Source organism: Talpa europaea (genome assembly GCF_964194135.1).
Source record: "Talpa europaea genome assembly, chromosome: X".
In the NCBI taxonomy this organism is placed as follows: domain Eukaryota; kingdom Metazoa; phylum Chordata; class Mammalia; order Eulipotyphla; family Talpidae; genus Talpa; species Talpa europaea.
The window spans coordinates 23,007,103-23,295,460 of record NC_140081.1 but is presented as its reverse complement, the minus strand read 5'-3'; the positions used below and the strand labels follow the sequence as shown (position 1 = coordinate 23,295,460).

The 288,358-nt window shown below is 41.0% G+C and overlaps 4 protein-coding genes and 1 pseudogene across 5 annotated transcripts; 2 read left to right on the top strand and 3 right to left on the bottom strand.

Moving 5' to 3' along the window:
- Nucleotides 1–11,825: 11,825 nt before the first annotated feature.
- On the top strand, nt 11,826–19,667 carry DYNLT3 (dynein light chain Tctex-type 3; the record flags this gene model as incomplete). The annotated part of the gene is made up of 5 exons (XM_084258047.1): nt 11,826–11,855; nt 13,969–14,010; nt 18,156–18,279; nt 19,228–19,305; nt 19,591–19,667. The coding sequence occupies 5 exons, from the start codon at nt 11,826–11,828 to the stop codon at nt 19,665–19,667; spliced, it is 351 nt and encodes a 116-aa protein (XP_084114173.1).
- An 18,882-nt stretch (nt 19,668–38,549) lies between these two features.
- On the bottom strand, nt 38,550–74,232 carry CYBB (cytochrome b-245 beta chain; the record flags this gene model as incomplete). The annotated part of the gene is made up of 13 exons (XM_084258046.1): nt 38,550–38,676; nt 39,787–39,911; nt 42,259–42,405; nt 43,970–44,132; nt 44,954–45,207; nt 50,254–50,346; nt 53,519–53,648; nt 56,704–56,894; nt 58,932–59,077; nt 61,972–62,056; nt 69,351–69,461; nt 71,283–71,378; nt 74,188–74,232. The coding sequence occupies 13 exons, from the start codon at nt 74,230–74,232 to the stop codon at nt 38,550–38,552; spliced, it is 1,713 nt and encodes a 570-aa protein (XP_084114172.1).
- Nucleotides 48,930–50,109, top strand: LOC311186926 (glyceraldehyde-3-phosphate dehydrogenase-like; annotated as a pseudogene). Its single transcript has one exon. The product of its transcript is annotated as a glyceraldehyde-3-phosphate dehydrogenase-like (transcript).
- A 28,592-nt stretch (nt 74,233–102,824) lies between the features above and the next one.
- Nucleotides 102,825–149,460, bottom strand: XK (X-linked Kx blood group antigen, Kell and VPS13A binding protein; the record flags this gene model as incomplete). Its single annotated transcript, XM_084258896.1, has 3 exons — nt 102,825–103,651; nt 141,373–141,635; nt 149,216–149,460. 3 exons carry the CDS (start codon nt 149,458–149,460, stop codon nt 102,825–102,827), a joined length of 1,335 nt encoding a protein of 444 aa, XP_084115022.1.
- Nucleotides 149,461–159,532: 10,072 nt separating this feature from the next.
- LANCL3 (LanC like family member 3) lies at nt 159,533–261,851 on the bottom strand (the record flags this gene model as incomplete). Its single annotated transcript, XM_084258212.1, has 5 exons — nt 159,533–159,692; nt 168,211–168,418; nt 176,335–176,532; nt 178,706–178,829; nt 261,279–261,851. 5 exons carry the CDS (start codon nt 261,849–261,851, stop codon nt 159,533–159,535), a joined length of 1,263 nt encoding a protein of 420 aa, XP_084114338.1.
- Nucleotides 261,852–288,358: the final 26,507 nt, after the last annotated feature.

Genomic DNA, 288,358 nt, shown 5'->3' with positions numbered 1-288,358 from the left:
CCCATTTCATCAAACATTAGTGAGGGATAAAACAGAGATAAGATAATACCATCAGAAAACCCTTTATAAAAGGCTCTTATTGTTCTCCAAGTTCTTGTCTCTTTCCAGAAGAAGACAGTGAACCTTGTACACTGCAATCAGTGCTTCTCCCAAATTTTTTATACATTGGAATGAAGGAATGAGAAATGCATTTATATTGCTTCAGTATCATCTGTATCATCCCAAGGAAGGTGGAATATAATTGTTACAATGAAAAATCCACAAGCCTTTAATGTCAGCTGAGCTCAGTCTATATACATGTTTATATTTGATTATGCATTTGAAGACCAGGACTCCATGTGTTGCATGAATATATCTCATTAGTGCTAGGGCTTAGCAAATGCTTTATTATGTGTGTAGACCATCACACAAATGTTCATTTTGCTCATATCGTGTCATTTTCTCCCTGTAAAAAAGTTGCTTTGTTTTAAAATTAACCACTTTAAAGGTTTTCATCTGGCCTAGGAATAAATATTTATAATGTGCTTTGACTATGAAGAGAGTCATTAGCATGGAAGCTTTGACAATGAATGATTCCCTCTGATAAGACTGCAGATTTTTGATGAGCAAAATGACTAAACTTAATGAAAGCATTTTATGCTTCTAAATACCTTATTCCAGTCCTTCAATATCATCAACAAATGTCCTCCATGAGACATGGTTTAGAAGAATCATGGAAATTAAGAGCTGGATGAGATTTAATAGGTCTCCTTGCACCTGTTCTTTTCCTGAATCAGTACTGAACTGATGCATGGAGTACATTTACTTTTCAACCAGTTTATAGTTCCCTCCAGTACCATAAAGCAGTATAATAGACAAGAGGGTCAGATTATCTACCCTTAACCAAAAGGTCAGCATTTCTTTCTAGAAAGACAGACATTAAAATAACAAACACATTTATTTCCTTTGTGATACAGGAAATATTCTGTCTTGAGATTTGGTTCAAATGTGTAATTTCTATTTGAAATGGGGCATGGATTGCCATAACATGAGTAGAATTTTTATTTTTTTAAAGATTTATTTATACATACAAGAGCCGGGGTACAGGCCAAAAGTGCAGCGGGAGAGAAGGCTCACCAGAGACAAAGTGGGGAACAGAACAGGCAGACCGACCAAAATACACTGCTGAGGGGAGCAGCAGGCGAGCCAGGAGAGGTCTGCTGCACCATGTGGGTTGCTCCCTGGCCGGCCAGGGATCGAACTCGTGCTGCAGAGGCTGTGGACTGCTTCATAGTGCGGTGCTCAACCTCTTGCACCAGCAGGGAGGCCCAACATGAGTAGAATTTTTAAATAAATGATTCAAAATGTATGACCTGCACTAGAAATGGCAGGAGCAGGAAGGATGAAAACACACAAAAAGTGAACCCTTCAAACACTACCCAAAACATTCTTATTGTTGTCATGGTATTGTGTAAACAAGCAGAGCATGCCAGAGACACATAATTTCATAAACAAGTACTAAGTCATAACAAAAATGTATGGCTGACACAAGAACAGGAAAAGGAGGAAAGACTGTAAGATAGATGTCTCTTCCAGAATTAATGGGTCTGGAAGAAAGGGATCAGTGGGAAAGTCTGGCTTTTCCTCCCTCACTTATATGCTGATGGTGCTACTCTACGTTAGGTTTGTACTCTGCTATTCCTTTGCACTTAAACTGTGGAACATCCCATAAACTAAAAGCCAGGGAAAGACATTAAGTCAAAATCACAGAATCTGATAAAAACACTGTCTCCCAGCTATGACACCCATATAAAGTTCTTGTACTCTTCAGTAGTTCACGCCTCCCTGGCTTCAACACCACAAAATGATATAAAGGAAGCATCAAGTAGAAGAAGGTCCCCCTAGTTCCTTCAATCTTTGTCTCAAAAACTAGTTTCTTTTCAATCATCCAATTTTCTGACCCTTAGTCTCTTCCTATCTCACCTCTTCTAAATTCTCTTCCCCCATTTAGACCTCAGTAATTCTCTGACCCCATTTAGACCTCAGATGCAATGACTCTATTGCTTTTTCACCACTTTTCACTGCTTACCCAATTTAGAATCCATGGTCTATCAGCAAATCCCTTCCTTGAAAATGCCTTGGATCCCATGACCCTCTCAGCTAAAATCATCTGGAAAAATCCCAACCATGGCTAACCCACATCTTCTGAACATAATTGCAAGAGCTGAACACAGCATGCACAACTTCAATGATTGGTTTCTTTTTGACATTACATCCACAAAGCCCAACTGAGCTGCCTGAAGTCTTTCCACATTTTCCTAACAAATTCCCTGTCTTCCCCCACTAGATCTGAAACTCCATAGAATGGAATTTTTCCTTTTCACCCCCAGGTAACACAGGACTTCTCAACTTCAGCAGTATTAACATTTTGCACAAAATAATTTTTGTTTTGGGAGGGATCTTTGCATTATAGGATGTTCAGCAGCAAACATAGCCTGTTCTCATTATATGCCAATAGTATTCACCCTAGTTATAGAAATTAAAAAAAAAAGACAAATTCTTACCATCTGCAGCAACATAGATGCAGCTGGAGGGGATTATGCTAAGCAAAAAAAGTCAGAAGAAGAAAGACAATTACCGGATGGTGGTGTCACTTACACATGGAATATAGAGAAACAAAACAAAGGGTCAAAGACAAACTAATGACAAACCCTAGAAGTTTTGCTGTAGAACTGACTTGGGGTGGGGGAACAAAGTAAGAAAGGAACAAAATGGACTGGTAGTGGACTATGGGTATTTTTGTGGTGGGTGTGGTGTGGTAACAGCTGAAGGGGGAGATCCTACACCTCTAAGTTACAAATAACATTGTAAGTCAACGTTACCTCAAAGAATATACACACACACACACACATATATATACACACACAAAAAAAATATTAAAGTTAAGCCTTCCCCCCCCCCCCAAAAAAAAACAACCTGTCAAATGTCTCCTGGGGCAGGAAGGGCATAAAGTTACACGCCCCTCCTCCAGAAACACTGCTCTAACACAATGCCTGGTATATAGTAGGTGCTAAGAAAACATTTGGTGAATAAATGAGTGACCAAACAATAGGTCACAAAGAAACCCAAGAAGTAATAAATGTATGGTTCTCACTTCCAACAGAACCAAGTTTAAGCCTTCCTAGCAAAAGTGAATTTACCTTGTTTTAATGAATTCTGGGGGGGAGTGAGGCGGGGAGAGGATTTTGCAACGAAGATTCCCAGCCCTGACTGCATGTTATAATCACCTGGGGTAGCTTTTGAAAAACTGATGCCAAGTCCTCCTCAAAAACAATTAAGTCAGAATCTCAAGGGTGGAGTCTGGCATAGATTTAAAAAAACAAAACCCTCTAGTGAGTCTGATTTGCAATCTGGGTTCAAATCCTGTTCTTTTCAGTCCTCCAAAGATTAATTCCATAGCTTCGCAGTCCCCCTAGACAGGTAATTTCTCCTTACACATCCACATTAGCCATCAGTGCCTTTGAAATGGCAGAAAGTATTACCTCAGCTTAGTAACTTCCAGCTCCACTTATATCTTCTATTCCCTGTTCCACTGTTGATGCATGTTCATCCTAAGTAAGGTAATTTAAAAATTAGTGTTCTACTCTTGATAATTAGTTCTGGTAATTAGAAAAATTGCATTACCTTGCTATTTTCTTTTGTAATAATGGCTTGTGCTATGGAAGAAAATTCATTCTGTCATATTGGGACCAGGTATTACAAAGGCCTTAAAATAATACTGTGTGAAATTCTTGACTCTTGGTTGTCTTCCACACTAAAAACAAAAGGATTAGAGAATCAGGTGCTGCAGCAGAACCTGTGGGGAGGCAGGATTAGCATTACAAATTGGAGAGATCCATCAATATTTACATAACAGAGGACGACCTACCCACCCATGACAACAACTACAATTTTTAAAAAAGATTTATTTATTGGGACCTCCAAGGTGGCACAAAGGGTTAAGACAAAATCTATTAAGCTTGCAGCAGCCACTGCAGCAGGAGTTCAATCCCCTGCCAGGGAGCTACCCACATGGTGCAGCAGACCTCTCCTGACTTGCCTCTGCTCCCCTCAGCAGTGTATTTCAGTAGATAAACCTGTTCTAGTCCCCACTGTCTCGAGTGAATCCTCTCATCCCCCACAACTCTGGCCTGTACCCCAGTTCTTGTATGTGAAGGGAGCAGCAGGAAAGTCAGGAGAGGTCTACTACACCATGTGGGTAGCTCCCTGGCCGGGGACTGAACTCGTGCTGCAGTGGCTGCAGTGAGCTTCACAGGTTGCATCTTAACCCCTTGTGCCACCAGGGAGGCCCAACAACTGCAATTTTAAGTTGTTATTCAAATATACAGTTTTTCTTTCCCAAAGTGCTACCTTGTAACTTGAAAAATGAACTCTAGTTCTCAACATTGAATAGTTCTGAAGTAAAATTAAGGCATTCAAATTCTAGAAAAAGATTTTTCATGGATTCCCACATGTTCCTCTGTGATTTGGAGTTGTAGGACTCTTAGCTACAAAACACACATAGTATCTATCACAACATTGCAATCATTGTTATAAAAATAATGCTGATTATGTTCCCCAAGCAATATAATCTAGTTCACATAGTTTCTGTTAGTATTTCAAAAGAATTTGTATCGTGCAGTTGCTATCTCCAAGAGTTCTGTGATGGTGTAATCTGCATGGAAAAGGGAGGTTCCAGGGTCCCTGCTCCATGTAGTAAAGGGTGGAGCTGAGCAGTGAGAGGAAGATAAAAAGGACTTGGAGGAGACACGTGGAGCAGAGACTCGGGTGGAGCAGAATCATGAAAAAGACAAAACTAAACCCAAAACCCCCCTAGAAATATCACTGCAGAACTGAGTCTACTAGAGAGTGGCAGTGGGAACAAAGGGGAGGGGGTCCCAATAGGCTCTGGTAAACACTGTGGGTACTTTGGCCCTAGGTGAAGAAACACCTTCATCTTCATCTGAAGAAGTGTAACCGGATTCCCCTAAGTCATATACAGTATTGCAAATCAATGTGGTTTTTTTCTTTTTTAAAAAATTTATTCATTTATTTATACAAGCACTGGGTACAGTCAGAAGCGCGGGAGGGTGAGAGAATTCACCAGAGCCAGAGCAGGGAGCAGAACAGGCAGAAGGACCGAAGTACACTGCTGAGGGGAGCAGCGGGCGGCAGGAGAGGTCTGTGAGCCATGTGGGACCCTCACCCGGCGGCCGGGGATCAAACCGGCGCTGCAGAGGCTGTGGGCAGCTTCGCAACCCAGCACTCAACCACTGCGCCACCGAGGAGGCCCGCAAATCAATGCTTTTTAAATAAAAAAAGTTTCTTTAAAATAAGTAAGTCAGTAGACTTTAAATAAAGCATACTGCCTTCAATCAGTTGAAGGACTGTGTAACACAAATGGCTGACCTCCCTAAAGCCAAAAGGAGTTCTTCAGCAGACTTCATCTGCCATATTGGTTCCTCCTAGTTCTACGGCTGACTATCTTTGGACTCAAAGTGATTTTCTTTGCTGAGGCTCCAGCCTTCTGGCCTCCCCCGTCAGATGTTGGACTCACCAAGCCTCCACAACTGTATGACCAATTCCTTAAATATCTTTACATGTGCATCCTATTGATTCTGCTTCTCTGGAGAACTGTGACTGTGATCTATTTCTCAGGAAGTAGATCCTCAAAATATAACTCTGGATAATCTTGCTGAGACACAATGGGGCATGAGTAACTCGAGGTGTGAAGTGATATGCTGATTACTCACATTATCACCAGAGAATAAAATGCAGGCAAAGGACAAAGCATTAGAGGTAAAGTTCTTGCTTTCAGGGCATTAAGAGTGACAATAAAGATTGTAGAGTCACCTGGCACCTTATAATTTTAAAAAGCAAAGATATTGAAAAATATAAATTAAGGACTATGAACATAAAACTAAGAGCATGCATTTAAAAATTAGAAGGCCTCCATAGAAGGCTTGAAGGAATCCCTCATCTCCCATAATTAAGTCATAACTTAGGCAATCATGAGGTTCCATATTAGTGTAATAGATGTGCAATTTAAAATGTCTTGCTTAAAGCACTGTGAAGCTGTCCTCAGCCACTGCAGCAAGAGTTTGATCCCCAGCTAGGGAGGTGACCCTCATGGCGCAGCAGACCTCTCCTGACTCGCCTGCTGCTCCCCTCAGCAGTGTATTTCAGTACATCTGCCTGTTCTGTTCCCTGCTCTGTCTCTGGAGAGATCCATCAATATTTACATAACAGAGAATCCTCTCACTCCCCCCAACACACACACTTCTGGCCTGTACCCCAGTTCTTGTATGCATAAATATTTAAAAAAATAAAATAAAATGTGCTGTTTGATATATGGAGGGACACATCAGCTACTGTACCATTCTAATGTCAAAACAAGATGGTCATACAATCACTAAAACCAAAATCATTAGCCACGATGGGTGTCCCATTTAAGATGGTGGGGTTAAAAGTGGAAGAAGATCAAGTAACATAAAATAACCATAATAATTCCTTCCTCTGTAGCTAGTCCAGAGGTTTGAATGATGAGTGAAAGTCACAGACTGTATCGAGTTCGTGAACTATTCCATGTGGATCCTCATAAACAAAAGGCCTTACATTTCTCTCCCCCCAAGTGAAAATGTATCCCACATACCTTACTCTTCCATCTATATTTCATTACTCTCCTGGTCTTAGATCCATGATGCTTTCCTACATTGTATGTAAAAACTCCAATTCCTTTGAGCAAGTGGTTATTATATTTTGTACCACTTTCCTAATTGTCAGTGTAAGGGTTGGTCCTAATTACTAACCTATCATTAAAGAAACCTTAAATTTAATTTGAATGGTTTGAAAAATGAGTCTAAATTTTTTGTCAATTTCTTCTATGTAGGACACTTCTCAACAATATTTGGAGGAAGAAAATTATTAAAAACTTGCAAACATGAATTGCTTAAGATTAAGGATTTCATTAAAACACTTGAAAGTTTTTGTTTTTTTTTTAAGATTTATTTATTTATGCATACAAGAGCTGGAATACAGACCAGAGGCATGGGGGGTGAGAGGATTCACCAGAGACAGAGTGGGGAACAGAACAGGCAGACTGACTGAAATACACTGCTGAGGGGAGCAGCAGGGCAAGTCAGGAGAGGTCTGCTGCACCATGTGGGTTGCTCCCTGGCTGGTCGGGAATAGAACTCATGTTGCAGTGGCTGCGGATAGCTTCATAGGTTGCGTCTTAACTCTTGAGCCACCAGGGAGGCCGAAAACACTTGAAAGATTTAATTCAGAAGTTTTTACAAATTCGATTTCTAACCTTTTCATTTTTTTTCTTTACAATAATTATGTAATGTATTTTAAAACCAAACCCCATAAAGAAATCTCCAATGTCCATCAGTTCACCCCAATGAACCATGTAAATAATGTTTTATATATGAACCATGGCATGAAAAAAGTTGGAAAGGATGATCTACCAACAATAATTTCACATCCATTTTTTCCTTTCTAGCAGAATTCACTTTTTATGACAAAAGATACAAATGTCAAAAATATGTTTCCCCATAAGTTTACCAACGGAGGAGCAGACTCCTGCAGACTTGAAAAAAAGATGTTCCTTCCTAAGAAAAATCGATCCAGTCAAGACATTGTCCATCCTCTTCATTGGATGTGATGCCTTTGTTCCTTGCAATACCAGATCTGCTACAGCCATGTGTGGCCATGAGATTAAATATTGCTGATATTCCAAGGACAGCCATGTGTAAAGCACTAAAAAATTGTTCAGCAACTGAACCAACCTGGAGAATTGGTGCCTCTGTATTTTTGGTTATTGCAGAAAACAAATGTCCTAATTATTTCAGCCCATCCTACCTATGTCTTCTGTTACTTGCAACCAGGAAAGTAACTGAAAAAACTGCAATGGTTTCAAAACATGGTTCCAAAATAATCTGACACTCGTGTTATTGAAACGTAGGTTATGTCCCCTCCCCTAGAGTCTGAGTGGTCTATAACAGTTTCAATTATTAGAGTATGGTGAAAGTGACGCAGTACGACTTGTGAGGCCAAAAGCCTCAGTAGCTTGACTACTTCGATGGAACTTGGAATCTTGAGCTGCTATATAAGATGTCTCACTACTTTAGCATTGCCACAATGTTAGGAAGTCAAGCACTTGGTAGGACTATGTGCTGGTGCTCTGGTTAGCTGTCCTAATTTTTGATCCATCCCAGACACCAGACAAAAGTATGAACAAGTCTTCAGATCCTTCCAGGCCCCATCATCCATTTACCTTCTGCCCCTGAGTATTCCCAGCTAGGCCCCAGACATCATGGAGAGATGTTCTTTCTGGTGTGCCTTACCCAAATTTCTAGCCAAAGGAATCCATGCGCATAATCCAATGAAATAAACGTACTGCTAAATTCTGAGGTTATTTATTATTCAGGGACGGTCATGGTGTCACCGTACAAGGGAAAGAACCCAGGGCTCCTCAGCCAGGTTTCCAACCTGCAACAACACTAATAAGCGGGGAGCAAACCAGCCACTGTCCACTGCTCCACCTGCTGGCGAATCAGAGGAATGGGCGGAAGGGGCCGTGCCATCAAGCCCGGACAGAGCTCCTGAGACCACCTGGACAAGATTGCTAAGAGGGCGATTAGACTCAGGAGACGGTTTAAGAAGCAGCCCCCCATCTCGAGCAGTGCTTCGCTTCTCCTTGTGTTACGGAGCTACCCCAAAGGGAAGCGAGAGGGCCTCGATGTGGGTCCTCACCCGCGCGCTTAAAAACTTAAGAGGAAGCTCAAGGGCAGGCACGCGGGGAAAGGTTAATAAAAGGTTTGTTTACAAGGAAAATGAGAAGAGGGGAGAACAGAGAAAGAGAGATTGATTGCTCAATGTGTCCTACCTGTGACGCAGTTTGAGCCGGGAAGCTGTGCATGCTGAAGGCAGGCAACGGCAGGCGAGCGCAGGCCCAGTGTTTGCTTTTATACTGAGCATGGCGGCTTAACTCCACCCTTTGTTCCCAGCAATCCCCCCTGCAGGAAGGCATGATGGAACTTGTAGTCCTAAAATCAATTTGGCATGGCGTGGATTCTCCACTGGAAAGCCTGCAAAAAACTGAAAAGGAGCATTGAAAACAAGAAGCTGGAGTTGATTGAGAATGATGAAAAAGAGAAAGGAGAGGACGAGAGAGTGCCAAAGGTGAGGATGACTCTTAAGCACATAATGGGGTTTAGAAGTCTTGTCCTATTCTTTCTTTCCCCAGGCGCTTGTCTAAAATCAAAACTTTCACCAAATCCTCTCCCCTGGTACCTTCAGCACATGCGCAGGGCTCTCCCCATCCTGTCCTTCCCGAGTTCATTAATTCATATTGCCCCGTGCCTAGTCCCATTTTCACTTCCTTTGATGCTCCTTGTAGTTATGTTGTCTCACCCTGTAATTTTTGCTTTTTATTTTGATACATTTTTATGATTTAACAATTACAAGAGTATATGGTTTTAAAAATACTGAAATGAGGACTCCACAGACACCGGCAAGGGCAGGCAAGGAATCAATGTTCGTTGATTATTGAAAGAGCGAGGAAAGAGAACTCCAGGAAGACCTCTCTGGGCTGAGAGAAACTCCTTGAAATGCCAGGGCTAGGTGCCTGTATAGGTTTTAGGACTGGGTTTTGGGAACAAAGGAATTAAACTCTATTGGTTGAAAGAACAAGGAGAGTGGACTTGGTAAAGTCCATTTCTTGTTGCCAGTTATGAGCACCTTCAGCTGCAGCTCCAGGTCATGCAGGGCTCGTGACCGTGTCTAAGGGGAACATGTCATGGAGGCTGTGTGTCCACAGCTCCAGTCTGAACTGGTCTGATTCAAGGTCTGTGACTCTTCTGGATCTACAGCTCCCATTTCTTCCCATAGCACCCAACTCCATAAGCTGTGAAAAGAGCTCAGAAATGGTAACAAAAAAAACACAATTTGCCAAGGAAATTTGTGGCAGCAGGTGTCCAGGCCTAGAGTTCTCAGGTTTTTAATCCTTTGTTTGCCAGCCTATGGGAACAGCAAAATTTTGTCCTTGAGTCCTGTTCTGTCCTTGTCCTGGGACCCTTTCTGTCTCCATGGGAACAATATTTCTTTATCTCATTTTATATTTATCATGAGTTCTTGCACAGTATACACCTTTGTTTGACCTATATAGACAAAGAAACAATTATTTAGGAAAGTAAGTTTGGTTTTAATAAGGGTACTGCTAAGCCTCCCCATATAATGTTGGAATTGCTCATGGGATTATAAAAAAATATCCTGAAAGAGGAGAAATATGAATTTCTCTATGAATTACAATTATAGGTTTTCTGCACTCGATGAACTGCAATTTAGGAGAATTAGTAACAAACTTCATGTTATCAGGTAAACAGGCCAATTTGGTTCTGTCTAAGCCCATAAAATGAAAGCAGAGGATGGAGGGGTCTGAAAGTCCAAGCCCAGGGGTTAAGTTAATACTTATGAACCCTTGTACAAGCAACTTCACCCCTTTGCACTTCAGTTTTACTTGTAAAATAAAGAGCTGAACTAGCAGACTAATAAACTTCCCAACTCTGATTTTAGGGAGCAAAATAGAGTAGAGGTTGCAGTCAGCTGAATAATGCCACCCACAAGAGATGTCCACGGAACATCCACAGGCTGGAACCTGTGGATATATTATGTGGCCAAAGGCACTTTGCAGATAGGATTAAGGATCTTGAGACAAGGACAGAAGATGTGAGGATGGAAGTAGAGGTCAGAGGAGAAAAGATACAAAACTGCTGGCTCTGAGGATGGAAGTGGTGAGCCTAGGCATGCAGGCAGCTTCTAGAAGCTAGAAAAGTCTTCTAGGGCTCTAGAGCTCTCCTAGAGCTCCCAGAAGGAATATAGTCCTGCACACCCATTTTACTACTTCTGACCTCCAGCACTGCAAAACAGTAACTTTGTACTGTTTCAAGCCACTAAATTAATGGTAATTTATTATAGCAACAATAGGAACTGAATACAGAGGTTAAGAACTTGGTGCTGCTCTCAGACTACTTGAGTTTAAGTTTTTCTATTACTTACTGGAAATAAGATCTTGGGTAAATTATTTAAACTTTCTGTACCTGAGTCTCATCTTGAAAAATGGCGTGATGGAAACACGCTGAGTTGTTATGGGTTAAAGTGAGGAAATCCTTGGGATCAAATGGAATTCATCATTTTTAAATAAATGTAATCATTGTTCTGCTAAGATATATAATTTAATTTAGAATAAATCTATGTTCTCTCCTATAAATCAATATTTCTTCTAGTCAAGGAGGAGAAGTGTAGGAGCATATACTTTAGAAGCTGGGCATGTGGCATTCATTGGATCCTTAGAAACAACCGTGAAATAGGTATAAATTTAAGTTTTCATAGGAGCAAACTGAGGCTGTAGATTAACTTTTTCCAAGTAGCATTAATTAGTAAGTGGAGGAGAGGTAGCGGCTTGCACGAACTGCACTGATTTGCTGGATAATGAACGACCCTGTGCAGGCCATCACACTACGGGCACCCAATCGACAACATGTCCTAGACTCATAGCTACTAGGTCAACCCATCCAATTCACAATGGCTCTTTAACACCCATCCTTTGTTTCCCTAAAGGTCAAAGGTAACGGGGCGCGCCTCCGTTGCCTGAGCTACAGGAAGGCGGTGCCGCTGCGTCACCAAGGCGGGATCTGTGTGGGGAACGCCCCGGGACAGAAAGGCGGGGAGCCAGGACCTTGGCCATTACGCAGGCACGAACTGGACCCGCCCGTCGCTCCGCCCCCGAGAGAGTCAGCGCCACCATGGAGGAGTACCACCGCCACTGCGACGAGGTACCGCCCCTCGGCCGCCCGCCGGCGCCCCCGCCCCGCCTGCCTTGGCGCGGGGTCTCGGCCGGGTGGGCTCCAGAGCGGCAGCCGGGAGAATTGGGGTACCACGGCCTCTGAGGCCCGGGCCTCTGCTCCGGGCCGGAGATCTGCCCCGCCCCGCCGGCCCGATCGCCCCACCCGGAGGCCCTTACAGTGTTAGGCTGAGAATCGGGGTGGCAGGGGCGGCCGGGAATGCTTGGGGCCGGCAGTGGGGTCGAGGCCCGAGGGGTGGATGGCCTGACTTGAGGCGTGAGAGCTGGGGATGGGGTGGCGGGCGCCGCCCGTCTGCAGGGCGGGTCTTAGAAACCGGTCTTCCCGGGTGCTTTCCCCCGCCCCTTGGCGTCCCCAAAGCAGGTACCGCCGCCCGGCGTGCAAGGCCCGGGTGATCAAGCCCCTTGACTCCCTGGCACCCTCTCCTGGGTGGACTGGAAGGAGGTGCTTTAGGGATGTTGAGCGCTTGCTTCCTGGAACCTCCCGAAACCTCCCCAGAAGCCGCGGATGTCAGTTGTTATCTTCCTGTTACTGATGTGCGTTTCATGGCGGTTGAGTGACCTGCCCAAAGTTTAAACTGCCAGGTATCACCGATCCTCCCTTTGAACCTAGGCCTCCCACTACGCCAGGACAACTGGGCCTTCACTGGAACCACTCAGGAGGTTGAGGCCTGTTGGGTGGCAGCACACCCATGGCAGGCCTGCAAAGACATAATGCCCAAAGGTGTTTTCTGGCCAGTGGTAACCACAGGTGCACGATGCTGTGAACCCCGGGTAGGGTCTTCTGGTCCATCTGTCTTTAGATGTGAGCTTCTGCAGAAGCTGAAATTGCATTTAAATTACTTAGAGCAGTGTGGCAAGTGGCAAACATACAAATAGTGGCAAAGTATTCTCATTCTAGAAATAGAGATTTGAGGAACAAGCAAGTCCATGGCTGACTCACCCTCAGGCACCCCCCCACCCCACCACCCCACCACCCCCAGTGCCAGTCTCCTGACTTCTGCCAGGCTTCTGGCCTGCAGTACTTCCTAAGTAGGCCTATTTAAAAAGAGGTAAGGTTACATGTGTTCCTGGGGCCACCCAGTACATCCTGATTATTTGGTGACCTTCCAAATGGACATCTTGTCATTTCTAGGCCACTTCTGAAGTAGATAGTACCCCCACTTTAAGGCAAAATGATCATTTTAATAAGGTTGAAATGTGAGACCTGTTTTTATAATATTTCTAATTATTTAGGCTGTTTTTATTCCTTTGTTTATTGGGGAATTCTGTGGTATAGTTAAATGAGTTAAACATATTTTAAATCTATACTCAAGACGATACTAGTTTGCAGAATGTTCTTGTTTTGTGAACTGATTTTAAATTAGATTTACAAAATTGCTAATGTTATAAAGCCCCTTAAAATGTCCCACTGGAAACCAATCATATACTACCTAAAGTATTTTGGGTTGGATTTCAATGTTACCACATAGCCTAGTTCTCTACTCTGAGACTCTTGGATGTCATTAACAGTTGCTTTTTAACTCCGGGTTCCAACAAGCCAGTCCAAAGAAAACAGAAGGCCAGACCTATTATCTAGTATTAAAGGGACCTTAACTTTGAAAGACCAAGCATTTTCGTAATCTTTAATTCAGAAAATGCACATTCTTGCCCAACATAAATTATAAACAAAATTCGAAAACCTATTAAGCATTCTTTTCTCATGAATCACTTCATTCTCACTTGGCCGCAGCCATTTCCTATGTACTTTTTATATCCACCTCCTGCTATTTTCTCACCTTTACAATTACAATACAGTAATTCTCAATCTAGGACATCCTTCCAGATCGCCAGTAAAGCACTTTTTAAAAAGAGTATAGTTGCCCAGGCTCTGTATCAGACCTAGTGAATCAAAATCTCCAGCTGGGTAGGTGGGGATAGCACCCTGCAATTTTGAGTGTTCCAGGTTGCCTTAGCAGCCTGCATACACCTGATGTCCCTTATCACTGTGATCTCTTGTCACTGACACATATCTAGACCATCATCAGTGCTGCAAATAAAAGGAAGTGTGTGTTGAAAGCAACTTTGCCTTTTGTTTTTCCCTTTAGGTTGGCTTTAATTCTGATGAAGCCCACAATATTGTTAAAGAGGTGAGTTAGACTTCTTGTTCATCTTGAAGCATGCTGCATTGATAGACATTTTAAAAAACTGTGTTTTGATTTTCAGTACAAAGTTAGAAAGCTTAGTATAAAAACAAGATTTGTAAATATTCCCTGACTATAGGGTTGCTTCTATGTTTTGTATGCGATCAGCCTTCTTTAGGCTTATTCTGAAAGTGTTAGGTATTAGTCTAGAAAACTGGTTTGCTGTTGTCTAAAATTGGCCCCCTATCTTGTGAGCAAAATAATTTTTATTCCTGTAGGCCAAATATTATTTTAAATGTTAATGCTAAAAATATATGTGTGTGTATATATATATGTATACACGCTACATATTATAGCATACATATACTTTTATATAGGTAAATTATATGTATATGTCAAATAAAAGACCCTAGAAGTCTGATTTCAATCATTGTATACTCAATTTTAGCCCCCAAGTGATTAGAAAAATAATAACTTAGCATCTTTTAGACACTAATATATGGTAAATAAAATTTTTAAGAAATTATTGGAAATATTTAATGTGGGTCTCGTGTAAGGCAAGTAGACAAGGCGTTCTCTTTGGGATTCAATTCTGGCAGAGAAACTTTTATCTAGTGTTATCGCATACCAACTACACTGTGGGAAAGGTATTTAGAACACTTTTAACAGTATTGAGTCATTTTTAACTGTGCCAAATTCTAGGATATAAATGAGCTGGCCCAAAAGGCAGGCTTGTACTGTGACTGTGGCTGTTGCGGCCTGTACCCTAGCAGGCCTCCCTGCCTTTAGTCTTGGCCTGATTGGCTTGTCTCTGGGCCAGTGGAGGAATGGGTAGAGGTCATGGGAAAGGCAAGCGGGATCACCTCATTTTTGCAAGTATTAAGAAAGACGCTTCTTGGTCAATGGGACATAAAGAAAAGTTTGGTGGAGTATTTGAGGAACCTTTCAAATACTACTTCTTCTTTACCCAAGTCCTGATACAAATGAAAAGACAAGAGTCCCTGGAAACAAACAAAATATCACCTCTATTATTGGTAAACACTGGGCTGAAGAGCAGAGCTTGTTTCGCCAGCTCCTTACCTGTCCAGTTCAGACCTGGAAAGAGGGAGAGCTTGCGTTAGCGGAGAGAAACACTTAGCCAGACTGATGTCTTTCATTGGGCCTTTGGGCGGGCTGGAGAGGGAAGGAATCTCAAGGCCCAGGTGGTGAGAGGGCTTCTCCTAAATGTGCATGGTGCAATAGCAGTTGTCTCCCACCTGCCAGGTAACCCCAAGTTCACTGGGAGCAATAATAACAGGAGGACAAGAGAGGTTAGGTAATATAAATAATTGAACTGGAAACACTAATAAAAAGAAACTTTGATTTGTTTCCATAATTAGCATCATGGAGTGAAATCAAGCTTCACTTGAATTTTTATATGAAATATTAGACTTCAAAAAAAAAATCTCAGGTTTTCTAGAGGTGACTTTCAGCTACACGGCTATCCTTTTCCCCCTGCCTCTCTTCCCATGAGCCACCTGTCTTCTGTCTTTAAGGCATTATAAAGGCTTGAGGGGATCGACTATTTTATTTATTTATTGAGGCATCGTTGTTATAAAACTGTGTGACTGTGAGGCACACATTTCAGTACTTCCTGGATGATCAACAATTCTGGCAGGTGTTTGTTTTTTTATCTCTTGTTTTTCTCTTTATTTTTTTTCTTAGATTCCTTACTCTGAGCTCCTCAGCTGCCATATTTTCCCTGCTGAAGTCTCAGAGCCAGTTATCTGTTGATAAACATATTTTCTAATTACTGTCAGTAATAGACTTTGCCCCCAAACAGATTCTCAAAGAAAAATGGAATTAACTTGGAACTTGTTCTAAAATATATTTGATTTAGGGTGCCCAGAGAGTATATTAAAGCCAATATTACTTGAAGAACAAACATCTATTGAATGCCTGCTACATGCCTAGCTCCTGAGTTTAGCCCTGGGAATACAGAGTAGGTTAAGCACCTTGTTATCTAATGGACCTCCTGGTTAAAGGTAATTAAGAAGGCTAAATGTTGTAATTAGCAGTGCATTTACAGCGGGATCCACAGCGCCCATGATGTTTTCTTTTGTTTAAAGGAAAACTTGGAGTGGTCCTATAATAAGACAAAAATGAGTTTCCCATTAAGGAAAGGCAGCGTAGAGAGGAAGAGGTCTGTGCCACGGTTTTCAGTTTGGGAATGGTAAAGCTAGAATTACAAGCCTGTTCCCCTGATGCTTTCTTAGCCCACTGGCCCTCCTAACTCTGTCGTGTCTCAGAACATTCTAGGAAAATCATGGGAACCACTTCGGCATTTCTAAATTTAATTTCTGTTTACATTTTATCATTAGTGAAGATTTTATACTATCTAGATTAAGATTCCATATTAATTAGTGTCTATGAATCAGTGCCTTTATGACTCTTTAGTATAATTGTAGTAAATGAAAGTTGCATTGTGTGTGTGTGTGTATTTTATTGAGCTGGATTATAAATGAATGAGCACTTTATTGTCCAGGCTGTTTCACTTAGACGTAAGATAACTGCAGCAAAATAAATTGGGAAAAGACAAATACCGTATGATATCACTTATAGGTGGAATCTATAAAAGCCAAACTCATAGAAACAGGACTCATAGAACAGAGTGGTGGCTGCTGGTGGCTTGGGGTGAGGGAATGGTGAGATGTCATCAAAGGGTACAAACTTCCAGTTACAAGATGAATAAATTCTGGGGCTCTAAGTGACTACAGTTAATAATTCTGTATTATATACTTGCAAGTTGCCAAGAGTGAATCTTAAATGTTCTCAGCACACACAGAGACACACACATGCACACAGTTGCACCCACACACACAAGGTAACTGTGAGAAGCGGGACGTGTTAATTGTGGTAGTCATTTCATAGCAGGTGCATGTATCAAATCATCATGTTGTACACCTTAAACTTAACGCATTGTTCTTTGTCAGCTCTGTGGCAATAAAACTGGAACAAAGAAAACATTAGCACGATAATGATCCAATAATAATATCTAAGATGGCTTTTGTGCTTACTCTGTGGCAGTCACTGTGTTTGAGCACTTGGCATTCATTACCTCGCCCTATCTTCATGACCACCTGATGAGACTGTGATCTCTACTTTAAAGATTAGGAAAATAGGGAATTTAAGAGATGAAGTCACTTGCAAAAGGTCACACAGCTAGTAGGTGGCAGATATTACCTGAAAACCTAAAATTGTGTTTCCCTTTGCATTAGTGTTTTTGTATTCCTCAAAGGGAAACATGATCTTAGCAAGTTGATTATAGAAAAAGCGACTAGTGTAGCGGAGGGAAAGGATCAGGAACAACTTGGGGAGGGAGCTCAGTAGACTATAGTAGAGCACTGTAGAGGACTATGGGTGCCTTGGTGGTGGGTGTGGTTTAGTAACAGCACCCCAAGGGGGAGATCAAATACCTCTAAAAAACAATCAACATTGCAAACCGATGTTTCCTCAATAAAAAAAATAAATTTTTAAAAACACTAAGATTGTGTTACTAAACCATTGTTCTCAGTCAGGTTTCAGAGTGGATGCAAGTAAGCTCTGTGGAAAATTATTTAACTCTTTCTGACTAGAGCATCTAAAAAGTAGTGTTTTTGATTGACTTTTAGTGGCCGGTGTGCTAGTCATTCTATAGCCAAGCAATTGCATAATATGAATGAGAATGTAATTATTATACATGAGAATTACTTTTTAAAATTGGTCTCATTCTTTGTTTCTAGTTCAAATCCCAGCTGCTTCAAAGCTATTTTTTTAATCAATTGTTGCCACCCTTTTTAAATCTCTACCCCTACTTCATAATCCTTTTGATATAACTTACCACCCTTGATTAGTTTTCCTTGTGTGGAGTCTTTTATTAACTGCTCTGCTAGATTTAGTTCTCTACAGCAGATACCATGTCATATTTATCTTTATGTCACTTATAGTATCTTATAGAGCGAGATGATGCATGAGGAAATGCTTTGAAAATTCTTAATTTGAAACAGTGCATAATAAATATCAGATGGGTATTTTCTAAATGCTCTATTGGGTTATAAATGTATTTTATATTTTGAATACAATTTTTGCTGCAATTTGTATGTAATTTGTTTCTCTGCCCTCTGCCCTTTTAGTGTATAGATGGCGTCTTGGGTGGTGAGGATTACAATCAGAACAACATTAACCAATGGACTGCAAGCATCGTGGAGCAATCCCTAGCACATTTGGTTAAGTTGGGGAAAGCTTATAAATATATTGGTAAGTGTCAGTGTCTTTCCTCCTTAGTTTACTCTCCTTTGTCCTTGTGGTGGTTCTGTGAATTTAGAGAATGTAAATGAATGATAGACACTCAAGTTGGGTACTAATTGAGTATAAAGGATTTCCTACTTTCTTACCCAAGGGCAATATATGTTAATACCTAAAGGGTGGAGCTGTTTCACTGCCCAGAAGCAGTTTGAGCTCTTGCCAGCCACTTAGCTGTCCTTGGTAACATCGCCTTTTACTTTTAGATCAGTTGTCTCTCTCCACCGAAACCCCCTCGGCTCAGTCTTTTTTATGCTGCCCCACATTTCATTACATGTAGCATTGTGGAGTGCCACGCAAAAATCATAAAGTAAAATATTTTCTTTGTTTTTGCATCTAATTATGCCAATGGGACAAGACCTATAATTCAATCCAGAATTTTCCTGCAGTACAGTCACCAGCGATTAAGGCCCCAGGCAACAGACAGACTGAATACAATGGAGCCAAAATGCTGGTGGTTGATAATCAAAATTATGGATATTGAGAGTGTTATTTTCTTCAGTCTGTTTGTCTTATGCTATGTTTTCTGTCATTTAACAAGTTTTAATTTTTTGAAGATTTATTTTTTATTTATACAATAGCTGGGGTACAGGCCAGAGGCACGGGAAGGTGAGAGGATTCAGCAGAGACAGAGTGGGGATCAGAACAGGCAGACTGACTGAAATACACTGCTGAGGGGAGCAGCGGGCAAGACAGGAGAGGTCTGCCTCGTCATGTGGGAATCTCCCTGGCTGGCCGGGAATCGAACCCACGCTACAGAGGCTGCAGACAGCATCACAGCGCTGTGCTCAATCTGCTGCGCCACTGGGGAGGCCCTTAACAAATTTTAGACCGCTAAACTCGCGCACTTAGATCTGACTCTCTTTCCTTTGGAAGTGTTCTCACTGGCAACTTTGCTTTCAGTGACCTGTGCTGTGGCCCAGAGGAGTGCGTATGGCTTCCACACGGCCAGCTCATGTTTCTGGGATACCACCTCTGATGGTAAGAGACTAAGCTTATGCAAACAAAACCAACTTTTAGCAAAGTCGAACAGGACACCTATTATCAGTGCTTCTTCATCTCCAGTTAAGTTCTGGAAAGACTTTATCAGCAGAATTGCTTTGTACCTAGTAACAAGTACGCCTTCAGACAAATATGAAATGTAAAGATTTTCCAGATTGCAGGAAATAGGATCTTAAAAACCTATGAAAAAACACATACATCTATTTCCCCTGGTAATTGTGATGTTGTGCTGGTATTTCAAGGTCCTTTTTTGTGTGTTTTCAGGAACCTGTACTGTAAGATGGGAGAACAGAACCATGAACTGCATCGTCAATGTTTTCGCCATCGCTATTGTTCTGTGATTTAGTAAAAATGTTCGGTCAAAGCAATTAAAAATGTTTGGTCAAAGCAATTAACTGAAGAATTTATCAGTGATCTTTTCTGAAAACAGTAACTGTTTCTTATTAATATGTAGGATGACAGGTGTGCCGAATGTTTCAAAGCTATGAACAAAAACTGATTATAAGCAAGCAGTCTCAGTAAATTGGCAGATTATCTCATATTCTATACAGCATCACTTAAACAGGAGACATTTAGTGTTAGCAAAAAACAAATACAGAAATATGGCATGATCTGAAAATACAGTCTCATATTTACACCAGCTTTTCGCTAATCATATATACCTAAGGAGATGGGGAAATTCCTCTAGATAATAAAATTCACGTTCAGCTAGAGATATTAATAAAAATAAATGTATGAACAAAATACTGCAAGGAGAAATATGGAGAAAATTGTATTAGCTAACACTTCTTTCCTTTTTCACCTCATTTGGTTGGACATGATTTAGTGAAAAGTAATTCTGGTTTTTTCTTCCAACTAATACTATAGAAGCGATTTTTATTGACTTGTTTACTTTCCTGAGAACTGTTCAATCCATTTTGTTAAATTTCAAGGTTGGATTTACATATGAAGAGGAGTTAAATCTGGTAACCTGGATTCCCTAGTTCAGCAAAATTAGTTATAACATGTGATGAAAACGCATGACTTTAACAGCAACCTTACAATTCACTCATTCCATGTAGAAGGAACATGTATTCAGTTCCTCTTATGAGCATCTTTCTCTGCTAGGCATTATCATAGTTATCAACCTGCTGTTCAGAGTCTAAGCTTTTTTTTTTTTTTTTGGCACCTGTTCAGCTAGATAACTAACATTCTGTTTTGGGAAGAAAAAAAAAAATGTTGCTTTATAGGAGAAGCAAAAAGTGAATCTGTCTAAGCAGAAGTGAGCAAAATGAAATGCACTTATTATTGACAGAGAATTATAGATGTAATTTTAAGAATTGCTCCTAGCAAGTAGAAAATACATAAAAATATGCAACTCTTAGTTAAAGGCCTTCTTAGTAGCCTAACCAAGTATAAATTATGTCATTGCTTTAGTTACAACCGTCTGCAAACAACTTTAAATACTTATGTGGGGTTCAAATTGAGTGGAATAAGTATAAATGACAAGTGTACAATCACAAGCAGATTACTGACTATCTCAGGGCTAATGAAATGTAGTTGAATTTATTAAGAAATAAAAGATGAAAAAATAGGGTACACAGCTGGGCACCAAATGCGAAGTCAATCTGCTATGTAACCTTGAAAGCAAAGTCAAGTTTGCGTCTTACCACTAATACTAATACATTTAGGGAGTGGAACCATGAATCTGAAGTTTGGGGGAAAAGATAAGATTGGTATTGACAATGAGATTGTATTCTGGTAGGCGTACTATGCATGTTTGATATTTTGCTGAGTAATAGTAATTGTTCGGTGTTTGAGAAGAATCTCATGGAATACAAGGATAGAGTTTAATGCCATGATCTGCATTTTTGTCACATCAAAAATGCTCATAGTCATTACCTTTCTGTTCCTTTATGCTACAGGCTTTTGTGCCCTTGAAGATTATCATAGTGATCAAAATATCTGTGCAGTTAAGGCTTGCTTTTGATTATCATCATTGAAGCCTGATTTTAAAAGAATAAAAATCAAAAATACCTCGTGAACTTGCTATCTGCTCTGTTCCTACTTAAACTATAATAAAGATTACCTTCTTGTGCTGTACTTTTGCTTCTGGATGATCATTGAATAATTAAAATAATGGCATTCTGCTTACTCTTAAGAGATTCTAAATAAGAGTCATAAGGAAGAGAAATCAAGGTCAGACACAGATATATTGCACAGAGTAAATACCATTAAAATAGCAACTCACACCCAGTATTCACCATTCTGGCATAATTATTAGCTTCTATTTTATTAGCTTTTATTTTATCATTTTATTTTATCTATTAGCTTTTATTTTATCATTTTAACACCAAATTTTATTTTAAAAAGCCAGTGTAGAATACATTCTGTAACTATTTGTTAGCTTTTAATGACTATTTTTGGCAAGGAACATTGTCCTATTTGTCAACTTGCAATTGAGTTGTTGCTGTTATTATTTTTTTTAATTAAAGACTTTAGGTTGTAAAATTAGGGTATTCAAATGTAAGTACCAACTGGGATTTTTATAAAGCTGTAATTTTATGTTTGTAAAGTACCAGTATGCTGCCTTAAATGATGGCAACAGCTCATTACATTTCTCTAGTAAAAAGTACTTTTCTACTCTCTTTCCAAGTCGGGTGTTATCTAATTATGAGTCACAGAAGGCATTTTCACCACCTACATTCATCACATTTATAAAGTAATCTTACAATTCTGAAGATTATATTTTCAGAGATTGAGTGAAAAAAGAAAAAAAAACCTGTCTATCCTTGAGAACAGTTTTTTAAACATGGGAGAAAAATCTGACTTTATGACAAAGGAACTAGGTTTTTCTTATAGGAGACAACAAAGTTTGAGAGACCAATTGAAAATTTTACCCCATGTGCTAGAATCTGTCCAAAGGAAATTTGTTTTATAATCCAGAAGGTGGAGCTGTATTTGTAACTAAAGACGTTTATACTGAACCAGGGCAAACCCGGGGTTCCGGAAATGACTGAGTTGGTGGGTCCTCACCTGCAAGCTTCAGAATACAGGACATGACCCAAAAGCAGAGGCGAAAACGGTGTTTATTAAAACACAAGGAGTGAGGAGATAAGAGTTGGGGGAGTGAGCATAAGAAAAGAAAATGTCCTGGGCCTCCCCGGTGGCGCAGCGGTTGAGCGCTGGGTTGCGAAGCTGCCTGCAGCCTCCGCGTCGCAGGTTCGATCCCCGGCTGCTCCCCGGCCACAGGAGGAGGGTCCCACATGGCGCGCAGACCTCTCCTGCCACCCTCTGCTCCCCTCAGCAGTGTGCTTCGGTCCTTCTGCCTGCTCTGCTCCCTGCTCTGGCCCTGGTGAATTCTCTCACCCTCCCGCGCTTCTGACTGTACCCAGTGCTTGTATAAACAAACAAAAAAATAAAAAAAAAAATACCTCTACAAAAAAAAAAAAAAGAAAGAAAGAAAAGAAAATGTCCTGGCCAGCATGAGGCTATATGCCCTTTGTCCTACCTCAGAGTTTCCAGGCAGCTGAGGCCTGGGTCCAAGCAGGAGACACATGCGGGAAGCAGACCCAGCTGGAAAAGCCCCAAGCTCTGCCTGCCTGTTCTGTCATTTATTTATTTACTTATTATTTTTAAAAAAGATTGATTTACTAGGGGAGTGGGAAGAGGGAGAAGAGAGATTAATTGGCCAACGTGTCCTGCCAGCAACACGGCCTGAGCTGAGACCCCAGGGTGCAAGTTGAAGCAGGAGAAACAAGAGACGCTGTTCTGTCTTTCAAAGTCTACCAGTCTGCCCTGCTGCACCCCAGCCTCCCACTCAGGAGTCAGGGTGGAACTGTGAGACTCCCTGCTCTCTTACAATACGGTCAATGACTAGTAATTCAGTAAAATTGAACTTTGCGTGTCAAACATTCAGCCCTTACAAGATTTAGATGGCTGCCATCCATATGCATTAACCTCAGCGGTCCAGGAGACTCTAGTCCATCTTGTCTAGTTGCAAACTCTCTAATTCTCACTGTGGTCCCGCTTCCTGTCACTCCATCACTCCATGTCTTCCTGGGGTCTGCAGGATATATCAATCCAGGCATAGTGAGAAATGACCCCTAATTGCTTCAGAAAGAGTGTCTCTTTCTAAAATGGTTTCCAAGGGTCTCAGGAATGACGCCAGGCATTTGACACTGCTATGGTATCTGTCTTTCCTATAAGTCACAAAACATGGGCAACCATCCCCACTCTGAGATGCATGAATGGTGAGGACCTTAGAGGAAGTTCCTTTGCAGCTCTGTTTAACTAGTCAGGGAATTTGTTTCTTTTTTGAAGGCAAAAATTAAGGTGTATATTTATTTTAAATTGCTTAAGTATGTTTAGCATCAATTCAGCTTATACTGTGGTCCTTACAAAATATTTTTAATATTTTATTTTTGGAGGGTAACATTGTTTCATAAACAATGTTTTGTTTTAGAAGCATAGCATCTCCCCTTTCAGGTGGTGTCACCATGCCACACGCACCACCAAACCACCCATATTATTTATATCCCATTGTGATCCCCCCACTTTGTTTTGTGATCACCCCTGTTTGTTTTGACCTGGGGCAGTGATGAGTAAAAAAAGTAAAGATCAAGAATATTATATGACTTGCTGATTGTTCACATGGAGAACCACATGAAAGGGAATGTGAATGTGGATTTAGGCCTGCTTCCTTAACGCTTGGCAAAGATTCTGATTCTTTTAGACACAGTTGTAACCTGCCATTGTACAGGCTGAAGAAAACATGTCTGCGGTCAACATGGCCCATGAGTCATTAGTTTGTCTCTGCTTCATGGTCTCAGCAGAACTAGGCTGCTACCAGCCTCAACCTTCCCCTTCCACCTGTTCTAGTTTCCTTCACTGATTGGCTAATGTGGTGAGATACTGCAATTGTCCTACCAATGGTCAACAGGCATGGGGAAGGAAATTAAGTCCGCTATTGACTGAGGCTGAGTCAGTTTATCTGAAAGTAGCTGCTATTGTTGAGATTTTGATAATGTAAAATAGGGAGTTAACACAAAGCTACTGTTCTATTAAGTATTAGTATGCTCTTTTTTGGAGGGCAATTTGGTGGCATCTATCAACATTTTAAGTATTCTACTCCCTGACCACAGTGCTTAGAATCTACACAACAGAAATAATAATAGAACGGGATTAAAAAAAAAAAAGCAAACAGATCAAAACAATCAAACATCTTGTTTTGCTTGCAATAATGTTTGCAAAAGCAAAAAAAAGAAAACAACCAAAATGTTCACCAACGAGGAGGAAGATATAAGCAAATTATGGAGAAGAAAGGGACTGGATCACTTTTTCCTTTATTATTTGGTTAGACAATCGTATGTTATTTTTTTAAAACTTAATTTAAATCACACAATGCAGGAAAGAATTTTTATGTAAAACGTTATCATGTAACAAAAGTCTAACAAGCCTCTAACCCTCCATCTTGTCTCCCACCTCACCACCCACTGCCAAAGGTAATGTGAGCTAATAACTGCTGTCATTTTGATGTATTTGATTCTAGGCTTCCGCTCACATTTTTTATGCAAATGCATGTACTATTAGAAAATTATGTTATTCTATGGATCACTCTTTTTAGGCAACAGTATGCCTTGGGGACTTTTCCATGTCAACATGCTCAGGGCGATCTTTTATTTTGCTACTATATTGCTTCTCATGGAATAGCTAGACTATGGTTTATTCCTTTTCTTATTGATGGACATTAAGGTAATTTCTAATATTCCACTCTTACAAACAATGCTGCTATGAATGTCTTTGCATAAACCTCTTTGCATCCATGTGCATATGTTTCTCTAAAATATTTAGAATTACAGTTATCAGGGTATAAGATGTTTACCCTTTAAATCTTCACATATTGTATTTCTTCTGTAATTTGAAAATAATTTCTTTAAAGAAGCGAGAGGACAATGAAGACTTAAAAATAACAAGCTTCCCTCCCATGTACCATATACATACATACAATAAAATCTATATAAGTAATTATTTATAATATATCTTATTTATAATATATACTGTATCGATGCAATATACAGTATAACAGATGCACACAAAGCTAAAGTGATCCTGTGCCAGTCCTTAAAAGTATTCATTCTAAAATGGAATTCATTGTGAATCATAGCATACTCCCTAGAAAAGCCCAGCAACCAAGCTCACTGGTTCTTTTTGTCATGCTTGGGATGACATACTCGCCCAGTTCTTTATACATAAGTGTGTGTGTGTGTGTGTGTGTGTGTGTGTGTATGTGAGAGAGAGCGCGTGCACTGTGTGCACACTGCATACAACACAACGGGGTTTCTTCAAGATGACTGTCCTGAACCACAGCAATTGTTATACAAGCAGGAGGGAAATGTGTAATGTGAGAGATGTAACAGAGTTTGAAATCTCTGGAACTCTAGACTAGTGAGCCTAGGGAACAAGGCAGAGCAAAAATAATAATGTCCTAGGGTTTGGTTTCTCATACGTCGAGCTGAATACTATTTGTTGGAGTATGTAAAATCACAGGTATGTACATTTATTGAGGTGTGATGCTCTAATCCTGAACTTACATAGTTTTATAAACCAGTGGTAAATCAATAGAAATGAAAACAAACGAAAGATCACTCCTAAGAGTTTCGTAAACGAAAAATTTTAAATAAATGAAATAAAATCTCAGGGAGCACTATCCGCTAGGGCCACCTTCACCTTCGCCTGTAGCCCCAACTCCCTGTCGCCAACAGTGGTACTTGATTGGGAAGGCTACGTCTCCACCCTGGCTCTATCTTCGGTTGGCTCTGTGATTTTGAGGTAACCATTTCACCTTTTAATCTGCACTTTATTCATGTACAAGATGAAGGAGACAGATTAGGTTATCTCTAACTTTACCAACATGAAGTAAAAAATCCAAACCAAGAGTCTATCCATCTAAGAGTTTTGATGGTAAATTAACCTTTGCATCTGTCTCTGATATTTTTCTCTCTTTTCCCCTCATGATATATGTTAAAGGGCTTTACAAAATTAAAATGGTATAAACAGAAAATACTTCAAGCATCCCCAAATGGGGACGAAGTTTGAAGCAAACTCGCCATGACCTTGAAGCCGGAAAGACAGAATAGAGTGATCAGCGTTTCAGGCCAGGGCCTTGGCGACTTCGGGTCCTATTACTGTCTGAGTCAGCGCGCAGGACATATATTATGAGAAAGTCAAATTGTTCACATGTCATTTGCAAATTTCTTGACTCTTTGCTTTTAAGGGTTTAGGCAGTGCCAGGGGAACCCTCTTCTTTCCCGCTGCTGTTCTAGTCAGTGGTTCCCAATGTGGCCTACATGACCACCTGCATTAGGATGCCCGAAGTGTAGCTAAAATGCAAACGCCCAGGCTCTATCCTTGCTGTCCTAAATCAGAGTTGGAGAGTGAGCTGAGAAGGAATTGGAATTTTCCTTCTTTGACATTTTCCTCTGATGATTCCTATGCATCAGGGTTCCAGAGAACCATTAGCTTAGGGAGTCAACTGTGGTCTGGACACATTTTTGAGACAAAGTCTCCAGTCACACAAACTCAGCCCGAAATAACATGTTTTCAGGGAGAAGTAAGAAACACAGAGTGGGGCCTCCCTGGTGGCACAAGGGGTTCAGTCTCAGCACTATGACACTATCAGCAGCCTCTGCAACATGAGTTCAGTCCCCAGCCGGGGAGCCAACCCACATGACTCAGCAGACCTCTCCTGTCTCACATGCTGCTCCCCTCAGTAGTATATTTCAGTTAATCTGCCTGTTCTGTTCCCCACTGTGTCTCTGGTGAATCCTCTCAACCCCTCACACTTCTGGCCTGCACCCCACCTCTTGTATGCATAAAGAAATAAGTCTTCTAAAAAAAAAAACACAGAGTGGATAACCTAAGGGGGGTGGAGGGGGGTGGGGGGTGGGGGTGGGGGGGAGTGGGGGGGCGGGGGGTGGAGATTCCTCTGAAGTGAAAGTCCAAAGTAGAAAAGTTAGGGGTGCAGGGATATGGAAACTAGAGGTGGTGGAGTGAAGGGCTCATCATACAGGGTACAATCCCACCACCGTGAGGCCCATGAGGTGACCTGTGCCAACTTCTCAGCCACAAGAGAATCCTTTTTGCAGACACATTTGGCAGATGGTTCCAAGAGGAGGCTGTCTATGCCGGCATTGGGCGGCGCAGAGTATTTCACATCCAAACCTCCTGTCAGGGTAACAGTTTCCATTCAGCTTGTCTCCTTTGATGCTAAACTCACATGAGTAAGAAGCTTGGTGAGATTTCAGAGGATAAACACCAGGAGAGCTTTATCCCCAGCAAACTCAACACATGCACGCACACTTTGGATCAGTACAGTGTCTAAAAAATTTTACCTTGAAATTTTTGTTTTGTTTTCTCCAAGTTCTGCATCTTCCTGTGCAATTGAGCTGTGCTGCCACCAGGGGACAGAAGGAGGCCACTGATTGTCTACTCAAGTGTGAGCTTCAAAGTTCATGCTCTCCCTGAAATTCAAAACGATGGCTCTCAGCTACCTCTGATCACTTGGTCATGGATCTCCAGCTTCTCCTATAAATATACACATTTTTTTAATGGTTAAAATATGTTCAACATGGAACCCACCACACTGTTATTCCTCAGTGGCCCTCCAGGGCCTCCTCTCACATTTCCTCCCACCTGCTGTCCTTCCTTCATCACTTCCCACCTGCAACAGAGGGTGAAGCCAGTAATCCTTGCGTAAACATTGGCCTGGTGTTCTCGGGACACCAAACACTGTTCCAGGCTCTGAGGAAACAAACAAACAAAATTCCTCCCTCATGGAACTTTATATTCTAGTGGAGAGGCAGACAATAAACAAATATGTTCAGACACTAAGTACTCTAGAGATGTAATACTACAGAAGTAATGCGGGGGAGAGCAACAGAGGTGATTCAAGGAAAGGGGAAAGGCAGGGTGGATATTTTAGATGGGATTGTCTGAGCAGAACCTCTCTGATCAAGGCGATATTTCAACTGAGATCTGAAAGACGTGAGGGGATGTGTCATATAGACCGGTGGGAAAGATGCATTCCAGGCAGAGGGAACCACAACTACAAAGAACCTGAAATGAAACCAACCTTGGTATTTTGGGGGACAGCAGGGCGGCCAGTGTGACTAGAGTTGAGTGAGAAAAAGTGATGCGAAATACGACCAAATAGGCGACTGGCCCCCACAGGACCATGTGAGGTGATAGCGCACTGATGGTTTTGTGTAGATGACCAGGATGACCATGGGGGCTGCTGTGCTGACAGACGACAGTAGGTGGCCAAGGGCAGATGCAAAGAGCCCTTTTAGGAGGCCACTGCAGTTGCGCAAGTGAGAGATGTTGGCGGCTCAGGCTAGGATTGTAGCATTGGAGGTGATGAGAAGTGATCGGATCCTGGAGACATTTTGAAGATTGGGTTGATAGGATTTGACTATAAGTTGAATGTGGTATAAGAGCAAAGAGTCAGGTGGAGACAAAGATTTTGGTCTAAGCACAAGGGGTTTCCACTTACTGGAATGAGAAAGATTGGGATTGGCAGTCAAGTATGAAAACAACCTAGAAGAGGTCCTCCCTGGTGGTGCAGGGCGTTAAGCACAACACCATGAAGCAATCCGCAGCCTCTGGAGCACAAGTTCGATCCCTGGCCAGGGAGCTACCCACATGGCGCAGCAGACCTCTCCTGTCTTGCCCGCTGCTCCCCTCAGCAGTGTACTTTGGTCAATCTGCCTGTTCTGTTCCCCACTCTGTCTCTGGTGAATCCCCTCAACCCCCGCACCTCTGGCCTGTACCCCAGCTCTTGTATGCATAAATAAATAAATCTTAAAAAAAAAACAACCTACAAGAATGAGGGTTCCTGGAAGTCAAGTGAAGAGAATTTTGAAAGGCGAGTGGGGTGAACCGTATTGCACACTATTAAGGGGGATGACTTTGCTTCTGCTGTGGTTGGGGCTGCCTCACAGCCTGACTGCTTTTGGTGGACTTTTCTACCTTATCTGACACTCGCTGGGTTGGGAAATGGTCTTCTTTCCTCACGTGGTAGAGACAGTTCTCATATATGGCCTCAAATCACAATGGTCCTCTATGTTTTCTTGTTAGTTCCCTGTTTCTCGGAACTCCACTAGAGATAGACATCTGAACTCGCATCCTGCCGCGGGAGACAAAAGCTCTTCTCAGGCACACCCTGTTCAGCACCTGGAGCTGTCTGTAAGAGGAACTCAACTGTCTCCATTCCGAGTGCTTCTTTTCCACCTAGGATTCTGCTTCGAGCTGAGCAACTATCTCAGCTCTCTAACAAAGCATCTCGGGCTTCAAGCACAACACCTCCTTCCATGATCATTAACTCCTACCTCCCGAGCATCACAAGCATGCCAAGACTTAGAGCGGCCCTAGATCTGGAAACCATTCTGCACTGCATTTAAGTTAAGCTTTAAATATTTTTGTCCAAATAAGTGGAATTACTAAAATAGATGCACATTATTCCCACCCAACTTTAAACTGTTTATTTAACATCACAATCTAATTTTACTCTCATATATTGTTACCAATTAAAATTCTAGGTTTGAAGGCAGAATTATCTTTCAAGATTACCTTATGGGGTGAGCTCTTACCCTTCAAGCCAGTGAATTTCAGCATCTCCTTCACTTATCTTGACCCTTCCTCTGCTCTCTTGGGTCAGAGCCATTGTTTACTTCATCTCATTTCCTCATTTGTTTTAGATTACTTCCTCATTTTTCCAAACTACAGTCTCAAGTGACCTTGAGAGTTATGGGAGGTTTAGTGTTCTTAATACTATGAAAATTATTAACCCACTATCAGCTCCTCTCCCCTCTTTGGAGGATGGAAGTGTGGGACTGGATGCCCCAAGCTGCTAAGCGTGAATTGGTCTCACAGGTGCCCAGCCCCTGTCCTCCCATCCTCCAGCAATGCAGGAGCCCACCAAGCCTGGCCTCATTAGAGCAAAAGACACTCCTATCACTCAGGAAATTCCAAAACATTTAGGAGCCCTGTGTCAGGCACTGAGGTTTAAAACTAAATATTTTCATCATTTTTTATTGCTTAGAGAATGACAAAGGATTTAGGTCAGCTGGCCAGGAACTCGGAATAAAGACCAATGGGCACACACACACACACACACACGTGTGTGTGTGTGTGTGTGCATGCATGCACGTGTGTGTTACTTATTATCACAATATCACAGGGGATATATTCCCACAGAGTGAATCTTGACCAATGGAAAGAAGGTAAGAGGAATACACTGTGAAGATCATTTCACACTCCTTTGTCTCCTTCTTGGACCATTTGGAGGTGCAGTTGCTTTTGAAGCTTTTCCAGAGAAGGCACATGCACTTAGCTAGCATACACGTCTGCTGATTTAGGGGTTCATTGTGAATTAGTGGCCGATGCAGTGATGCTTAACATTTCCTATCTTCACATTCCTGGCTCTCACCCCAAACACCCTGGGCTTGTATGTATCATGTAAATTCTCAACACTTTAGTCGTTGCTTCAAACTTTGCTTTCTAAAAGACCGCGGCGAAAATAACTGAGTACAGAATTGTAGGTTGAACATAATTTCCAGCAAAATGTTAGGGGTTTTAATCCAGGGTCTTCCTGTTTTCATTACTGCTAGAAGCAGTTTGATTCTTGCTCCTTTGTGGGGTAACTGCTTTACTTTGTTTAGTTTTGCTTTAATTTTTCTTCTCATGAGGTTGTTGCAATCTTACATTTTGTAATGGGTTTAGTTTATGCAAAGTGGGAATTTGTTTTCTATGCACTGGTTACTCAGTGGACCCTAATAGTAGGATGACTTGTGCAAGATTCATATTATTCAAGGGGTTTCACAGCCTGCTTCCATTGACTTGGACAAGGTAAAGTGATGGGCACATTTGTCCTTGCAGTATGAAACACCCGTTCAATAAATGCAGTCAGAAGTTGACCACGCTGATGCGTGAGTCCCCAACTGGAGGACAGGATGATCAGACAGCTCTACTGACATTCCAGAGCGGGATCTGGAACAACTACATGCCAATAGCATGTCCTGGGGATTTTTAATCAATACAGATGCATTAATTATCCTTGGGAGAAGTTTAGAGCATGATTCTTTTCTTTTCTTATCAGCCACATGCAAGGAGTGCTGAAAGTTCCCAGGAAGGACAAAGATGATTCACTTCTTATGTTCTGAATCCCAAGCATCTGACCTGAGTTTTTTCCATGTGAGTGAGTGGGTTGGCGGTGTTACTGTACTTTAATTGGGAATTGCATGACTGAAAAGAGGAAGTAATGTTTAGCAATCAAGTGATCTCATATCGGGCTAAACTTGACAATTACTTGATATTCTAATGTAATTTTAAAATTTAGGATGGGGCCTCCCCGGTGGCACAGCGGTTGAGCGCTGGGTTGCGAAGCTGCCCGCAGCCTCTGCAGCGCCAGTTCGATCCCCGGCTGCTCCCCGGCCACCAGAGGAGGGTCCCACATGGCGCGCAGACCTTTCCTGATTCTCCCGCTGCTCCCCTCAGCAGTGTACTTCGGTCCTTCTGCCTGTTCTGCTCCCTGCTCTGGCTCTGGTGAATTCTCTCACCCTCCCGCGCTTCTGACTGTACCCAGTGCTTGTATAAATAAATAATAAATAAATAAATAATCTTAAAAAAAAACCAAGTATTTAAAATAAAATAAAATAAAATTTAGGATGACCTTCTGAGCCTTTTTAAAAAATATATAAATCATGTTTGCTGAACAGGCTTCTCTGAAGGATGAAGTTTCAGAATATAATACTTTGGGCTGCTTCCAAAAATCAGACAGGTATGGTCACTAAGTCGTCAGCTCTCAGACTAAGATCCATGAACTCACAGCGGCTGCTGGTCTTGTACTGAGGTTTCTTTTTTTTACATCATTGTTCATTTTTAAACAATGTTTTCTCCCCCAACCCCATGTATTCCCCATAGAGTTTCCTTCCCCAATGCACCTGTGCACCCGTGCACCATCACCTCAGTCCCCTGAGCTCCTCCCTCCCTCCCTCTGATCCCTCCCCCTCCCCCTCCCCTGCAGGATGTCTCTGATTTATAATTGTCTGCTTGTTTTGCTGGTCTTGTAAATCTTTGTTCATACTTCCTTTTATTCCCAAACAAGTACATGTCAGGATTTGCTTCCTTCTGATACTTTACAGTATCCCAATTTCTTGAAAATTTGCTAACCTGTTAGCAGTAATTTTTCTAATGGGAATATCTGATTGATGGAAGTACATCATCCTTCAAGCACCACAGGATTATAAAGAATACAGTTTTAAAAGAATTGGGCCACCTGCTTGTTCTTTTGTCAAGTTTTTAGAAATCTGTAGGGGTCAGATTTCTTAGCCTCCGTCAGCAAATCCCTTGGTTTCTACCCAACAGAACTTACAATTGAGAAATTCTGTCCTTTTTAACTTTGTTTCTTCCTCATACAATTTTATTTCATAATTCTGCAACACACACCACATGAGAAATGACTGGCCATTCCCTGACAGAAATAAAAACTTGTAAGTAATATAAATAGTTAAAAGTATAGTTAATAAATATTATTGAGTCACTAGAGACTTATTTTCTCTAAACAAAATAATTCTGATTTAAAAATAAAAATTAGGTTAAGTGGGATAAATGGTGAGGTGGGAGAGGCCAACTTCCCTGTTGAACCACAAAGATCAATAATTGGACAGTTGTCCATGAACAAAAACCACTCTGGGAGACTTCTAGAGTCCACTTAAGGAACATGTAGCAACACTGTGGAACAACAATTAAAAAAAAAAAACCAACCAAGAATAATTACACAAGAAGAGAAGTTAGACATGACCATTTTGCCTGCATCATCCCATTTCTCCAGTTGGCATCGTTTCACACCAAGAAGGAACTTTCCAGCTAGAAAGAGTTCCTCAATCCAGGAGAGGAAGAGCAGGGTGAGGGACAGGTTTCTTCAGTCTCAGACACTGAGTGAAGGTCCTGCTGGTTTCACCCCACCAGTCCTGGGAAGTGCAGACTTCATGAGCTAGTTAAGAATAAGGAAGAGGGGCCTCCCCTGGTGGCGCAGGCGGTTGAGCACAGTGCTGTGAAGCTGTCCGCAGCCTCTGCAGCGCCAGCAGCCTCTGCAGTGCCAGTTCGATCCCGGCCGGCCAGCTGGCCGGCCGGCGAGGGTCCCACATGGCATGGCAGACCTCTCCTGTCTTGCCCGCTGCTCCCCTCAGCAGTGCATTTCATCAGCCTGCCTGTTCTGTTCCCCACTCTGTCTCTGGTGAATCCTCTCACCCTCCCGTGCATCTGGTCTGTACCCTGGTTCTTGTATAAATAAAATAAATATTTAAAAATACATATTAAAAAAAAAAGAATAAGGAAGAGAAGCAGAAGTTACTCTTATTAGTAGACACACGGCAGGGCAAATCCAGGTTCATTGAAACCTGCCCTGCAGATACACTCAGCAGATTTTGCCACTGATGAAGCCAATGGCCTGCAAGGCTGCCCCAGACCCCTGCAGATCTTGCCAGCTTTCACCCCTCAAGTAGTCCATTTGCTGACACCAGCCACTGAGTCCTTCCCCGTTCCCTCCGCTCCACCTCCTACAGGAGCACGAGACCACATTTGCAGCCATCCAAGGGCTCTGTGGCTGGGAAGTATAAAACCTCCACCTCCCTCTTAGCCCCACTGGAGCCCAGGAGACATTTGCATCCAGCTTGGGCTTCTGTAGCTGTGCAAGTCTAGGGCACCAACCCAGCCCCCACCCTCAATGACCCCCACTTCCACATATGCTCACAGGGCCAGCCCCTTCAGCTATGTATCTGCTTGACACCTGTCATGGGTGTTCTCTCGATCACACATGCATGGGGTGTGGGCGGTGGTGGTGGGAGGTTGGTGAGCACATGGGCAGCCAGAGCCTCCTGCAGCTGCTTGTGGGCTCAGATCAGGCCCTGCCTTGTATCACTGGCCAACGACACTGCACCCTATGCCCTCCATATGTGCACTTGTACCCCCTTAGCCCAACCTCCATTACCAGCTTCCACTGCAGTGTGCATGCAGGAGAGGGGCAGTGTGAACCACAGGAGAGCACACCAACAGCCAGGGCCTCTGCAGCCGCCGGTGAGTCCATGGGTGGCCCCAGCCCCCATCCCTACAAGAGTGTGCAGTTGGTCCCAGACACCACAGGGGCACCTGCAGTTGGTCCCACAAATGAGTGCACACCACCAGTTCCGGTCGCCACCACTGCCTTCTCTGGTCACTCTATACAGACCCTGGAGGCACTGCTGAAGCCGCTGACAGCCCCCGCAGCCACTGCATCCACCCTGCAGTGTTTCTCAGAGCTGTCTGTGCTGAGGACACCAGTGGCCTGAGGCAGAGACATCCTCAAGCCCGGTGTTGCCACATGTCCCCGCACACACCCTACACCACCAGACTAGCAGTCACAGCACCCTCCAGTGTGCCCCCACCCACAGACAAAAGGCTTCTCTAATTTAAGTCAGGCCATAAAGCCTGGAAGATGTGACTGCTTCTTCCACCGTGCAGAATCTTTGCTTTAAATAGCACACAGTTGTAGTTGTCAGTTTTACCTTGACGAGACTGAAACAACCAAAATAAATAAAAGTAAAAATTAGTAAGAATTGTTTTAATGAGTGTTTCTAAACTAAGATACCCAGATGCTTAGATGATATAAACAGGAGATCTGGACTCCTGTTCCCCAGTTAGCCTTAGTGCATCATCCATACCTAACACAAGAGCTTTGACAATATCCTTGCCACTTCTACCTTGTCACATCTGCTAGTGAACGATAAAGAACATGGGCTTTTGTGCAGAAAGATGTGGACTGAATGCTGACATAGCCACCCGCTAGTGGTGGGCAAGCTGGTGCCAATCATTTACCTGCTCTCAACTCGGTTTTCTTATCTACAGAGCTGGCATCAAAGGCTTCCCTCCAGGGTCCTCAGGGGCTGAAGGGCTGAAGGGGATGTGAGATGTCCGGCATGGTCAATGGTGTTTACCGAATGTTAGTTGTTTCTACTACTGGCACTTGTTTCAGGTAATGACCTTGTTTCTCTTCCCACGGCAGCACTTGCTGACTTCCACAGGAACAAACGGCCACATCTCTATCCATTTCCTAGACAGTGACAATCGTAGCTGGTTGACACATTTAGAACAATGGCCAGCGGAGAACCATGAATACACAGGAGTGTGCGCACACACACACTATCTGATTAGGTGGTACTTACCTGCGAAGTTAGAACCTAGGAGATAACTGGAAATGAAAAAAAGGGGGTCTTAATACAAGGGCTTCTCTGCCTTTGAAATCCTGTGCATGGGCTCCCTGGTGGTGCAGGGATTACAGATACAGCGCTATCAAGCTATCACCAGCCAGTGCGGCATGAGTTCCATCCCCAGCCAGCCAGAGAGCAACCCACATGGCACAGCAGACCTCTCCTGTCTCTCCTGCTGTTCCCCTCAGCAGTGTATTTCAGTAGATCCTCCTGTTCTGCTCCCCACTCTGTTTCTGGTGAATCCTCTCACCACCACCACCACACTTCTGACCTATACCCCAGTTCTTAAATGCATAAATAAATAACTCTTTAAAAAAAAAAAGAAATCTTGTGCATGATTTGAGGTGAAGCTCTCTTGTCCCTTAAACCCTTTATGCAGTGCTGTGAGGGCCACCGGGACATTAGTGCTCAGTCCTGATTTCCCTTCCCACCCCATAAATCGCGCAGTGTTTGGCATGTCATATACAAAACCGCAGAGAATTTCAACCCCACTGAGGCAATGAAAATCTTTGTTATCTGAATTTACTCTTTAATATCAAGTTCAATAACAGACACCAAGAGAGCTCATTAATTTTAATAGATCAGCAGTCTCAACAGTGGTTCCTAGGAATTATCTTCTCCCCCCCCCAACTATTCATATCAAACACCTACAAGTATTAAAAATTCATAAAGACAGTATTGCAAAAGCAGGAGAACTAAGAAAAGTCTTCATAGCCTTGAGATTAAAAGCAATGCTTAATCATTCTCTCAATACCTATTACTAAATGCTGAATACTAAATGCTGGAAGAGCTGTGCTGGTGGCTGGCAGTTTGGGAGAATTAAGGAGGCTTTCATAATGACAAGCACTTTCACACTCATTTTTCATTTCCTAAACAGGATAACACAGGGCAGATATCTTTGTTTTGGTAACTATGCTGCTGTCAAAGGCAGAAAACCCTGGAAAAGCCTTTTCAGAGCAACGAATGGAACTGATTTTACTTATGCCACATAGGTTAGGGCCAAGATTCTCAGACTCATAAGTGAGGTTCCCCTCCTGTGCATACTTTGGTGCAAAGAATTGAAACTACGGACACAGACCCTGAGGCATAGTAAGAACACAATAAAAATCTGTTGAATGAATGAACAGATACCTGAGGTGCACATGAACAGGCTGGACCTAAGTTTCTCTAAGAAAGCTTCCTGGGGCATCTTGGGGTGGCGATATTCCCACGGTGAGCCTGACTTACAGTCAGTGCCCTGGGTGCCCTGGCAGCCCAAGGAGCAGCTAGTTTCTCACTAGTTCCTACCAACCCCCTGAATAAAGCCATTCACCATCAAAATTTGTGAGTAGAATTTCAGATTCAAACCTGTATGTCATCAAAATAAAGTGAATATGTGTATGCCTCCTTTGATGATATCCATATATTCAAAATATTTAGAAATCTGGGGGAGAAATTGACCCATGTAAGAACCTCTAAAAAAGCTTTCCCTTTTGCCTTTGTTGCTCTCATTCTCCTATTCTTTCTCCCCTCCTCCTCCTTCCTATCTCAGACGTCTGTCCTTCCTCCCAGCTCTGCCCTATCTCTTCCTCGTGGGCAAAGTTGAAAAGTTCTAAATATCTGTGGCTCCACAGGGTAGAGCAAAGAAAACTGGTTTTGGTTCCCACAAATAGGAGCAGTTCAAAGAAAAGGGAAACTGTTTCTGGCCATATTAACACTGTTTTAGACTCTCTTTTAAATTCATAGATATCTAGAACATTCCCCTGGGTGTGATTTCAATACCTATACAGTAAGTTGTGAACTTTAGTTTTCAGGATGCAAATTTTAGAACAATGATGCTGATATAACAATAAACTGTTAGTCACATAAATGAAATCCATTTTATGTGTGTGTTTAAGTAAATCAATGGGGTGGATGCTATTTAAAGCAGAGGGGTGTATCAGATACATATTTGTCACAACTCTTAATTTCAAATCCACAAGTGCTGCTTGGAGGAGGCCCTTTCAGCAGTATCATTTTGTATTTTGTATTTTCAGTATCATTTTGTATTTCTGTCATAGCCCCGGGAGCAGGACTAGAGGAGCTGGCCAGAGTTACAGATTAGGAAGTCAGTCTCTGCTTGCATCTCCCTTCCCTCTATGCTTCAAAAAAGAATGTGAGGGAAACTCTCAGACATTCTCTCGCTTTTTCTCCTTAGCCTATTCTCTACCCTCAGGAGAAACAGATTTCTTTGATCTCCAAGAATAATAGAAGTGATTTCCTTACACAATTCTGTGTAAGGCTTTAAATAAATTCTATTCTGGCATTATTTGGTTCCAGTACCTTTAATTCATCTATTCAACAAACTTTCATTGAGTAGTCACTCTCTGTCGGGTGCCATTGTGAATATGGGGTAGGACATTAATCCCAGTCTGTCTAATATTCTTTTGTAGGTAGAATTTCTGACCCAGTTAGGCTGCTATGTCAGTCAACTGGACTGTACGCACACGTCAACCCTTTTACTATTAAGTTCTAAATCCCTCTCAGCATATATCACCTTCTATCTGTACAACAATAATAACAACGATGACACAAAGAGGAAAATGAATAGCTACTCCTAGTTTGCTGCTTCTTTCTGGAAATATACAAACATAAAGTTAGAGGCCCTCGATTCAAGATTCAGCTTCTAATTTTAGGGAGGTTACTTCACCATTTTGGGCCCCTGATTATCATAAAAAGTGAGCCCAGTAATCCTTGCCTACCTTTCTCCAGCATTACTGTGAGGAAAAACAGAAGTAAGAGTGCCCTGGAAACTATAAATCTCCAACTATCAAACAATCTTTGAAATCATCAACCACTAGAGAAAACCATCACATCCTAGAGGATTTCTTCTTTAAAGGGGTGGGGGGACTTATGTTATCAACTTGCATCACTTGGGAGTTTGGCTGCATCACCACATGGATTTCTTCATGGAAGAGACAGTTAGAAGTTTTCCTTATTGAAAATGAAGTGCACTCCCCTAGGGCCAGACTCCGAGTTGGCGATGCTCTGTTTACTGAGGGTTTCAGCCAAGGCTTCAGGACCGCAGAGGAAAACTCCTATTCTGGTACTTTTGGGAAAAGAAGGGAAAAAAGACAGTTTCAGGATTTGGAATGAAATATTGGGTTGTTGGAAAAGTCATGATGCGTTTTTGCACAGAAAAATACATCATGACTTTTCTGAGAGCCCAATAGATTACAGAACATGTGAGAGAATTTTCTGCTGATTAATGGCCCCAGGGAAGCGTCCCCTCTGCTCCTTTGGCTTGTCCACAAATGGCAGAGTCCAGATTACCCTGCAGGACAGTGGCTCAGCCCTGTTTGTGAGAGCAGCTGGATACTTCAAAAGGCTGTTGACCTCTCTGGAAAGTGACATTCAAGAAGGGTTTATGGAAACTTCTACCACAGAGAAAATGGTGAATTTGTGAGTCTGTGGTTACTTCCCTTCAGTGTTGTGTGTCCTCAAACCCTCTGGCATCTTGAAATCAGGAACAAACCCACTTTAGATATACTGACTGTCACCGCTTGGTGTGACTTCACCCCTCTACACTCTGGAGTCCGAAGCCTTGCTCCTCGAGGTGTGGTTCCAGGCCTGTAGCCACTAGAATTGGCTCTTTACAGAATGCAGATTCCTAGGCCCACCCAGGCCCATTAAATCTGTTTCTACATTTTAAAAAGATCGTCAGGTAATTCATATGCACATTAAAGTGTCAGTAGCCTAATGGGTATATTTATGGTGACTTCTTAGTTTGTCATCTGTTCTCACAAGCTAGAGGATGCCCTCCAAGTTTCAGGATGGCTAAAGTTTTAGTGAGGGCACAAAAGGATTTGGGGATGTCTGTAAACTTATGATTTTAGATCCAAAAGCTGTAACTGGAGGTGGGGACAGTGTCTCCTCAATAATGAGTACAAATTAAATTAAAAAAAAGTAGCTACACGAGTGAGAATTTGGAGAGAAAAAAAAAAAGAACTGAGCCATGACCCTACTTGCTTACAATAACTCCCCAGGTAATTTTGGTGTGACTTAAAGACACCCTCTTGAGCAATATCTACAACCTTCTATAGGGTGTGAATATAGTAATTGTAGTGTTTTAGTTTCTAGAATATACAAATCTAGGCATATCAGTCTACTGCATTAGACAGACTATGAGCCTCAGGAACACCTTGGTGGATCTCCTTACTTTGGGTGTTGACTTGCGATTGTCTTGAACTCATTATCCCAGTTGGGGCGCCCATACAAGGTCTTTTGTTTCAGACCAGTGATCACGTCTTTCTCCTCGTCATGGTGCACAGCAAAGTGACTGGCCTACAAGAAGGACATGAATTCGAAGAAAAAGAGACATGCTGTAAAAACACAAACAGATAGATGTACATATTTCTCAAACTAAGCTCTCATTACTCATTCTAACTATACATATTTGGAGAAAGGCACCGTGCTGTAAGTTGGAAGGTAAACATAGCAGAACAAGTAGGTTTCCTCAAGATATTTACTATAGAAAGGAGAAAACTTCGAGAAGACTAGACCCTCTGAAGTCTAAATATGAATAATCCTATTTGTAGAAAAGTGTTAGGTATGGTGAGGCACAAATATCTCAATGAGAAAAATGAAGGGAGGTGGGACAGGGACCATACAGGAGGACTTCAGGGTGACAGATTTTTGAGTCAGGTTTGAAGTGTGAGTAGGATTTACATTTCCTATCTCACTTTTCTCTCTGCTGCACGTCTGACTTTTTCCCCCTCACTCTCATATATACCCACTCTTTGGGGAGAATCACTAAGACTAAAACAATCAGAGATTAAAATATTCATATTTTGGTAACACAGTGAGACAATAAGCCAAGCCTAAAAGCTAGTGTGTGTGTGTGTGTGTGTGTGTGTGAGTGTGTGTGTGTGTGTGTGTGTGTATAATCACATGTAGCCTTTGACTACCATGATAGGGGGTCTCAATTTGGACAACACATATTTTTCCTAAAAGTGGTTAATTATATTTTTAACAATATCAGCTTTCAAATTCAGGAGATGGAGAATGGGGATGGAGGCTATTAAGAAGGGTGGTAGCTCCACTTTGTTAATCTATAGACATAAGTTTTGCAAAGCAAAATGATTATTTTTTCAAAGTAAATAAATTTTCCATTGAAAATATTGTGCCTATCTTTTTAAGTAACAAACCTGTAACACAATTTATAAAGTATAGATTTTTCCCCCTAAGTTTCCTTATTTATCATATGGTTTTGTTGTGGTGGTTTTATTTTTAAATAGCAGAAGTGGCATCTTGAAACCACTTTTTCTGGAAGCAGCAGTTCTCAAGGTCACGGGGCCCTTGATCTACATTTGCAACAAGACTCTTCTAAGATCTGGAGATTGATAGTCATGGTATGACCAATACCCAAAAGCTAAATGAGAAGTCGGTTTTCACAGGTAGACCATGTGTGTGGATCATGCCCAAGGTTGAGGAGTCAATGTATAGGGGTGGCCAGGCAAGACAGTGGCAAGGAAGAAGAATCTTGCTTTACTCAGGGTGTCACCCAGAATGGGTGACAGCATCTTCCAGGTCAAGCGATTAGTGTTTATTTATGAACATGTGACCCCTAGGAATCCTGAACTTCTTTCAGGTTACCTCAATCTCAGTAATTTTGACAAACATTTGGGACTGTATAATTCTTTGCTATGAGGGGCTGTATTGTAAGTTATAGGATGTTTACATTGCTAAATGTCCCTGGAGGGAGGCAGGAGACAAATAGATATGAATATAGACACATATACACACATATGCCACACACACATACACATAGATATACATACTACATACATATACACATACACACACAGATATACTATAAACATACATATATATACACACATACATTATATTCACCTACACACATTTATACACACTCACATACACACACATATATACAAATGATAATCATGAACTCTGGAACATTCTGACCCTGCCACTTATTAGTTGGGTCCCCTTGCACAAATGACCTAAGCTGACCTGTTTTGGGCCTTGATTTTCTCATCTATAAAATGTGGATAATTATAGTAGCTCCTTCATAGTATTATGGCAAGGACTGAACTAGACAAGCTATGCAAACACTAAGAATAATACCTGGTACATAGTATAGGCTTGATAGCTATTAACTAGTAGCAGTTATTATTACTACTTACTAAAGTATATTTTAAAACATGGATAAACACATCAGTTGAACAAATATACACAGATATGTATGTATATATACACAATGGAAATAGGTGTGTGTGTGTATATATATATTTATGAGAAAAACAATATTTTCTATCTTTTCTTCCTTCCCATGACTCGTTCAATTCATCCATTTGGTTCGAGACCCCTAGTGGGGTTGTTGCTCTAATAAGGTCAAAGTCATGGCTTTTATTCCCTTGAAAGTGCCTTAGGTTTGTTCTATCTTGAAACCACTTTTTTCTGGAGCAGAAGTTCTCAGAAATCAACTTGGAATCTAGTCTCAACTGTCTGGACATGTGGTGATAATGAGTGAGAGTGTAGGACTCTCACCGGAATCCATCAACTCTTCCTGATGAAAACAGTGCATAAGACACTCTACTACCTAAAGTGAAGTTAGTAAAGCTGGAGCACTGGAGGAAGGACCTAAGATTTGGAATCTTGTCTTCACCTGAGACTCATCCCAGCCAGTGAGATAGATGTTGTAGCTGAGGAAGTCAGCATTGTTCCTCTCCTGCATCTGGGTCTCCAGCAGCTGCAGCAAGTCCGCAAACCACTCAAAGGCATGTGTGTCCCGACAGAGCCAGTAGAAGTAGATCTGAAAAAGGGATGGGTCATGAAGCAGGTTATATTTAAATGGCCTTATCAGCATTGGCATATGGACCTCTACCCTGTCCCAAACTTCTTCCTGCCACTTGAGCCCCTAAATATAGATTTTCAGAAAGCTCTGGATATTTCACAAGCTAGCACATGTGAACCTTCTCTGGTCTTCACACTGGCCAGGTAGTGCCTTAATAGCTTGGCTTTGGAAATACATAGACAGCTTAAAGCAAAACACTAGCCCACCACTTTCCCCCTGGGTCTGCTCTTGCTCTCCCAGAATCCCTGCTCTCCTTTGTACCTCCCCTCAGAAAGACCAATGACATCTAGACTTGGCGTGGTCACTGCAGGACTAGTTCACTGCCTGCTACTGCCAGACACTCATGAGTTGCTAGGGAAAAAATCCTACCCACACCTCCTCCAGATAGAGAAGAGGGGGAGGAGAGAATGAAAAATTAAACTGAAGTTGCCTATTAGGGTTTGTCTTTACAGTTGTTAGAGTGTCTCGTTTTATAATCAGGTGGTGATGCCAGATTTACACACCACAAAAAATTTCTCCAGGGAATTTATTCTGAGGAGCTATAATAAAGTGAAAGTTCCTGAAAGGACATGTCTTCTGCCCTCTCCCTGCAAAATAAGTATTGGGAGCTGCTGGAAATTGAATCAACCTCAATATCCAACATGTATAATAGGAAAATTATTCTTTATCCTTTCACCAGAACATGAAGCAATGTAGTAGAGGAATGTGGGTGCCTTGGTGGTGGGTGTGGTGTGGTGACATACATCTGAGGGAGTGTGATGTTGTGCCTCTGAATCATGTACAGTGTTGTAAACCAATGTCACCTCAAAAACTTAAAATAAATAAAATCAAACCGTCATTTACAAAAAAAAAAATCATTGTAAAGACTGTGACAACTCTGAAAACCACTTGCTACATTTTTTTAAAAAGGACATGAAATCGATGAATGTGAAAATATGTCCCCTAAATTAAAACAAACCCAATCAAGAAATAGAATCTTTCTCTGTGAAGCAACTTAGGTTGGTTTCCCCCCCTCCCTTTGTTAGATCTAACTTGTGGTATATTTTCTAGATTGGAAAGTAGAAAATGAAATAATAAGCTTAGGTCACATATAGTTTTAAAAGTTTCAAAGTTTACATTCTAGAAGTCAGTTTCTGTTCTAGAAATGTTTATAATAAAGAAGTTCTAATTTCTAAATAAAGGATATTAAATTAAACACATTCAATATTTACAAACTTTCTATAATTATGTGAACACATGAAAAATATTGGAAGAGAATGTAAAAAAAAATAGCTATTGGGCTGGGGTTGTGAATGCCTTGTCTCTCAACTTTCTTCCAAATTCCTAGTAATGCTATACAAATACAATATATTACCTTCCCTAATAGGCCTGTGTATAGAGGCACATTTTGGGAAATGCCTCTAGGGAAACCTGTTTTCACTTCCCTTGGTCTCTGCCAGCCTCTGCCCTGAAGACTGCCTCAAGTTTCATGTCGTAGCATGTGATGATCATTCCAAACCCTCTGCAAAATGAAGGAACCTACCTTTTTGAGCTTCAGATTGGTGGCACTATCGCAATATTTGTACCAGACTGACTTGAGGATGGATGCAAATGGTGTGACCCCAATTCCTGCTCCTACTAACATCACCACCTCGTAGCTGAACACATCTTCACTGGCTGTACCAAAGGGTCCATCAACAGCTATCCTGGAGGGAAGAGTGGGAAGAGATGGTTCCAGAGAGATCTTGCTCTTTAAACTAGGGTGGGGTACAGATTATTTCTGGGGATGTGCAATGTCACTTCAAACTGGGGCAATGTATCAATGGGGCACTTCCCTCTATGGAATAGCTTTCAAGTAACCCACTAAGTGTTGACATTCGGGTTGGAAGTAAAAAGAGGAAATTTTGGTTAACTGAAATCATTTGCTAACTGTCTCTCAGGGTTTTTTTTTTTTACCTCTGCATCCTTCCTTCACACACACACACACACACACACACACACACACACACAGCATTCCACATTTGAAATTCCTGCTGACATCATACATTACAGTGACATTTTCTATACCATACCATCTTGTTGATTTAATATCTCCATTTTTCATTTGTCTACTCATTGAACTAATCCACAAACTTCTTTGGCATCTAAGTGCCTGCCACCATTGGTAGACTTGTGGCGAAACTGAGGCAAAGTGGATAATGTATGGCATTTACTCTCAAACAACAAATGCCAGTTACATTTTATGAGTCTCTGATTCACTGTAATTTTGTTTCTTAGGAAAATCAATATGACTTATGTGATTAAAAGAATTTGAGAATACTCACTATTAGTATTTGGTTCAATTTTTTCTACTTCACACAAGATTCATAAATATGTATAAACACACCACACACATAAACTGGAGAACAAAGAGAGAACTATTTGCCAAACACAGGACACAGTATTGTGAGGGATGGGAGAAGAGAACCTGTTTAGTGACTTTGTTCCCTGGACCCATACATCTTCACCATAGGCACTTTGTACTCACTTGGGGAGTTTCCAGGCATCTTGGAACTCCTGCTTGTCACAGCCACATGCATTGAATAGTCCTTCGGTCCAGTCCCCAACAATACGGATATGGATGCTAAAGAAGTCTTCCTCGGGGGCGGAGGTCAGCGTGAAAGGGTGCCACTCCAGCCTGGATACCTTGGGGCACTTGACAAAAATGTATTGTCCCACCTCCATCTTGAAACCCTTCTTTTTCATCTGTAGCTCGATAGTTTTGAAAGGGTGAATGACAACCTAGGAAAAAAACATGTCTGTGGAAAATCCATTGTCCCCAAATACTTGCCTTTTCAGTGTCCATATGAATGAAGGGCTAAGCCAAGATGCCCCACCCACGTCCTTTTTCTGGCCAATCCTACAGTTCCTCCAAAAGAGTGTCTCTTCTAGGGAATTGTTCTCGGCGGTAGCCCATGCCCAGAGATGATGCAGGGATACAAAGGTCTGACCCTCTCTCCTCACATTAAGACTGCTCCAAGGTTGGGGGGGAGGCTCCCTGGTGGCAAAAGGGGTTAAGTCTCATCCCTATGAAGCTATTCACAGCCACTGCAGCATGAGTTCGATCCTGGGCCAGGAAGCAACCCACATGGCACAGCAGACCTCTTCTGTCTTGCCCGCTACTCCCCTCAGCAGTGTATTTCAGTCAATCTGCCTGTTCTGCTCCCCACTCTGTCTTTCGTGAATCCTCTCAACCTCCACACCTCTGGCCTGCACCCCAGCTCTTTTATGCATAAATAAATAAAATAAATCTTAAAAAAAAATACTTCTCCAAGGGGCCACCCAACTTCCACACTCCCTGGAGGATCAGGTGAGGCTATGGTTGAGGGTTAGTCATTTCCTGCCTTTCTTTTCTTTACAGTTTCATCTCCTGAAAATACACCCCAGTAAAGCTTCTGCATGCAGTTCTCTGAGATCCTGAGAATTCAACTTAAGACACTGGCCTGTTGTGATAGTTTCTTCTCTAACAAGTCAATGCAGGAGAAAGAAACAGGAAGAAGAGATAGTTTCCTATTTAGCCCTCCCATTTTCCCACAGATGATCCAGGACCTTAGCAGCTAGAGAGAAAAAGGAGACTCCATTGGCTAGTTACATAGCAACATCCCCCAAACTAAGCCTAATTGTGCCAATCTGCCTCTGTCAATTCCTATCTTAAGCTTGCCTGCTGCCATGCATTGTTTCTACGTTTCTCTCTACCTGGGAATACATCAACAATCCCTCCTAATGCTAGGTCCTACCCACCTACTGCATCCTCATTCACTCTGTGCATGAATGTTCACAACAGCTTGGTTTATCATAGCAAAAGAGTATAAACAATCCAAATGTCCACCAAATGGTTATCTGGTAGGTAGCTTTGTTTAAATAGAACATAATCAAAACTCTTTCACTGCAATACAGAAACTAATATACTTTTTCCTTGACTATCCTTGAGATGTCTACAAGAACTTTATATGTACAAATGAAAACAAACTAAGGGATATCAAAATAAAGAAAAATCAATAGAAGCAAAATTACAGCTTGCCAATGTTGACTGATATGTCTGGCTCTATCTTTTTGTGAGTGGGGAGGAATAGGAGAATGGGAAATGTTCTTAATAAAATGCCAAACATTTCCAACACTTGTGATTTAAATATATCTTCTAGGATAAAACTGTCATCAATTCCCCTGTCCTTCCCTAAAATAAGGAGTTACAATGCTTCCTTTTTAAGACAGAAGTCAGAAACTTAGATGTTATAAACCAATGTTGCCTGAATAAAAATTTATTAAAATTTTAGGAAAATTATTTTGAAAATTACATTTACCATGTTGCAGTTTTATGTGCTACAAACAATTTTTACTCCATTGCAATGTTACATGAAAAATTGGGATTGACCTAAATAAAATGTACCAATAGACAGCGTTGTCACTAGGCTACCTTTGGATAACACCTTAATTCTTATGTGAGCTTATGTGAGAAGAGAATTAACATCCATTTTCTTCACAGGAAAACAAGTTTGCCTTAGAAATACATTTAAGGGAAATAAACATTTATGTTGCCTGGTTAGTCATCTCTTGTTGGGTAAGGGAAATTTCGTGGCAGCTCTTTTTGTTGATGCTTGGGGTTTTTATTATAATGCAATAGAACTATCATAAAAGGAGAACTACTGTAGCTTCCTTTATTTCAAGATTTCCAATGCCATCTGGACTAATTTCACTATGACATGAAGAAAGAACAGCTAGGTGGAGGCTAGGAAGAATTTGTGAGTTTTGCAAAAATAATCCAGAGCAGGTTTTTTTTTTGTAAATTATCTTATGAACTGAATTCAAGTGAATTAAATTTTATTTGCTTAAGATAGTCTTGTCTGGTGTTTCCTGACACTATAACAAGGGATTTCCATTTCTTATTGAGAGAGTGGCTGATTGATTGGTTGACTGGTGAGGAGCAGCATAGAAAGATTGGGGAAAAGCCACTACAGGCTTCCCTCACTATCTGCAAGGCATTTCTTTCAAGATGCTCCCTCACCTACCAAAGCCAATGTCCTCAGGTGCTCATGCCCCTTACATAAAATGGCATCGTATTTGCATGTAACTTATATTCTCCCATATACTTTAAATCATCCCTACTTAGTATACCTAATACAATGGAACTGCTGTGTAAATAATTGCTACCCTGTAATGTTTAGGAATAATAAGAAGAAAGGGCCTCCCCAGTGGTGCAGCAGGTTGAGTGCAGTGCTCTGAAGCTGTCCACAGCCTCTGCAGTGCGGGTTCGATTCCCGGCCAGCCAGGGAGATACCCACATGGTGCGACAGACCTCTCCTGTCACGCCACCTGCTCCCCTCAGCAGTGTTTGCAGTCCATCTGCCTGTTCTGCTCCCTGCTCTGTCTCTAGTGAATTCTCTCACCTTCCTGCGCCTTTGGCCTGCACCCCAGTTCTTGTATAAATAAATAAATCAATCTAAAAAAAATAGAAGAAAATCTGTATGTGTTCAGTAGATGCAACCATTGCAGGTCTAAATACAGTAGGTATTTTCGATGAGCAGCTGATCAAATTATCAGACATGGAAACCAAGGATAGTGAAGGGTAGAATGTATATACCATGAGTCCTCAGATAACATCTTCAAGAGGTTCCCAGAAACTGCAACTTTAAGTAAAATGCTTATGAAACTTATCCTCAAGTGAAAGCATTTCATTCAACATCAGTGGGAATTTCTCTTTTCTCATTAGCATTAAAACAAAATGATGTGGCCTCCCCGGTGGCGCAGCGGTTGAGCGCTGGGTTGCGAAGCTGCCTGCAGCCTCTGCTGCGCCGGTTCGATCCCCGGCTGCTCCCCGGCCACCGGAGGAGGGACCCACATGGCGCACAGACCTCTCCTGCCCTCCCTGCTCCCCTCAGCAGTGTATTTCGTCAGTCTGCTTGCTCTGCTCCCTGTTCTGGCTCTGGTGGATTCTCTCACCCTCCCGCGCTTCTGACTCTACCCAGTGCTTGTATAAATAAATAAATAAATAAATCTTTAAAAAAAAAAAAAACAAAATGATGTTATTTGAGGACTTGCTATACTGGAGTTAGGAGACTCAATTTCACATGCAGCTTAGTTACTAACTTGGTTAAGATTTGGGGCACTTCAGCTCTGATATCCTACCACAATATACAAAGTAGGGAAAAGGAGGAAAAGGGCACCTGGGAAATTATCTCAACCTCAATCAGACCGACCCCTGGTTCCCTTGTTCTTTTGACATCTGAATATTTTATGGTTTGATATGTGTACTTCTCTACTCATAATTAATTGCATAGTCATTCTGTGTTTCTCCCCTCTAGAGAGACACACACACACAGAAATTACTGTACACAAACCATTCAGTTTTCTTCAGAAAATGTTAACTTCCATTTTCCCCATTTAAAAGACCCAACCATGACTCTCTGTTCCTCCCTGATCAACAGAGAGCAGCCTCTTCGGCAGTACGTGCGCGTCCCTCAGATACCATGGTCAAGGTCAGAGTGAACAGATTTGACCATATAGGACACCTGGTCACCAGGGCTGCTTTCAACTATGGCAAAGTGGGTATTGTTGCCACCAATGACCCCTCATTAACCTCAACTACATGGTCTACATGTTTCAGTATGATTTCAGCAATGGTAAGTTCAATGGCACAGTCAAGGTTGAGAACAGGAAGCTTATCATCAATGGAAAGTCCATTTCCATCTTCCAGGAGTGAGATTCTGCTAACATCAAAGGGGGTAAGGTTGGTGTTGAATATGTTGGAGAAGCGTGGGAGTCAATTGAAGGTTGGGGCCAAAAGGGTCATCATCTCTGCCCCTTCTTCTGATGCCCCCATGTTTGTGATGGGTGTCAACAATGAGAGGTACAACTCCCTCAAGATTGTCAGCAATGCCTCCTGCACCACCAACTGCTTGTCGTTCACCACCCCCCACCTCCGCCAAGGTCATCCATGACAACTTGTACATCGTGGAGTGACTCATAAATCACGATCCTTGCCCATCACTGCCACTCAGAAGACCATGGACTGCCCCTCTGGGAAGCATGATGGCTGAGGGGCTACCCAGAACATCATCCCCTCTTCTGCTAGTGCTGCCAAGGCTTTGGGCAAGGTCACCCCTGGGCTGAAGGGGAAGCTGACTGGCATGGCCTTCCATGTCCCCACCCCCAACGTGGCAACTGTGGATCTGACCTGCCACCTGGAGAAAGCTGCCATATGCAATGAAATCAAGAAAGTAGGAAGTGGGTATCACGGGGCCCCCTCAAGGGCATCCTGGGATACACTGAGGATCAGCTTATTAACAGTGACACCCATTCCTTCACCTTCAATGCTAGGGTGGCATTGACCTCCATGACCACTTGGTCAAGCTCTTTTCCTTGTATGACAATGACTTTGGTTACAGCAACAGGGTGGTGGACCTCATGGTTTACATGGCCTCAAGGAGTAGGAGGCCCCTGGACCACCAGCTCCAGAGACAGCACAGAGTAAGAGAGTCCCCCTCAGCTTCTAGGGAGTCCTTTCCCCCACTCATCCACACTGAGAATCTCCTGACCTATCACAGACCCTTCGAGAAGGGGAGGGGCTTAAGAAGCCCTGCCTTGTCATGTACCGTCCATAAAAGTGCACTGTACCTAGCTCCCCCCAAAATTGACCCAACCATTTGATTACCAAGCTAAGTACATTGTAATAAACTATAGATTTTCTTTCAAAGAAATTGAGAAACAGCTCTGATTAATAACATAGGGAATTCAGGTAGATTTGCCATGATATAGTTAGACAATATTAGTAATTCCTAAACCAGGCAATACCTTGGTGATGACCACCTTCTGTTGAGATCGCCAAAACCGGACCAGCCTCTCACACACATACAGGGCCATGGGAGCCACTACCCATTTCCAAGTCTGTAATTAGAGTAAAATTGAATAAAGAATTTGTTAAAGCTGTGTGGAGATTTCTGGACCTACTAAACATAGAGCTTCCATATGATCCAGCAATTCCACTCCTAGGTATTTATTTACCCAAAGGACACAGAAACATCAATTCCAAAGAACACCTGCACCCCTATGTTTATAGCAGCACTGTTTACAATAGCTAAGCTTTGGAAACAACCCAAATGCCCAAAAATAGATGACTGGATCAAGAAGATGTGGTACATATATACCATGGAATATTACTCAGCATTCAAAAAAGATAAACACATGCAATTTGCAGCAACATGGATGGCGCTGGAAGGGATCATGCTCAGCGAAATAAGCCAAAAAGAAAAAGAAAAATACCGGATGGTCTCACTCATAGCAGGAATCTAGAAAACTTAAATAAGGGACCAGGAAAATGAATAACTATAAGATAGTGAAAATCAAAATCAACAAAAAACTATGAACCAGAGACACTTTTAGGGGGGCGGGAGGGGAGGGATTGGGGTCAGAATGGGGGGGCTGCAATTGTATGGGGAATATAACAATAAAATTTATTTAAAAAAAAACAAACAAACAAAAAAAAGAAATAAAGAAATAAAGAAATAAAAAAAAAAAGAATTTGTTAAAGGGTGATAGCTAATAAAACATTCATAGGGTTGAACCAGAAGTCAAGTTAAACTTTGTAGGTTTGTTTAAATATTTTACATTATTATAGATTTCTAAATTTCTTCTACAACAGCATGCATGAAAATTATATACAATTAAAATAAATTTTGAGCCACTGCAAATAAACTTTCTCCTTGCCATATTGGGGAATTATAACTACAGTATGAAACTTTCCCAAGAGGAACTACCGACAAGAATGGAATTTCCTCCTACTGTCGCAACAGCAGTTGCAATAACACTACAGCCAGGCAAGGTTAGTTTCAGAATTAACATTTCTCTAAAGGGTGTTGATTTCAGCAACCCTATATTTTTAATGCAACATTGTGATTGCTTTCTCTGGCTGTGTAGGGAAAGCTTCATCTTTTGCAAGATGAGAAATTTCATGCAAGAATTTCACTGTTTCTCCAATATCCTGCTAAGCTTTAGGAGCTATGCAATGCACTTGCTGAATACAGACAGACACAAAATAGTTCTCTAGATTCACCTGTGGAATCTGTGATGTTTCAGAACATGGGAATTACCCAGTATCACTATTGGCTAAATAACAGTTCCCTTTTTAATTCTTCCTATTGATGTTTTCATGCAATGGATGTAGCTGGCTCATATCACTCATGTAGCTGGCTGCCCTAGCTAATGAGCAAAGATGCTTACAGATGTTAAGTCTGACAACATCTGTGTCTAGAAGAAGAGTACTCCTCTATTAGGAGAGTAGGAAAAAATAAAGAAGAAAATGGGAGGGGAAATTTCCCTTTATATTATGCTGTGCTTAAAGGAAAAAAATAATATTCCTGTTCAGTAACCCTATACAAATATTTGTTGTTGCCTCTTTTTATATTGATGGCTAGTATAACAAATAAGGTATACTGTTTGCAATAGGGAAAAGATATGGAATCATATGGCCCACTTCTCATTCTATGGAGCAGAAATATTGAAAACATATGAAATGGAACTCTTTGGAGCTTCCAACAAGGAAGGTAAATCTTTCAGCACGTTTTACTTTGATCATTCTTGCCACACTCCCAGCCTACCATGCAATGACGTTGGGTATTGTTATGAACCTGGCTGACCAGCCTTTTTTATACCTCAAAGACAGATCCCCCTAATGCCTAAAGGCAACCCCTTGTGTCACCTTATCAACTTCCTTCCCAATTCAGATTACTTTATAGAAAGTCTTATTTCCTGGGGCCTCTCTGATGGTGCAGGGGTTAAAGTCTCAGCGCTATAAAGCCAGCCATGCAGCACAAGTTCGATCCCTGGCCGGCCAGGGAGCTAACCCACACGGTGCAGCAGGCTTCTTCTGTGTTGCCCACTGCTCCCCTCAGCAGTGTGTTTCAGTCAGTCTGCCTGTTCTGCTCCCCACTCTGTCACTCCCCCATACCTCTGGCCTGCACCCCTGTTCTAGTATTCATACATAAATAAAATAAATCTTCAAAAAAAAAAAAAAGAGGGCGCAACGGTTGAGCGCTGGGTTGCGAAGCTGCCCGCGGCCTCTGCGGCGCCGGTTCGATCCCCGGCTGCTCCCCGGCCACCGGAGGAGGGTCCCGCATGGCGCACAGACCTCTCCTGCCGCCCGCTGCTCCCCTCAGCAGTGTACTTCGGTCCTTCTGCCTGCTCTGCTCCCTGCTCTGGCTCTGGTGAATTCTCTCACCCTCCCACACTTCTGACTGTATCCAGTGCATGTATAAACAAAAGCAAACAAACAAATAAAATAAATAAATAAAACATGCCTCTATCAATAAATAAATAAATAAATAAATAAATAAATAAATAAATAAACAAACAAACAAAAAAAAAAGAAAGTCTTATTTCTTGGGATCTGAAGAGGCTCTTGGCTCCTCTCAAGTAATTATCTGAGCTATCCAAGTGAGCTCAGGAGGGAATGCCTCTAAAAATCAGTAACAGGTGGGGCCTCCCTGGTGGTTCAAGGGTTAAGATGCAACCTATGAAGTTATCCGCAGCCACTGCAGCATGAGTTCGATCCCCGGCCAGGGAGCTACCCACATGGCACAGCAGACCTCTCCTGTCTCACCCGCTGTTCCCCTCAGCAGTGTATTTCAGTCAATCTGCCTGTTCTGTTCCCCGTTCTGTCTCTAGTGAGTCCTCTCACCCCCACATCTCTGACCTGTACCCCAGCTCTTGTATGCATAAATAAATAACACTTAAAAATAAATAAAAATCAATAACAGGCATTATTGTGGTCTTCACAGACAGAAGAGGAAAGGTGAATGTCTTGAACACAAGCAGCTTCTCCACATTTTCAAAAACCATGCTTCTCCAAGCTTTCTATCAGGCATTCATAATAGACTAATGCAAAGCTTTTTTCCAGGAAATAATTGTAGACAACAATTACAGCAGAGAAAAGTAGATAGTTATAACATTCCAACCGTCCATGGCATTCATAATGGACAACTCTACGATATTTGCACGTATTTAGTAGACACGGAAGACTGTTGGTAATGAAACTGTATTAGCAACATGGAATTATACGTACCCCAGGAGGGTTCCCTTCAAACTCTGGCACTGGGCATTTACCGGCTTCTCCCCATGTTGAGATACTACTTTCACAGGTTTTTGGATTATGATGTTTCAAACTGTTATCGGTCTGTCCACGGACAATTCGCCTGGGGAGTAAATGTAAGTCCAGACCATTTATTACCAAAAAAATTAAGTTCTTAATTTTTTTGAGATTCTGGGGATATCTGAATATGGGTCTTGTGCTTTGCACTTAGAAGTGATATTTTACTAACACCACCCCCCCTCCCCACCAAACAGAGTAGAGGAAGAGAAAGAAAATATGTCTCCCTCGGGAATAGAAAAGCTATGGACAGTGGCACCAAGAAACATGTGACCTTATAGAGGGTGAGTTTGGGATCATCAATACATGTTTTCTTAAAGGGAGCATTTGTGCTTCTATTTTAAGTATTATTTTCATTTATAAACAAACAAAACCAGAAAAACTTCCAACCTAACAGAGTGACTACTAGCCCACACCGGACCTTTGTGTACATCAGAACAAGATCCCCTGCTGCGAAGACCAGCCCACAGGCAAAGAGCGTGGGCAGCAGAGCATGGGCTAATTTTACTCCTCTTGGCCAGGCACTACATTGAAGTTGAGAACCCATACAATCACACACGGCAGCCGTTGCTGAGTATGAGTGGTTCACTGGTTGTGTCAAAATTGTCTAAATCAAACCAAAAGGTTAACATCAACTTAAGAAGACTTAAGTTTGTGAAGATTATGACACTCACGGACATCAGCTCAGAGCCATTTCACTTCAATTCAATGCATATAAATTAAGCGACTGCTAACACATAAGACAATGCAGGTTTGGGGGGATGGAGAGAGGAAGGCACAAAGTTAAGTCAAGTCCTTGACTTCCAGGAACAAGAATGGCAGGGGCTTCAGAAAATAAAAGAGACACAGAAGACTCTTTGTAAAGTTTGTTTGGGAAATATAAATTGATTGTGCCATTTGATAAATTCTGGAAAGTCTCAATTCAAAATCATTGGCCATCCCTTTCAATGCCTAGTCTTGGGGAAGAGAATTAGCACGTATTGAGCATCTGTTATGTGTCAGGCCTACGCTGTATCCAAATTGTTTCAGTCAATGAATCCCCATGATAAGCCTGAAAGCTAAGAATATAGGTAGTTTCATTTTACATATGAGAAAACCAAGACTTAGAGAGGTGAGGTAACTAGATTCAGAGTGATTTTGCGAAAACAATTTGGGACCTGAGTCAGGCACCTTTGGTGTCAAATTCCAGGCCCACCCCTTGCAATTTTGGTGGCCTTGGGCAAGATATTCAATTTCTTTGGGGCCTCATTTACTTCAGCTGTAAAAAAGGTACAGTAGTATCTCATTGAAAGTTTCTTTTCATAATCAATTGACATGACACATTTTAAAATACCAGACACAAAATAAGGGTCCAAGAAATACTAAAGTTCTAAATGCTCAAATTCATATAGCAAGTAATAGGGGAAAAATCTGACTTTCTCCTTTTCTTCTTAATGATGGGCTCAAAGTCAGAAAACATGGTTTTATTGGTTTTATTCCCAATTCAGCTGCGATCCTGGTGTTAGACTGTAAGCGATCAGCTCACCAGTGTGAGTAGCGTTCTCCTCAGATGAAGAAAGGGGTAAATGGATTCCCTCTGTCTGCTCTAAAGGGAAATGCATATTTATACAACTATGCAGATGTAAAGGGGCAGAATTACTAAGCTAGAGAGGGAAAGAGATACATATTTTCTTCTGGATTTTCTGAAATAGCTGGATTATGACCAATGCCCATTTAAAGACAAGCAATTGCTTTAGGAGCATCAAGAGATTCTGTTTCCATGGGTTTTCAGTGCTTAGAAGAGTTTATCAGGGGTCAGGGTCAGCAGGTTGATCAAGAGTGCATACACGTGGCTGTCCAAAGCTACTTCTCTTCACTTTTGTCCTTTCACACTCAGATACTCAGATGGCCTCCGGGGAGGCTCTGCTCTCAGGCTCACTGAGCCTTGAGTACCTACTTCCTCTGCCCCTAGTTATCTGGAGCCCTGTACCCACCAGGGAACTTCCCCAGGCCTGCTTTTGTGTGCAGGGGGGAGAATCAACTAATATGAAACAAACACACACAAAAAACCCACCTAGCGGCCTCCCTGGTGGCACAAGGGGTTAAGACGCAACCCACGAAGCTATCTGCAGGCACTGCAGCACGAGTTCAATACTTGGCCAGGGAGATGACACATATGGTGCAGCAGACCTCTCCTGACTCTCCTCCTGCTCCCCTCATGCAGTGTATTTCAGTCAATCTGCCTGTTCTGTTCCCTACTCTGTCTCTGGTGAATCCTCTCAACCTCCACCACCTCTGGCCTGTACCCCAGTTCTTGTATGTATAAATTAATAAATCTTTAAAAAAAAAAAACTCACCTAATCACACAACCCAGCACTGTGTGTCTGTGAGAGCATGGCCATCTTTGTCGTGGCCATCTTTAGATTGCCGAGCTCCAATCCCAGTCAAGCCACTTACCAACTGGGAGGCTGGGACTATGTATTTAACCTGCCTTAGCCTGTTTCCCTGTCTACAATGGATATAGAAAGAGCAGCTTTTCCCTTTGGAGTGAAAAGAAACATTTTACATCTATAATAAGTGCTCAGTGTAAGTTACCTCTTATCTGTATTATACGGGAAGTCTTGAAGGCAATACCCATGTATTTTTCCTTCTAATCTTCCCCACAGTGCCTTAGACCAATTCTCATAGAGTAGGCAATCAATAAATGGTTGGCTTGAATCAAAATTCATTGGACCACTTTCAAACCCTTCTGACTAATCATTAACTCCTCTAGTTTGGGTTTTGTCTCATTTACTAGTGATTAAGTCACAGGAAACAGCAACACAGCTAGCCAAGACCCTGCCAGCACTCTCACTACACTTTATACACTTGCAAAGATACTCCAACTTTGGTGTATTTTCCCAAGTTTGCTATAAGTAACTGCACTGTGAATAATAAGGAATCGACAGCTAGAGATTAAAATGCTGCTGAGTGGTTTCCAACTAACTGACCTGTGGTCCCCTCATATTCCCTCTGCAGAAATACACCCCACACAGACAAGGAGGTCACTGTGCCCCTAACAGAGCATCACACCTATAAACTGAAGGACATAAAGTAATTGACTTTGGAGTTTAAACACTCACTCAATTCCATGGATGACAAGACCGATGTAAAAGATCACAAAGAGATGGTGTGTGTACCAAAACACTTCAAAGTAAGACCTCCGGATGGTTTTGGTGGAGGAGGTGATAATTAAGATGAGGCACAGTGTGATGATAATTCCAGTGATGCCTGCTACCCGGGTCACGGCCACGTACAGGCCTCCTTCAGGATTCTATAAAATAAAAACACACGCACATTACTCAGAGGCTCTCAAATGCTGAACTACCTATTTATAAAGTGTCAGGTGTAAAGGGCAGTAAGTATTTTCACCACCCCCCCCCTTTAGCAAATCCTAACCATCCCTCAGAGTTCTATAGACTTGTAATGCATAATTCTCAATTTAAAAATGTGTTATGTGGTTGAGTGTCAGAAAATATGAATTGATACACTGAATTAGTGCTAACGGAGTATCAAATAAAGGACATAAGTTGACTACAAGATGCCCTAAAAGTGTCTGAAGCCCTTTCCCTCTTCAATTTGGAAAGGGTCACAGTGCTTAGTTTGCAAATGTATCCTGTGTTCCTGGAAGCTGACTCTGAGATGAAGATGTGCTCTGGAAGAAACTGGCAAGGGAATGGTTAACAGGACAGGAAAAGGAACAAATCAAGTAAGAGGATGATCTCAGGTCAAGTCTTCCAGAGGGCATCTGTAGCCTGCTACCGGGGAGCCATGAGAGTAAATCACACCCCAGAGTTTCTCCTGACTCAAGGCAAGGAAGCTGGGTGTTCATGACCTGCACCCATCAGTTGTTAGCTAAGGGCAAAGGTAGCCATCAGATGATTTCCAGATTCTGAGCTTGTGGGCAGAGGAACCCCAGTGGCCCTGGAATGGTCCTCTGAGGAAGAGATGCAGTGCAGGTCATTGAAAGTGAACACATACACAGAATGTTTGGGGACACGGTCACAGCAAAAGTGGTCCAAAGAGATCTGGGCTGAGCATGCCAGTGTCAGTGTCACCTACTCTGTTTGCATTCCAACCCTTATGTCTCATTGTACCCTGAGCAGTAACAGAAAATTTATCCAAGACACTATAGAAAATTTTTTTTTTGTTGTTTGATGTGGTTTAATTCTGTCTCTAAGCAGCCCAGGCAAGTTTTTTCATGTTAGCTTAAGTATAGTTATTTCTGTAAAATGAAGGATTTTTTTCTTGTAATCTGTTCCAAATAAAAGAAAACAGATTTGAATTTGATGTATAGCAAATGTGATTTAACTATCTTCTCAAACTAATGGGCACATGAGCACAACTTGGAGCATTTCTCCCTGAGTGTAGAAAACTTCAACAACATTGGGGACACAAGAAGTCTTTGCCTGTGGATTCAACTAATGGCTGACCCTGGGGAACAGTTGAGGTGCTCCCAGAGGCCTGCGTTTCAAGGAATGACAGCAGACACTGGCCACCCCTCAGATGGCATAGATAAGAAAAAAGGAAAGCAATGCTGATAACTGTCAGCTGGTGGCTGGCCTGGTACCTAGGACAGAGTGTTCCCTATTTCACATAAACAGTTTCATAGAACTCCAACTCAGATGAGCTCACCCTGCTTTGGTGAAGGAATGAGTCAAAATAAGTCACTGTGAAATCATGTGTGATATAGACAAAACCATGAGTGAATGCTGCTTCTTTACTTATAGATTTAGCCTCATTCCATTCATTTGGTCTCCTAAGAAAAAATGACTAAGATCCCTAATTTTAGAACTACCCCTAATTCCTGCTCAAACTTGTTCCAGAGTACATCCTCGCTTCCTGATCCCTCCCCCCCCCCGACAGTGTTCTAACACAAGGCCAAGTGCTGTAATCAGCCTCTATTAGCACCCCCTGAGATGTCCCACACGTCCTCATGGTGTAAGGTCTCCTTCACTACAGGAAGAAATAGACCCACTTTTGACTAGACATGGATTCCTGGATTTGACTGGCGGGCATTTTTATGGATGAGACCAGGGTGCTCTAGGTTGCAAGGACACAAAATTCACATTGGTGAGCTCAAGGAAATGGAAAACATCTAGTGACACTCCACACACTGGATCTGGGTGTGGGAGACATTTTTTTTTTCTGTACCTATATTTTAAAAAAACAACAGACTTGTCCGTCTGATGATGAATCAACTGTAGCCATTGCTATTGTTCTAGTCAATTAGAGTTCTTCATGCTCTGACATTTAGTCTTCAGTTTTAATGGCCTAGGAGACATCTGAATTGGGAAATGAAGAGACTTACCTTGATTCTGTCTCGAGCAAAATTGAGGTAAGTTTCACCTTCTTTATCTCCAATCTCAGAGAGTGCTACTAAAAACGGATCGGATTTGTTGACCCGGGCATCCACACACCATTCCACATTAAATAGATGTGCAATGGTGTGAATTGCTAAAGAGAACAGAGAAGAGAAACAAAAAGGTGAAGGGTGTGCACGATTTTATTGTACGATGGGTTTCAGCTTATAGCCCCTGACTAGGACATGTTACAGAAAGACACAGGGATGGCCCAGGACACTGATAAATGAGAACTGCATGTCACCATCAGAGCGGCAAGGCAATTCGAAGTTGCTAAGCTGCCCCAGTTGTGTGAATGGGGGCAAGTCACTTAACGGCTCTGGTCTTTTTTTTTTTTAAGATTTATTTATTTAAGCATACAAGAACAGGGGTACAGGTCAGAAGTGTGAGGAGTGAGAGGATTCACCAGAGACTGAGGGGAACAGAACAGGTGGCGCAGCGTTTGAGCGCTGGGTTGCAAAGCTGCCCCCAGCCTCTGCAGCACCGGTTTGATCCCCGGCAGCTGGCAAGGGTCCCACATGGCACGCGGTCCTCTCCTGCCGCCCGCTGCTCCCCTCACCAGTGTATTTCGTCATCTGCCTGTTCTGCTCTCCACTCTGGCTCTGGTGAATTCTCTCACCCTCCCACGCTTCTCACTGTACCCAGTGCTTGTATAATCACCCTCCCATGCTTCTGACTGTACCCAGTGCTTGTATAAATAAATAAATAAATAAAACTTAAAAAATAATTAGAGCATCTTATTTAAAAAAAAAAAGATTTATTTATGTATGCATACAAGAACAGGGGTACAGGCCAGAAGTGCGAGGAGTGAAAGGATTCACCAGAGACAGAGGGGAACAGAACAGGCAGACTGACTGAAATATACTGCTGAGGGGAGCAGCGGGCCAGTCAGGAGAGGTCTGCTGCGCCATGTGGGTATCTCCCTGGCTGTGGAACAAACTCGTGCTGCAGTGGCTGTGGTAAGCTTCATAGGTTGTGTCTTAATCCCTTGCACCACCAGGGAGGCCCTGGTCTCTGTTTTGTCATTTGTAAAATGAAGGTGTTGAACTAACAACCCAAGTTTTGAGATTCTACAAAATAATCTTGATTCCTGAGAATATTTACATGTGTTCTGTTTGTTTCTCTTCCCCTGATATATTTGTGCTCAAACAAGAAGACTCTCCTATAATGTATGTCTTTGACTGGCTCATTTACCTGATTCTGACATTACTCCATGGAGAGTGATTTTATAGAAAATTGATAGAAAACTGATACAGACCAATGACTGTAAGTATGAATCTCTTTTAAAAATGCATTTTTTTTTACTTAACAAGCATTTACATAGGCCTTGTTAGTAGCCAAGCATTATTAAAAAGCACTATTGGTGCTTTATAATTACTTAATACTTCTATTGATCCAGAAATGTAGTGACTATTACCATTTCATCTACAGATGAGGAAACTGGGGAATAGATTGCTTAACACCTTGCCCAAGGTCACCAAGTTAAGAGAGTTAGAATCAAATCCAAGCTGTTCTGGCATACCTGTCCTCTTTTTTTAAGATTTATTTTTATTTATGCATACGAGAACTGGGGTGTAGGCCAGAGGTGCGGGGGGGGGGCGTGCGAGAGGATTCACCAGAGACAGAGTGGGGAGCAGGACAGGCAGACTGACTGAAATACACTGCTGAGGGGAGCAGCAGGCGAGACAGGAGAGGTCTGCCTCACCATGTTGGTAGCTCCCTGGTCAGGGATCCGACTCATGCCACAGTGGCTGGTGCTAGCTTGATGGCGCTGAGACTTAACACCTGCACCACCAAGAGGCCCCATACCTATCCTCTTAACCGTTTTACAATGTTGCATTCTAACAAGATTTTATCATGCATTTTCATTAGAACCATGTTGTTTGTTACAGCTCAGAAAGCCTTCCTGATTTTAGTTTGCAGTTGAATGCTTGCAAACTAAACCAATTTTTCTCAGCTTAGGGACAAACTCCTAAAGGCAGAATAAAAGTCTGTTTTGTCTATCACTACGCATGAGTGCTAGTTTGTTGCCTGGCATGTTAATTATTTTATTATGTGAATCAGTGGCAATTTGATAGATAAATCTTTTTTTCAAAAAATTATGTTTATTGAGGTAATGTTGATTTACAACATTGTATATATTTTAGAGGCATAGGTTCACACCTTTATAAATGGCTGTTATCAACCACGACTACCACCAAAACCCCAACAATCCTCCACCATAGTTAAGTAAGCCCCCTTCCCCTTTGCTCCAGTCCCCCGCTCTCTCATCTGGTAGCCTCAGCTCTGCAGTCAGCATAAATCACTTCTTGTGCTAATAGCACCACATTGATAAGGTGTAAGAAATCTAGTAATCTATGTTTGATCAAGTATTTTTTTAAATGAATAAATAAAACTTTCATATGTGGACTAACAAACATTTTTTATATTAAAAAGTGGGGAAAACCATGAAGACACTGGGATTTTATTTAGTGTCCAAGATGAAAAAGTTTTAAAACTTGAAGAAATAAATCTTAATTAGGGGATGGCAGAAACAGTGATAACTATTTTTAACAGAAATCATTAAAAAAATATAACATAGGGCCTCCCTGGTGGCTCAAAGGTTTAAGCACCGCACTGTGAAGCAGTCCACAGCCCCTGCAGCATGAGTTTGATCCCCGGCTGACCAGGGAGCAACCCACATGGCGCAGCAGACCTCTCCTGCCTCGCCCGCTGCTCCCCTCAGCACTGTGCTTTGGCCAATCTGCCTGTTCTGTTCCCCACTCCGTCTCTGGTGAGTTCTCTCACCCCCCACATCTCTGGTCTGTACCCCAGCTCTTGAATGCATAAATAAATAAATCTTTTTTTAAAAATTAAAAAAAACACAACATAGCCAAACGTTACCTATTCTACCTATAAAGGTCAATGTCTTTCAAAAAACCCTCTAAGAAAAGCGGGGACTCTGGTCCCAAGTTTTCTTTGCGATTGCAAATATCTTAACAAACTTACCAGTGTGAAGTGCAATCATCCATGCCACCATTTTATGAAAGGTGAGGTTCCTGTCCAGTTGTCTTCGAATTCTTGTTGAACAGCACTTTGGATTAAGGGGAAAAGAATGACACACCAATTGCTAATTAAAAGGTTTTTCCTGTGCCAGACATTCGATACATGGCATCTCATTTAATTCTCACAACCATACTTTTTTTAACTGTACCATTCTACCTATTTAACAGATGACAAAACTGAGGCTCAGATACTGGCAGTCATCTTCCCAAGGTCAGTCAATGGCATAGCAGGCTTAACCATTATATATTGTGTTCTCATACTTGTGATCTAAAGTGTCTCCTGGAATCTATTCCTTAATTGCATAAAATATGAATTCAGACAGAAAGTATATCTAACCACATTGTTTCTAGTTCAGATTAATTTATTCAATAAAGATGGGCTGTTGAAACTAATGAAGGGCAGGCTGGCTTTCAAAAGCCTAAGAGTTGAATGGGAATAAAGACCAGCGAACAGTTTTAGAACAAGTGAATAGTTTTAGAACAATACCCTTCTAGGACACACATACTATTGGAAGAGTAAAAAACTATCTACTGCCTATGTCAACAGAGATATCATCACAAGGGAGATCACTAACCAAATAATAATAGCAAATATAACAACAGCTAATATTTACGAAAAACTTGTGCCAGGATCTGCTTTAGGTATTTTACAAGCATTAACTCACTTTATTCTTACATCATTCCTTTCATGGAGGCACCATTATTATCGCTGTATCACAGATGAGAAAATAAAAGCATAGGGAAATTATCTTAGCTTAGGTCACAGAGCTAATAAGTGGCAGGGGTGGGATATACACTATCTGATACCAGAGATATCAATATTCTGTTATTTCACATCACATCATTTCCTTGACATCAAAAGTTTTTGGTCAATGCTTTAATATGATTGTCCTATTGGCATAGGTAAGAAATGTGGGTTTGAATCTGAATCTGGATTCAGGCCAATGCCCTAGACTTTGGGCTAAAAAAAAGTATATGATTGGATCAGAGCTTTGCCTTCCAGAAAACTAGTTAAAAGGTCAGTCTGTCTGCTTTGTTCCTGAGAGTAGACATACTGACACAGAGATTCATAGAACTTTAAGGAGAGCAGAGTGAACAGCCAATAAAATCTCAACCCCTAACCTGAGTGGTTAGGAAGCTTAGATATTCCTCTACCAACTCCCATCTGTCATCGGCTGAGGGCTGCTCCTATGACATCAACAACCTGGCATTTCAGACTGGCCCCAGGGGATGGATGAAAGCAAATCCTCAGATAGAGACAGACTGGGACTTGCAGAAGGCAGCTGTCCCATCTAATGGAACAGTGAATGCTCGGAGAATAGGGGAGCAGCATTGTCCACCAGAGGAGCTGAGCGGTGACTCAGGTTTTCGGTTTGAAATCATGCATTTTACATTTCTGTTGGTTAAAAATGGACATGTATTGTCTTATTTTTGTTCTTGTTATATAGCTTCATTGTCTTCTGTGCTTATTTCAACTGCTATGCATTGCTATGCATTGTTTTAGTACTTTCTTAAATACGTTTTTTAGGAAATATCTTTTTCCTGTTTTCCCATTGCTATATTCCTCCACAGTTTTAAGAGTCCCTGTGGGGCCTCCTCAGTGGCGCAGCAGGTTGAGCAACATGCTGTGAAGCTGTCCGCAGCCCCGCAGCACCAGTACAATTCCCAGCTGGCCAGGGAGAATCCCACATGGCGAGGCAGACCTGTTCTGTCTCACCCACTGCTCCCCTCAGCAGTGATTTCGGTCTGCCTATTCTGCTCCCCACTCTGTCTCTGGTGAATCCTCTTACCCTCCCGTGACTCTGGACTGTACCCCAGCTCTTGTATAAATTAAAACAAACAAATAAACAAACAAACAAATAAATAAATAAATAAATAAAAGAGTTCCTGTGGTAGGCAGAATTCTAAGATGATCCCCAAGACCTGATATAATCGCCTCCTCTTGAGTGTGGGTGGGACCTCACTGTGATCTGATGGGATGCTATGCCTTCATTTTTGCTACATAATATGACAAAAGAGACTTTGCAGAGGTAATAAAAGCCCCAAGTTGACATTAAAAGAGAGACGATCTGGTGGAACCAATCATATGTGTCCCTTAAAGCTGGGTCTAGAAGTCAGAGATGGAGGCAGTCAGAGACGCAAAGCACAAGAATTATTTGACGTGCTTTCACTGGCTTGAAGATGGAGGGAGCCACCTGGCAAAGAATACAGGAACACCCAGGACTTGAGGGTTGCCCCTGGATGACCATCAGCAAAGACAAAGGGACCTCAGTCCTGCAACAGCAAGGAACTGAGTTTTGCTGACAAGAGTGAGCTTGGAATTGTGAGCGACTACGTGGGGGTTGTTTTAATCCACTGCATTCGTGGAAATTTGTTACACAGCAAGAGGAAATTAATATAGTCTTTATTGGAATGATGGAATGTGGTTGGAGTCTTGCTGTCACATAACACGCCTGTGTTGGAGCCCAGCCTAGCTGTGTGACATCAAACAATATGCTCAGGTTCCTCACCTATTTATCAGTTTTCCCTTATAGGCCTACTTCAGAGAGCCACTGAAAGGTGGCTAATAAAGAATTGATTTTTTTGGTATCATAATTTAACTTTTCATCTAGTATGGCTTAACTCCCTGGCCAGCAGGTAAGCTTCTGTAGGCAGAGCAATTTGTCATGTGCTTTTAAAAATCCTTTAATATGATTTGGTTAAAAGAGCTACAATTTCACTGTCATAGAACCTATGATTATTCAAAAGGCAAAGAAATATATTTACCCACATAGCTACAATTGCCACAGTGTTTTCTTTTCTACTTGCTAGCAAATCATTTTGAAAATGGGGGGGAGGAGGAATATACTGGCTCCTGCACGGTGCATCCAAAGAAAAAGAATGTAGTTGGGTTGTGGTCTTTATACTGTTTCCATCGTTTATCCTTATCATCATTAATATGAATCATCAAAAATATGAAACACAGGTTTCCATGATCCATATCAACTTTAGCAACAGACCTTTAGAGAAAAATTATTTGAATGCCAGAACAATGGAGATACCGACTTGGGAAATACAAGGCCCATTCACTAATACTCTGCTTGATCTTAATAGGTCAATTTAAAAAAGCTACCTGTTATGAAACACATATATTATATTAAAAGGATAAACAGAGGGTACTTGTCCCTCATGGGAGGCTGGAATGGGTTTTATTAACATCCCAAATCCTCATTTTTCCCTCGTATGTGCTGTGATATGATCAGGAATAGCAAAAAATCTAAAAAGAAGTCAGAAGTCATACTTACATAGGACTTCAAGGTACAATTTCCTCACCATTTCCTAAAGTGAGGACAAAACAGGTAGGTGGTGGGATGAGAAGGAAGGGCTTCGCTGCCAGTGAATCTTTTTTGCTCCTCTCCACCAAGCAGATACATCTTTTTTTTAATATAAAGACACAATTTTTGTGCTTTTGTGTCACTTCTGAATTATTGCAGCCACATAGCAATTATTGAAGCTTCCATCATGTCCCATAGCTTCCTCCTGAATTGCCTCTTTGCTTTTTCCATTGACATCTAAAGGGAAGTTTCTCTATTACTGTCACCTACAGCCGTGCCCAATCTCAATGAACTATCATTCAAGTGTGAGGGATATTATTGAGTCATCTTGGCAGGTTTCCACACGCTATTCAAATATTGAAGAAAAAATTCAAAAATTGAGAAATGGAACAAAAAAGAAGAGCATATTTAATGCAAAATAACAAGGCTGTGACAGAAACTTAAAAGTTCTATTTTGCATACACCTGGCCTCGCCACATGTGCCATCACTGAATCTGAATGAGACATTTATATGCAATTTGAGAGGATTTGCAAAAACCAAACTCGAATCTAGAAAACTCATGCAAAGAAGCTGAGAGTAATGTCTAGTGTAATGTTGCCAGTAGAATATATGATGAACAGGAAGAACACACTTTACTTGCATGGCACTCTTTATAATTTTGAAATTAGGTGCTTATTCTCTATCTCCTCCATAAAGCTCTATGCGCCTTGAGCTCCTGACCCATCTGTGTCTTACACTTTACTCAGTGCTAAGCACATAGTTGGTACTCAATGTATATTTGCTGACTGACAACTCACTAGTTGACAGGCTTCATCAATTAATAAACCTTTAAAATATCATATTCATTTGTACATTTGCATTATCTCACCTGCTCTTCACCTAAAAAAAAAAAAAACACACACACACACAACAGAATATGAGACAGGAAGTTCAAGAGACTGCCCTAGACCACATGGTTAGCAGTAGAGTCACGCTAAGGGCTTCTCACTCTCAGACTTTGTAAAGTCACACGTAAATGCTCACTCTCTCACCTTCCTGTTTTTTCTGATCGTAAGACTAGAACTTCCACCCAGCTAGAACTTGGTTTCTTCACGGCAAGCTGGAGTTATTAAGATTTCTTTGGGAACTTCTGTAAGCGGAGCTCCTTCTCCATATCCCTCAACAAAGAGCCTTTACCCATATCTTTCCCAGCGTGGGTCAAACCTCAGACTTTCTTTCTCCAGCTTATCAGAAGGGTTATAAAACAAAGTCTAAATAATTAAGACCATTACAAACTGAACAGGAAGTTCTGTAACTACTGAGATCACATACTGTCCTGGTAATGAATCCTTGAAGGTACAACATCCTTGCCACTTGTGGGTTAATTACTCAGTTGCTCAAACATTCATATACATCATAGACTTTCTAAGACCATAATATTGCAACAAGACAGCTTGGAGTTTAGGAAAGTGAATAAGTTCTGGGGCACATGGATTTGGGTTTGAATTCTAATGCTCCTACATTAATTTCAATCCCACCTCACTGTCTTGATTGCAGGTTCCATGAAGTGAGATATATGAAGACCCAGTAAGTGGCAGCTGTTATGATTTCCCACATGAGACACAGTGTACTCACTCACTTTAATCTTAATAGAAAAAGAAGGTTCCTTTGCAGAGTTCACATTTCAGGTTGGGAAGCCAGGAGGCCTGAGCACACCATGTCCATACAAGAATGTTGCTTGAGCTAATTTTAAAAATATTTTCTTTTACATACAGGTCTCTGGTTACAGAGCTGAACTTCCCCGTAATTTGAAGAGTAGCCTCATTTCACACCTATTTTTGAGACTTTCATGAGGATGGTCCCTCCTGGGTCACAGGAAGCCTAACAGCGGCCATTACAACATGCACTGCTCGAGGGGCAGCTCAACGGCAGTGCAACTTGAGCGTGGTGGGGCAATGAGGATTTCTTCATGGGCCATTCTGGTGAAAACACTGCCTGTTTACTTCCTCTATTATAGAAAGTATCAGGGTACAGGAGGAGAATGAAAGTGAATGTGCCTCCCTAGACACAAACAGTTATAGTGTGTGAATATCATTAAGCACCCGGGAGGGTACTGTACAAGACATGGTACTTCATCAATCAAAGTAGCTCATCAATCAAACTTGCAGTCAAATGTGGTGTCTTAGGTTGAGACGATTATTTGCAAATCCTGTAATCAATGTCTATTGGTATTATAACCCCCTAATCTTAGATTAATAAATTGAGTGTTGTATCAGTGTTCTTAAAGAAAAAAATCTTAGTATCAATGTGAAATTAATATGACTAGGAAAACTGAGACAGAGTTCAAGGCAAGTTTTACTTGTTATTGACAATTTAGATCACTTTCCTTCCCGTAAACATCCTTTGATCACAAAATTTATTGTTATTAACTCTTCAGCTATAAATTTAACTCTTTGACCAGCAAAGTTCCAGCTCCCCTCTCCAGCCTCACTTCAGACACCTGTCCTTTACAATCCCTCCATTCTCCTCCAGTAGATTGCTTGCTTCGCTCCTCTATAAATGATCTCTCCTTAATGTGTGATTATTTAAAAGTTAGTTAATATGGGGCCTCTCCGGTGGCGCAGCGGTTGAGCGCTGGGTTGCAAAGCTGCCCGCAGCTTCTGCAGCGCTGGTTCCATCCCGGCTGCTCCCCGGCCACCGGAGAAGGGTCCCACATGGCGCGCAGACCTCTCCTGCCACCCGCTGCTCCCCTCAGCAGTGTACTTCGGTCCTTCTGCCTGCTCTGCTCCCTGCTCTGGCTCTGGTGAATTCTCTCACCCTCCTGCACTTCTGACTGTACCCAGTGCCTGTATAAATAAATAAATAAATATTTAAAAAAAAAAGTTAGTTAATATGAAACACATAATTTTATTAAAAGGAGAAAACGGAGTCACTCATGAGCCAGTGAAACAGATCTGACCAGGGCACCAACCCTTAACTTTTCCCAGCTACCTGCTTCAGTGTGTTCAGGAATGGGAAAAAAAAAAAAAAAAAAAGACAAGTTCCAAGTTGTGTTGATCATAGGCTCTGAAAAATATGATTTCCTCACCATTGTCTGAGCTTTTGCTCTTGCCATTTTCTCCATGTAGAATGTTTTTCCCTCTCATATACACCCCTTAGAGACTCTTTTCCTCCTGTGCCCATGTCTGATTCCACCTTCCCTAGTCTTTCTTCATCTCCAGCCCCACCTGAGATAATTTCTGCTTCCTTTGATCCCCTGTAGCTCTTTATTTGTTACATTCTATGGGACTCATGATATTTTGCTTTGGATAGTTAACCAATGTGACCTTGAGTGGGTGTGTAGCTTCTAAGTTCCTTGTTTCTCATTTTGGTGTAATAATGTTAATAAAAATGAATATACCATTATATAAGTTATAAAGGTTTTTCCTACAAAGTGTTCTTTTTTTTTTTTTCTTCTAGCATACTACATTTAGGGGCTCACTAAATTGTTGAAGTCATGGCTGAGGGAGCACTGGACATTTAGAAACTCGGAACTCCCCAATTCCATGGCGCCAATACTTATTAGTTACATTATTGCAGGGTAACTCATCACTCATTGATTCCATCTACTGGGATGTCTGCCGCAAAAGAGATTTTCTCTGACTTGAAATTTTGGGGAGAAAACAGCACTGTAAGATGAATCCCAGGATTCATGTCGGTCTCATAAAGCCCTGTTTATACAGATGCACGGATATTATTTTGTGCGTGCCTGGCTGTGTGTACATGCACATGTGCTTTATTGCTAGTGTTAGCAGTACAGGTTGATTGGTATCTTTTTAATGTCTGTTTCAGGTTAAATGGTTGTGCCAGGGAGCGCCATCAACAACTAATACAGAACTAAACTAGAGCATCAGTCATGACTTGGCTCACAGACGTTCTGCAGAGGCTGGAATCCTCACAAACCATTGGTTTGCTTTTTCTAAGAAAGACATTTCACTTGGTCACCTTTACATTTTGAGGAACTCAAATTTTCTAAATGTTTGTTCTTACCACACTGGAACCCCTGAGGAAGGAGAGCAGATTTCGACAGACTGGCATCAGAATCAGCAGGCAGTTGAAATTCAGGCAGGCTGCAGGGGCCCTGGCCAATGCCAGCGCTGGCTGTGAGAGGCAGGATAAGAAGTAGAGTGATTCCACTAGGCACAGAAACAGCTCCCCACCCCCACATCCCCAGCTCGAGACTTGTACAGCAGAGACAAGTGGTCATCTGGAAAGGAAGGTTCTTTAGAGCCAAGGGTTTACCTTAAGGACCTGCTGGGACCCCTTCATTTAATCTGGCCCTTACCCTGCTTTATCACAGGTCTATCCATCTATTGATCCATCTGCCCTCCCCACCCCCACCCCGTCCATCAGCTCATTTTATTTTTGGAGGCATTTTGAAGTAAGTTGCAGACTTTCCCTTTTCCCTTAAATACGTAAGCATGCATATCAGCATATCATTAACTAGGGTTCAGTATAGAAACAGAATCTTTTTAAAGAAGGTTTTTTTTTTTTTTTTTTTTTTTTTTTTTTTTTTTTAGACTGACCTCAACAGCAACTTAAATTGGTGTGGTGCAATGTTTTGGCATTATAATTATCTTTATAATGCCTAAAGAAGTTGCATATTTTGGAGGGGGAAAGACAGGGAAATCATCCTTCTAAGCGTCAACCTGAAGACATTAACAGTAATTATAATAATGTAGTATAATTACATATTATAATTACTTATAATCATATTTATAATAGTTAAAATTAATGTTATTAAGCGATAAATTCATGGTTTCAGCATGATATAACAAATGATATCCTCTGGGGGCAGCTGTAATTGCAATTATTTTCATTTGTGATAAAGAGGAGATCTGGCAATGCAAGGAAACAGAGAATGCTAAAGGACCCAAGCAAAGTCAGGGGCTTTCCCTCTGTTTGGATAGTTAACCAATGTGACCTTCGGGCAAGTTCTTCAAAGGCTTTGTACATAGGGAAAGGCTTCATTTCTGAAGATCAGTTCATAACATGTCTCTAGGAGCAGGGCTGTCTATGAACAGAATTGGTAGGAAGGAGATGATTTGGAGAATATGGAAAGTCCCACTTGTTCCACCCATGTCATCCTGGATTCAGATCTCCATCCTGGCCTTCTGGCTCAGAGACAGTATTTGAGTTCTCCTTTAGGCTAAATCATGGCACTGTGGTTCCTGGGGCAGGAAGCATGCTGCTGGGACCCTCTGTCACATTTCAGTTTGTTCCACACTGGAAGGCCTAAAGACCCTTGGTCCAGGGAGTTGCAGTTGGGTGGGGGGGGGGGTTAAGGATAAGGGTGTTGTTTGGGTTATGAGAATATTTATTTAAAATGTGAAAAGGACATATGATCCAGCAATTCCACTCCTAGGTATTTACCCAAAGGACACAGAAACATCAATTCCAAAGAACACCTGCACCCCTATGTTTATAGCAGCACTGTTTACAATAGCTAAGCTTTGGAAACAACCCAAATGCCCAAAAATAGATGACTGGATCAAGAAGATGTGGTACATATATACCATGGAATATTACTCAGCATTCAAAAAAGATAAACACATGCAATTTGCAGCAACATGGATGGCGCTGGAAGGGATCATGCTCAGCGAAATAAGCCAAAAAGAAAAAGAAAAATACCGGATGGTCTCACTCATAGCAGGAATCTAGAAAACTTAAATAAGGGACCAGGAAAATGAATAACTATAAGAAAGTGAAAATCAAAATCAACAAAAAACTATGAACCAGAGACACTTTTAGGGGGGCGGGGGCGGGAGGGGAGGGATTGGGGTCAGAATGGGGGGGCTGCAATTGTATGGGGAATATAACAATAAAATTTATAAAAAAAAATGTGAAAAGGAATACAAATCAGAATCTCAGATAAGAAATGTCAGCCAGTTGATAATTGTATGAGACGGAACTCATACTTACCCCAAGAAGTTTTCGAGTGTAGTAGTACTTGTCTGGACGATCATATTTTTGGTAGAAACAGACAAAGAGGAAGACGTTCATCCCCAGCCATAGCAGCTGCCCAAAGGAAAAAAGGATCACATCAATATTTTGCATTTCAACAGGTCCATTTAATACAAGATTGGAGTCACATCAAGGTTAGGATTTCCCAACTCCAGCCTTGATCCACGGTAGTTACAAACATGGCGTAACCAACTTGGGGCCAGCTCTTTCCTACAACGGGGTCATGACACTTCTCTGTAATTAACCTTTGTACACCTTGTTGTTCCTTGTGACTGTTTTACTACTTTGCCAGTCTGCCATGTTATTATCAGTCTATCTCCCCTCCTTTATTTCTCTTCTTTTCTTCTTCTTTTTTTAAAAAATATTTATTTATCTATCTATCTATCTATCTATCTATCTATCTATCTATCTATCTATTTATCTATCTATCTATTTATTTATTTATTTATTTATTTATTTATTTATTTATTTATACAAGAGCCGGGGTACAGGCCAGATGTGCGGGAGAGTGAGAGGATTCACCAGAGACAGAGCAGGGAACAGAACAGGCAGACTGACGAAATATACTGCTGAGGGGAGCAGCGGGCATGACAGGAGAGGTCTGCCGCGCCATGTGGGACTCTCGCTGGCTGGCCGGGATCTAACCGGCGCTGCAGAGGCTGCGGACAGCTTCACAGCGCGGCGCTCAACCGCCTGTGCCACCAGGGGAGGCACATCTTCTTTTCTTCTTAACCTTAGGTGATAGTGGGGAACTCTTCTTAAAAGGAGAAAGATTGTGTCACTATACAATTCCCCACACCAGTGGACCTGTGTTCTGTTCTCACAGCTGCCTATCATCTTCCTCTACCACATAGCGTCCTAACTCCCTTAGTGAGAGTCTCATCAACTACAATGTCAAGCCTTTACTTCTATTTAGTAAGTTTCATTTAACGTTTGAAGGAGGGGTTATTAGGCATGAATAAAGGGGTGAGGAGCACCGGATTTTTTTTTAAAAGAGGCCCTTCTAGACAGTGACTGCTCATTTCATCCCAAGCATTGACTGCATCAAGTGGTGACACTGCCTAGTCCTCTATCTTCAGCTCCATAGTGATCTTTTAAAAACTGGTTTGAAGTTTTTAAAATTCCACAGACACTTGAGAAAGAAGCTGCCAAAATAACTTCTCCATTTCCTAACCTTCTCATTCGTTCTTCCTCTTGATTTCCAAGCTCTGATTTCACATTCGAGTATATCAAGTATATAATATAGGAGGCCATTTTCTTGAGGAAAATTGTGGTAAGAGCTAAATGTATAAATTGGATTTTTTCCTCTATAGGCTTAATCTGTTCTTAAAATGGTAATAAGAAATCAAGTTCACAGCTCTGAGTCATCAGAAGAATTCTATATTGCATTAGAAAGTTGCTTTGGTGCCAATGTTTTTTAAAAGAAAATATTTGCTGTTCTTATTTATATATTTTTATTTTTATTTTTTTAAGATTTTTTACAATTGCAACCCTATTATTTTGACTCCAAACCCTCCCCTCCCGGCCCCCCATCCCCCATAGAGTGTCTCTGGTTCATAGTTGTTTGTTGATTTTGATTTTTACTTTATTATAGTTATTCTTTTTCCTGGTCCCTTATTTAAGTTTTCTAGATTCCTGCTATGAGTGAGACCATCCGGTATTTTTCTTTTTGTGTTCTTATTTATGTCATTAATTTCTAACTCTGAAATTCAAAGACTCAATATTTCATGATAACTTCTGTCAAAGGTTCCATTTGTAAGTGTTCTTTTTGGCATATGTATTATGCTTTCATTGGCTATTTGGAATGGCTATTTATAAATCACATTTCTTTTTTTTTTTTAGATTTATTTATTTATTTATACAAGCACTGGGTAGTCAGAAGCGCGGGAGGATGAGAGAATTTACCAGAGCCAGAGCAGGGAACAGAACAGGCAGACTGATGAAATACAAGGCTGAGGGGAGCAGCGGGCGTGGCAGGAGAGGTCTGCGCGCCATGTGGGACCCTCACCCAGTGGCTGGGGATCGAATTCGTGCTGCAGAGGCTGCAAGGCTGCGGGCAGCTTCGCAGCCCAGTGCTCAACCGCTGTGCCACCAGGGGAGGCCCTATAAATCACATTTCTATCTATCCAATTGTTCATAATTGTTTGCTGAGACTATCTTAAAAATATAGTTGTCTTTGTTATGCTAAAAGTGGAGAAATTAACATGTTTATTTGACATTTACTTACAAAGATTGTTTATCAAGGTAGACTATTGATTAATATTAATATACATTTAATTATATATCCTATACACTGTAGACATGAGAGTAGATATTTTGATTTCCTCCCTTGAATTTTTGTAGACCCTGCAGTTAACTAAAGTTTAATAGCAGAGAAATGAAAGTAATTTTTAAATGTGACAACAATTATTTTTGGTGTGATTACTGAAATAAAGCCCAGTTTCTCATACATGAGCCAATCTCGTACTTGTTATTTGGAAAATGGCATAAACTTTCAATTGGTTATTTTTAAAGTGGTTTAAACACATAAAAAGAAATGTGCTCCTGAGCAAACATTACTAAACAATTCAGACTCAGAGATTACTAGCATGAAATGCCTTCTACATCCTCTGTGAACTGCTGGATAATTTAGTTCTAAAAATTCAAGATCTAAACTAGGTGTAGTTAAGCCCCTAGATATAGCCTTTCCATTAATAATTTTGGAAGAATGGACTTGATCTGCTTATAAATAGACTTACATTCACACAATGAATCAGTTTCAACACAATTTTTTCCAACAAACAAACAAAAAAATAGCTTTTCTCTATTTAATTCCTAAGAGAAATCAGACAAGTAAGATAATTTATCCCTTATCATTACTTACGATGACAAAGATGGACAGTCCCTCATTCACAAACCAGTTCCCCATGGTGGCAGAGATGCAGTGACTTGTGTCTGACTTTCTTCTCTGCTATGCTGTTTCTTCCCATGAGGAAATGAAAACAGCAGACTTGGTGCAATCTGTTTCCTTTTCTATTATCAGAAATTAGCTAATCATTGGTTAACTGAAAAGCTTGTTTTATATGCATACACTTACGTGTGCATATAAATGAGAGTAGTTATGAGCTGATACTTACATACATATATACATATATAAGTATATACACACAAAGACACACACATAAAATCTCAGTATATAATAAGTTCTATTGAATAAATTCTACATTTACAGAAGAAGAAATAATAATAGATCCAGAATAGTTAAATTACTTGGCCAAAGTCACACAAATAGGAAATAGTGGAGTTGGGAATTGCAACCCAAACAATTTGGCTATAATTTTAACCATGACACCTGGTTATCATGACTGTACCAATGCCATCGAAAATCATGCCAGACACAACTACAGGAAATTAAAATATAGTAAATATACTAAACATTCGGATGACTCTAGTATTCCCAAGCAGACATGACATCTTTAGGCTAAGTATGTAAACAGAACAAAGCTATGTGAGATGTTGTAGATGTCAAAGCCTAGGTTTAGCATTATTTTCCCTGACTGCTACCCAGTGCCCTGGACATGAGAGAGATAGGAAGGTAGGGTGCCATCCTCAACATGAGATGAAAATTGACTAATGAATGAGAGTGGTTGTACAACAGCTAGAGTTAATAGAGAGGTAAAAGGGGTGATCCCAAAGGGAATGAGAGGAGGTTTGAAGCTGTACCACCAAAAGAATATAGATTTGTAAATGAATGACTGATCAATAAAATTTGGTTTTAAAAAGGAGCACAAAACAAACAAAAAGGGAATGAGAAGAAAAAAGAGGAGAGTCGCGAACTCCTTTGGTTGTTGTTTATGAAATGTCCTCCAGACTTAAGACAATTGGTAATTTTATTTTTCACTTTTTAATAGTTCAGAAGAGGTACTCAACTGTGACCTCCATTGCTTTTAGATCATATGTAACCCACATAAAGGGCAGGTGGCCTCATGGTTCCGTTCCACACAGAGATGGAGTCAAAGAAACCTGGTTAGACAATCAAAATATGTGCCAGTTATTTGCTTCTTTACTCTGAGATCTAGTCTCCACCCTTTCCTAGATCTGCTCTGTTTCAGAGAGAATTATATTTGCCAGCCTCCTGGGCCCTCTGCTGTCCACTATGTTCGGCCAATTTAGAGGATGAGGAGCAAGGGAGAAGTAAGAGTGCTTCCTCCCTTAGCTTTCTGCAATCAGAGGCACCCCTGAAGTGGCTGCATTTCCACTAGGGGTCTGGCTCCCACAGTCAGCACATCCCTCTGTGGCATGAGCTCCTGCTGGCCTTCACCGTTACAGTTCTAGCTCCTGCTAGATGGCCCTGGCTTTGGGACTTGAGTTATACCACCTCCTGCTAGTTTCCCTCCAACCATGAGGGTGCCAACCACTTCCTGTAGTTGTTTTTTATGTTGTTTCTACACCCACAATGATATTCTTTGCTTTCCCATCATCCATGTCACAAATTCCTGATACAATAGCCCCGCTGTTGAAAACATGGTGGCTTCTGTTGTTCTGACTGGACTTTGACTGATACAAAAGTAATTCAAGCCTCTACTCATTTCCTCGTGTAATTAAAGTGAGACATGTATGCCTAATAAGGCAGAAAGCACCTTAAAATTCTGCCCTGGGCCAACCTGGTGGCTCAAGGGGTTAAGATGCAACCTATAAAGCTATCTGCAGCCACTGCAACACAAGTTCGATCCCTGGCCAGGGAGCAACCCACATGGCGCAGTAGACCTCTCCTGCCCGGCCCACTACTCCCCTCAGCAATGTATTTCAGTCAATCTGCCTTCTCTGTTCCCCATTCTGTCTCTGGTGAATCTTCATACCCCCCACACCTCTGGCCTATACCCCAGTTCTTGTATGCATAAATAAATAAATCTTTATATAAAAAAAGAAACAAAAAACTAGGTCCTTCCTCCCTCAGTCACTCTCACACTCCTCCACAGGGATGACTCCTGCCCCATTGGGCTGTTTGACATTATCAGTCTTCTCTCTACTCCCTTTCCTTGCTCCCAGTCTACTGACTCATCTTCCCTATCTAACTCTCTCCCACATGTTTTCATCTACCTCCTGATACCTGTGCTCTGCCGGGAAGGCAATGGAAAGGTGACCATGAATATTCACGCAAGAGGAAATCACATTCCTTGTTTTGTGTAAACCTATTTCTTGAACATTTCTAACTCCCTTTTTCTCCCTCCACAACTTGAGAAGAAAATTCAAAAAAAGAAAGACTATTTCCTGCGGGTAATCAAACATTCCCTCTTATAGTTTTTTTCTCCTTTATAAAAGTAATCACAGGGCTGTGAGTAGAGATTTCCTGAGAGCCTTAAGAACCTCAATCAGTTTCACAGCTGGAGGAAGAGAGATCAGTTGCAGTGAAGAGTGAAATCTTTCTTTCACAGAAAGTAACTTCCCTTTTGAGAATATTGCTCAAGTAAATTGTAACATGCATTGCTGTTGGGAAGACAGGTAGAGAGTTTGATAAAGGAACAACAGGTATTGCTAGACTGGTATTGACAGGACATGGAGAATGAAGAAAACTGAGCCTCTATGTATTAGCTAACATATTTCCTTCTCTCAGCTACTTTGGATTCCACTGTCTCCTAAGCTGTTAGTGTTAAGCTAGACTGCAGTGAATGTAAGAAAGCACTCTCCCCTCCCAGGAGATGATAATAACCAACACCCTCAGGCTTGTGATTGGAATTCTATGTATCTGTGGCTGAGAAAATAAGAGAGAAGCAGACCCAAGTTTCCAGAAAATTCCTTGACTTCGTATTGAGAATATGATTCCTTCTTCATATCTCCAATTTAAAAAAAGGGTCCTGGGCCTCCCCGGTGGCACAGCAATTGAGTGCTGGGCTGCAAAGCTGCCCACAGCCTCTGAAGTGCCAGTTCAATCCCAGGCCACCAGGCGAGGGTCCCACATGGTGCACAGACCTCTCCTGCTGCACCTGCTGCTCCACTCAGCAGTGTACTGAGTTGGTCAGTCTGCCTATTCTGCTCCCAGCTCTGGCTCTGGTGAATTCTCTCACTCTCCTGCGTTTCTGACTGTACCCAGTGCTTGTATATATAAATAAATAAATAAATAAATAAATAAATAAATAAATAAATAAATAAAATATTAAAAAGAAATAAAAAAGCCTCCTAATATAGTCAGTTATGGATGTGTACAGATGTCGAAGAAAGGGAAGTATGTTATTACACCAAGATTTCCAGTGAGTTTTGTTCCTGGAGATGATGATTTCTGTTCCCTTTATCTCTGTTGTGCTTGTGCTGTTCTTTCCAGATCTGCTCCCACTCTTATTGCCTCTATCAGTTATGTGGTCCACATTCCTTGCCTAAAGGTGACAAATGAAAGGACTTCATTCCCCTGGACAGTGATTGTCCCATGGGTGGTCTGGTCACTTGACCCAAGGAAGATCAGGTAGTTCCTTACATGAGGGGGAAGTTGTTAGGAACTCTGGAGGAAAGTGAGTGAAGCTTTTCTTTCTTGGTGAATGATGCATAACTACTGCCTCCACAGACCATCTCTACCAACTTGCATTTAGAAACTGCGTAAGAATGATGCCAACACAACAAAACCAGATCAGTAGCTGGCGAAAAATGGAGAGATTTAGAGACAAATGTGATGACAATGTTTGAATGCTTAGATGTCATCTGCCTGACTCCTGGGCAACCCGGTCATTCATGCAGATTGAGTTTCCCAGGAAACGAACATTGAGTTAGAGAACAGTGTTCAGGAATTGTGTTATATAGTGTCCCCGCAGTAAGTACTTGGGGAAAGGAAGGAAACAAGAGTGGGCAGAAGAAGTTGAATTAGCAGGTAGTTACAAGGCCTTGGCAAACCTATCAGGAGAGCTGAAGCTGGGGTGACTATAAATGACATTGGGCAAGATGGCTATCCTCACTGAGAAAATCCTTATAGGTGCCAACAGCGAGGGAAAATAAGTTCTTTATTTTTGAAGTTCAACCTAGTAGCCACATTGTAGTAGCCAACCCAGTTACATTAATTTCCACCACACCACTCCCTGCCTAAAAAAAAAAAAAAAAAAAAAAACAAACCCTGTTTGACTTGGCTTTCTACCACTTGTACCTAAAAGGGTTCTTATTAAAGCATGGTACAAGGAAACCCACTTTTACTCCATAAACATAGGTTAGTAAAACGTTGAATAGGGCTGCTGGAATCCAGATGTTCTATTTCCTGTTTGAGGGAGAAAATAACAAAGTAAAAGAAGAAACATTCAGGGAGGAAGAGGAAATTTACTGACCTAGGTGGTTAAAAGCATTAAGAATGTGGCATGAACCAGTTTCATTTCACAGAAACTGATACTGTCTGGTGAGGAAGAGTTAAATATTTAACTTTCTATATTAAATGTGATTGGAATAAAAAAGAAAATGAGGAATGCTTACATGTTTTCTCTCACTAATCATTGATTGGGGAACAGCAAGAGTTGAGGATCCTTGGTGGCTTTTGAGAAAAGAATTTCACAAAGCACCAGAATCAAGCCAGCAACAGAGTTGATTAGAGTGAAAGCACTGGACGCTGCTGGGCAAGCTCTGGGACAGCTGTTTTTTATGATTTCTTCTTTCTGGGTTGGGAGGGGTCCCTCACAATTATGCATACCTTGCTGCCATCATTTGTGCAATTCCAGGAACTTGAATTCTCCTTTCCTTGCTCTTTTTTTTTTTTTTTTGAGTCCCTGGGGGAAACTGCCCTGAAGGAGTTAGAGGCGGTTTGACATCAAATATCAAAACTGCAAGATTTAGCATGTAGTTGGGTGTAGCTAAAGGTTGGGTAAAGGGCAACTATGTCAGTCCATAATAGATTAGGGCTTTTAAATATTCGGATTCTTCCCAGGTCTCCTGATCTGGTTCTTAGGACCAGGTGTTGGAGCCAGCTGAATTTTGGAATGGAAGACCATGGCTGTCCTTCCCTGGGGGAGTGTGGTAAGGAGTCTGCTTTCTTTCCCTAATACATTGATTTGAATTTAAAACTTTTCAGTATGCCTCCTATGGTAAGTTGGTTGTTTTCTTTTTTTCTTGAAAAAAAGAATTTTACTGCTTTATCTTGGTCTGAACAACAGCTAACATCTGTAAAGCATTTTATACATGCCAAGTGCTTGATGTGCTTTTTCTCATTTTTTTCACAACCACCCCATAAGGTGTGTAAAAGTATCATCCCCATTTGTATAGTAAGATGAATATTGTTCCCCCAAAGATGTCAATGCATTGATCCCCAGAACCTGACTATATGTTACTTTCACATGGTTGGAAAGACTTTGCAGATGTGATTATGTTAAAGATTTTGAGGTGAATCAACCAAGTAGGATTCATTCCAGGGACACAAGGATGGTTTAACATGCGAAAATCAATCAAAGTTATCCAACACATCAACAAAAAGAAATATAAAAACCATATGATAATATCAATAGATGCTGAGAAAGCTTTTGACAAAGTGCAACACCCATTCATGATAAAAGCCCTTGAAATTCTTGGGATACAAGGAACATACCTCAACATCATAAAGGCCATCTATGAGAAGCCAACAGCCAGTATCATTCTCAATGGTGAAAAGCTGAAAGCAATTCCATTAAGATCTGGAACAAGACAAGGATGTCCACTCTCACCACTGCTTTTCAATATAATACTGGAAGTCCTAGCCAGAGCAATAAGACAAGAGAAAGACATCCAAGGAATCCAAATAGGAAAAGAAGAAGTCAAACTATCACTATTTGCAGATGATATGATAATATACATAGAGAACTCCAAAAACTCCACAGAAAAACTAATTCAACTAATCAATCAGTTCAGTAAAGTGGCAGGATACAAAATCAACACGCAAAAGTCAGTAGCCTTCCTATACACAAACAATAAATCTGAAGAAGAAGAAATAAAAAAAAATCCCTTTTATTATTGAAACAAAAAAAATCAAATATTTGGGAATAAATCTAACAAAAGAGGTAAAGGACCTATACAAAGAAATCTATAAAATACTGTTAAAAGAAATAGAAGAAGACACAAAGAAATGGAAAGACATCCCCTGCTCATGGATTGGGAGAATAAACATTATTAAAATGGCCATCCTACCAAAAGCAATATACAGATTCAATGCTATTCCAATCAAAATTTCAATGTCATTCTTCAAAGAAATAGAACAATTATTGATGAAATTCATATGGAATCACAAAAAACCCCGAATAGCCAAAGCTCTCCAACAACAAATGCTGGCGAGGGTGTGGAGAAAAAGGAACTCTTCTGCACTGTTGGTGGGAGTGCAAACTGGTCCAACCACTGTGGAAGCTGTGTGGAGATTTCTGGACCTACTAAACATAGAGCTTCCATATGATCCAGCAATTCCACTCCTAGGTATTTACCCAAAGGACACAGAAACATCCATTCCAAAGAACACCTGCACCCCTATGTTTATAGCAGCACTGCTTACAATAGCTAAGCTTTGGAAACAACCCAAATGCCCACAAATAGATGACTGGATCAAGAAGATGTGGTACATATACACCATGGAATATTACTCAGCATTCAAAAAAGATAAACACATGCAATTTGCAGCAACATGGATGGCGCTGGAAGGGATCATGCTCAGCGAAATAAGCCAAAAAGAAAAAGAAAAATACCGGATGGTCTCACTCATAGCAGGAATCTAGAAAACTTAAATAAGGGACCAGGAAAATGAATAACTATAAGTGAACCAGAGACACTTTTAGGGGGGCGGCGGCGGGAGGGGAGGGATTGGGGTCAGAATGGGGGGGCTGCAATTGTATGGGGAATATAACAATAAAATTTAAAAAAAAAAAAAAAAAGAAGGGAATGGAGGCATCACATTCCCAGACTTTAAACTGTACTACAAAGCCATAATCATCAAGACTGCATGGTATTGGAACAAGAACAGATATACAGACCAATGGAATCGAATAGAAAATCCAGAAATAAACCCACAGATTTATGGTCAACTAATCTTTGACAAAGGAGCAAAGACTATGCATTGGAGCAAAGAAAGTTTGTTCAATAAATGGTGCTGGGAAAACTGGGTTGCTACATGCAAAAGAATGAAGCTTGACCACTACCTCACACCATACACAAAAATCAACTCAAAATGGATTAAAGAACTAGACATAAGACCTGAAACCATAAAATATATAGAAGGAAATATAGGCGAAACACTACGTGATTTGCACTTCAAAGACATCTTTACAGACACATCACCCAAAGCAGTGATAGTGAAGGCAAAGATAAACAGCTGGGCCTACATCAAATTAAAGAGCTTCTGCACAGCAAAAGAGACAATAACAAAAACAAAGAGAAACCCCACCAACTGGGAGAACATTTTTGCACCCAACACTAATGATAAAGGACTGATCACAAAAATCTGCAAAGAGCTGATGAGACTCAACAACAACAAAGAAAATAACCCAGTCAAAAAATGGGCAGAAGAGCTAAAAAGAAACTTCTCTGAAGAGGAAATGCAAATGGCCAACAGGCATATGAAAAAATGTTCAACATCACTTGTCATCAGGGAAATGCAAATCAAAACTACCATGAGATACCATCTTACACCAGTGAGAATGGCACATATTAAAAAAACTAGCAACAACAAATGTTGGCGAGGTTGTGGAGAAAAAGGAACTCTCCTGCACTGTTGGTGGGAATGCAAACTGGTCCAACCACTATGGAGAGCTGTGTGGAGATTTCTGGACCTACAAAACATAGAGCTTCCATAGGATCCAGCAATTCCACTCCTAGGTATTTACCCAAAGGACACAGAAACATCCATTCCAAAGAACACCTGCACCCCTATGTTTATAGCAGCACTATTTACAATAGCTAAGCTTTGGAAACAGCCCAAATGCCCAAAAATAGATGACTGGATCAAGAAGATGTGGTACATATACACCATGGAATATTACTCAGCATTCAAAAAAGATAAACACATGCAATTTGCAGCAACATGGATGGCGCTGGAAGGGATCATGCTCAGCGAAATAAGCCAAAAAGAAAAAGAAAAATACCGGATGGTCTCACTCATAGCAGGAATCTAGAAAACTTAAATAACTGATCAGGAAAATGAATAACTATAAGAAAGTGAAAATCAAAATCAACAAAAAACTATGAACCAGAGACACTTTTTGGGGGGTGGGGGCCGGGAGGGGAGGGATTGGGGTCAGAATGGGGCATGTGCAGTTGTATGGGGGAATATAAAAATAAAATTTATTATTTAAAAAAAAAAAACTTTGCAACAACAAATGTTGGCGAGGGTGTGGAGAAAAAGGAACTCTTCTGCACTGTTGGTGGGAGTGCAAACTGGTCCAACCACTATGGAGAGCTGTGTGGAGATTTCTGGACCTACTAAACATAGAACTTCCATAGGATCCAGCAATTCCACTCCTAGGTATTTACCCAAAGGACACAGAAACATCCATTCCAAAGAACACCTGCACCCCTATGTTTATAGCAGCACTGTTTACAATAGCTAAGCTTTGGGAACAGCCCAAATGCCCAAAAATAGATGACTGGATCAAGAAGATGTGGTACATATACACCATGGAATATTACTCAGCATTCAAAAAAGATAAACACATGCAATTTGCAGCAACATGGATGGCGCTGGAAGGGATCATGCTCAGTGAAATAAGCCAGAAAGAAAAAGAAAAATACCGGATGGTCTCACTCATAGCAGGAATCTAGAAAACTTAAATAAGGGAGCAGGAAAATGAATAACTATAAGAAAGTGAAAATCAAAATCAACAAAAAACTATGAACCAGAGAAACTTTTGGGGGGGTGGGGGGCGGGAAGGGAGGGATTGGGATCAGAATGGGGGGGTTGCAATTGTATGGGGAATATAAAAATAAAATTTATTATTAAAAAAATAAGATTGAAGATCTATTAAAAAAAAGATTTTGAGGTGGAGAGATGACAGTGGATATCTGGGAGTGCCCACTATAATCGCAAGGATGCTTATTCAGAGGGAGGCAGGAGGTCTGGGCCATAAAGAAAGGATGTGAGGATGAAAGCAGAAATTGGAGAGGAGAGATGATGCTATGCTGACTTTGAAGATGAAGGAAGAAGCCATGAGCCAAGGAATGCAAGGAATGCATTAGAATCTGTAAAACACAAGGAAATGGAGTCTCCTCTAGGACTTCCCCAAGGAAACATTCCACTGCTGACACCTTAATTTTAGCCTAGTGAAACTTATTCCAGACCTCTGACCTCCAGAATGATAAAAAATAAATTTGCGCTGTTTTAAGGTAGTCCGCTTGTGGTGACTTGTTATAGCAGCAATAAGAAACTCATACAGCATTTTACAGATGAGAGCCCCAGGGAGATAAAGTAACTTGCACAGAGTTGCATGGTTACTTGATGTCAGAACTGAGATTTCAATCTGGGCACTGATATATTACTGCTTTCTTGAGCCAGCAGAACCATTTTTGTAAGGCTAAGGCTTCACAGGCTTGAACACTAATCTCCTGCGCTGTTTGCAGCAGGTAATATATCTCTTACCCACAGGACTGATCAGAATGGTGCTTGATTTCCAGTCTCCTGACAGTCTAGATGCTGCTGACTGCTTGCTGCAGTAACCATGTGTATGAAGAGCCTGTTCAGTCCATGAAGCCTGATGTTTGTTAAACCAACAAGTGTTTCTGCACATTTCATCTGGACTGGACTGAGGAAAGCTCTATCTCTGTGTCTCCTTCATCACTTCCCTTCTCCAGATGTACATGAACTTTCATAGCCCCATCATAACAGAGTCAACCTTGAGTTAGCAAAGGCTCATCTTTGTGAAGCTGTTAACCGGTAACTTAAGTGTTAGTCAGATGAGAGATTCAAGTATTAGCTCTTCTAGGAATGGTGGTGGCATTATAATAGGCTTCTCTGCAAGAGAAAAGGCATGTGCATTTCATATGACCCTGATATCTGTTGCCTTGATATTTTTAGCAATTAATCCTTGGTTCTAACAAAACTAAGAGTTTGTGATTGCTGGCTAGTGAAAAATTAAAGATGTTTCATGCAGACATATGTAGTCACACTAAAAAAATCTGTTAGCATGCATAACCACTGTGCAACTGTCAAAATTAGGAAATATAACATAGACATATTATTATCTAATCTACAGGCCATATTCATAGTTTCTCAACTATCCTATATTATTTCATGACACTGGCATGTTTGAAGAATGATGACTGGTTACTTTGTAGGGTATTCCTCAATGTATCTGATATTTGTTCATGACTAGATTCAGATTATACATTTTGGGCAGGATTATCTTGGAATGTCCTTTTCATATCTGTGTCCTTTCCATATCTGTGTGTCCTTTCAGAAGGCACAGGATGTTGGCTTATCATTTTACTGGCGATACCCAGTAATACTGGTGATGACCTTGCTCTGAGGAAATATAGAGAGAAGTGTTTAAGAGTAAATGTAAGCAACTTATTTTTAAATAGTTCAGAAAAAAATATTGTGCAGTGAAAATGATAATGTAAATAGGATAAGAAGTCAGAATTTGATAAATCTGTATTGAGATGACACTAGATTTCTTTGTAGTATCCTGGGAACTCTTTTGTATATTTGAAATTATTTTTAAAAAGCCTGACATTATTAGCCATCTTCAGTGTGTACAGATTGCTCTGGCAGTTGGAGGCAGAATTAATTTTGGGAGATGTTGCTCTTTTGTTAGGGAAGACATTTTGATGGGATTTTAGTTAATTCACAGGTTCTGCCGATACTGGGGGCTGAAGGTTGAGTTAGAGAAGAGCTAAACTTCTCAACACGGTAAGTGAAAGTGTGACAGTCTTGGGTGGAGTCCAAGGATTTTGGTCAATAGTGTTACTCGATTTGAGGTTCGCACTGGAGATTGTGGAAGGGAATGTCGTGGTGGGTAGAAATGGTTCTCATAGGGGTAAGGAATGGGCCCCAGAAAGAGGCAGTATGTCTGGCCCAAGAGAGGACAGGGGCAAGGAGGTACTTTCCTGTTCATGGTGATGCTCTTAGAGCTGGTTTCAGAGAATAGGGAAACATGGTAATGGTCGCTGGTTGTTCTTTTCCTATATAGTGATTCCTTTGTGTTGTTTGTATGTCTTCACTAATGTGGATTAACCAGCACAACACAGCACCAGCCTTGAATTAATGGTTACTACTTGGAGGGTAAGGCAGAAGCTGGCCATGGGGTGAGGTGGACTAGAAGAGTCTGAAGGAGCAGGGAGATGTAATGATGCGATGATCAGAGGTGACCTAGAGGGAACACTGTAGGAGACAACCAGGAGGATATCAACAGTCTGAAAGTCCCGGCACTACGTAGGAAAAGACAGCAAATTTCCCAGCATTCTCTAAGGTTTGAATTGTAGTGACTTGGATATAAAATGGAAGAAGACTGAAGAATCCTGGATAACTGATTATATAAAGGGAAGTGGAGTTCATTTGCTATATATGGGTCACATGTAACAAATGGCAAAAAAAAAAGTTTCAATGGTTTATTCAAGTCCAGAGGAGGGGGCTGGTGTGTCCACTTCTTATTGCAATAATCATTAGGAGAATAATGATTTAGCAAGGTAAAATCTCATTGCAGATGAGGTGGATCAAAAATGAGAATTTCCCTATGTCTGTACTTTTAAGCTTTGATAATATAATAACTATCTTTCAAAAAAAAACCCAGATAATGAACATTTTATTTTAATGCAGTGAGATTATTAATTTGTGAGATTAACTTGTAAGATTTATGGAATTGCTTTCTTCAAGCTGAGATCTCAGCAATTAAACTCTAAGAAACTCAATCAACAAGAGTTCAAAAGAATCAAAAGGTTTTATTTTCTCACGGATGTGAGAAGAAATCTGCACACACTGAATTTGAAACTATAGGCTAAAAATGTGAATATTGCTGTCAGTTCAGGGAAGTGAAGACATTCAGACTCAAGTGAGACTTGAATATAATTTGGAGACTATACTCATTTCCTTTGTTAAACTTCACTGGGCTCAATGCATCAACAATTTTGAACAAAGGCAACAGTTTGGTGGAAATGAAACCACGACTTTAAAAAAGATTTGATGATGGGCCTCCCCGGTGGTGCAACAGTTGAATGCTGCATTGCAAAGCTGCCGCAGCCTCTGCAGCACCAGTTCGATCCCTGGCCGCCGGGAGAGGGTCCCACATGGTGCACAGACCTCTCCTGCTGCCCGCTGCTCCCCTCAGCAGTGTACCTCATCAGTCTGCCTGTTCTCTTCTCTGCTCTGGCTCTGGTGAATTCTCTCACCCTCCCACACATCTGACTGTACCCAGTGCTTGTATAAATAAATAAATAAATAGATCTTAAAAAAAAAAAAAGATTTGATGACTCATGAGTGACATTTAAAATTTCTTTATTTGCCTATGAAATTTAAATATCTATATCTACATATAGATAAATAAATACAAGCTCTGTCTGTGTGATTCAATTTTACAGGTATTGATTGGGCTTAAAAATGAAACATGCCCCTCAAAACTGGAGAAATGGTCATGAAATACTGTATGCATAAGACTGTATATGCCCAAACTCTCGTGAAATAGCTATCAACACAGCCCAATGATGAGTAGCTTGGGTCTGGGTCTCAGATGACACTAATGAAACAGGTGAAATCAAAGAGGCACCATGAGCAACGCAAGTCCAGAGTCAAAATGAGGTACTCTCTAGCTGCATGAAACCCACGTTTTCCCACGATAGTTTGGTCTATTAAATACCAGCACAGTAGCCGTGGTTTTTGACTACTCCAAAGGTTTTCTACATTCCCTTTTCTTCTGTTGCCTGCCAATTTAGAGAACGCAAAGACAAACACTGTGTCTCCCAAATGTTCTTGCAACTTAGCCTGAACCCAAATTTTCTAGGGGGAGTGAGATGATCAGATTTATGTTGTAGAAGAGAAGTATGACTTCAGTAGAAAAAGGGATTGGTAGGCAATACTAGAAACAGGAGTAAAAGGAGACAGAATAAGTCGAGATGAACATGTAAATTAGTTATTACTGTGTAAAATTCCCCCAAAATCAGTGGCTTAAGACAACATCTAAGATTGAACAAAGAAAGGAGGAAGCACAATGTCTACAGTGGCAGACGACAGGCTCTTTGATGGAGGGCTCACTAAGACAACAAGGGCTGAAGCGGGATCCTACACGCGTATTATGGGAACAACAATGTAAACCAATATTAGCTCAACACAACTATTTAAAATTATAAAAAACAACATCTAATACTATTTCTTGTGAGTAGGTGGCTACATGGGTCATTGACTAATTTAGGCTGGAAAAATTGAGTCAGTTGGTCTATACTGGATTTGTCTGGGCAGGACACCATGACCTGTGTTTTTTTTTTTTTTTCTTCCTCTTTAGAATAGTGGGCGAACTGGGGCACAGCTTCCTCTTGGAGATGGGAGAGATTCAAGGGAGCAAGTCCAAGCAAAGTGTTCCTTCAAGACTCTGCTAGCATCATGTCTGCTAACAGCCTATTGAATAAAGCACACTCCCTGACTAGGTTCAATTTCAAACCGCAGGCAAATACATTTGACCCCCTGATGGGAGAAGCTGTATAGTCCATGCTTACAGGGAGGCGTGAAGGCCATTAGTGTGCTCTCCCTGTCATGTAGGACACTACTCGTCATGATGCAACGTGGGCCTCCGAGAGCACTACTGACAAGCTGCACAAGAGGACGCAGAAAAGAAAGGCCCACAGAGCATATGAAGAAGCTTGAATCACATAGTTTACCAAACAAATTTTAAAACACATAAAATAGCAAGGGAAAAGAAGTGAGGTACACTTATACCTTCACAATGTAGGAGCAAGGAGAAGGAGCACATCTCTTGAACCCCAGGATATGTGTTGGTTATATATACTTCCGGGTCTCATTTCTTCATTCTTATTCTCTCTCTCTCTCTCTCTCTCTCTCTCTCTCTCTCTCTCTCCCCCTTTCTTTCTCTTTCTTGTTCATCCACTTGTATACACACAGGAAAGGAGACAGTAAGAAGGTGACCACCTGCAAGTCAGAAGGTGATGAGTCACCAGAACTTGACCATCCTCACACCCTGGTCTTACACATCCAGTATCCAGATCAGTGAGAAAATAAATTTCTGTTGTTTAAGCTACCCAGTCCGGGCTGTTTGCTATGGTAGCCTGCACCATTAAGACACTTATCTATGCCTAACACATCCTTTATGTTTCACCCATGCCATTTGTTTTCTTTTTTTCTATAGCAGAAATGAATATTCTCAAATAACACAGCAAATACTCATTATACCAGCACTGTGAGAGAGGGTAGTGATGTGAAGTAAACTAGAATCGAATACACCAGAAACAATGGCAAGGGAGAGATATGGGTGGGTTCAGAAGTAATACTACCAGGATCTACTGACTGAGGGATTCCTTGGATGAGACAGAAGGATAGGAAGGGGTCAAGAATGACCTCTGATTTCTGGCTTCAGCAGCTGGGTTAATGGTAATGCCATTCCCTGGAAAAGAATGCTCGGCAAGAACCACCGTTCTGTGCAGAAAGGTTAACAAACTCAGTTTTGCACTGATTGAATGGGGAGGGTTGAGAAGGGGGGGTCTCTATGGGGAAGCGTTGGCTGGTTAGTTGGGTATACACTGGAGCTGGAGACATTGGCGTGCTGTCATTGGTGTGGGTGTCATGGAGGTCCAGATTTGAGAGATAGCCACGGAGGAGTCTGAAATGGCGAAGAAGAACAGCACTCAGACAAGAGAGGGCAAATCTGAAACTGAGGGGCTTGGAGCCACTCAGAACCAGCCATTTGATGCCAAGAGTTCACACATGAGACTGATAAGTGACCCCTGAATTTAGCAAGAAGGAAGTGGTTAGTGACCTTGGCAAGAGGTTTCAGTGGAGAGCAATGAGGACAGCTGGATGTGAATGGGTTGAGGTGAGGGAGTGGAGACATCTCAAAGTAGATGACTCCATCAAGGTCAGAGGGATTTGTTTCATTTTGGTTTTGAATAGAAGCTTGTAAATATTGTTGAGAAAGAGCTAGGACAAAGGGAAAGTCTAAACATGGAAGATCTTTGATCGAACAAGATTCGTGAGCACATGGAAGTAAGGAAGTGGAAGAATCTTTAGTGAAGGGGAGGGGCTTCTTTTCTTATGAAAAGAAGGAAAGAAACTGCAGGTGCAGTGATGGTGCAAGGTCAGGGACTTCCTCTTCGTGGTTTCCATTTTCTTTGTGAAAGAGTCAAAAAGGTCTCCTGTTGAAAAAGAAGTAGTAGGTACTACAGGGAAATGTCTGCATGGTTAAGTCCGCTGTTCAGAAGTAGGGCTTAAATGTAGAAGCCAAAATGATTTCCAGACACATCGAAGGACACAGCTGAACCTGAAAGTGTCAGTCAGCAGTGGTATGAGGGGTGTGATGTATAGACTATGCATGTAGCACTCAGTTCTCCACACTTTCTAGCTTCACAATGCATGAACACAATGTCCCTTTTAAAAGGGACACAAAGATTAGAGAAAGGTGTCCTAGGTGTGGCCTACCAGGGCAAGAGTAAAGGTGGGGGAGGGTCTTGGTTTCCTGTACTTGGGAGATAGCACGTCTATGGTGCAATCTCGTAACGATTGTGCTACCTTTTCAAAGACTTGCCTCACATTACTGGCTCACACAGAAGTGTGCAATCAACTTCAAAAACCAGGAAAAATTATATAAACTGCAGCAAAAGAGTTGGAGTAGCTGATGAAAAAATATCAGGCCAATTACATAAAAATTGAAGTCTCGTGGAGGAAGCCTGTCTGTCCGGGGTTGCTGGGGCTGCCCTAACGCGAACCGCAGACCGGGAGGCTGAATCAATAGAAATGTAGGTCACACAAATCTGGGGCTGGAAGTCCAAGGTCAGAGTTCCAGCAGGGCTTGTTTCATCCTGAAACCCCTCTCTGGTTCGTAGGAGGCCACCTTTTCCTTTGTCTGCCCGGGGTCTTTCCTCTGTGTGTTGTCTGTGTCCTAATCTCCCCTTAGAAGGACACCAGTGGCACTGGATTGTGGCATGCCCTCACATCCTGATTTTTAATCATCTCTTTAAAGAGCCTCTCTGCAAACACAGTCAAATTCTGAGGTACTGCGTGATAAAACATGAACATATGAATTTGGGGGACACAATTCAGCTCACATCCGTGTAAATAAAAACTCCCTCTTACACACTGCAAATTTATCAAGGTTTCTGGTAACACCTCAGGCACACTGCAAACACACAAAAGTAAAAAAAAAAAAATGAGAACTTAGGTATGTTTCAGAAACATATCATCGATATGTATAATATTCCTACATAAAAGGAAAAACTGCAAAGTTATTCACAGAGGGAAGTAAATTATGCATCCTGCTCCCTGATGATAAATGTGTAAACTGGCAAGAAACAAAGAGGACAGAAGGGCCGGGCTGGTGCTGGGACATGTTTCTTCTGGGCAACATGGGCATAACTGTTTCTTTGACGTCTGAACTAGGGAAGAAATCCTGCTGCAGAGCTGTAGTGCGGGTGCTGCTTCCCGCAGCCCTGTCCTGGGAGATGCTACTAGAATCTAGAGGGTAGTTTCAGTAAATCATCCGCATCCTCCCACCCAGTCCTTACTTGGGGTCACACAATTGCAAGATAAACAAGTAAGTCTAGGGAGGAAAACGTTACTTAAACATCAATGACTGGCAGATGCTGAGAGGTGGCTTGAGTGGATTCATTTGATACAGCTCTCACATGAAGACTTTCCCCAGATGACCACGCGAGGGTGAGAGAAGTAACTGCCAAAAGTCTCATGGTGGTGACAGAGGTAGGATTCAAATTCAAGTTGGTCCAAAAACAGAGCACTGGTGCCTTTGATTATGGCAAATGAGTCTAGACCAGAGTCCTCCAATATGCTAGCCACATGCAGCCCTTTAGATTTCAATGAATTAAAATGTTTCAAAAGTTAAATTCAACTTCTCAGTCTCACCAGCCATATTTCCTCTTTTCTTTTAAATATTTATTTCTTTATGCATACAAGAACTGGGGTGTAGGCCAGAGTTGTGGGGGAGATGAGAAGATTCACCAGAGACAGAGTTGGGGAGCAGAACAGGCAGATCTACTGAAATACACTGTTGAGGGGAACAGCGGGCAAGACAGGAGAGATCTGCTGTGCCATGTGGGTAGCTCCCTGGCCAGCCAGGGATGGAACTCGTGCTGTGGTGGCTGGCAGTAGCTTGATAGTGCTGTGTCTTTAATTCCTGTGCCACCAGGAAGGCCCTCATTAGCCATATTTCAAGTGTCAAGAGCCGCAGGTGGCCAGTGGCTTCCATGCTGGACAGTGAAAATATCAAACATTTCCATCACCACTGCAATTCCTACTGGACAACACTGGTCTAGAAGAGGCCCTGACATGACTTAATTGTATAATCACTTCTATGCATTTTTCACCGACAAGATGTTTTACAGCAACTACTTAGACCACATCAACCAGAAGTGGCAACTTTCATCACTGTGCATTTTCAATCTGCTTAAACTTATTAAATTGACCCAGGAGGACATACACCATAAATGCACCACTGAATTAATAATTTTTAAGTGACAACCCATGACAGCGCCACACAAGGTAAGCCCCAGAACATCGCCGGTCTTCTGGTGTCTCCACTCGATACACATCAGCCCGCCCCCCCCCCCCCAGGGAGCCACCTGCCTGACTCTGCAATTGTCAGAAAAATGTTAGTAAGAGCTCTCCGTGCTGTTCCCTGGAGCTACAGCTCGTTCACTTCCTCACTGCATAGGAAATACCCCCATTGCAGAATCGCGCCACCATTCAGCGTCTCTTCCAGCGCTGATGGCACCTGAGTTGCCCAGTGTGTGATGATCACAAAAGGAGCCTTTTCCTTTCCGTCCAGGTGAGACTGGGGGCAGCAGCGGTTCACAACATCTCGCAGCTGTCAGCACAGACGCCAACAAACACAGGCCACGTTGTGGCCAAGGACCCGCATCAGCGGATGGAACTGAAGCACCGCTCCCCCTAGGAATAAGTGACTTCACCCGCGCAGCGCACTCTGCTCCTTCTCCCTTGGGTTCCATGCGGATCGAATTCCTGCCAAAAGAAATTCTGGTTGCGAGCTACCAAATTGCACCCTGGGCCTCAGGGTCTGCAGCCCGCGGGGGCAGAAGTTTGCAGTGGGCGTCGCAAAGGGTATGGCTGGACAGCGGGCTCGGAGCGCCCTTCCAGGACAAGCCTGCCGCGGTTTCCATGACTACCCGGTTTTCAGGCCCCCCAAACCAACCCCGGGTGAACCAAAGCTCCGGGGGCAGAGGGCGCCGCTTCCCCCAGAACCGGGAGCGCGGGCGGCCGCACGGGCACGGCGGGTCGGTGGCGTCCGCCCGGCGCTCACGGAGAAGCTGGGCCGGTCCCTGGGGGCGGAAGGGCGCGAGGGAACCTCTGTCTGCACGTGGCAGGGGCGCGGCCCCTCCTCCCCCCCACAGCCTCCCAGAGGAGGCGGCTTCACTCCCTCACGGGCCCTTCCCGGCGCCGGCGGGGCCAGCAGACAGACCTGTGCTCCGAACCAGAGGACGCGCCTCCTGGGGCGCCTCCCTCGGCGGCGGCCTCACACCCCCAGGGTCCCCGGCCTCCCTCGGCTCCGCAGACAGCGCGTGTCCCCGCCTCGCCCCGCGCCCCGTCGCCGCCGGGCTCACCTGCCCAGGTGGGTGCCGCAGGGGCGCCTGCCCGGCTGACGAGCGGGGCCCCCGACGAGGGGCGCGGCCTCTCCGGGGCGGCAGGTCACGACGTGGCCGCAGGGCTGGGAGCGGCGGGGGCGGACGGGGAGACGTCCGGGGCCTGGGGGTGCGGGGCGCGCGCGGGGCGCCGGCGTCTTCCCCTCAGAGCGCGAAGCAGGCGCACGTGCTGCGCGAGGCCCTCGAGGCAGCGGCAGGGCAGGCGCGTCCCGGAGTTAGGGGTGGGGGAGGAGGCGGCCCCGCCGGGCGGCGGGTCGGGCAGCCGCCACCTCTGGGCACAGCCCCGTGCCCGCACGCCCGCGCGGCTCCCGGCCTGGACGGCGGCCGGGGGGGAGGGGGGTGGTTCCCGCGTCCTTGGCGGCGACGAGGCTCTGCGCGCCCGGGCCCGCGAGCTCCGGCGGGCGCCAGGACGGCGTCTTGGCCCGCGCGGCTTTTAAGCAGAGTCGGCGGGTCCGCGGAGGACTCGCCTCTCCCGCTCCTCCACCGTTTCACGTTGGATTTTCCAGGACTTCAAGGCGGCTCCTGGGAAGAGCCTCGTCCCGGGTCCGCCCACGCGGCGCCCGCAAAGCCTCCAGCCCGGCCTGCGAGGCCCGAGGCGACTCCGCGGGGTGCTCGGAGGGTGCAGGGCGGCGGGGCGGGCGCAGCAGCAGAGCCGAAAAGCAGCGGGAGGAAAGAAACAGCTGGGCGCAGGGCAAGGACGCCGGCGGCGGGAGAAAGCTCCAAGGGGGCCACCTGCGCCCCAGGCCTGAGCTCAAGCCGGGCCTGGAGCGGCTCCTGCCCCTCGGCGCCTGGCTGGGCCGGCAGCGCCCCTGGCGGCCAAGGGGGACATGCCCGCCCGGGGTCAGCCTGCAAACAGCCTCATGGAAAGATGCGAGGAAGCAGGTGAATGGATAGAAAATGCAGGCATCCTTCAATGCCGTGTTTCGCCACGTGCGTGTAAATGTGCGCTGGGTAGGCGACCAGAGGGTAGCGGAAAGGAAAATGAGGAGCATTCATCCCTTTCTAATACCTGGTGTTCGCTGGCATCTGACCACGGTCTGAGGTCAGTGATTCTGCTGCCTTTAGACGCCAGTAGCTGATGAAAGATTCACCTGCTATTAAGGCCCAGACATGGCCTTTGCTTATAAAGCAAGATTTCTGGAATGTTGGGGAGCCCAGGGGCATTGGAATTGCTGGGGAACTTTTAAAAAACGCTGATGCCCAAATTTCACCCCACACATTACCATTGAATTGGGCTGGGGTGTAGGCTGACATCGGAATCTTTTAAAGCTCCCCACGTGATTCTAATGGGCAGCCACGTTTGAGAGATGCTATTGGGAAAACATTTCCGCCGCTGCTCAGGATTTGCTCACCGAGTACAGAAACAATAAATTTGAGTAAGGAATGTCTTTTGGGGGCCTCCCTGGTGGTACAGGGGTTAAAGTGTCAGCACTATCAAGCTATCGCCAGCCACTGTGGCATGAGTACGATCCTAGGCTAGGGAGCTAACCCACATGGCTCAGCAGACCCCTCCTGTCTCCCCACACCCCGGCTGCTCCCATCAGCAGTGTATTTCAGTCTGCCTGTTTTGCTCCCCACTCTGTCTCTGGTGAATCCTCTCAAACCCCCACACCTCTGGCGTAGACCCCAGTTCTTGTATGCATAAATAAATAAAATATATTTTTTAAAAAGCCCAGAGTAAATTGGTCAGATTTCAGGGCCAGCAATAAGCCCTTTATAGATGGGTGTGTCCTCTGGAACAGGTGGTTGAGTTTTGCTCTTATTGATCTTGTCATCCCGAGTTGAGTGTTGGCAGTGAAAAGAACTAGTAGTGTAGGCTTATAGCCTGCTGCCAAACATAAAAGCTACTAAAATGTTTCTAATGTGGGGAGAGGACCCTTCTAGGTTTTCACACCAGCTACCTAGAGTTCTGCATTGGAGTTGGGCAAGATAAGAAACATTTTACTTCTTTCTCTCAGGAAACACTGTCCTTGGGGACTTTGAAGGAAGTGGTAGATGGTCTGGGTAGGGGGTGAAATCTTTCTTGGTCCCTGATCTGACACCATCAAATGTCACATCACTATGACCACTTAATCAAACTGTCTTCCTCCACAATGACAGCATTTACTAAGCCCCTTCCTAAAATGTCAGTTTGAAGAATTTTTTTTTTCTAATTTATCTGTGTAAGCACTGTTAATTATCTGGCTCCAAAGAACAAAAACATAAGACTTGATCAACCAACCAGGTTCTAGGCTCAGATGGGCTCTAACTCACTAGTTGGCCTCAGGCAAGTTCTATTGGTTTTTCCAGGAAGAGAGTGACCCTGAGCATAAATATTGCTGTGGAAGGATAGAATTTCAACCCAGAGTTCCTTCCTCTGGGAACCTACTGGTTCCAACCCAGTGGCTCCCTCATGGCCACAGGGCTGGGAGCTGCGGAGGACACTCTGTCTCAGTTCCCAGTCTGGCCCTCCTTAATGAATAAGGGCTGTCCCTTCCTACAAGGGTACCCTGGGAAATAGCACTGGGCATGCTTTTTCCCTCTAAAGTTTGCCAGACTTAACCACATCTGCAAACTGGGCAAGTTTATGAGTCTGGAGAGCCTACCTTGGGCTTTGGCCCAGACAACATTGGGCTTGTATCCCAACCCTGCTACTTACCGTGCAACCACAGGTTACCTCACCAGTCCCAGCCTTCTTTTCTGTAAAATGGAACAAATTGCAGTAATTGCTGCATAGGATTATTGTGAATAAGTGGTCATGGGTATAAGACACTTAGCATAGCAGCTGGCTCATGTCAACAGCATTATTTTCTTCTCTCATGATATGCCCCTAGTCACCTCTCCATTTTCATTTCTCTTCCATGTTCTAGCAACTCTGACTTACAGGCTGTTCCCTGATTATAAGTGCCCTTTATCACCAATTTCAGGCTTACCAGGAACATTCTTGTGCCTTCACCAGGCGAACGCCTACTCATGCTTCAGATCTCAAGTAGGGGCAGATCTAGTTTTTATGCAGCCTGAAACAGACTACTAGGTCTGAGGAGAGGCTAAAAAAAAAAGACAAAATCTATGATTCAAAAATAGACACAAAGTGAAAGAATATTCAGAAGGAAAAGTAAGTCACAACAAATTACTGGCACCCTAAAGATTCAGATCCCTTCCTTCTGTGATCTCTTTGGACAACGTGGCAGAAATGCTTAGGAGACATGCTTCTTAACTGCATCCTGATTTCTTCTAGAACATGCTACAACTCCCAACATTTGCTGGGGATGAGGTGGGCTATGTGTGGTGCTGAGGCCTGAGCTTTATCAACTTCAGGGAAAATTCACCTCTGGTCTCATATTTCATGTTACTTTCTCTGTGAATCTTGTGGATCCTCCAAGGCCAAATCTGGTCTCCTTGTCTCTGTCCCAAGAACCTGCTGAGTTAGAGTCCCACCGTGGGTTTCACAGCTGTGCGCTGAGATCACCGATGCATCCGGTGGCTCTCTCTTCTGACAATGAGTTCTCAAGTCAGGGCTAGTTTCTTGCCCTCCAGTTTAGTCCGGTGCCTGGCACTTGGGGCCAGTCTTTAAATATCTATTGTACTGTTGAATGAATATCTGGTCTCTCTCCTCTTAACCTCTGTGATTCTGGTTCTCCAAAGCTGAGAATTCTTCTCCTTGCTCCTTCTAGAGGACCACAGCTCCACAATTTCAACCCAGTGGCACTAAGATAAGCCCACAGGAAGCCATTCTCACAAGATAATGGGTGTCTAATTGCCACTATTGATTTAGTGCATGATTTTTTTCAGAGAGCAAGAGATGAAGTAGAGGTTTTTTAATTTTGTTTTTCCTGAAAGAGGAAACAGGGAGCTTTTGCATTCTTCCTCAATTTATCGACTTAGCTGGGCCTTTATTTTTCAAAATGTCAGTGAAAGACACTACAGGTTGCCCCATCAATGGGTATTTCCTCCACTTCTTGTTTACAGGACACTACTTGGGTGGGCATTCCTGCTCCCACGCCCCAAGGGGTCAGTATTTCAAAGAAAATCGTGTAAATTCCATTCTCTCCATGCTAGAGACAGTTTTAGAGGTGGGAATGTGTTTCAACCCCAGTCAATAAGATATTTGGGGAATTCTATGCATGGTGGGGGACTTCTAGGAAAGATTTTCCTTCTGAAATAATTAAAATACCCCAGGAGAACTCCCCTTTCTAATTTTGGATTCAGTTGTGAAAATATGACTGCCTGGGGCTTAAGTTGCCATCTTGTCATTTTAAGACAAGTTTGAACATGAAACAGCAGGTTGAAGGTGGCAGGAAGGAAAGCCGGGGAGTCTGATGTCTGAGGATGTTTAACCCACTAGAATCTGGAATCGCCTGTCTCTACACCTCTTTTTAGGTTAAATACAAAATCCTATTGTATTTAAAATATTTTAAGAACCCATTTATAAATTGTGGCTAAAAGCACCTTGATATAACTTTAAATAAGGTGAATCGGGAGGTAAATTGAAGAATGCATAGAAATTACTTCATTTCGATGGTTATTATATATTTATTAGTACTCAGAGGTGGTAAAAGCATTTCATCTTGATTATATACTTGGTGTAAAGGTAGATATTTAACTTTTGCAGATAAAGCATTCACATTACCTTTAAAAAATAATTTTCTCATGTCTTGAATTAAGCTGGAAATGAGAGAAAAGTGACCTTTGTGTGTACAATATTCCTTTTTTTTTTTTAAAGATTTATTTATTTATACAAGCACTGGGTACAGTCAGAAACGCAGGAGAGTGAGAGAATTCACCAGAGCCAGAGCGGGGAGCAGAGCAGGCAGACCGACGAAATACACTGCTGAGGGGAGCAGCGGGCGGCAGGAGAGGTCTGCGCGCCATGTGGGACCCTCGCCGTCGGCAGGGGATCGAACTGGCGCTGCAGAGGCTGCGGGTACCTTCGCAGCCCAGCGCTGAACCGCTGCACCACCAGGGAGGCCCTGTGTGTACAATATTCTTTAAAAGGAAAAGGTGTAAATACATATGAGAAAATAGTCCAGCAAAGAAAAATCCTTCTAAGGTATAGTGCCTGGCATTTTCATGTACAAAGGACACTATTTAAGGTCACCTCCCACTTGATGATGGTTGAATTTTTAACACCTGTTCTTGGACTGGAAGCTAATGACAAAGTTACTTTAGACACATGCCACTTTTCATCAGCCCTGTTCTAGCACTCACAGCAGCATCCCCACTGGTTTGAAAAATAATTGTTCAAGTGCGTGCCTGATACCTCTGTCCAGTGTACACATCTCTAGGCAGTGGAGAGGGCTGCAGCTACACAGCGGGGCACCATTGTTCTAAGCAATTCTGCCCTTCCGCTTAAGAGGGTCACTTTGTTAAGAGTTGATACTAGAGAACCATTCTCTCCACTGTGGTGGTAGCAATGGTCTTGCAGCCTCATTCCAAAATAGAATTTCTAAATCTGTTTTGTTTGAGTGCTATAGCTGCTGAAAACCTGACTCATTAACTGCAGAGTGTAGGTAATTAAAATAGGAAGCTGACTGATAAATTAAACCAGTATGTATAATGCAGATGTCTAAGGGAATGATATTCCCAGAGGTCTGGGAAGCAGGCTAATCAGGTTTCAATCAGAAGCTCATGAGAGAGAGAGAGAGAGAGAGCGAGAGAGAGAGAGAGAGAGAGAATGCGAGAGTGAGAGAGAGAAATTTAGGATGGGAGGCAGAGTGAACAAAAACACAGGCCATATCTCCAAATCTATCTGGATAATCTCCTCCTTGGCAGAAGGCAAACCTTGAAACTCCCTCACACCGAGCTATGCCGCAGAGGAGTCTGGTAGAAAGTTGTCTAATAACCTTCTCTGGGGGTCAATCAACGCTGTTTTAGACTTCCGTGACTTAATGATTTTCAGAGAGATAACTCCACAGAGAGGGAGACAAAGAATGAGACCAAGGGCAGCCTTCTGCAGCTGGCACACCTTCTTAGCACATGAGGGGCATGACAGGGTTTGTCATGGGCTAGGAATGAAGGGATTGGGGTTGTTTCTGGACTCCCAGCTCTATAAAGTACCCTTTTCTGGAAAAGATAAAGGGCTCAAAACTTTACTCATTTAATCATAGTGTGTAGTTGACATTTCTGAGCTGGAAAGACATTCATAGAGAATATAGTTCCCTGGAAAGAGGGGCACTTGGAGAAATATGGTCATAGTGGAATAATAAATATTCTCCTCACTGCCTTCTTTACAAACTTGGGCCTAAACCAGGAAAAACAGAGCTATCATGGGGGTGGGTAGACGTGTGGCATGAACTTCAAGCTCACATGTTAAATGGTAAACACTTGATGCCTAAAATGATTATCCATGAATAACACATGGTTTGCCAGTAAACATTTTAAATTTATGATTTTAAGCTATTAGTATTAATGACAAGTATATGTTTTCTTCAAATAACTTTTCAAAATCTGCTGTAGTTTTCCCAGGACTCAGGGAAGTTAAAGCTTACTCCTAACTTTAAATAAAGAGAACTGAGTAGATTCACATGGCTGACGAAGCAGGTTGTGTTGGTCTAGAGTTATATATGGTCTCATTTTTGTATCGCTAGGTACAGCTTTAACAGCACAGCTTTAACATAAGCATTTACAGTAAATGCTTATGAAACAGAAGAGATTCCAAAGCCTGCAGGTGTCTTTCAAGGCAGAATCCTAGCGCTCTCAAATTTCTCATCTCACACAGTAAATTTCCAGGTGATGTTACAAAACCACAATTAATCACAATGAAATTATTCTCAAATTTTTGTTTTTAAGATAGCCCCTGAAATATAGACTGTATATATAGACTGTATAAGGAATATATAGACTGTATAAGGGATATATAGACTGTATAAGGAATGAACCACATGGAGAAACTGAAAAATTAATTTATTATATGAGAAAACATACACAATATTTATTAGTCATGACTGCAAAGAAGCAGCCTACAAAACTTCACATCCACAATTTATTGTCTGAGAAGTATGGACACACTCATAACCACAGCACTAATATTCTAAGGTGGTTTCCAAGGAAATGTTATATTTTACAGTCAATTTTAATGTTTATTTTCCCATTTACAAGGCTGAAAAGGTTGTGCCCACATTCAGTTGATGTCTAGCAGGATCACTTTCCAGATGTAAATCACAATATAAAAGCTGCTGCTTTGAATGTTATGAATGACAATCGATACAAAAGTGATACATTTATTTGCCATCAAAGACAATTTACCAGATTTCAATGGGTCTTTTCCCTTCAAGAGATACGTGTCTGGGTGCTAAATTTTGCAAACAACTGATGATAAGGGACAAGAGCGGAGTAAAGACCATGTACACTTGCCCTTCCACAAGGCCAAAGGCCATCATATTGACTCAAGACACTCATGTGGATGATACTACTTGTTTCTTGTCTAACAGTAATCATAACCTGTTTATGGATTTGAATAACTATAACAACAACACCTTAAATATACATGGCACTTTACAAATGTTTTCAAAGCATTTTCACACTTATTATTTAAATAGAGCTTTCTGACAACTTTGTGAGGTAGGTTGGGCGGGTATATCATCCAATTTGGCGGGTGAGGAAACTGAGGTATCGGGCAATTCAGTAGCTTGTAGGGCTGGACAAGGAGATATCAGTCTACACTGAAGAGAAAGTCTAAACATGTCTGAAGATGCTATTTCAATATACTCTGAGGAATACTTCATCTCCATCCAGCCAAATGAGTGATTCAGGTGGAGCAGCTGGCATGACAAGTTATGGCCTATAGCTAATTAGAGGAAACACAAAGCACTACAGGTTTTAAAAATAAGAATTATAGCTGAAAAATACATTTTAACTCTCAAGACACAAGGGAATTTGCTGTTTGTTTTCAGGGCAACCTAGCTCAGCAGTCTAAACTAATTTGTCATTTCAAGGTATCATTTTAAAACAAAAATTTTCAGTTCACCATGACTTAAGATTTTCACCATGCAGAAAAAAAAGTGACTTCTCTCCCCCAGAGTGGATGGACATACATGGATGACCCCAAAGGAGGAGTATTTTTGTATCAAGGGTTAAAGATGACAAAATGCACAATTTCGTTACCAATTCTTTTTGTCTTTAGAAATGTGGCTTATAATTGGGCTGGGATACTGTCACAGACAGTCACTACTAGTTTGGTTTGAGGTTACTCAAGATACTTACTTGTCCTCTACATTAAAAAGTAATGAAGGTTCAGAGTTTATAGTGGTTCTTAAGACGGGCCTCAAATGAAGGCTATTAAATACCAGTATCTCCTCCTGTCTAATTCTGACCACAAACTTACTCAAACTTACCATTTTTAATCTGTTCCCTGATAGACTGGTTGTTGGAAACTGGACAGGTTGGAAAGTTTAGTCATTAGAATCCGCTAACTGTCAACCCTGACTGACCTGCAATGTCCAGCCTACTCAGTGACAGCTCACCTGTTTCCAGATATTTCACTACAAAGGTTTTAATAGTAGAAATAATGTCACTGGATCCAGGCATTTTCCCGAGATAATTGAGGATATGGTACACAATCCCTTTATGAAATAAATAAGGTTTAGACAAAAAGATATTATATTGAAGAGGGGAGAGTGCAGAAGGATAAATTGGAAATCTTGTTCAAAGTAGCTCACAATCACGCCAAACTAAATGCATTTGGATAAAGACAAAAGTCCTGTGGTCATTTCATCTCTTTCTATAATATGGAAGTTTCTAAAGTTAATATCTAACTGGGGTGGGGGGCAGAGGGAAGTAAACCCTTTTCTTTCAAATAATAGAAATTAAAATGGCCTATATACCTGAGCTAAGTGAGAGATTTCTGTGACATTTTCTAGAACAAAAAATTCCTGACAGGAAAGGAAGAGAGTGTGTGAAGACTATGAATTTTAGTACATTCCTTTTTCAGAAGGCAAACCCTAGAAAATTCTACTAGAACTTTCCTGGAATTAATGGGCAATACTGAACTTTGAAGAAGTTTAAGACTACCGTCTAGTAGATTCACATCTTTTACCATCCAGAGAAGGTAAGAATCCTGCTTATAAAAGCCTACAACATTTAGATATTTTAATAACTCCCTTGATCCAGAATTTCTTCAACATGTGGGAAGGAAACAACTTTCCTAAAATTCTAGGGCTTCCATAACCATGTTTACAATTCAATTTTGTATCCATTTATTCTTAGGAATAAAGTCTCTAAATCTAGACTTTTGAATCATTTAGAGACATCAGTCCAAGGTGGCTACAGTTGGTTATGTACAAAGAACCCTAATGAGATAATAATGGAACATCTATCTATTAAAACCCAAAATTGAACAGCTCTCTCTGAAAACTCTGACAGAAATGATGTTGCTGATAGCAAAACTCCAGGGACCTTCTCTGGTCATCAGGACAGCTCTTGGGTGATAAGTATGCTCAGAGATAATAAACATTAGGCAACCTAGACAAGTAGTCTAGAAAACCAGAAAAACGAAAGTCCCTTTCATCACTCTACCTGATGGATCTAACCAGTCTAACTCAGACATCATGGCAGTGAAAAGGTCAGTTAGCCTGGGAGAATATGGTCAAGTATGAATGGTAGTGCCTTACGCTGAGCCTCCAACACTACAGGGTCTCCCTAGCTTCTTCCATAGTGCCCACATGCCCAAGCAAGAACTCTCTAAAGGGAAGTGAACCACAAGGAGGTGAGATGAACATCCTGCTTTGTTAACTGTGCAGGACTCATCACTTGTGTGAAGAACAGAAATCAACCCAGAAAACAATGTCAGTGTCCCAAGAAACTCAAGTCCTATTAAGCAGAGTAGAACTCCTCAGTATACCCGGTCTGGTTGATCACAGAGGTTACTTTACTGCTAGAAGGTATCTCATTGCTGACTCCTGCTAGTCTCACATCTGTCTTTGCTATAGACTCACGGGGTCTCTGCCGCCTGGGGAAACAGCAAATACACTTTAGCCACTGCTGAAAACCTTCAGAAACACTGGTGGAAAAGAGCTTTTTGCAAGGATGGAAGAATTGATAGAACACAAGCATGAATAGAACAGCTATGCAGTACGCAACTAGCAACTGCAGAATCAACAGAGGCGCACACACATACATGTAGATGTCAGTCTTGTAGAGATACCACAATAGCAGGAGGAAGGCGTTCTCAATGAATCTCAGCATGTAGTACACCAGGAGCCGGTACCAGTTCTGGGACTTGCTAATGAGGTCGGGGTTGTTGATTTTTAGCTGCACAGCTGACCAGCAGAACATGTTGATGCCGCAATAGAGTAAGGTGAGGAAGCAGAGCACAATGGTGGTGCCCACCCGACTGAGGGCTTTCTCAATGTTCTCAGGGAACGGAGAGCCACTGCACCAGAAAAGGATCCAGGGGTACAAGAAGAAGCTGAAGAAGTTGATGAGTATGACCATCACCACCCAGGCCTTCAGGACGGAGGTAAAGAGGACCAGGACCACGACTCGAGTGGCAATCTCAAAGCTCCTCCAGAGGAAGATACAGACATAGGCCAGAGGCTTCACTTTGACTTCGTATTCATCATACTTGATCTTGATGGCCAGGATGTTACAGCGCAAAGCTCCGTATACAATGGACAACAGGGATATGAACATGAAGAGACCTGGGAGAGAAGAAAAAGAGCACTGTCAAGTCTTAAAAAAATTTTTTTTAAAGATTTTATTTATTCATTTATACAAGCACTGGGTACAGTCAGAAGCATGGGAGGGTGAGAGAATTCACCAGAGCCAGAGTGGAGAGCAGAGCAGGCAGACTGATGAAGTATACTGCTGAGGGGAGCAGCGGGTGGCAGGAGAGATCTGCGCGCCATGTGGGACCCTCACCGGCAACCCGGGATCGAACCGGTGCTGCAGAGGCTGCAGGGCAGCTTCGAAGCCCAGCGCTCAACTGCTGCGCCACCAGGGGAGGCCCAAGTATTACCCCGCCAAGAATCCTGCTGCAGCAGACACGCTGTAAGTATCTGCTCACCATGCCTGACAGCACTTTCCAGCTGGTGAAGTCTGCTTGGCCTAGGTACAACTACATGTCTAACTGATTCTTTCCTAAAATGGCTTCATCAGTCTATCTAGTTTACATGAAACAGAAGTTAGGGGGAGGACAAGATGTGTCTCATGTCAATGGAGCAGGGTGACGTGTTCCAGAGCATAACACTTTGTCCTGAGTTCTGTTATCTAAGAAATGTGCTGTTGACCCATGAACACAGACTGTACAGTGAAACAAACATCATCATTTACAGGCTGCCACTGCCTCCAGACAGTAGAATAAGGGATGGGAGGCAGAACTTGGATCTAGGAAGAGTCTGGCTCTGGTTTTGCTCTTGTCTTATCAGGTTACACTGGGGAAATGACAATTTCTCTAGGTTGTGTTTTCTCACTCATAAATTTTTTTTCTTTTCTTTTCTTTTTTCATTTTTTTTTCATTTTACATTTATATTCCCCATACAATTTCAACCCCCTTATTTTGACCCCAATCCCTCCTTTCCCTGCCCCTCCCCCATAGTGTGTCTCTGGTTCATAGTTGTTTGTTGGTTTTGATTTTTTCTTTCTTATAGTTATTCTTTTTCCTGCTCCCTTATTTAGGTTCTCTAGATTCCTGTTATGTCACTCATAAAATTGAGATAATAGTACTTTTCATGCCTGCTTGTCAACATAAAATGTCCACGTGACATAATTGTCTCTACCTGTAATTTTAAGGGCATGGGAATAAAGGATCTTTTTCTTATATAAGTTCTGAATCAATGGAAAACCATCTACAGTTGGTGAGCATGAAAATTTTGAAGTTTTGGTACTTACTTGCCTGGGAAAAGTTCAACCTTAATCCAAGCATCAACTTTTCTCACAGTTGTTTGGCACCGATTTAAATCATCAATAAAATTCATTAGAAACACTGTTTTCTACTAATCCAATTTGAAGGACAGAAACACTACCACAGTAGTGGACTGGAAGGTAAATGGACTGAGTTTGTTGGGGCTTTTTTTTTTTTTAAAGATTTATTTATTTATTTATACAAGAACTGGGGGACAGGCCAGATGTGCGGGAGGGTGAGAGGATTCACCAGAGACAGAGTGGGGAACACAACAGGAAGACTGATGAAATACACTGCTGAGGGAAGCAGCGGGTGAGACAGGAGAGGTCTGCCACGCCATGTGGAACCCTCGCCGGCCAGCCGGGATCGAACCGGCGCTGCAGGCTGTGGACAGCTTCACAGCGTGGTGTTCAACTGCCTGCGCCACCAGGGGATGCCCAGCTTTTTTTTTTTTTTTTAAGAGATTAATTCAGCAGCACATTGTAAAGCAAATACATAATGGTGATATATTTTTACACATGTGGTTACAACGTGTAAAATTTAAGCACCCTAAGGATTTAGATTTTAATCCTTTCCTTTTAGTCCTTATGCTTTTTTCAATGGGCCTCCCTGGTGGTGCAGCGGGTTGAGCACCACACTGTGAAGCTGTCCGCAGCCTCTGCAGTGCAGGTTCGATTCCCGGCCAGCGGGAGAAACCCCCATGGCGTGACAGACCTCTCCTGTCTCACCCACTGCTCCCCTCAGCAGTGTATTTCATCAGTCTGCCTGTTCTGTTCCCCACTCTGTCTCTGGTGGATCTTTTCACCCTCCGGCGCCTCTGACCTGTACCCCAGTTCTTGTATAAATAAATAAATGTTTAAAAAAAAAAGAAAAGAAAAATACTTCAAAGACAGAAGGTGAGATGATCATGAAGAATTAAAATGTAGAGGCGGAGCAACATGGCAGCGAAGAGACGCTGCGAGTAAGATCTCCCATTAAAAAAAAAGTTAATAGGGAGGAAAAGCGGCAGGTCCCAGTGAGAACTGGGACACGGAAGATAAACGGGTGACGCCAGCAAACTACCCGAAGAAGAAAGTGGCCATAAAAGAGGACTAGAAGGGAGGGAAGCACAGAACCCTGCTCCCCTCCCCCGCCCACAGAGGCGGCACTCTCCGACCGGCAGAGAGGAGGAAAACAACAAACCAAAACGGCCAACAAGAACAAACGACGCAGCAAGCGGGACTGTGAGTGGAAAGGAACTATTGCAGCCACCACACCCCGTGAACGGGAGCTGAGGCGAACCCTGCAGGATCCGCCGCGGAGGTGAGCTCCAGGTGCCATTAAAGAGAGCCCCGCCCCCCAGGAGGAGACCAGCACCAGCACACAGCCCCAGCCACCCGGTAAGCTTGCACAGAAAGCGGCGCGCTGGAAAACCGGACACGGATCGGGATTGCGCGGAAAAGCGGCGCGGATCGCACTGAAAAGCAGTGCGGTTGAAAAGCAAACGCGGATCCGGATCGGATCGCAGCTGCCCAGGTCCCCGCGCCTGCAACCTAGGCTTGCGGAGAGACGCGCGGAGGCCCTCCCTGAGTGAGCAGGAACCAGGCGCCCAGGCAGGGGAGCGGGATTCAAAAGGCGCCATTCCCGCGCCACTGATCTGGGCTATAGCCCGCATCCTGGAACTGAGGGCTTTGGAACTGAGACCCGGGGCACGAAATTAGGGGCGTGGGTTCCCCACGACGGTGGGGCACAAGGCAGAGACAGCACCCCAAAGCCGTTGAGGTGTACCCTACCATCCCCGCTCTGTTCCCTGTCCCACGGGGTGGAAAATCAGCTCCCCAAGGGCTCTAGGAGAGATCTCTGGCGCCACCTAGCGACTTGAAGCCAGCAGAGACTCCTGAAGGACCCAGTGGCCAGCTGGGAGTTAGCCCACACTGGGCCCCTTCCGACCAGTAGTCTGAGCCCACAGGGAGAGCGAGCACCCACAGCCGGGGCAGACCAGGCGCGCAGAAGAGTGTGCCTGAGACCGGACGCGCAGGGAGTGTGTCCCACATCACCATTTTAGAACAGGGACATTTCTTCAGTAAAGACTACCTGCAGAAGGCTTCCTCAGGAGCCAGAGGTGAGCGGGGGAAGTTCGCCCACGCCAGACCCCCTCTGGCCTGCAGTCCAAGCCCAGAGGGAGAGCAGGAACCCACCGCCGGGGCAGACCAGGCGCACAGGGGAGTGTGTCCCCACATCGGCATTTTAGAACAGGGACCTTTCTCCAGTAAAGACTGCTTGAAACTGACAGATGACTCCTGGAGGAACCAGAGGGGAGCAGAGAAGCCCACCCAAGATGCCGGCCAGTCCCAACAACACAGTGTCCCAAGGCATACGGCAAATTAGAAAACAGACAGTAGGGAGGAGAAGAACCACACGCAACCTAGCAACTCTCCAGAGAAAAAGCACACCACAAAAAGAAAACCAGCCCCCAGATTGCAACGACAATAACTTGGAAGAATTTCTGAGCCTTCCAGAAAGAGAATTTAAAATTGCCGTGATTAAAAAACTGACAGAAGTCATAAAGGAAAACAATGATAAGGGAAAAATAATCAACGATCAGAAGAATGCAATTGAGTCCCTAGAGAGGGAAAACAATGGTCAGAAGAAAGAAATTGAGTCCCTAAAGAGGGAAGTAAAAGAAATGCAGGAGATCAAAGAATTAATGGAAGAACTAAAGAATTCTGGGAAAAGCAATGAAAGCAGAATAGATGAAATGGAAGAACGAATAAGTAATCTTGAAGACACAGAAATAAAAAGAACCAAAACAGAAAAGGAAAGAGAAGTACGAAGGAAAAAGAACGAAGAAAGACTTCGGGAACTATCTGACTCCATGAGGAAAGGAAAAATAAGAGTTATAGGAATACCAGAAGGAGAGGAGAGAGATGTAGGAACAGAGAAAATATTCAAAGAGATAATTGAAGAGAACTTCCCAAATGTGAAGAAGGAGCTGAAAATTGATATACAAGAAGCAAGAAGAACACCAAACTTCCACGACGAAAGGAAAAATACAGCAAGACACATAATAGTAAAGCTCCCAAGAATCCAGGACAAGGAAAAAATAATGAAGCTGGCAAGAGGGAAGAAACAGATAACATTCAAAGGAAAGCCAATCAGGCTGACAACAGACTTCTCCGAAGAAACACTATGGGCAAGGAGAGAGTGGAGGGACATAGTCAACAGACTCCAAGAAAACATATGCCAACCAAGAATACTCTATCCCGCAAAGCTCTCCTTCCTCTTTGAAGAAAGAATATGGACCTTCCCAGACAAACAGAAACTCCGGAATTTCATTACAACTAAACCCCCACTCCAAAAAATACTACAAGGAGTCCTAAAGCCAGAACCTCAGAGGGACGAATAACAATGAAAGAAGGCCAAAAAAAAAAAAGCTATTAAAAGAATAAATAATTAAAATCAAAGGAAAGACAATCACAATGGCAAATACAGATGCTAACATATCAATATTATCTCTAAATGTAAATGGACTAAACTCTTCAATAAAAAGACATAGAGTTGCAGCCTGGATTAAGAAACAAAACCCAACCATTTGCTGTCTCCAGGAAACACATTTAGCTTCAAAAGATAAAAATAGGCTCAAAGTTAAAGGATGGAAAACAATCCTACAAGCAAATGGACCAAAAAAGAAAGCAGGAACAGCTATACTTATATCAGATAAAACAGATTTCAAACTCAAAAAGATAAAAAGAGACCCCAATGGTCACTACATTATGATCAAGGGGACAATACTTCAAGAAGAAATAACACTCATTAACATATACTCACCAAACGAAGGAGCACCAAAATATATCAGACAACTGTTGTCCTCTCTGAAAACAGACATCGGAGAAAACACATACGTAGTGGGAGACTTCAACACACCACTATCAACAATGGATAGATCAACAAGACAAAAAATAAGTAAAGAAACCAAAGCTCTAAATAAGGACCTAGAGCAATTGGGCTTAACAGACATCTATAGAACACTAAACCCCAAAAAAACGGAGTACACATTTTTCTCAAGCGCACACGGATCATTCTCCAGGATCGATCACATACTGGGGCACAAGACAAACATCAACAGATACACCAAGATTGAAATCATATCAACCATCTTTTCTGACCATGAAGGCATCAAACTAGAAATAAACCATAAAAAGAAGGCAAGGAACTTTCCTACCTCATGGAGATTAAAAACCACACTACTGGAAGACCACTGGGCTAATGAGGAGATCAAAGAAGAAATTAAAAAATTTTTTGAATTGAACGACAAGGAGGACACCAATATCCTAAATGTATGGGATGCAGCAAAAGCAGTAATAAGAGGAAAATATATAGCAATAGAAGCTCACATCAAGAAACAAGAAAGAACTCAAAGAAACAACCTAATCTCGAAGCTCAAAGATCTAGAAAAAGAACAACAAAAAACCCCCAAAACCAGTAGAAGAAAAGAAATAATAAAAACCAAAGCAGAGATAAATGAAATTGAAACTAAAAAAACAATCCAAAAGATCAATGAAACCAAGAGCTGGTTCTTCGAAAATATCAATAAAATAGACAAACCCCTAGCCAGGCTCACAAAGGAAAAAAGGGAGAAAGCACAAATAAACAGGATCATCAATGAAAGAGGAGAAATCACAACGGACACAGCAGAAATCAAAAGAATAATCAGTAACTACTATGAACAGTTATATGGAAACAAGTTTAACAATCTAGAGGAGATGGACAAATTCCTACAACTCTACAATCACCCAAAGCTAGATAAAGAAGAAATAGAACACCTAAACAGACCAATTACAATTAGCGAAATTGAAATGGTAATCAAAAACCTCCCCAAAAACAAAAGCCCAGGACCTGATGGATTTACAAATGAATTCTACCAAACATTCAGAGACGAATTAGTGCCTATCCTTCACAAACTCTTCCAAAAAATTGAGAAGGAAGGGACAATACCAAACACGTTCTATGAAGCCAACATTACACTAATACCAAAACCGAACAAGGACAACACAAAAAAGGAAAACTACAGGCCAATCTCCCTAATGAACACTGATGCAAAAATCCTCAATAAAATTTTAGCTATCAGAGTCCAACAATGTATCCATAAGATAATTCACCACGACCAATAGGATTCATTCCAGGGACACAAGGATGGTTCAACATCCGAAAATCAATCAATGTTATCCAACACATCAACAAAAAGAAATATAAAAACCATATGATAATATCAATAGATGCTGAGAAAGCTTTCGACAAAGTGCAACACCCATTCATGATAAAAGCCCTTGAAATTCTTGGGATACAAGGAACATACCTCAACATCATAAAGGCCATCTATGACAAGCCAACAGCCAGTATCATTCTCAATGGTGAAAAGCTGAAAGCAATTCCATTAAGATCTGGAACAAGACAAGGATGTCCACTCTCACCACTGCTTTTCAATATAATACTGGAAGTCCTAGCCAGGGCAATAAGACAAGAGAAAGACATCCAAGGAATCCAAATAGGAAAAGAAGAAGTCAAACTATCACTATTTGCAGACGATATGATATTATACATAGAGAACCCCAAAAACTCCACAGAAAAACTAATTCAACTAATCAATCAGTTCAGTAAAGTGGCAGGATACAAAATCAACACACAAAAGTCAGTAGCCTTCCTATACACAAACAATAAATCTGAAGAAGAAATCAAAAAAACCATCCCTTTTGTTATTGAAAAAAAAATCAAATATTTGGGAATAAATCTAACAAAAGAGATAAAGGACCTATACAAAGAAAACTATAAAACACTGTTCAAAGAAATAGAAGAAGACACAAAGAAATGGAAAAACATCCCCTGCTCATGGATTGGAAGAATAAACATTATTAAAATGGCCATCCTTCCAAAAGCAATATACAGATTCAATGCTATTCCAATGAAAATTTCAATGTCATTCTTCAAAGAAATAGAACAATTATTGATGAAATTCATATGGAATCACAAAAAACCCCGAATAGCCAAAGCTCTCCTGAAAAAAAAAGGAGGGAATGGAGGCATCACACTCCCAGACTTCAAACTATACTACAAATCCATAATCATCAAAACTGCATGGTATTCGAACAAGAACAGACATAAAGACCAATGGAATCGAATAGAAAATCCAGAAATAAACCCACAGATTTATGGTCAACTAATCTTTGACAAAGGAGCAAAGACTATGCATTGGAGCAAAGAAAGTTTGTTCAATAAATGGTGCTGGGAAAACTGGGTCGCTACATGCAAAAGAATGAAGCTTGACCACTACCTCACACCATACACAAAAATCAACTCAAAATGGATTAAAGAACTAGACATAAGACCTGAAACCATAAAATATATAGAAGGAAATATAGGCGAAACACTACGTGATTTGCACATCAAAGACATCTTTACAGACACATCACCCAAAGCAGTGATAGTGAAGGCAAAGATAAACAGCTGGGACTACATCAAATTAAAGAGCTTTTGCACAGCAAAAGAGACAATAACAAAAACAAAGAGAAACCCCACCAACTGGGAGAACATTTTTGCACCCAACACTAATGATAAAGGACTGATCACAAAAATCTGCAAAGAGCTGATGAGACTCAACAACAACAAAGAAAATAACCCAGTCAAAAAATGGGCAGAAGAGCTAAAAAGAAACTTCTCTGAAGAGGAAATGCAAATGGCCAACAGGCATATGAAAAAATGTTCAACATCACTTGTCATCAGGGAAATGCAAATCAAAACTACCATGAGATACCATCTTACACCAGTGAGAATGGCACATATTAAAAAAACTAGCAACAACAAATGTTGGCGAGGGTGTGGAGAAAAAGGAACTCTTCTGCACTGTTGGTGAGAGTGCAAACTGGTCCAACCACTGTGGAAAGCTGTGTGGAGATTTCTGGACCTACTAAACATAGAGCTTCCATATGATCCAGCAATTCCACTCCTAGGTATTTACCCAAAGGACACAGAAACATCAATTCCAAAGAACACCTGCACCCCTATGTTTATAGCAGCACTGTTTACAATAGCTAAGCTTTGGAAACAACCCAAATGCCCAAAAATAGATGACTGGATCAAGAAGATGTGGTACATATATACCATGGAATATTACTCAGCATTCAAAAAAGATAAACACATGCAATTTGCAGCAACATGGATGGTGCTGGAAGGGATCATGCTCAGCGAAATAAGCCAAAAAGAAAAAGAAAAATACCAGATGGTCTCACTCATAGCAGGAATCTAGAAAACTTAAATAAGGGACCAGGAAAATGAATAACTATAAGAAAGTGAAAATCAAAATCAACAAAAAACTATGAACCAGAGACACTTTTAGGGGGGTGGGGGCGGGAGGGGAGGGATTGGGGTCAGAATGGGGGGGCTGCAATTGTATGGGGAATATAACAATAAAATTTATTATCTAAAAAAATAGAATTAAAATGTAAATATTCATATATGTGCAGTATTTATATTATCATATTTGTGATACTTTAACTCCAAATTATTTGTTACTATTAAAAATGCAAAGACCGAAACCTTTTTTTAAGCATCTATCCATTTTTCTCTTGTTAGGTCAATTATCTTCAAATTACCTCTTTTTCTCTATCAAGAAAATTAGCCAATTATCTCCCAACTGCTGCTTAGTAGCAATCAACTGCTGAAGCCTTCTGAGACTGGAAAGAAATGATCTTGAATCACTGACTTCAATCATCATTCCCACTGTTGGGTGCTCATTGCAAAATGTCACAGATAGAAAGGGACCGGGAAAAGAGAGACACTTGGGAAGCAAGACATTTGTACAAAATGCTTGAAATGTACATTTCTACCACTAGAATTAAGCTGCTCTCTATGGGATGGTTAGGATGAATCTCATGGAAATACCCAATTATTCAGACTTAAATGGAGATAAGTCCTCTGCACCATTTTCCAACCTTATCATCCTACAAGCAACACAGAGGGGATCCGTTGGCAGCCCTGCCCATTTAACTGATACCTGATAGAAGTCTAACATGCCCTAATGATTCTACCCTCATTTCCTATGAGGTTGTGTGTTTTGGGAGGATGTGCTGTACTTATTAGCAGGCAAGACATCACTCTAGATAAAACTAAAAAGGCGGATTTGCCAATACACCAAACCCTCGCCACACTTCCAGAGCATCCTCCCACTCAATTCTGACCGAATGAACTCCTTCCAAAGGAGCTCTCTTCCTTTTTTTGCAGATAAATTGTTCTTAGGAATGAGTTGGCTCATTCCCGACATCAAAAACTTATTTCTGGGGGCTCCCTGGTGGCACAGGCGGTTGAGCACTGCACTGTGAAGCTATCCACAGCCTCTGCAGCACAGGTTCAATCCCGGTCGGCCGGCCGGCAAGAATTCCACATGGTGCGGCAGACCTTTCCTGTCTCGCCCGCTGCTCCCCTCAGCAGTGTATTTCATCAGTCTGCCTGTTCTGTTCCCCACTCTGTCTCTGGTGAACTCTCTTATCCTCCTGCGCATCTGGCCTGTATCCCTGTTCTTGTATAAATAAATCTTTAAAAAAAAAACTTATTTCTGTGTTAAGTGGTGGAAAACTTTTTATTTCCCATGGTTCCTCTTAGGAAGGGAATTCTATTTGTAGGACAAGGGGAACAGTTTCTCTGCTGCATTGGAGCGACAGAGGAGGGGGCTCCCGAGAAGGAGGATGGTAAAGAGTTTTTTTCTCTAACATGACTACGCTCCATGAACACTGCATCTTCAATAAAATGAGCATACAAAATGCTTGGGTGGAATAAATTTTTCATAAAAATTAGTGAATGGATGGACTGAGGCAGGCTGACGCACATAGAGTGCAATGAAGAGGAACGAGAGGTTAGCACAGTAAGCTTCTGAAAATTGGAATTTTAAGCAGATTTCTGAAGGACAGTGATTTTTGTTTTACCTTTTTTTCTCTCAATTTAGTAGACAAATTATCTTTCCTACTGTTTGGAACCAGGATCTCCAACTGTACTACACTTATCAATAATCCACACTCCACTGTAATATCTTTTCAGTCTTTTTGGATGCTAGCTAAAGTCCTTTAATAACAATGCTAATAGGGAGAAGAGGGAGGCAGAGACAAAGGAAAAAAGGGAGCCCTCTTTAGTACACACTTCTTTCTGTCTCCTGCTACATTCTCTTGGATGCTTTTCAGTCAATCCTCTTGAATTATCTCTAATCAAAAAACTCCCTTTCGAACCACAACTCCTTGCAGTCTAGATTCTGGTCTTGCTCCTTCCTGATCTCTGCAACATTTGGCATCATTCATTCCCACCTTCTTGAAACTTTTCCTGTAGAAATGATGGTTTCTTCCAATCAGCTTCTCATATTTCTTGTAGTCCCTTCTGAACCACCTTTGCAGGCATTTCTTTCTCTTCCACTCAGGAACCATTTTTTTTTTGTCTGTTTGTTTCTTAAAGAAGGGTAGCCTGCCACCTGCGGAGGCCCATTTGGATGTGTCTGGGGTCTTGGAAGATTGACTACCCTACCTCTAAATGGATCCTGAGAACTTGTTTGGAGGTTCTAGCAGCAGAGTGCAGCTCTTCCTATACTCTTGCTGGAGAAAAGTTCTCTATTGGAGAAGGTTGTCCTCTTCTGCTGAGCATACAACTTCAAGAGAGATGACAAATGAGTAGGAAAGGAGGAACAGGACACTTATTCAGTCAGCCAGATCAGCCAAATCAGCAAGGGTGATCAATGAGTGACAGATGTCAGTCGGATTGCCCTTCTGTCCAAGGAAAGCTACCAGACTTCCCTTCTTAGATATCCTATAGGTGATTCAAAAAAAAAAATGGACAGAAAAAAACTTGTGTTTCTCTGAAAATTTCATCTTCCATTTCCCCTATCACACCCAAATAAATCTCTACGCTATTGCTACTCAGTGTGTCTCATGGACCAGCAGCAGTGACATCAAGGAGGAGTTTTTTTTAGAAGTGCTCCATCTCAGATCCAGAGTCAGAATTTGTATTTTAACAAGATTTTCCAGGTGATTTGTATGTACATTAAAGACTGGAAAGTATTTCTCCCTTTCTGGTTCGGTCACTTATTAACTCTCATATGGCTGTTTGCAAAGGATCCTAACTCACTTGTTTCTCTGCCATCAGCCTTCTCTTTATCTCCTTGTTCTTCAAGGTTCAATTGAAGTGTCACCTCATCAATGATGCCTTTCCTCAGCCTTTATTCAACTATATCCATTCAGTTGTGTTAAATGATTCCAAGACACTTTCTAGCCTCAGTTAACTGTCACTCTATTGGGATCTCACAGCCACCTATGCATATTTTTATCTCATCACTTGGTACCTTTGGTTTATTTCTCTTGGGTCTACAGGAATAGAATTTCTGGGTCATATAGTAACTTTATATTTGTTTAAGGAACTGCCAAATTGTTTTCTAGAGCAATCATACCTCTTACATCCCTATCAGTAGTGTATGAGAGTTCCAATTTCTCTATGTTCTCGCCAATGTTTGTTATGATTATTAACTTGTATTTTTATTATTAGCTTTCTGATTCTAGTCATCCTGCTCAGGGTGAAGAGGTATCCCATTGTGATTTTGATTTGCATTTTCCATATCACTAATAATATCGAGCATCTTTTCATGTGCTTTTTGGCCATTGGTGTATCTTCCTTTGTGGCTTTTGGTTCTTAACTATGGGTGGATCAAACTTGGAATAGATTTTACACTGTCCCTTTGTATTCCTAAAAGTTTGCCAGAATTCAAGGCCAGAACTGCATAGACTAATTTAAGAATAATATATTGGGGCCTCCCCAGTGGCGCAGCGGTTGAGCACTGGGTTGCGAAGCTGCCCGCGGCCTCTGTGACACCGGTTCGATCCCCAGTTGCTCCCCGACCACCGGAGGAGGGTCCCACATGGCGTGCAGACCTCTCCTGCCGCCCGCTGCTCCCCTCAGCAGTGTACTTCGGTCCTTCTGCCTGCTCTGTTCCCTGCTCTGGCTCTGGCTCTGGTGAATTCTCTCACCCTCCTGCGCTTCTAACTGTACCCAGTGCTAGTATAAATAAATAACAATAAATCTTAAAAGAAAAAAAAAGAATCATTTAAAATAAAAAAAATTAAAAAAAATAATATATTGATCTTACCCACAGCCATCAATAAGCATTGGAATTGAAAAAAAAAAAAAGTACAATTCTATATTCTCATGCTTTTTGAATTTCCTAAAAAAAAAGGCATCAAAATTCAAAAAGAGGATGATTTCCATGCTGGCAATGGCAGATTCATTTGTTTTGGTGAAACATTTCTGCCAAGAAGTAGTCAAACATCTATTCCAAAGTATCAGAGATCTAACAAAGCAGTGAGTATTTCTGAGACCAAGATCTCAAAGAGAAGCAAAGTCCCAAGAGAAAATACTGCAGCTGGTTTTCTCCTCAAGACATGTGTTCATATGGCAAGTGGCTACAAAGAGACAAGAATCTGAACACAGCTTTCATTAGTCTTTCAAAGCTGGTGGGTGTGGGAGCAAATACTGATTCTGGCCCCATAATGCTTTTCCATGGGAACCCAAAGGACTAGACACTGGGAGTAAAGGTGAACAGAAATAGATAAACCTCACAAAAACTGCAGCACAGATTTCAATCAACTTTAGTTGTGGTTGAAAGAAGTTAGTCTACATGAAGTCCAACTTAAGTAAAATCTTTGTAAACATAAGTAAAATCTTAGTGGAGAAAGATAATGCATCCATGGCCTCAAATTATCTCTTTTTTCATACAAATATCAGACAATTAAAGATAACCTGGATACCAACAATACAAATTAAAAAGAAATATTAAAATCCAGGTATAAAAATAGATAATAAAAACAGATCCATGGGAGATGCAGATACTGGAATTATCTGACATTGAATATAAAATATCTGTAATTAATATACTTAAGAAATTATATGACAAGATAATTTGTCAAAAATTAGAAGTTTATGTGATTCAGAGGCATAGGATCACACCTCCTCAGATGCCTGTCACTACACCACACCCACCACCAATGCACCCACAAGACTGGTAACATTTTTAAAAGAGCAAATGGCAATTCTAGAATTGAAAAATACAATAAATGAAATGAAAATCAACAGATAGGTCTAATAGATTAGAAATGGCTATCATTAGTACTAAGTAGAAGACAAATCAGAAGAAAATGGGTGAACAAAAAACATCAAGTTAAAAGAGGGAAGGTGAAAATGTCAGGGGGTGGGAGGAAGAAGAGTTGGTCAGAAGTAATATTTAAAGTGACAATGGCTGATAAAATTTTCCCAAACTGGGCCTCCCCGGTGGCGCAGTGGGTTAAGCGCAGTGCTGTGAAGCTGTCTGCAGCCTCTGTAGCACAAGTTCGAGTCCCAGCTGGCCAGGGAGATACCCACATGGCATGGCAGACCTCTCCTGCCTCGCCCGCTGCTCCCATCAGCAGTGTTTTTGGTTCATTTGCCTGTTCTGCTCCCTGATCTGTCTCTGGTGAATCCTCTCATCCTCCCGTGCCTCTGGCCTGTACCCCAGTCTTGTATAAATAAAAATAAAATATTTTTAAAAAATTTTTCCCAAACTGCTAAATAACAAAGTAAACCCTAATAGGATAAATATGAAGGAAATAAAAAATAAGCATATCGTGTTAAAATTGTTGAAAGCCAAAGTTAAAACAAAAACCTTAGAAAGTACTTAGAAATATACAAAAAGGTTAACTACAAAACAACAATAAGGACAGCTGGCATCTCAACAGAAATAATGGAAGTAAGATGACAAAGGAATGATAACCTCAAGATGGGAAAATAATGACCTCTGACAAAGTTCTATACCCCACGATGAGACAAAACCAGAACTAGGAAATCTGTCCACAGCAGACCTGCTCTGAACAAGAAGGTCTGAACAAGCACCAAAAGGATAAACTTAACTCAGTTTCTAAAACGTACAAAAAGGTTTCAACACTCATTTCTCACATTCTCACCCCTAAATTACCACTAAAGACAAGAAACTCAAGTTCATTAGTCATCAGGAAATGCAGATTCAAACTAAAATTAAAAACTACTGTGCACTCACTGTACTAACTGAAAGTATAACCAAGTGTTGTCAAGGATCAGAAGCTTTCTGCAGCTTCTACTTAATCTGAACATAGGCATTTCCTGCACCCCAGCAATTTGACTGTTGAGTACATATGTAACAGAACTTCATATATATGTATATGAAAAGGAATGTGCAAGGATATTTACAGCAGCATTAATTCTAATAATCCCAATCTGGAAAAAAAACCTATATATTAAGGGCAGAATGTTATCAATTCATTGTAGTATATTCATACAATGGAATACTACACAGTAATGCTAAAAAGTAAACTTCTGCTACAAGGCACAACATGGAAAATTTTCACAAATACAGTCTCTAGTGAAAGAAGCCAGACCTCTAGCGCCATTTATATACACTTTTTTTAAAAAACAGAAAAATTAACCTTATGTTAATTCTGCTTTCTGCTTAGTGTACACTCTTTGGGAAGTACAGTGGGGAAGTGATGAGAAACAGTACAGGGAGGCTTTTGGGGTTTCAGGGACTCTTCTGTTTCTTGTCCTGGGTAGAGGGTTACATGGGTATATTTTCTTTGTGATCATTCATCAAGCTTCACCTATGTGCTGAGTATAGTTTTCTGTATATATTTTATACTTTAATAAAAGTGTTTATTAAAAAATGAGGTGTACTAATAAAAGATTATTAAATTTATTTTTTAAGGGCAAGAGATTACTCTTTCATTATTATAATGAAGTCATTTCAGAGATAGTTTCCTTTTCTATCCTGGTCAAATAGACATGCCAAATAGAAAACAAACATAGTATAAACCCCTACATTTAGTTAACAAAGCAAAATCTGTTCTGTAGATGTAGCCAGAATGCTGCCCTAATAGTATAAAAATGAATTTAAAGTCCTAGTCACTAAGACCTTACTGTTACCAAAATCTCCCTTGAACATCTTCCTGTCTGCCAAATGTTGAGTCAAAACTCAGGACTTTCCTTTCAAAATATTTATATTTTGTTTAGTAGTGGGAATTGTCAGAATAAACATTATGGCGTATCATTTACAGCACACATGATGTAATTATTGCTCTCTTGTCTACATCCAGAGATCCTAAATGATTTTTTTATTTTTCTCCCAGAAATAGTTTGGTTTCTTACCGAATTAAACTGGATGATAAAATATCTTCTGGCTCATCATTCTTATATCCAAAATAATTATTGCACTTCATACCAGGGGCTATTATAACAACTTTACAGGTACTCACATAATCCTAATATCTATAAAGTAGATACTGTTATCCTCATTATACAGATGAGAACACAGAGACACTTAATTGGTAAATGACTTCCCAGAAATCACTCAGCTAGCAGATCTGAAATTCACACCTATGCAACCTTGTTCTACAGTCTTAGTCTTAACTTAACCAACAGGCAATTCTGACTCAATAATTAGGGTATGTCCTTAGCAGTGGTTTCAGCTCCAATTTTTATCTCTTTTTCCAATGACAGGCAAGAACACTTGAAATTGCCCAGAGCCTCAAGAGTGTATTTGAGTATGCTCAACACTTAAGTATAACCTCCAGAGTATTTGGGGGAGTTGTATGATTCTAACTTTCTTCTACTAAGTCCCACTTTCATATTTATTTTCTATTCTATGAATAGCCTCCATATAGAGACTTCCTGAAATCATGCTGTCTAGACATCTTGGAGATGGTAAGCCTCATAGCGCTGAGCTGGTTTCTGAGAATTGCCTCCCAAGGCACAGCCAATGATCAGAAAGAAGTGGGGCAGGCCGCTCTATCTGCCCTACCAAATTGTTCTCCTCCTTCCTTATCACCCTGCCTCAGGCAGAGAGAAGAGGTATCAATAGATTAGGTAGAGAAAAGAAAACCCTTAAAGCCAGACAGAGGGAGTTAGTATCTGACCCATGTGTGGGACCCTCCATCAAGTTATTTATAACTTCAGACCCTCAGATAAATGTTCTGCATTCTGCTGCAGATACTTAACTGCAAAGCATTACAACCCTCTTAAAACCCATTGCAAACCCTCTTAAAACACAGTAATTCACGTACAATGAACTTTGTAAATTATCGAACATAGCCACTTCACTCCAGGGCTGATATAATGTCATGTATTTTCTGCCTTTGCCAATGTTTGGACCACAGACATTTATAAATATACACATCCTTACTTCCACTAGTCTTTTTCAACTGTATAATTTCCCCCCAAATTTATCTTCCCTTCTCTCTTTTCATATCCCTTATTTCTGTTCTCCGTATTTAATGGCCTTGTTCGTATGTGTCTAGGGTTGTGAGCAACATCAAATTTCTTTAGAGATAGGATATAGATAATAAAAAAATAAGTGGATAAATAAATGGCTTGTATCTTGTAATGAAGACCTGTGTATATGTGGAGATGGCAGTGAGGAACTAATTGTCTTCCCACTGAGTATCACTAAATAACTGCCACTAGATTGTGGTCACAGATTGCAGAAAAGAAAATCAGAGCCTACATCCAGGCAAAAGCCAAGGCTGAATGAAAAGTCTTGCATAATGCATGAAAGCATTTCCCCCAGTGCCTTTAGAGGCGAGTTCAATTTAGAATTGAATTCACCTTTAACTCGTGTAGACTACATACCATCTTGCACATTGGTATATACCATTATATAGTCATACTGACCATTGTTTAGGTTGCGCTCTCTCTCTCTCTCTCTGTGTATACATATATGTGTGTGTGTGTGTGTGTGTGTGTGTGTGTGTGTGTGTTGCTCTGAATATAGCTAATAATGTTCTTTGGTATAGAAAAATATTAAATAGAATTGTATTTAGAAAGTGAAGCCAAAAATAAGAAAGGCACCAGGCTTTCTAGTCTACTATCATCTATCTATCCATCCATTCACCCACCCATCCATCTATATATCTTATCATCTTTCTTGGATTTACAAATAGTTAAATAAATTCATCTGATTGTAGCTTAACCAGAGCAGTATGGGATCCAAACCACATATATCCAATAAGGACCAGAGATTTAAGAAACTTCCATATTGGAGCAAAGTTGACATAATACATCTAAATCATTTTTAGAGTAAGAAGAAGACAAACTACATTTCTTACAACTTTACTGAGGTAGTGTAATTTATACACAAACAATGTATACATTGTAATATAAAATTTGATGAGTTTGGACATGTGCAAGTAAAATTTAAAATAACTGCAAATTTCAACTAACCCATATTTAAGCTATTTTCCAATTAACCAATGCTCTGCCTTTAGGTAAGAGACATATGTCAAATTCATATCCCTAGTAGAATACAAGTTCAACAAAAACAGAGCTTTTGCTTTGTTCACTAATGCCTGGCATCAAGTACTGTGCCTGGCACATAGTAGGTTTCAATAAATATTTGTTGATAACAAGAATTTATTTTACTAAATAAAAATAGCACTGTATTCAAATCAGTATTATTTATTTATTTGTTTGTTTGTTTGTTTGTTTGTTTGTTTGTTTATACATGCACTGGGTACAGTCAGAAGCGCGGGAGGGTGAGAGAATTCACCAGAGCCAGAGCGGGGAGCAGAGCAGGCAGAAGGACTGAAGTACACTGCTGAGGGGAGCAGCGGGCAGCAGGAGAGGTCTGCGCGCCATGTGGGACCCTCCTCCGGTGGCCGGGGAGCAGCTGGGGATCGAACCGTCACCGCAGAGGCCGCGGGCAGCTTCGCAACCCAGCGCTCAACCGCTGCGCCACCGGGGAGGCCCTAAATCAGTATTATTTAAATTAGCATATGCTACAAACATATTCCAAACGGTGCACCAGACTCAATCCCTGAAGAGTGTTTCTGTAAGTATGGCATCTTTTCAAAGAAGAGTAGAAAGATAATGTATCTTTTTAAGATATTTGCAATATTAGGGCTAAAAAATACACACACAATATATATTTCTGGTTGGTCCATGTTTACCAAAAATCCAATGCCCTGAAATCTCCATTCCCCTTGGACTACTTAACTGAATTTCATGGCATATTTGGCATATTTATTCTGCCTGTCATTCTTACTTTGAAAGAGAAGAAATTGGTTAGTCAAACTCTTTGCTCAATGTGTATTATTATCCTTTTATATAAAATTAACTAAAATAATTCAAATTCCTCTCTAAAAGGTTTAAAAAAGAATAGAATTTAGAAAATCAAAGAATTAGATAGTTTTCTACATTCTTTCCAGATATTCATCATCCCCCCTTTAATTAACATTGACATTTGGATCCTTGTCTACATACCCCCAAAAACTCAGAAAATGTTCACAAAGGCAGATAACAACTGCATATCTATAAGTACAATTGAAGTAGCCAGTTTTTGAAGTTTCTAAAGTCATGAATTATCTTTTTCCCCCTAAACACAGTGAACATATGCCATTGTAATAACCTTCTTATAAGATGCTTTGAATTTATGGTTAATATTATTTTCCCTAGAGAAAATTTTAATTTCATTTTGTCCACTGAGTTCAAATTACTTTTAGGTCCTGAGGGACAATTAGAAATACCAGAAAGAGCTTCCAACTTGAAACCGGTATTAAAAACTATACTTATCTCTGGAAATTTAAAGATTGGCTCTCTAATTCTTCTTTCTCAGTCTCCTACATGCTGGAAAAAAATGCAGAATCAGCCTTACTAAATAAAAGCCACCAATGCCAATTATTATCATCCATATGAATAAGCTGCGTAAGCCAGCTTGACCCTTTCCACACATGTTCTTCTTGCTCGCTGCAAATCTCTAGCCCTTAGCCAACTCTTTTTTTAAATGTATTATCTTTCACTTTTTTAAATATTTATTTATTTTTATACAAGAACAGGGTATAGGCCAGATGTGTGGGAGGGTGAGAAGATTCACCAGAGAATCAATTTTTTGCAAAAGTCTTTAGTGTGTCCACATGTCTGACATCAGGCTAAGTACTGTTAGACGTTTGCTTATAGCATTAAAAAGGTGTGTGCAGTAATGTCGGAGGGGTGCTACTACTTATGCATTCTTACATATAATTTACCAAAAGTGATACAAGATGACACTGAAATTGGAATAGCTTTCTATTGAAGAATTTAGATTCGCTGTCAAAAACTTTCCCATAAAGAAAAATTCATTTAACACTGTTTTGCATCAAGACCAAAGGAGTCAAAACACAGACTCCAACCTCAATTTTATTGCCTTTTTTTGCAATCTTACAAGTTTTATTAAGATCAATTAGTTACCAATACCATACCAAAAGACCAAAACCAAAACACAGTAGGCACATACCCCTTGCAAACCTGTACTCTAGTTGCAACGACCCTAAGTAAACTATATTCTTAAATGTTTTCCTTTCTTTGTTTTTTTCCCCTTTTTTTGTTTTTCTTTAAGTCAACTATTAATACAGTAATTTAAACCTCTAATGAGCATCTCATCAAGGGCCGGTATTACATGCCAAATCTTTCAACTTATTTAATTTTCACAGCAATCCTGTGAAACCTGCGGTGATAGATGGAGAGACAAAAGGTTTGTGAGGTCAACTTGGTCACTCAGCTATTTGGTAACAGCACAGGCCACCAAGCAAGCTTCTGACACTAGTCCCAGAGCACTTGAGCAAAGGAACAACCGTGCTCCAGCCAAGGGGCTGACTAGCATAGACAACACCTCCTGAATTTCCCAGTCACTGATGCCCCAGAGCTTCAGAGAAACCGCCAGTAAGAGTACAGTACTACACACTTAGGGATCAGGCCTTCCCCACTCCCCAGCTGCCCAATTGTGCTTCCTATGCATCTGGGCCATCTGTGTTTCTCAATGAGTTCAATATTTCTTCAAGGAAATTCAATTCAGAGCCTACTTAGGGCAGCAAAAAGGAACGAGAATGGAGAGGAAAGTAGAGAGAGGGAGGTAGGAAGAGGAGAAAGGAATAAAACAGGCTTTTTAACATTTCAAACATCCATATCTACTATCTGCCTTATTTTCCTAGCCTCCTAAGGAGGCAAGCAAGATAATCATTATTTCTGCTTCATATAAGAAGAATCAGAGACCCCAAAAGTCATAAAAGTCAAAAGGAGAACACATAAGTAGTGGTAGAGTCACACAGAACAGCAGCTAGCAAACTCCTGTTTATAGCCCAAGAGTTAAGAATGTTCTGTACATTTTAAAGTGTTGTGAAAAGAAAATGAATATGTAACACAGACCATAGATATATTGCAAAATCGAAAACATTTACTATTTGTCTCTTTACTGAAAGTTGTTATTTGCAACAAAACTCTTTTAAGCCATGAAAAAGAGTGAACTAGCACTACAATCATCCGCATGACTAGTTCCCAAAATAGAGTAAAAAAATGCAAGCTTCCAAATAACTTCCAGAGTATGATAACCTTTAAAGACCTACAAAAGTGATACGTAATATTTATGGATACAGTGCAGATGTAGTTAAGCTGTAAATCATGCATTAGAATGATAATTTCTGAAATCATGACAAGGAAGGGTCACAGGGTGCCCCAATTATATTAGCAATGTTGGAGAAAACCCTGAGGCAGAAAAATAGAGAAATACCACAGTGTGTGCGGGGACAAGTGTTTGATGTGGGGTGCTGGCTATGTGTGGGGCACTTTCTACCACAGCTGCACTAAAATCAAGAGGGCAGAGAACAAGTGGCCCAGAGTATCTCAGAACTTGCTATAGTCCCCCAATTTAGTTCTCTAGGTTATATGTACATTCTTACCTCCAGACTAAATGTTTAAGCACTACAGGGTATCTCCTCTTAGTTGTCCCACAGACACTGCTCAAAAGAACAGATACTGGGAGGAGTCAGAAACATACCCAGGAGATTCAAACTCTTTAATAGTATTTGCTGGTGGCAGCAGCATGGGGCTCCCTCAACTGTGAGTGGGCCTGCCAGTGGATGAGACTGTGAAGGCCTGCGCCACTACCGGAAGCCAGGTGTCAACAGTTCTTCCTGAATTGGGCTGTGCCATCAATTAGACAGATGTCCTTCCCCTAAAGCAGCAGTTGAGCTCAGAGTTCAGCACTGCCCCCTCTGCATGTTGTGGTGCAGTATACGTCCTGTGGTGGCCATGGGCCTTGCTGCTTACCAGCTCCAGGATGCAGCCTGTCAGGTCACTGATACACAGACAGAAAGCATTAACCAACAGAGATTCGATTGTCTTCCCTCTCACAATGTAATAAAACCAATTTTGTTGCCAATTACATACTTATTTCCATAATGCTAATCAATATCCCTCTTCTGAACTCATTTTAACATCTACCCATTACCTCATAGATTAAAAAATCTCTTAACGTGTGTCCATATCCGTATGAATGACATGATGTCACCCATTTTGAAAAATATCTTTTACTTGTTTTGGAAGCCACAGTTAGATGCCCAATAGATTCACCTGCCTGAGCCAGGTAAACTGTTCACCGCGAAGTGCATCTAGTGTCCAGTTGAAGCCCAGGGTTTTATTTATTTATTTAGGCTTTCTTAGGTGACATTAAAGAGCAAAAAATACCTGTACTGACTCTGTGTTTTTCTAATTTTAAGTTTCCCCTCTATTAATTCATGTTTCTGTTTTGTTTTGGTTCATTTATAGCCATTAGTTTTTCCCCATTATTGGCAGAAATAGATGGGAATTTGATATTAGGATCAAACTACCTGGAAAGCTCTCTAAATGGATTCATGGTTGAATAAACCTAGTTCCTGCTGAGTGAGAGGCAACAGAGAATCTGGTTTGTTGATCTTTTTGGTTTTTAGCTCAAATTTATTCAGAATTTCATGCCTTTTAGGAGAACAGCAGCTATTCGAAATCTGAACTGTGGAGATTTTCTTGTTTATTCTTGATTCAGCTGAAAGTGTAGACTGAAGCTATAAGCTCCATTTCTCTGTAACTAATTGCCTCTTTGTCTATAATTCAGAAATGCCTTGACATGTGATTGTGAAAGCATGTACTATTTTCCTAGTTTTCAATGGCATTGATATATTAGATTGTACAGTCTCTTAAAGGAGTTCTGTGCTGACTGACATATCTAGATAAATGAACATAACTAAATATAGAAACTGAGCTACTGATACTTTAAATGTTCTAAGTAAAAAGTATATTTCAATGATCCAAATATAGATAATTTTGTAAATCTTGGACAATCATGACTAGTGCAATATTGTGGGTTTAATGAAAAAAAGTCTTCTCTGATTTATCAGTATTAAATATAATACAAGCATACACATACATTTTTATGACTTTTGGGTATCTTTTCCCTAAACTTACATATGTTCGTGATGAAATTATCTAAAATTACTGCTATTGAATGCTTGAAATTATGAAAAATATCATATACAGACTTTTATTTGCACAGTAAAGATGTCTTATATAGTATGTCATATAATAGATGTCATATAGTAGATGTATGTCATATAGTATGTCATATAGTAGATGTCTTTTATAGTATGTCATCTTTACTAGCATTTCCAAATCTTTGGATAACTGAAGACTTTGCCCTGATATGAAATAATTAATAGATATTCAAAGGATGCTGAGATCATTTCTAGGTAAGATAGAATACTGAAACCCTGAATGCGCAGCATAACTATGCTTATGTATTTGTACATGCTACAAAGATGTTATATTTTTGAGTTTGTAAATGAGTACATTACTCTTTGCTACACAGTAAACATATATATAAGGGAAATGTATGGCTCAGTAAAGTTGAATTGGAACTATGCTAAAATAAAATAAATTCAAAATTTATCTACCTCCTGGTTTTCTCTGTGAAATACAACTAAGTGCTTAAAAGTTACAATTAATATGGATGAATGAGACACTGTGTAAATGAGACTCTATTAGGAATCTCAGGATCATGAGATGCAGTTTTTGTTTTTGTTTTCTAATTAAGGGTCAAAAATGAATGCTTCTGTCCTGAAGTAAAAAAGACTTGTTTTAGAGTGCAAAGGAGAAAGAATGATGATGGAAAAAACTGAATACAGAAAGTTATAGAAAGAGACTCTGAAAAGGAAAACACAGATTTGGCACGTCTAGATCAGCTTTGATGGCCTCATCCCTAAGGTTGTCAAAAGGAGTCTTCACTCCCTTTAGGATCAAATACTAAACTGAAGTAAACCCAGAGTCTTCTTATCCTCTGTGAAAATGAAAACGTTTCCTTGGGGTATTAGTCTGCTCTTAATAAGACAATGTAAAAGGTTTCTCAGCACATTTATCAGTTTCCTATGGCTGCTATGACAAATTACCACAAAGGTGGTGGCTTAAAGCAACACACATTTATTCTCTTATGGTCCTGGAGGTGAGAATTCTGAAATTACTTCACTGAGATAAAATCAAGGTGTCACAGGGCAGTGCTTCCTCCAGTGAAGAAGGGAAATCCCTTTCATTGCCTTTCCCATCTCCTAAAGCTGCATTCCTGGCATTTCTTGGCTGGTGGCCCCTTCCTTCATCTTCAAAGCCAGCAGTGGGTCACCTTCAGTCCTCAGGTCTCCTTCTCTGTAATCAAGCCCCTTATAAGGGCAGGTGTGATTCCTTCAGGACCACCTGTGTATCCACAATGCTCTTTTCATCTCAGTCTCTTTAACTGCAAAGTTCTTTTCGCCATATAAGGTAACATTCACAGGTTTCAGGGATTAGAACCTGAATTTCTTTGGGGTCAGTATATATGTAATCTGTCCAAAGAGCAGAGATTCCATATCGCACCACAATAACACTGTGCTATGACTATGCTGTTGATTAGTCTCTTAGAAATAAAGAAACAATACAAGTTTTGCATTTACAAATGGGTTAAGAATTGTTACATTATTTAAATAATGTATTGTCACTTTAATTAACAGATAGCCAAGCTACAACCATCCATATACTCATGTACACATAACCCTAATTCTCAAATCTCCGGGAAATTTTTCAATTTTGCCTTCCAAAATTGAATCCAAAATGAAAATGAAATACAACTTCACAACATCTTTTGCATTTAAAACTGTCTTGGAGATTTCCCAGAAGTCGCCAGAAAGTAAAAATGATTTGTTCTTTTACTTTATATAAAGAGAGTTCTTAGGGAAAAAACTACTCTACTACGCTACTATTGATTACTTGAATGAGAAAAAGCCAAACCAGAAGAGGTATTTAGCCTTTCCTAGATTAAATCTGAATAGGGAAAATATTAATATTTCAGAAATTCTATGCTATATGTGAAGTTCCTGTATATTTATTAGCACCCTTATTGTCCACTATGTTTCTAACTCTCAGAGTCCAGCTAGTATCTTCTCTGATTATATTAGACAACAAAATTACAGTGGTATCAGTGATAATTGAATAAATTTAAAAACATAGTTGTGCATAACCTTCCCTTTAAAACTTTACCAGTAACTTCTAGAGCAGTGATTTTCCAAGGAGGATGTACATCAACATTTTCTATGGATATTTAGTAAAATAGATGCTTAACATCTACCCCAAACTTCTTTGAAAATAGGTATAATCAATATGTTTATAGACATTTTCTGCAAAACTCTTTTTGGATTGAATTCATTATCATATTTTGCATATCATAAACAAATTTCATCTTTAGTTGTATTATTTTCATTATGCACGTCCACCAGATCTTTTGCTTGTGAAAATTATCACAAATTTACAAGTACCCCACAGATATTTTAAGTTTCTGCCATCCTTAGGTAGTTTTTTAATTTACTCTGATGCTTCCCTGAAGGGCCTACAATTAGCTACAAGGCTGAGATTTTTAGCTTCAACAAAGCAAGGTCTCAAAACTCCATGAAAAGTGATAGTAACTTGGGTACTTCAAAGACACAGGCTTCTGATATTATCACATAAGCACCTGTGATACTATGGCAGAGGGCAGAATCATAATTCTGAGAACATGTCACTTGAGGAGATGGGTTCATGACAGCTATCACAATATCCCCTGAAACAACACTTGGGTTTGCAAAGCTTGCACTATAAATTCAGTCCTGAGCCTAACCTGTGTGCCTCCAAATAAAACACAAATGAAAAGTTCCTCAACAAGTGAGTTGTTGAGTGCTTTGCTAGAAATCCAGGAGACCCTAACACTTCATATTGAAGAATTTACCTTCTCTTTCCTGGTGGCAAACATTAAACACTTTCTCTCTTGAGACCCATTTCTCAGGATATAGTCATGAAGGAGACTCTACAACAGCTAGGAGAGGAGAGCTCTTCCCCCTACTGTGCTACCCACTCTCCAAGTGACCTTGGGAGAGCAGGTTACCATCTCTGGGCCAACGTGGTGTCAGATGCAAAATGGAGACCCTAAAAAGAATCACTGTGCCCCAAATACCCACTTTTCTTTGGAAATGACCAGACTGGTAACTATTCACCTTAAGCCAAACTCTGAAATAATATAACCTCCTCATTTTACAACCGTGGAAGGTGATGTGTCCCCAAGTAATTTACACTTACAGGAGCCCAGAGCACCATTGTTCTCACCTTTCTTTCACTACTTAGCGTCAGTATGTCATGAACACTCTCACAATGAGTTGGTGAGTTCCTTTCATCCTGCATTTCAGAACACAATTATCTCACAACTGCAGTAGCTAATCTCTCTGCTGCAAACTGATTTCCTTTAGTAGATTTTGCTTTAACAGAAAATTAGAGAAATTTTCCCCACAATGATTCTGGAACCCTGAATATAAAAGAGACTGATCTTTTGTTTCCATGGACTGTGAAGGAGAAACACTAAAAGGACAACAAATATACGTCCTTAGATTTATAATCATACTCTTAAGATAATAAAACAAATTCATTATTCCAATCTGGTTAAATTGTGGTGCATGCATCAAAGACATCTTTACAGACACATCACCCAAAGCAGTGAGAGTGAAGGCAAAGATAAACAGCTGGGACTACATCAAATTAAAGAGCTTCTGCACAGCAAAAGAGACAATAACAAAAACAAAGAGAAACCCCACCAACTGGGAGAACATTTTTGCACCCAACACTAATGATAAAGGACTGATCACAAAAATCTGCAAAGAGCTGATGAGACTCAACAACAACAAAGAAAATAATCCAGTCAAAAATGGGCAGAAGAGCTAAAAAGAAACTTCTCTGAAGAGGAAATGCAAATGGCCAACAGGCATATGAAAAAATGTTCAACATCACTTGTAATCAGGGAAATGCAAATCAAAACTACCATGAGATACCATCTTACACCAGTGAGAATGGCACATATTAAAACAACTAGCAACAACAAATGTTGGCGAGGTTGTGGAGAAAAGGGAACTCTCCTGCACTGCCGGTGGGAGTGCAAACTGGTCCAACCACTATGGAAAGCTGTGTGGAGATTTCTGGACCTACTAAACATAGAGCTTCCATAGGATCCAGCAATTCCACTCCTAGGTATTTACCCAAAGGACACAGAAACATCAATTCCAAAGAACACCTGCACCCCTATGTTTATAGCAGCACTATTTACAATAGCTAAGCTTTGGAAACAGCCCAAATGCCCAAAAATAGATGACTGGATCAAGAAGATGTGGTACATATACACCATGGAATATTACTCAGCATTCAAAAAAGATAAACACATGCAATTTGCAGCAACATGGATGGTGCTGGAAGGGATCATGCTCAGCGAAATAAGCCAAAAAGAAAAAGAAAAATACCAGATGGTCTCACTCATAGCAGGAATCTAGAAAACTTAAATAAGGGACCAGGAAAATGAATAACTATAAGAAAGTGAAAATCAAAATCAACAAAAAACCATGAACCAGAGACACTTTTTGGGGGGTGGGGGCCGGGAGGGGAGGGATTGGGGTCAGAATGGGGGGGTTGCAATTGTATGGGGAATATAAAAATAAAATTTATTATTTAAAAAAATAAATTGTGGTGCATTGACTGATGATTGGTAACAAACTGTTACTAGTCAGCTACCAGAATGCAAATTGAATCTGCATTTTGGAACCTTTACAGCAAGCTCTTTTACTCATGTGATGACTCAACTCTGACTGCACACTCGTTATGTGAAATAAGCCCGCCTACCAGTTTATATGGAATTAAAACAAGAAAAACAGTTAATACTGGTCCTACACCAAAGATAGTTTGAGAAGCATTGTACTGTACACAACATCATTAAATGGAAGACTGATCCTTCAACACTGTGGACTTAGAATTAATTTGTGGTGAGATTCACAAATCCTCGTTACCTATAGTGACCAAATAGTTACTATGAGTAAGTTATGTGGGTCAGATGTGAGATACAAAGAAAGGAGTGGCAAACTAGACACTCATCTTAATGAGACAGCATATTGAATGGCTAGGATACTGGAAGCATGTGTATGCCCATACAGTCTGATTTCACAAGAGAAGCCAGAGACCCAGATATTCTGGTAAAAAGTTCTTGAATTTAAAGGTCATCAGCTTAACTTTCCTTTAAGATGTCTATATAAAACTGACAAATCTATCTGCCACCCAGATTAGGTTTATGAGTTGTCACTTTGCAATTTTTGTACTTCAGGAAAAAATGCATTAGAGGGTAATAGAAGATCCTTCACATTTTAAATTCTATCTTGGGGCTCCAACGGCCCTTTCTAAAGAGTCAGGTGGTCTTCCCTGTTGCAGAATCTGTCAGACACAGGGAACAAGAGAGCCTAGAACTTAAAAATGCCTCTAGGGCCTCCCTGGTGGCACAAGGGGTTAAGTCTCAACACTATGAAGCTATCCGCAGCCACAGCCACTGTAGCATGAGTTCTATCCTGGCTGGCCGGGGAGCTGACCCACATGGTGCAGCAGATCTCTCCTGTCTCACCTGCTGCTCCCCTCAGCAGTGCATTTTAGTCAATCTGCGTGCTCTGCCCCCCATTCTGCTCTGGTGAATCCTCTGATCCCCTGCATCTCTGGCCTGTACCCCAACTCTTGCATGCATAAATAAATAAATCTTTAAAAAATGCCTCTATTTCCAGAGGTTGTGTTCCTGGTAGGCCAGCCCAGTTCCCAGGCCTTGTATTCATGCCAACATAAAGTTACATTACCATCCAAGTTCCCTTAGGCTCTACTCTTGGGTTCACCTCACCTCACACATATTTTTGGCATGTTGATCTGTGCCTGACCCTGGCCTGCCCTAACACTGCTTTTGATCACAGATCTAGTTTGGCAGCCACACCCTCCCCAGCCTCTGGCCCTACTCTGGTTATGATTTTCCCACTCCCAATAGGGCACAGGCTGTCAGTGGTGTCCTCTCTGTGGCCTCTGAACTACAGCAAATCCTTGCCACCATCAGAAATGTACAAAGGGTCAAACTTGGATGGCTCATGGATTCTCAAAGGCAGGGCTCCTCTCTGCTTGCTATGCTGATCGTGACCCATGTGTCCTATGGAACCCACAAGCCTAGCTGAAGCACCATTCTTAAAGGGGTGACAGGACCAATCCACCCGATTCTCCCATGCCCCCCCTCCAGAGTGCTTGTGTTAGGGGGAAAAGGATGTCCCAAAGCAAATTCCATATAGGCTTTGTGGACTCCACCCCTACCCTCAGGCGGTAGAGCATGAGACTCTTAATCTCAGGGTCGTGGGTTCGAGCCCCACGTTGGGCGCCAAGCTGTTATAGAGCACCCTGATATTAAACGGGTTCCTGGCTATGGGTCCTCACCCGCGCGCTTTAAAGGGACTTATGAATACTCTACTACAGACACACGCAAAAGGGTTAATTAAAGGTTTATTTACAAGAGAAAAAGAAATAAGGAAAATGTACAACTCAGGGAGAAAATAGGGAAATAAAGTCTTTAATGCGTCCTACCCGATCCGACGACCTGGAAACCCAAAGTCACTCTCAGAGCTGACCGGACGCTGCGAGCTGGCTGAGAGCCCAAAAATGGAGAGAGCCCCAAAGCCCACGTGTCTGCCTTTTGTATCCACCTGGCTGCTTAACCCCGCCCTCAGGTCCCAGCCACCTTCCCTTTGGTGGTGATGTGATTTGGAGTTCCTAGTGTCTTTGGCTTTGACCTGGGGTGGGGGTGGAGTCCACAAAGCCTATGTGGAATTTGCTTTGGGACATCCTTTTCCCCCTAACAATTGCAACAAGAGGTTATTAACACTCAATCTCCAAATATCACCTCAAATTCCAGACTTCATTCCAGAGAATGAAAGAATCCAGGACATCTGGTTACCCAGAGGTGTGACTGTGACTATTAGTGTCGACAACCGCAGGTTGGGGTCAGGTGTCGGGTGACACTGGAGCACACAGACCTGCGAACCCCGCATGGTGCATCCACACACAATGACTTCTCTGGCCTTTGATAAAATCCTCCCCACACACCCCTCCTGACCCCTAACTTGGATGTTCCCTGGCATGAATAAAGCCTTAGGCACCTCAGTCCTGGTCTTCAGCCCCACCCAGCTACCATCTTTCTGGCAATTCAACAAGCTAGGGACAGCCCCCCTGCCAACCTCAAGACCTTGCCTTGCTCGGAGCCAGTAAGAAAGTCTTCTTCCCCCCATGACTTTAGCCAGCTATTCCCAGCAGGGCCATTTCCCTAGTCACCCTTAAAAGGGCCCCCCAAAATCACCAATTGGGTCAACCATCTCACATTACCACATCTTCTACCACTGCCTCCCCCCAGATAGCTTGTCCCAGATGTCTCACAGACACTGCCAACGGAAAACGACGAAACAGAGGAGTCAAGAGCCAGTTCATAGATTTTAAGCACCTTAATAGTACGTGCTAATGCCAGAAGACCAGGCCATCCTCATCTACGGGTAACTGGGGCACTAGACGAGGCTGCTGATGAGGGCTCCTTTGGGACTTTCATTCTCTTCTTCCAGAGTTGGGGCACCTGACCCTGAGAATGGGTGTCTTTCTTCAGGGAGCGGCAGTGGTGCCAACTGTTGTCCATTGCCTTCTCCATGACTTCTGTTTTGACCAGCATCTTGCGGCTATTTTGCGCCTCCCTGGTCACCATCTCCACGATACTGTTTGTCAGGAAGTCTACCATCCCATCGAGGAAAACCGGCATGGGTGAGTTCAGGCGCTCGATATAGTGACGCCCTCGTAGAAGTCGGCCCATGGGGCTGATGGGGAACTTCAGCCTGGCTTTTACGGAACTGGAGAGAATCCACTTCCTAGGGTTGACATGTTTTTGATTATCCCACTGGCCTGGGCATCTAATTCCTGCCTACCATACCCTCATACTCCAGTCTTCATTGGTCAGGCTATCTTTGTGACAACACTGTTTTTATGATGTCATTGGTGTCCATGCGGCCCTGATCAGGACTGGTCTAGATATGTTTGTGGCTGATACCCAGTCAACAGACTGAACCCTCTTTCTGAGGGAACTCATTCTACTTTAACAGTCTACAAAAAAATGAATGTTTCAATGGAAACACTGCTCCATCTTTAGGAGACACTACTCTAGGTTATCTGACTTTAGCCTCGTGCTATCTTTGAGCTGTCGTAACTCCCTTTTAAGCTGTTGGCCACTGATAGACACGCACAATGCCTTGTACAGCAGAGGTACAATTATCCCTCCTTGTGCCATACTAAAACCAGTTTCACCTTCATTTACACATTCATTTCAATATCCCTCGTTAATATCTGTGTCTATTCTTTGGACTCTCTTTTTGCTGATTTTAACATATGCTGGTTCTCTCATGAGTTAGAGAAAATCTTGAAAATGTGCTCATTTAGGAAAAATGTGTGAAAATAAAAGTAAAAACATACCCCACACATCTGCTCCTCTAGGATCAATACAAATGAGGATCCATTGGGCCTCCCTGGTAGCGCAGCGGTTGAGCGCTGGGTTGAGAAGCTGCCCGCAGCCTCTGCAGCACCAGTTTGATCCCTGGCCACCGGGTGAGGGTCCCACATGGTGCGCAGACCTCTCCTGCCGCCCGCTGCTCCCCTCAGCAGTGTACCTCGGTCCTTCTGCCTGCTCTGCTCCCCGCTCTGACTCTGGTGAATTCTCTCACCCTCCCTCGCTTCTGACTGAACCCAATGCTTGTATAAATAAATAAATAAATAAATAAATAAATAAATAAATAAATAAATAAATCTTTTTTAAAAAAAAATGAGGATCCATGACTACAGCTACCCATATCAGGAAAGGGGGAGTCATTTTTTGACATCTCCCTCTGCTCACCACCCCACTCAATAATTTCATCTTTCTACATCTGCTTCATGAATAATGCTACAATAATTAATTCCTACTATTCCAGCCTAAGGCATTATAATTTTCACCTTGAAAACTGTGGCAGCCCAGTAACTGGCCTCCCTGTTTCTCTCCAATCCATTTTTCAGAGTAATAAGTTTCTAAAGCTAAGCTGATTGTGACACTGTGTTGCTTAATACTCATCGATGCCTTCCCATGACCTTTGGGATAAAGGTCCTGGACTGCTCTTTCCCATTTTTTTTCTTCACTTTTCATCTACCAGGTTTTGGTTTAAACTTAAGTTCCTCTAGGAATTTTTCTCTCATCTCTCGGACTTTGTTAGATTCACCCAATATACCCTCACACAGAAATTTCACTTTGCAAGATTTATCTGAAATAAAATAAATATATGACTATTTCCTATTTGTTTGAAAAGACAGGGGACTGTCTATCTTTTTTTTTTTGAAGTTTTTAAAAATTATTTTATTTTATTTTATATATTTTTTACATCATTTTTCATTTTTGCACAATGTGTGCATTTTCATCTTGGTTATAGTCCCCATACAATTCCCACCCCCCCTTATTTTGACCCCAATTCCTCCTTTTCCTGCACCCCCCGTAGTGTGTCTCTGGTTTATAGTTGCTTGTTGATTTAGATTTTTACTTTATTATAATTAGTCTTTTTCCTGGTCCCTTATTTAGGTTTTCTAAATTCCTGCTAGGAGTGAGACCATCTGGGATTTTTCTTTTTCTTTCGGGCTTATTTCACTGAGCATGACCCCTTCCAGGAACATCCATGTTGCTGCAAATTGCAGACTGTCCATCTTATTCACTACTTTATACTCAGAGCCCAACACAGCTTCAGGAATATAGAACCTATTTGATAGTCATTGAGTTCATGAATGAATTCATATAAATTTAATCCAAATTCTGTCTCCTTTGGTGGACGGTGAGTACAATTTCCTGCTTTAGTAAGATAGAAGGAATCTTATGCTCTTCACAGGGATGCTGTGAAAATGAAACACAATGGTGTCTATCACGAAGCTTTGTCTACCAAAAAGCAAGGGTTGGAGAAAGTCATTATTACTACCAGCATAACTACTGTAAGTGGAAGAGAAAGGCAGTTTGGAGTCCAGAGAGGCGAAATGTCAGGCTGCAGGGGGCCTTTATGGAGCATTTTTTTTTTTTTTGTGGGACCCTCGCCAGTGGCCTGGGATCGAACTGGTGCTGCAGAGGCTGTGGGCAGCCTCACAACCCAGCGCTCAACCGCTGCGCCACCAGGGGAGGCTCTATGGAGCATATTAAGCTTGATTTGCTCACTTGGACCTCAGCCACACCAAAATCCAGAGACTTGCTCATGCACTGCTGAACGCTAATTGGACCCAGGAGTCTCTGGATAGCCAAACTTACCAAGATTTAAGCTCAGAGACAGAGTCCATTATTCACTGACTACGAGCAATAAAACTCTGCAACAGTGTATGTTTCCATTTATATTAAATATGTACAGCGGGCAAATCAATAGAGACAGAGAGCAGACTAGTGATTGTCAGAGGCTGGAGGAGGGGAAATGAGAAGTGACTGCTAGCAAGTATGAAATATCTTTTTGATGTAATAAAAATGTTCTAAAATTAGATAGTGGTGATAATTGTATCACTGTGACTATCCTAAAGTCCACTGAATTGTACACTTACACTTACAAATAGTGTTTTATGTTATATGAATTATATTTCAATTAAAAAAAAACCTCTCCAGTGGACCACATTGCTGGCTCTGCCTTCTCTCTCCAAGGCCAATCTCTCCCAGGGCCAAATTCATCAATGTCTGCTCAGTGAGCACAGAAGCAGAGGGAAGATGGTTATAGACTTTAATTTTTGAATGGGCTTGATGTCCTCCTGTCAATAACATCTAATTTCTATTGGTCTCAACTTCCTTTACATGGTATGAAAGATACTGTTAGCTGTCTACTCAAAATTCCTTCCTGCTCTTATATCTTAGGAAAATACAATTTTGTTCTGGGTGGAAAGGGGCCCACCCCTCGGCTAGTGAAGATTAGTCTAATCTAGTGTTCCCAAACTTTGATAATGATAACAATCATTTAGAGTCCCCTGATTTTAAAAAAAAAAAAAAGAAATATAGGAACACCGTGGGGATATCGCAGGTTTGGTTCCAGACCATTACAATAAAGTGAATATCACAATGAAATGAGTCACAATGAATTTTTTGGTTTTCCAACACATACAAGTTATGTTTTACACGGTACTGTAGTCTATCAGGTGTGCAATAACATCATAGCTAAAAAAAAAGCACATATCTTAATTAAAAATAATAATTTATTGTTAAAACTTCAAACTATCATCTGAACCTTCAGTGAATCCTAATCGTTTTGCTGGTGGAGGGTCTAGCCTTGATGATGATGGTTGCTGACTGATCAGAGCAGTGGATGCTGAAGGCTGGGGTGGCTATGGAAATTTCTTCAAATACGACAACAATGAAGCTTGCTGCAACTGACTCTTCACTTCATGAATGACTTCTGTGTAGTATGCACTGCTGTTTGAGAGTATTTCATATATAGTATAACTTCTTTCAAAATTGGAGTCAATCCTCTCAAACCCAGTCACGGCTTGTTAAACTGAGTTTATGTAATATTCTAAATCTCTTGTCATTTCAACAGTGTTCACAACATCTTCACCAGAAGTACATTCCATCTCAAGAAACTACTTTCTTTGTTCATTGTCAGCAATAACTTCTTATCCATTCAAGTTTTATCATGAGATCACAGGAAATTGAGTCCCATCTTCAGGCTCCAATTCTAATTGTAGTTCTTTTGCTATTTTTATCATATCTGTAGTTATTTCCTCCCCTAAAGTTTTGAATTCAAAGTCATTCAGGAGGTATGGAATCAACTTCTTCCAAACTTGTGTTAATGTTGACATTTTGACCTCTTCCCACGCATCACAAGTGTTCTTGATGGTATCTAGAATGGTGAATCCTTTTGAGAAGGTTTGCAATTTACTTTGCGTGTGTCTATCAGATGAATCACTGTCTATGATAGTTATAGCCTTATGAAATGTATTTATTCAATAAAAAAACATGAAAATTTAAATGACTCTTTTACCCATGAGCTGCAGAATGATGATGTGTTAGCAGGCATGAAAACAACATATATCTTGTACATGTCCATTAGAGCTCTTGGGTAACCCTGTATATTGTCAATAAGCAGTCATATTTTGGAAAAAGTCTTTTTTTCTGAGCAGTAGGTTCTCACCAGAGGGCTTAAAATAGTCAGTAAACCATTTTGGAAAGACATGTGCTGTCATCCAGGCTCTGTTGTTCCATTTATAGAGCACAGGCAGAGTAGATTTAGCATAATTCTTAAGTGTCCTAGGATTTTCAGAATGATAAATGAGTACTGGCTTCAACTTCAAGTAACCAGTTTCATTAGCCCCTAACAGGAAAGTCAGTTTGTAATTTGAACTTTTGAAGCCAGGCATGGACTTCTCTCTACCTACGTAAGCCCTGGAGGGCACCTTCTTCTAATATAAGGCTGTTTCATCTGCACTGAAAATCTGTTTAGTGTAACCACTTTATTGATAAGCTTAGCTAGATCTTCTGGATAACTTGCTGCAGCTTCTCCATCAGCACTTGCTTTTTCACCTTGCAATTTTATTGTTATGGAGATAACTTCTTTCCTTAAGCTTCATGAACGATCTTCAGCTGGCTTCAAAATTTTCTTGTGCAGCTTCCTTGCCTCTCTCAGTTTTCATACAATTGAAGAGCATTGGGACCTTGCCTGTATTAGGCTTAAGGGAATGCTGTGGTAGGCTGCATCTTCTCTTCACACCACTAAAACTTTCTCCATATCAACAGGGCTGTTTACTTTCTTATCTTTCATGTGTTCACTGCAATAGCACTTTGAATTTCCCTCCAGAACTTTTCCTTGGCATTCATAACTTGATTAACTGCTTGTCACAAGAGGCCCAGCTTTTGATCTATCTTGGCGTTCAACATGCGCTCCCCATAATCATATGGCTTAATCATATTTAGTTTTTGATTTAAAGAGACATGTGACTCTCCCTTTCACTGAAACACTAAAATGCCATTGTAGGGTTATTAAGTGGAGTAATTTCAGTATTATTGTATCTCAGGGAATGGGGGTGCCAAGGAGGCGAGAGAATGCGGAACAGCTGGATGGTGGAGCAGTCAGAATACGCACAACATTTATAAAATTCACCATCTTGTGACACATCCTAGCCTATAGTCCATTTATAATTACCTTAACCCTTCTAGGGGAGGGAATCCTTTCTCAGACATGTTGAAGCAGAACTAGGATTAATCAAGACCTTTGTAAATGGCAGTCGTCTTTATTTTTTAAAACAATTATTATCAAATGTTTATTTTCCACATGGTATTAGGTAAAAAGCAAACTTGCATATTTTAATGGCTTGATGGAAAAATAGGTTTGTGGTCATCAGCCCCAAATGTAGCCATATTGCTCAAAACAAAAAGTTCTTTCCCTATTTCTCCCTCTCTCTCTCTTTCAATTTTTCTTTTCAAACTTACTTGAATTATCAAATTTATCAAAGAAGCCAAGTATTTCTTTTTTCTGAAACAACTAATATTTGTCCCTTGTACACTAGATCTAAGCTTGGAACATTCACTCAGTTATTTTCAACAGAGACTTAAAACTCCAACAGAGCCTTATTACTCTCAAGTAAGATCAGTTTCCTTAATTTTGTGAAGAGTCACACTTGAGAAGACAGTGAGGCCAAACAGCATCTTCATGGTCAAGGATTTACATCATGGGAGCCTATAATTTTTATTGGTAAAATGAGGGTGTACAGTGACTGTCTGATGATTTTAAGTAGCAGAATTCTTTTTTTTTTTTTTCAAGTGAAACATTATATAAAGGAATAAAATTATAACTGGTCTAACAGAAGCACAAGCATAAAGAGAACCTCCTCAGGTATTTCTTCCTTGAAAATAGAAGCAATCCATTTATTTAAAGAAATGTAATTCAGGGCCTCCCCGGTGGCGCAGCGGTTGAGTGCTGGGTTGCAAAGCTGCCCGCAGCTTCTGCGGCCCCGGTTTGATCCCCGGCTGCTCCGCGGCCACCAGAGGAGGGTCCCACATGGCGCACAGACCTCTCCTGCTGCCCGCTGCTCCCCTCAGCAGTGTACTTCGGTCCTTCTGCCTGCTCTGCTCCCCGCTCTGGCTCTGGTGAATTCTCTCACCCTCCCGTGCTTGTGACTGTACCCAGTGCATGTATAAACAAAACAAATAAATAAACAAATTAATTAATTAATAAATAACATGCCTCTATTAAAAAAAATTTAAAAAAAATAAAGAAATGTAATTCAGTGTGAATTATTCACTAATTATTCACTAATTATTCTCTAAGAACCCTGTAGTACTAATAATACATGTATTATTAGTACTACAGGGTTCTTAGAGAATTCAAAGTCTTAGAGAATTCTAGTTCAAAGGTTTTCAAACTATATTCTATGGAGTTCTGGGATCCTTACATGCACCAGGGGTCTGCCCACTGAGCTTCTCACTTCTGCTTCTGCTAGACCAGTTATAATTTTATTCCTTTATATAATGTTTCACTTGAAAAAAAAAAAACAGTCATCTTTATTTTTAAGTGGGCCATGCCCTCTTCTTTATAAGTGTGTGTGTGTGTGTGTGTGTGTGTGTGTATACACTTGATTGATTGTTTGAATCTCAGAGGGCCTATACTTCCAGATTCCTGGGAGGGTGGGGGCCTCACAGATATTACTTGTCACAATAACATTTTATGAGATAGGTTTATTTTCCTGAATGGAATTCTATTTGAAAATCTATAATGAGGGCTGGCAAACTTTTGCAGCAAAGAGTCAGATAGTAAAGATTTTAGGCTTTGTGGATCACATGCTCTCTGTGGCAGCTACTCAACTCTGCTATTGTATCACAAAAGCAGACAGACAATAAATGAAAGGCCATGGTTGTATTTCAATTACAAGCAGTGCCTGATTGGGTCCATGGGCTATCATTTGCCATATTCTGAACAATAAAAAACCTGAGAATAAAAAACACTGGCTCTACAAGTAAAAATCAAATAGGTCATCACCAGCTATGATCTCTCACTGTGTCCCTGCCGCCTGGAAAAACGATGAACTGAGAAAAGGGTATAGGGGCACACAGAGGACTCACAATGGTCAATGTCCATTCCAGTTACAAATCTTAGAGAACAAGGGTGCCACTACATTCAGTAAGCACTATGGACCACAGACTCAGGACTGAATGCACATGTGAATGAATTACATCTAAAACAAAATAAACTTTATATTTTGCTTCCCTTTTTGATCCCCATATGTCAGTAGAAATGAAAATATACATACATCTTCCGATGGTGACATCCTGCTGCAAGACGCTTATATACAGCTGCAGGGTCAGCTGGGGGGCTGAGCCCAGGAAAGCCTGGATCACTGATGCTCGACTGAATGCAGATCGATGGGCAAACAGCTTGCCCTCTGCCTGGCCCACCTCCTTCTCAACCTCCTCTGAGAGGCCATTTTTGGGTATTTGCCGCCTCTTGGTGATACTGACATAAGGCTCTTCGCTGCTGCCTGACTGAAAGTAGATGCAGAAGACTTCAAAACACCTGGAAATAAATCAGCAAGTCATGATAGTCAGAGGCTGACAAGATACTGTCCTTTCTCAGTTACTTTTCTCTGCTTGTACTTAGCCTAATTCTCAAAACTTTAACTGGCAACTCTGGACTATACCCTCTCTAAAATTACCCACTCCAAGGAGCTTTTCTGAACACGAAGTCCTTTTGCGGACCCCCAACAGGCCAGTGGAAACTGAGTGAGAAGCAAATTGAGAGGTGACACCAAACGCCATTGAGGCAAGGAAACCAAGTAGAGAATGGAAAGAGCCTCAAGTTTCAAAGCCACAGAAATGTGTTCAGTTCCCCTTTCCTGATACTTATTAACTGTGTAGTACTGGGCAAGTCATTTATCCCCTGAATCTTTTCCCTCAATTATAAAGTAGTGATGATACCTATTTTGCCCCATTGTTATGAAGCTAATATAGTATGTTTGTCTAGGGTGTATACATTATAGCTGTACATATATTAATACTTAAAAATATATAGACTTACAATGTATTTAATAATGATATATTTATTCCACATTCAATAGATGCCACAAATCATTATTGAAGCATCAACCACGGTTGGGAGATCCCCCTGCGAAATATCTTATTACCTCGCATTCCTCTGGAAGGCTTCAATGTTATCTATCTCTCTGTTCTCTTAAGCCATGTAGTATATGATTAAAGTCAATCATGCCCGCAAACCTGCCAGACATGTCTTTTTTTATGGAATTTCAAGCCAGGGAAGGTGCTTTAACCAGTTACCTTTCTAGGCCTTTTTAAATTGGATTTTCATCTCCAGGTAATGATATGGGTACTGAAGGGAGGAAGAATACTAATATGTGCAATTTTCTTTGAAGCACACACACAAACGGATTAATGGATCAATAGAGGGATGGATAAATGTGTGAAATAAAATATAATTATAGAGTCTAGATGGCATGTACTTGGGTGGTCACTGTACAATTCATTCAAGTTATCTTATGTATGTTTGAAAATTTTCATAAGATGCTGAGGAAAACAGGTCATTCCTAGGAATAAGAGGTTTGTGGCCTTAGGTTTCAAAATTGTTAAAAGACATTTTCCCCCAAACATGCACTTTTATATAATTTTTTATTTTTTTAAACAATATTTGCTTCCCCACACCCCCTCAGGTTGAGTCCCCATGGAATTTCCTTCCCCAAGGCACCTGTGCACCATCACCGCAGTCCCCTGTGCTCCTCTCTCCCTCCCTCTGATCCCTCTCCCTCCTCCTCCCCTGCAGGATGCCTCTGATTTGTAATTGTCTGTTTTTGCTTTGTTGAGTTTTGTACTGTTATTATTTTTTCTTTACACTGATGTCTTATTTGGTCTCAAACATGCATTTTTATAACAGCCTTATAGTGCTGCCTGGAGATTTTATGGCTTCATTTATTCTATTGAATGTTCACTTTGTACTTGCACCCTGAGGCAACTATGGCAGTGAATATATTTATAATTTGAAATAATAAGACTTGATGCAAGAGAGGAAATGTAGGAGTCTCTCCGGTGAATAAAAAATGGACATATTTTGTGACTATAACCTTTGTTCCTGGGAGAAAGAAAGTACATAGCTGTGACTGTGTGTGTGTGTGACGGGTTTGTCTGCTATGTTTTACTAGGGAAACATGCATATATTTATAGGTTGTATGAAAATATGTAGAACAGTCTGGACCAATTTGCTCAGTTGAAAATAATGAAGTTAATGAAGTTCAGGTTATAAGTTCATGCCCAGCTGATCCAACTGAATTTGCTCTGAGGAAAAACTTGACTCTATGATTGAGGACTGTAAAGTTCTAACAACATCACACAGTGAGACCACTGACCACAACAAGGGTTTGAAAACAGAATAAACTGACTATTGCTTTATTTTCAAATATGTGATGAATGCCGACACACTTTGCTACATTCCTACATAATGTAGTAATTTACACATAACTTTATAAGTGCTGTGGGGAATGCAAAGACAGCTGATCATCCACCTTATTTGGAGGTGCTCACAATCTAAATGGAAAAAATGGGACATATACATAATAAGGATAATAAATAACAAACTAATATTTATAGAGCACCTTCAGTTTATAAAATATTTCTTAAATATGAACTCATAAAGAATTTCTACTGCAAGAATTTAAATCATACCATTATTTGTAGTAACAAAATTCTGGGAATACTTGAAAGGTCCCCAAATAAAACAATGATTAAAAAAAAAACAGTGAAATATCCAATCCTTAAAACTTATGGTATACTACTGATACATAAAAATGTTTACCATACTTGGTAAATGAAGGGAGTAAGTAACATTGAAATATATGTGCATATATATATATATATATATATACATGCATACACACACATAAAATTTTATTTTTGTAAAAATAAAATGTATACAAATCACATACACACATAAACAGTGGAGTGCTTGCGCTGGTTCATACCGACTCAAGAGACTGCTAAGTAATAAGGCATTGTATAAGCTAGTTGTTAAATAACGAGTAGCTTGAAATAGACCATGATGGAAATATTTATATTACAGAAATCAGCAAATAGTGCAAATCGGGCTTCTTTTCCTTGGAGAAACAGTTTACCTATAAAAATGTTAGGATATACAACAAAATATTGAGAATTGTTCTCTTTAGGCAGTCAAATTATAGGCTTTTGACTATTTTCTTAAATGTGCTTATCTGTTTTCTCAAATATGTGAGAAAATAACAAAAAAGGTTGCTTGAATAAAATCAAGCTTAAAGTTTTTAAAGACAACAACAAAACACCAGCACATGCTAAATGCTGAGTCAATAAAATGAAAGTTCAGAGGGAAATCAGTTCTGTGGAGGGGCTTGTATGAAACCAGAAGCATTTACCAAATTTCAGTGTCTCTCAATGGAAATAAGAGGGTCCCAGAATGAGCGAATTACAGAGGAGGCCCTGTGGAATCCACTATCTTTCCCTAATTCATACATTTATGAGTTACAGAATTTTATTTTATTTTTTTAATAGAGGCATGCTTTATTTATTTGTTTGCTGGTTTGTTTGCTTGTTTTGTTTATACATGCACTGGGTACAGTCAGAAGCGCGGGAGGGTGAGAGAATTCACCAGAGCCAGAGCAGGGAGCAGAGCAGGCAGAAGGACCAAAGTACACTGCTGAGGGGAGTAGCGGGCGGCAGGAGAGGTCTGCGCGCCATGTGGGACCCTCCTCCGGTGGCCGTGGAGCAGCCGGGGATTGAACCGGCGCCGCAGAGGCCGTGGGCAGCTTCGCAACCCAGTGCTCAACCGCTGCACCACCGAGGAGGCCCCAGAGTTACAGAATTCTATACATAGTAAATGCTGAATAAATTTATGAAAGGCCCCAAGATATCCTGCCATTACTAGTTAAGAAAACTTGTTTTTTTTTTTTTTAAAGCACTACCATTTATTTTTCTAACAATTCTACAAAATTTATCCAATTACTCCAAATCTGGTTTTTGGTGTTTTGTTTTGTTTTGTTTTGTTTTGTTTTGTTTTGTGGTTGGTTTGACCTGGTTTTGGTTTTTGCTTGAGAGGTTGTCTAAATATATTGTACATTAAATATTTTCATCAAAATCATTCAAGGAAGTTTTGTACTTATGTAGATGAAAGGTTGGCAAATATTTTCTGTAAAGTATTTACAAAGAGTAAATATTTTAGGCTTTGCACGTCATGGTCTCTATTGCAAATACGCAACTCTTGCTGGAGTGCAAAAGCAGTCACAGACAAAACAGAAACGAGTTAGCATGGCTGTGTTCCAACAAAACAATTTACAAAAACAGGCAAGGCAATGGGGGGATTTGACCTGTGGGGCATAGTTTGCTGACCCCGAATGTAGGTGAACAAGCAGGTTGATCCATTTTCTCCACCCTTTTATCCTGCTCTTATTCTTTTGCTGAAACCATGCATGTTGGTGCAGACACAAATAACCTGTGGTACCAGAAACCCTCTAAGGTAGTTCATAAAAAGGCATTTTCAAAAGAAATACTGGCTATGATTTCTTATATGCCACGTTATCTTCTGACACACGTGCTCTGTGAGGCTAGGGGACAACCAAATTGGTTAAATAGAAAGTGCCACATAACCTGTGCCTAATCACTTGCATAATCTCACTGAGCCTCAATTCCTCAACTGTAAAAAAAAAGATAATGACAGTTAGCTAACAGGGTTTTACAGTGGATGGAAATTAGTACTGTATGTAAAAGCACTTTTTGCAAACCAAGAAAGGTGGCTCTTCAAATTTAGGTCATTATTATTTTTTTAAGATTTATTTATTATGCATACAAGAGCTAGGGTACAGGCCAGAGATGCAGGGGAAGGGGTAAGAGGATTCACCAGAGGGAGTGGGAAACAGAACAGGCAGATTGACTGAAATACACTGCTGAAGGGAGCAGCGGGCGAGACAGGAGAGGACTGCTGCGCCATATGGGTCTCTCCCTGGCCAGGGATTGAACTCGTGCTGCATGGGCTGTGGACTGCTTCATAGTGCAGTGCTCAACCCATTGAGGCACCAGGGAGGCCCTAGGCCATTATTATTATAAAGTCTTTTGAAAGTTTACTTTCAAAATAGTTTGGTTAATCATTTTGCAATGTTCTATAAAAATTACTGGAACTTCTAAGCCTTCATTTTATAAACACAGATTTTTCATGTACCACTTTTCCTCATTATGCTAGTAGTAAAAATGGAGGAAAATACCTTTAATTTTTAACTCATTTATATGTAGTCTTTCTCCTAATTAAGGTGCAAAATTACATAATAGTAAAAGAATGATAAACAGATATGTTGTTTTTGCTAAGAGGGGCTCTTTCTCTTTCTGGCTTTCTAGAATGTCTATTATTATTCACAATAGGATTCGCATTAAAATAGAAAAAAAATTCAAGACATTATCTAATGTTCATATCATTCAAACCCAATCTAACGAGAAAACCACCAGACAGATTGCAACTTCAGTTTTAAAGATAAGACTAATGTAAATGAAATATGGTACTCTCCTGATGCCCCCCCAACAAAGGACAGAAAATTGTAGTGGCTAGCCCATAATCATTACAGTGTCCTCTATTGCAGCTTAAGTGAAAGAACTCAAAAACTTGCATCTCACCTAAAAGAAAATGAGTATGACTAGTAGCACATGCCCAAATGTAAACAGAGTTAAATTTTCCAAAAACCTTTTCAAAATATTACTAATTCCAACTGCTAAGGAGGAAATGAAACACATCATGACTCCTCTTTGTTTGGCAGAAATAATGTTGATCTTATATAGAGTTAAAGAATCAAGTGCTCAGCAGGAAGAACTTCCAATAAGATTAAGTCATGCTAACTCACAACATCAAATTGCTTTTCTTGTCATGTGGAAGCTAAAATGCTTGGAACCACCATTTTGTGTATCTCCTTGAAATAGGACAGCAGAATTAGTAAGAGAAAGTCCTTGTTGAAGGAAGGGGGTTGTTTGTTGCTTTTTTTATGTTTTATTTTGCCCCCCTCCTAAAACAATGGCCTATATAAAATATTCTAGAAACTGGTCTTTTTACAGTGTTGAAACTTTTCATATAGCTGAGAAGCTATTCTTCAAAGCTTCAAACTTTTCTTTCTTATAGTTAAAAATATTTCTACTGCAAAAACTGAGAAAAGAAGAGAAGCATATAATAAAGGAGAAAATGATGCACTGTTCTATTTTTCCTCAGGAGAAAATTTAAATTACCCATTTCCCTGCCATCCAGAAATGATCACGCTCAATATCTTGGCATATTTCCTTGGCTCAGGTTTATATTTGCCATCCTGTTATACATAATTATTAGGTCATTAGTTTTATCTTTTTGAAGATAAAAACTTTTAAAACATTTGCAATAGCAGTAATGATAGAGTGTTATTTGCCTGGATGGTTATACAGATTTTGGCAAAATGGTCAAACTTTCTTAAGATGACAGAAGTATTGATAAAATGAACTCCACCCTCCCCTGCCTACTTTCTAGTAGGAAACCAGACTCCACTTCTAAGAAACCTTGTGAACTTGACCTCATTTTCCTCATCTCTAAAATGGGGACAGTTACAGCTCCTTCATGGTCAAGATTCATTGAACTAGAGCATATAAACACCTAGTAAAGCATCAAGCATAGGAGACATTTCAGAAATGTCAATTCCCCTTCCTGTCACTTAGCCATCATGAGCAAGGAGTTTGGGAGTTTTCTTTTCAGGAATGAGGTTAACAAATGAGTGCCTGCTTAAAGCAGGGCACAGTGATTTTGCTGGGATGGTGAGGGGAGTATAATCAGGACCCTGTGACCTACTTGGTGAGGGAGTGCTAAATCTGTTCTCACTGCATGGCTCCAGGTTGCAGAACTTTTTATTTCTTCATTCCCTTTCTTGCTGTTTTTGCCCCTAACTCTTCCCTTCTTATCTGGACATCAGCAGCAACTTTTTAGTCCCCTCAGAGTACCTATTTCTCTTCCCTTCTAGGATTCCTTAGCTGAGAAACCTGTTCCCCAAGTTTGCCAACACTGTGTATAATGCAAGTGAGTATTCTGAGTGTCAACTGGGATTCACTGTTTTTAATAGGAAGTGTAAGCTTTATAATAGGGCTTTGTAAATCTAGCCTGCTACTTACTAGTGTGTGTGTGTGTGTGTGTGTGTGTGTGTGTGTGTGTGTGAATGAAAAGAGAAAGAGAGAGTGAGAGATTTCCTGGTGGGAAAGGCTCCTGGCTAGTTGAATCTTCTGGCAGCTAGCTGAGGTGCATCTCAGGGCCTATCGGTCTTTGCATTTCTTCCTGTATGCCTATGTCTACAGCTGAGTCTTACACATTTATTTAGAATCCATAGAAGTCCTTTGTTTTGCTTTTCCTACAGAGATGAAAGCTATCAAAAAAAAAAAAAAACTTTGAACCTCTCCCCATGGTCCTCAGACAAACCAAAACGTACTCAAGGACCGTATCTTTCTACGTGTTTTGGGTTAACACATTTTCCCCCCCAGAAATGCCACTGAGGGCTTCTTTTCTTAACACATGGCAAGTTTTTGTCTGCATGGCACGTTGTGATCCAGGCCCAGTAGCTGGAAGTGAGGGAGGGCTGGGAGATATGCCCACGACCCCGCAGGATTCCACCCCAAGAAAAAAGCCCCACATGTGCATCTGTTCCTAAGAGCACAAACTGCAGTAAATGAATCTCTGTGGAGCTCAGAGCCGCGCCTGGCACACGCTCAACGCTCCGCGTATGGCAATGAAATGAAATCCTCCGTGCACGCTGTTGCGGTAACGGCTCTTTCCAGCCCACGTCCCCAGGGTGTGTGGGGACACGAGCCCATCCAGCCAGGAGCCACTAGACCGCAAGCGACGCCAGCCTGGGGTGAGGTTGCACCGCGCGGAATTGCCATTTCTGCTGGAGAGGGGTCAATGGACTCCGGGCGATCTTGGCCGCGGGGGGCTGAGCAGGACCATGGTCCCTCGGCCGCAGCCCGATTGCCGCCCGCGGCCGCCAGGCCCTGCCCGGGGCTGAGGGGCGCAAGGAGCGCCCCCGGGGCAGCCCCCAGTCCCTCCCGGCCGCCCTCGCCGCCGGGCCCGGGCCCCGCACGCACCTGAAGAGCGGCCCGAGCTGCAGCAGATGCAGCAGCAGCACCAGCGGTCGGTCGCGGCTGAAGTCGCGGTGCACGAAGAGCAGCGTGAGCTGCACGAGCGCGCAGGGCAGCAGCGAGAAGAGCAGCGTCAGCGCCTGCCACATGCCATCCCCGCCCGAGCGGTAGGTGCTGCTCAGGTACAGCGCCACCGACGTCTCGGCCACGAACAGGAACACGGACGCTAGAACCGAGCACGGGAATTTCATCTCCGCCCGTCAGCGGCGCGCACCGGGGGCGGACGCGGCGGCGGCTACCAGAGGGGCGCTCGGCATGCCGGGCCCCAACGGCTCCTGCGCTCTGCACCGCCCGCAGAGGGCACCCGGCCCTGCCGATCGGCCCCGCAGCAGGAGCAAGGCCCCGGGGTGGCCAAGCCAGCGGGGGAGGGGCGGGGCGCGCGGCCCGCTGGGACACGCCCACGCGCACCGTGCGCCGCCCGCGCGCCAGAAGGTCCGCGCGTCTCAACTGCGACTGTCCCCAGGCGGGCCGCGAACCCGCGTCCCGTCCCGCGACTGCTCGCGCGTGATCCAGAAGGATACTGCGGTCGGGCTCGCCCCGCGCTCCGCCTCTGGGTCCTAGAGCCCGTTGGCCCACGCTCGCGTGGGAAACTGGTCACGTCTCTTTGAAAAGCTACAGCCAATGGGGCTCAGAATTAGGGCAGAACGCCTTTCTAGCCCACGGGGCCTAGGAAACGTCTCCTTCTCCAAGGACCGGCGTTTCCGGTCATTTAAAAACAGGCCAACCAGAGATGCTTTTCAAATGACAACTTTGTCATGCACCCAGGAAAGACCTTTCTCTGGGCCAACTAATCATGCCCCTTAGGCTTCCAAATACAGTGGTCGGATGCCTTGCCCACAGTGGTGAAAGAGCATCAGAGATAACCTCTGAAAGCCAACGCCTTTCTCAGAAAAAAACTACCTACACCATTTATTTCTCTGTAACTGTGACTAACCCAGTCAGGGCAAAGGCCAGGGCCTAATAAGGAAAAGGTTTTCAGCCCAACACATACCTCGGCTTGCCTGCGCCAGGACTAGCACACTTCTCTTTCCCTTATTTAACTTGTGACAAACCTTCTGGACTTCGAGGCGGGCTCAGCCCACCTCTGTTCCTGAGTTTGAACAAGTCACTAACTCTCTCTAAAACTCAGGTCCTTCTGCTTTAATAACATGATCTCTTTGCCCGCTGAAACTAGGTGATTCCACCGTCTTCAGGCATTTCTGGCATTTTTTATTTAGGAAACTGTCGACACAAATAGAATGTGAAGATTCAGTAAAAATCACGACAAAAATTGTAGAGGGAGAGAAGATGAAGGGTTGTTTTTGTTTCATTCTTGTGTGGCATGGGAAAATCTATTTATAAGGATTAAGAGGAGGATTCAGACAACAGCTGACAGGGACCAGGCCCATTCTCTAAAAGGATTACTAATGCCTATTTATAGAACTCAGCAGGCCACCCTGTCCTGGATCAACACACACAGTCACAAATACAGAATAGGCACCAACACTCCAGAGTATTTGTGTAATATTTTATTTGCCATGATCTTAAGTTGTAAAGGAAAAAAAATTAGCTTAGAATTATTAATTAGAACACACACAATACTTAGCATTAGGTTTTATTTTAAGGCAAAGGATTATCACAGGTTTTATACTGGTAAGTAGACTGTACAGAAATGTGGGGGTGGGCAATAAGCCAATAAATTACATCACTTTAAACACTATATGACAAATTATTTTCTATAGTACAAAACTAATACGGAAAACACATTTGGAAAGATCACAGTGTTTAGAACATTTAAACGTTAGTTTTAAAAACAGTAAGGTGCTTCTTTAAGCTTCTGACTCAATCCTGGTTTCATTTGACCTTGCAGTGGCTATGAGCAAACACCCCTTCCAGCCATGAGAAGGGGAGGCCATATCTACTGACTGTAGCACTACCCCTCTCCAGGGACAACCAATAACAAAAGCTAACATCTGAGGAGCATTCAAAGTTGATCCAACTCAGCTGCACACCAGCTAACTTGCCCAGCAACCAAAATCCATTAAAAAAAATTTAGCGCCATTATCATTTGCCGATTTGTTCTAGAGAATGACATATACATTCGAGTTTATGATTGCTAGTTTCCCTGTCAAATACTTAAATGGATTTTACTAAAGACCAATGTACTGTCACTCATGTACTGCACTATACTTTCTTGCTAGAACTGAAATACCCATTATTTTCCTAAATATTATGTACACAAGAGACTTACAGAAAGTGGTTTTGGGTATAATATGTAACATACCAGAATACATGAGAATTTGGTTTTGTTATAAAATACAGTACTCCAACACTTTGTAATATGGTTAAATATCTGACAGAATGTTCTGCTCCTAATTTAGAACTAAATGCCACAAATAATGTCTTTGAAAGTGCCTCAAAGTACCCCCAAAAGAAATATAATAATTAGTAAGAGGTCAGAAAACCTGTTTTTGGCAAAAAGGCGTTTTTGAAGAAGGCTTTCATTGTGCAAGACGTTCAAAAATTTACTTTCATACAACAGATAACTTGTGTTGTATTTAATGCTAATAGGAATTACTATAATTTTTAGAGGAATGATAACTAATCTATTATCTGGCATATTGTTTTTTTATAATTTTATATTTTTAACTTTACATTTTTGCTGAGGCAAATATATTGCAAAAATTACAATTTTATTAATATTACTAATTTATTGAGCAGCTCTTCAAAATTCAATAATACTTTAAATAATACTATATTTATTACTAGACCTAATTAGGAATGAGCAGTTATATTCTATTGACAGATTATTTTTATATTTTGCAAAATAATTAAGGAATCACACTAGTTTACTGCTTGTGAAATGTACCAGTAAGAAGGGGAGCTTTTTCTCCAATGATACAATCATAATTCTGTAAGTATTGTCAATTGTGCAAAAAATCTTTTTGGTGAAGTAAGTTCTATTCACTTGGGAAATGCACAATCTGAAACTAACATGTGGTGCTTGACAATTCCCCAGTATATGGCTTTGCAAAGTTTCCTCTAATAACGGGATTCTACAAAATCCATTAAAAAAAATTTAGCGCCATTAAATCATGAGATTAAAATTCAGACCTCCTTTCCAAGTAGATCTCCCCCAGATGTTAAAAGTTGGGGAAGCTGTTACCTTTGTAGAGAATGGGCAGCCCTTCTTTACCAGAGAGATTGTAAAGGCAAACTTTTCCACTTAGAATGCTCCATTCCTACTCCTGGAGAGTCTAGGTAAAACTAATGGTATCCTTTGCATTTTCAAGGGCAAAGGAAATTCTACAGCTGCTACAGTCCTCAAAGACATCTCTAATGCTGAAATACTAAAGTCCTACAAAACAAAGACAAAACTGATCATTTAAATCAACCTTATTTGAATACATCCATATATGAGGATTACTGCAGTCAACTTGGACTAAATTCAGCGACAGAAGGTATTTTATTGGTAACTGCCACTTAAGCACAGATCATAAAACAAGCCTTGGTGGGGGGGGGCAGTATCAGAGGTGCCATTAAAACAAAGACAAAAGGTCATTTGCTAAAGATTGACAACTGTCAAATATAGTCACAGCTACTTTATACATTTACAAGAACAGTGAGCATTAAAACATGTAAATAATGCCACACACACAAGATCAAAAGTAAGCATCTGCAGAAATGATATTATTCTAGTTAACAAACTATATATTCTGCGTTTACACATATACACATTCAGATGTTTCTCCTCTCATCTTTTGCAAGTACTCACAATTTCTGAAAAAAATGAGAGGAAGGTGTGTTCTTGGGTACTTTCTGAAGGTCTATGTTCATACTCAAGACATTAAAGCCATCTGCTGGTTTCAGTTTAGTAGGTGGTTCTAGAACAGGAAGATAGATCTTGGCTCTATAGGTGATTCTGAGTATCAGGAATATTTAGAGATAGGCTCCGAAAATAGTGGAGGAGGAAACAAAGTTTATCTTATGCAGAGACACTTGTGGCAATTTCCAGAATTCTTGTCCCAAAAGTGTAGTAAAGAATAACTTCAGGTCTTTGTGAGGGCAAGATAATTTAGTAAGGATGGATATTCTGGGACATGATCATTGTACTGGTATCTTTAATGGGACTGGGAGGGATATTCTGGGAGGGGAGGTTGGAGAAGGGGTTGTTAAAACTCCTCTATAGAGAAAACAAATATAAGCATACAGTAAATGTACCATGCCTGACTGTGTTTTTACAGTGGTAGCTAGGCAACAGTGATAACCAGAAGATTGAACCTTAAAGAGACAGAACTCAACAACCTAGAACAGGTGACTTAACCCAGGAGAGGTTTGTGAGTCTGTGGCTTGTTCCTGCACCATGTAAATCTCCAAGAGGGAATAAAAACTGGAATTTCCCTAACCTATTTTATCACAGAATGTACTTTCCACACAGGGCAACCCCTGGTACTAGGGCTCTGTGTTGGGGGAAACACCGCAGCATTCATATTGCATGCAGTGTTCTGTTTCTATTTTCTTCTGTAACAACACAGAAATACATAAGCTGTAAGAAGACCTTATCAATACTGTAAAAACAGCAGTGGATGCTAGCCCTGGCTGTCTAGTACAGCAGCCAACTCATATCCAGTTCTTGAGCGCTTGAAAGGGGGGGGGGTAGTCTGACTTAAAATGTGCAATAAGTATAAAATGTACACTAGATTTTGAAGACTCAGTGTAAAACAATGTAAAATATCTCAATTTTATATTGACTACATATTGAAAAGACAGTTTGGGTAGATGGGTTAAATCAAATACATCATTAAAATTACTTTTCACCGTTTTTGGTTTTAGTTATTTAATGTGACTACTAGAAACTTTTTAAAATTACATATGTGGCTCACATTGGTGGCTCTATTTGTGAAACTCACATCTATTTTCTTCTACAGATGGCTTCTAATGGCTTTAACCTGGCAGAAGATTTAATAAAAATGAATGCTTCAGATAGACAACTGGAAGTAGAAGTAGAGCCCTCATTAATTATGGGTTAATTTCTTAGAGAGCAGTTATCACACAATGAAGACCCATTCATTTATTAATTTATGCTTTCATATATCTGTTCATTCAGATATTTCTAATAGCTAAGTGTTTGGTTTTATTTGCTATGTGACAATGACTCCCCCTAGGTCTGTCAATCTCTCTGTTTCTGTCTCTCTGTCTTTGTCTCTTTCTCTCTCACACACACTAAACGGTTTCCTATAGGTACTAGGAGAAAAGAAAGAGGACACAGGACACAAACAGGACGTCCTGACGTCCTTACAAACTATTGTCACAGATCTTGATAGTCAAGCCCCAGGTAGGTGTTATTTTCTCTCTTGATATTGTGCGGAGAAAGGATACTTTGCTCTTTTAACCATACTATTTATATTTACCAACAACACCCCTCACCAAAGACCAAAAAAAAAAAAAAAATAAGAGGGATGATTTGGTTTTCATGTGAAACAATATTTCAAATTCCATTCAGAGGGGGAATAACAGAGACACAAAGGCAAAAGATGATGCAGGACATTCTGCAGATAAGGGACTTGGCAGTTTGGGGAGGAGTCTAAAGGGTGACAAAGTTTAATACTTTAAGATAATAAAAACAAACATTTTGAAATCCTAAAGGCACCTTCCATCAGGGCTCAATTCATTAGCACTTTCAGTTAAAGAAATAAGGGAAAACAGGGCACCCCAACTTTCAGATTTATAATGCTGGAGGCCCAGATATTTAAGGTAGCATCCATTTTTTTTTTTTCACAACAGCACAAATCAAATGACCAGATTTCCTTATGGAGGGAAAGCAGGGTGTGTATTCTCATGCACAGCCACACTCAGAGCAAGCTGTGACCTGACTTTGAGATGAGCCTAATTCCTTCTGCTGCTGACCCTCAGGTCTGCCCTTCTGTCCAGAGGGGAGTCCAGCTTTATTGAACCTGAGCTCTTAGCTACGAACTGACATGGATGGAAGAGATAAAGAGAAAACCTGCCCTCGCAGGAGAAAGGTCACATGATTAAGCAGATAAAGGAAAAGACAGATCAGAATGTATTATTTAAAGGGGAGAGGTAGACAGGGAGTTGCTGAATCAGAGGGGTTTGAGGTTAGAAGTCCTGGGAAGCAATAAAACCCATGAGTAGGACAGGACTGGTCCTTACAGTATTCAATGAGCATTCCCAGCTCCCGCTGAGATGCTGGGCTGCAGCAGACTTTCCCCCCACCCACTCCTTTCCTTCCATTCTCATTTGCTTTCCTTGCAGAGTGTATGCCAGGATCACATGGCCTTGGGGAATGTGAGGTTATTAATTTGGAACAATGTTCAATAAATAACCCAGGTCCCCAAAGGCCTTATATGCAATTGAGAGTATATTTCTATATGTCACCCAGATCCTTTTTGCTCAGCAGACCTGGGCGGCCAGCTCTTTTTGTTACATTCCTGGCACTGTAAACCTTTGCTTCCAGCAAGCAAAATAAATATTTGCATTAGAGGAGCTCCCAAGCAAAAGCAGCCAAGTCCTATGCACTAAGCCCAAGTGAAATCAGAACCTTCTGAGGCACAAATGCTGTAGTCAGGATTGGTTCTAGAATCCACAGATAGAGATTCCATTTGGCTGAAATGCTTATTTGAAGTCATAAGTGAACCAGGTTTTCTGTGCATGTAGTAGGTCCTTAAAATTTAGCTTCCCTTTTAAGTATATAAAGGGCATGCGGGGCCTCCCCCTGGTGGCGCATGGGATGAGCGCTGGGTTGCGAGGCTGCCCGCAGCCTCTGCAGCGCCAGTGCGATCCCTGGCCACCGGGGAGGGTCCCACAAAATAAATAAATAAATAAATAAAATAAAGGGCATGCGTATTTTAAAACTCTCATATATCCAGTTTATTATTGACAACCCTATGAGGTGGATGATGATGAATTATAGTAGTCCATGGAAATGGCAGAACAAGGCTTTGAGATTTCCAACACAGGGCTCATTGCATTATTGTTTTTTCCTTTTAGTTATGTGCTTCCTTAACATGCATTTAAATCACCAACTTACATTTGTTGCATTGAAATGATTGAGGTCTGCTCTCTACAGAAATTGAAACAATTTGAATACCATCTTGATTAAAATCTTAGTGTGTCCAAGAAAATTAAGGCTATACATTGCCATGGAAAAATTCCAGTGTAGCATAGAACCAGAAAATGACTCTGCTTCTCAAGCTATCAGAAAATGAATAGTACTCTATTGATAGTGTAGTCAATTACCTGAAGAATCACAGGGGGAAATATGGAGTCAAACCCTTGCCCTTGGTTATCAGGTTAGAAGTGGAAAGAGAAGTAAAAACTGATGACTGAAATGGGATTGGGTAAAATAAATATAGATAATATTTTGGAGTATGTGTGGAAGAGAAGTTATGCATTATGTTAATGAAACAAACACACAGAGTTGTAATATTTTTCCAAAACTTCCTACTTTCAAAGTATAATGTAATTCCCCCATTATTGAGAGATTCATTCAATGTAAATTAAAATATTTCCACTGTTACCTTCAGGGCTTATACTAGTTCATGCCACATAAAGTAAATGATATTAAAGTTATACTAGTGGTGGTGAAAATGCCCCCTAGCCTTCAAGAGGCAACAAACTTAAGCTTTATTCAGAAAAGAATGCTATTGCATAGAAAATAACAAGTTGATTAATTAAAAAAGAAGTGACATGTCACACTTTCCTACAGCAACACTTAAGGGTCTCCCCCCACCCTTCTTAGGAAAATAGAATAGAAAATCATCTCCCCAAACCTGTAACTCTACTCTTTCAGGAAAATGAAAACTTTTAGCAGTTCAAGTGCTAAACACGTGGATCCTGGTTTCTAATTTACTGCAGTGTCAATTGATAAAGACCTTTGCTTGAGCTAGACAAACAAAAGAGTTGTCACAAATGGTCACACAACAATGTCATGGTCACTCTACTGATCTCAGCTGTTTTGGAGTACCTAGGTCAAAATGTTATGTTGAGCACTTGGTAGCGCTTTACTTTTTAGAATTCAAGGATGAAAGGTGGAACAAACAGAAGGCAACTTCCAGGGATATTTCATCCACTGCTGTATCCCTAGATTCTAGTCAAGAACACTGAATATATACACTTGGAAAGTGAAAGCCAGGGTCTGAATCCTCATTCTGCACCCCCTTAGCTGTGAGACTTTGGATCAATTACTTTAAGCACCTTTGGGGTTGGTGGATCATGAAAAAAGCATGTGTTCCATAAAACCCTGTAAACTGGGTACTTACTACCTTCCGTCCACAAGGGTCAAGTAAAATGAATTTAAACGCAGATAATGAGAAGCAGGTACCATTTTCATTTCCAAAGGAGACTGTTTTGTAAAGGCATTGTGCCTTAAGACACTGAGACATCCTTGACTGTAAATGAAAATACATCTGCAACCCAACTTTTGGAATGATCTAAGAGCTACTCTTCATGTGGTACTGCCCCAAACTGAGTATTTTCAAAGATGAACAACTGAGGCCAATTTTACTTACATATTTATATAAGGATGAGCTAAAAAGGTGTATGCTTTTCAAAACCATCTTGTCTTAGTTTGTTCTGATGGGTAGAAACATAAAGTGCCATAAAATCACAAAGGTGCTTCTTTACCTTTTTTTTTCAGTCAGTCACAATTCTTTTTTGAGATCCTTATCGATGCTAGACATCCTTTTCCTAGAAAAATAAGTGCACACTCACACACAATCAAACACACACACAATCACACACACACATACAAATGCACACACAAATATTTACCCCTAACTCCTCCCAAAGTTCATCTATGAATCAAGAAGTTAAGGACTACTGAATTAAATAAGTGCTTGGGTTTACATGGCAATAGATGTAGAATATATGCATATATATTCTGTGTATGATAGAATATAGTCTACATCTATCACATATATACAAATTTTAAATACTATTTAAATAAGCATTAAATCTTATACAATACACAATGCCCTCCTCACCCTGATATATGAAATAGTCAATGATCAAATTCTAGAAAATGGATCAGCTCATGTTTGAGTGTTTAAGTGACAGATGCTCCTACAGTGTTTTGCAAACCACTACTTACTTGAAGTAGTTTTACAACTTCTATGTGTTTACAACAGGGTTGAATTTAATACAACTTGACTCAGTGGGTCTTGTAGACAATATCCATGGAGGCTGTGTGTTAGAAGGTAAGGTGATCAGTCACGGAGCTCACTCATGTCTAAATCTAATAGCATAACATTGAGCAATGCTCTTTTCACAACCCCTGGTCCTTTTTAGACAATGTCTGCCTGTCCCAGGGGACACAGTATTCAATCAAAGGCAGCAACAACACACCTCTGTAGCAGTTACCCTGATCCTTGAGATGAGTGATTTTTTTTTACCATGAGTCTATTTTACAGTTCAGCTAATAGCATCATAGGGATTACATAGGCATTTTAAAAATGACTAACAACAGACAATACGCAGCTCACATTTCAAATTGAGTAAAACGCTTGACAGCAAAAATTGCTACAGTATTTGCTAGCCTATGAATTTTACTATCTACTTGAGCTTTATGAAAGAAAAAGGAACCAGGAAAAAGAGATGCTCTAAGGCCTAAGGAAACTTGAATTTCAGGGCTTAAACTAAGTTATGATACGATTTTTTAAAGTGCCCAGGGTAATGATAAAAAATAGAGATTCACCTGCAAATGTCTCCATTCATTAAAAATCACGAATTTCAATAAGTAAAGGCATAGGACAACCAAGAATTTCCTTTTCTTGTCCTTTAGCGACCTGACACTTCATCTCTCCTAGCAGTTTTCAGCTGGGAAATTACTTAATTTTTAATCAGCCTTATATCTGAATTTAGGGGTGGAGGGCACCCACAAACAGTCAAGTTCTCTCTCCAACCACAAGGCATTTTATTGTCATTGTCCACATTTCAGTCTTGTTTTCTATGCCATACTGAAAAACAGATGATTTCTTTCTCTTTTTCCTCTGCACTCTGGTTTCACATGGACTTCCTAAACTATTAAATCTCTATGGTTTTAAGAAGAGTTGTGGTGTCATTGTTTTGCAGGGTCTCACACTGTTCTCCCTCAGGTCTGGTTTCATGTTGCCTTCACCTGCCTGCTCCCTTCCTTCCTTTGGGCGGCAATGTTAAGGCTCATGGCTGTGACACCATTGAATGTGGCTTATGTGGAAACTGCCTCCGGTAGGCTCAGGAAATCTCAGGGACCTTCTGCAGGGTCACAGAGGGAGATGAAGCCTTTTAAACAAAGACGCTGAAGAGAGGGAACTCAGCCTGATTGGGATGCAGCAGATCGATCAGAAAGCACACTGTCCCGGAGAAGCCTTCATACAAGCTGTATATACTTTCCAGGACACGAGAACCAGCCTTGAATTCCTCAGTAAATAAAAATTCAGCAAACCTAAGAAAAAGGAGAAAATACGAAGTTTAAGATGAGGGTCTCCATTGTTAAAAAAAAAAAAAATGGAATCTAGAAAACTTAAATAAAGGACCAGGAAAATGAATATCTAAAAGAAAGTGAAAATCATAATCAACAAACAACTATGAACCAGAGACACTTTATGAGGGGAGGGGGGTGGGGGGGAGGGATTGGGGTCAAAATAAAGGGGTTGCAATTGTTTGGGGAATATAAAAATAAAATTAAAAAAACATGGCAGGCCCAAACTGGCATCACTTGTGCAAAGCCTAACAAGATTTATTTTTTTTTAGATTTATCTATGTATACATAAAAGAACTGGGGTGTAGAACAGAGGTGCAGAGGGTGAGAGGATTCACCAGAGCAAGTGGGGAGCAGGACAGGAGGATCCACTGAAATACACTGCTGAGGGGAGAAGGGGGTGAGGCAGGAGAGGTCTGCTGCACCATGTGGATTGCCCCCTGGCCGGGGGATAGAACTCGTACTGCTGTGGCTGGTGACAGCTTGATAGCGCTGTCTTTAACCCCTGCACCACGAGGGAGGCCCCCTAACAAGATGTAAAGCCCACCCACACTGTGGTTTCAATCTCCCCCAGAAATATAGTCTTAACTATTCAGTGTGGAATTTTCTGATCTGCACCAAATAAGGTAATTGTTTACATTCCCCAAGATAAGATGAGAAACTACCACATTTATTTTTTTTTCCATTCCCCATAGATAGGTCACCCAAGCCTGAAATATATATACACTTTTTCACTTATGACTTCCTTATATTACCTTTCCCTTTTTATAGAGCTTTAGATCTCTCCTCTGCTTGCTAGATTGGAATGCTGCCTGATTCATGGATCATTTAATAAAGGCAATCAGAGCTATAAATTTGCTAGTTGGATTTCTACTTTAACACCCTCTTATTGGTCTTGAGTGGTTTCTTCCCCCTCTCTGCTAAGCTCAAATTTTAGCATCAGTTTCTTTCCAGAACTCTGTAACATTTTAAGAAAGCTTCTTTTCCTCTGTTAAAAAAAAGAATCTGTTAGCAGCAATCCCACTGCCCACCTGTGACTATGCAGGTGCCTCTTTTCACCAACTCTCTCCTCTACAGGGCAGCAGCCTTCCTGCCTGCCCGTGACCTGTCAAGGCCACCTGCCTGCAACCATGCGGGCCTCTCTCAGCAAACCTGTCCCTTCTGGGGCAGCTCTTCCTGCCCGCTGGTGTCTATGCAAGTGTCTTTAACTGTTTTATCCTTTCCCTAATAAACCTGCCCTTTAAATATATATAAAAAAATCTGTTACATAATTATGTATGTTTCACAACAAATTATGTTGGCAAGCAAATTCAGTTATTTTTGCAAAGCAAAACAGTTTGGCATTTTCTAAGGATTCCATTCCTTCTTTTATCAATAATTAAAAGTAAAAAATATATTAATTCTCATATTTTTATTGATCATGAATAGAAGGAAGCTGGTATGTGACTATTCCTTTAAAAGAATAAAGATGCTATGTTTCTGCAGGCATATAATTCCTGAGTTAGGTTTCACTAATATGTGACAGCGAGCAGAGACTGTGAAAATAAATGGGCAGGATTTTATACTATCTGTGCTTTGGGCAAACAAAGGAATAAGATGAATGGAAAAAGGCAAGCAACATTTTATAATCATGACATCAAATAGCAAACTCAGCTACAAGATGGATTATTTTTAGGATATCCACCTTAAAAATAAATCATCAACCTCTAACTTCTCTATAAAAGATCATTTTCCTGTATTTGCCACAAATACTATTCAAATTATTTATAATGAGTAACATTTTCAGTAGTTTACAACTTTGAAAGTGCTGTCATCTATGTCATCTCTCCACTGACTTGCTCTACCGGTTCCCATCAATAACAAAAAAAAAAATCACCCATTCAGAGGCTACAGCACACAGGTTGGTAATGTCTGAGAGCTGAGACCTCCCTCATAAATTTAGATTATTGCTTCTACTTAGGGGGTCCTATGAAAAGTAATTACTTATTTGATCTTTTTAGGGTTCTTGGAATTACTGACAGCGGCTTAAAATGAATCAGCAGGAAACATATTGAGGTACTGTTTGGTACAATTTTTCTATCAAATGTTTTCTTGAATGTGCAACAGTTTTTAAATGGAATTCAAAATTTTAGACAGTAGAATAATGATGCATCTTAAGTGCTAATTAAAATTTTGCAGTTATACAATGAGGCTATACAAATAAAGCCATTCCCATCATCCACAGCATTAGAAAAGTAAAGAGCTTCAAGGACTCTTAACCTTTTTAGCACTATGGATCACTTGGTAGTCTGGACTCCTCAGGAAAAATGTCTCCAAACATATAAAATAAAATACATAGGGTTTTCCCCCAAATTAATGATATTAAAGGACATTTCATAAAAATCTTGAAACCAAATTTGTGATATAATTATATATGTATTATTTATTAGCACATTAAATAACAAAATCTACTATGGTCTAGTAAGTACTGACATTTCTAAGTAGTATGGGAGTAAAACATATTTCATAATATTTGCAATAGATATGAGAATATCTATGACTGCTATTGGTGACAGTGTTAGAGCTACAGCTAATTCTCCTGTGGCTTATTACCTATGCTCAGAATGAAAGGAAATGCCACATTTCAGCTTGAAATATTTATTTTTCTCAGGTAAATTTACAAACCCTAGCTTAAGAAGTCCTGATGTAGAAAGAGGAAGGGCTTTGGAGTTGCCAAAAGATACCCAACTCTGATAATTTCAAGTTACATGAAATTTCTTTATCTCACTTTAAATTTCTTAATGTCGCTTTAAAATGATGAAGCTGCAGAACTGCAAAGATTATCTGTAAAGATTAAAGATACCATATGTTAGGCTCTGAGTACATAACAAGTATGGGGGAGCGAAATTTGCCACACCAAAATGTCTATTTCGTACAAGGATTATTTGGGGTTGATTATTTTTAAGAAGCAGCAGATGCAAGATTTTCTTTATCCCTCCCCTTTAACTGCCTAAAAGAATTTAGATCGACAGTCTGTAGCAGGAAGACAGCTATAACCAGAGATAACTCCAAAGACAATGAACTAGGCTGAGTAGACTAGGGAAAAGTTTTCAAGGCCCAAATTCTTCTGTGTCCCTTTCTCTCCACAGACATTTGTTTACCAAGCATTTGCTCTTCTCACTTTCTTGTAAATGTCTTCCTCTCCTGTGAAGTCCCAGAGCCCTATCCTCTTCTCCCTAGTTCAGGATGGCATATAAACCCCAGCTGCCTGTCAGGGAGCCTCATATCTTTGTAGGGTTCGTATGCGGATGCAATTAAATTTGGCTTTCTTGTTAATCTGTCTTATGGCAATTTCATCATTAGAGCAGCCCAAAGAACCTAGAAGATAGAAGGAGACTCCCCCATGATTATAAAAATATTATAGCTGGGGGTAGGGGAGCGCCGAGGGAAGCAAACATTATTTAAAAATGAACAATGATGTAAAAATTGAAAAAACAACTTCTAAAAAGAATAAAGTGGGAGGAATTCAAGACATAAAAAAATATTACAGCCAGATATTTGTAAAACAGAGACAATTTTCCCATCATGCTTCAAAAGAAACCCACAGTTAATTTTGCTCTCTCTCCTTCCAATCTTTCCCCACATGCATTATTTTATTTTATTACATTATTGAAATTATAGTCAGTCTATTATTAGAAAACCATGAATCAAAATATGTTAACAGAATTCTTAAATAAGGGAGCTGCAAATCGAGAGCTTATGTTAGCATTTTCCTTCAGTGCATACACACTAATATCATCATAAAGGATACTTTGTTTTTTCAATATTGACAATTATCAATAGGTAAGTTGGTTTGGGAAGGCCTTTCTGTGAAAATGATTTTTGAGTTAAGATTTGATGAAGTGAGAGCTGGGAGATATGTAGAAAATAAGAATCACAGGTAGAAGGAACCAAAACTTCAAAGGCCTTGAGGTAGATTGCTGTACCTGGCATCCTAACAGAATTATAAAGAAGCCACTGTGGTGGAAAGAATCAGAAGAGTAGGGGATGACATCAGAGAGATAAAGATCATGTAGGACCTTTCATTCAAAGGACAGACCTTAGCTTCTACTCTGAGTCATACAGCAAGCCACTGGAATATCATGAAAAGAGTGTGTCATAATCAGAAATGATGTTTACCATAAAAGCAAATTAGGCCATAGTGAAACAGAGAATCATTTCATATAAAATCAGAATAAAGTCAAGGATGTTTACTCTCCCTCTTATTATTGAACACTGTTATGAAGATTATGAACCATGCAATAGGAAACATACAAACAAAGGAAGAGTATACTAATGAGAAAGGAAGTAACAAAGTTATAGTTATTTGCAGGTAATATGTGTTCTGTTTAAAAAAATCCCAATGGGCGCCTCCCCGGTGGCTCAGCGGTTGAGCGCTGGGTTGCGAAGCTGCCCGCAGCCTCTGCAGCGCCAGTTTGATCCCCGGCCACCGGGCGAGGGTCCCACATGGCACGCAGACCTCTCCTGCCACCCGCTGCTCCCCTCAGCAGTGTACTTCGGTCCTTCTGCCTATTCTGCTTCCCGCTCTAGCTCTGGTGAATTCTCTCACCCTCCCGCGCTTCTGACTGTACCCAGTGCTTGTATAAATAAATAAATAAATAAACAAACAAATTAAAAAAAAATCCCAATGGACTCTAATAAAAATCTAATAGAAACAGAAATGGACTTCAGGTGCCCAGATATATCACTGCATTTATCAAAACTCAGGTGTTAATAAGCTACAATACAGATTTATATGAAAGAAGTGAACTCAGATTGCTAAAACACAATAACATGTATGTTTTTTAAAATCTTCACCAAAACCAGCACTAAACAACCTGCAACTATAATGGAGAGGGAGAGTCCAATCACAATAAACGTGAAAATATAAAATATCCAGAGAAGGAAATGAAGACTTTCTTCATAAGGTCAAATCTATATCAACTAACATTTTTTAAAGATTTATTTATTTACAAGAGCTGGGGTGTATGCCAGAGATGTGGAGGGTGAAAGGATTCACAAGAGACAGAGTGGGGAGCAGAACAGGTGGGTCTACTGAAATACACTACTGAGGGGAGCAGCTGGTGAGCACCTTGTGGGTGATCTCCCTGACCGGGGATTGAAACCCCTTGCATCACCAGGGAGGCCCCTAACATTTTTAAAAATCTAAATAAATGGAAACTATGCCATATTCCTGGATGAAAAAATTCAATGCACTATAAAGAAGTTAATTTTCACTAGAGTAACTTGTAAATTCAAATCAAATGTCCATGGGAGTTTTTAAAAAACTGACAAATTGATTCTAAAATATAATTGGAAGAATAAATGTTAGAGAATAATGAGAAAAATAGAAGTAAATTAATATGAAATAGAGATAGTCCAAAAACAAACCCACATAATTCTGTAAATTTGTTTTATGATAAAATTGGAATTTCTAATCATTGGGGTAATTGGTTAAGAGCTGCTATTGAAAAATTTATTTTTTCTAAAAACATAATAGATACCCATCTGATATCATTAAATGAAGGAATTTCTAGATGAATCAAAGATTTTAAAGATAAAATCACTAAGGTACTAAGAGTCAATGTAAATTAATATTCTTGTAAACTTGGAGTGGTAAAGGCCTGTTTTTATTCTTCTTTCTTTTTTAATATTATTTTTTTTTAATTTTTTTTACATCATTGTTCATTTTTAAACAATATTTGCTTTTCCCCACCCCCTCAGGTATAGTCCTTATAGAATTTCCTTCACCAGTGCACCTGTGCACCATCACCTCAGTCCCCTGTGCTCCTCCCTCCCTCCCTCTGATCCCTCTCCCTCCTCCTCCCCTGCAGGATGTCTCTGATTTATAATTGTCCGTTTTTTGCTTTGTTGTGTTTTGTGGCACCCTGAAAGCGCCTGATCTCGGAAAGGTCTTTAAAGCATAATATAAAGTCTTAAAATTTTAAGAGATTGACAACTTTGACAGGAAAAATACTTAAAATTTTAGTCCCGCAAAATACCATCACCTAAATTGAAAGAGAAATAGCAGAAAAGAAAAAAGCAGAAAACTATTTACATTATATATTAACAGAGTTAAAATCCTCAATGTAAGCACTGCAATAAGGAAAAAAATGGGCAAAAGATAGCCAGGCCATAAATACCTGTGGCTCTATGGCTTCATTTCTAAAATTTCTCTGACAAAAAACTCTTACACAATTACCCAGAAATGTATGCACTGAATATTTGGGACAATTTGTTTGCATTAGTAAAAATTACACATTACCAAATAGCCATCATTTAAAGATTGTTAAATTAATCATGGCACATCTATAATGAATAATTATATAACCATTAAAATCAGACAGAGCTTTACAAACGGAAATAAATAAGGTCCCTTAAAAATTTTTATTTAAAATTCTAAGCTTCAAATAGTATGTATAGTGCTGTCATACATACACACGGGATCTTATTAAAATATACATATACAGGGCCTCCCCGGTGGCGCAGCGGGTTGAGCACAGTGCTATGAAGCTGTCCGCAGCCTCTGCAGTGCCAGTTCGATTCCCGGCTGGCCAGGGAGATACCCACATGGCGAGCAGACCTCTCCTGTCTCGCCCGCTGCTCCCCTCAGCAGTGTATTTCAGTCTGTCTGCCTGTCCTGCTCCCAGCACTGTCTCTGGTGAATCCTCTCACCCTCCCGCGACTCTGGCCTGTGCCCCAGCTCTTGTATAAATAAAATAAATCTTTAAAAAAAATAAATTAAATATACATATACATGGCCACCCTGGTATTCTAGGAGTTAAGTCTCAGTGTGCTATCACCACTATGGCTTGAGTTCCATTCCCTGCCAGGGAGCTGTATGGCACAGCAGACCTCTTTTGTGTTGCCTGCTGCTCCCCTAAGCAGTGTATTTCAGTAAATCTACCTGTTCTATTCCCCACTCTGTGTCTGGTGAATCCTCTCACCCCTTGTACCTCGGCCTACATCCCAGTTCTATGCAAAAATAAAAAAATAAAAATATATATATATACATATATGCATTATGGATATATGAACAAATATTTATGCATAGAGACATGCCTGGAATGACATAATTCAAATTTTTAGTAATAATAAACAGTGAACACTTACATTATAGTTACTATGAGGCAGACACTGCTCTAAATATAAATGAGGACATTATGCTAAGTGAAATAAGCCAGTCACAAAAGACAACTGCAGCTCAATAAGACTTATTTGAGGGATCTGCAGTGGTCGAACTCACAGAAGCACAGATCGAATGCTAGTTACCAGGGGCCAGGAGGAGCTGGGAATGGGGAGTTGTTGTTCAATGGGTATAAAGTTTGCTATAGGTGTTAAAGGTGAATAAATTCTAGAAATCTTTTGTATGACATTGTGTCTATAGTTAACAATATGCTATTGTGCATTTGAAAATGTTATGAGAAAAAATAAAATAAAATATGCTATGAAACCTAAATGCCCACCAATAGATGAATGGATAAAGACGTGGTACATGGACTCAATGAAATACTGCTCAGCCATTAAAAAAAATAAGATGAAATCTTGTCATTTGCAATAACATGATGCACTGAGAGGGAATTATGCTTAGTGAAATAAGTCAGACAGAGAAAGATAAACACCACATGATTGTGTTCATGTGCTATACAGATTAAATAAACAAATGCAAACTAAGAAAATTAAAAATAAACTTTTAGAGCAAACTAATCGTTATCAGAAATGAAAGGGGAAGAGGATGAGTAAACCAGGAAAAAGGTCTGAACTGTACTTTCAGCAGTGAACTTTTTGTAGTACATATAGATGTTAACTTAGAATGATGCACACACACCTGAAACTTACATAATGCTATGTTACTTCAATCAAAATTTTTTAAATGTTATAAGGATAAATCTGTTAAGTGTTTTTATCATAATAAAAAAAATAGAAATATGCATACTCTTTAACCCAGCAATCCCACTTCTAGGGAGCGACACTATCTTGCAAATATACCCAAATATGTGCAAAGATATATGTACAAGGTTATTCATCATAGCATGATTTGTAATGCAAAATACTGAAGTAATACAAATATCCCTCTATATGAAACTGGTTAAATAAATGATAATTCATTCATATAATGAATTGCAATGCAACAATAAAATGCAAAACCATTTATATACTGACTTAGGGTGTTCTCTAAAATAGCGAGGTGCCACCATTCATATTTAACAAAGGGGGACAAAATTTTACATGCATACCTATTTGCTTGTATCTACACAGAACATCTCTGGGAAAAAGAACTAAGAAACTGGTGACACTGATTGTCATCTGGGAGGTGAACTATTGATAAATCTCTAGGTTGCATAGTAGATGTATGCTTTTTACACCATTTCAACTATATGACTCTAGTGCCTATTCAGAACAGTTATTAAAATTTGGAAAATAGAAAAAGAAGAAAACCAACAACACGTGAAGAAGAGCTGACCTTTGGGCTCGGTAGATGTATTTCGAGTTTCCAGTAAGCCGGTACAGCAGTAAGAAGACGTAAGCACTGCCAGCTACCCCATGGCAAATTCCTGGCCCCTTCTTCAGCAGGCCCTTCTGCCATGTAAGTTCCCCACACCGAATACAGGTATCCAGGTACTGTGGTTTCTTGGAAACCAGATAAGCTTTGGCAAACAGATAGGCTATGCCTGTGAAAACACCAAAGATATTAGAGGTGACTCTCAGGAGGAAATGAACCTGTCAAACTATATAAGGCCCACAAATCCCTTGGGTATTAGTAAAATATCCATTCTAATTTGGTAGGTCAGAGGAGGGGCTGGAGGTACTGCATTTCTTTTTCTTTTTTTTTTTTTGATACTTTTCTTTCAATTTTTTAATGTAGTACTTTTTTTCCTACATCGTTAATTTTTTGACAATATATGATTTCCTCGCTCAGGTGTGGTCACCATAGCTCTCCCACCACCAAAGCATCCCTAGTCACTATATTCCCTTATGCTCTTCCCCTTCCTCCCCTATTCCCAGTTTTCATGCCTTCCTCCTCAAACCCCTTCTCTCCTGGGTGCCTCATATCTGTTGTGAGCTTTTAAGCTTTCATTTATATGAGGAATACAGAAAAACCAAAGTGTCAGGTACTGACACTGACACATTTCTTAAAAGTGCCCTTCCAGGAAAGCACATTTTGAGTAGCAAGGCCATGGAATCTTTTACAAGGGAGTTTTGTTATTCCTGTGAGACTCTGTGGAAGTTGTTTGAATTGTATTGTGGCCACAGTCCCTGGAGATAGAACAACAAGTACACAGATCTATAAAATCCACAATTTACAACTGGGTTAATGTTTAATGATGTCTCCTTCAGTATGCATTATAAATATCTGCCAATTTGAGGTGGCCAAATATTTATACAGTTTGCCCATTCTCCCACAGATGAATGGAATTTGCAATGTTTACGTACTTATAATTAAACATTTTTTTTTAAAAAAAGAGTAAAACTGGGCCTCCCCTGGTGGCGCAGCGGTTGAGCGCTGGGCTGTGAAGCTGCCAGCAGCCTCTGCAGCTCCAGTTCGATCCCCAGCCACCGGCGAGGGTCCCACATGGTGCAGCAGACCTCCCCTGTCTCACCCGCTGCTCCCCTCAGCAGTGTATTTTGTCACTCTACCTGTTCTGTTCCCCGCTCTGGCTCTGGTGAATCCTCTCACCCTCCCGCACTTCTGACTGTACCCAGTGCTTGTATAAATAAATAAATCTTTAAAAATAAAATAAAATAAAAATAAAAAGAGTAAAACTGGTGTCCTTCCACAAACATTAATGATCCCAAATGACCTGGCTGAGACTTCTCTAGCTGTGAAATGAGTCCTTTCCTATTTGATAATTCCAAGGAAAGAAATTTTCCTTCAAAACTAAACAAAGACAAACGTACACACAGGCAGGCATGGAAAAACAGAAGCGACAGCGTATGGTTTCCCCAAGTTCCAGGTGCTCACATTTAGGGAAGAGACCACACAAACTCTCTCTCCCCCTGTATATTCTACCCTTTATCCCATATAAAAAGTGGGGGAGACTGGGATTTAGCAGGTATCTTGACTAGTTTATCCATCAGGGTTATCTCTGCGGTTCCTTGTCTTTGATGGTGGTATTTTACAACTCTGCAGAGACAGAAATTACCTTGTAGAAATCTGATAGCAATGTAAATAATTTCTGTTCCTGGAAACTCACTTTCTATCTGGTAGAGGATGGATGGACTTCCCTTGGCCTCTGCAAGAAGTCAGTTTTGCATAAATCAAGCAAATTCACATCAGCATTCCCAATGACTTTAAATATGTCTGTTGGCTTTTCCTTTGAACCAGTGGTAACACCTTTTGGATTCCCTCATTAATTAATGGTGTAAGTAAAGTCATTGGCATGTTTATTTTATATGTGTGAGTCATGATTTTATCCTCTTTTAAAATCTGCCCTTTAACACTCCTTATGCGTAACACCTAGCAACAGACACTCTCACCCAGTGCTTCCCACTCAACTACAGACAATGGTCGACTGTAGCATTGTCCTTCTTCAGTAGCTCCCACAAACCAAATGATGATTTGAAAAAGAATGGAACCTATTTAATTATGCATTCATTCATTCATTCATTCATTCATTCACTGTAGCCATTCTTTTGAAAGCAGTCAATGATTACCTACAGTATGGATAGCCTTAGGCAGGGCAGGTTTCCCTGGGCATTTGACCTTCAGAAGAATTCCTTGCCTGGTTTAATGCTCTGTTGTTGCCATCTTGAAATTCTTACTTTTTAAAAGATTTATTTATGCATACAAGAACTGGGGTACAGGCCAGAGGTGTGGGGGTGAGAGGATTCACCAGAGACAGAGTGGGGAACAGAACAGGCAGATTGACTAAAATGCACTGTTGAGGGGAGCAGTGGGAGAGACAGGAGAGGTCTACAGTGCCATGTGGGTAGCTCCCTGGCCAGGGATCGAACTCGAAATGCAGTGGCTGCGGATTGCTTCATAGGTTGCATCTTTACCCCTTGCGCCACCAGGGAGGCCCTGGTATTTTTTTTTTTAAGAGATCTGTATTTTCATTTTGTACTGGGACATCTAAATTATGGAGCCAGATGTGGCCCTGGGCAATATAAAATGAATGCTAAACATGACTGTTGAGCTTCAGGAAGGCACGGTATAGAGAGAGAAAAATATGCACACATGACTGATAGCATATGTAGTTGCACATGTAGTTCATGACACTGTTGAGTCACAAAATGAGGAAGTACACAGGAAGGCCACCAACCCTCTCTGGGAGGTGGGAAAGGCCACCAGGAGGGAGTTACACCAGTAACCTGAGCCCTGAAGGAGGAGGAGGAATTTGACAGGTGAAGGTAACCCACTAGTGGTCTGTGGATCCCCTTTACATTTCCAGCAGGTGATCCAACTCCCAGTTGCAGAGTTGGCTGCTAACAAAGCTCATGGCTGACACCTTCACAGGAGATCTGACCTAGCCACATGGGAGGCTATGCTCCGTGGCAACTGGCTACCCACCAGCAGATTTCAGCCAGCCACTCACTGATGGACACAGGGGTACAAAATATCAGTTCCCCACCACCCAGTAGTCTGTGCCTCTTTAGCCTCCCCTGGCAATCCTGGAGAAGCTATTGTAGTCTCCAAGTGAGACATGCCCCTTGGGGTTTCTCCCTTGCCACTGCCTGCCTTTCTACACACTCAAAGTCTCCGCCTGAGATCCAGTTCTGCTTCTAGACATCTGGCAGAAAGCTGGTGGAAGAGGGAGGGGCTCAAGCCAGAAGGACAGGCTTGTGGAAAGGCCCTCAGGCTCTACACCTCTCTAGATTTCTGCCCAGCTTTGCTACACCTTAAATTCATTCTGTCTCAGAGGCAGAGTGAGAGGCCTTTGAAAACAGTAATCTGACTATGTCACTCTTGTGCTTAAACCCACGAATTGGCTCCCTGGTACCCAGATGCCTTAGCAAGACACAGAAAGCCCTTTGTGACCCATCTCCTGCTCTGTTCTCCTGTCTTTTCTCCTCCTGACTTGAAGCTTCTTATTTCCATAAAACCACTGTGTGGTTCCGTGTCTCTGACTGCCTAGGTTGTTCACTCCTCTTGGAACAAACTTTCTACCTTTCTTGGCCTGACCATTTACCTCAGGGATTACCTCTCCAGGAAGCCTTCCCTGAGCTTCCATAGCTTTCTAGACAAACCTCATCACTTATACAGTATGATATTCAAATGATCTGTACACACGTTTGCTTCCCCTAGTGCCTTGCAAACTACCCGAGAGCGGGAAGTCTATCTCATTCATTTTCTTCTAATCCTCGGCACAGTGTTTGACATGAAGCAAGGGCACCACAAAAGTCTACTGCTCCTAGACTATCTCTATCTCAGCCCCACACAGGCCAACGCTGAAGGGGAGATGAGAGATGTGGAGGAAGAAGATCTTAGCTGGTCTAATTCCTATATTGGGTCCTGAGCCTGAGGCAGCTTAGAGGTATTGATAACTATGGTTCTGCTCAGAGAGAAAGGATCTCTTCCTATGGCCTGGATCACAGAGTGACACGAGGGACCTTGAAAAACTGTCTAAACATACTGTCTTCTAACCTGACCTACTGAAATCCACAACAAGACTGCACAATTTATTTTTTTTAAGATTTATTTTATTTATTTATGCATATAACAGCCGGGGTGTAGGACACAGGTGTGTGTGTGGGGTGGGGGTGGTTGTGAGAGTATTCACCAGAGACAGAGGAGGGAGAACAGGCAGATCTCCTGAAATACACTGCTGAGGGGAGCAGCTGGCGAGACAGAAGAGGTCTGCTGCACCATGTGGGTTAGTTCCCTGGCCAGGGATTGAACTCGTGCTGCAGTGGCTACGGATTGCTTCATAGTGCTGAGACTTAACCTTGTGCGCCACCGGGGAGGCCCCAAGACCACACAATTTAAAAGGAAGGAATGTTGGGCCTCCCCGGTGAGCGCTGGGCTGCGAAGGTGCCTGCAGCCTCTGCGGTGCCGGTTTGATCCCCGGCCGCGTGGCAAGGGTCCCACATGGCACGCAGACCTCTCCTGCTGCCCTCTGCTCCCCTCAGCAGTGTGCTTCCTCCGTCTGCCTGCTCTACTCTCCCCTCTGGCTCTGGTGAATTCTCTCACCCTCCCGCGCTTCTGACTGTACCCAGTGCTTGTATGCATAAATAAATAAATAAATAAATAAATAAATAAATAAATAAATGGAAGGAATGTTAGGTATCTTTGCTTTTTATGGGTGCCATGTCATTTCAACATGGGAACCCAGATTATTGGCACCCAAGTCAGCAGTGATGGATGTCTTTACCAAATACAGCTAGAGGAAGGATTTAAGTATTAATTAAGAAATATGGTTGAAGAGGCTAAATCCTTGAAAATATGTGATCTACCAGAGCCTTATGATAGCCAGGTTCACCACAGACAGTTTCAGCACACCGGGGAATAGCCACAAGGCTGTGTCCTGGGATCTGCCATTTCACTGAAACACACCCTGTTCTGTGTGCACTAAATGCTTAGTGTGGGCCTCCCTGGTAGCCTAAGGGTGAAGTCTCAGGGCCATCACCTTTATGGCCTGAGTTTGATTCCTGGCCTGGGAGCTAGCCCACATATGACGCAGCAGACCTCTCCTGTCTCTCTCTCTGCTCTCCTCAGCACTGTATTTCCGTAGATCTGTCCTGCTCCCCACTCTGTCTCTGGTGAATCCTCTCACGCCCCCATACCTCTGGTCTACACCCCAGTTCTATGCCAAAAAAAAAAAAAAAAGCTTAGTGACCCGTGACACCTGAAATAGCCAAGTCCTTGCTCTGCATTCAAAGTTGCCTAGCCAGGAGCCCTTGTGAAGTGAAATGATTTAAGTAAAAAATAGCCACACTTGTGTTTCACAGAGTAAAGGAAATGCACTGTCAGTGTTACCACTGTAATGACATAACATAACACAACCTAGAGTTTTGATTTTAGCTATGGCATTTGTTTTTAATGACTTTGCAAATGATTTTCATTCTGTATTTTAGAATCATAAAGAATATGAAGGGGTCATATAAATCTGCCTGCTATACTTCATTGCATTTAGTGAGAAAAACTATATCCCACACTGGGTAGTTATAAATGTGGAGATTTGTAAATATGTGGAGATTTGTAAATATCCCTCAGGAATGGCAAGGATCCACAGGATAAAAGGGGTCTGTAATGATGATAAGATTGGGTTTCACTATTCCATCTCAATGTGCTCATTTCACAGATGAAGAAACAGAGGCACAAAAGGAGCAGAGTGGTTTCTCAAGGTTACTGAACTGGCTTGTGTTGGCACTACCATTAAAACCCAGAGTCATTAATTTAGAATTGAGAACTGTGTCTCTACTGCAGACATAACTAAGATAGTTTCCTGTAGAGGTGGGTTGAAAGAAAGTCAATAGGAATCAATCAGGGGGGCAGATAAGGTATCACTGATGAAAGTTTCACATTGCGGATTGTGTCTGGCAGGTTTTTAATCACAGAACCACTCTGCTGCCCCAAACCATCTGTGCTATTCATAAATCTACTCTCCAAAAATATTTTTCTCAAACAAGAGAAAATCAGTTTTTAGGTCATCTTGTGTTTTAGAATATTCAGAATTTACTATTGCCAACTTCAGAGAGATGTGGATGGTCTTTGACCAGCACTTAATTAATCAGATTTTTAATCATTCTCGATAATGTTTTTAGCATTTATCTTAAAAGGAAGACCAGCAGCCTTGAGGCGGGAGCCAGGGTTGGCAGCAATAATGGGCCCTATTGGGTTCTTTATTCATCTGTGGATTGGTTTATTTTTGGCAGTCCGGTGAATACAGGGTTCAATAATTTTGCTCTGGAACCTATGTTTAATCTTACTAAGATACTGAATGCCAATGATATAGGAGGATAAATAAAAGTCCCCTCTGTGATGAGTCCTATGTTGTGCTGTTATGATACATGATTTGCAAAGACAGATGGCATTCAATGTACAAAAATTGGATGAAATAATTGTCCTTCAAGATACCCACATCGATTAACTGACACAGTCACCCATTTTAGTAGATTATTTTCCCACTCAGTACAGGGCTTTTATTAGCACACCGAGTCCTTTTAAAAGATTCGGTATTTAACTGGGGACATCTCCAAAAATCCAAGGATCCTGGGGTGCTTGGAGGCTATCCAGAGGCCACCATCAAAGACGATTAAAGGAACTGGGAAATGAGAATGTTGAGCATAACATGAAAAGATTTCATTTCCAGGATGGTAAATAACTGTTGTTTTTCTCTAAAGAGTTCAAAGCAGAAAGAAATAGCCTCAAATTATAACCGGCAGGAGCTACCCTGAATATAATGCATAATGTCCTGGCATTGGTACAAGCACGCACAGGGGCCTTTGAAGTCCTTTTCTTAGGTAAACGTAGCAGGCAGAGAAAATATGGTTGATGGACTAAGACTCTTATTATTCATCAACTCAAACTCTACCAAGAAAAAAATGAAATTACAGTTGCATTAAATAACATTGATTAGGTAAGTAGGGGAAAGGAAGTAATAAAAAATCAGATAACAGACTAAAGAGAAATCAAATATATTTTAAAGTTGTGCTCATGGCATTGAAGTATAGCCTTGCAAATTAAATCCACTTCTAATCCAAAAATGGTGTGTTATTTTGGTACTTTAAATCTCTCCCTTAATCAATCAACCAAAATTAGTTGATTTATTTGAATTTAACTTACTTCAAATTGTCCTTTCTGTGAAGGCTAATTAGCTGTGCAGTGGGATTTTAAAAAGGAGGGGGAAAGATGGAGTCTGATAAGTTTGCAGGCTCAGTTACAGAGGGCTCACTGAAACGACTTCCTATTTCACCTACACTTTTTACTAGGTGATGATGGAAAACCTCATATGGAGAATTCTAGAACAGTGCATCTCAAACGTTAATGCGCACACAAATCACCTAGGGAATCTTGTTGAAATGCAGATTTTGTTGCAGTGTGTCTGGGGTGGGGGCTGAGATTCTGCATTTCTAACAAGCTCCCAGGTTGCCCACGCTACTAGTCTAGGACCACATCTGATTGCTAGGCTCCAGAGTTGCACAGTGCAATGTAGCTACTGAGAAATTGCAATGTGGCTAGTCTGAATTGAGATGGGATGTAAGTATAAAATATACACAGGATTTCAAAGACTTTCTATGAAAAAAAAGTAAGATAGCTCAATTTTTAAATTGGTTGCAGCTTGAAATAGTATTTTGCATATGCTGGGTTATAGAATAGATATTATTAAAATTAATTCCACCTGTTTCTTTTTACATTTTTAATGAGGCTACTAAAAACTTAATTTCATACACAGCTCATATTTCTATTTGCTAGTGCTAGTTGATGTTATACGTAACTACATATAGATCATATAATTTAAAAGGTATAGGGTCATTTCTGGAGGTCCTGTAAAGATTAAGACATTTTGGCTTTGAAAAATTCCATCTTGATCCTTTGATCTCATCTAGTAATGAGATAAGAAATATCCTCCGTTATTGGAAAAGGCATCTCCCTTTGGCTAAGCCCGAGGAAAAGCAATGCTTTCAGTAACAGTGTTTGTGAGACCTGGGGCACCGTGGCACCAGTGTACCAGCTCGTTCTCTCGCTCGATCGCCTCGCCCAACTCAGGTGGCCAGTTGGAGTTCTGTTCCTGTTCCATGAGGAAGTCCACACTCTGCCACACCAGTTCCTGATCTGAAGGCTTGAGGTGCTCATGGTAAGAAAGAAGCATTTGGAGAATGGATGACAGACCATGAGCTGCTCCTATATTGACAAAAAAAAAAGCATAACAATTCACACAATTGAGAGCTAGTTTGATTGAATAGGATAAAAACACAATAGCACTATTACTTGAAAACACACACAGTAATGTAACAATTGAGCTGCCAAAGAATGAGACTTCTGGGGCACATACACTCCTGTGGCTTATCATCTGTTTTTGTAAATAAAACTTTATTGGAACACAGATATGCGCATTCATTTGCATATTATCTATGACTACTTTTGTGCTACCGTGGCAGAGACCATATGGCCTACAGAGCTTGAAATATCTTCTATATGTCCCTTTACAGAAAAATGTTTAGTGACCAAACCATCTTAGAGATATTTTAAATGTAATTAACATAGCAACATTTATGAAAATGCTCCTAAACTGCTAAAAAAAATAACTTGCTCTAAGTATCCCAAGCATATATTCATTCATTCAACACATAAAATTTAAGAACCCATTGTGTGCCAGATGCTATTCTAGGTAGTAAGGATAGACAAGTGAACAAAAGAGACTAAGTGCCTTCTTCTGTAAAGTTAAACACTAGTATTTGGTGATAATTTACTTAATCCTTCATCTTTAGTACTGTATACTGGGTATTGTCTAAGCTTTGGGGATACACAAATGAAGGTTCATAACCTTAAAGATCTCCCCATTCAATCTGATGAGAAAGTCAGAGTTGCATATAAATCATTAGAACATGAGGTGATAGATAAATGCTCTATGAGAGCTGAAGTTGGCCTCAGAATGAAAGGGGTGTTGAAAGTTCAGGTGACACAGGTAGTGTCACCTGAGCAGAGTTTCGAAGAATTTCTGGCACTGAGTGCAGGCCTGAGCCTGCCTGGAGGAGCAAACTATAAGGAAAGTGAAAGTCAACCCAGCCCCCATAGCAGTTTTCACTCATTTCTAGTTAGTAGGATCCTGATGATTGGCAAGTGGTGCTGCAGTCAGTATATTCTGGGGGCTTGCTCTTTCAACTCCACTCTATAATGTTAAAGCTTTATCATGACCCTCAGGTACTCGAACTTTGGACTCCCCAGAAACAGCGTTACCATCGTTTCTAGTCAAAAACTTTATCCTTAAAATTTGGTCATGAATCCTGAAGGTACCTTTCTGGCATTGGATTTTAAATTGCTAGAGAAAAGCTTGCATTGCAGGAGAACATGCACACATGAGTTAGAAATCTAGTTTGTGCTATCTATGTAAATGGCTAGAACTTCAAAAGCACAGAAAGTTTTTTCAATAGATAAGATGCTGTTGGAGTCGTCTCAAGCCTGGGTTTAAGTATTACAGATAAATAAGGGGGCTGGAGGAAGCTGGGCATTCTAAGCAAAAGGAACAGGCACAAAAGTTACAAAGATATGAGAACACTTTGCTGGTAGGAGACTATGCTGGACAGAACCAGTGAAGGGGAGAGAAAGCTTGGAGATAGATTTGGAGAAGGAGGCAGATAATCTATTAAGAGGCCTTGCAAGTCATATTCACGAGTGATGGCAGGCACTGAAGGATTCCAATGGGAGTAATTAATTTTCACTTTACGTGCCTCATCTCTCAAAAAGCCATTGTGACTCAGTAGTCTGTTATTAATTCACTACCATTAATCTTAAGCTGTCAGTGGCTGAATCACTTAATTGCAATGAGTGTGAAAACTGTTCACAAACTTTCAGCAAAGTTGGGCCAACGAATTCACAATCGAGAATAAGGAGTTTAGTGTTTAGTGAAAGTAACTGCTAACAAACAGTATCTGAGAACATGTTCATTGCTTTGGTTTTTCAGTAATTTTTTTAAATTGTGGAGCACAAATTTTTCTTCTTGTAAACTTGATTCTATCCTGAAAAGACATATTTCATGCAGAATTTCTAGCTGGCTCTAGGAGAAGGCTTTTGGGTTTTGTTAGTCTACCATGTTGTTGTAGTCATAAACCAGTGAGCAATTTCCAAAGATAATAAATATATATCTATAGTAAAAAATTGTTATAATAGCTATGATTCTGTCAGGTATATTATAAATACAAATATTAAATTTTGATTTGTAATATCTACCAAGATTTGTTTTCAAATGGCATTTCAGAGTATTTCCAGTGAAATAGATAGTGGAACACTATGTCAAAAACATCTGCTATGAGAGACTCCCTTCATTCTACAAGCCTTTGCCAGCGTTTTCACTCACCCAAGTACTCAGTTCCATAGTAAGAATACATCAGGGGGAATGGTTTCCTCTTTTTCATGGCATACTGCTTCCCAGAATCCAGAATAGCCTGGCAAATTGATTTGATCTGTGCCGGGGTCAGCACCTGAGGAAGGAAAACAAGAAGCAGAAGTCAAAATCTGGATTTCTTTTTCCTCAGACACTGGATTTTCTGGCTTAAACAGTCCATCAGCCTAGTCCCAGAATCTTTTCCTATATGGAAATAAGCTTAGTCAACCACAACATTTTTTTTTCTTCTACTAGTGATTTTTCTTTTTGTTGTGAAGTTTAGCTAACCTTTTCAGAAAATTTGCTGTTTTGAAGAGAAAGACACATCTTTACTGCTATAGGCTTTTATAAAACACAAAGACCACTTTATAGCTGTTTATATCATTAATCCTTGTCACAGGAACCAAAAATTGCTTAGAAAAAAAACAAAGACTGGGTCTCCCCGGTGGCGCAGCGGTTGAGCGCTGGGCTGCGAAGCTGCCCGCAGCCTCTGCTGCGCTGGTTCGATCCACGGCCACCGGGTGAGGGAACCACTTGGAGAACAGAGCTCTCCTGCCGCCCACTGCTCCCCTCAGCAGTGTATTTCGTCAGTCTGCCTGTTCTGCTCTCCGCTCTGGCTCTAGTGAATTCTCTCACCCTCCGGCACGTCTGACTGTACCCAGTGCTTGTATAAATAAATAAATAAATCTTAAAAAGAAAAAAAAAGAAAAAAAAAAACAAAGACTGGTCCTAACTGATTGTACTTAGCAAAGCCATTACTCCTGGTGCAGCTCAGGCCCAGACAATGCATCTTCAATTTGTACCATTTAGACTGTGCTTTTTTTTTTTAAAAAAAGATTTATTTATTTATGCATACAAGAGCTGGGGTATAGGCCAGAGGTGAGGGGGATGAGAGGATTCACCAGAGACAGAGTGGGGAACAGAACAGGCAGACTGACTGAAATACACTGCTGAGGGGGGCAGCAGGCAAGACAGGAGAAATCTGCCTCGCCTTGTGGGTTTCTCCCTGGCTGGCCGGGGATTGAACTCGTGCTGCAGAGGCTGAGGATTGCTTCATAGCGCGTTGCTTAACCCCTTGCACCACCAGGGAGGCCCTAAACTGTGCTTTTAACACCGCAATTCTATGATGAGCTGCTGCACGACAGATTCACTGTATCCCTTTGCATTCCATGCAGGAAGCAAAAGTCCAATAAAACACTAAGGCCAAAATAATTTTTAACATCAAAGTGACTGAATAGGGAATCGCTGACATGCAATGACTGGTAATCTGCCATATTTTATCTTTCTCTCCACAGTCAGCTTTAGAACCATGTAGATTCAAATGTTTCCAAGCCTGCAAAACATCATGGAGTTTATTAGGATTCTGCTCAGGTCTGTGATGTTTTTTGTTCCTCGCACTCTTCCTCAGGGTAGATTAGATGCTCCCTTTGGCACACTCCCCATATTGCTGCAACTCTCTCTGCTGTGGCACTTACCACCTGGTGTGTACGTCCCTCTCTCTTTACTATTATAGAGGATCATTGGATGACAAAGACTGGAATCTCATCATTCTGGCATCATTCTGGCTCCTAACACAGAACCCAAGGGGACCTTAGGTCACTAAAGAGTGAGTAAACACATGCCAAGTTTATTGGTGTGAAAAGCAGAGCTCTCCACTCCCTGTCCCCTTCTTCCTTCCCTCCCTTCCACAATGATTACTTAAGCTCCTACTATGTGCCAGGAAAATCTGCTCTGGATGCTGGACATAGGACGGTGCATAAAATAGATAAGTCCTTTGTCTCATGAAGCCAAACTTCCAGACAGACAGACCTGTTAGAAAAGAAAGGAGAGTTCCTGGGTCCTGTAAGTGAAAAGAGGGAAGCGGAATAGGGGAGGAAGGAGAAAGGAAAGAATGGAGGCCTGCAGGATGAGGGGCTGTATAGGCAGGTGCCTAACTCTGTGCCCTCATCCCAGGTTTCGGCACCAGAATGTTAGAAAAGAGAGGAGGCCAAGAGTATCAGACAAAAGTGGGCTTTATTGAAAGTCCGTGAAGTGACGACTCTCTGCAGGCCAAGAGTCGCACCCCAAAATGGGAGCTCGGGTCTTTACAGGGTTAAGCTACAGCCGGAGTTTTTTGGCCTGTGAGGGTGGAGGGCTGCTGGGCTCTCCTGCCCTGAGGAGCAGAGGGGGGTGTGTGTGTGCTGGGATTTACTGCCAGGGGCAGGGGTCTCTCCTGCCAGGAGGGCCTGCTGGATTATTTACAGCTGTCAGCTTATCTCTAGTTTAACTTATCTCTGGCGCCTCGTGCTGCTGGGCACCAGGGCAGTGATGGGCTTTATGATGGGCCTGTGTGTGCTCTCTTCAAGAACTGCACAGGCACGGTGACCAAAACAAACAAAAAGTATCACCCAAGGTTTTTAGTCTTGGCCTGACTGAATGAATCTGAGATCAAGGAAAAGTCCACTGGACTTCAGTCTGTCTCTTGAAGACTCACACATCTAATTTCCCAACCTAATAGTTGGCATTAAAATCACTGATTCCCTTTGAAATAAAGTAGTAACGCTTTGTTAATTTATAATTTGCTCCTCTCATTTACCCAGCATCAGAAAGGTAAAATATAATCCAGGTTTTGGCCTCTTGAAATCTAACATTTGGAAGAATAATTACACAAAGAGGAAGTTGTTCTTTAATTAATCCTGTCCATTAACATTTATTGAGCTATTATTCCAGCCAGGGCCTAAGGTAGGTATTGTGAGGGACATTCTAGAAAGCCTGGGACACATTTTTTCCCTAGAGGGAACTTATTATCCAGTGCTGGAGCTGAGACAAAGACAAAAGTCTACAGCAGAGCATTTCAAGTTCATGAGCCTAGGCGTGGAAACAAACAGTAACACCAAGAGAATAACACAAGACAGTGAAGCGTGACCCAGCCTCACCGTCTCCTTGTTTTCGGTCTGGTTGCTCAGAAACAATTGTATTGTGGCTTTTGTCTTAAATTCTACTTTTTAGTGACCTGTCTTTGTCTCCTGGGTTTATTCCTCCTTTCAGCCTACAATTTTCAAAGATCCCATTTGTCCACACATTCTCATGATTTCAGGGCTCAGCCTCAGACCTTTCCTTTGCTGAGTGGCAAATTTTCCTAAATGATTTGCTGCTCTGCATTTATATAAGTTGCTACCACATTTTTTCATTTGCTATTAGAAGCATCGAACTCTTTCTGCATCTATCGGTACCCATTGATCTTACATTTACTCTTACTCTACTAGTTAATACCTTGTGTTATCAATCTCTTATCAACTCCTTCATCCCGGAGCTCTCAGAGATGTGCTAAGAGCCTTACAGGACATGAGCTTAATGGGACACTGACCTGGTCCCATCTCTTATTTTTCGGGGAATCTATCTGGCACTTTGACTAAAATTAGGTCCCATCTGCTCATCTTGGTATTGAATTCATATGACAGAGGCAGTTTTTTGGGGTAGGAAATGGTCACTGAATTTGGGGGCGGGGGATGTGCTCATTTGAATTACTAAAATTCTCCTTATTTGACTTCTGTGCAATAACTGAAAATCAGCTTCATCTTTCCTTACTGGAACATTTATTCATGTGTTCTTCCCCCACACCCCCAACCCCCCACCCCCCACATTTCCCTCTCCCGCGTGTGTGTGTGTGTTTAACTGCTTGTTTTTAACCTAGAGGAAATAACAAACTCAGGTTATATGTGGTGCCCTCTTCCTTTCTTTCCGTCCCTAATCCACAGCTCAGAATATAGAGTGAGTTTATACACGATTTCAGAACCTCCCAGTCATGCATCATGTCTGGTGGTTTCCTCTTATCTCTCAGAAACACTGTGAAAAACAAAGAGAAAGCAGCACTTGTTCAGCTGGATAAAGACCAGCTATGCACGCAGTTCTTTATCTCTGGGAACAGACAGGTCCTACCCTGGGGTTTATTGATCAGCAAATAAAAAGTGAAAATAGTGCTCATTAAAAGTATGTGGAGAGGAACACTGAGGTAGTGTGTTCTTTTTTTTTTTCTTCTTCTCTTAACCCCCTTGAACAAACAGCACAGAAAGAAGAAAGGAGATGCGAGGGAAGGGCTAGTTCTCGCCTTTGTCTGCTCTCTGAGACTCTCATGCAGCCCTCCATTCCACCCCCCAGCTCCTAGCACAGAGAAACATGCGCATGAGCGCACATACTACCTCCAAGAAGATGGCCTCCGTGCTTCAGTAATGCTCAGGGGCCTGGCGATGAGGCAACAGCATTTCCAACGGGGAAAAAAAAGTGACTGGGGGTGGCTGAGAGGGCCTTCCTGCCTATTAGGCCTTTAATGAAACAAACCCAAATTCCCTCTCCTGTATTTATAGCTCCTAAAGCTTTTGATGTGTGCTATCTTGGATGGATTTTGTTCTTTAACCTTTCTTTTTTTTTACATTAAATTAAGATACCTCAGAAATACAAAGCAAGTCTGTGGTGGTTTGGTTTAAACTGTTTTATAAGTTTAATGGATTCCCTTCATGGATCCACAAACAGAGAAGTGTTTGTTGTGAAATATTCCTAATTGGGCTCTAAGGATGAAGAGATGAAGAGCAATAAAGTTCATACTGGGCTTCTTGACCCTTCCTCTAGGTCGTGTTGTGACTGAACCACCTCCATGAAGAGAGATGACCTCTGTTAGGGAAATGAATGAAATAGATCCACCACAGAAAGCTTTCCTTACCACAGCCCTCTTTCCAGGGCAATGTCTTTCCCCCAACCCCTCTGAAGTGGTATTCTTACCTAGCTAGCTATCAACCATTGCCAACATTATCAAGCAATAGTCCGGAATGCCCTGAGTATGTGATTGCCCATCTTGCATGGAAGGCATAAAGCTACTCCAATATCACACCAAACACATGTAACTTGGTAAAAATCTGATATTAACTGGTGTGTTTTCCTCTAGCCATTTGTTTCACCCCAATTCTTTGTCCCACTATTCTGGGGGTAGCATATGCTTCTGCTCAGACAAAGAAATAAGGCCTTTTGACTTCCAGTGAAGATCAAAATGACTTCTGATGCCCCCACACGATAGCTCTGAGGAAAGACTTTCGAGTTGTTCGAGCCTGGATATTTTTAGTACTTAAGATTGATATCATACACAATAGACTTGAAGGATAGGTACAGTTGGAATGGAGCTAAAAGTAGTCCAAGGTGGTGAGAAGAATTGATATGGAATGAAACAAGGAAGCTGAGTGTCAGGGTTGAGTGTCTGCTCTGCTCCTATATCCCCATGTGCCAAGGCTTAGGAGAAATCCCATAACCCCCTGGATAGATTTAGGGGATCTATAGGTATAATAGTTAGGATGTGTGCCCCCATCCCTGCTGCCTGGAGTTTGGGGAGTTGACTGTGTCTCCTGCTTTAAAGTCTGAGGTCAGTAAGAGAGACCACTGGTTGGTATGTCCCATTTCTTGTTAGCACCAGGGTAGATAGGGAACTTGTCATTCCCCAAAGTGAATTGATTTTATAAAATTTCCAGTCCAAATAATTTCAAATTAAAAAGTTGACTTTCTAGAGATTGACTTTTTAGAAAGTCAATATACACAATTGTTTATATGTTTACTTTCAATGCCTTTGTGGGGTTGCAGTTTGGTGAGAACCCACTAGATTACTAGATTACAGACCTTTAGGAAATCTCTGAGATGGATGAAGAATTTCTTCAGGTGTTGAGAAGAAAAAATCCCAGGGAAGCTGGTTTGAGGCAGAAGATGTTCAAAGAGACATGCCAGGCCTTAACTATGGACAAACTTTCAAACAGGAGACAGATCCTAGTAGATTGAACAATTCATATTATTTGCAAAGTCTTGGGGTAGGTGTTTTGAGGGAAGATGTAATCTCAATAATTAGACTAAGTTAACATCAGAACCCTTTAAATAATGAAACATTCAGCATTTGTTAAAATTCTAAAAATCATGACCTACAGGACAAAGTGAAGGGAGTCAATATTCAGGCTTCACAGGAGAGAGAGATGAGCTAAGCTTTGAAGGACAAGTAGGAGGTGGATAAATGAGAGTTAGTAAGGCGGATGGAGTGATGGGGAAAAGCCTGTGTTTTAGGGCAACACTTCCAAACCTCAATGTGCAGGCAATTCACCAGATACTCTTGTTAAAATGAAGATTCTGGTTCAGTAGGGCTGTGGTGGGACCAGAAAAGTGCATTTCTAACAAGTTTCTGGGTAATGCTGCCGCTGGTCCATGGAACACACCTGAAGCAGCAAGGGGTTGTGGGAACAAAGAGCGGGAGAAATTAGACTGATAGAACTATAGGAAGGTTCCTGAGACATTCAGGGAAGCAAGAGGGAGCACCAGTCAAGAACAATGCACAGCATAATTTAAATGATTAGATTACCCAGAAAAAGAAACAACAACAGTAGGAAATTCTCTGCCAATATGCTGTGTGTAGGAAAAACATGTCCAAATTTGCAAACCCCAGTGGGGAGCTCTCTTAGCCAATGTGGCCAGGTTTGTTATTTTCTTAATTAGTCTCCAAATGGGGTACGTGTGCTGGTGCCGAATGAGCAAGTCCCCTCCATCTGGTTTTCCTGATGCTCTCTGACCATTATTATGCTGGGCGAGGCGGGTTGCTCTAGCTAATGATTATCTCCCAGTCATTAAAGGGATTCAGTAGGGAATTTCAGTTAGAGACATTTGGTTTCAGATACCATTTCAAAGTTGTTTCTTTTCCCTTCTCATGTCAAGAAACAGAAGCCAAGAAAACGGAGGAAAGCAAAAGAGAAAAAACAGGTTTTACCCCATTCTTACAGACTGACGACTGGCTTTAAAGATTTAGCACAAGTACCTGGTGACCCAGTCTGCACCAAGGTCACCAGATGATTTCACTCGCTTTCCTGTAAGACACTGAAATATCTCAGAGCCTGAGCTTCCTTATCTATAAAAATGGGATCATAATACTTGCCCCACCTACCTCCTTCGCTGGCAAGACTTATGAAAGAGGAGTTCCCCCTGTCTGGCTGCACATCATAATCACCTGGGGAGCTATTAAAAATCCTGGTAGCCCGCCACACCTCAAACCAACTGCATTAGACTTTGGGAATAAGACACAGACATTAGTATTTTTTTTAAACTTGCCAGATGATTCCAAAGTACAGTCAGGTTTAATCATTGCTATGAAATATTGTGTGGATGCAAAAACAGTTTTTAAAAGCAAAGCAATAATCATATAATGATGAAGAGGACTAGGACCCACAATGGCAACAGTGAAAATGAAGACAAACACAAGAGACTCCACTTTTGGTCTGAGTCATGGGGAAGTGGAAGGGAGGAACCCGACATGTACATGAATGGACATGCTGGGTCGGGCTAGAGGTCCACTGAACCTCATCCAGTGAGGCACCAATGTACATTTTTTTAAAAAAATTGTTTATACAAGCACTGGGTACAGTCAGAAGTGTGGGAGGGTGAGAGAATTCACCAGAGCCAGAGCGGGGAGCAGAACAGGCAGGAGGACCGAAGTACGCTGCTGAGGGGAGCAGCGGGCGCAGCAGGAGAGGTCTGCGCGCCATGTGGGACCCTCGCCTGTGGATCGAACTGGCGGTGCTGCAGAGGCTGCAGGCAGCTTCGCAGCCCAGCGCTCAACCACTGCACCACCGAGGAGGCCCACCAATGTACATTTTGAGGGAGAGTAAATGGAGAAACCATAGAAGCAGTCAGTGCACTGAACTAGGCCTCAAAGAGATCCAACTCTGTCACAGTAACCATGGCTGTCATCAAATTCCTGTTTCCTGGGCCTCCCTGGTGGTGCAAAGGGTTAAGCACCATACTATGAAGCAATCCACAGCCTCTGCAGACGATCCCCAGCCGGCCAGAGAGAAAACCAAATGGCGAAGCAGACCTCTCCTATCTCTCCCGCTGCTCCCCTCAGCAGTGTATTTCAGTCAGTCTGCCTGTTCTGTTCCCCACTCTATCTATCTCTGGTGGATCCTCTCACCACCACCCCCCCATCTCTGGCCTGTATCCCAGCTCTTGTATGCATAAATAAATAAATCTTTAAAAAAAATTCCTGTTTCCTTATCTATAATATAAAGGACTAGAATCTGTCCACTATGTCACTTCCTAAATTTTAGCATCCCTAAAGTTTACCTGGCAAGCTTGCTCACACACAGCTCCCTGGGCCTTGCCCTCAGAGATTCTGACTCGCTAGCTGTGGATGGGGCCTGAGGTCTCGCACTTCTAACAAGCTCTCAGGTGATGGGCAAGCTGCTGGCCTGGGAACCGGTCCTTGAATGGCACCATATTAGGTGAACTCTGAGCTTCCCCTGGGCTCCAAACACTGTGATCTCCAAGGAGCTGAGAAGGTGTCTAACTATTTTTGTTTTATTAATTAATTTTTAAAATTTTCTTACATTGTTTATTTTTGTACAATGTTTGATTTCTCCCCTCATGTGTAGTCCCCATAATTCTTGCACCACCAGGGCACCTGTCTTGAACCTAAGAAGGAGCACAGCATGGTGATTAAAAACAGGGGCTTTGGCAAATGAACTAACAAAACACAACATAAATATCTCATAGACATGTGAAAATATGGCAGTTACCAGAGGGGATGGGGAGAAGGTCTATGCGGCATAGTCCTATGTCAAGGTGTGAAGCTGTACTCCTGAAATGTATAGAGTAATGCAATCCAATGGCTAATCAGTAGAATTTTATTTAAAAAATAAACAGACATGGGCTTGGGGAGCAGATAGACTGAGTTCTAAACTTAGCTGTGCTGCTTTCTAGCTGTGTGGATTTAGTTGTTATTTATCCTTTCTATGCTTCAGTTTTCTAATTTGTAAAAAGTAGCAATAATAAGATCCACTGGAGCCTCCCTGGTGGCTCAAAGAGTTAAGCCTCATCACTATGAAGCTATCCGCAGCCACTACAACACAGGTTCGATCCCCAGCCAAGGAGCCAACACACATGGTGCAGCAGACCTCTCCTGTCTCGCCTGCTGCACCCCTCAGCAGGTGTTTCAGTCGGTCCACCTGTTTTGTTCCCCACTCTGTCTCTGGTGAATCCTCTTACCCCCACCCCCACCTCTGGTCTGTATCCCAGTTCTTGTATGCATAAATAAATAAATCTTAAAAAAAAATAAGATCCACCTACCTCATTGGACTGCTATATACTGGCATAGGAATATAGGATTCCATGGGGCACTTAGCACAATTGCTGGGATAAAGTGTACGAGCTATGCCTGTGAGCTATAGTGAAAACTGACATGCACAGTCCAGTGGTGACTCACCTCCCACCATTCAGCACCATAGGCCTTGGCTGGCAGTGTGTGCTGAGGATCTCTCATGAAATAACCCTGGTTTTCCTCACCTCCCACACCCATCTTGTACGCAAGGTCCTCTGTGCCACTTTGTATTCCTAAACTGCTGACACTTGTAATTCATGAACTAGTAAAGCATGGCCCTTTCTGGCTCCTGTATTTTCTTTGCTTTTTCTCTTCATCACTTCTTCAGCCTTCACTGCCCCACTTTCCCCAAACCACATTTCTTTGCTCTTTCAAAATACTTCTAAAGTTTATCTCGTTTTGTGATAAGACACTAGCTGTGTAATTTTAGTTACACAAACGGCCCTCTCTGAACCTCAATTTCCTCATCTGAAAAACCAAGGACTTAAGCTGAAGTGGTCTTTCATTTGTCTTTTTAGCAATAGTATTTTGCTATTTTGTGATTCAACAATTTAAGCAACTGTTTACAAATCTACATATACATATTTGGGTGATAATTCTGGGATGTGGATGTGATAGTATGTTTCCCTGGTTTTACCTCTTACAGATTAGGCAAAAAGTCCTTTGCAATGAAATTATACCACATGTTTAACTTATCCTATATTCTAGGCATTTTATCATTTTATCAAGATGAATATTCTTTTACACGCTTTTTTTCACAGTAAAAGGATTACAAAACTAGAACTGTTTTTTGTTTCTTGGCATTATTTACTTGAAAATTTGGAGTCTTCAATCTCCCGATGTTCCCTATTTCACTATTAAGTCTGGATATATACTTGACATTTCACATCAGACCCTCCTTTAAGTCACTGGTAAATGAGTAGGCCAGTATTCTGAAACCAAGGTTCAGGAGACATTTACAGGTTGCTCGCTGGGTGCATGACATTGTGCTAGAGAGTACAGAAACAAAGATAAGTTGTTGCTTATTATACTAAAGGGATTATAGTCAGGTAATATAGAAAATGCCTTATCTCGTGTGCAAAGACCAATTCCAATTACATATTTGTGGCTTATTTTATTAGCTAGCTATCCTACTTGTCACCTACATTATTAGTTACCTAAGGAATACACCTTATTCCTTGCTAACTGGATGTCAATTTTATTAAGATGATAATTATATTTAGCTCTAGGAGATAGTGATTAGCCTCAGCCAGTTATATAATTCCTATTTTCCCTTGCCAGATATTCAGTTCTCAGCTTTTCTTGATGCTAGGGTTGGTCGGGTGGCCTCATTTTGATCAACAAGGCAACTATCCTGCGGCAGGAGCTTCTTCAATAATATTCTGTTTCATAATAAAGTGAAATAGATAGATGTGGCTGTTACCTGACTTTCCTCCTTTTGGTGCCTTGAATGTTTGTGTGAGGCCTGGAGCTGAAGCAGCCATTTTGCATCCCGAGACAGTGAGCACATAGGTGAAAAGCCAACATTTAAAGAATGATGGAGGAGAAAGATCCTGAGGTTGGGGACATCTGTTGAGCATCTGTACTACAACCAGGACCACCTCCTCCAGATTCTTGTTATGAAAGGGAAAATATTCACCTTTCTAAAAGTCACAGTTCATTGGGTTATTTACTGCCAAACTCACGTCAACAGGGCAGCCAAAAAGTGTCAAGCCAGTACCACTGATAGCATTCATTTCCCTGTAAAGCACTTTTTTCCCACATTACCTCTGATTCCATGGCAACCTCCAACTCCAGAACTCTTTAAAGTAAGGCTGACTGGCTGAACAGACACATTCAAAAGCAGTTTCCAGTTCTGGGTGCACTCACAAGGGTCTGGCTCATTTTCCTCGTTAAGTGTTATCCCAGTGTCCAGAGACAAAGGGTGAAAAACACAATGTCACCTTTGCTGTCATTGCCCTGGGTGACCTTCCTACTCCTTCCCTTATCCTGCTCTAGGTCAAGGGCAAAGGACACTGTCCCATTTACCAGCATGACAATGGACCCTCAAACCCTCAAAGTTGATTTGGGAGGACCGAGAGAGGATGCCTGTGGGACTTAGCAGTAAGTACTGTGAAGCAGTTTTCTTTTCCAGGAACTGCTGCCACCTCAACTCAAGTGACTGTATTATGAACTACCTACTCTGTCACTTGAGAGAGCAAGTCACGAAAATGGTCTGAGAAGAACAATGTTTGAACAATTTGTGACATTTTAAGGCTCATAACTCTTTCACCTAGATACTCACGACAGAAAATGCTGAGGGGGTTTCTTTGGCCATGCTCTGTGCGTGGGCCTCTGGGATTGATGTGTGCCCTGAAGGTCATCCACCAGAGCAGGGAAGGCAGAGCTTCTTTAAAACTGCTTAGATCTTTTTTTGATTCTTTTTTTCCATTACCTTAAAATACATTTTAATAAATGTGTTCCCTGGGGCTAAGGGAAGCAGTGTGATACAATGCAGGGCTGGCCAAGAATGATAACTCCTCTGTGAGCAAAATGAAACCTCAAGCTACTGGGTTGGGAGGAGGTGGAGGTTGGGGGGACCATGCTTGAGAAATATCAGAATTTCTGGCTTTGTCATTATATGGCCCTGAGCAAGTGAGTTAACCTCTCTGGCCTCACCGTCTTCATCTGGAAAATGAGGCGGCCGACTAAGTAACTTCTCAGGACCTTCCTGGGTCATGATTCATATGGTTTATAAATATGTATGTAACTTTCATTCCTCTTCTTGTATTCCTTTAGATCTTGAAGGGAACCCTCTACGTGACTGTGCTCAGAGTTGCTTTATGTTTGACACTGAGTTTTCAAGTATTTAAAGAGAAAAGGATTCTGGTTTCTTTTCAGAAACAGTTCTGGACAAGGACATTTAAGAGAGCGAGATTATAAAATTCTATATAAATAACATGAGAAAAGAACACTTGGGATGACCTGGGTATGACCATGTGCTAAAGAGAATTGCCACCACTGCCCTCTGATAAGGGATTGGCAGCCATGATGAACAAAAGTTTCACTGTGGCTGGTTTCAATTTTCATTTTCCAAGAAGGAATAGCGAAGCACAGGAGAAGCTGGCTCTGAGGCTAAAGAAGAGATTAGAGTGGGCCTCCCTGGTGGCACAGCGGTTGAGCGCTGGGTTGCGAAGCTGCCCGCAGCCCCTGCAGTGCCGGTTCGATCTCCGGCTGCTGGCGAGGGTCCCACATGGAACGTGGACCTCTCCTGCCGCCTGCTGCTCCCCTCAGCAGTGTACTTCATCAGTCTGCCTGTTCTACTCTCCACTCTGGCTCTGGTGAATTCTCTCACCCTCCTGCACTTCTGACTGTACCCAGTGCTTGTATAAATAAATAAATAAATCTTAAAAAAAAAAAGAAGAAGAAGAAGAGAGAAGCTCCCCAAAAACTTTTCCTTAGACTTGAGTTTCCCTAAGTGCAAAGTGGTTGCTGGTGAACGAATGCATTTAGGAAGGCCTCTTCCTGGTCCTTAGAAAGTCTGGGGTGAGCAATTGGGCACATAACTAGGACTATGCAAAGCAGGACTTATAAGCTTGTAAATTAGTAATTAAGGTTATTCTTTTATACAGAGGTTTATCCTGTAACTATTTATTGATCCCTACTATGGCTCACTAGGGATAGTCAATGAATGAAAGAGAAAAATCCATCATGGAGATCATATTCTAGTCTGAATAAATTCTGATCATGCTCCATATTTTATTACCTCAAATATGTCTTAGTCTGCCTCTGTTTTTTGTTATTATTTTAAATGGGCTGTCAATATTAAGAAGTCAATATTAAGTAAATTGTGTGCCTCAGCTCATGCTGTCTGGGGAAAGTTGAATAAATGAAACCCTTTTGGAGGCTCCAGTGCTCAACTGAACGGTAAGGATGGCCATACAGAAGAAACAATTAGCTGCCTAGCTTCTACAGCATGTAAAACATGGGGAGTTTTTAAAAACAGGCTCTACTCTAGACCAAGACTTCATGGAGGTAGGAGTCGGGCACGCTTACTTTTTAAAACCTCCATTTGTGACAATGGGACAGAGACCGAAGGGCTTTGCCTTGCAAATCCAGCACTAGTTAGTATTGCAAATGGTGTGGGTGGTTGGAACAGGGAACTCAGCTTAATCTTATGTTGTTCATGTAGTATTGCCATATTTATACCCGGTCACAAACTAGATTCTTAATTACAAGCTTAATGTCACATACCTTCCCTAAAAATCTGCTTCATTATTGTAACACAAAATACTACTGCCTGTTCACTACTTGAAATAAACAAGTGACCACTACAGCAAGGGAAACAAAAGCAAACATAAATAAGCTAAAAATACAGTGAAAGCTTCTATGCACTGAAGGAAAATATTAGTAGGTTAAAATGACATTTTGCTGCATGGGAGAAGATGTTCATATATCACACTACTGACAAGGGTTTAACATCAAGGTATACAAAGAATTCATCCAACTAACAACAAAAGACAAGCAACCCAATTAATAAAAGGGCAGCAGATCTGAATAGACAATTTCCCAAAGAAGATACACAGAAAGCCAGCAGTTCTCTGAAAAAAATGTTTCTTGTCACTTCTAATAAGGGAATTGCAAATCAAAACCACGATGAGATATCTCACATCTGTGAAAATGGCATAGATCAAAAAGACTTCCAAGGACAAAGTTGAGTTGGAATAAAGTTGTAGAGAGGTTCTGGAAAAAGAGGGTCCTTGACACATTGTTGGTGGAAATGTAAATTGGTGCAGCCATTTTGGAAAGCAGTCTGGACTTACCTCAAAAAACTAAAAATGGAAACACCATATGATCCAGCAGCCCAATTTTGGGCATCTATCTGAAGAACATGAAATCATCAACGTGAAAAATTGTATGTTCCACAATGTTTACTATGGCATTATTGACAACAGCAAGCATATGGAAGCAACCTAAGTATCCACTGATAGAGGCCTAGATAAAAAAGATGTAGTAAATACATATAATGGAATACTTACTCAGCTATAAGGAAAAAGGAAATGCTAGTATTCACAGCAAAATAAAAAGAACTCTTGGGGATTGTTCAAGGAAAGGAAGCCAGAAAGATAAAGACAAAGATCGGATGATTTCACATATGAGTAATATAAGGAAACAAAGCATATGTACTGATAAACCAAAATATAAATATGAATTAGTGTACACTGTAAATAAAAGGAGGTTTCTGAGGTTAAGAGGTAGGGGGATGCAGAAGGGTCAAGGGGAAATAAGGAATGGAGGGGGGAAAATAGAAAAGATATGGACATAATAGGTATGGAAGAAAACATAGAGCAAAAACAATATACTATTTATCCCAGATTATTATGCATTAAAAATGTTGGGCCTCCCTGGTGGCGCAGCGGTTGAGCGCCGCACTGCGAAGCTGTCCGCAGCCTCTGCAGCGCCGGTTCAATTCCCCGCCGGCCAGGGAGAACCCCACGTGGCGCAGCAGACCTCTCCTGCCTCACCTGCTGCTCCCGTCAGCAGTGTCTTCGGTCCTTCTGCCTGTTCTGCTCCCCACTCTGGCTCTGGTGAATTCTCTCATCTTCCCACGCTTCTGACCTGTACCCCAGTTCTTGTATGAAATAAATAAATAAATCTTTTAAAAAAATGTTGGGCCTCCCCTGGTGGTGCAGTGGTTGAGTGCTGGGCTGAGAAGCTGCCCGCAGTCTCTGCAGTGCTGGTTCGATTCCCGGCCACCGGGCGAGGGTCCCACATGGCACGACAGACCTCTCCTGCTTTGCCCGCGGCTCCCCTCAGCAGTGTGTTTCGTCAGTCTGCCTGTTCTGTTCCCTGCTCTGGCTCTGGTGAATTCTCTCACCCTCCTGCGTTTCTGACTGTAACCAGTGCTTGTATAAATAAATAAATAAATCTTTTAAAAATGTTGATAATAAAAAGAAAAAAAGCAGGCATCCCCATAACACTGAGACTAGCCTCATGGGTTAATATATAAAAGGGTATATTAATTATGTAATTAGTTTTGAAGAGGTATTTACAAAATAAGGTCTCCCAATTACACCGTGAAGGAACAACTCATGACAAAATTTAAGTACATGCACGTGATTAATACATATTTATATACATACACATATACTGTGAAAGATATATAATTTGGACTTCTGTAACAGTACATCAGTACCCAAGGAAAGTAAATAGCTAGGTCCACTTGTATAAGAATATCTGTATCAGCTTTATTTTTTCCAAAGATTTATTATTTTTATTTAGTATACAAGAACTGGGGTGTAGGCCAAAGGTGCAGGGGGTAAGAGGATTCACCAGAGACAGAATAGGGAGCAGAACAGGCAGATCTGCTGAAATACACTCCCGAGGGAAGCAAAGGGCAAGACAGGAGAGGTCTGCTGTGCCATGTGGGTAGCTCCCTGGCTGAGGATTGAACTCATGCCGCAGTGTCTGGTGATAGCTTGATAGTGCTGAGACTTTAACCCCTGTGCCACCAGGGAGGACCCCATATCAGCTTTATTAATAAGAGTTAAAACCTAGAAACATCCCAAATGTCCATCAACAAGAGAATGGATGAATACATAAAATCAAAGTATTCACACAATGGAATACTACTCAGCAAATAAAAGGAATAAGTTACTAACAGATGCAACAACATGTGTGAATCTCATGAACATTTTGAACAAAAGCAGACATGAGAGTACTCACTAAATGATTTCATTTATATGAAGTTCAAGATCAGCAAAATCAAAACATGGTTATTGAGAGCTGAAGAGTAGTTATTTCCTGGTGTCCTGTATGTATGAATGTGTGAGGCAGGGGGAAGTAAAGTGGTACTTATTGGGATAAAGGGACTTTCTGGAATGTACTGATAAACCCAAATAATTATAAACTAATTATTTATACTGTTTCTTAATTTGGGTAGTATATATATGAATTAAACAATGAAATATTCAACTATACATTCCAGATTTGTATTTTGCTATTTATATACTTCAACATTAAAAAAGCACCATAATTCAGGGTAATGATCACTGCCTATTAAAGGTAGAACAAATAAGTCAGCTATTTGTTAATACATTTGGTCTAAAGTTCAAGGTGCTTTGGTTTTAAGACATCAGCCTTACCAGCTATCCTAAAGAAGATCTTTCCTAAGTCTTTGTGTGAATTAGAAGAAAAGGTGTGCCCTCTTCTGGGCAGATGAATTACACAAAGAAGCACATTACCTCTGGGCTGGTGCAGGCTCAGATCCAGGTCTTAGTGACCAGAATACACAAGCTGGATTTCACTTGCCTCGCCCTTCTGGCCAGGTGCCCCTGGGTAGGGCACAACTCTGCCAATCACACAGTGCTGCCCAGCTCTCTAGAAGGAAGCTGGAGCAGCTCTTGGAATCTGAGGGCAGCCGGGCCTGAGAAGGGAGTAATACTTGGGCCCAGAAAGCTACAAGGCCCCTCGCTGTGCTCTTTGTCTTGGTAACACTGGTCTCTGTCTCTCTCCTTCAGTTTCTACAGACCCATTTTTTTTCTACTTCTCTATGGTTAACAGTGTCCCATCACACCATGACAAGTTTTTAACTAGTTTTAATAGGATCCTCAGTATTAATCCCATTGAAGGATCAAGTCAAACCACTGAAATCCAACTTCAGATCACTTAAGAGAATCCGATTGGCTCGGCCTCACTCAGGTGTGTTTATTACATCAATTACATCAACTCCAGGTAAAGGCACAGGACTACCAAGATCTGCCCAGAGAGGGTGCGGGACAGTACTTCACAGAGGTTATTCCTAGTGATGTTATCAAATTAAAGGTTATTTTTTCTCATATAACAAAAAGTCTGGCATCAGCCAAGTGCTGATAACACTCAGTCGTTTGCGAAGTCAGAGCCAGGATGTCTCATTCCTTTTCCTGCCTTCAGGTTGGCCGACAGGCACAAAATGGCTGCTGTAGCTCCAAACAACATGTTTACATTCAAGGCAGGAAGAAATGGGGAAGAACTGCAGCAGTCAAGAAAGCCAAAGGTTTCCCAGAACTCCCCAGCAGACTTACATTGACAGGTCATTAGCTAGTACTGTTTGACATGGCCACCCTGGCAGCGAGGCTGGAAAATCAAGTAATTATCTGAGAACACTGCTTTGCCAAACTAGATTAGGGTTCCATTAGCAAGGACAATGTGGAAAATGGATGGCTGGTAGGCAGAAGACGGTGTCTGTTACCAAACTGTACTGTAGGAATCCTTATTCCCAGAAACCTTTATGGTAGCCATTCATGATTGTGCCTAACTAAACACAGGTGATGGAAGGCACAGTGAATTCTTTTCTTTTTTAATTCATTGCTTCTCGGCACACTCTAAGCCTGCTATATATTCAATTTTGCACTTCACCACCCACGAACTTTTGGCTAGGATTTGCATCCTATTTCAAAAGCTGTCATGGAGGTAATTGGTTAAGGCAGGTTTATTGGCTCCCAGTCTAACTGCCCAACCATTATACAAATGCCTTCTCTATACCAAAAGATAACATAGGATTGTGGGAAGCATGATTAAAGGAGCCCTGCTTTCTCTAAATATACTGCTATTTCAGAAATGATCACAAAGATCATTATACCAATAAATGCATTATATCTATTTTAAATCTGCAGGAGATGAAGGGAGAGTGTTTGAGTCACCAGCTATAGGCAATCTTCACCTTGAAGGAATGGATGGAACTAGGTGGCTCCTAAGTGTCCCTCCATGCCTGATATTATGTTTTCTAAATGGCCTGCAATCTCAATCTCTCCAAATCACAAGGGACATTTCCAAGAATTCTGTCTAGATTGGTGTTATTTTACAGCCAGGAGCCGATGCATTCTGTGAGGTGAGAAAAATGCCATGGAAAAGGACAGAATGTACCCGCCCACATGACAAAGTGGAGAAATTCAAATCTTCTAGCTAATTTCCACGTATAAATAAAAATGTGTTAAAGGACAATTACCATTGCTTTTTATGTTTAACTATTTTATTTATCATATACATATTTAATGGCAAAACTGAGGTGGAACCAATCACACAGGGGAACTCTTTAGATATTTGTTCATAGAAACTATAATCATGTTATAGCACATTCATTTATGTTAATCTTGTTCTTACTTCAACTCATATTCTAACTTAAAAGTGTGAAACAACAAATTTTGGGGATTCATGTATAAACCAATAGGGAAAAGTTCTAAATTTCTGCAGCTGGAATTTTCTGAGTCCTCAGGCAAGTTACTTTTGCTTTGTAGAGCTCAGTTTTCTCATCTATAAAATAGAGACATTCAAGAATGTTAAGACTTTTTCTTGCTCTAAATTTCCAGGTTTCTATTACTCTGTCAAGAAGTTTATCCAGATCAGGGTTTGATGAGCCTTACATTTCTTTCTTTAACTCTGTGAGGTTCCTCAGTATTGTCAATTAAAAAACACCCTTTGTGTTTATTTTTACCTTTGTAAGTCAAAAAACATAATTGAAGTATCACTGGTTTATTATACGGGTTTCGGGTATACAGCACTATTAATCCACATCTTATTTTTGTAAATTTTCAGTATAGAATTTCAAAAATTCTAAAAACAGTATAAAATTTTTCATGTGTCATTTACTACTCATCTTTTGTTAGTATGTTGTGACCTTTGCTTTATCATTATCTATTTTTGGAGGGGGCATTTCAGAGTAACTTGCAAACCTGATGCCCATTTACACAGAAAGACTTCAGTGTTTGTTTTTTATAAACATGTCAATCTCTTACCTAACTACAGTATAATTATCAAAATCAGAAAACTTAACATGGATATAATACTATTACCTGATAGTCCACATTTACATTTTTCTTATAATGCCTATGTCCCTTACAATACACAGAGATACATATTATTTTCTGAGGGTGGGGTGGTGACATACATCTGAGAAGGTAGGAATCTATTCTCCCAAATCATATACAGTTTGGTAAACCAATGATACTTCAATAAAGGAAAAAAAGAAAAATTCAACAGATAAATATATATATATATATATATATATTTGATACAGCATTCAATCCAGAATCATACATTACATTTAGCTGTCATGTCTTTTAGACTTCATTAATCTGGAAAGGATCCCCAGCCTTTCTTTGTCTTTCTTGACTTTGACATTTCTGAAGAGTACAGGCAATTTATTTTATAGGCCATCCCTCAATTTGGAGAGGCACAATGTTCCTCATAGTCAAATTCAAGTTATGTGTCAGGGGCAGGAATAGCCCAGAAATGATGTCATATCCTTTGCAGAACATCTTATTGGGAGGGACATGATACTTAACCCATACTGGTACCCACACCCCTTTGAAAATAAAGCTGCTTCAAGTTGAATTGCTATTGTCTTGAGATATTAAAAGGCATGAGTAATTTAAAGCTTGAGTTGCTAAAGACCCACAGCCTCTTCGGATGGTCTCAACAATAAGGTGTGTCCCCACATAGGCCTGGCTACCTCCCAAAGGGAAGAACCAAAAGTTTGACTGGGTCAAAGAAGAGCAGGATATAAGTGCACTATGGAAGTCAGTTAAGTCAGCTGAGTCAGTGGAGGACAGACAAGTAGGTCCAGGAAGTCGGAGTCCCTATGGTCACAGCTGGCAAACAGCAGTCAACAAGGATAAGCTTTGGCTGCAGGCAGGGATTGCGGGCTGACCGTCCAGCTGTATAAAGCTGATGGGTGGAGCTGGCCCCGGGCCCATGGATCACAGGCCTGGGCGAAGTGTAGGCTTAAGGTGTTCCTGGCTCTGGCTGATTCTGAGACGCCAGCACTATCTCTCATATCTCAGTGTTGGCATTACAGCTTGGTTTACCCTTTCTCTAGGCCCGTGCTTCTCAAATTCTAAGCAGCATATGAATTTCCTGGAGATCTTTTGAGAGATCAATGCCACATGCAGGCGATCTGTGTTGAGGCCTGAGATTTTGCATTTCTGACAGGTACACAGCAGATGTCAGTGGTGCTGGTTCAGTTTCAAAGCTGCAGAACACTGTTTAGGACTGTGGTTGAATGGAGGTGGCCATGCTACCTCACGTACATTGGCCTCAACATCACTGGAAGAGTCCCCTCTACTCTATAGCATCACATAAGAGGTACTTTTTGCCAATCAAATCATAACTCACTAAATAGTCCACTAAGATCATTTAAATCCAAAAAGATGGAAAGGTGAGACAGGAGGAGGCATTTTGGCACAGGGCCAAGCCATAAATAAAGTGAAACTATAAACATTAAACAATGAATAATGACTTTATTTAAAAAAAATAAACCACATACGATCTCATCTTGATAATTTTGGAGTTATGCGTGTCCCAAGAAAGGGTGGCTCTCCCTGGCAGGGGAAGTGTTGGCTTTGCCTCAATTCTCATTTTCTCTAGAGAAAATTATAGTCTACCTACATAATATAACCAACCTGGTGACTCAGGCTAATTTCCTTTTAGCAAGTACCTCTAAATAGGTTCGTCACAGCCTTCCCATAATACTCCCAGATGTTCTAAAACTGAGAAGGTTAGAATTGAAGTAACAAGGGCATTACTCATAGGAAACAAGAACCTGCTTATTATTAACAATTCACATTTCTGGCAAATTCTTTAAAATCATTGTCTTTTTGTAAGACGTGCTGGTTGGTATTACAGCTCTATGGTAGGTAAATTTAGGACACGACAGCAGAAGCACTATATGAAAAGTCAGTCTGGCATTGCAGCAAATTGTTTATTACATTTGCTTTCAATTAAAGGGAAAGGATCTTGATGTGTTGAGCAAAGGTGATGCCATTTTACTCCAGCAGAGGGAGCCTGTGAAACAGCCAAAATCGACCCTAAAATACCAGTGTTCCAATAATCTTGTCAGAGTGGATGAAGGGTTATTTGCTTCCCCCACACCCAAAAAGTTACAGTCTGTTGAAGTATGAAAGCATGACAATGACTTTGAAATAATGAGGTCAGGTGTTCAATGAATGCTTGCTTAATGAATGAACGGTTTGCCTTCTCCCTGGGGAGGCTTGCTCTTGGTAAGGTCTTATCCACTCATCAACCTCATGGAATGCCAGCATTAAATCGCACATCTGACAGCTGGGAGGAACTCATTTAAACAATCAGAGTTCTGTGGTGGAGGAGGGCTAACTTTTATTAAGGGCCTTCCATGGAATGTGGTTTATGTTTAGTCTTCACCCCAACCCAGAGAAAAGAGCCCAGAGTCATCTTGAAGATAAGGAAACTGAGGTTCTAAGAAAATAGTGGTCTGTTTATGCTCACAAATGTAGGAAGCAGGAGAGACTGGATTATTGTTCTAAATATTCATTCTACTATAATAGGATTACACATATGCATGCTTGCCATGTGACTGCAGTATTTCCCACTGTGGGGGGGAGCATATTTCCCTGATGCACTGCTGGGCATGGCCATGTCAATTGCTTTGGTCAAAGGAATGTTAGCAACATAAGTGCAAGTTTTCAACATGCTGGCTTAGTTTGTCTTGTCCAGAAACACAGAGTTAACCTGAACCCTACCCTGAAGCAGAGTTACCTCCCCTCCAGATGATCTTCAGGCCATGAGAAAGAAAAATCAGTATTTGTCATTATAAGCCACTGAGATTTGGGATTGTTTGATTCAAAGTAAATCCAACTATACAACTAATAGAAATGTGAATTATATCAAGTCACAATTTGCAGATGAGAATGCTGAAGTGTTGAAAAGTAGCTTATTTTTTTTTAAAGATTTATTTATTTATTTATTTATTTATTTATTTATTTATTTATTTATTTATTTATTTATTTATTTATACAAGCACTGGGTACAGTCAGAAGCGCGGGAGGGTGAGATAATTCACCAGAGCCAGAGCGGGGAGCAGAACAGGCAGAAGGACCGAAGTACACTGCTGAGGGGAGCAGCGGGCGGCAGGAGAGGTCTGCGCACCATGTGGGACCCTCCTCCAGTGGCCAGGGAGCAGCTGGGGATTGAACCGGTGCTGCAGAGGCTGCGGGCAGCTTCACAACCCAGCGCTCAACCGCTGTGCCACCGGGGAGGCCCGAAAAGTAGCTTATTCAAATAGGAAAAATTTCCCAGCAGCACACAGTAGAGTTCTCTTGCTGTCTCTTTGGTCAAAACTGGGTAACATGGCTACCTACACTTCCAAGACAGAGGCTGGAAGAGTATCTGGCATTTTCAGCCTCTAGTGTGGGGTCTAGGGTGCACCATCATGGAAGGAAGATGAGATATTGTTCTCGAGTAGGTATTCAACAGTATCAAAAATGCCAGTGTTGTTGGGCTCCAAAGTATGTTATCTTTACCAGTATCCTATGGTGTGTTCTATCATAGGCAAAGGTTACTCGGAAGACCCTTCAGCCTTGGCCTTGGTTGAGTTCATTTGGCCTGTCCTTTTGCACTTCTGCACTTGCCATGAGAAAACCTCAGGAAAACTGTTGGTTCAAGGAGAATGATGACACGCGTGGAGTCAAACACAACTCACACAGAGCTGTCCCATGAGTGACGGAAAAGCATGGTGGTGTTGTAAACAAAGATTTAGGGGTGTGTTTACATTATATTTTAAACTAGTAACTGTTTTGAAGTTCACCCAGCCCTGGCTATCAATTCCAGACTGCAAACTAATGCTAGAGGTGAGCTTCAACTTGTCCCTACCCTGTGTGTCTGTACAAGGCAGCCATGGTGGCTGCCACAGCTGAAGGGGCTTCTAGGACATCCCTCCCTCGCCAGTGCCCTCCATTTCACTGGTGTGCAATACTGTGGGTTTTCCTCCATTCAGAGACAGTGGAAAGGTGAAAACAATGTCACGTGGGGGTGCCAGAAAGGTCCTGCATGTGGTCTGAGCCACCTGGCTGCTACCATCACCTCCTACACTGTTGTCCAGCTGCTGATAAAGACTGGTGTGACTGCTTATTCCTCACAAACTTTAGGCAGAGAATCTTTTGAGAGAAAACTGATAAGACTAAAGGAAATGCTAGCAATGTGTTACACATTATATTTTGGCCACAGCTGGTAATCAATGTGTCAGATACTATTTATACAACAGCTAATGAGAACTTGGCCCCTTTTTTCATGGAACTTACGGTTTAAATGGTACTTTTGCAATGGCTTAGTATCATAAAATAATTTCCAAATGGGGAAAGTATTTTAAAAGTTGTCATAAAAGTTGTATAAGAAAACATACAGATGATTTTATATATGCTGGCAAAATATATAGCAGGTAAGATTTAAATTTTTTTAAATCAATCAGAAAGAGCAACAATTCAAAGGAAAAGTAGAAAAGGACAGGAAGGTATTTGCATATAATGATATGCAAAATAGTGAAAATGTATGCAAAGACTATCTTCATTCATAATTAGAGAAATGCTAATTACAGTGAGATAACATTTTGAATCAGAGGAGCAGAAATGGGTAAGTGAACTTGATCTACAGGTACTTGTGGGGAAGCAGACACTTCATATGATAGGGAGGCAGGTAAGTAGGTGCTGCCTCTTTGGAAGGCAATTTGGCAAAGTGGATCAAAAATTATAACGATTCCAACAAATGTTTGTGTCCAGGTGTATGAAAACGCATTACATACAAATGCATATAATGCATTACAGCATTACACACTAGAAACAAAAATGCTTGGTAATAGGGTAGTCGTTAGAAGAAGTGAAGGCCCACCCCCACAGTGAACTACTGTTCAGCCATGAGAGGTACAAGGTAGATCTTTTGTGTTATGGAAAGGTCCCCAACATATATGGTCAGATTAAAAAACAGGGTGGAGAACGGTGTTCTAGCATGCTCTACTTAAGGGTATATGAACTGCAAGGGTATGATTTAAATATTCCTGGGAAGATTCACAAGAAACAGGTAAAAAATCCCCGTGGGGATAAGAAGTGGAGGCTGGAAGTTTGAGGTGAGAGGAAGACATAGCTTTCTATTGAATATAATCTTTTGTAAACAAGTGTGGGTGTGGGTCTGTTTACCAAGTGTATGCAAAAGTGAAGATCTAGTATAATAAATTGGACATTCCCTGAAGGTGTATAGGAAAACAAACAAAACCCAAACCTCATGGCCATCCTATTACTCTAGAAAAATCAATATGTCTAAAAGGAGAACTTTTTTTTCTAATGATGATCTAGTGATTAGACCGTGAAAGGTTGAATTTTCAAGGACTATTGAATTCCATTCAGTAGACAGAGGATGACCTGAAAGGCAAACTAATGACAGTTTTTCAGTCATTAACAGAGGGAGGGTAATTTACATAAGTCTGAGGACTCAGGAAAGATAATGTCTGCATTATCTGTATGGTTCATCTTTTGCCGAAGAGAGGACAGGGCCCTCTAGTTACTCCTACGGTGTGACTGGTTCAGGAGAATGAACCAGTTTCTGAGGCACTGAGCCATTATGAAATTTCAATGCGTCACTTCTGTCAATCAGACAAAAGAAATCCACAACATTCATTCTCTCCCTAAAATAAAGTAGAAATAAGCATGTTGCGCTTTCATGGGGGTCAAGGCAGAATAGCCACATTCTCAGGGGAGAAACAAACTGTACCTGGGTAAGGAAACTGCACTTGATGCAAAAAACCTGCCTCTTAAAAGGTGTCGCTTCTATGGTCGAACGAACATCTCTGCTGTCCATCAATCAATGAAGAGGTGTTCAGTGCATTTCTCATATCCTCTAAAAGGAGCTAAAGAGCAATAGTGCTGTTGGATGCGATATGGTCATGCCGCAGTTTCCCTGTGGGAACAGAATTAGGTCTTGATGGGTGCAGCAGTGGAAACAAAGGCCCCTCAGTAGGAGAAAGGAGAACAGGAGATGGCATCTGTGCCTAAGCTGTGCCTAAAGGGAAGAGTATCAAGGTGAATAAAATAGTGTGAGCAAAGGCTGAGCAGTGGATCGCCAGCAGATTGAGAAAACAGTCAGTACTACAGTGGATCAGCATGCGTGTTGTGAGGAGAGGGAATGTTCAGGTTTAACAGAGGAAGCTCAGTTTGCAGCTGGCGTGCAAGCCAAGCATAAGTGTGCTGCTCATGTGTTAGCATCATGTTTATGGCTTTCTATCCTACCGCTAGAGGACAGGATGATCCGTAGAGCAGGAAAACGGGTAGGTCCTGGTCCTTGTGGTTAAATATTTGACAATGTTATGTTAAAAGTTTTTTTTCAGTGTAGGATTTTTCAGTATAGTATGGATGGATCTCCGCAGCGGGTTAGAGTTTGCAGAGAAAATATTTGACAAGGAACCCCTTTTGCACAACCTTCAGTGATGTCGCCACACTGTTTAGGAAATGCTAGCAAGGCAACAGGGAATGCCTACGGCTGATTCCAGAGACAGGAAGTAAATACAAGGACTTGCACAAGGAAGAAAGTGCTGACACAAACACCCTGCAGGTAGGAGGGGATCTGGGTCTGCACCAACATACTCTGTTCCACCTCAAGCTTCCAAGTGCCTCCATGTCCCTGGCTTCACTAAGGTGGTTCACTAGCTGGACCAGTTGGGGTTCAAGGTTGACATTTTCAAGTGAAAATTATAAAGACTGGACATCTGGATAGAGAACTGAAGTCCAAAATTGTCTTTTAACAAGTGAATATTTTCTGCCACGAATCACTGTGTTGAAATTGCAGGGAAGAAAGACATTCTCCAGTGAGCTGAGGAAAATAGAGAACAGGAAAAAATTACCAAACATTAATTCAAGGTTCTTGGTATTCTATTTTAAACGCTGGTTTTAATGTCTTATTTCAATGAATGTGAAAACATTTGCAATGGCTTGCCATCGATCCACCAACACTTATTTCCACACTAAAGATGACCTTCAACCAGCATTTCCTTTACTAAAGGGGTTTTCTGGGACTTAATGCCTATAGCTAGAGAAATACAACAGAATCAGTGTTCTTTGGAATCAACCAAGTATCTCAAATTTACTTGTCAAGCAATATTATTTGTGCATTCGCAAACGCTATGTCGAGTTTCATGTACAGTCTGATAAAGTAATAAAAGACACAGTGTAAGACCACAAGGTAAATATAATTGGATAAGAGGGGCAGGGTTACACAAAAACTGCACTGCCCAGGGTCACCCCGGTGGCACGAGGGTTAAGTCTCAGCACAGTGAATCTAATGGCAGCCACTGCAGCACGAGTCCGATCTCTGGCCAGGGAACTACCCACATTGTGCAGCAGATCTCTCCTGACTCACCCACTGTTCCCCTCAGCAGTGTATTTCAGTCAATCTGCATGTTCTGCTCCCCACTCTATCTCTCACCCCCTGCACCTCTGGCCTATACCACAACTCTTGTATGAATAATCTTAAAAAAAAAAAAACTGGGCAGAATAAGTTCAGTGACTGTCACAGGCTGAATATCTACTCCTTTTCTTCATTAGGAGGGGTGTCTTCCTCCTGCAGCCAAGTGAACCTCGAGTCCTATTGGCATAGTGGTCCACCCACATCTGAGACTTCAAGAATGATCTACTCTTTTGTGTTGGGCTATCTTCCTCTGGAAACTCCTACACTCTGCATTTCACCTTAAGTTAGCTGGGTCTTAGGGGGCTAGAATTTCAGAAAACCCCAACTGTTCGATGATGAAGAACACTTCTGGCCTGGAATGCCAGGAGGCTACAAAGAAAAGGAAACCAAGGCTACTGGGGCCTTCCTCATTTTATGCCTTCCTGTATGTGTTTTGGAGTTCTCTCCTAGGCTAAGTCTTGAAGGGATATATTTTGGCAGAAAATTACATCCTAGGTGACAGTGTAAACAATGGCTAGGTGGCGTGCTTCAAGTGCTCTGAAGAAGTGAAGGAAGTCTGTTGACAGATTGGGATAAAGGAAAGAGAAGAGTTGACACTGATAAGTGTCTATTAGTAGGAATGGAAGTTCTAGGTAGCAGTTTTCTATTTCCAGGGAAAATAGGATAAGAGGAAATTTCCACTAAGAGGAAACCATCTAATCATCTGACAACACGGTTGAATGCAAGAAAGTGGGCCGATTACACTCTGCATAGCAACTCCACATTTTTTTATGTCAGAGTTTAATAATAAAGTGTATCAGCAAACTAGGACCATATAATCTAAAAAATAACTTGGCAGAACCAAATTTTAACCCCAACTTTGTCAGTGCCCTTACCAAAAAAAATTCATAATTTAAAACGCTATCTTATTTTTTTCTTCAGTGTCTCATTTCCCATCTTTTCATCTTCTCTTACTTGGGTTTCAGCTCAGTGTTGCATGAACTTTGCTAAATTTAGGACGACCCTGTTCCATCTCTAAGTAAAGGGTTTTCTGCAGACAATCCTGTCAGAAAACATCCTCAAGGAGAATTTATTATGGAGTAAAAGTGCATGTGAATAAGGGATCACAGGCAGAAAGAAATGTACCTCCAAATGTGAATCTATGTGAAAATACTATGCAAATGGTAATGGTGATAATAATTATAATAATTATTCAATCTTTTGATTTCGCTTTTATTCAAACTTAGAATTTCATGCATAAGATTGAATACAGGTATATATTTACTCCCACTGTTTCTTTTCATACACTGCTCTACCCAGTCATCTCTTCAAACAGAACTATCCCTTGAAGTAACCCATCTTCCCCACTGAATTTCATGGTATGAGTTAAATGACTGGACAGTGGCCACCTGGATAAAGAGTAGGTGGGACAGTCTCCAGAGAAAGAGAAAGTGAAGGTCTGAAATATGGGATGTGTTGGAGGTTGAACTGTATCCTTTGAAAAGAGGTGTTGAAGTGCTAACTCCCAGTACCTGGGAATTTTTATATGGAAACTGATGATTAAGATGAGGTCATCAGTTTGGCCTTTAATCCAATATGACTGTGCCCTTGTAAAAAGTGGAAATCCGGATGCAGAAAAATATATCATGCGAAGGCACGAGGGAAATGTACCACGTGTTGATGAAGGGAGAGATCTGCAAGCCAAGAGATGCCAAAGACTGGCAGCGAACCACTGGAAACTAGGGCAGAGGCCTGGAAGTGATTCAGCACTGGAAACCTACCCTGTCCACGTCTTTATCTTAGCTTTCTGGCCTTCAGAACTGTGAGACAATAAATGTCTGTTATTTAAGACACCAAGTTCATGGCATTTTGTTATTGCAGTCCCGGGAAACTAACCAATACGAGGTGGGGTTAGGACAGGAGATGAGGAGGCAAACCACTTCTCACAAGAAATTAAGCACCCCTTCCTCTGTCCTCTGACTGTTCCCCTGCGGTACTCTCCTCAACTGCTGTTTTAGTGATTCAGTATCAGGAACAGGATTTAGAGGCTCAGGGCCATATATGGTGTTTGTAAAGAGCAACACCGTGAAAACACACATACGCAGTCTGGATCATTCTATTTCCCATACTTACCCGTGATGGTCCAATTTGACGCCAAATGGGTGATCCTGCTAAATGCCTTATCACCTCTTGCCAGGAAAGGGCCCCAGAGAACCTCGGATGTGGCAAAGTCAAAGTAACAGTTTGGGGGCCCTGTCCTTCAGTTTGACATTCAAGAAGCCCTTTCATCTGGGGTAGGCCAGAGGTTGAGCAGGCCTATTCCGGGCCTCCCACTTTACCCCTTATGATCAAAGCAGCTATGCTTTCCTTTCCTTTGTGGATTCCAACTGAACAGAGGGTTCCACAGATTAAAAATAAAGGTAGGGAAATTCTTTCATTAAGACCCTATCCTTCAGTCAAATCTAGTAATTATCTTTCACATACACACTTCACTCTCTAAGCTCTAAGCTTTCGTTAATGTCTCTTCCTGAATCTACCAATTGATGTTCTCCATAGGGTGGCAGTGACCTACTCTAATAGCTTTGCCACTTACAAATAAACACGTTTCCTGCTAAAAAATAGTCTAAATCCACACCAATATTGAGCTATGATTAGGTCATGGAAGGTAGACAGATAAGTCCCTGGTGTACCTAGTGGTTATAAACCCCAGCTCGAGTCAACAAGGGAATGCGGAAGTTTGCTGGGAAGCCTCTAGAAAAGAGCTGCCTCTTTGATAAGGAGATTTTCTACCCCTTGGCCCTCTGCTTCCTTTTTTTAAAAAAAAAGATTTACTTATGCATACAAGAACTGGGGTACAGGCCAGAGGTGTGTGGCAGGGGTGAGAGGATTCACCAGAGACAGAGTGGGGAGCAGAACAGGCTGACTGACTGAAATACACTGCTGAGGGGAGCAGCGGGCGAAACAAGAGAGGTCTGCTGTGCAATGTGGGTAGCTCCCTGGCTGGGGATTGAACTTGTGCTAAGCTACCAGGGAGGCCCGCCTCTGCTTCTTGCACTTGCATTGGGTTGGAGGAGGATGAGATTTGCAGAACTACAGCAGCCACCTTGTGGTCATAAAGGTGGGTGGGGGAAAGGCTGCAGAGACATAAACCCAGAACCCTGACACCCTTGAATACCTGGATTAGAGGGGAGGCCACCTATCTCTACTTGTCTTATAAGGAAAAAAACCCTGGGGCCTCCCTGGTGGTGCAAGGGGTTAAGACACAACCTATGACGCTATCCGCAGCCACTGCAGCACGAGTTCGATCCCCAGCCAGGGAGGAGACCCACATGGCGCAGCAGACCTCTCCTGACTCGCCCGCTGCTCCCCTCAGCAGTGTACTTTGGTCACTCTGCCTGTTCTGTTCCCCACTCTGTCTCTGGTGAATCCTCTCACCCTCCACACCTCTGGCCTGTGCCCCAGTTCTTGTATGCATAAATAATTTTTTTTTTAAAAACCTTTTCTGTAAGTCACTTTATTTTCTGTCAAATGCCCTCCTTACATAAGGACATGTTTGTCCTCCAAGAAACAGTCACAGATCTCCCTACCTGCCTCCAGGAAAAATTTCTCTACCTCCCTCCTTCTTTGTTCCTACTGTCACATTGGTTAACATTTTTGTTATTATTAAATGTGTTTGTCGTTTACATGTCTGTATAACTTTGGAGTTACATTTTCACTCCTCTGTAGGTGCACGTTTCATTTACCCTCTGCCAAACCTCCCATGCCAAGGTCCTCCCCCCTTCCTTTCCCCAAACCATCCTCTCTGCCCCCTTTCCTCTGATAAATTTTTAAAAAGTCTCACATTTGATTATTCATATTCAAATTTCTTTTTTCTTTTAAATTATAGGCCCTTAAGGCCAAGACCTTCATGTGTTCTTCCACTGATAGAAGTGATCTTTTAAATAGAGCTTTTAATATTTTAATGTGCACACAAATCACTTTAGGATCTTGTTGACCCACTGAGCTTCTGATTCAGTGAGTCTGGACTGGAGCCCGAGAATCTACATCTTGAACAAGCTTCCCAGGTGATGCCATCCTAGGGGATGATCTTTGAGGAAACATCAATCATTTGCATTATCCTTGTCACATTCCATGTCTTACTGTTAGTCTCCTTCCTTTTTGAATTATAGTCCCAATAATTCTGTGAAGTTGAGGGTAGAGACCACATCTCACGTGCCTTGATACCCCCAGAAGAGGTTGTCAACAACCTTTATTGAGTAACTGGTGAAATGAATGAGTGAAGTGAATACAACAGCTGAACTTCAGGTCTGGTTTCATATTTCCAGCAGCGATAAATATGAGACAAGCTAGTAAGTCAAATGACATTTCTGTAGATAAAATAACAGCTTTAGAATGACAGTCAATAAAATGTAGCCAAGAGTTCCTTTCTTAACATTGGACCCCAATCCAATGTAGACAAGCGAGGATTTCATCCCTGATTTCTGTTGCATGAAGTCACATAATTTTATGAGTCATACTTTACATTTACATACTTTGTTCCCTCCAGTTCTCTGAGCCAAGAAAAGCCTCTTAAAATAATAAGTAAATAAATTTTCTCCTAATGTCTCCGTCACACCATGCATTATCTGGATTATCTGGTTGGAATGGTTAAGAGTAGCTAAAGAGTTCTTCCTGGAACCTTTAATGATTGAATTGTTGCAAGGGACATGACATTTGATTCTTATTTTGTTCTCTGAAGGGTCTTCTTGTAAGCAGGAGGTCCCTCATGGACTAAATCTATGGTATCAGGACAGGGGGAGGCTGGGAGCCTGAATCTCATTCACCACACAATTGCATAGAACATGGGGGTCAAGGCTAGTGATGGAAATACTTCCTTTCATCCCCACAACTTCTTTGCTGATGACAAAGCTTTAAATAATGGTATTTTTTTTTAAGCATACCTACCAGTATTGCCACTCAGTTTAATAAGAAATATTCCTATCAGCAGGATGCCAGGCCTATGCCACTTTTTCAAAAGCAAAGGCAATCATAAACAGACACACAGAAAGATGTCCCCAACAAAAACTTGCTGAGCTGTTTGCTTTTTGTTCTCATTTAACAGCAAGGACAGAACAACGTGTTTAGGTCATGAGAGGAAAATGTAGTGAGGATTAAAGATGATGGGAGAGTCACTTCTAAGGTACAGAAAGTACTGATGAAAGGTGTACAATTACCAGGGTTCCATTCATTTCATTCCAAACTTTAACAGTACGGTGGTGACCTGTTGGACCCAGCACCCAATGTCACTTTACTTACTCACTAGCCATTTACCAAATATCCAAGCATAATGATTAAATAATTACCTTTGAGCCCCCTTGTATGAATTCTGCCTACAACTTCATTATTTGCTATAAGAAGATGGCAAAACAACTATCTTCTCTGGAGCCTAAGAGCACTTACCTGAAAATGGGGACAATAATAGTAATGGCCTCACAGGAGATGTTCCAGCTACTCAAAATATGGACTATGGAACTGCAGCATGAACACCATCTGGGAGCTTGTTAGAAATGTGCGACTGAGGCCGCACTGCAGATCTCGTGAGCCAGAATCATATTTTAACAAGATCCTCGGGTAACTTTTCTACATGCTGAATCTAAAAAGCATTGGATATAAGCACACAGACTCTGAGCCCAAACTGCTTGAATTCTAGCTCTACCAGTCATCAATGGTGAGCCCTTGGTAAGGTACTTAAACTCTTTCTTAATTGCCTCAGTTTCTTAACCTATTAAATGGGAATAATGAGAACTCAACTCAGGGCTGTTGAGTAAGTGAGTGAATACATGTAAAGAGTTTAGAAAAGGCATAGCAATAAGTGTTCAGTGAGACTGTAGTTACAATAAGGATTAAGTTATAAATGATGACCCAGTAAGTAAATAAAGGAAAACATGATAATGTTAGCTGCAGTGGACGAAATACTGTTACGTAGAGTCAGGAAACAGGTGATTGAAAAAAAGACCCTGCTGTCATGACATTTGTGACCTACAGGTACTAATTATATGTGATGCACATTAAAAAATAATCAAATAAGCTTTTCAGAAGCACAATTCAGTGTTAGTCAAGGCATCCCTGCTGTAGCTTGGAGTTAAAAATGATCGATCTAAACTGATGAGCCAAACTTGAATTGCTACTGCTCTAGACATCATGGAGTGACTAATACGGTGGAAGAAAAAGCCACATTCCTTGATGTCCTCATTTTCAAGCAGTTCTTATATAAATTGCTCCCTGAGATTTATAAAGCTGACAGCCTTCAAAAGAGCACTGTCTAGTAAGTTAAGTGGAAATAAGTTGATTCACTTTATTGGGGAGAGGGGGCTGAGTTGTTTCTACACATCTGTACTGTTTCCTAGAATAAGATTTAACCTGCCATGGGTCTTAAACTTGGCTGCCTATTAGTATCACCTGGAGAGCTTTTTAAAAACATGACTACTCAGGCCCCATCCCCAGAGATATGGATTTAATTGCTTTGGAGTGGGCTCAGGCATGGGTATATGTTTAAAGTTCCCTAAGCGATTGTAATGTGCAGCCACGGTTGAGAACCACTGCTATAAAACACATTAGGCCCAAAGGTGCCCCCAGTTAGTGCAGGGAATTAGCAGAAAGTGAACAAGAATCAAGGGCAAAAGAGGAAGTGAGGGGAAGGATATGAAAAGGGAAAGTTAATCCGCATTTTGCTTCGATGTCTTGGATGGAACCATCAGGAATGGGCTTTGCTCTACATGGCCAATCAGAGGTTTTGTAAATGTGATTAACATCCCAGATACAAGCAAAAATCAGAACCCTGAAGTAGCAAGGAAAGGGGAGAGTTCCGGAAATGTAGGACTGAGAAAATGGGGCAGGGAGTAAACCATTCAAAATAGCTGCCACAAAACCCATGCCCTTTATTCATAGGGCCTTTCAGGACCATCCTCAAAACTCATTTTCCATATCAGCCAACCCTGGAAACAACCCACATGTGAATAGACTAAACATAGATTAGATTAAACATACCGCAGTAAATTCACTCTGAATATTACAAGCAATGAAATAAAGCGTGAACTGTCATTACACTCAACAACAGGGCTGGGCCTCACAGATAGAACGCTGAGAAGGCTGACCTGTAAGAGCACAAACTACATGGCTATGTTTATATGAGATCCAAGAATGAGCACAACTAATCCATAGTGTGTCTATCTTTTGGAGGCGATAGTTAACTGGGTGGAGTCTGAAGGAGCCTTCTGGGTGGGTATCAGAAATGCTGTTATGTCTGGCTCTGGGTGGGGTGATAATATATCCACTATTTATGACTTGAACACTTGAGGTGGACATACCTTACTGTATGCAATAGAATTGGCCATTTTTTATTACTCAATATTTATTTATGAACAGCCTACGTAGGTGTTGTGGTGACATACATCTGATGAGGTGTGGACTGGCCTTCCCCAGTGGAAAAGACAAAAAAAAGCAGCCTACTCAGGGCCAGGCCATGTTCTGGGTGCAGGATACAGAGGTGGACCAAGCCAACAGGACCCGCCCCGGCTCTCTCGTCTTGACACCACCTGATCTCACTCATCCTAATGAAGGCGACAGACCACAGAACATGTATTTACATGTAACATGATGACAGGTAGCGATAAAACCCACGAAAAGAAGTCAAGCAGGGTAAAGGGCTGGAGAGTGGACGGGTGTAGGGCAAATGAATTAATCAGGCTTTTTATGCCACTAGCCTCTATGGCTGTCACCTGTGGCCTTGGTTGTGTTAGTATAGAAGGTGCATGGGGCATGCATGCCTGATGGTAGACATCTGGAGCATGGGTGTGCATGTGAGTGAATGTGTACACCTGAGCCTAGAGTCGGGGGTTATAAGGGTGGTGTCACTCAGAGGGTGGAAGAAGCGAGACCGCGAGGCCACATGCACACCAGAGAGAATGCTAGAGACAGTCCAGAGTATAGGCATAAAGATTTGTGCAGGGCTGGGAGGCTCGGTTGCCTGCCTGCCTCCCAGCCCCCTTGCCTTGCCCCCCTCCATGGTTGCCACTACCATGAGGATGGGGGTTAAGGGAGAGGGGAGCCAGGCATGCTATTTTAGGTGGCAAGGTCAGAGAGGGCCTTTCTGAGAGGGCAACTTTGCAGCAAGCTCAGTGTATCTGGTGTCCAGCCCACAGCAGATCTGGTCCAGGCTGGGAATATCATTTGAAGGCAAACTGACAGAAGCAAGGTGTCCACTGTCAGCACAGGAAGGCCACAGGAGCTGTAAAGCAGGTCCAGGCACCCAGAGGGCCCAGCATGAGAGCCACATCCTTTCCACTTCAATAGCCTTTAGGACATCTCTGTGACAAAGCTCCGAACCACCTTGTGTCTATCGCTCCTCTTACTGTGTCCCAGGTCTCTCCTCCCCTAGGCCGTCTATATCCTAAAAGCAGGGATTTGGTGCTATTATATCACTGTATCCCCACACTGACCACAAAGAAGGGTATTAGCAAGGCGGCCACGAAATATTTACTCTCTCCCTGGCTGCGTGATGATGTTGTGTCACCTCCAAAACATGGCTACCACACTGCTCTTTCCAGAATTCTCTGTATAAGCATGGAAGAGTGTTTAGACTCCAGGATGAATAATACATCGAGTTTTAACTTCTATGATTGGGTATTTAAAAGAAGAGGAGAGTGTCAGCCATCTGGAGAACTCACTTATAGGAAATTCCTCATTTCCCAAAGTTGCTGGGGAAATGAGGTGTTACCGTGCTAATCAATCTCGTCTTGACACCACCTGATCTCACTCTGCCTCAGCCTGGAGCAGTGGAGCTCAAACTTCAGGATGTACATGAATCACAAAAGGGGCTGCTGGTGGGGAAAACAGATTTTCAGGCTCCATCTTCAAAAATTATTATTCACTAGGTCTGGGACGTGAACAAGAGGAAGACAAAAAATATTACCCAAGACGAAAAATATTACCGAAGACAAAAATGATGTGCCAGGCATCATTCTAAATGCATTTCAGGTTCTGTCTCATGTAATCCATCACACAGTCACACCGCACACTTTACAGCACTTTGGATCCAAGGTCTGTGGGCTCTGAAGCCCCTCGCTCGACTGCTACGCAGCTTGTATTCATCAGGCAGGCCTGTGATGTGGGAGGTCTGAGAGCTTCAATTTGAAAACACTGGCCTAGAACAGTCTTTTCTTTCAATTTCTGCAGTAGAATTAGTGTTACCTTGACCCTGGCTATTCAGGGAACCCCTACTGTTCACACATCAGAAGGGGACCACAGGCCTTATCCTTGTTTAAAATGAGGATGAGTAGGCCTCTACCCATAGGAAGGATGGAATATGATATAAATCATGATAAGACAGGTAGGCAAAGGCACATTAGCCATGGTTTGGGATGGGAGACAAAAAAATTGCTACCGCCATGAACGGAGGAGATGGACAAAGGACGGGGTGCGACGTGAGGAGAGGGGAAAGCTCATCAGCATTCTGCGTTCTGCCTCTGTCTTGGACTGAACAGCAGCAGCACCTGGGAGATAAAGATTGACTCTCTCCGCCTCAAGCCTGTCTCTGGCCTCGGGAGCGTGTTAGGTCTGGGCATGGGGCAGGCTGGAAGTGTTGGAGTGAATGCTTGCAACCAATGAGGGGCAGAAATTGATGGATAAAGACTCCATTTTGCTCAGTCCTCCTCAGAGACAACTCTGGGTTGTGTTCTTGTGCTGCAGCTTTCAGGAGGGTAACCTACCCACTAGCACACACTTTGCTGGATTTCCTTCCCCTCCCTACTTCACCTTCTACTGTATTTCCTGGGATCATCCCAAGTAACTACTTGCTCCCAAATCCTTGTTTCAGGGTGTATTTTAGGGGAACCCAAACTAAGGAGTATACACAATGAATGTTGTGGCTACTAAGGGAAAGTCATCAAATTGGTGAATCTCTGTGTGTCAGGGAGCACCACCGCTGGCTGGAAAGATCGCTGCTGAACACTTGCAACTTCAGCATCTCTTAATTCCTTTGGTCTCTCCCCTTCCCAGCTCGGTGACCTGAAATGTTTAAAAATAGCCAACACTGGCCTCTTAGACAAAGAAGGGGGAAAATAAGGGTTGCTTCTGGGATTGGACTTTTAGTAAAGGGCCAAGCAGTCTGTTTATATGGATAAAAGGAGGAAAAGGAGCAAGTTGAGAACCTCTGAGACATCTGAATTTCATAAACACAAATTTACCACGAAGTACATGCCTTAGGTTACCCTGTGTGGCAGACCGCATTACCCAAGTGTCCACAAGAGCCATCCACACGCTTTTTCCACTCACTCTCCTCTTGAACCTCAAAGGACATTGTAACTGTTTTGACCAACAAAAGTGACACTAGATAACATCCAAGACTAGGCTGGGACATGAACATACTTTTGCCATGTTCTCTTAAGAGGCTCACTTAATCCATTCACCACGCTGTAAAGAAGCCCAAGCAGCTTGCGCAAAGGCCCATGTGGACAGGACAAGGCTTTCAATGCCAGCTGAGCTCCCAGCAGACAAGCAGCACTTATTTGCCACCCCTGTGAGTGAGCCATCTTGAAAATGGTTCCTTTGGTCCCAAGTTGAGCCCTCCTGAATGACCAGAGAAGGAATGAGCCACCCCTGCGAAACCCTGCCCAAGTTGCAGACTTTTGGGCAAAATAAATAGTTATTATTTGGAACTCCTGAGTTTTGATGTGAGTAGGCAACAATAGGTAACGAATACCTATTGAATGGAGTTTTTTTAAAAGATTTATTTATTTATGCATATAAGAGCTGGGGTACAGGCAAGAATTGTGGGGGTGAGAGGATTCACCAGAGACAGAGTGGGGAGCAGAACAGGTGGATCTACTGAAATACACTGCTGAGGGGAGCGGCAGGTGAGACAGGAGAGGTCTGCTGTGCCATGTGGGTTACCTCCCTGGCTGGGGATCGAACTTGTGCTGCAGTGGCTCAGGATAGCTTCATAGTGTTGAGACTTATCCCCTTACGCCACCAGGGAGGCCCCTTGAATGGAGTTTTTACACAAAGTTTTTTTTTTGTTTGTTTATTTTTATTTGAAGGCACAGTGTATTTTCCCTTTTGAAAGCCTGTAGTCTCAAATTCTTCCCTGCACTGCCATGCCCCAGAATCTTTCACTAGTTCTGCTGGAGCAGTATGGCAAATTTCCCATCTCATCAATTGCGAGAGTTTTCATGTGACTGTAAATACTTGTTAATTGATAGGCAGTGTTCCTATCTTATCCAGGCTGGTTTCCCTGGAAACCTAATTTTCCATGGATTCTCTTGATTCCCTCTTGCAAACAAAATTTATTATAGCAGAGACTGAGTCTTAGGTACTTTGGATAAACACTAAATCCAAGGACCCATGTGGTCCAATCTTGGAGCAATGTCTCTTTCAGTAGCTATAGATCACCAAAAAGCAGCTCTTTTCTTGACTTGTCTTTCAAATTACCATATAGAAATCCATTCAGAACCCACAATAATACTTTCTCAAACCCATGCCTCATTCTCCAATTCCTTTGTCCCTCACAGTTGCTTCAGATCTTTTTTTCACACAAATAATTTCTCCAATTCCAGAATCCCTTGGGTTCCTCCCCCCTGCCTTTCTTTTCTCTTCCTTTCTCCAAAAACCTTGATTTAGCCTTTAAATTAGCAGGGAATATTTTTTTACCCAGTCAATGGAAATGAAAGAGATGTAAAGAGGGATTCTGAGCAGACAAATATGGGTTTCTTTTTAGCTGGTAGGAAGTTTCTGGAAGGAGGTGGAAAGGAAGGTTGTTACCATCAAGTTTGATTTCATCTCAATATATGATAAAGTAGCCATTTTAATGTGATGAATGAACACAAAAAGATAAAACAGGGAATAAGGATAAACTTGATGTTCATGGAAAGATGTGCTTAGAATCTAAGATCTAGATCCAGAATCTGAGAATTTGGTTTTTAGATTGAAACTCAGCATTGGGAAAATCTTCCCTTTCTGTAGCACCAAAGAAAACTTACAGCGCATTTCTGGCAACACATTTGTGAGTTGGCCCAGACCAAACAAAATTTGTACGGGATTAAATTCCTGCTTTAAGTTTGATTCTATTTGTCAATGTTGCTCTTTTCAGTCATCATTTCTGGCTTTCTTTTTTCCTGTTAATGTGAAAATTCAAGATGAATAAAGGCAATTTGATGATTTCCTGGGGAGGACTTGGATTCTGAAGAGGTATTTACCATTAAGCATTATTCCATATCTTAAAATATCTCCTACACAAATTTCTTTTCCTTGGCATTGATTTGCTATGGTCCCTTTTATCCATTATCCAGGCCCCCAACAGGTGATAACCCTGAGTCAGGTAAGAACTTTACTAAACATTTATGCTAACAGTAGAAACCTTATTTAACAATAATTACATGAGCAATAGGCAAAGTGAAATTACTAACAGACCTTCTATCCTCCAAGTGGAAATATAATCAGGACTAGCTAAAAGCAATGACTCCCTCCCCATCTCTGGAAAGTCCCATGATTATTCTTAATTTCCTAACTATCCACTTGTCCCTCTTAACCCAGTGGCTCTCAAAGTATGGTGCCTGGACCAGGAACTTGACAGAAATGCAGATTCCTTGTCCCTATCTCAGACCTATTAAGGAACAAACTTTGGAGCTGTGTTAACAAGCCTTCCAGGTAATTCTGATGCCTGCTGGATTGGGAGAACCACTGCTTTAGACCAGAAAATTGGATCAAACTGGTACCGTGGCCTGATAATCAAAGGACCTTAGCTCTGTCCTGTCCTCTGCTATTAGTTTACTGTGTGGCCATCATCAGATCTGGACCTCTCTGGACCACAGTTTTCTCACGCATAAAAATGAAGGACATAGGAAATTCCTTTTCCTTATCAGTTGTAGAAAGTAACACAGCCACTGCCCTCAGGAGCACCGGCTGTGTACTCCAATATCTTGGCATATGATTCCATTTTCTTTTATGTCAGATTTTTTTTAAGTTTCAGTAAAGGCTGGCCCAATCTTGTCAAAATGACTAAATACTTTAAACAGCTAGAAGCTGTATTTAAAACATTTCTGTCAAGACCAGTCATTTGTTAAAGTTGCTGGTGAATGCTCCTTGACAGTTTATCTCCCTCAGAATTTATCATTTCGCAGTCAGAAAGATTAATTCATCTCATCAGTCCAGGGATCTTGATGTGCAATTATTTTTTATTTGCCCTAAGAATAGATTCATAATTCCCCTTCCATTCAGAAGAATATTGTCCCTGTACAAAAGTGACTCAGCATTAGTTAGGATTGTTATTCAGATGCCAACCTAATATATTCTATTGGTAGGAATATTTGAGCCCATTCCTGCAGTAGTATGAAAGTGTAATTTTGATGACAAATACTATATAAGATTTAGATTCTAAGATTTGCTATTCATTTTGGAAACCTTTCATTTTTACCTGCTGATAGATTCAATTTGGTAATTTTGTGCTGAGACCAGTCTTAAGCAGACACAGAACATGGGCTGGAGGTGCTTTGTTGCATTTCAACAAACGATTCATTACATGTTTGTCAAACTTCAGAATGTGACAAGCAAGCCTCTGATGACAATGGCAGACTTTCCAGATGGGATGAAATCCTGGCACAAGTTAGTTTTGAAATTAGCTTAATCTTCCTACTATCGAGGGAGAGGGGAATAAAAAATGAGGTTTTTACCCGAAGAATCACTAGGTACTCTAAGAGAGTATCTAAGAGATTCTAGGTAAACTAAATGGCTTACATAGTCACAGTGAAAAATGGTTCAGGATGTGGAAACAGAGATAAGGAAGGAAATGCATATGGGGGAAACGGGATGGATGAGAGTCTTTTGACCTGGCACTCTTGCCTTTAGAAATAAACATGCAAACAAGAAACAGATGTTGCTTGCATTTATACGTGTTACAACCAGACATGGTAGAGTTGAATGGTTGTCCCAACGTTCAGTCCAATGCAGGAAATGTTTACTTCAAAACAGTATAGCGTTCACGTGGCCCTGTACTAGGCACTGTGACATGGGGAAAAGCAAAGGTAATTAGGGGATGGAGAGACCCGAAGACTCGCCAATTTGTGGACTAGGCTATTCTGGGCATGTCGCTCTTAGGCAAATTTACTCATGAGCGAGAAGGTCCTTCCCAGAATCGAGGACACGTAATTCATCAGAAGAGTTTGGCATTTTGTTGAGGAGACACGTTGTGAACACGTAGGAGAGCAGATTAGGCCTCTGGACAGGGGTTGTCTGGGTAGAAGCAGACAAGCAGACAGGTCTGGTGGTTTGGGTAAATCCTCGTAAGGTGAAATCAGGAGATTGTTCCTCCTCTGAGTGGTATTTCTGCCATAGAGAGCTCCAGTCAAGGGTCTGGGTTCCAATCTCTTCACTCAATAAACATTTACTGAGTACTTATTGCATGTCCGACATAGTTCTAGGGAATGCATCATGGAATAAGACAAAGATCTGTCCTCAGGGAGTTGGCATTCTTGCATTGTGTGAAGTTACCATAGCAGGCCATGGACTACCATACTTAGAATAGTATGCTTGCAAGGCTGGCTCTTTGTTGCCATTTGGGAACTTGGATTTTGAGACAACCATCCCCAGGACTAGTAAGAGTGATTCACTGTAATTAAACTGTGCAAACAGAGCTTATGCTGAATGCCTGCTTTCCTTCTGGGAGTCTGGAGTTTTGGTACATGCGGGGTGAAGGGTGCCTGTGTGACCAGACCCAAGTCAAAACTCTGTTCCCCTGAGTCTCCAATGACATTTCACATGCATTATCATGACTCATTGCTGGGGGGAATTAAGCATGTCCATTTGCACTCTGCTGGGAGAGGACCTTGGAAGCACACCCCTGGTTTCCCCCAGATTTCACTCCAGGTGCCTTTTCCCTTTGCTGATTTTGCCTTATGTCCTTTTGCTGTAATCAATCAAAGCCATGGCTGTGATTATATACTGAATCCTTTGAATTGTCCCAATAAATCATCAATCCTGGGGCCTCCATGGTGGCGCAAGGGGTTAAGATGCAGCACTATGAAGCTGTCTGCAGCCACTGCAGAATGATCCCCTGGTCAGCCAGGGAGGTGACACACATGGCACAGCAGACCCCTCCTGACTCGCCCACTGCTCCCCTCAGCAGTGTATTTCAGTCAATCTACCTGTTCTGTTCCCCACTCTGTCTCTGGTGAATCCTCTCACCCCCCATACCTCTAGCCTGTACCCCAGTTTTTGTGTGCATAAATAAATATTTTTAAAAAATCAATCCTGAGGTAGTCTTCGGGACCCCTAATTCACGGGAGGAGGAGGCGGAGGTTCAGATAATATGCGATTAATGCAAGTGTGCAAATGATATCGTATACTACAAGGTGATATTTGTTAAGAAACTGTAGAGCAGGGAAGGAAGACTGGAATGTTGTGAAGGGGAGCAGTATACTGTTCAATTAGGAGGGTAAGTGTAGGTCAAATAGGTGCCATCTGATCAAAGACCTGAAGGGGGGGGGTGCCAATATTAGTAAAGGCGATACATGAGGGAGGAATTTTCTAGGCAGCTGGCACAGCTCATGCAAAGGCCTTAATGTGAGTTTACCTGTGTGTTTGAGAAACAGTAAGGAGGCTGGTGTGTGTGGAGCTGTGAGAGCTGAGGGGAGCAAGACAGGAGAGTGGGTCTGAGAGGCAAGGCCGGGATGAGGGGATGCCCATCACATGAGCCTGGTGAGCTACCATGAGGTTAATAAGAAATAAAAATAAGAGGGCCTCCCTGGTGGTGCAAGGGGTTAAGACGCAACCTATGAAGCTGTCCGCAGCCACAGTAGCACCAGTTTGATCCCCAGCCAGGGAGCAACCCACATGGTGCAGCAGACTTCTTCTGACTCACCTGCTGCTCCCCTCGGCAGTGTATTTCAGTCAGTCTGCCTGTTCTGTTCCCGCTCTGTCTCTGGTGAATCCTCTCACTCCCCCCATACCTCTGGCCTGTACCCCGGTACTTGCATGCATTAATAGATAAATCTTTTTTTAAGATTTATTTATTTATACAAGAACTGGGGTACAGGCCAGATGCATGGGAGGGTGAGAGGATTCACCAGAGACAGAGCTGGGATCAGAATAGGCAGACTGACGAAATACACTGCTGAGGGGAGCAGCGGGCGAGACAGGAGAGGTCTGCCTCGCCATGTGGGATTCTTGCCGGCCGGCCGGGAATGAACCCATGCTGTAGTGTTGTGGACAGCTTCACAGTGTGGCACTCAACTGCCTGCGCCACCAGGGAGGCCCAATAAATAAATCTTTTTAAAAGAAGAAGTAAAAATAAAAGGCAAACTAAGATGAAGTCACGAGTGAGGTGAATATGCAAAAATACGAGCACCATGGACCTTCAGAGTTGGCAAGTGGGTGGTCTATCTGTGTTGGTCTAAGAGAGAAGTGTCAGGTGTTGAATCATTCATTGTATTTCAGTCTTAAGGCAGGAACTATGTCAGAGCAACAACATAATAGTTTAATTGGGTTGAATGCCGCTATCCATTTTTTGCTTTTCCTGAAAATGGCAAAGAGCAAAAGAACATTAACGGACACCACATCTATTCCATCTATTCTACTCTCACGCTGCAGTTATATACATTTAACACCTACCATTGGCCTTATTGAGGAAGAAATAAAATGGCCTATGATACCTGTGCCGTGAGGACAGCTGTTTGGGGTTAGTTTTGGCAGCCCTAATGTGACATGTTGAAGACAATGGGCTGCGGGGTGTGGAGTGCTCCTTGCCACCTGTCCCACCCCTTCCCCAGCACACACATTTCCAAAACCTAGAGCCTTGAGAACACCCCGTCCCCACTTCATGCTGCCTCTGACATCCCCGGGCTGTGACACTGCAAAGTCTGCCAGATTTTCCCTCTCTGCATCCGCACACTTGCAACTTTTATGCTCCGCAGTTCCTTTCATCAAGAGGCGGAGTCTGGTTGTCCACCCCGTGAACTGGACTAGCCATGTGACTTGCTTTACTCAATGATGATGCCTCACTTTCGAACCCAAGCCTCCAGAGGCACCACACGTTTCTCTTGGAATACAGCCAGCCACCCATCGCTGCGGCTGCCAACCCGCTGAGCCATATATATAGGCGAGGTCATCCCAAATGCGCCAGTTATCTGACCTTTCAGCTAACTGCAGATGCATGAGTAAGCCCACCCAAGAGCTGCCAGGCCTGGTTCAGATCAGTGAACTCCCAGGTGGACTTGTGAGCAATAATAAACCAATCCTAAGTCATCAAGTTTGGAGGCATTTCACTTTGCAGCAGTGAATAACTGACACTGGTACCCAAGCTTGAGTGTCCCTGACAAAGTTCTCCAGATGATTGCTAACAGGAGCTCTAAAGCTAAAATCACTGCAAAATCTTTCAGGGTATCTCTTAGGAACAAAGGCAGATCTGACTCCCGTTTCACAGCCAGAAGTTCTGGGAGGGAGGCTTCTCACTTCAAAGATGGGGTGTGTTTAACTTCAGAACTGCCTGCACATTTGGGCTTGTTCTCTTTCTCTCTCTCTGGCTCACCGAAGAGCAATGGAAATGTTCGAGACACTCTCTGCTGCAGTACAACAAAGGGCAGCTCCTCACATGGCTCAGGGAGCCTTTGGCCAAGCAGGGAGCAGCAACAAGGGCACAGATGCCAGAGCAACTGAGAAGGAACTCTAGGTCTGGGTAAAGTGTAGGCAGGCTGCCCAGCAGAGAGGCTGGAATTGCTTCAATATCGCAGCCTCATTTGGTAGAGCTCAGAGAATATTTTCATCTGTGAAGAATAGCAGAGCTGCTCATTTTATTGTGTTTCTTAGGTGGCAACATGTAAAGTTAATTTAAGCCTGAATATGTCCATTCCCGTCCACCTTAACACGATTCTCCTTCTCCTCACTCTTTAATTTTTGCTTTACCTTAGCATAAGGTCCTCCCCTCTCATCATTGTGCTCTGAAAAGAAAAGGCCAAATTAGTTCAAGTACTTTTCAAAGTCATACCAAGAATCCTCTCAATGCAATTTTGCTGAATAAGGGCAGCAAAAACAGACATAACTTTCAAATGAAAGCATGCATCATAAAATAAAACTCAAACTCAAATCTAGAACTCGCAGTGGGTTTCTCCAATCATCAATTCACCTGTTGGTACCAATTATGGGGGTGAATGAGACAGGGCACGCCCCCTGGCTTCTGGAGTTTGAGGTCTTGGATCTGCCCTTAATGAGTTATCGGGTCTGAATGCTCAGGACCCAAAGTGCCCAAAATATGGTGGAAGCAGATTCCAAGTTCTGTGCAAACACGAAAGACGGGGCAGTGCTTACAAATGTGTCATCGAGGGTGGAGGAAGCCATGTGGAGTTGGAGCAGATATTGACATTTCCTGGGGTTCATGAGTTCACTTCATTGTCTTGGAGATCTGTATCAAATTCCCTGAAATTCTGCCTTGTCATATCTCTGCCACACGATCCCACCAAGACCCAGACCATCCCTTAGACCCTGACACAAACTATTTTATGCTTTCTTTTGAAAGCAGGGAAAGGAATTCTTTGTAAAACCTAAATCTCCTGATTCAAGGCAGATCAAAAGAAGGCTACCCATGTCTTTTCACAATTGCCATCTTCTGCCAGACTTTCTATGGGAATCTGCGAAACACTTCCATTTTCTTTAGATGAATGGAACAAATTAAAAGTTGTCTTTTATCTCACTTTTTTCCACCCAATTCTAAAATCTACACAACACAGAAATCATCATTCCCTTTCATCCAGTGAGTAGGCTACAGATAAAATGTATGAGCTAATTCAGAGCCAGAAAGCACACAAAGAGGATTAAACAAGGCAATCACCTTCAAAAATGTTACAAAGCCAAGCGGAAAAGTCTGATTTTGCCCACATACTAGGTTTTTAGTCAAGAAAGAGAAATGCATCACCCTCCCTCACTCAGAATTATATTTTTCTTCCTGTCCAATGGAAAAGTTAATTCCTAGCAACTAAATTATTTTAATAAGGTTAAATGCACAACAAGAAGGATAAACAAAGCAGTTAACCAGCTCAACAGTCTGCAAAATCCTAATCTAATATGAGTCTAATTAGCTCTAATTGATGCAAAAGGTCGTCTAAAAATCAACAGCAAGCATATAGCAACATTGTTGGAAAGACATTTAAGAATCCATGTCCAAAGAATTTTTGTAAATTGAGGTACACTGTTTTACAACACTGTGTGTGATTCCAAGGTATAGGATCACACCTCTTCAGATGAACATTATCACACTACAACCACCACCAAGGCACCCAAAGTCCTCTACAACCCCGATACCTTCACATCTCTGTTGCTTCATTCTTTTTTTTTTTAAGATTTATTTTTTTATGCATATAAGAACTGGGGTACAGGCCAGAGGTGCAGGGGGTGAGAGGATTCAGGAGAGACAGAGTGGGGAGAAGAGGCAGATGACCAAAAACACTGCTGAGGGGAGCAGTGGGCGACATAGGAGAGGTCTGCTATGCCATATATGGGTAGCTCCCTGGCAGGGGATCGAAATCATGCTACAGTGGCTACAGAGAGCTTCATAGTGCTGTGCTTAACCCCTTGTGCCACCAGGGAGGCTCTGTTGCTTCATTCTTTATCAAATAAAGACCTGATTGATTACCTCTTATCAAGAACTGAATCTTGAAGTGTCTTAAGAGGCACTCTAATTAAAATTAATAGTACAGGGTTTTATTTCAAAATCATGAGGAATTTATTAAGCTGGTGACACTAGTTATTTAATACTTGAACTGTCTAATATAAATGCAGGATGAGGGGTACCATTACACTTGTGACCCTGGGAATTCTGTTGTTCAATTTCCAAACTGCTTTAATGTAAACAATGTGGTGTTTGTTTAACTTCCCTTTGGATTGTAGGTATAATTTGTGACTTTAAAACCAATGTGTATCTGTAGCTCACTTAGAGGGAATGAAGTTTATATTTAAAAATCTGACCTTTGCTCTTTTTCTCTGCCAAACCTCCCTCTGCCGCACATGTATTGCATTTCCTAGTAAAGGAAATTTCCTAAGAAAAGAACAACTTTTTTTTTAAAGATTGATTTATTTATACAAGAACTGGGGTACAGGCCAGAGGCACGGGGGTGGGGGTGAGAGGATTCACCAGAAAAAGAGCAGGGAACAGAATGGGCAGACTGACTGAAATACACTGCTGAAGGGAGCTGTGGGCGAGACAGGAGAGTTCTGCCCCGCCATGTGGGCATCTCCCTGGCCAGCCTGGAATTGAACCTGCGCTACAGAGGCTGCAGACAGCTTCACACTGCTGCTCTCAACCCGCTGTACCACCGGGGAGGCCCAGAAAAGAACGTTTAATCACAAAAAGTATGGAGTTTTAGTTACTTCTGGTGTGACATACACCAGAATTTGTCTACTCAACATCCATTTGTCCTTTCTTCCTTAAAGAACCCTAAAAATCATCAAGATTTAAAGTTTTCAGATCAACACAAGCTTTCCCAATCTTCTTGGTTGGCCGGCCAGGTGCCACTTTCGGGCAACAGGCAGAGGAAGAGCTTGCAGAGCTTGCTTCCCTGATAAATTCAGACATATTTTGGTACAACCTTCCCTCTTCTTGCTGTGAACACAGCCAAGGTATCCGCAGCTTCTATACATGTTTTGTAACTATGAGAGAGAAAAGGCAGAAATGTGGATGCTGCCTTCACATGACTAACTCATTAAACAAATGCTGGCAGCCAACTAATTCAAGAATTAAAAAAAAAAAATTCCTATAGCGTCACTCTGAGCTCTTTACTTTGCTTTCTTTTTAAAAATATTTATTTATGCATACAAGAGCTGGGGTACAGGCCAGAGGTGTGGGGGGTGAGAGGATTCACCAGAGACAGAGTGGGGAACAGAGCAGGCAGACTGACTGAACTACACTGCTGAGGAGAGCAACAGGGAGACAGGCGAGGTCTGCTGTGCCATGTGGGTTGCTCCCTGGCCAGCTGGGGATTGAACTCCAGCTGCTGAGGCTGTGGATAGCTTCATAGGTTGAGTCTTAATCCCTTGCACCACCAGGGAGGCCCAAGACTTCTTTATATGGTAAATTATTAACTATCTGTTTAAGTCATTGTAGGTCAGGCTTTCTATCACAGTAAAATCATGGCTAACTTATACATTCAGCCTGAAAAAGAAATCCAGCCTTCATCCTCAGATCTGAATATATTTCATTGCTTAAAATAATCCCTGGTAGGTAACTCTGATTTGTCTGTTCCTCTGGAATAGAAACTCAGGAAGCCCACTGTAAGTGACGGCCACACACAGGCTCTAATCATCTCTCTCATCACTCCTGTTTCACCCAATACCAAAGCAAGCAGTGACATGACTTTATTAAAATAGTACTCATCTTCATGCACCACTGATCACTGATCGCAAGCTCAAGTTCACAAGTGAAAGCTGTGGCCTTTGGAGGATGTCATTAAAAGGCATATCAGAGCTTGCATCACGTGTCTCTCCTTGGGAGCCGGGGTATTTTCTCTGATACTATGCTATGGAAGTACCTTCAATGCGACATTCATTGCAACTTTTTGCCCAATAGTTTTTTCTGACAAAAATAACTGACATTTTTAAGGATCAAGGTGAAAGGATCTTAAGTGACTCAGACATAGAAGCAGTGGTTTCTAATTTGAATATTGTCCAGAGAGTAGGCAGAATGCTTTTACTAAGCGAATATAAGGACACAGGCAATAACCAGTTGGGTTGAGCTTCGTGGTGAAGAGCTATACCAGTATGGCCCTTTGCAAGAAGGGGTACCCTACAAAATCAGGTGGGTCAAAAGTGTTTAGCATGGTCTTCAGATCAGGAACACTGGTATAAACTGTGAGCTTCTAAGAAATGCAGAATTTCAGGTTCCACCCCATATAGGCAATAAGTTCTCCAGGAGATCCTGATACATTCATGTTTTGAAAGGCACCAGTTTAGAGTTCGAAGAACACTGCTATCATGTTATAACACGTGAAGTCAGGAATTATGTGCACCCCTGTGAATGGTAGGCATGGGCTGATATCCAGAGGGCCATAAAGGTTGCCCGTGGACATTGCAAGGATTTACAGCATTTGCCGTGGTAGGAAGAAGGAAATTTATTGTGCCCATGGCACCAATGATTAATATATTTGATTTGTCTAAAGATATTAATTTTCCCCTAAAGCATCATTTATCAAGGTCTCCAAGTTTAATGTATATTCTTCAAGATGACAGTGATAACAGTTGTTGGGGGCGAACTATGCTCCATATAGGCAATACAGATTTTTCATAGACACGTCCCCCCGTCAACCTCAACAAGGCAACAAAAATATCTCAGAACTCCGGTAAGCTGTCTGCTTTATACCACTGGAAAGGGTTGTCTTGGGCATTTGTGCTTCTTGGTCAGACCCTAGAGTGCTCTCAGCAGATTGTCCATGGCATTATCAAAAGATCCCGTTATCAAAAGAGCTCATTTACATCCACTCCTGGCATGAGTTCAGTTAAGAAGTACAATGGCCATATGAGTGTCAACATCTAATCAAACAAATCACATATCCCCTGCAGCTTAGATTGATGGTACCAGCTCTGAAAGTCAGTAGTGCCCTAACAGCACACCAAAGAGAAGAGATTAAATAAAGTGAAGTTTAGAGTTTATTCTAAATTTATTAGTTTATTCTAAATTTAGTTTATTCTAAATTTATTCAAGGTAAGAGGGATGACAGAAAGCAGCAAGTTTCCAAGAGAGCATTAGGATTTCTTATCCTATAACCCAACCTGAAAATTCTTGGCCATAAGAATGGCAGTATGGTGGTCTAGGGAAGTGATTCTGAAAGTTCTGGAACAGCAGCATTAGAATCACCTAGAAGAACCTAACTAGAAATGAAAATTCTCACACTTGTGTTTAACAAGCCCTCTAGGTGACTGTACAGGAAGCTGAACTCTGAAAACTATTAAGATTAATGCCTCTAGACAAACTATCATTGGCAAAGAAACAATTCTGTGTTTTGTAATTTCTAATTCATCATGGACAGATTAAAAAAATCACATATGAATACGTTATCAGAAAGTGAAAAAAATATGAACTACAAATCCCAATTTTTTGTTATTAGAGTCAAGTGACAAAAAAATTACTTGGTGTAAGTACTAAAAAAGTTGCTAAATGCTTACTTTCCATTTGCCGGTACAACCTTTTAAGTAACAAATACGCATAATGGGGCTGGCATGTAAGCCACTTTGAGTGGTGCTGCTCTAGATACTTAGAAGGCCCTTTTCCTCTAACAAAACAATGTAACTATATTGATTCTAAGATGCACTTTTTGCTCACATTTTAACATCTAAAATTCAGTTTTAGATGATAAATTGGAATTGGAATATATTACAAAATCACTCTCTGCCTAGAGACAGTAGGACTTAGCTCCCATGGTCTGTGCACATACATCAAAATCTCCAAAATGGGGGCCAATCACTTGTAAAAAATGCCAGAGACAAAATGGGACCCTTTCTTAAGAAATGCTTTATCACCAGCACTTGTGAGGATCAGAGGATATTTCATGGAAAATCACAGACATCTGTGACTATGAGGACAAAGTGATTCAGACCTGTTGGAGTGTGAATGTGAGAAAGTTTTCTGAATATGTTGACCAATTTATATTGCTTATATTTTTTTAGGTACACACAAGTGTGCTGTATAATAAAAAGCAATGTCTAACTCTGAAAGTGTTATTTTAAGAAGTATAAAATCCTAAGTGATAAGAAGTATTTTGTCTAAGGAGGTTCAACACCATGAGTCATCAGGAAAATGCATATTAAAACCACAATTACATATCACTTAACACCCACTTAACAAGGTTATAATCAAAAAGTCTGATAATAACAAGTGTTGGTGAGGGTGTGTAGAAACTAGAAACCTTGTAGAGTGCTGGTGTTGATGGAAAATGGTGCAAGTTGCTTTGGAAAACAGTCTGACAGTTTTCTCAAAATGCTAAATATAAAGTTGTATGATTCAACAATTCTATACTTAGGTATAAATCCAAGAGAAATGAAAACCTATGTCCACACAAAAACCTGTACATAAAAGTTCACAGAAGCATTATTCAAAATAGCCAATAACTAGAAATAATTCAAATGTTCAACTGACAATAAGATAAATAAGAATGGATTTATCCACACATGGATAAATGGAATATTATTTGACAATAAAAATCAATGAAGTACTCACATATGCTACAGCATGGATGGACCTTAAAAATGTTTGCTAGGTGAAAGAAACTAGTCACGAAAGGCCACATATTATTACATTTGCGTGAAATGTCCAGGATGAGAAAATTTATAAAGATAAAAAGTGGATTAATGGTCACATAGGGCAGTGGGGGTAGGGGAAATAGCTGGGCGGACTAGAAAAGTGAAAGCATTAGCTTTAGGGTTTCCTTTGGGGTAATAAAAATCTTCCAGAATTGCAAAGGAAAACCAATCAGGCTGACATCAGACTTCTCCGAAGAAACACTACGGGCAAGGAGAGAGTGGAGGGACATAGTCAACAGACTCCAAGAAAACAGATGCCAACCAAGAATACTCTATCCCGCAAAGCTCTCCTTCCTCTTTGAAGAAAGAATATGGACCTTCCCAGACAAACAGAAACTCCGGAATTTCATTGCAACTAAACCCCCACTCCAAAAAATACTACAAGGAGTCCTAAAGCCAGAACCTCAGAGGGACGAATAACAATGAAAGAAGGCCAAAAAAAAAAAAAGTTATTAAAAGAATAAATAAAATCAAAGGAAAGACAAACACAATGGTGCTGCAGGAGGCCTTGTTGCTCCAGCCAGATAGGATACTGACAAGCAGCTAAGAGAAAGGGCCTCACACCGTGGGGCTGAAGATCTGACATCCCTTTGCTTTTTGTTCATGGACATAGAGAAAAATTTATCAAAAAGTATATTAGGCAATAAATTATATGTATCAGCATACTGTAAGTAAATAGCATGGAAAATTGTTTGTTTAGAAATTAGTTGTTGGGCTGTTTGGCTCACTTGACAATGGGAGACAAGTTATTGAACATGCCTGACAAGCATTACAATACAATAATCATAGTAGGTCCTTCTATTTTGTTTTCTCTTGAAGTTTCTTGGGAAAGTTTTTAATATAAAGCTATTTGAGTTAAGGAATTTCTAGGTAGAAAAAGTTCTAATAGCTAAACTGCAGCTGGTCTCCGGCTGAAGGTCATGTGAATAGAATAGTCCTTTGATGCTTAGGCTTTAGCTGATAGGGATGCACTGGCGGTTATTCACTGTTTTTAATAATTGTCTAAATGAAAAAATAAGTAGCTTTAATGTTAGGTTTGGTTTATTATCTGTTAACCTTGAGAGCTGCTGTCTAGCTGAGACCTGTAGGGGCCAGTAGTCTATGGGAAACATAATACACTAATTGTTTATGCTTTACACTTAATAATGTATTTTCTTATTATTATTACTAATAATAAAAAAATAAAGACCTGCTGAGTCTCTCGGCAGAAGATACTAGCACCTCACCAAGTGTCAGTGTCTCCTCATTCTACCTCATCCCCTTCCCCTCAGCCCTTAATTTTCAGCCCTTTCGTTTTCGCCTAGGCCGTCTCATCCTTTCAGGAACCCCTGGCAAGACGTTTTGCCGGAGGCTGGTCCCCGGCAAGTGGCGCCCGAACAGGGACTTGAAAGGTAAGATTTCTTTCCCGTGCGGGGACGGCTAGGATCTGCTCCATAGGGTAGGGCGCATACCCGCCTGTAGAGAAAGCAGGTTTGAGGGGAGCAGTAAGTCAGAACCGTAATAAAGCCAGTGAGTGTCTTATTACGTGATAAGGCGAGTGAGTGTCTTATCGTTGAGAAGCATTGGGCCATATTGAGTCTAAGGAAAGAGGACTCTTTATTGATATAAGTATACTTGTTAAGAGAGGCCTTAAGGCCTCTCATGCGCAATTGGCTAGTTTCCTAAATTTTGTTGAGATGTGTTGTTCTTGGTTTCCAAAAGACAGAAGAAAATCATGGCTGTCTGCATGCCTAAAGGACATCAAAGAGGACTTAGCTGACAGCCCCGTATTAACAAAACAGTATTAGAGAAAGTGATCAGGATTCTTGGGATAGTGAAATTGTGTTTCAAAAGCCAAAAGTTGATTCTAGAGCTAGTACTGACCTCTTTGCAGAGGCATCGGCTCCCAATTATGAGACCATTCCAAAATCCAGCCCAAATTTCCAGCCCCGACTTGGCTAAAATAGTTGAAATAAAAATAAAAACTCAAAAATAATGTGTCATGATCTTAAATAAAAGAAAAAATGCTCCAATCTTTTCCTGTTAATTATTTGGGGAGGAGGCTAGGTTCCCCCTGGTGGAGTTTTGCCATTTGTTTCTTTTAAAATAAATAAATAAATAAATAAGACATTTCTAAATAATAGTATTCAAAGTTCATTCACAATTGGTAAAGTAATAAAAAATAATTAAATATGACTATGTAAAATTATATGACTATAATATGACTAAAAGGTTTTTATTAAAATAGTATAAACCCACTTCAGTGGGCTCGTGGGGGCTGCCCTTGATCTCAACAAGCAGCTGCCTGGACTTTTTCTCCAGTGTTGAGATCACTGGCAGGTCTCTACTGCCTTCCTGCTGTGGGGGACTGAACTTTACTATTGTCCACCTTAAAAAATTATTTTGGTTCATTCTACAAAATAGTTCTATTTCCCTGTGTTTCTCTGATTTTAAAGTCTAAATTGTCTTAGGCAAAAACTGTTGAGTTACTTTTTTTTTTTTTTTTTTTAAAACATTATTTTATTTATTTATATAAGCACTGGGTACAGTAAGAAGTGCAGGAGGGTGAGAGAATTCACCAGAGCTAGAGCGGGGAGCAGAACAGGCAGACTGATGAAGTACACTGCTAAGGGAAGCAGCAGGCGGCAGGAGAGGTCTGCGCGCCATGTGGGATCCTCGCTGGCAGCCGGGAATCGAACCAGCGCTGCAGAGGCTGCGGGCAGCTTCGCAGCCCAGCGCTCAACCGCTGTGCCACCAGGGGAGGCCCATGTTGAGTTACTTTTGACTTGTTAACAAGCTATACAAAATACTTATTGGTTGAATAAAAGCTTTCAAATTTACTTATTAAAACTGTAAAAGGTTAAGTTTCTTGTTAAAACTACATGGTAAAATATAAAGTGGTAATATAGACATTTTTGAGCTAAACTCTAAACCTCAGTATCTTCACACATATTGGTAAAATAACTATATTTTAAAATATATGCACATGGCCAAAAATTTATATGTATATCAAAAAATCTCTGTGTCTGTTTGTGTCTGTCTTTGTGTTTTTGTTTTGTTTTGTTTTGTTTTGTTTTTTACCTCCGGAGGACTAATAATAAATGGCGCCTATATAAATTCTCATAAAAACAAATTTTGACATCATCTTCCAAAATTTTTAATATACAAAAACTAGTTCAAATTTTATAATATAATTCAAAGCATATATGCCTTAAAGTTATGTTAAATATTAATAATCTACTCTGTGTAAATGTATCTTTAAAGTATTTTTCTTTCCTTGACTAAAAACGTATATATATGCATTTATGTATGTATATGTAAAAATTTTTTTTTTGTCATATTAACTTTACCAAGTGCAACTAAGTTATACTGTTTTTAAGTCAATTTTAAAAATCTGCAATGTTTAAAGTAACATTTTGGGGTGGTGAACACACAAAGCACCTCCTTATGTTCTGGACTACTAAAAGAAAAACACCATCATAATTTGTTGAAAGTTTCAGTAATGTCTGAAAAAAAAAAAATTAATGACTGATGGTTAATTTAAAAAAAAAAAAGGTAAGGGAGAGTAGTTTTGTCTTAAAATTAAAATGTCTGGTTGTGCCAGAATGTGAAAGAATAAAAAAAAAAGCTAAAATTGAAGGTATGTAGTAAGTTGTAGAAGGTTTGAGGAAAGTAAATTTTATTTGCCTTGCTTTATAAAACCTGCAAATAATGGGTTTAAAAAAAAACAATAATATGTGTTAAAAATTTGGCTGTGTTACATTATTTGATCAATTTATTCATTTGATGAAAAAAGGACTAATTAATACTAAATCTTGCTTTCGTGTGGCCACACAGGCCATTTCAGTGAAGTTGTCAACATTGTGGTGCTGGACTAAACCGGTGCCTGCATGAAAATTTTGTATTGTTGTTTCTGTTGTTTTTCTGATGCTTATGGCAAAGCTTCCTAAAAATCTAAATTCAAGTACAAATTTGGTAGCCTGTCATTTGGCTGATGCAAGAAAATTTTGTGGAACCTCAGTAAAGCTCCTGAAACACTCCACAAAGTTTCTCCCTTTCCTCCTGGGAAAGGCGTTAGATAAATTTGTCCTATTTGGCTTTTACCTAATGAAGTAAAACTGGAAGAAAAGCATTGTCACTTGGGGAAACGAATAACACCTTGACCTAAAATAAATGTAAATTGTCAATGGTGATTGTCACCTTGTAATATTGTATATTTCAGTTGTTTAATATCTACAAAAATTGTTTCTGAAAATATAGAAAAAAAAGGACTCAACAAATTCCTATTGATAAAACTGTTGAGAATAAAACTTTCCTACTAAGGACTAAATAGACCTGAAAATGCACCTAATATTTACTAAGTTTTCTTTGACATAATACTGGTAATTTTTTTGCATTTTGTTCTGAATCCACAAAGTTTTCTTGTTTTGGTGACCAGGATCTGCAGCAAGGTTGCAATTTTCTTTCCAGCAAACTAACTTGTGTTCACATTTTTCTCTCCCCTTGATACCAACACAGCATAAAAATAGTAGTAGTAATCTTTTACTACTTAGCTCAGAGTCTGTTTTTACATAACTTCCATAGGGATTTTGTCTGTTTAAACAAACAAATTTGGACATGAGTTTAATTGTGTGGCTTTGTGTGGAGTTCTTCCAAAAAGTTAAAACAGAGCTAAACCAAAAAAAAAAAAACCTGTTTGCTTTGTTTGTAGGATTCCAGAAACCTCCAAAAAAGGTAAGAAAGCTTGCCTCCATTGGCAGGACTGGACAACCCAGCCAACGAAAAGTCCCTGGTACCCTCATGGAGAGAAAAGCCCAGGTGGAGTCTGATGAGACCAACTTTGTTCCTAAAGCCTACATGGACTGAACAGTTTGCTCTAATCATATATAAAGTGTTCCAACAAAGCCAGCTAAAATTACTGTTTAGTTATTCTGCCCTATAATTATATACAAAAATAGGTAATATGGTTTAAAAATAAATTTAATTTACAAACTTTTACTATGCTAATAAAGTTTGGAATCAAGGTTAAAAAAATTTGTGTTTTACATAAATTAAACCATTTCAAAATTTTTTTTTTCTGAGATTTTGACATATTTGCTGTCTTGTTTTGGCTAATGTCTCTAAATTTTTTTGCTTGGACTAATGAGCTGTTTTTCCAAAAATGAAGGACTTTTGCTTTCTACAATGGACAATACCTGGAGGGACTAATTTTCTTTCACACTAAAACCCGGTAAAATTTTCATCTGAGACTACATTCCAACATCCATATATTCAATCTTCATCGCCATAAAAATAATGGTCAAAAACAAAAAAGGGGAAAATGCTGCAGGAGGCCTTGTTGCTCCAGCCAGATAAAATACTAACAAACAGCTAAGAAAAAGGGCCTCACACCGTGGGGCTGAAAATCTGACATCCCTTTACTTTTTATTCATAAACATAAAAAAAAATTTATCAAAAAGTATATTAGGCAATAAATTATATGTATCAACATACTGTAAGTAAATAACATAAAAAATTGTTTGTTTAGAAATTAGTTGTTGGGCTGTTTGACTCACTTGACAATGGGAGACAAGTTATTAAACATGTCTGACAAGCATTACAATACAATAATCATAGTAGGTCCTTCTATTTTGTTTTCTCTTAAAGTTTCTTGGAAAAGTTTTTAATATAAAACTATTTAAGTTAAAAAATTTCTAGGTAAAAAAAATTCTAATAGCTAAACTACAACTGGTCTCCGGCTAAAGGTCATGTGAATAAAATAGTCCTTTAATACTTAGGCTTTAGCTAATAGAAATACACTGACGATTATTCACTGTTTTTAATAATTGTCTAAATAAAAAAATAAGTAGCTTTAATGTTAGGTTTGGTTTATTATCTGTTAACCTTAAAAGCTGCTGTCTAGCTAAGACCTATAGGGGCCAGTAGTCTATGGAAAACATAATACACTAATTATTTATGCTTTACACTTAATAATGTATTTTCTTATTATTATTACTAATAATAAAAAAATAAAAACCTACTAAGTCTCTCGGCAAAAAATACTAACACCTCACCAAGTGTCAGTGTCTCCTCATTCTACCTCATCCCCTTCCCCTCAGCCCTTAATTTTCAGCCCTTTCGTTTTCGCCTAGGCCGTCTCATCCTTTCAGGAACCCCTGGCAAGACGTTTTGCCGGAGGCTGGTCCCCGGCACAATGGCAAATACAGATGTTAACATATCAATATTAACTCTAAATGTAAATGGACTAAACTCTTCAATAAAAAGACACAGAGTTGCAGCCTGGATTAAGAAACAAAACCCAACCTTTTGCTGTCTCCAGGAAACACATTTAGCTACAAAAGATAAAAATAGGCTCAAAGTTAAAGGATGGAAAACAATCCTACAAGCAAATGGACCAAAAAAGAAAGCAGGAACAGCTATACTTATATCAGATAAAACAGATTTCAAACTCAAAAAGATAAAAAGAGACCCCAATGGTCACTACATTATGATCAAGGGGGCAATACTTCAAGAAGAAATAACACTCATTAACATATACTCACCAAACGAAGGAGCACCAAAATATATCAGACAACTGTTGTCCTCTCTGAAAACAGACATCAGAGAAAACACATACGTAGTGGGAGACTTCAACACACCACTATCAACAATGGATAGATCAACAAGACAAAAAATAAGTAAAGAAACCAAAGCTCTAAATAAAGACCTAGAGCAATTGGGCTTAACAGACATCTATAGAACACTAAACCCCAAAAAAACGGAGTACACATTTTTCTCAAGCGCACACGGATCATTCTCCAGGATCGATCACATACTGGGGCACAAGACAAACATCAACAGATACACCAAGATTGAAATCATATCAACCATCTTTTCTGACCATGAAGGCATCAAACTAGAAATAAACCATAAAAAGAAGGCAAGGAACTTTCCTACCTCATGGAGATTAAAAACCACACTACTGGAAGACCATTGGACTAATGAGGAGATCAAAGAAGAAATTAAAAAATTTTTTGAATTGAACGACAAGGGGGACACCAATATCCTAAATGTATGGGATGCAGCAAAAGCAGTAATAAGAGGAAAATATATAGCAATAGAAGCTCACATCAAGAAACAAGAAAGAACGCAAAGAAACAACCTAATCTCGAAGCTCAAAGATCTAGAAAAAGAACAACAAAAAAAACCCAAAACCAGTAGAAGAAAAGAAATAATAAAAACCAAAGCAGAAATAAATGAAATTGAAACTAAAAAAACAATCCAAAAGATCAATGAAACCAAGAGCTGGTTCTTTGAAAAAAATCAATAAAATAGACAAACCCCTAGCCAGGCTCACAAAGGAAAAAAGGGAGAAAGCACAAATAAACAGGATCATCAATGAAAGAGGAGAAATCACAACGGACACAGCAGAAATCAAAAGAATAATCAGTAACTACTATGAACAGTTATATGGAAACAAGTTTAACAATCTAGAGGAGATGGACAAATTCCTACAACTCTACAATCACCCAAAGCTAGATAAAGAAGAAATAGAACACCTAAACAGACCAATTACAATTAGCGAAATTGAAATGGTAATCAAAAACCTCCCCAAAAACAAAAGCCCAGGACCTGATGGATTTACAAATGAATTCTACCAAACATTCAGAGACGAATTAGTGCCTATCCTTCACAAACTCTTCCAAAAAATTGAGAAGGAAGGGACAATACCAAACACGTTCTATGAAGCCAACATTACACTAATACCAAAACCGAACAAGGACAACACAAAAAAGGAAAACTACAGGCCAATCTCCCTAATGAACACTGATGCAAAAATCCTCAATAAAATTTTAGCTCTCAGAATCCAACAATGTATCCATAAGATAATTCACCACGACCAAGTTGGATTCATTCAAGGGGCACAAGGATGGTTTAACATCTGAAAATCAATCAACGTTATCCAACACATCAACAAAAATAAATATAAAAACCATATGATAATATCAATAGATGCTGAGAAAGCTTTCGACAAAGTGCAACACCCATTCATGATAAAAGCTCTTGAAATTCTTGGGATACAAGGAACATACCTCAACATCATAAAGGCCATCTATGACAAGCCAACAGCCAGTATCATTCTCAATGGTGAAAAGCTGAAAGCAATTCCATTAAGATCTGGAACAAGACAAGGATGTCCACTCTCACCATTGCTTTTCAATATAATACTGGAAGTCCTAGCCAGGGCAATAAGACAAGAGAAAGACATCCAAGGAATCCAAATAGGAAAAGAAGAAGTCAAACTATCACTATTTGCAGACGATATGATATTATACATAGAGAACCCCAAAAACTCCACAGAAAAGCTAATTCAACTCATCAATCAGTTCAGTAAAGTGGCAGGATACAAAATCAACACGCAAAAGTCAGTAGCCTTCCTATACACAAACAATAAATCTGAAGAAGAAGAAATCAAAAAGACCATCCCTTTTGTTATTGAAACAAAAAAAATCAAATATTTGGGAATAAATCTAACAAAAGAGGTAAAGGACCTATACAAAGAAAACTATAAAACACTGTTAAAAGAAATAGAAGAAGACACAAAGAAATGGAGAGACATCCCCTGCTCATGGATTGGAAGAATAAACATTATTAAAATGGCCATCCTTCCAAAAGCAGTATACAGATTCAATGCTATTCCAATCAAAATTTCAATGTCATTCTTCAAAGAAATAGAACAATTATTGATGAAATTCATATGGAATCACAAAAAACCCCGAATAGCCAAAGCTCTCCTGAAAAAAAAAGAAGGGAATGGAGGCATCAGACTCCCAGACTTCAAACTATACTACAAAGCCATAATCATCAAAACTGCATGGTATTGGAACAAGAACAGACATACAGACCAATGGAATCGAATAGAAAATCCAGAAATAAACCCACAGATTTATGGTCAACTAATCTTTGACAAAGGAGCAAAGAATATGCATTGGAGCAAAGAAAGTTTGTTCAATAAATGGTGCTGGGAAAACTGGGTCGCTACATGCAAAAGAATGAAGCTTGACCACCACCTCACACCATACACAAAAATCAACTCAAAATGGATTAAAGAACTAGACATAAGACCTGAAACCATAAAATATATAGAAGGAAATATAGGCGAAACACTACGTGATTTGCACATCAAAGACATCTTTACAGACACATCACCCAAAGCAGTGATAGTGAAGGCAAAGATAAACAGCTGGGACTACATCAAATTAAAGAGCTTCTGCACAGCAAAAGAGACAATAACAAAAACAAAGAGAAACCCCACCAACTGGGAGAACATTTTTGCACCCAACACTAATGATAAAGGACTGATCACAAAAATCTGCAAAGAGCTGATGAGACTCAACAACAACAAAGAAAATAATCCAGTCAAAAAATGGGCAGAAGAGCTTAAAAGAAACTTCTCTGAAGAGGAAATGCAAATGGCCAACAGGCATATGAAAAAATGTTCAACATCACTTGTCATCAGGGAAATGCAAATCAAAACTACCATGAGATACCATCTTACACCAGTGAGAATGGCACATATTAAAAAAACTAGCAACAACAAATGTTGGCGAGGGTGTGGAGAAAAAGGAACTCTTCTGCACTGTTGGTGGGAGTGCAAACTGGTCCAACCACTGTGGAAAGCTGTGTGGAGATTTCTGGACCTACTAAACATAGAGCTTCCATATGATCCAGCAATTCCACTCCTAGGTATTTACCCAAAGGACACAGAAACATCAATTCCAAAGAACACCTGCACCCCTATGTTTATAGCAGCACTGTTTACAATAGCTAAGCTTTGGAAACAACCCAAATGCCCAAAAATAGATGACTGGATCAAGAAGATGTGGTACATATATACCATGGAATATTACTCAGCATTCAAAAAAGATAAACACATGCAGTTTGCTGCAACATGGATGGCGCTGGAAGGGATCATGCTCAGCGAAATAAGCCAAAAAGAAAAAGAAAAATACCGGATGGTCTCACTCATAGCAGGAATCTAGAAAACTTAAATAAGGGACCAGGAAAATGAATAACTATAAGAAAGTGAAAATCAAAATCAACAAAAAACTATGAACCAGAGACACTTTTAGGGGGGCGGGGGCGGGAGGGGAGGGATTGGGGTCAGAATGGGGGGCTGCAATTGTATGGGGAATATAACAATAAAAGTTAAAAAAAAAAAAATCTTCCAGAATTGATTTTGGTGATGGTTGTACCTCCCTATGAACTTATTAAAACCTTTGAACTGTACACTTTAAATGGGTGAATTGTATGGTATGTAAATTATGTCTCAATAAAGTTGTTAACAAATGGGCAGAATATGTGAAGGGACAATGTTTGAGAATTTTCCAGAACTGATTAAAGATATAAATTCACAAATACAAGAAGCACAGCATATATTAAATAGGATAATGAAAATGAAATCTACAGTAGACACACTATGTGAAACTGCAGATAGTCCAAAACAAAGAAATCCTTGGTAATCAAAATTCACAGGGCATTACAAATAAACTGAAGGTATCACAGCATCTTAACTGCCAGAGGCCAGAATGTCAGAACAAGGGGCTACTCAGAAGGTTCCACCTTTGGCCTAAAATCTCCAAAAAATAACAACAAAACACTAGACAGTAACAGAAATCAAAGCAGTATTGTTCTGCCTTTAATTCACATTTGGTTTCTCGGGAGCGCAGCATGCCTGATGGAAAACTCATGACCCAAGCTTGAAAACGAAATGTTAAAATCCATGTGACAGAGCAGTTTTAGCTAGAATGATTAGAATCTCTAAGATATCACCAGCACCAAGGGAAAGAATTAGGGACTTCTCTGGTCAATACTCACTAGCATAAATCAGAAGTAGCTGTGCCATGCAGGGTACCACCTTGCTAATTAAAAGCTCATACTATCTAAAAATGAAGAGGAATATTATATTGTCATAATATGCCAAAAATAATTCCAAGAGTCCAATTTTTTAATAATTTCTGATTTTATTATTTCTTCAAATATCTCTTTATTCACTATGGGAAGGTTGTGATTAGGAAAAGTACACTTACTAAAAAATGGCTTTGAGACAAACTTTAAAACCAACACTTGAAAGCTGACCACCTATCTGAGGCATCCAGAAAGGGAGAGTGAGGCACAGGGGTTAGAATGGGGGGTGGGGGAAGAACACAATGGACTATGGTGAAGGACTAGGGGTGCTTTGATGATGGGAGAGCTGTAATGATCAAATCTGAGGGGAGAAATCCTATATTGTCAAGAAATCAACAAGGATGTAAAACAATGGTTCTACATTAAAAAAAAGAAAAAATGACTTTGCATCTTCTACTCCTATACACATAGGATTCATAAATATTTAATCCATTAATAACAATTGTTAGAGGAATAGTATTCTAAATAGGCAATTAAAGTAACAGTTTTCTACATTAACTTTTCATTGCTTCTTTATAGGAAAAGCACGAGTCCCTCAAAACACACAAACTAAAAAATTCTAAGAGCGGATTAAGGTTTTATATCAAAGTTTAATTTATTGAGTGAATGAAAGCTCTAAAGAGAGGGTGATGAAGGTTGAGAAATATACACATGATTTTATCACTTGCATGAATATAAAGGTACTAGATTATATGAAAAAGCAAAACAAAAACCTTTTTAGATGTCAGGTATTGTACAAGTCCAAAATTATAGCTTCCTAAAAGGTAACTTTAATGTTAACAATCAGAGATCAAAGTGTCAGCAGAGAAATGCATAAGTGGATCATTTTGACCTGTCACAAGCTAGGCACATTTCTCATTTCGTAATGTAAAAGCAGTAGAATTTCACCATCCTTTGGCTGTCAAAGGCTGATTGTGAGCGAAAATATGACAATATTCATGATCAACCCAGTATGCTGTCCATCAAATACTTAATCCTAAATGGCTCTGCTGTCAGACCCACGAAAGCTCAAACGCATTTAGGTAGGAGCTCACTTTAATATGTGGGTTGTCCCTTCTTGAACTTCAAATAAAGGGGATTGTTTAGCCTCATGAAATTAAAGACATTTCTTTTGTATTCCTTCCTTCAGTAAATATGTAAGAATCTTCTCTTTGCCAGGAGTGTGCCTGTTGCTCAGTTCAGCAGTAAAAAGGAAGTAGAGATTGAGAGCCAGGAGTTGCCCCAGTTGTGCTGCAAGAACCTTAGAAATGTGTAGGGTGAAAACAAGTAAGGTGTGTGTATCGAATTGTGTACCCAAAAGGGTACACAAGAGGCTGGGAAAGGGATAAATTAAAAAGGCTTATGAGAAAAATAGCAAGAGAAACTCAGAGAACAAATGTGATATTAGCAACTTTCAGCTAAGGATTATTCATCTCACAATTTGCTTTTCAATCCTTACACTAAATCATCGATGCTTGTCTCTCATACTGTACTACCAGTTCTTTCTCATGTTCTACAAGATTCCCCTCCCCCCTTCAAAAGTAGAATGTTCCTATTTGGTGTGTATTGGCAGGTTATATTCGGGATGACAAACTCAAAAATTTCTCCAAGTAACTTAATAGAAATAGCATTCCCAGACACCCTCCCCCCACCAAATAACCTACCAAATAGGAATGTTCTACTTTTAGTTAGCAGGGTAAAACTACTTTAGAACTTCTCACCTATACCTGAAAGTCTTCCAGACTTCTTTTCTCTGTGTTTTCAAGTATGAGGAATCAGGCACTATAGTGAGCAACTAATTCAGTCCTGAATCCCCAGGTATGATTTAGAAGCTCTGCCCACTTCCTTGAGGGGTCTCTCAATGAATGGAAACAATTATTTGTCAGTCAGACAACACTTATTGGTTTATTTAGGCAATAGGGAATTTTGCAGAATACTAATGGTACCACCAGCCCAATAAAGCAGAAAGGTAGCTTGGGAGAAGAGTTGTAGACTGAATTCAATCCCTTATCAATTGGGAACCATAGGTCTGTTAGGAAAATCTTGGTTGATCACTTACATTTCCAACTGGTTGGTTTCTATGGAAAATATCCTGCTTAGGCAATAAATATTATTGTTATCCTACTTATGAATAGAAATAGCAATATCTACCTGAAGCAATATTTTAAATATCAATTGGGGCAGTTTATATACAAAGTACTTGATGTTCTACATAATTATTAGTAACTATCGGTTGCAATGACTTGGAAGCTTTCAGGACCTTGGAGCAACTTAGAGCCACTGCCATGAAAAAAATATTTTTGTTTTGCTTTACATAAATGCTTCAACTGGTCTTCACTGTATTCTTATTATCTTATCACTTTTCTTATTTTAACTGGGCCTTTCTCCTATTCCTGCTGGGATAGAAGCTTTCATGTAGCTCTGCTTCTTGTTATTTCACTCAATATTATATTAAGGAAGGTACAACTCTATAAATTAAACCATATGAAGATTTTAATTGGCACAAAGCTATTTGACTATTCAAACTAATAAAAAGTCATCTTTAAATCCTAATTTACTATTACTTAAAAGCACATTAGGCATACATCACACCACATTTCTCATGGAGAAATATTTGTAAACATTTTATCCATAAAGTGACATTATTTCTGTTACTAGGTAACATTCTGTACATGTTCTCTGAGAACATTTTAAAATCAGTACAGGAGGAGGATAAATGTGAATAGAACAAAAGATGAAGAAATCATAGCTGAAAAGCACAGGTGAGGTTAATTAAGAAAGAGCCCTTATACATTTTCCTGGTGTTTAAATTTCTCAAAGAAATGTGTGCACTTTGAAAAACCTTCGCCATCCAATTTCTGACTCCTCTGATGCAAACATTTAACTTGTATCTGTATTTTTTTTTTCTACCGACTGATCTTCCTATTTGAGTGACATCCTTAGGCAGATACTGTTTTGCTTCCATTTCAGGCATTGCCTATTAATCTCCTAGCTTAGAAGATGAAGCTTTAGCTCTCTTATTAACCTCTTCATACATGTATACCCTTTTTCAAACACCCAAAATAGGTGTATCACATTTTGGACCAAAACAATGTTTGCTTAAATCAATCAGTTAATAACGACGTCTTCTCTTTATATTGTTTGTTTTTCTTAACAAATTCATGCCCAAATTTTCCAACAGTCCTGGAAAACCCTCTAGGTACTGCCAAACACAACAGGAAACCTGATTTTTCCTCTTGGCAATATCTGGGCTATAGCTCTGCCTTGGTACGCTCTTTCTGCCTTCATAGCCTAATACCCAGCTGTCATCTTGGGTTGTCCTTAATCACCAGGCTGGAAGTTTCTGGTGATTCCATCTGTATTAGAGCTCCCATGTTTTTCTACTACGTGGTTCATTCTCCCTTTGTAGTAGACTAACCAGAGAAGAGTATTTTAATTTTTTATTGAAGACCATGCAATTCCAAAGATATTTTTCTATTTTCACACTTGATAATTTTGGCTGCTAGAGAATCTAGTTGAAGTTTGGAGGACTTCCTCTACTGTGCTGTAGTTTTCTAAGTTACTATGAAAAGTTCAGTGCTCAATTTATGGAACTACTTTTGTTATTTTTCTTCTCGGAAACCTTTAGAATTTCTTCATTTTTTTTTCCACACAGTAGGCTAATGAGCTCCTTAAATCTGGCAACTCATGTCTTTCACTTATAAAATATCTTCTAGAGTTACTTCTTCATAATTTTTTTTTCATTTTGTCGTCTTATACTAGGACTGACTACTAGACAGAGGTTGGACTTCCTCTAATTAGTCTTTTATAAAAATCAATCTTACTGTCTTTCAGTTGAACCTTCAGGGACATTTCCTCAATTTAATATTCTAACACTTCCCCGGAATTATTTTTATTTCTGCTATCATATTTTTAATGTCTAAGAGTGCTTTTCTGTTCTCTCAATATTGGTTTCAATAACAACCTGTTTTTTATTTCATGCATGGAATTGTTTTCTTTTCTGACAACATTAGTTAACATTTTTTTTGACACTTGGGAAGTTTTCTTCTGCTCTCAGTATTAACTGTTGACTGCAAGTTTGGTTTCCCTATTTATTTTTGTTCTGATTACTGTCTTCCACATCAGTTTCTTTCTTCAAATGCGTTTGGACTGACGGTTCCTATTTAAGAATCTCAACCTAAAAAGCTCACTGGGAACTTGGGGCAGGAAATGGTGAGCACACTGGTGGGCTTTAGGCTTTACTGTAGAGTGAAAAAGCAATATAACTGCTGAGAAGGCACCCCTAAAAATGTCAGTACCTGTGGTTCTTTTTTGTTGACCCTATCCACCAACCACAGACCCTTATTCAATCTACCATTTGGTGGAAGAGTGTGTTTTCCACTCTTATGGGAGTTGAGGAAGAGGCTGGGTGTATGTGTATGGGGAGAGGGACAGGGAGATATCTCACCATTCAGCATGTAATCCTGCTGGTTTCAGTGAAGTACTTTATCTCTGCTTTTGACCGTATCTTGGGCCTCAAAGCCCAGTATTTCTCTGATTCAACTTGTCAAGAAAGCAAACTTCAAGGCTTCTACTGACATCTGGAGGGCCCATGTATGGAAACTGGGTTTTCCTTCCAGATCCCTTCGGATTCTTATTTGGTTCTATCAATACATCTCCCAGTGTCCATGCACTTTTCTTCAAATAATTCTCACTTCAAATAACTGTCACTTGGGGGCCTCCCTGGTGGCACAGGGATTAAAAACAGCGCTATCAAGCTATTGCCAGCCACTGCAGCACAAGTTCGATCCCCCAGCTGGCCAGGGAACAACCCACATGGCGCAGCAGACATCTCCTGTCTCCCCACTGCTCCCCTCAGCAGTGTATTTTAGTAGATCTGCCTGTTCTGCTCCCCACTCTCTCGGGTGAATCCTCTCACCCCCTGTACCTCTGGCTTATACCCTAGTTCTTGTATGCATAAATAAATCTTAAAAAAAAACTGTCACTTGTCTTCAATTTTAAGGGAAACTTCAGATAGTCCTTGATCTTCATAGAGTTGAATTCAGGTTACTCCAAATGCCTTGGAGATACAACTCTCCTCTTGACAGTGTGTTAACTTGACTAAAATGCAGAGGGTTTATTTGACTTAAATCTACAGAAGCAGCTGTGTAGTCAGACAAACATGGGCTTAACTACTTTACCAGCTGTGGAATAACAGGCAAGTTACTGAACCTCTCCAAATCATACTTTTCTTCCCTGAAATGAATATAACATACTGATCACACTAACTGTTAGATATCAAGTCCTATCCTTTGAGCTTTGAGCTATTTCCTGGTATTACCATAAATCTGTGGTACGACCACCATATGCCTTCACATAGTTTCCACATTTCAGAGACATTTGGTTAAGGTAAAGTCTACAACAGTGGTTCGAAAAATGTCCAGCAGGTGCATCACTGGGAACCTGTCAAAATTGCAAAACTAAGACTCTACTCTAGGTGATGGAGTAGAGTTTTTCTACTCAGAAACTCTGGGTATGGAGTCTAGCCATGTTATGTTCTAGCAGTCTTCCAGGGGATTCTAATCCATGCTCAAGTGTGGTCACACTGGCCTAAGGTCTCACGAAGCAGAGAAAAATATACTGACCCCATGGAAACTAAAAGACCCAGTTGGGGTGGGACTGTGCTTTTGTTAGAGATGGGGGAAGTCAATTATACCTTTACTATAGTATAGTTGTAAATATGAAGATCATCAGGTCATAAATTAATATAAACCAGAGCTAGGAGTTAAGGAGTAAAATGTAGACTTAAGTTTATAAAATTGACGGTGAATCTATGCCACAGCCTTGGAATGCAAATAGAAAAGTGCATGAAAGCAAGAAAAACATAATTTCTGGGCCCAGAAGCTGATGAAGCACTTGAAAGAATCCTTAATTGTGTTAATCCTTTTCTAAAAAAACTACCAAATGTACATGATCTGGAACACTTGCTGAGGAAAACTCATTTGAAGTTGTCACTTCGCCAGAGACACAACTATTGAAATTCATCTGAAATTCGAAATTAGTGCCATGCAAGCAAATGATTCTTTAGAATCAAAGACGAACTTAAGAGCAAGAAAGAGCTCCTTGAAGCTGCCACTCAGAATCTTGGGGAACAGAGCAAGAAACAACATTCCAACATCTCCTGCATGGCAATGCTTTACAGTCCTTTAAAGTCAATTAGGTGACTGACTTGAGGAGTACAAATAAGAGACACAGGAAAACCAATTACTACATTAAGTCCACAAAGAGCCGGAAATTTTAAAGTGAAAAGGACAGTCCTTTTCTAGAGGAACCCAAGTACAGAGAGGAATTCACACAGGTTCATGTTTCAGGTTGATGACCAACCACTCAATTTACTTTAACACATAATCTCTCAGAGCTGCTCATCTTAATCTCCCGCATGGCAGGACAGAGGATATTTCCCTCCAGCCCTTTATGGTCTTAGAGCAAAGATCTCAAAGCAGCTTTGAATATGACCACATGAGCATTAAAAAGACAGGCTGACCTTCTTGGAAAACACACATATTATATAGTCATAGAGATCTTCTCATCTTAGGAGGTAGGCACTGCTTGCATTGCATTTTGCAGATAAGGAAATTAAGCCTCAAAGATACTGCATAACTTGCCTAAGGTCAACCATCCACTGTAGTGGAGCCAGGAGTCAATTCCAAGGCTGACTCTGAAAGCTCTGCTCCTAGCCACTGTGTCGTCAATGAGAGTACAACCTAACACAACAGTTGCAATTCTAATGCATGGTCAATTCTCTTTGCCTCACAAGGGAAAGAAGGAAATACTCCAAGTAGCAAGATTAGGTTACCAAAACGTTCATGAGACCAATACTTCCTTTCCGGTGAGATAGCTGTAGAGTCTGTCAGGGATGTGGCTCTCTCTTAAAGTCACTGTATGAATGGAGATTCTGCTGGTCTCCACAGTGCTCCCTTTGAAATTGGTGATGCTTTTGTTGCCATGGACACCAGATTTCAACACACCACTGAGCACGGGGAATCCATTCCATGCAAAGCAATGGAGCAAGCAGATGGGCACAGTAACAGCTAACTGCTCATAACACTATGACCAATATTTGTTTTGCCACCTCTCATTTAGATGATGTTCTCGCCCGTGAAGTCTGTAAGACTGCCTCTCATCTGGGAAAGCGCTTCTATATGGCCAGGTAGCAACATTCACACTTCAATGTGCCAAACTCATTCATTTGTCTGGATTGTTGAATGGGTGAAGCTATTCAGAAAAGGAAGTCTGATCTTATACAAAACACTTCTTTGCTCAGCTTGACAAAAGAAAAGAATGGATCAAATGACTTCTTGAAAATTCAATTTGTCCAAGTGGGTAGCAGCACCCCAAGAATAATGAGTCTGTTAACTTGGTATGTTTCCCTAGTAACTAAATCCATAAAGAAAATAATTAGGAACTGATAAGTGGTACTTAGATATATATTAAATAATACATGAGAACAGCATGCTTTTCTTTGCCATAAATCAAACATCCAAGGCACTGCACTTTAATTAACAGGTGTAGGTGAGAAAGATCAATCAGTAAAAGTAAGTCATGAAGAGAAACACTTACTTGGACATATCACGGACCATTGGTCAGTTTACTCAGACCACATCACCATGGGTTTATTAAAGGACCTTAATACAAAGAAATCCATTGTGTACTGTGTAGGAGCCAGTCATGCGACAAACAACACTTATTAAAGTAACCAACAAAAATTAAAATAGTCAAGTAAACAAAATATTAACAAATTCCAAAATTTTCACCTTCAGAGGTGATCACAGTGAAATTCCATTAAAAAAAAAAAAAACCTCCTTATAGAACATGGGGAGGCTAAGTTAATGGCAAAAGAAATAATTCAGTTGTTAAAAGAATTTTTACTATGCATATTCCCCCAATTTGTTTATTCATTAATAAGAACATTATGAATCATGCTGTCTTCAAATAAACAATTCAAGAAAAGTTAGGCTTTAATGGCGATATATGTTATTAGAAGCAAAGGTATAAATAAATGATATGTAAGGAATTCTGGATTGAGTGGGTCTATTAAATCACTGTATCAGAAAAGCTTTTTGAAAATAAGGGAACTGACTAGGCATTTTCATTTTAAATTGATTTTGAGTTGGGGCAGCATTAATTTGTCACACAGGTAAATTTAAGTGAATGATTCTAAGATGGGAGTGGTTCCACAAGCCATCAAGTTCATGTTTTCTATCTGGTCTGGGAATATGGTAATAAAGTATCTCTCCTGTTATTATGATGAAATACTTTTATACTGCTAAAAAGTGGTCTATTGGGCTTTCAAAAAAAATCCTGAAGAATGTTTTGTATGTAGTGCAAAATTATATTTATCAGAAAAAAGAAATTGCACATTCACTCGTAGATGCTAACAGAGTCCTTAAACCCACAAGGAGATGTGCCAGGAAGAGAATCTTTCCTTCAGCATAAACAAATTGGAGAGTTGATATTCTGACATTTCTGGAAGAAGCCATTTTTAGTACAAGGGACAAACAAACATTAATGAAATTTATTGATAGGCAATCCCACAAAACTGGGGGGGAAGAGCAATATGGAATTTTGTACTCAGTTCTGCTCAATGAAGCAGCACCGGCAGCATGACGCGGGAGATGGCTAGACATGCAGAATCTTGGGCGCCACCTGGGATCCTGAGTCAAAACCTGATTTTTAACAAAATACAGGGGAGATGTGTGAAAATATTGAAGTGTGGAGTACTAGCTGAAAGCACAGATTTGGAACCCAGCCTGTAGGGGATGGACCCCCCCATCTCAGCCACTGACTGACTAGCTATGTAGCCTGGAGCAAGTTCCACAACTCCTCTGTGCCCTCACTGGGGATGATGGAGGTAGTACTGGGCCTATGTCGTAAGGTTATTGGCACTACTCAGTGACACAATACAAGTCAAACACTTAAAACAGTGGGTAAGTGATCAATCAGCGTTCTTGCATCCTTCTAGCAATCACAGTTCTAGGTCACGGTAACAAAGGATCTAATCTAGAGGGTCTATAATCAGGCAATTAGCACCTGGACTTGACCTACAAAAATCCAACCTGCTGTCATTTTCCCAACCTGCTGTCATTTCAAGTCAAATTTCAGGGTTTACTTATGCAGTGCACATCACACAGCTGCTTGGACCACTCACATCCAGACTGAATAAAATCCTGCCTATGCATTTTTGTCTAGTGAGTGTTGAATGGAACAACAAAGGGAATCATTTTCCACCCTAGAAACCTGCATCCTCATTTTCTACCCTTCAGTCTGTCATACATTACAAAGTCTGATGACATCCAGAGTTGAAAGTAATGTGGGAACACAGCACTTCCAAAAGCTGGAGGAGGGAATGGAAATTGATGCAACCTTTATAATCTCTAACAAATGAAAAATATTTGTAAACTTTGACTTAGCAATTGTAGTTTAAAATTTTATCCTGGGGCCTCCCTGGTGGTGCAGCGGGTTGAGAGCTGCACTGTGAAGCTGTCCGCAGCCTCTGTGGTGGGTTTGATTCCTGGCTGGCCAGGGAGAATCCCACATGGCGAGGCAGACCTCTCCTGTCTCTCCCGCTGCTCCCCTCAGCAGTGCTTTTGGTCTGTCTGCCTGTTCTGCTCCCCGCTCTGTCTCTGGTGAATCCTCTCACCCTCCTGCGACTCTGGCCTGTACCCCAGCTCTTGTATAAATTAAAAAAAAATAAAAATAAATAAAATTTTATCCGACACATACACTTGTAATAGTAGACAAAAATGCATATATAGAAACACATGTGTGTATGTGTGTATGTATGTATTACAAGTAAACATTGTGTATGTATGTGCATAATATATGCATATGTATGTATCCTTTATAGCACTGGTTTTAATAGCAAAAAAAACCAAACTTAAAGCAACTTATTGTCCATCAAATTATGGTATAGCTATTAAACCAGTACAAAAAATGGGACATCTCTCTATGCAGTAATATGCAAAGACAACTAGGGTACATTAAGCAAACTATAGAATATATAATATGCATATATGTAATTAATATGCAAATCACAATATGTACAATAAGTGAGCAGTGTTTAGTCCTTGTATCCTTTTTGCAATCATATACTGATCATTCATGAAAGTTGATAAAAATATAGGTGCTTCAGCAATGTGGATGGAGCTAGAAGGAATTATGCTCAGTGAAATAAGTCAGAAGGAAAAAGAAAAGTATCGGATGGTTTCGCTTAGAGGAGGAATGTAGGGGAACCAAATAAGACAGTATAAAAATAATAACAGTATAAAACACAACAATGCAAAAGCAGGCAATTATAAATCAGAGAGATTCTGCAGGGGAGGAGGAGGGAGAGGGATCAGAGGGAGGGAGGGAGGAGCACAGGGGACTGAGGTGATGGTGCACAGGTGCACTGGTGAAGGAAATTATATGGGGACTACACAGGAGTGGGTGGGGAAGCGAATATTGCTTAAAAATGAACAATGATGTAAAAAATAAATAATTTTTAAAAATATAGGCATTTTATAAAATAGAATACTTCTAAAAATTTTAAAAATCCTATATGAAAATGACAATAAAGACATTTTGTGACGTATCTCTCTGTATCTGCATATTGTTTGATTTCACCTTGTGAGTATGATAACAATAATAATTTTTAAGACAAACTAGGGCAAAAATGTCTCAAATAAACAACATAATATTGCACCTCCAGGAGCTAGAAAAAAGAAGGAAAAACTAAGTCCTATGTTGACAGAAGGAAAGAAATAAAGCCTAGAGCAGAAATAAATGAGGTAGAAGTTTGGAATACAACAGAAAAGAGCAACAGAACTAAGAATTGAAAAACCTAGAAAAGAAAAAAAAAAAGACAAACCTTTAACTAGACAAAGAAAAAAGAGAAAAGACTCAAATTAAATCAGAAATAAAGGAGACACTGCTCCCCCATGGCGCAGTGGGTTGAGTGCGGTGCTGTGAAGTTGTTCGCAGCCTCTGGAGCATGGGTTCAATTCCCCCCCACCCCCGCCAGGGAGAAACCCACATAGCACCGCAGAACTCTCCTGCCTTGCCCCCTGCTTCCCTCAGTAGTGTCCTTTGGACTGTCTGCCTGTTCTGCTCCCTGCTCTGTCTCTGGTGAATTCTCTCACCTTCTCGTGCCTCTGAGCTGTACCCCAGTTCTTGCATAAAAAAATCTTTAAAAAAATAAAAAAGGAAAAAAAGGAGAAACTGCAAGTGACAATACAGAATTACAGAGGATCACAATACACTACTATGCACAGTTACATACCAACAAATTAGACAACCTAGAAGAAATGAATAAAGTCATAGAAACATACAAGTCTTAATCATGACGAAATAGAAAATCTGAACAGGCCAATAACGAGTAAGGAGACTGACTCAATAAGCAAAAACCTCCCAAAAGGAGTTTTTTTTTTCACCCAAAGAAAACCCTGGGCCAGATAGTTTCATTGGTGAATTCTACCAAATATTTACAGAAGAATTAACACCAATCCTTCTCAAACACATCCAAAATATTGAAATATTGAAAAGGAGGGAACACTTGCAAACTCTTTATAAACTCCAGCATTACCCTGATATAAAAGTCAGATAAGGACATTACAAGAAGAAATTACAGGCCAATATTCTTGATGAACATATATGCAAAAATTGTAAACAATATGCTAGCAAACTAAATTCAACAGCAGATTAAAAAGATCAAACACCATGATCAAGAGGAACTTGATCTTATTCTCAGATGTAAGAATGTTTAAAATATGCAAATCAACAAATGTTATATATTTTTGATAAGTATGTAATGTGATGGATATGTTAATTAAATAGATGGTGGGAATCCTTTCACAATGTATGTAGATATCAAATCACTGTGACTACATTTTAAATATCCTATAATTTTGTCAGTTATACTTCAATAAAGATGGAAATAATGAAAATAAAAATATAAACAGTGATATGTGCATATCACATAGTTTGTGTTCAATAGTTGAATGAGTGAATGAAAAAAAAATTTTCCTATAAGAAAATGTGATATATTACATTAATATAATGCAAGATAAAAATCATATGATCACCTAAATGCTGATAACGAATTTGAAAAAAACTCAACATCCTTTCATGATTAAAATTCTTAACAAGTTGGGTATAGAAGGGATATACTTCAATATAATAAATACCTTAGATGACAAGCTCGTAGTTATGATCATACTCAATGGTGAAAGGTTGAAAGCTTTTCTCTAAGATCAGGAACAAGACAAGGATCCCACTTTCAACACTGCTATGCAACAAAATTGTGGAAGTCTTAGCCAGAGCAATTTGGCAAGACAAAGAATAAAAGGCATCCAAGTCAGAAAGGAAGAAGTAAAATTTTCTGTTTGCAGATGACATTATCCTCTCTCTCCCCCCTCAAACACTCCATCAAAAAACTTGTAATAAAAAATTCTTTAAAATTGGAGGATACAAAAATCAACATACAGAAACCAGTTGTTTTTATACACTAAGTAAACAATGAACTACCTGTAAAAGTAAATAAACAATCCTACTATAATAGTATCAAAAACAATAAAATACTTAGGAATAAGCTTAACCAAGTAAATTGGTCTGTGCACTGAAACTGTAAGAATGATGAAAAAAATTGAAGGGGACACAAATAAATGGGAAGCCATCCCATATTCATAGATAAGAACTGATATTTTTGAATGCTCCATCAATACAACTTCTGCACTGGAGACAGGCAGCTCTCCTGCTTGTCTGTGACTATACAGGCGCCTCTCTTTTTCCTAATTAACTTGTCCTTTTAAATTTTAAAATAAGGGCCTCCCTGGTGGCGCAGGCAGTTGAGCACAGTGCTGTGAAGCTGCCTGCAGCCTCTGCAGTATGGGTTTGATTCCCAGCTGGCCAGGGAGATACCCACATGGCATGGCAGACCTCTTCTGTCTCGCCCACTGCTCCCCTCAGCAGTGTATTTCTGTCTGCCTGTTCTGCTCCCTACTCTGTCTCTGGTGGATCCTCTCACCCCTCAATACCTCTGGCCTGTTCCCCAGTTCTTGTATGCATAAATAAATAAATCTTTAAAAAAATAAAATTTAAAATAAAAAAAGAATTGATATTGTTAAAAATGTCCATACTATCCAAAGTTTTTTAGGGCGTAAATGCAATCTCTATCAAAATTCTGATGGCAATTTTCAGGAACAGGAAAAAAAGTCTTAAAATTCATATGAAACATAAAAGACCCCAAATAGACAAAGCAATATTAAGAGAGGAGAACAAACTGGACATATTACATTTCCTGATTTCAAACTATATACAGAACTATAGTAATCATGGCATGGTACTGCCATAGAGATTTGTCAATGGAACAGAATCAAGAGTCCAGAAAGGAACCTACTTATATATGGTCATGTAATATTTGGTAAGGGAGTGAAGAACACTTAATGGGGAAGGGATAATCTCTTCAATAAGGGCTACTGGGAAAACTGGATAATCACATACAGAGGAATGAAATTGGACTCCCATCATACACCACTCATAAAAATTAACTCCAAAGGATTAAAGACTTAAACATAAGACCTGATACTGTAAGATACGAGCAAAACATAGGGGAAAAGCTCTTGACATTGTTCTTTAAAATCATTTTCTGGATATGATGCCAAAAGCACAAGCAACAAAAGCAACAGTCAATAAATGGGGCCATCTCAAACTAAAAAGCTTCTGCAAGCAAAAGAAACGATCAACAAAATGAAAAGGCAACTTATGGAACAGATGAAAAAATCGGCAAACCACACTTCAGATATGGGGTTAATATCCAAAATATGTGACAAATTCATACAACTCAACAGGAAAACAACAAACAACTTGATTACAAAATGGGCAGAGGAACTAAATAGAAATTTCTGCAAGACAAATGACAAGGATACCTGATAAGATGTTAACCATCCCTAATCATAAGGGAAATACAAATCAAAACCACAACGGCTAGATCACCTCACACCTGTTAGAATGGCTATTGTCAAGAAGACAAGAAATAAGTGTTGGTGAGGTAGAGAAAAGGGGACACTTGTGGGCCGTTGGTAGGAACATAAATTAGTATAGCCACTATGGAAAACAGTATGGAGGGTCCTTAAAAATTTAAAATATAATCTAGCTTTCCCACTTTTGGGTATTTATCCAAAAGGAAAGGAAAATAGGATCTCAAAGAAATATCTGCATCTCCATGTTCACTGCAGCCTTAGTCACAAAAGTCAAGGAAGTGGGAGGTCATGAGCTTGACCTTGCCCATGGATACCAAGGGGCAGGTACTGCTAACCACCCAATAGCAGTTCTCATCTCCCCTCCCCCTCTTCTTTCCCCTCCCCTCCCCTCCCCTCTCCTTCTCTCCTTTCCTTTTCAAATCTGCATCCAGAGGGTGAAGTGACTAAATCGCATGCTACAAGGAAAAAAAAAATAAGTGAAGGACACTAGCCTTTCTAACCCCATCCCCAAAACTACAAGTAGCCAATGACCAAGAGCAGGACAATGGCACAGAGGGGAAATTCTTCAAGGACAGAATGTTCTACATGACTGAAGAAGGGGGAAAAAAAGGCCTCAGACCTTCTCTTTGTATTTCAGGTGTATAGGAACTGGGCACTTGGTGGCAGCAGCCATCTCACAACCTTGACAGTGAAGTAGCTCCCATATTGAGAAGAGCAGAGAAAAAGGTTAGGAAGGCATGGGCTTTGATGACTTTCAGGAGCTGCTGAACCGATCCTGGAATGGCCTAGCTCTACACTTCTGGTAAAGTGAAGTAATAAATGTTTGCATAATTTACATCATTTTTATTGGACATTCTGTTGTTATTTGCCATTAAAAGCCAACCACCTGGCTCAGGAATGAGCTGAGGACCCAATTAACAATCTTGCAATCATGTTTTTTTTTTTTTTAATCATGGCAGGAAGATAGATTCCTTATGTTAGGCATAATTTTCTATGTGATGTTTACAGTCACCTGATTTTCTGTTAGTAGATGTACGAGGGACTAGCATTGATTTCACCAGGCAGCTACTACATGTCACGCACCTTATGTCAGGTGAGTCATCACAGCAACCTCCAGACCATTCCTCTTTGGCTGAGAAAATAAAATCACATCTATATTTTCTCAAAACTTATTTAAACAATTTAGCATTTCCTTTCATTGCAAACGCAGGCCACAAACCACCTGTACTACTTGTGACATTGTCTCACAGATATATTCATATCACACTGCAGTTGTTGAAGGTATCTCAAATATATCATTGACCCTCCTCACTCTTTCAAAGTACCATAATCCTCAGGCTTGTTGTAAAAGCTTGTCATTTAATGTGTTGATAAAGAAGCACATATGCTACTCCCTCACACATTTTTTAAATGTTTTAGTAACTGGATGTCGATATAATTGGCTTCCTTTGTAATCCTATGCATTTTCTTTTATGCATTTAAAATGTTACTCTAAGAAGAGGTAGCATGGATTTCTCCGGATTTACAAAGGAGTACCTTTGCACAAAATGGGTTTAGAGCTCCCTGGAACCATTCTACCTTATGACCATTCTTAATATTGTTCAATCCTCTGCCCATACAGAAACCAGGGAGATATTTTTGAAAAATAAGTTGAAGACAGTCTCTTGTTTAGACCTGAAACAAATGCAAACTCTTAACTTGGACTGACCTGGCCTTGCAGGCTGTTTCACCAGCTCGCAGCTACCCTCTGGTCTCTACCTCTTGTTCACTGTGCTCCGGCTTTGCCAGCTGCCTTTCATTTCTCTGAAATCTCCTAGCAGTTTCCCACCTCAAGAGCTTTGTCCTTGCTGTCCCCTCTGTCTTACAGCAGCCACTTTATTCTCATGCTTCAGTGATGAGCCAGGACACTATCTCCATGCTAACCTACGCCAAGCAGCACCCTGCCCTTCTCCCGACCCCCCCACCCCCGTCATTTCCTGTTTGCTTCCTTCAGATCACTGACAACAACAGAATTATATTGATTTTTGTTTACTACTAAATCCTGGCATCTAGCAAGGTGCCTGGCACACATAGAAACCCAATATTCATGAAATGAAGGAATAAATGCCAGAATAAATGACTGTGGAAGCTGCTATTAATCAAGTTTACAAACGAGGAAATTGAGGCTCAAAAATGTTAAATCATTTGTCCAAGGTCACCCAGTGGCAAAGCTATAGTTTTTGAAAATTTTTTTAAAATAAGTACCATTGTTTTATATCCTTGTTAATATTTTGACAGTACAGATCTCCCCCCTCAGGTGTGGTCACCATAGCTCTCCCACCACCAAGGTACCCACAGTCCTCCACCACTGTCCAGTGTGCTCTCGCCTTCCCTCCCCCTCTGGATGCTGCAGATCTATGGTCAGCTTTCAAGGGTTGATTTCAATGTTTGTCTTTGACCCAAAGCTATTATCTTAACTATGGTCCCTGGGCCTCCTCTTAATCCCTCCACCATATTTTCTTTTTTTTTTTTTTTAAGTAGCTTTTCTTGTTTTCTTTTCTTTTTTTTTTAAAGATTCACCCATTTATACAAGAACCAGGGTACAGGCCAGATGCGTGGGAGGGTGAGAGGATTCACCAGAGACAGAGCGGGGAACAGAACAGGCAGACTGACAAAATACACGGCTGAGGGGAGCAGCGGGTGAGACAGGAGAGGTCTGCTGTGCCATGTGGGGATTCTCCCTGGCCGGCGGGGATTGAACCCGCGCTGCAGAGGCTGCAGACAGCTTCACAGTGCGGAGCTCAACTGCCTGCGCCACCAGAGAGACTCCACCATGTTTTCTAACTTCCTCTTCCCTGCTACTTTCCCAGCCATGGATGGAAAGCAGAATACACCCCAATAAAGTTTTTTTTTTTTTTTTAAGATTTCATCTTTTTCTTTTTTTAAAAAAAATTATTTATGTGTAGAAGAACTGGGGTGTAGACTATAGTGCAGGGGGGGGGTGAGAGGATTCATCAGAGACAAAGTAGGGATTAGAACAGGCAGATTTACTAAAATACACTGCTAAGGGGAGCAGTGGGTGAATCAGGAGCGGTCTGTCATAGGTTAGCTCCCTGGCCGGGGATGGAACTCAGGCCGCAGTGGTGATAGAGCTGAGATTTAACCTCTAGGCCACAGGGAGGCCCCCCAGTAAGTTTTTATGGTGGGATTTCCTGGGATCTCCAGGATATCTGTCTAATGAACCCTCAAAGCTACTTCCCGTCAGTATTTCTAGGAGAGCCTAGACAGAGTGATTCTGTCTGTCTGTCTGCCTCTTTCTACATACACTTTTTTTTCAATTTCTGAATCTTATAAATAATAAGACCAAATGGAAGAAAATTCAGAAAAGGAAAAAAATTAGATAAATTGAGGGGCCCATGCTAGTGGACAAAACTATATGTGATGAGGGACTCCATACAAGCTTATGCGGTACACAGTTCCGGTGGCATGCTTCCTGGTAGCCAATATAAAACGAGAAACAACATCAGTTACATGACATATTCTGAAGATTAAAAAAATTTAATCAATTGGCAAGAGAAGCACAACTATTCCTGTTTCTAAATCCTGAGAGAAATTCCTCTTGTGAGTCCTTTTAATGAATGCATGGTAGGACATAGTAATCAGTATTCTAAACTATACCCTTACAAATAAATATATCAGCATTCTAAACTACACCCTTATAAATAAATATATCAAGCTTCATAGAATGGTCTTAGAGCATACTTCTTTCTTAACCTTAAAAAAAAATTGTCTTTAAATTCTTCCATCACAACATTTCACTTTTCCTTCTTTCTACCTCCACTTTTCTACCCTCCTCTTCATGGAGGTGAGGTATTAAGCTGCAAGCAGGAGCCTCTAGCACTACTTAATAGTTATGGCTGGTATAATGTCAAAATCCAAGCAGCACTATATTGTTTATTCAAATCTTGGCCTCTGGACCAGTGATATCAGCCTCACCTAGGAGCTCATTAGGAATGCAGACTCTCAGGCCCAACCCCAGTCCCGCTGAGTCAAAATCTGTTTTATTAACAAGATCTGCAGGTGATTCCTATGAAGTTTAAAGAAGGACTGGTTCTATTGATGTGTAAGAAACACTGGTCTAATGGCTAAGCGTGCGGTCAGGAAAAATGTATAAAAAAAACTAGTATTCAACAAATATTTAATGAGACACTGACGGTAAGAAAATATGTTTAAAATGTGATACCAAAAGCAACACTATCAAGAGAAATACCGATAAGCAGAACGTTAAAAGTGAGTGAGGAAGCCAGCCAGAGAGTAGACAGTATTTGTACCACCACCAAAAAAGGAAAGCTGAGTACCTGTGTGCCAGGCACTGTCTTAATGCCGGGGATCCAGCCATGAAACAAAAACTCTGTCCTTTTGTGGAGCTTACATTCAAACTGGTGAAGACAGTAGACAAAATAAATAAAATGAAAAAGAAAGGGGCAGAAGTGGGGGTTGCAATTTGAAATAGGGTGCTCAGGTAAGGCCTCACTGAGCAAAGGATGACCTGGACAAGGTCAGGGAACTAGCTATAAAAATAGCCAGGGGGCAAGTATTCCTAGCAGAGGGGACAGTGTATACAAGCACCCCGAGACAGTAGAATGCCTGAAACAGCAAGGCCAGTATGGTTGAAGCAGAAAGAACAAGAAGTGGAGTGGTACGTAGGGGGCCGATCATGTGGGGCTTTGTCGGCCATTTTAAGTATCTGAGCTTTAACTGTGAGTGAGATGTGAAGCAATGAAAAAATAGGTAATAGGGAGCCATGGCAGGGTGTTGATCAGGGAAATAAACAATAAAACGTGTTTTTAAGAAGACTGGTTTCTCAGAGGGAGGAGTAGCTCGAGTAGGACAATCCAGCTCAGAGTATATTGCACTAATCCCAGTAAATGGTGATTCATTCATTCAACTATTTATTAGGTGCCAGAGCAGTGTGCCAAGTAGTATGGGAAGATCTAGACTGGGGTGATAAGTGAGAGAACTGGCAGAGAAAAGTGAATACAAATGACATTGGAGGGAAAGAAACCCAGGACATAATGACAGATTATTTATAGAGAAATGACAGAAGTTGGCAATTCAATTTAATTAAGGTTTATGTATCATCTACTGAGGGCAAAGCCATATGCTGGTTAGGACGTGGGGCTGGTGCAAAAGACGTTCTTTCCCCTCCAAGGGCTTCCAGCCTGACTGGCTTGGCTCCTGCCCTGCATCTTTCAAGCCTAAACTTCCTGGGTTGCTTCAGCTGGGGCTGGCACGGAGACTAGGGGAGCTGCTCAGGTTACAAGCTTTTTTTAATTTTTTAACCCTTGGAATGTGTTCTTCCTCCCAGGAGCTGGGGCCAAAGTACCTCAAGTTGATTAGTACAAAAAGACAGATCTGATTTGGCAGGAGGGCAGACGAAAGGTCTTAATAAAATGGCTTTGTGCTACAGACTGGCCCTGGGTCAGCCGTCTGGGGGCAAATCCTTCCAGTGGGTTTCCACCTATGTGACCTGATAGGCCTCCCACCCTTTGCCAGATCATTTCGGAGAAAAGGCCCCAGGCACCGAAAGGGAAGGATGCAAGTTTAAGGAAAACAATGCCGGGGGGATTAAAAGAATTTCCAAGTTGCCTGCCCACCAGACTGCAAGGTCTTAGAAACAAATGCAAATATGATGCAAATAATATGTAAATAGCCCTGTGGCCTTCTAAAAGGTTTTCTACAACTGGCAGGGCCCTTGGGAAACTGCTACCAGTAACAGTGACTCAGAGGCAGCATGAACTATTTCAAGACAACTTTGTCACACAGACCTTTGCTGCCCTGTTAGCACAGTGCACATTCTTCAGTCATCTTTTTTCTCACTTGAATCAACCTCACCTGCTATAAATCAAAAAAAATCAAGTCTGCCTCTGTAAAGGTTATCTAAGTTAATTACATTTCTAAAACACTGTGTACCTTTAATTTTTCTTCAAACGCTTCTCTCAGCCAAATAAAGCCGAGTTAAATGTGTCACTTCCTCCCTAGAACAATATTTGGCTCCAGCGGTTTATGAATGAAAGTGCCTCTCTTTCAGTTCTAGTTACTATGATCCTTTGGAGGATTTTTTACCCCTTACTCCACAGGAACTGGCACATTCTCTTCTAATAGACACACACTGTATTCAAAGCGAATCCAGAAAAAAAAAACTCACAAATATAGTTGTGAAATCCAATACACTGCAAGAGTAGCTGGAAAGCGATTAAGAAAAGCTGGCCTGCCTAGAATGCTGAAGTCTTGACAATCCTACCTACGCATTTTAAATGAAAAATGCATATCCGACCACAATGGGGTATAGTTCCGTCTACATTTATGCATTTGAAAGGCAATGCCCCAGCAGATATGCATTTTATAAGATCCATCGTGAACCGAATAGTAAACAACATGGCAAGCCCCGGGCGGGGTGGGGGGGGGGCGGGGTGGAGTGTGGGGGTGTGGGGGAGCAAGTTCTTCGGAGTTACATACAGACCCAGGGGAGCAGAAGCAACTTACCTCCACATTAGAGATGGAGAAACAAGGATTAACATAATCAGCCCCCCAAACTTCCATTAGTTTTCTTGTACGCTAATCATTCGAGGGTGCTTCAGCTTTTGACAGGAGCATCAAAGGAAGGGAAATCCCTTTCATTTTCAAGGCGTTTTATCTTACTTGCAAGGGCCACACTCAGCCTCCAGAAGGCTACTGGACAGAGTGGCATCTGGGAGATAGCACGTTCAGCGTACAACACGAACAAAGCGCAAAGCAGCGAAATCCCAACAAATGAAAGACTGAAAAGAGGGGGTGGGGAGACGGACAAAAGCGAGAGATGCACCTCAAGAGACCGTGGGAATGACAGCGCCATTTAGAGAGTACCATACAGATGGAGACTGTCCTGGGGCAACCGCCCGGACCCCGAGTCCCGGCAGGGCGCTGGGGCAGGGCCGGGAAGGCGGCGAGCGCCCCCGCGCGGCCGGGGCTGCCTTACCTCCTGGGCGAGCTTCTGCTTGAGCACCAGCGCGGCGCACAGGTAGCCCGCGCGGCCCACGAACAGCTCGTCGGAGCCGCACTCCAGGAAGGAGACGGGCGCGCAGACGGCGCACAGAGCGCGGAACTTGCCCAGCGGCTGCACGTAGTCGGACCGGCCCAGGGCGTGGTACACGAGCGTGGCCACGGCGTACACGCCCGCGCCCCCGAGCAGGAAAGCGGCGCGGGTGTCGGCGTCCGGCTCGCCCCACTCCTCGGCGCGGGCGCACGCGTCTATGAGGCGCTTGGCCGAGCGCAGGTAGCGCTCCCGGGCCCCGGCAAAGAGCGGGCTCTGCGAGACGTGGTACAGCATATAGGCCACCCCGGCCACGCCGCCGTACAGCCCGCCCTGGCAGCTGCTGGTCGCCGCCGCCGCCCCCCGGGCTTCGGAGCCGCCCCCGAGCGGGGGCAGCTCCTGGAGGATGCGCTCGATGGTGGCGGTGACCAAGGGCGCCACCGCCTCCTCGCACTGGCCCACCAGCAGGCTGCCCTGGTAGTCATCGAAGCGGTTGGCGAAGCAGCGCTTGGTGTCCATGCTGCCGCTGGTGCCCCCCAAGGCGAGCCGGGGTCCGCTGGAGGGCGCGCCCTGCAGCCCCGCGCGCCACTTCTCGCTGTCTGAAGCGCTCGGCTGGCTGTGGATGCGGCGGGGATGGAGCGCGGCGACTGAGACGGGAGGTGACAAGAGGAGGCGGGCGCGAGGAAGAAGCAGGGAGCGGATTGCCAAGTGGGGCACCGGGCTGGCGCGAGGCTCCCGAGTGGCCCCAGCGAGCGCGGGGGATGCGCGACGTCCGCCCCCCTCCCAGAGGCCGCGCCCTCGCCGAACCCGCCCCCTTCTGCGCCGCCGCAGCTCGGCCGCCTCTCCCTGGGGCCGAGGTGATCCTCCCGCAGGACCCACGCGGGGCCCGCGCCACTCCTCCCGCTCCGCCCCCGGCTCCTCCCCTCCCGGCGGCAGGCCAGGGACGTGTGGGACTCCGAGCCGGAGCGCGGAGGCCGGGCAGGCGTACACCTGGCGCTGGAGGTGACGACCTCGAGTCCCTGGCGGACTCCAAAGTGTGGTCCTCGAGTCAGCAGTCACAGCCTGCCCGGAGAGCCCGGTGCCCGGGCCGCAGCCCAGGCTTCGCCCCAGGCCTTTTGAATCAAAAAATCTGCATAATTAGCAAGATCCCCAGGTGATTCGCGTGCACATTAAAGGTTGAGACGCCACTGAGCTAGGCTAGAAAAACGGAGCGCCGTCCCGAAACTTGTTTGTCTTCGTCTTGACCACTTGGCAGTTCTTTCTGAGTCTTTGAATCCAAAGAGGGGTTGAGTTCACCGGCGTTGCCTGCACTAAAACGGAGAAATGCCCCTAGGGAAACTTTCTCTTGGCGTACACGAGAGTAAAACTTCAAAGAGCCACGCCAGGTTAAGGTAAGGAATGGGGGTTGGGGGTGTCATTCTCCTGCCCGAGACACCACCTCACCCCATGTAGGCATAGTGAAGGCCCTAAAAATATGCTAAGGACACTCGCTACAACAGTTGAGACGAGGGTAAACGCGTAGAATTTTAGTGAGGTGTTTTGGACATTTTCTGTGTGTCGTTAGTTACCTCCTCCTCCCGCCCCTTGTGTCTTCTGCTTTCCTTCCACGGAATAGGTGTCCTGGACTCTGGAGCTAGATGGGTGAACAAAACAGACGTAGTCCTAGACCTCTTGGAGTGTACAACCCAGTGGGAAAGACAACACAGATTAGTTGCCTTTCTTTGGCTCAGCTGTTTTAAAATAATTCTGCCTCTCCCAAAGGGTTGACCACCGAAGGCCAAATAGGTTACCTCTCCCAGAGGTGTTTACATTTTGATAGGGTCTGTATAAGACACAAAAGAGTAAGTGATTGGTGGAAAATATTCTCACACTTTGTGGGGAGAGCAACTTACTTGGAAGGCCAGTTTTGTTTGGAGGCAGTTTTCTTCCTCAAAAGTGTTTGTTGTCACAATGATTTGCAAGCAGATGTCCTTCCTTGCTGCATTTTGGAAAAGAAGCTCAGTTTGCCAAGATTATTGGCAGGACCTAGTGGTAAGGCCACCTTTCCCCTATAATGTTGCCCAAACAGGTTTCGTTTTCATTATAATTAATGAAAAAGCTAAGTTCACTTTAGGCCAGAACTTGATGGATTGAGGGTATCACAGGAGCAAGTGGAATGTTTAGTTTTCACGTGGGACATCTTCCTCATCCCTCAGTCACAGGCATCAGGAGTGATTATTGTCCATTTAGATGAGGAGACATAAAATGCAGACCTCACGGGCAGAAAGGACACCTTATTCTGCTTCATTCCTGGGCAGTTCGCCCCTTCTGTGACTCTAGAGGCAACTCTAATTCCTGACTAATTTCCTTCCCCATAGCACCAGTACCACCACCCAGGACCTGTGCTGACTGGCTTCACAATAGAACGGTAAGTAGGTCTCCCAGAGAAGGCGCACTGCCTTTTCCCCCTTGGGTCACCCTTCTATTGCCTCAAAATGCTGCATAACAAGTTACCCCAGGATCTTGTAGCATGTAATTATGGGTTTATGGCTGGGGCATCTGGGATCCTGGCTGGGCTTGATCGTGCATCTTGGAGTGGGTTGACTGTTGCTTGGGGGAACTGGGCTCTGGCGACACGTCTCTCATCCTCAGTAGGCTAAGCCCAGTGTGCTTGCTCGCGAGTGGTGGAGGAGCAGGAGCATAAACGGCCACATGCAATGCCGTCTTTAGGTCTAGTCTTAAAACTGACAAACTTTTAGACAAGAATGTGATTCTATTGGCAAAATGCATGAAGAAATAGAGGGTGTCTTTACGGAACTCCTAAGTTACATGACAAAAGGTGTGTGTAGAGGGAAGGGTAAAGTCATGGGCATCCTAGAGGTTTCTTCTGGGCAGTATGCCAACATGTAGAGCAAAGATCACAAGATGAAGGTCAAACAGCAGGATTTGGGAGAAGAGGTTATGGTATCCAGCAGCCCTCTTAAACTCACAGGACATGATCGCTTTCACCTGTAAAATTCTTTCACAAACACCTCATCATTTTGTTGCACAATCACCTGGCAAAACCTCAGCCCAGAACATCCTTCGGGGTAGAGCTAGATATTTAGGTCATGTGCTTTCAATTAATTGTCATTTACTGAATTCACAAGCAGTGTGATTTATTTTAACACCACTCTACTAGAATACATGCTCCTGGAGGGTAGGGTGTAGCAGCAGAATGGGCACAGAGCAGGTTCTCTGTGACCTGAGCAGACAGGTGAAGGTGGAGTCCTGGCACCCTCAGTGGCTTTTTCAGGCTTTTATTGAGATTTTACCAGGTATGTGGCAGGCAGGGATGCCTGGAGGGGGGTGTCAGGAGGCCAGTAGGCCTCCCAGCCCCCTGAGAATCTTCTTCCTGGGCTCTCCAGAGTTCTCTTGTTCCATTCCACTCTCTCGCTTGTTCTCATTCTCTCTCTTCTGCTTTTCTTTCATTCTGGTTCTCTTCTGGTGATTCTATTCTGTGACGCAGCCCTTATAAGCCCAGGTGAACCCACCTATGCATGCCCACACCCTACTCCAGGTGTCTACCATCGGGCATGCATTTATCTAATGCAGGAGGGCGGAAAAGTTTGATACTTTTTACTTACCCTACATAAGGCATTTTGTCACGTTTACTGACTGATAAGCACCAAAGGTCTAGAACAATCCCTGCACACATAGTAGGGAACTACTGAAACTGTGAAATGATAGATCAATTGCCGTAAGAGCACCAATAGCAAGGTTACCTGGCATGTAGAATGCAGTGTGTGAGGCCTTTACTGAAATTTTAACTAGACTTGATTAAACTCTCACTGTTTCCTTGGATCCCTTTTGGTCTTGTGAATGCATAAATGTAAACATTTTGCAGCTTCACCTCCACAGTCTGGTGACCTCTATACTTTACCTTGAATTCAGTGACTTCACACATTCTATTTTTACTAACCTTGTGTGGCAGATTATATTTTCCAAATATGGCCCCAACAATATCTTGTATGCCACGTGCTCCTCCACAATGTGACGTTGACATTTTCTTATCAGGAGGTGATGTATGTGTCCCTCTTTTTGAATCCAAGTGGACTTATAGTTTACTTGTAACCAATAGAATGCGATGAAGAGGCCATAACACAATACCCAAAGCTAGGTCATTAAAAAATCATGACACAGCTACCATTTTACCTGCTGGAGCACTCATATTTCCAGCCTTGGCATCCTTGTAAGAATTTGACTACCCTGAGGCTGTCATACTGTCATAGTGTGAGGACGCACAGACAGCATGAAGAGTCCTCTTACAGGAGTCTGGTCAACAGCCCACCTGACAGCATTAATGGACAGCCATGGCAGTGACCACCTTGGATATACAGCCCAGTTGAAGCTTCAGATGACTGTAGATTTATAAGAACTGCAATCCTAATCCCTTCCAGAATTCCTGATCCACAATGAGTAAAATAAGGTGGTTGTTTTAGCCAGGAAGTTGTAGGGTAATTTACTATGCAGCAATGGGAACTAGACTACCCTGCTAACGTCCCATCATCCAGTGCCATGAAGTCCCCTGAAATCAGTAGTGCTAACTTAAAGCAACAAGCATTCAGGGAGAGGTATATTTTAGAGCAATCTGGATAAGGAGACAGGAAATATGCAGACACGCAGAAAGTGGGGTTCTAAAATTATAGTTCTAGTAGGATTTTTTTTTAAGATTTATCTTATTTTATCTATACAAGAACTGGGCACAGCCAGAAGCGCGGGAGGATGAGAGGACCCACCAGAGCGGGGAGCAGAACAGGCAGACTGATGAAACACACTGCTGAGGGGAGCAGTGGGCGGCAGGAGAGGTCCGCACGCCATGTGGGACCCTCACCCGGCGGCCGGGGATCAAACTGGCGCTGCAGAGGCTGCGGGCAGCCCAGCAACCCAGCACTCAACCGCTGCGCCACCGGGAAGGCCCTTTAGTTGGATTCTTTAGAAGTAACAATGACCCCACAAGAAATATGCAGCCTATACAACATCTTGCTAAAGTCATTTATTTTGCCCTTATCTGCAAGATTTGTCCTGATATTTACAGAATCTCTAGCAGCATTTGCTGACAGGCAGCTCCCAACACATGGTTTCTGTGATCTTGCTGAATGGTTCTTCCTCAGTGTTTCCTTTTTATGCAGATTATGCAAAACTCTGGATGGAAAATAGTTTTAGTGGGTTCATCAAGGAAATCACATAAAAATTATGCAAAGCTATCCAGGAAAAACATATTAAAATCAAAAGGTTCCTCTTATGCAAATCATTGCTATCTAAGGGTGAATATGGAAAAAAAAGCTAATCATATAACTGTCGAACCTTAACATTTAAGGTTTAGTACATTTAATGGAATAAACTGTCTTAAAAATACTTCCAAAGTTTTCCAAAGTTTTGCTTAAATGTGAGTTCTGGAATTGGCTTAGATAGCTGAATGCATGATATGCCCAGTCCTTGTAGCACATTCTCCTTGGGAATGCAGCTTGGATTTATTACTTTAGAGATCTACTTAATGTTTTTATAATTGAGATAATATTGGCTTATTATGTTGTTTTTGTTTTAGAGGTATAAGATCTCCTTCAGATATTGTTACCATACCATTCCCACCACCAAAGGACCTGTAGTCCTCCACCATAGTCCATTGAGTTCCCATCCTACTTTCTTCTTGTTTCTCCCTTCCCTTTGCTGTTTTGGTAACCTCAGTTGTACAGTCATCTCAAGGCTTTGTTGTTGATTTGGCTTTATATGACCCTTTGTTTTGCATCTCTGTATTCACATATAAGTGACACCATGCAGTATTTGTGTTTCTCCTTCTGACTTACTCCTCTTAACATAACCCCATACAATTCATTTTTTTTTTAAAGATTTACTTATGCATATGAGAGCTGGGGTGTGGGCCAGAGGTGCGGGGTATGAAAGGATTCATCAGAGACAGTGGGGAGCAGAACAGGCAGATCTGCTGAAATACACTGCTGAGGGGAGCAGCGTGTAAGCCAGAAGAGTCTGCTGTGCCTTGTGGTTTATCTCCCTGGCCGGGGATCAAACTCATGCTGCAGTAGCTGCAAATAGCTTCATCGTACTGAGATTTAACCCCTTGCACCAGGAGGCCCTGAATTCTGTCCTTATTTTTGCAAATGGCAAGACTTTACCTTTTTAATAGCTGAGTAGTATTCCATCATGTATATATACCACATCTTCTGAATCCACTCATCTGTCTTTGGATACTTCCTTATGTTGGCTATTGTAAATAGTGCTGCAGCGAACATAAGAGTGCATATTTATTTTCAAATTACTGTTTCTGTATTCTTCAGGCAGACACCTAGGAGTGGAATTGCTGGGTCACATGGTAGATCCATTTTTAATATTTTGGGAAATGTGCATACTGTTTTTCATAAGGGCTGGACCAGGCTACATTACCAACAACAGTGTAAGAGGGTTCCTTTATCTCCACATTCTTGCCAGCATTTATTTATAGTCTTTTTGATATGGGCCATTCTTAGAGGTGTGAGGTGGTAACTCATTGTGATTTTGATTTGCATTTCCCTGATGACAAATGATGATGAGTATTTTTTCATGTGCCTGTTGTCCATCTGTTTGTCTTCTTTGGAGAAGTGCCTATTTAGCTCATCTGCCCAGTTTTTGATTGGGTTTATTTTCTTTTGAATGAGTTGTATGAATTTTGTAGATCTTGGATATCAGCTCTGTGTTTGGTGTATGGCATACAAATATATTCTCCAATTCTGTAAGGTGTCTTAGTGAGTTTCTTTTATAGTGCAGAAGCATTTTGATTTGATGTAGTCCCAATTGTTTATGTTCTCTTTTGATTTCCTTCCTGTTGGGGACAAATCCAGAAGGACATCTCTGAAGTCTCTGTTTTGGAGTGTTTTGCCTGTGTTTTCTTCCATTTATTGTATGGTTTCAGGTCTTACAATGAAGTCTTTTTTCCATGTTGAACTGAGTTTTGTGTATGGTGTGAGAAAGTGATTTATTCTTTTGCATGTGGTTGTCCAGTTTTTCTGACACCATTTATTGATAGAGGATTTCCTTTCTCCAGTGTATATTCTTGGCTCCTTTGTCATTGATCAACTGTTCATAAATGTGTGGGTTTATTTCTGGGCTTTCAGTTCTATCCCATTTGTGTGTCTGTTTTTGTTCCAGTATGATGCTATTTTGATTATTATAGCTTTGTAATATAGTTTACAGTCTGGGAGTGTAATACTGTCATTCCTTCTCTTTTGTCAGGATTGCTTTGGCTTTTGGGGTTTTCTTGTGGTTACATATGAATTTTGGTAATGTTTGTTCTATTTCTCTGAAGAATGCCATTGAAACTTTGATAGACATTACATTTGGTCTGTATGTTGCTTTGGGTAAAATGGTCATATTGGCAATGTTAATTCTTCCAAATACATGAGCAGGGAATATCTTTCCATTTCTTTGTGTCTTCTATTTCTTTTAACAATATCTTATAGTTTTCTTTGTATAGGGTTTTTTTTTTCCTTTGCCTTTACATTTACTCCTAGTATTTAATTTTATTGATATAATTGTAAATGAGATTGTTTTCTTGACTTCTTCTAGCTAATTGTCTGCATACAGGAGGGAAACTGATTTATTGTTTCAATTAATTTTTTTAGTGGAGTCTTTAGTGTTCTTTATGTATATTATCATGTTATCTGCAGATAATGATAGCTCTACTTTTTCCTCCCAATTTGGTTTCCTTTTTTTATCTCTCTTGCCTAATTGCTCTAGCTAGGACTTGCAATACTGTGTTTGCTCTACCTAAGGACTTCCAATACCATGTCCAATAATGGTGGTGAAAATGGACATCCTTTTCTTGTACCAGATCTTGGTGGAAAAGCTTTCAGCTTTTCACTAATGAGAATGATAGTAGTTGTGGGTTTGTTACATATCGCCCTTATTATATTGAGCTATGTTCCATCTAATCCCAGTTTTTTGAGGATTTTTATCATAAATGGATGTTGAATATTAGTAAATGTTTTCTCTGCATCTGTTAATATAATCATAAATATAATTAGCGACTTCTCCCTGTTCTTGCTCTTTTGCCCCTCACAGGCCTTCTCAAAAGAGCAACCAGAATGTTATGTCAGATACAGTCTTTCAATGTTTGCTCTTTCCCCCAGAGGAAATTCCAGAGTCCATAGGATAGCCTAAAAATTTCCCTGCCATCTGGCCCTCATTATTTGTCTGACCTTTCTTCTTTTAACTGTTCCCAAATCAGCCATTTTGGCTGCCTTGCTCAGACTTTGTAGTTCTAGTCTTAACTTGGACTTTCCTTTGCAGTTTCCTTCTCCTGGAATACTCACAGCTTGCCCCTTTACCCTCTCAATGAACTCTTCATTGACTTAATATTTTAAATTACATCCCTATACTTCAACCGTGAGTATCTAATAACTATATATTTTTACCGATCTATATACTTAATACTAGAATGTAATCCCCATGAGGACAGGTATTTTTTTGTTTCTCTTGTCCCTGCTTTATCCCCAGCATCTGGATTAATGTCTGGCACATAATAATCCTCCAGAGATATTTATTGATGTGTATAATATCCTTTATACTGTCAAAATCTCTCAGTCATTAAATGATAGTTGAGTTTTGTTTGTTTTCTTGACAAGTTTCTTAAATGTTCTCTGTCACAAGGAGCCATGAAATTGTACATTTTAACATAGAATCTGATTCTGTTTCATGTCTTTTTCTCTACTTCTAGTATTATTCCTGTTTTTTATAGTCATCATTGTTGAAACCTAATCACCAGTACACAGTGTAATGGTAGAATTAGAAATCTGGTGCAGTAAGTGAACTGGCACTCGTTGCTCCACCTGAAGGAGGGGTAGCCCCCTTTCATCAGTCACATTGGTCCAAAGCAAGTATTAATGCATATTCTGGCTCACTGGACAAGAGACTAATATATGTCAATTATGCCTTTGAGTACTATAATGCATATGGATGGATGTATGCTTTGAATACACTATAACAAATCATTGCTCTGTGGAGCAATGCTAAATCAACTTGCCTCTCTTTTAAGCTGATGAATCTGTATAGAGTTACCTTATTTGGCAAGTGGTGGTGGAGGCGTTCCTTTGATTAGAGTAAATTCTCTGACTTGAAAATAACAGTTTCCTATGTGGAGTTATTTCTAAGGTTTTCTCCAATATTCACAATGTTAGGGGAACAGAGGGATTAAGAATCACTGTTGTTGGGTAGTTCAACAGCTGTTAAGCAGTTTCCTAGTTATGAATAAAGCATTAACACTCCAGCTTTTTTTTCTGATGATAAACCAGTATTTCCACTATTATGTCTACAGTTATTGTTGAAAGAACTGCCAAAGTCAGAAATATAAGATAGTTTATTCTCTGATATAGTGAATTTCTAGACATTTGCATGAATGCATGAGATGGTAGTTGAAAGATGAGATATGTCTCAAACCATTGATATTGATTATGATTCTAGAATGCTCATCCTCACACTTTTCTGACAATATGTCTGCTCAAGAGATCTTGCTCCAGTGTTCCCATGAGATACAATAAGGAGTGATACCCAGAAAGAACCTGAATCTCCGCCCATAATCCAAAGGCAGAAAAAACCCATTACCAGATGACCAGAGAAAGTGAACTGGTTTGGGTGGGAAAAAAATGAGTCATGAAGCAGGAAGGATACCAGAGACCATTGATTTAAGTCTCTCCATTAATGGTGAGGAAACTGAGGCCCATGACATCCATACAACAGGGAGTCACTGAATGGCTTTAAAGAGGGGAGTGATGAGATCATACTGGTGTGGTTTACAAAGATCATTTTTCTGGAGAATTGGGGAGCATATTTGAAAGGAGGAAGATGTGTCAGGTTCTTGGTTTTAAAGGAGTTTGTTGTGATTTATGTAGAGAAGCTGTATAAGCAGAGAGAGAAACAAGAAAGTACGTGGGTAAAATCATCCCCCCATCTTTGAGGGGGTGATTACTATGAATGGTTGCTGGTTAAGAGTAGCTCTTGAGCAATGCATGAGTGGAGAGGTTGAAATAAGACTTTCTGCTAAATTCTTTATCTACCAAATTAAGCTTGTGACCTTGGGGAAATTACTTAACTTTCCTAAGCCTCAGTCCCCTCATCTGTAAATTGGCAATGATAATCTATCTCACGATGTGGTTCAGATAATGCCCGCAAAGGGGTTAGCTCTGAATAAATGCTAGCATTTGTTCAAAATCATTATTATTCTACATGTAGTTGCTTCAAGAAGTAGATTCTTACTCTCTACTTCCCACCAACCTCTTGTATTTTCCTTTTTTTCTAAGTTGGTTTTTCTTAGAAAGGACTTATGGGTTTTTTTTGTTTGTTTTGTTCATTCTTCTTCAATGGTTTTTAAATCAAACATGTTCCATTTACAAGCCTAAAGACCTGTTTTTACTGTGACAAATTCAACATCTAAAGTGAAAAAAGAAACCGTGCTGTGTTTTTAAGCTTTGATGTGATCGCCAGTAATAAAGATTCAGATTGACAAATTTTGTTGCTGATGCATATGACAGAGCAAAATGAATCTTTTTCAAGGCTATCTGGCTCTACAGTGATAATAGCCAGGAAAGTAAAAACATGTGGTTTAAAGCCATGTGGATGAGCAGATCTGCGAAGAGAGGATAAGCAGTTGTTATAAGAGGGGAATATTTGACTCAGATGTTTTTGAACTTTCAAGTACAATGGAAGGGTCTCCCTGGTGGCCTAGGGGTTAAGTCTCAGCACCATCACCTCTACAGCCTGAGGTTGATCCCTGACCATGGAGCTAACCCACATATAGCGCAGCAGACCTGTCCTGTCTGCCTGCTGTTCCCCTCAGCAGTGTATTTCAGTCAGTCTGTCTGTTCTTCTCCCCACTCTGTCTCTGGTGAATCCTCTCGCTCCGGCCCCTCCCTCCGCATCTCTGGTCTACACCCCAGTTCTAAGCTAAAAACAAAAACTAGAATGGAAGCTTTCCCAATTTCTTCCTGCTTTACCAAACTCACAACTTTGGTTAAAAAAAAAAATAACTTCTAAGGTGTCTTGGGTTGTTCCCCCTGCCCCCAACCTTTGGTTGTTTGAGCTGCTTCTGGAAAGACTGATAGAGAAATCTGGCTTGTTATTAACTAGAAATTGCACAAGACAAACTTAGTTTAAAAGAAAAAAATAAGTATCTTTAGTCTCTAATTATATTTTTTCTTTCAATTAAGATGTTCCAGAAAGTCACTAATATTATCTTTCTATTTAACATGCAGGTGAGTGGGTCATGCATAGTTACCTGAAATTCACAATTAAAGCCTCACATAATAAAGCCTCACATAATAGTGTCTCCAGGCCACCTCTACTCAGTATCTACTCAGTAAAATTGTTGTTTGGTTTTTTTTATTCAGAGGGTGACATTTAGCCTTTTTATGTCAAGAACACTACATTTGGATTTTGATTTTTGCATAAGACATACAAAATTGAAATTCAGACATAGAGTACTAGTGGATGCAGAAGAGATAAGTATGTAACTACATGTAAATGATGAGTATAAAAGCATCCAAAAGATTGGCCTTCCATAAAAGGGAACCTGGAGATAAGTCAATGGAATAGAATATCATGAGTCTAATGGGTTCCTGCTGCCAGATAAATGTCATGGAAAAGCAGAGATATTTATCTTGTCTCAATATTTATTTTTAAATCTGAGGTCTATTATCTCTTCTAATAGTTTTTTTTTTCATTTACCAATGATTAAATATAGATAAAATGAGATCATTTATTTAGTGCAAACTGACTCTGGTTTTGATACAGAAAGATGAGGATGAGGCTGGCTAAGGAGTTAGCATCTGGATATCTGCATATCTGCTCTGTTCTTCCTAATTAATCACAACAGCAAGAGAGCCATTGTTTTCTTGCAGCTAACAGCAAAAATAAATCAAAAAGGAGGATTTGCTTTCTTGCAAAGTACACTTTTATATATTTTCATTATTTTTTAAAAAACTAACAAAATATTTGAGAGGAGAAAAATACCTTGAATCTTAGATTTATATCATCCTAGATTTATAAAGTGTTAAAATTTCATCTAATATTATCTGCCAAGCAACTGTATATCCATTAGGATTAGATTTGGCTACTATTAAAAATATTAAAATAATTCTGAGTACAAAAGAAGTTTATTTCTCCTATTTGAAAAAAATTGGAAAGTACAGAAAGTGATGTCAACAAGATGGCAGGCAGAAGTGTCAGACTTTCGTTCCTCCCAGGGCAACACTGATTTAACAAATATGTATGGACCAATTGTCTCTGAAGAATCCAAAGGTCACTTAAGAGACTTCACCAAGGCAAGTGTGAATCCTGCCACATTGAAGTCCATAGGAAATTCTGTGGCAATGTGGCAGTTTCTTGCCTTAGTCTCTCCCCCTGGCACAGTATCATATGATCTAGAGTAAACTCCCAGCTCCTGCCTTCTTCCTGGTGAAGGAAAGAGAATACTGGACTATATGTCTAACGTTCTGACATTTAGGAGGCATTCCAAGGAACTGGCTTCTGTTTTACTTCTTTTGAAGCATTGATGGGTACCACCATACTATAGATGCCTGGACATTGTTGAGAACAAAAATGAGCTGAGCAGCATAGTACTGCTCCAGGGAAACTGCAGTACAAACTGACTCTTGTGACAGTTTCCTTTTGAAAGCAAAAGTAGAATGTGACTGGAGTTTTAGGAGGGCTTCTGGACTGGCATCTCTCTTGCCTATCTCATAATGTGGCTAAACCCTGCATACTGTAGATACTTGGGGGATACTGAGAACAAAAAGGGGCTATGTGGCATGCTGCTACTCTAGAAGGCCTGTGGCACCACGGACAAACACTGTACAACTTGATGGTCTTTACTTCAGGGGGAGAGCAGTGTGCATCCAATGTTCTGGCTTTTGTGGGGTGGCTGTCCAATGGGCTAGTTTCTGTCTCACCTGTCACCAGCATACACTAGTTGCCTGGGGACCACTGAGAGCAAAAGCTAAATAGGCAGTATGCTGTTTTTCCAGGGGGCTTTTAGTATAACAGACACCAGAGGGCGCAAGACATGACAAGCTTCTGGAAAAGTAGAAATCAGCAAATCCCTTTAATTAGGAATTTACATGTGTCATTCCAGAAAAGATACATTCACACACACAAAAATAAGATTTGAGATTGCCCCAGAACCTCTAGCTGGACTTACTGGTCAAGATATTTCCCTATGTGAGTCCAGTCCACAAAGACTGGGAGAGGTAACCTTTTTTTTCAAATGTGTAACAACCAACACAGTTACAAGGAATAAAAAGAAACAGGGGGGACTGGCCCAATTTAAGGAATAAATCTCCAGAAACCAGTTTTAAAGAAACAAAGGTACAAAAATTACCTAGCAAAGAATTTAAAATAGTTCATAAAGATGTGCAGGGATCTCAGGAAAATTATGCATGAACGAAATGATAATTTCAACAAAGAGGGAAATATATAAAAAGAACCAAATGGAAAATTTGGAGCTGAAGAATGCAATAATTTTATTTAAAACATTTTTTCCATACTTTTTTTTTTTTTTTTTTTTTTTGCCTGTAGAAGAACTGGGCTGTAGGCCAGAGGTGTGTGTGTGGGCAGGGGGGGGGGGGGAAGGTGAGAGGATTCACCAAAGAGAGTGAGGAGCAGTACAGGCAGATCTACTGACAGATCTACTGAAATACACTGCTGAGGGGAGCAGCAGGCAAGACAGGAGAGGTCTGCTGTGCCATGTGGGTAGCTCCCTGTCCTAGACTGAACTCAGGCAATGGAGGTGATAACTGTGAGAATCCTACCATGGAGGCCCTGAATTAATAAAAAAATTCTTAGAGGGTTTCAACATCAGACATGAACAAGTATGTGCAATAATCAGCAAACTCAAAGAAAAGGTTACATGAAATTATCCAGTCAAAGTGTTATAGAGCAACCCCGATATTAAACGGGTTCCTGGCTATGGGTCCTCACCCGCGCGCTTTAAAGGGACTTATGAATACTCTACTACAGACACACGCAAAAGGGTTAATAAAAGGTTTATTTACAAGAGAAAAAGAAATAAGGAAAATGTACAACTCAGGGAGAAAATAGGGAAATAAAGTCTTTAATGCGTCCTACCCGATCCGACGACCTGGAAACCCAAAGTCACTCTCAGAGCTGACCGGATGCTGCGAGCTGGCTGAGAGCCCAAAAATGGAGAGAGCCCCCAAAGCCCAGTGTCTGCCTTTTGTATCCACCTGGCTGCTTAACCCCACCCTCAGGTCCCAGCCACCTTCCCTTTGGTGGTGATGGGATTTGGAGTTCCCAGTGTCTTTGGCTTTGGCCTGGGGTGGGGGTGGAGTCCACAAAGCCTATATGGAATTTGCTTTGGGACATCCTTTTCCCCCTAACAAAAGGAGCAAAAGGGGTGGGCGAGGGTGAAAAAAGACTAAGGAATTTATGGGAAATAAAATGAGTGAATTGATAAAAGCCATTATGGGATACCCAGAACGAAAAGAGAGAAAGTGAGGCCAGACTGATAAAACCTCAGTGACACCAACAACCTAAGCTTCTCTTGTTTTTCTATTCTGTTATTAGTATATACTTCATTTTCTGAGATACTTCCTAGCTGAAGACGAGAGCTGTGGGCCCAAAAGTCTAAATTCTAAGCTTGCATCAAGTCAGTGTCCTTGGTCTTGGTCTCTGATTCCAGTTTTCCAACCCTTCCAGCATTTCTATAAGCCACCCAGTTTCTGTGAAAAATCAATTTTCTGTTCAAATCAGCCAATGTTGTTATCAAACTGACATACTCCCATCTCTATAAGTGTTCAGCAGCCTATTTTCTCCTGATCTTTGTTGTCCTAATGCTTACAATTTGAAAATAAATTTCCTCAGTGGAAAAAGAGAAACATAATACATTTTTAACATTCTATTATTTGTTATGACCCAACAAATACTCCTGCAACTCTTGGTGTTGTCTTGCTGAGAAAATACTTTTTCAGAAAGGGTTTTGTCTTATTCTTGCACATTTAGTTAATGAGCCTGAATTCTCTGTCTTCCTGATGGCCATTGTTAGGGCTTCATGCTACTCCTTATTCATATTGGGTTAGTGGTCGGTCTTCTCTTTGTTTAAATTGCTTGTTGCTCAGTAAACCTCCTGTGTACCTACATTGGACTCTTTAGATGTGTCTGTACATGTTTAGATGTGACTCTTTAGATGTAAATCAACCTCTCTAACCTGGGCTTCAGCAAAACAGGCTCACAATCAAAATTTCCTGGTATGGATGGAATAAAATGCTAAACTAATGATGTTAAGATCTCTCTTTTCCTGTCCCTTCCCCCCTTCCATGTTGGATACATTCTCAGGCAGGCTCTTTTTCTGTGCTGACAAAATAGCCACACTTAGACAGAGACAAGGGTTAAGTTGTACAGGTTAACAACCCTAACAAAAAAGAGTGTTTCTCTCTAGATTTAGACTCTTTGGCCTGATTTGAGTTACATGCCCATTCCAGAATAAATCTGATTGGCCAGACTCGGGTCATCTGTGCATGCAAAGGACCAAGCAATATATACTCGGAGTGGTAGAGAAGTGAGTTCCCAGCAGAAGTTAGGATATCGATGGCAAAGCATGGGTGAATGATACTTGGCAAAGACTATACCAAACTCATCTTAGTCTATCACCCCCACACTTACAGTTTAACAACTGTTGAGTTTATTCTTGGTTTTTTCCTGTGAAAATTTTGAAATCTATGCTTTCCTCTTACGTAGCTAGAGGTATGCAGGGTCTAAAACTAAGCCAGACAATTTCTAAGACAAGGTGAGATTTTGCAGATTCCTGCACTTCTGCATCACCACTGTCACCATCCAATTCTTCATTGTGGTTAGAATTAAATCAAAAGGAGAAGATCCGTTCTCACTCTCCCTCTCCATGACAGATGAAACCTTCACTGGGACTAGACAAGAATTTATCAGATATTCTATCTTTAGTAGAATGAGATTTCTGAAAGGGCCTGGTGCCTGGAGCCTGAAATCTCCCTCATCACGGAGTCAGTTGTGTTACAATGTTAAGCTAACTTGAAAGCACTAGAGATGAAAAGAATTCAAGGCTCTCAGTCTCCCCCATGTTTTTTTTTCTGTTCTTTTCCACCAAGAAGGAAACATTAGTATATAAATTTCGGTTCTGATATGGCCACAAACTAGCATGTGACCTTACACAAATGTCCTTAACCTCTTTGTATCTCATCTTTTAAAAAAATCTATTTCAGAGGTTGGTTTAGGTTAAAGTGTGGTGAAATATAATTGTTTAGGTTCAAGTGTGGTGAAATTACAGATTGCCTTTATTTATTAGAATAGTTTTGTTTGCAAGTAACAGAAACCCAAATCAAGCAAATTTGGGCAAAAAGTTCAGATGATTTATTAATTCACAAAACCGTGGAAGGACAGGGAGATAGCTGGGCTTCAGGGACAACTGGAATTAGGGACTTGAGTATTTCTAGGACAGTCTCATTCTTGTCTCCACCCTGCTTTCTGCCAAAGATAAGAGAATATGGTAGCCTCACAGTTTGCAATGTTCATCATCAAAGGGAAACAGCCTTGCTCTATCAGTACAATTTGATGAGTGTCTATTATGTAACCAAAACTAGAGAGAATCAGAGAAAAAAATAGAAAGTTTTCAGTCCTTATGGAGCTTCTAGTGCAGAGGCCCCAAATTTAAAATTCTGTGTTTTGTCTCCATGTCAGTTGAATCATGGCCTCACTTCTGGACCAATGAGTGACAGTCAGGGCTCCCCCTATTATCAAGCTGCACTTATCTCCAGACATTTGGGTTTGATAGGTGGATCCTGGGTATTTGCATTTTTAATAAGCTCTCCCAACAAATTCTGATTTAGATGATTCTTGGAATAAATTGAGAAACACTTGGGCACAGAGGCACCCTCATTTTTGGCACTGACTTAGAATGTCACACCTCTAGCCACATGCCCTAATGCTAGAGATGTGTTTTCCTCCAGCAACACTTTCTGGTATTTTGGCAATAAGGGCCATGAAAACATATGAAGAACCATAGACTTAAAATAGCAATAGCCACATTGAAACAATTGTGGCTTTTTATAAAGAGCTGGCATAAAGCAGCAACTCAGGGATGGGGAAGCTCATGGAAAAATGACTTTTCTTCATTACAGACAACTGATGAAAAATACTTTAGGTCTTTGGAATTTCTGCAACAACTTGTTTTTTTTTTTCCAGGCTACATGTTTAGCCAAGCCTAATTTACATGGAAATTGGTTGAAGATGGAGATCAATTTTATCTCTAATAAGAATACTTCTGAAATTCAGTGTATAAGTAAGTGCCCTATGGGAAGAACATTCCAAGGCATTGCAGGTAATTGAGTTAAAGCAAACAGACTTAGGAAAGTCTGCTTCTCTTGTTCTGGAGAGTGTCCCTACTGGGAGATGATGAGAAGGGGCATTTTGCAGGACAGCCAGCTTGCCAAGCTCATGTGCTGCTGTGAGAATTTTGCATGTGAATGTCCCAAATGGGGCTGAGCTGAAGGATATTAGGGAAACAGAATTAATGGAAAGGAATTGGGTAGGGCCAGGCTGGATGGCAAAATAAAGAGACTTGATGAAACCTTTTATCTCCACTTTCATTTCTAATTATGGCTTGTTGAAAAATCTGTGCCAGGATGGTACTAGTTCCACTGAATTACTTATATTTGAGTAATTTTAGTAGACATTAATCATAAAATGTTCAAAGACATTCTATAGTCATGTGATTATTTTCACCATTTCTTACTTTAAAACCCTTTTTTTGGTGACAAATTCGTTTAAAAAAAACTTGGTTATTTTTAAGTCACGAGAATTTTAAATATGTTCAGCCTATCCAGAAAAATAATCCTTTAATAACATATGGTTTATATTCTTTGACTATTCTTAATTAATGTATGTGTCTATTAGGTGTATGTGTATCCTATCTGGTTTGAAAACACTCAGCATCATTGTGTCTTCTGTATGGGTTGTCTGTGAGTTTTGGGAATGGAGGGAAGAAAACGGGACACATAAGGCATAAAATACTTCACATTCTTCTGGGCCTTTTTTTTTATTTTAAAGATTTATTCATACATACAAGAACTCAGATACAGGTCAGACGCATGGGAGGGTGAGGGGATTCACCAGAGACAGAGCAGGCAACAAAACAGGCAGACTGATGAAATACACTGCTGAGGGGAGCAGCGGGCGAGACAGGAGAGGTCTGTCGTGCCATGTGGGATTCTCACTGGCTGGCGGGGATGGAACCCGTGGAACCCGTGCTGCAGAGGCTGCGGACAGCTTCACAGTACAGCACTCAACCGCCCGCGCCACCAGGGGAGTCACTCTTCTGAGCCCTTTAACCTAGTGAGAAATACAGATATATATAGAATATAAATGACTATATGATAAAGGCAAAGTAAAATACAGGGTAAGGAATGTTGGGTATCTGTCTATATGTGTGTATTTATATATTTATATGGAAATACAGCATAAGCTCCTGCCTCAGGTAGTGATCCTCAGAAGTCAACCCTGAGAATTTGCAGACAGGCAATAATTATGAAGGATATGCTCCTCTGGTAGGGTGGGGCTGGAGGAAGGAGGGAGGAAAGTTTTCAGTGACAGGAGCAGGAGAAGTCTAAAGGGAAAAAAGAGGAGAAATCAAGTAAAGATATTTCAAGCTAAATCTCAAATCACTGCAAAGCAATTCCAGTAACCTAGCAGAGTTCTCCAGAAGAAGAGATGCAGATGTTAACCCAGCTGTTGAATGCACACCAAAGTTGAGGCAGGGCTACCTAAAAACAAAAAGAAATTATTGTGCCCTCTACAGCAAGTGTGAGGTACTTTGCCTAATTGCAAAATATACACGATCTCTTATTGTAAGACATTGTAGGATTGTACTAGTTCCACTGAATTCTGCTAAGGGGTGATACCTTCATATTTGTATGCCCTCCTGTAGCCATTTAAAACATGTGATGTCATAGAGTGGATATTTAAAATGATTTACTGTTGAATGAATGGGCAAATTAACACACAAGGAACAGATGATAGTCCAGTTGTCATAATATGAAACTTTCCTTGGATGCCATATGCTATATATGAAATAAGAGCCTATAGTTGAGCACTTTGAAAGATGCATTATTTAAAATATTTTCCTTTAAACAGTAAATGCCTCATAAAAAATACATCTCATAGTCCTATCCTTTTCCAAACCAGATGCTTTCTAGTGGTTTTATATTCCGCCTAAATAGAACCTCTGCCATCCACTTGGCAAGTCTCCATGAGGAGAGATGGTCCTCTCAGTTATTGATTCATTATATACGTATTTATGGAGGGCCTAGGAGCCCTACTACTTCAAGGACTTCTGGTTCCTTTCCTGAAGGGTCAGACGGGATTACCAGGAGCTAGGGCCTCACAGCAGATGAAGTTTAATCACAGGAGGGACTCCCCACCCGAGGCTGCTTGGGGTGACACTACACCGGAAGTAGATATTTGAATGCCGAGTTTGCATTTGTGAGAAAGAGAAATGGACCTTCTAGTTAGGGCTATTGTCCATTTGAAGGCAGAATAATAAGACAGCTAGCAAAAATGTATTGAAAGTTTCCTCTGTGTTCAGAGCTGTGCAATGTGAATCAGTGTGGACACATGAAAGATGCTGGGGTCTTGCGGGGATGTGACTGAAGTAGGTGAAATCTGATTGTGAAAACTGTGGTGGGATAAGGTTCATAAATGGTGTCGGTAATTAGTAGTATTAACTTATTTCCTGGGGGTAATAAGGAACTCCTAAGTAGGAACAGAGACATCCTCCACTATGGGAAGTGATTACAAACATCTGCCTATGGGTGCAGAAGACCAGTCACACACATGACCTTCAAATAAGATAATGTTCAACATAAATGCTACCTACCTCAAACACAGCCAAACTTCTGGTTAGAATATGGGCACAGTTAGGGCTTTGATCTTTTTAACCTCAATTTTCCCTTTGAAGACTCTAGAATAGCATATCTCAAATTTTAGCATACATGTCAATAATCTGAGGAGCTTGTTGATATGCAGGTTCTGATTAATAGATTTGGGATAGGGACTAAGATTCTGTGCTTCTAGTAAGTTCTCAGATAATGCTGGTGCATCTGGTCCATGGGCCACATTTTGACTCTAATTTCACTGGTTGCCAGCACTTGGCTGTACATTGGAATCACTTTGGGAAACTTATCAAACTACTACTAATATGATTCCACCTGCATAGATTCTTATTGTGCAAGGGGTGTGCCCTGAGTCTTGGAATTTCTAAAAATCTCCAAGGTGATTCCAATAAGCAACGAAGATTGAGAATCACCACAGTTAGTTATAAATGCACAGGTAAATGACTAAGGGATATTTGTGATGTGTCGACAAAGCACACTTCAGAGGAGAAAAAATTGAGATGATTTTGAGAAATGGAGCAACCATCACTTTTGATTGGAGTAGGACACTTAACATATTTAAACAAAAATTACCAAGACATGCAAATGAAATTTCATATTGCAATAGTCAATCATTCAGGCGTTCTATTAATAACTCAGCAATTAGGATTGAAAGTGTGTCCTTTAAACATTTACATATATTATAATACTGGATTCTTGGTAAAAATACTTTTTCATTTAGAAAAGCAGTATGTGGTCATGGTAGAAAAAATATAACCTCTAACCTCACACCTCGAGAAGTGTAACATACGCATTTATTTCCTTTCATAATTTTTAATGCATCCACACAGGGTGTCCTGAATTTTGCAAAACTATGAAAAGACTATTTTTTATTTAAAGCACCTTAAGAACTTTACTGTTGTTTATGTAGTATTTCATTGTTTCTAAGTCAATATGGAACATCTTCTTCCCCCTTCTTTGGCAGAGTGGTTCATCATAGTATATATCACAGCAACTAAGTAAATGAAATAATTTTTCCAGACTGACATACTTTCTCATTTCTAAATGCATGACCTATAGTGAAGTCTCAGTATGATAATTATGTAAATATAAATGAAAGCACAGCTAAGCCATGATATAGGACTATTTTTGTTATTGTTATTGAGTTGGATAAACTTTCTCTTTAGACAAATGATGTTTCGCTTAAACGCACATAGCAATTTCTTATCTTGCTTGGTTATTCATACATCTAGTTGCTAATTTGGATGTTGGGACTGCTGCCAAACAGATATAGAAATTGCTCAGGACCTGACAGATGCTTAAAATAGCTCAAGCCAAGCAGTAGAAATAGCCTTTGGCAGAGAAGGTGCAATCGGCTTTGCTCTAAGTTGTTTGAAGGAGGAATTGTAGGCTTTCTTATTGCTAGTAATAATTGAACAGTAACTCTCATTATTTAGTTTGATAGGGTGCTAGTGATAGCTTTTTACAATTTACTTAGGCTAGCAGTAGGTGGCTTTATCACTTCATTAAAACTCCCTGAATACTTCATGTACATAAAGTAATCAGTGAGGAGATTTTGAAAATGGCACTATAATCATTCTCTTACTATCATTTTTAGTCGGAAGATTTTAAGACTATATCCTCATTAGACATGATGTATCCCCCACTCCAGAGGCTACCACAATCCTAAACTTGGCATTTATAATTTTCATTCTATCTTTATGCTTTATATATGCCACATGTACTTGTAGGAGTGTATACTTCGTGTGTTGATCAACGATACAAATGCTGTCATACTGTAACACCTCCTGTAACATTTTTTTCCTGTAACTTTTTTGATCAACCTAATCAGTCCTACTTATGATGCTCATGTTCATTCACATTTGAGAAACCCTCTACCAAACCATAGCACTTAGGAAAAATAGCCTCTATATGCATGAATAACAGTTCCTTTATATCATCAGTCAGTGTTCAGATTTTTCTAGAGATTTGGTTTGCTTGATTTGAATTTTTGGCAAGAATGCTTTATAGGTGGACTGTGTACTTCCATTATGACACTCATAATGTCTGATTTTCTTTATTTTTTCTTGCAGTTAACAGACACTGATGATCACTTTTCAGATTCATTATATCATTAGGGTCACAGAATGGTAATATTCTAACTCCTTCCTTCTTCAATTATTGCCGGAATACTTCTAAAACTTCCTTCAGCAGTTATTTTATTACTTTGACGTACAGCGTATATAGGAAAAGTAAGATAAATGCTTGGTTCTTTCCCTTTATTTTCTAGCTTCCTAACCATTGATGTTTTCCTGGCATAAATTTAAACGTATTTTATGTGCTTTAATTATTTTTGTTCTTATCGATGTCGTCTTCCTTTCTTATAATTGAGTTCTTATTTATATCCAAACTATATTTGCACAGAGTATTAAAAGTCAAATCATTCCCCATTTCCTTTTCAACAGCAACAATTTTCAATTATTTTAGCTAATTAGCTTGATGTCTTTAAATAACTTCCTTATCACTTTTCTTTGTTTTCAGCATTATCTATTTACTTTCCATTACTGAAGATGAGGATTTGGCTCACTTTTACTCTTCCAGCCCCTACCATGGACTCATCTGCTATAATGTCTCTGCAATTACAGCATGGTTCTGATGAGTTCAGTATTAAGTATTTTCATGAGCTATGTAAATACTATCCACAGCTGAGCCCCATACAATACTATGGTTATTTTCGGTTATTTTTCCATGTTTGCACAACTCTTTATTTTACCCGCAGTTAATAGCTTTTCTTGTTTGTTTATTCGTTTCATTTTTTATGTTTTTATCCTCAGTTCAGCTCCTAACTCCCCGTGTTCTCTCCATTTCAACATTTTTTTTTAAGATTTATTTATACATATAAGAACTGGGGTCCAGGCCAGAGGTGTGGGGGGTGAGAGGATTCACCAGAGACAGAGTAGGGAGCAGAACAGACAGATTGACTGAAATTCACTGCTGAGAGGAGCAGCAGGCAAGTCAGGAGAGGTCTGCTGTGCCATGTGGGTAGCTCCCTGGCCGGGGATCAAGCTCATACTGCAGAGGCTGTGGATAGCTCATAGTGCTGAGGCTTAACCCCTTTGTGCCACCAGGGAGGCCCTCCATTTCAACATTTTGAGTAAACTCTCTGATGTCTTCTAACTACCTCTAACCTGGAATGTTGGGGTCTTTACCCCCACTATATACCTGCCAATCTGTGATCTCCTCTCGCCCTTCAGTGTGTGAATTTCTGTACCTTCTTTAATGGTATTCACTGTTGCCTGAATTCCCTACCTCCCTTTTCCTTGATTTATTCCCTCATTTTAATGAAGCTCCTCCTCTAGCAGGTTCTTGGAATAGGCTGTATAGGGAGTGAATTTGGGGGGACTTTGCTTGCACAAAAATTAGTTTCATTCTGTCCTGACACTTCACTGATAATTGAAGTCTGGCTTGGGAGTCATTGCCCATCAGAATCTTGTAGGTGTTTCCCCATTGTCTCCTCATTACTGGGCTGCTATTGACAAAAATGAAGTCAATCTGTTACAGGGCAGGGGAGAGGTTCTACATCCCAGAACCTCCAAAGCTTCCCATTCTATATAGGTTCTGTTATCTGCTGCATCAAGACAACACATACTCTAGGGCATAAGACCTTTAATGGAAAGGAACTTTACTACAATTAATGTGCAGTGCAGAAAAGGGAAGGAATAAATTTTCCAAATCAAGCACCCAGAGTTATCCATCCACCCTGGTGGGTAAATGCTCAGCCAAACAGGGTTTGTCCAAAAGCCTGCCACAAGTCTAAGGCCCCTTCTGGCGAGGAACCATAGGAAAGGGGCAGAAGGGGCCAGGCAAGTCTGGAAGGAAAAGAGCAAAATCAAAGTACAAGTCAAGATAAGGGCTGCCATTGCCATCCTCCCTCCGGGTCTCTAACCCAGATCTCTTCTAAGTTTTCCTTTTATGTCCTCCAAGTCCTGTGTACAAGTCCAGGACCAAGAAGCAAACCCAGCTTTCTTTTCACATGTCTCTGCTCTATGTGCCACGCCCAAGTCATCTCTTTCCCAGTCCTTTCTAGCTTTCCCTGCCACTCAGCTCCACCCTTCCTTAGGTGGGGCAGGGTCCTGGAACCTCCCCTTTCTATGGAGATTACACTGTTACACATTCAATTTTAATTATTGTGCAAGTGCCTACCTGGGCCCCAGTCCATATATTTAGAGTCATTCAGGGCCACCTACTGAATGTTAGGTCAACTAACAAAATTAGTGGCAAACCAGTCAGTTTCTGGGTTGTCACTGGGGAGGTAACCCATTCCTGGAGTGCTGCTTGACCAAAAAGAATGCAGATGGGATATTTGTTCCCAGCAAATGGGGAGCTGTTTTTAAATCCTATTTGTCCCTTGCAAGGCAGCACTCACCAAGGGAGCCCTGAAGTGATGGGATAGGCCAGAGAGCCACACACCCAGCAGGAAGTTTAGCACATAATAGTAGTGAGCCTTCCAGAGAAAGGTGTTCTCAACTTTGACAGGGGCAGAATGCGTCATGAGTCATGAGCAAGAGCAACGTCAGGATCATCAGGCTCTCTGCTTGGGGAAAGTTTGATGAGCTTTAAAGTTAAGTTAGAAGTAAGGATTACAGTCTACTCTCTTAAATGGCAAGGTTTTACCCAAGTATGATGAATCCAAGGTCTTATTGTTTCCAAATTTGGGGCAGAGTGGATGTTGGGAAGGATAGTATGGGATATTCTTCCCAGACGTCAGGATGATGACACTCGCGTTTTAAAAAGTAGCTGATCATTATGCAAAGGGAAGTTTGTGGGATGCTGTAGCCTGTTAGAAGCAGACTTCTGCAAAATAGCTTTTTAAAGTGTTAGTTGTATTTGTAGACTGAAAAGAACCAGAACTTATCAAAAATGACTGAAATTTCTTTACACCCTCACTTCAGTTGACCAAATGGTTACAGAAAAATCCATTTGGCAAATTTATTTCTAATAAACAGGGCCAGTTCTTTTGCATAAGCACAACAAGAACAGACTATAACTCTGCTCTTAAGATTAGCTTTACTGGAACCTTCATAAGGAGTCTCAGATGAGGCCTTTTAACAGGCTCTCAGGGCAGCGGACCATGCCACAGTCTCAGACATGCCTGTAAATACCTGTGTCTTTGGGCACGTTCCTCAACTTGAGGTCCATCATCAACTATACCTGGTATCACCCCATCCTTAATTCCCCTGTCCGATTCTCTGCAATGACCAACCCCCAATTGCTGCCAGAGTGTGACCAGGGCAGGCAAATTCTGTGCAGAGTGAAGTAGAGGATTTGGATTCTAAATGTTTCATGAAAAGTATCTCACCCAATCCCCCTGCTTTCAGTCCAGTCTCTAGAGTTAGCTGCTGGTAACAATTTCTGAGCAGTTCAAGGGGCTGCTGGCCTATTGGATTGGTTCTCAGCTTTCCCTGCTGCTGGTTTGGGATTCAGAATTCTCAGGTTTTCTAGGTCATTTCCAAATTTTGTCACTAGTCGTTTTATCTCCTTCTGTTTTTTCCCTTACAGGTTTCTATCTTTAAAAAATTCCCTTGTTTCCATGGAGCCTTTGGAAAGGAGCAAAGGGGGAGGTCATACATTTACAAATTCATAACTCCATCGAATAATAACTGTTCTGGGAAGAAAGTTCAGTCATTCATCTTCAAAAAATAAAATCACATCCCCATTTTACAGATAGAACATTTTAGGGACAGAGAAACCAAGTCATTTCTTCTAAGATAACAGAATTGGGGGGTAGGACAGTAGCTTAGTACATTTGTGTTGAAGTAAAAAGCAATGCTGAAACACTGTGCAGTTGTCACATTTCTGACATAAGTTACTCTATCCTGTCTTCTTCTTGCTTTGCAGTTAACCTCTAGCAATGTCATCCAAGCAATGAAAGTGAGCTTTAGTTGCTGAATGCAAAATGACCAGGCTAAACATTCACATTTTACTCTTTGAAAAAAAAAAAAATAATGAGACCTAGTATTTTTCATGGTAATGACTGTAATTAACTAACCAAGCTGAACAAGTCAAGGAATTCATCTGAGAAAAAGATTACCACTGCCAGCTTTCCAAAACTGGAGACATGACAAATATGAGTTGGGTCTTTTTAGAGATGGAAAAAGGCTGAGGCCATCTAAAATTTAATTTAGTACCTGAAAGTAGGTCTCCAAATGAAAATGATGCTTTACCCTTTAGAAGCAGATTTTTCTGGACCCTTATGCCTCCTGAAGCGATTTACTGTGTGGATTTTTCTTAGGTCAGCAGGATGGTTACTCCAGGCTTAAGCCAAGAACATTTCACAATCAATTTTTGCTCATTTCATTACTCTTCGAGCTAGTGCTCAAGTTTATATTGTATCACTAGGAGTCAGACTAATATTGCCAGCAGATAATGTCATAATTGTTGGTGAACATGTTCATTATATATATATTTTTGGCATTTCTTTATATACTTGGAATAGAAACTGTATCTCCTCTATTAAAATGTGTCAGGCGGGCTGACTTTCTTTCTATATACCTTTGTTGCCTTCTTTCCATTCTATAGGTGAAACAAACCTGTATCAAAAACCTGGGGTTTCTCTGTAAGAATGCTTCTGGATTAATTATACTTCCTGTTAGTACAAATCTATTCTAAATTGCATTACGTTGCATTTCCAGACTTTTTTTTTTTTTATTGAAAGTGGTCATTGTTGCAGCTTTGTGGCTTTGCTCTCAGGAAGAAGGCTGCTATATATAAATGAATCAATAAAGAATAAATACACTTGAAAAAGAGCTTATGGCTTGGTGCTGTCGGAGTTGAAGATGTAGAAAGAGAAGTCTTACAAGTAGAAGAACAAGAGCTCATCCTAGATATTATCTAGACCAGCTCTTTGGTTTTATAGGAAACCAAATCTCAGAATGATTTAGTGACTGTGCTACACAATGCTCAGTTGTTTCTTGGTGGAGCTATAGGAGTATTGACTTGTCAGTTGCCCTGGGCCTATTCGTTTTTCACTTTACTGTGTCATCTGGGTATTAAAAAAAACCCTTCACATTATTTATTTTAACAAAATAATAAAGTTGGCATTTTTAAAAA